The 252,467-nt window shown below is 40.6% G+C and overlaps 1 protein-coding gene across 2 annotated transcripts; it reads right to left on the bottom strand.

Annotated features, from left to right (window-relative positions):
• Positions 1-10,437: 10,437 nt before the first annotated feature.
• Positions 10,438-221,228, bottom strand: nckap1 (NCK-associated protein 1). Of its 2 annotated transcripts, none has more exons than XM_078551916.1 (31): positions 220,989-221,228; positions 186,647-186,757; positions 149,455-149,547; positions 147,619-147,675; positions 147,382-147,524; positions 144,965-145,055; positions 142,868-143,005; positions 141,967-142,015; positions 138,710-138,866; positions 135,185-135,241; positions 131,916-132,012; positions 127,907-128,016; positions 124,994-125,126; positions 110,030-110,111; positions 109,819-109,877; positions 103,564-103,709; positions 99,478-99,610; positions 89,207-89,326; positions 85,066-85,205; positions 81,180-81,311; positions 79,389-79,607; positions 79,170-79,300; positions 72,768-72,865; positions 62,294-62,387; positions 58,577-58,659; positions 48,607-48,687; positions 47,257-47,350; positions 37,326-37,442; positions 29,168-29,277; positions 12,219-12,308; positions 10,438-11,417 (listed from the first exon to the last, which is right to left on the bottom strand). In XM_078551916.1, exons 1-31 carry the CDS (start codon positions 221,091-221,093, stop codon positions 11,301-11,303), a joined length of 3,387 nt encoding a protein of 1,128 aa, XP_078408042.1. In that variant the 5' UTR covers positions 221,094-221,228; the 3' UTR covers positions 10,438-11,300. The 2 variants fall into 2 exon arrangements, with proteins under 2 accessions (XP_078408042.1, XP_078408043.1); XM_078551917.1 differs by having other exon boundaries at positions 99,478-99,601.
• Between the last annotated feature and the right edge of the window lie 31,239 nt (positions 221,229-252,467).

Raw genomic sequence — 252,467 nt, 5'->3', positions numbered from 1 at the left:
TTTTGCTTTAATTTCATTTTGTGAGATGTGAATAACAGGAACAAATGATTAAGGTGACTTCTGAATAACATCCTTCTCCAAAGCATTCCAGTTTGTTGTAACTTTTTTTTGTTTTACACAGAATAATTGTTTCATCTTTCTACAAATAAAGATCCTTATATCATATTCGCCACCTTATGTAGTATTTTGCTGTTTTAATGCTTTCCTTTACTATTCTATGGCATAGCAAGGAACAAGTTACAGTCTAGTTTATAAAAGATACATTTATGCTAGATCAAAGCATGCCTGAATTCTAGTTGTCATCCTTCATTACTGGTAATTAATATTTCAGTTACATAAGCCTGAATGTCCTCTATTGAAACAAAAATAATAAAAGAGAGCTTGATAATTTGATAATTGAGCCAGTATAGTGCATGCCGATGTTTTATCTCCTCTAAGTTGATGTCAAAGCATATGCAAAAGACACAAATACTACTGAATACAAAATGACCAAAAGAGTTGTTTTGAGGGGGAATGAGGGTGAGAAGATTTGAAATTAAATGCAGTACTGTAAGTCATGAACTCCAGAACATTGCCTTCAGGCAGCAGTACTCAAAATATTTCACATTTGTATATTTAAACGGAAATAAGAGATATCAGACTGTAAAAAGGACATAAACTATCTGAAATTGCATGACTTTATACAAACACTATTACCAGCTAACCACACAACTGGCATTCAAGATGTGAAAGTTACTAAAGAGGAAAGACATTTTTTTTGTTGTAATGCAGCACTTTGCCCAAAAGATTAGATAACTTCAAGTGAATAAATGAATATAAACTATGTTCTTTTAGGACAGTAAATTGCAGTAACTTTGTGATCTTGTAAATGGCTTCTTGGGGGAAAAAAAGCTAAAAATGTATTTGAATTATCAAATTAATCATCTAAGCTTTTTAAATCAGTTTAACAATGTATATTTGACTGAAGTACATAAAAGCCAAAAGGAACTTGATTGAAATTTTAAAACATGCCTTTGTCATAACAGCACATTTCAGACTGACAGCACTCCATGATTCTGGTCAATGCTTTAACATGCCAACCAACCCAATGTGCAACTAAGTGTTTTGACTTGCCCCCTTAAATATACAATGGCTTTATCTTTTAATGACAAATTCACATTTAACAATAAGATGAAGATTGGTTGCAAACTTGACCTAATAATTAAACTATTACAGAACATTTGTAAAATGTCTAATTCCTTAGTTTTTAATTAGAAGGTTATGCTGAGATAAAAGAATTAAGAATGAAATCAAATTTAAACCAATTTCCTCACTTTTGCTGATGTAGAACACTCGATAACCTTGAACTGGTGCCAATTCGAAATCATGAGTGAATTATCTGTAGAACAGAAAAGCCTCTCATAACTGATAAATACAGTAAGGTCTTTTTCGCCTATCATACAGAAAGTTAATACTATGTACGTAGACATCTCCAAGAATGAAAGGCCTGTACACTATCCAGACTTGAAGCTGTTTAGAACCACGATATTGGTGGTGCTGATCAAAGTGTGGTCCATCTGGTTAGCTTCACAGTAAACAAATTGACCCAGCCCTTGACGCCAGTTTGCATGAGCATCAAAAAAGAGCCTCTTTGTGTTTCTTTGTCCTGTTGAGTACTTCTCTTTGATGTAATTGTGCCTATGACATTCTTGCTAATACTGAAATCATTTCGGTTAATTTCTCTTTCAGGCTGTATTTGGCTCTAGGTGTTGTTGCTGCCATGATACGTGCTGTAAGACTCCTCTGCCTGATAAATTGTACCTTATTCATTGTAACTTGCCACAGACCTGGTGATTAGTAGAATCTTAACTTACAAAAGTTAAAATTCTCTTGAAAAATGCAATAGTGCAGTTATATAAATGTTAAATATAATCTTTCTTGAACAACCTTGTGTATTTAGCATACATTTTCTTAATAAATCTATGCCAAACAAACACACGGTTAATATACTAATTAAAGACATACTGGAACCATCCACTTTCCAGAAAATGATGAAATGCATTTTGACAACAAAACCTCTTTCATTTGGGATTGTTCTTGAAATTCTGTAAATCTAATGACAATTGAATGTTGTTGCTGGAGTTTAAAAGGAGAAAGCATCCATTAAGCTGTTTACATTGGCAGTACAAACTTGTTCCCGAGTAGACTGTTACAATTGCTCTGTGCAAATGTAGGCAGTTAGTGAACATTGGAGGAAGACAGACTCCACTAAAATCTTGCTGATTATGTGATGGTTTTAGATTCTAAAATAAAATAGGAAATAGCCACAACAGCTGGTTATCTGACTGCTATCCTTCTGTGCTATTTTCTGGGCAATCTTATTCATCATTTCCAAAATTAGAAATTTGGTTGTGACCAGATTCTTAAAGTAACAGTGTTGAAGGGCTCATTATTAACAAAAAATGCAGTTGAGATAAACACAGATCATAGACAGTATCAAAACTTCCATTATATTGCAGCAACTTGTTATTTCATTGGTTTAAAAAAAAGAAAATGATCACCTAGAGCATATGTCTGATGGACCAACTAATCCCTGAAATACAGCTCAAAAATAATGGCTTGGTCCTTAAATTAATACATCAGACCCAATGGAGTTTATCTACGATAGGTACTTTGTTAGCAACATGCAATACGCTGAAATATGCTAATTACCCAAGGGTTGGGGTGGAACAAGAATATCAATTACCTCTACCAACTGAAAACATTCTCTGAGCTGCAAGTGTACCTCACTTCCCTAAAGTACTTCTCTGCACTTAAAAAAAAAGCATCTGATTTGCATATACCCTTGGGTCTCTGCCAACTCTACTCTCTCATCTCACCTAGACATTTTCTCCACAACAAACTGCAAAGAGTTGTATTCTAGTTATGTTAAGGCTTTGAATATCTGATTCAAATAAAATAGATTCGTCCAATCCCATTAAATTCTTCAGAAAGACATATTTATAACGTATCTGTAGATTCATCACTACCTATCAATACCAGTGACCTTTAATCATTTAAGGGCCTCTTATGAAACTGAAGTTTTCTGCTTCCCAATTTATACTTTTAGCTACAAGGCAGGTGACCTTTAATACACTGAGCAAATCCCAGGAAGCAAGATTAACTGGCAGTAAAGTAAATTTTCTGAGGTGCGCCATTCCAGGTCATGATTAGTTAACACCTTCATAATGGAAAACTTAAGTTCTACATGGGTCGTAATTTGCTTCTGTTACACTCAAGAACTGGAATCGTGTAGTTCATATTTGTTAATGCTCTGGTAGAATTGCTATGATCATATTCTCAATCATCATAAAAGAGATGGAAGGAGTCATGAACAGTACCAGCATGTAGCACTTACTCATCAATAACATGCTCACCGAGGCTGAGCTTGGGATCTGCGAGGGTCACTTGGATTGAACATAGACAAATGTGCTGAATTCCAGAGGTGAGATGAGAAAGACAGCATTTGACCAACTGTGACATCAAGGAGCCCTGGTAAAAACTGAAGTCAATGGGGACTGATAGGGGGCAAAGTCTCCACTGGCTGGAGTCATACCTGGCAAAAAGCCTGGACACTAACCAGGATAAAGTAGTTCGCTTGATAGGCTCTCCATCTATTGGCTTAAAAGTCCACTTCCTCCACCAATAGCACACCACATCTGGAGTACGTACTTCTGAAATGATGCACTGCAAAACTTGCCAAAGCTTCTTTGGAAGCATCTCCCAAAATCATGATCTCCACTATGTAGAAGGACAAGAGCAGCAGTTGTATGAGAATACCATCTGTAGTTTTCCCAGCACATACATTTGATTGATTGGCCTATAGTTGCCAGGTTTATTCCTCTCCATTTTTTTTTGAACAGGACCATAATATTAGCAATGTTTCGGTTCTCCAGCACCACTCCCATACCTAAGGATATGAAGAAGGAAAAATTGCAGCCAGAGCTTCTGTTTCCAATCCAGCTTCCCTTAGCAATCTAGGATACATCACAACTGGACAGGGTGATTTGTTAACTTCGAGTGATGTCAACCTATTTAGCACCTCATTTCCACCTATTTTTAACCTATTGAATATCTTGACGCCCCTTCCTCTACTTCAACATTAACTTCATTCTCTTCTTTTGTGAAGACTTAGGTAGTGATATTTTCATTGATTTTGCGAATTGAAAACCAACCAGAAGGAAAAAATCCTGAGGAGGAGTAAAAAATAATTATGGGCCAAAGTTCAAGCCCATGACTAAGATACACCATCAACTGTATAAAAATGCCCAGACATAAAAGATGATTAATTGAAATTACTTACAAATTGCTTAGCTGCTATGTTTTTTCATCTAAACAAAGGTAGAAAACTTCTCTTCTGACCTTGTAGTAGGTTCAGTTTTCTGGTGTTAGTACATAAACTTGTCCGGAGGAGATTGAGGTCCTGGCACAGCAGTGTTATACCAATGCATTTAGGCTGAATTTCCACAGGGGTGCTCTTGCTCATCATCCATAATTGCAGCGGAAGAGCCACAGAAAAGTGCTCTTCAAACAGCTGTTCTGCCAAAGTTACTGCGCATGAGCAAGAGACTCCCTGTTGAAATTCATTCTTTTTTCCTCCTTTCTTGGATCTTCTTACAACATCTCTGGCCAAGAGGGCAGGCGAATGAACAATGTCAAATTTCCAATGCTGATGTAAAACTCATCATTAGGTACATGAGAACAACCTGGAGTAACATGCCTACCAGAGTTTCTCCCCTTTGAGGCATAAGCCACGTTTATAGTATCCCCCACATCATATGGTTATTTAATTAATTTACCATAAAAGAATAATTTGGGTGGGCCCACAGCTTCCCAGTTTATAGTATATTGCTCATTTTTTTTTTTAACAATTACAATTGTCTCCCTTCAAAAGGAAAATGGATAGTTAAAATAGTTGCAATTACACGAAGTTAATAATTGAGCAGTATCTGGAAACTATAATGTTAAAAAAAAAGGAAAATCCCTGATGTGGATATGTTTTATTGCAATCCTGAAATCACAATGTAAATCTGTTATTGCACAACTTTCGACAATTGTCTACTGGAGAGGGTATTCGTAGGCTGAAGACAGGTAAAGCACAATGGGACATCTGGCATCACAAGAGGCACCACTCAAACACCAGGCCAATGTAGTGTTACATCTTGTAGTAGCTGACTGTTTTCATTAAGGGCAAGTCTGCATGAAGAAACCATTGTTAACACCGTGGAAACTATAAGGTCTATTCATTGGCCAAAATTCTGTCTGCCATGTGCTGAGCTGCCAACATCAATATGTGTTTTTGCATCAGGTTTTCTGTAAATCTTTCCTCACTTGTTTGTGTATGGTGGTATCTATCCACAAAATTGGCTTGTCATGTATCTGTGGCTCAAAGTGTTGCATGGCTATGCATATATTCAAGTTTAACCTAGTATGCTCAGCAGACTGGTGTTTGTTTCAACTGTCTTGTGCCAGATTGTTTCCTACTTAAGTGTGCCACCTGAAAACATAAGGGATGAATAGAAAGAACTTGAAATGATATAGCACCATTCACATCCTCAGGATACCCAAAGTATTTCACAATTACTGTTGAAATATAGTCAATGTTGTAATATAGGGAAATGTAGCAGCTGATTTGCGCACGGCAAGGTCTCTCACAAATAGTAACTAAATAAACGATCATATGATCTGCGATCTGCTTTTGGTTAAGGTGGTTGAGGGTTACATACTGGCCAGGTCACTGGGAGAACACCTCCTCGTTTTTTAATAGTGTCATAAGGAAATGGACAGGATCTTGGTTTAATGTCTCATTTGAAAGACAGCACCATCAGCAGTACAACACTCTTCAGTACTGCATTGAAATGTCTGCTTAAGTCTCTGGAAACAAGGTTTCAAAGAGACCATTGCAGTGGAGCACTTGATTGAAACCACAGTAACTAGAAAGTCAAATCCAGATAGTTAATATATCTCCTATGTTAAATATATTTCTTTTGAAGCTGAATTCAGCACCTCAACTATTTGGTTAAAAGGTAGACCTGCAGACTGGCCTCAATGATGAGGATTACAGTATGGGACCTTGTCTGTTGATCACTGATTTTTGAGCTATAGAGAAACACTTACCTTTTGGCAGGAAATGACTCTCAATATAATTGAAACTTGCTAGAAGGAAGATTATAAAAGTCAGCAGAAACAAAATTGGGTGTGGTGTAAATACAACTGCCGTTTTGCACCATTCCCGAAGACAAATTCATCTCTGTTATTTCTTAGTGATGATTCTGGTAGCTCCCTCAATCCCTTCCTCATAAAGATATTCATGTATAACATTACACTAGAGTTAGATTACTCATGTGGGACTTTGCCCTGAAAGAAGGATTGAAACCCATTTGATCTTTCAGGTCAGGATAGAAAGAAAAGACTTGTATTTCCATGGCATCTTTAGCGACTTCAGGACGTCCTAAAGTGTTTTACAGCCAATGAAGCACTTTTGAAGTATGATCACTGTTATAATGTAAGAAATGCAGCAGCCAATTTGGGCACAGCAAACTGCCATAGATAGCAATGTGATAATGACCAGATGATCTATTTTCTAATGATTTTGTTGAGGAATTAATATTGACCAGGACACAAGGATCCTTGTCAACTACTCCTTATACAGCTAAACATATAATTCCCTCCTTTGAACGATGGTTATTCTGCCTTTGCCTTATACAGTACTTGGCATTGCTCAACGTCGATATATCCTTAACATAACGTCCCTGCTGATTAACTGGGAGTGGACAGATACATTGGAAGCAGCAATGTCTGCCCAGGCGGAGTTGCCCTTCTTTCTCAATCTTGTTCTGCATAATAGACATCTTTTAGGTATCCTTTTCAAGTGGCTTATGGTGGAAAGTATTGGTATCATATTTTATGAAATGATCATGGCCAACCTATTGAAGCTTTTTGGCAAAGCTGCTTTTGACATATTGCCTGAAATGTGGATTGACTTTTGGTTTTGACACAGGCAAAGCGCGACATGTGGGTGGGGAGGCAATGGCATGGTGGTATTGTCTCTGGACTAGTAATCCAGAGACCCAGGGTAATGGTCTGGGGACCTGGGTTCGAATCCCTTCAGGGCAGATGGTGGAATTAAAAGTCTAATGATGACTATGGAACCATTGTCAATTGTTGTTGAACCCATCTGGTTCACTAATGTCCTTTTGGGGAAGAAAACCTGTCGTCCTTACCTGGTCTGGCCTACATGTGACTCATTTAAATGCCCTATGAGATGGCCAAACAAGCAACTCAGTTGTATCAAACACAAATCACAAAAAAGGATCGGACCACCAGACATTGACCTAGGCACCGGAAACAACAACAGCAATCTCAGCCCTGTCGAATCTGCAAATTCCTCCTTACTAACTTCTGGGCAGTAGTGCCACAGTGCCTCACAGGCTAGTTAAGCAACAGCCTGACATAGACATCCTCACGGAATCATATCTTACAGATAATGTCCCAGACACCGCCATCACTGGGTATGTCCTGTCCCACCAGCAGGACAGATCCAGCAGAGGTGGTGGCACAGTGGTATACAGTCAGAAGGGAGTTGCCCTGGGAGTCCTCAACATCGACTCTGAATCCCATGAAGTCTCATGGCATCAGGTCAAACACAGGCAAATTAACCTTCTGCTGAATACCATGTACCGCCCTCCCTCAGCTGATGAATCGGGGCTCCTCCATGTTGAACACGACTTGGAGGAAGCACTGAGGGTGGCAAGGGTGTAGAATGTGTTTGGGGTGGGGGACTTCATTGTTCATCACCAAGAGTGGCTTGGTAGCGCCACTACTGACCAAGCTGGCAGAATCTTAAAGGACATAACTGCTAGACCGGGTCTGTGGCAGGTGCAGATTGCCCCCAAAGCAGAAAGCACGATTGCCCCCAATCCAGTCAGTACACGATTATCCCACAAGCAGTAAGCACACAATTACCCAAAGCAGTAAGCACACAATTACCCAAAGCAGTAAGCACATGATTACCCAGAATCAATAAGGACATGGGACAGGTGTTTCCATTCAGGTGTCTGTCTTTCAGCGCTATTTATGGGGGCCTTGGGAGGAGGCTGAGATGGACTATTCACTTGGCACTTTGGCTGAAGATTGTTGAAAATGCTTCCGCCTCATCTTCTGCACTGATTTGCTGGGCTCCCCCATCGAGGATGGGGTATTTGTGGAGCCTGCTCCTACAGTTAGCTGTTTAATTGTCCACCATCATTCACGAACGGGTGTAGCAGAACTTAGATCTGATCTGTTGGTGTGGGATTGCTTAGCTCTGCCTATTGCATACTGCTTCCACTGTTTGGCATGCAAGTAGTCCTGTGTTATAGCTTCACCAGGTTGACACCTCATTTTCAGGTATGCCTGGTGCTGCTCCTGATATGCCCTCCTGCATTCTTCATTGAACCAGGGTCGATCACCTGGCTTGATGGTAATGGTAGAATGGGGGGTATATGTCAGCCATGAGGTTACGAATTGTGGTTGAACACAATTCTGCTGCTGCTGATGGCCCACAGTGCCTCATGGATGCCCAGTTTTGAGTTGCCAGATCTGTTAGAAATTTATCACATTTAGCACGGTGGTACTGCCACATAACACAATGGAGGGTATCCTCAATGTGAAGACAGGACTTTATCTCCACAAGGACAGGGCAGTGGACACGCCTACCAATACTGTCATGGACAGATGCATCTGCGACAGGTAGATTGGCGAGAAACATCACCTGCCGCAGATCCAGTCTAGCAGCTATGTCCTTTAGGACTCAGCCAGCTGGGTCAGCAGTGGTGCTGCTGAGTCACTCTTGGGTGGAACATTGAATCTTCCACCCAGGGTACATTGTGCCCTAGCCACCCTTGGTGCTTCTGCCAAGCGGTTTTCAACATGGAGAAATACTGATTCATCAGCTGAGGGAGATGGTGCATGGTAACCAGCAGGAGGTTTTCTTGTCCATGTTTGACCTGATGCCTTGAGACTTCATGGGGTCCTGAAGCAATGTTGAGAACTCCCAAGGCAACTCCCTTCCGACTGTATACCACTGTGCCGCCACTCTGGTGGGTCTGTCCTGTTGATGGGACAGGACATACCCAGGGATGGTGATGGTGGTGTCTGGGGCAGAGTGTAAGGTATGATTCTGTGAGTATGACTATACCAGGCTGTTGCTTGGTTAGTCTGTGGGACAGAAACATAGAAAATAGGAGTAGGTCATTCGGCCCCTTGAGCCTACTCTGCCATTCGATATGATCATGGCTAATCCTTTGTCTCAACACCTTACTCCTGCTCTCTCCCCATACCCCTTGATGCCTTTAGAGCCTAGAAAACTATTTCCTTCTCAAACATATTCAGAGATTTGGCCTCCACAGCCTTCTGTGGTAGAGAATTCCACAGGTTCGCCGCCCTCTAAGTGAAGTTTCTCATCAGTCCTAAATGGCCTACCCCGTATCCTTGTTCTAGATCCCCTTCAGCCAGAGGAAGCATCATCCCTGCATCCAGTCTGTCCAGCCATCAGAATTTTATACGTTTCAATGAAATCTCCTCTCATTCTTCTAAACAGTTCTCCCAATTTTGGCTCAAGACCCTAGATGTTAGTAAGGGGGACTTTGCAGGGTTCACTGTTGTCATTTCCAGTGCCAAGGCTGATGGCAAGTGATCCATACGATTTCATTCCTTTTGGTAGACTTTGTAGTGGTTTGGTTTGATACAACTGAGTGGCTTGTAAAAACCATTTCAGAGGGCATTTAACAGTCAACCACATTGCTGTGGGTTTGGAGTCACATGGAGGCCAGACCAGATAAGGATGGTAGATTTCCTTCCCTAAAAGGACATTAGTGAATCAGATGGCTTTTAATGGCAATTGACAATGGTTTCATGGTCACTATTACCAAGGCTAGCTTTTGAGTGGAAACTGGAAGGGGTTGGGGGGGGGGAAGAGAGAGAGAGAGAGAGAGAGAGAAAATTGCTCAAAGCTAGCATAATTTTGAGTGCAATTTGCACCCGATCGCCAACTGCACCTGAAGTGAAAACTCTTGGCCATGATTACTCCTGAACTGAGCTGCTAATACTCCTTTTATGTGGAGAGGGTGATAAATTCATGTTGAAAAATAATGCATTTTACAAGTGGAAGGAGTAGCTCCATTTGAGTAGCATCAGGGTATAGTATATACATTTAAAACCTAAATCAAAGGCTAGTTCAGGCTTTGTGAATTCAGTGCAACTAATCTCAGTTTTACAAATTTTACACTGATATTCTGTAATACAACTGGTATTATACCACACTAAATGTGTGCATCTACCTTTTAGATCAGCTAAAGGAAAGAAAATAACTAAGCAGTTACTTGCATGCAACATTCTCAGTGGCAAATCAAATAGGAATTGTGTTTAAACAAATGAACATTCTCTGTTGTGAATGTGAAGTAACCTGGTGTTTTATTGTTTGTTATGGAAGATACACTAAAACTTGAAAAATGTAAAACATATAAAAGAGGTTAAGGGCTACCATTTTATCAATATGTGATAAATATTCATAGTCATACCATACAACTGGGTACAATGGTAGTGTGAATCTCAACAAGCTCTCCACTGAAGTTAGTTTTATAAAAAAAATTATACTATGCTTTATACAAACATCACTTCTGTTGTTCATAGAGTAATGCGCAGTGGATTGCTAGAATTGTTTTTGGAGGTTTCAGCATTCCTATAGAATTTGTAGATATTACATAATGTATTTCAGAGTAACTAATATAGCAATTATTTAAAATTAAAACCAGAATTATCATAATAAATCCACATAAATGCAAATAATAATCCATCCATCCCATTTACTGTCAAAGAAGAATGACAAGTACAAATCTTTTCTTGCCTTATCTGAAATAATTTATAAACAGAAGGAAAATCATCTTCAAATAATTAGATGAATTTTTCTCTGCATCTTAATACAGCCTTAAGGAAGATGGTTTCAAAAGAGCTGTTTCTTATGCACAATTGATTTTTAAAATTCAATCAAATTGTAGTGTAATTTTAACAAATGTAGCTGCATTTAAAGTAAAACCATTCAGCTTTGTCACTATTCAGCAAATCAGTCAAGCATATCAATAACATAATAGAAACCACTGGTCTACAATGTATGTTTATGAAAAATGATTCAGTTTCATAACATTTTTAGACTATAAAGTGAAACAATTCTACAGTTGTTAGCTTGTAAACCAGCACTGCAGAACATTTAGTTAAATTGGATCCTGCCTCCATTAAATTCCAATTTAAGCAGAAGATGTGACACTTTGCTTGTAGACAGCATGGTAAGCATTTCGCAGGAGGACATAAGGAAAGCAAGATTCCAGCAGGTCCATTGTCAGGAAAGGAGACTCTTGTACAATCTGAGGAAAATTCCAATCACATGTCAGCAATGATTATATACAATGTGGCATTTCAATCAGTCTTTTCAGTGACCAAAGCAGGCCAAACTGTTGCTACGCATTTACAGTAGTGCAAACAAACCACAAAAAGCCTCAACAAAACTACTGTTGGCAGCTCAGCAAAAGTGCCATAAATATTACACTGCAGACTCTTTTAAAGACAAAGTGTTGGTAAGTGCAAAGTTAAAACAAACAGTGTGGGTAATTTTTCAAAGACAGACAAGCTGGCTGTTTGCAGATGAGCTCATGACATAAAACATCACTGCTGAGTGCAAGCAATTGCCCTGGTTATCTGAACTTGTTTGATTCTAAATCAATTTGTAGCACTAATCTAGTTGTTGGCTACTGTCTCTGTAGAACCAGGAATAAAAGAGCTTGTAGGCTAACAAAAACAAAATCAGATTGAATTATTGTACAATTTGGACAGGAATATCATTACAATGAAGCATGATGTATTCTGCCAGTATTTGGTATTGGGAAATAGACCTCTGCAGAGTTGTTCACATGATGCCAACGAATTTATATAGTACCAGGTCATTGGAATTTGAGGAGGCTACAAAAGCCCCTCTATTAGTAAATTTAGGTAGTAAAAATGTTTTTTTAAAAATGAGCTCACTCCATTAAGATAGTTCCAGCTGAAGACTTGGCATAGACCCAATGGGGCACATCTTCTCTGTATTCTAATTTCAATGATTTTAGGAAATTTCTATGATTCTGACATGACTGCATATAATCTTAAATTCCTGCTAACATTTTACTCACCATGTCAAGCAGTAAATAAACAGATTCTCTGTTTCTGGTAGTGGTTTTGTCAGTCTCTTGTCCAATTTTCAGCAAACTTGAAGAAGCAAGCTGGAGAGAAACATTTGCAGTTAAGTACACTAATAGTGCTGTTTTTCAAACACAAAGGCCCAAATCTTCCGATTAGCGTCAGAACAATTCTGACTGACACTAATCATAGGAAAAAGTACAAACTTGCCTGCCAGCATTTTTTAAGGCCAGACTTCCGATGCTGGCTGCTCCATGAAGCCTCCATTGTAGAAAACCAGGCAGGCTTGAGCAGAGCACAGGAAAGGCCAAGCCACACCCACTTTTTACAGCACTAGCTACCGTATTCTGGGAAGTAAGAATTAAATGTCCCCAAAGCTTGTGTTAATTTTGTTATTTCTAGCTCTGCTTCAGACTTTCTACTGTGATTTTCAGTATCTACAAATATTAAATAACTTGAAGCCGGTATTTCCAAGCCAAACTACTTACAATTCTTTGAATGAACACACTGAGGCTGATGGAAAAGCTCCTAGTTTTAAGATTGTCTGGAGCTGTCAGCCTTTGAAGCTCCACAGCCTCACTCCATGACAGTGTCAATCCAGGACAGGGTGAGCACCGTCAAGAAGAAAGGTGAACATTGCCGGGGGTGGAAGATGAACACTGCAGGAAAGGGGGCTAAACATTGCTGTGGGTTCTGGAGTGCTTTGACACTCCAGCTGATTTATTTAAGAGTTTTTCTGGTTTTATACTTGTTACGTAAAACTCTGAGTAAACCCATGTAAAAACCCAGGTAAGTATAGGGCAAACAGCCCAAGCTTGCATGGTTCTGGCCAATCATGGAGCAATCCGGGTAGGGTAAAACCAGCAACTGTAAGTTTAAATTTCCATGCAGGAATGTGCTTATGTCAGGACTTAAGGGATCCCACGTGTATCTTTTGGGGTACTTGGGGTTTCCGGATAATCGGAGGCTGAGACATCTGGGCTATAGTGCAGTTTTAACAAAATTACTATCAATAACCAATTATAGCAGACAGTTAAGCAATGCTAACCAAAACAAATTTTGGGGAAAATCTAATCAAATCAGGAAAGTCTTATAAAGTGAACAGCAGTCATCCAAATAAGGGTTCTGTGCATAAATGTACAAAATGTAAGAAATAAAACAAGTGAGTTAGAAGTACAAATTTAGGCATGATATGGAGCTAAATATTCTAGGATGTAGAATCATTAGAAAGGACAGGAGATTTGGGAAAGGATGAAGAGTGACGCTATCGATAAATGACAACAGCAGCAATAATTTCAGGATTTGAGGCAGTGGAAACAGTATAGCTAAAGTTCTGAAACAGAAAAAGGTGCAAGACTCTGGTAGGAATCATCTACTAACCTCCTGATAATAGTGATATAGTGGGGGGTGGGGGGGGCACGGGGGCAGAGAATGTATAAATATTAGCAGAACGCAGCAAAACCAATATGGTCATAATGGGAGACTTCAATTTTTTCATAGACCAGGAGAAGCAGAAAAGCCAATGAAATTCTAGAACATAGTGAATCTGATTTCTATACCAGGATGTTTTAGAAGATAGGGTAACAGGAATATGAGATTTAGTGATAAATAATGAACCAGAATTAGTTAATGATCCAACAGTAAGAGAATATCTCATGAACAATGACCAGGATATATTTGATCTAGCCAAGACCTGCAAAACGTTTGCAGTCAAACTAGCATATTTATTGCAACAGTGTTTCTTTATTACAGAATTTCTAGTTAGCACATCTTCATGATAGTGAAAGCCTATGTAGAATATCAATTTGTGATGTCATCTGCTGGATATATATACCTATTGAACTTATTGAAAAGAACATTTTGTGGTAAACAAGGGCACTGGACTACAGCAGCTACAAAGTTGCATTTTGTGAAGGTCACAAGCCACTTTTTTGGAGACAGTCTATGGAGCTCAAAGACAATGGCTAAGATAAGCTTCAGATAGAAACCAGAGAGGTCATGTGACCCAGCTCTTGGGTGTATACACTGGTTTTGAACCAGAGACTGCCAGACGGACAGTAGGGGCAACAGCCGTACCCTCCTGCCCCACTCCCCTCTCTCTGAAACCTCTCTCAACAAAGCTGAGCCCTGTTTGTGATCTGAAACCCCATTAGAAGACCTTATTTCTGCAAACAGAGTTCTTTAAAGAGGATTCTGAATCAACGCCACTGTCTTCAAGAAAAAAAGAGAATCAACCAGCCAAGGCTGCAGAGCGACTGCTTCAATGAGAAACCAAAGTACCAGTAGCCGCTGTAGTTCTTCAGCTGTGAACAAGCATTCGGACAATCCATGAATAATTTTTCTGACTTTACCTTTTTAAATCGGCCAAGTTTTAACATCTGATACTCTATTTCTTTTTGTGCATGCCTGGGGAAGGTGCGTGTGTTTTTTGCATTAGCGGGAAGTTGGGCATATTTGTACATTTTAAACCTTTTTGTCAATCATTTTTATATCTTTACCTGAGGAAGCTTTAGTAGTAAAACTAACTCCTTACTTGTTAACTCAAGGAATCTGGTTGCCTTAATTCTTACACCAAGCTACAGACAGTTAAGTACATATTGAACTGGCAAAATCACTTTTTAAATTCAAACCCAGGAGTGGGAGAGAGAGAGAGAGAGAGAGAGAGAAGTCATCTCGTCCCTCCTAACCTGTTTGTAACACACCCAAGACTAACAGAATCAAAATGTCTCAGGCTGGAAAAAGCTACATAAAGCTGTCCATGTGCAAAAACAGGCCCAGGAATATAAATCAAAATTTTGTCAAGAGTCTGGCCTTGTTTGTCGTCAAAGATTATGGAAGTTTAATGGGGAACTGTTTTCTCCTGAGTCGAAAAGGTAGACTTACATCTGATGGGCTCAAAACTATTCGAAGAATAAAGAATATTTCCTTGAAACCAGTCTGTTACGATTGCAGCATCTAACTTTGAAGAAAACAGCTCCATAATGAGCAATCTTATTTCATGACGAAGTCCTTGTATGGATTCAAATTTTGTGGCATTATAACAGCTCCTTCCTTGAGTAGTCAAAGTTTGTGAGGTGGCATGCCCAACGGAGTTAAACTGTTTGGAAACTCTGCAGAGTATAGGCTATCATCTTCCTCACCTATAGAGTCAATGCTGATATATTCATTTAATTCATTAGACAGCTTTTCAAAACTTTATTAAAATCTAGTGAATTTTCAATTTTAGTACATTGCATTTGTATGCAATTGTAATGTAATTTTAATAGCTTTCAATAATTAGTCACATCAAATGATTATTCCTATCATTTTGCCACACAACCAATTTCACATCTCATCCAACCCGTCCATGCAACCCCTTCCTCAATGCTATCCCCACCCCATGCCATTCCATCCTTCCCATGCTAACCATATCCCATTCCTTCCAAACCTCCCATGCCATTCCCATTCTGCTCTTGCCATCCCCAACCCTCCCATCACATCCCTCAAGGAAATAGTTTATCTAGTTGCTTGGCTCTCATCTACTGTTGTTTTTGCTCTCCACCAACCACCACCCCCAACCTTGCCACCGGTGTCACCACCAAATGTTGGCAGCTGCATGTGTCACACGTTCCAGTTCTCCATGCGACCGAGGTGTCTCTACGTGTACCCGCCTCAGCCCACCAAATCAACTGACCTACCAATCAAAACAATCCGGAATCACAAACACTATTATAGATTTGATATTAGGTTTTTGAGAAAGGGAGAGAGAGAGGGAGAGAGAGAGAAGGAAGAGTCACAAATCAAGGTTTTATGTAAGGCAAATTTCAGAGGGTTGAGAAATGATTTGACCACAGTAAACTGGGTGGAACTATTTTAATGACTAAACCTACAAACAGTATAATGTATTCAAGGAAATATCCAGTACAATACAAAACCAGTTCATATCCACAAAAATGCAAAGGATCCACTTGTACAGTTAAGTAACCACAGTCAAGAAATGAATAAGAGACAGGTTAAAACTATAGGCTTTCACAAATGGGAAGGAAAAGTGGAGATCCAGCAGGCCAAGAGAGCTATAAAGTGAGATGAAAAAAACAATACGCAGTACAAAGAGGGGAAATAATTGCAAGGGACATCAAAATTAAAAAGTTTTAGATGTTAAGAGGAAAAAAAAGTAATAAAGGGGAATGTGGGGCCATTAAAGACAGATAAATCTATAATAGAAAATAAGGAAATGGCAGACTTTTAAATGAATACTTTATACCTGTTTTCCAAGTGGAGGAACTTAACAGATTTAATACAAGTTAAAAAAGGCAGTGACAATCATAGGACTTAAGATGCACAAATTCCAGAGGCTAATGGTTTCCACCCACAGGGTTTTAAGAAATTGCTGCAGAAGTTATAGATGCATTAGTCATAATTAACCAAAACTCTCTGGATTTAGATTTGTGCGTTTGGATGGAAAGTCACAATTTTCGCTTCATTATTTAAGAAGTGAGGGGTAGAGAAAACAGATAACTACAGATCTGCCAGTTTAATGTCATTTTTGTGCAAGTTCCTGGAATCTACCAGAGAGATTGAGCACAGAGTCAACAAGGATTTGTGATGGGCTGGCCATGTCTGGTGAATCTAACTGAATTTTTCATCAGCATGGTGGAATGGGGAATGCCTATGAACATTGGCTATGTAGACTTCCAGAAGATGTTTGATAAGACCCACAGAAGGGGTGATTAACAAAAATGAAAGTGTACACAATTGGAGATAACCTTGTGACATGGGTTGGTAAATGATTGATAGGTAGTATGATGGAGGGTGGGAAGGAGATGGGAGGGATTGAGGGGGGGGGGGGTGGGGAGAGAGAAAGAGAGAGAGAGACCGACTCTGTTTGGTAAGATGTAAAAAGTGGCATTCCCCAGAGCAATTTCACTATATGTAAATTACTTAGATGTGGAAAGAAAGTTGTATAGCCAAGTTTACCCATAAATTAGGAGGCACAGCAAATTAATGTATGTAGATGTAACAGGAAGTTACAAAGTGGTGTGAGCAAAATTATTGCACATGGAATTCAACATGTGGAAGGGTAAATCATCCACTTTAGATCCATGAAAATCAGAATATTTTCTTAATAGTGAGAAAATAGGAACTACAGAGGAACAAAGTGATTTAAATGTTCAGTGTCCAGGTACATTAAAGGTACAAAAGGGTGAATGGAATGGCCTTACTGGAATACAAAAGTGAGGGATGAAGCAACAGTTGTAAAACTGTCTTAAAATTTCAGTTGGGTCATTTAGAAATAAAAGCAGAAAGCACTTTTGTTTTTAAAAAACAGTGTAGTGGAAATCCTGCCTCTTACCCCAATAAAGCTAGGTCAATTTAAAAATTGAGATTGATAGTTTTTTTGTTAAATAAAGGTATCAAGGGATATGGAGCAAGGGCGGCTAAACAGAACCGAGGCACACATCAATCATGGGCTGGTTGAAAAGGTAGAAAAGGTTGAGGGGCTGAATGACCTATTCCAAGTTCACAGCACATTCAATTCCCTACCATTCAGTCATGAAAAAAAGTAGCAAAAATAATCTTTGAAAGGAATGACGGAAATGTTTTATCCCTTCTATTGCAAGTGCCTCCAAGGAATTCTTGGATGCCTGGGTAGTGGAATTTTTTTCTTCAAATATTTCAAGATAATTTTATAAATATTAATTCCCAGTGCAGAGCTTTGCGTGCCTAGAGTTCATATGAGGAATTGGGCAAAGAAGTCACCCAAACCCGCAACACTGCCCATTAATTTTATTGGGCAATAGATCCTGTGGAGTGTGCTATATGCCTGAATTCCTGATGTGCAATTCTGATGCACAAAGCCTTGCGCTCAGAGTGCCAATTTTACTTTTTTTTTTACTCCTGCAGTGATGCTGGAAATGTTCTATGACAATGCCACCACCCAGCAATTTTTCCTCCCGAAATCTAATATTTTACAAAAAATGTTACGAATTTGATTTCTGCCATCCATCCTGTATCTGTTATTTGCAAATTAATTTGATTTTTTTTTAAACTTTACACTGCCAATTCAAAGGAAATTCTTGTTTCCCTGGGCCTGAATAGCTTGTAAAGTTTCAGATAAAGCACTACTTTGTTAAACATAATCAACAGTACAGCAAAGTTACTTAATGTCAGAAGTAATTTGTTACACTATCAGCGAGGCTTAAATTACTACACTAAATGTTTAAATATTTAAAAAAAAAATGTCTACACCAATTCTGCTCACCCCATCATCCCATTCATTCTCAGTTTATGGCTCACTTGCAAAAGCTTTACTTTCACTTCCTTCCAACCTAACCTACAAATTCTAATTTTATTTTATAGATAAATCATTTATTAGCCTGTCTTAATCAGAGAACTCTTCCTAACATATTTTGGAGGAAGCACACACTTTAAAAATCTCAGAGTAAAAGTGTTAAAAATTACAAACTTGGAAAGCAGCGTTGTCGGTGAGCTTTCTTGTGAATGGTCCCGACACAAATTAAGCTTTTTAGGGTAATGAGAGTATCAACTCCAGCTTTACATTTTGTTTCAACCAATATTCCAACTTTTTTTATATTCTTATGTAAAGTCTGCAAACCATCATGCAGTCATAAACTAGAACTTTCATATCTTTAACTCCGATTGAAATCAATCTCCAGAAGGCCAGTTCTTTAGCTAAAGGTTCATCTTAGACTGATACAGCACAGAAGCAGACCATTCGGCCCATCATTTCTGCACCAGCCCTTTGAAACAACTATCCAACTAGTCCTCACTCTCCTGCTCTTTTCCCATATCCCCGAAATTTCCCCTTTAGATATATTTATCTAATTCCCTTTTGTAAGTTACTATTACAGCTGTCTCCACCACTCTTTCAAGCAGTGCATTCCTTGCTGTGTAGATCCTCTTCCGCTCATGCTACCCCTGGTTCTTTTCCACTTATCTTAAATCTGTGACCTCTGGTTACTAACACTTCTGCCACTGGAAATAGTTTCTCCTTATTTACTCTATCAAAACCCTTCATTATTTTGAACATCAAATATCCCTTTGACTTTCTTTGCACCCATGAGATGATTACCAGCTCTACAGTCTCACCACATAAATCCCTCATCCCCACTACCATTCTAGTAAATTTCCTCTACACCCTCTGCTCCTGCACCCTTTTAAAAGTGTTATTTAGTTAATATTGTCTCTCCTAATTCTTCCTATCAAAATTAATCTATTCACACTTCTCTGCAAAATTTCATCAATGTCCTCCTTAACTCTGTTATTACCCCCCTCACTGTTTACTACATTTCTAATATTAGTTTCATCCGAAAACTTATGCTCTGTATATCCAGGTCCTGATCATGAACATATTAAAAAGCAGTGTTCCCAACATGGATTCCTGGGGAACACCACTGCACACTTCCCTCAAGTGCTTGTCTCTGCTTTCTGTTTGTCAGGCAATTTTGTATCCATGTAGCCAGTAACCCTTTAACTGTTCTTGTTCTGCCATTTAAGGTAACAAGTTAAATCTGAAGTAGCATTCTGGGCATGACATTGTGCTACTTTTGAAATAAGTTATTTTGCCTGCAGAGGCAGAGCAGTTAATCTAAATTTCTACAAAATCTGTATGTACTTTTCTAATGCAGCTGCTGAAGCTTCACATATTTTTATTTCTGTGGTAAATGCTTCTTCTCCAAAGAATAGCAAGTAACGTATAAAAAATATCTGCAGGCTTTCCTAGGAAAAAAACATCTTCAGCTGCTTCATCAGTGACCTTCCCTCTATCATAAGGTTAGAAGTGGGTGTGTGCACTTTTGGTTGTACTGTACACAGTTCATAATTTTACACTGTACAGAGTTCATAATTTTACACTGTACAGAGTTCATAATTTTACACTGTACAGAGTTCATAATTTTACATTTACAAATATTACTCCTCAGATAATGAAGTAGCTTCTACTTGCATGCTGCAAGACCTGGACAATATTAAAGGCTTGGGCTGATAAGTGGCAAGTAGCATTGAAGCTACACAACTTCAAGCGAGTCAATGATAATTTCCAACAAAAATGCCACACAACCTCCCCATGACATTCAATGGCATTACCATCACCCAGTGCCCACCATCAATACCTTGGGGCATCATCATTGACCAGAAAATTAACTGGACCCAGCTACATAAATACTGTGGCAACAATAGGTTAGAAGCTGGGTATTCTGCAGCAGGTAATTCACCTTCTGACTTTTCAAAGTCTGTCCACCACCTACAAGGCACACGTCAGAAGTGTTATGGAATATTCTTCACTTGCCTGGATGAGTGCAGCTTCAACAAGAAGCTCACTACCTTGGAGGAAAAGCATCCCAATTGATAGGTACCCCATTTCACAACATTAAACATTCACCTCCTCCCCCATCGGCACCGCATGGTCGCAGTGTATACCATCTACAATTTACACTGCAGCAACTCACCACGGCTTCTTCAGCAGCAACTTAAGACAAGGGTGGCAAGGTGCATGGGAACATCCCCACCAAGTCACACCATCCGGACTTGGAATATATTGCCATTCCTTCATCGTTGCTAGGCGAAAATCCTGGAACATCCTACCTAACAGCACTGAGATACATTCATCATACAGATTACAATTCTTCAAGGCAAAGGCTCTTATCACCATCTTTAAGGGCAATTACGGATAGGCAATAAAAACTAGACCTGCCAGCGACATGCATGTCCCAACATGGATAAAATAAAATCTGCAAAACATTATATATTCCCTGTTATTTCTAAAAACATTTCAGAATATTTTAAATTCCATAAAACATTTTTGAAGTCCAGTTGTAGGAATATATTGTAGATTTAAATAGCCAACGGCTAAATTTAAGGAAATTTGAGCTTCCATTTAATGAGTTTCCTCCCCATCAAGTTTTTGTTTTCCCTGCTACATTGTTTAGGCTGACTACTGTATCTGCTTCCCAGCTTGTCAATGTTAATGAAATCAAGTAGCTGAGTGAGACTGGCCTGAAATAACTTTCTTCCCCTGCCTGTGGGGATGCAGTTGGAATCTCCTCACTTTTGATGACGAGCTACTCAAGGACTTTTATCTGCTTAAATTTGCGACCTAATTATCAATCTAAACTTCAATTTAGTTCACCTACTGCATCCATGCTGTGGCTCAGTTCATAGCACCCTTGCCTTTGAATCAGAGGGTTGTGGGTTCATGTCCCACTCCCGGAAACCAAGAACTGTGATTGTACTCGAAAGAGTTGCAATCTGTGACTGTTGATAACTGGAAAGGACTTTTAAGATGTAAATGACAACTTACAACTATACACACGTACAGCTAGAAAGTTGCAATACCAAGTACCAGTGGAATAAAAATGCAGATAGTGTTCAGTAGCCCACCAAGGGCCTTGGATGTCAAATCCAAAATCAGGAACTAGGAATAGCTATAAGGGTATCAAGTTGCTGAACACTACCACCTGTTATTTAAGCAAGTTTGCTATTGCTCCTTTAGCATGGAAAACTGGTGCTGCACAGGGATGTAATTAGATTAAGAAAAATGATAGTACAAACCCAACTGTAAGATTAATTTGTCATCCTAGGCTACATACATGCTTTCCAAATGTAGACACTTTTGTGGTTTCAAACCAGCAATGATTTTCCTAGTTTACACTGTGATGAAAACTCTGACCATGGTAAATTTCTCTGTAGTAAGTGCCCTTAAACTGAGGCCCTGTCTGCCCTCTCTGATGGACTTAAAAGATTCCATAGCACTATTTCACGGAACAGCAGGGGGGTTATCTTCAGTGTCCTAGTCAATACTTATCCCTTAATCAACATCACACAAACTGATTATTTGGTCATTACCATACGCTGCTTGTAGGAGTTTGCTGTGTACAAATTGGCTGCACTTTGAATGCCATTCAGCCCATTATGTCCATGCCAGCTCTCCGGAAGAGCAACTCACTTGGTCACACCACCACCCCCACAACCTTATCCCCATAGCCCTGCAATTTTTTTTGCTTCAGGTAATTATCCAATTCTCTTTTGAAGGCCTTGATTGAATCTACATCCACCACACTCTTGGGCAGAGCATCTTACGGTTTCAATTAGATAACTCTACTCCATCAGATCTTTTGACACATCTATTAATTTCAAACTAAATGTAACACTAGGAATGCAAGAGATGCAGTTTTAGTGACATAACACCACCTTTTCAACACAACAGTGGTAAAGAAATGACAGGTGCTACCCAATTTATTGTCCTCAACATATTAAATTTCAGGTTCAGCGCTCTACCCCTATAATTTTTTTCATGTGTGCAAATTTAGAGCCAGAGTACATAGACTTTTCAGCTGCCTAAATAGTTATATACACAATTTTAAAATTAAGATAATCAGGATACTGTTGCCGAAGCAGCAGCAATTGGTTTTCTTGCAAAGGTGTTTTCTCTTTGCGTGCTTTAATGTAAAAAAAAAATTGCATTAAAATGTTATTGTAGAAAGCACAGCTGCAGAATTGTTGGGTAGATGTACTGGGAACAGAAAGAAAGTGGTGAGGACTTTGGAAAGCGCAGCCTACATGGAATTTTGAAGCAAAGCCTAGAGTCCATCACTCAGAAATAGATAAACATTGAACTGCAAAACATATTGGAATGAGTACATTCAAATCTTATTGGAGAAACGGAATCATCTCCTGTGCAGGTATGCTGAAGGTTGTTTGGTTGAGGGGCGGCAGTCAGTAAGGTTCCTCTTTTACATTCAGTTAATTGGTTAATCAGGTTCTCTTACCAATCAACAGTCAACAGCAGAAATTAGTGAATACATTGAAGAAATTTCAGGACTGTCACAGTCACGTCATATGCCTGTAAAACTTAATAAGAAGATGCAATACCAGGTACATGGGCTGAATGTCCCAATGACTGGCAGATTGTATCAAAGAGCACATCCATTTAGCTATTCGCAATAGGCAAAGTACTGACCGTACCCAACCAGCCTGTGCTTGCAAAACTCCAAACATAGTGCCCAACGTTAGATGTGATTCCGCAATTGGACAACACTTGCTTAACAATCCTGATTGTGCTAGGAATTACACTGAAAACCAATCTAAGATTATAGTCAAGCTCGCAGTCAGGCTCACTTACACATTCTAGAAGCCACATATATTCACACCCAGGGCCTTGTCCTTTGCAGACAGAAGGAGCATGCCCACATATTATGCCGTTTCCAACTAAACAAAAGCTTCGGAGACCACCATTCCCTGGTTCATTCCCCATGGTAATGTCAAGACCAGAGTTGACCTGCCTGGTTTGAATTTGAAACAAAAGCTTGGCAGTTAACTGTTCTCTGATGAATTCTTCACGGCAACACCTCTCCCAGAGTCCACTTGCCAACCAATCAGCACTCCTCATGCAGTATAAATTGTTGTCCCCTTACTGGTAGTTTATCTTGCATAGCTGTCCTGATGAATGCAAGGCAAAAAGCTTTGACAGTATGTCTCTTTTTTCAGCAATAGTCAAGTTCTGTACTACCAAACGACTATTTAAAATACATCTTGGTGCAATCAGTCGAGAGGAGGGAAAAAGAGTGAAATTATCCCACCTCTCTCCCCTGTCCATAAGAGGTGCAAAATCTTTCCTGGCGAAGAGATAACATTCAGGTAAAGTTTCTAATAAAACAAGGCGCTGGGGAAAAATTGATGACATCCTAGCAATTATCTTGTTTGAAATGGAAGAAATGCTTGTTAAGAAGGTGCATTAGTGCACAATGGGGCACTAAGGAGGAGGATGTGGATTTGATCGGCAGGGAGAAATACTTGATCTAAGAACATGGTCATCCCTCTTAGCAATTGAAGGATCAGCATTGGTAAAAAGTGCCCAAAGTGCTACTTGACAAAATGGCCCTGAACCATCAATATCCCAGTGCCAATCCATCTTTCTCTGATGAGAAATGGCCAATTATAATCTTGGGGGTTGGAAAATAGCAGAAGCAAGAAAGAGCTAGAACCTCAGCATATCCTCAGAATGTCCCAGAGTGAATTACAACCAATGCATTGCTTTTGGAAGCAAATATATAGTCAAATACTGCAACCAATTTACATACAGAAAAGATCCACGAAACATAACTGAGTTAGTGGGATGAACTTTAATCTCTGGTGACTATTACCCCACAGCAGATTTAACATCAGTAAAGATGAGAACTGATGATGTTGACAGCAATCTTTAATACACTTAAAGGTAGTGGGTGAAATGTTCAAAACAAGTCTAAAAAAGTGACTAGTACCTGTAAAATGATATAGTAGACAAAGTTTAAATGCAAAGAAATATGTTACTTTGGAAAAATAGATCTCTAATAGTTGTAGAGTTGACAAATATCCAAAATAAGGATGAGGGTATTAAACAACAATCTGTTCTGACCCCACATGTCTCAGAGAGAGAGAGAGAGAGAGAGAGCTGGAGACCAATGTACTAACCAAACAAAAATCTCCCTGCAAGTTTTTGAGAAAGTTGAATTGGGGTAAAATGCTAGTTTTGCAGAAGCGTTTTGAAAATTAGATCAAGTCAGAACAAGATTTCACAAATTTATAAGTGTACAAAATCCTGAACACATTGCTCTTATTGGGCATGCAGAACCAGACAGTAATCCTGTTGGCATTTATTAAAGAGACTACATTTTCATAGTGCAGGAATTCTTTTATATTTTCTCCTAGGCTTTTCAGCCTCACAATTGATGCGAGCACAGTGAAGAAACACCAGTGAAAACCATTTCTGCACTATTTTTCCTTCCTTAAGCTTAAAAAAATGTCCATCATAATTAATGAGATAGCTAGCTGATTCAAATCTTACATTTTATGCCATCTACTAATAAGAGTTGAAACCTGAAAAAGTAAATGGCAAACAGAATATAGAAAAGGAGAATAGAGGGATACATTGACTCTAGATAAACACATAACCTGATCCAGCACCAGAATTCCAAAATACCAAACTACTTTGCAGTCACTCCATTACACACAATCTGATCCAACCATAACATTTAAAAATAAATCTTGGTCCAAGCATAAAATACCACTATTAACCAGGTTTTTAATACCACACTACATATAGTCAAAGAACTACTAAATTTCACTAAGAGACAGTAGCACAATTTAGAATCTAATCACTTACGCAAAAAGTGTTGTTTAGACTGAATTACTGAATGAATTCACTGTACATGAACTTTAAAACATTACTTGTGGTTTTTTAATGAATGGTTAAATTGGCTGCACTAACAGTTTTCAAATATTTGCAAATTGGCTATTTTTATCTGCAGTTTATGGAAATCCTGATCTAAACATAATCCTTATTCAAGCATTACATTTCTTGGCAAAGCAGTCTTGTGTTTATAGTGTCTTGATCCACTCTTTATACAAGGAAGGAAAAGTTCCCAAACTCTCAAAAAGCAAAATCACAAGGAGTAAAATCTCATTAAGTGGACCACATTCAATATCCTGCTGTTCCCCACTATGCACCCTGTTTATATCACAGGTAACATTGAATATAAAAGATGATCTCCATGTTCCCATTTCTTACAGGAGTTACTTCAGCACGGAAGTCATTCCCTTGTCTGTCACGAGGTTCTATCATACCTTTACCTCAGGACTTCTGTCTGTGCCCAGCACGACTATAGTTAAAATTAAAATAGTAATCCAATGTCAAAGTTGTTTTTAAAAAATACAATTAAAAAAATGTAGCAAGTGTAAGAAAATGTACATGAACCTCCCAATGAAGCAGAGGGACAGTCCACATAGTTACTTGGGTCAACTGTTTCTCAACCGAAGCTAATGGTTTAACCTATCTGCATTACTCCTTTTTTGACAAACATGATAGAAGTTACTTTATTAAATAGTCAATTTCTGGAGTGGGATTATAGTCCAGCTGACCCCTGCCATCACATTTCCCATCAATACTGGGAAATCAATGCGATTTTATGATTTATAGGTCAAAATCTAATCTCCAAGTTATCCATGCATTCTGTTCAGCCTCAGGACAACAGACCGTTCTTTTACTGGATTGCTGTATTGCAAACCATGCTACCTGGAATTCAATGCGTTTAAGTAGGCTATTGCCACTACCAACTATTGAGCTTTCTGCTTGCAAATGTACTGTTCAGATCATATGGGACTTGGTTCTAACGAGTGAATATAGGAAGTGTGCTGCATTGGGAAACTGTTTCAAGTGCCCCCCAATACAGACTCCTATGCAAATGAACCTGATATTGTAAATTGACACAGGAAAGACGGACTTAGAAAAATTCTGTTCCAGCATTCTGAGCTAGGCAACCATCAAGAGAATCGCATCTCAATCAAAAATCTTGCCAAGACGCTACCGCCTGGCCTAATATTAAAATGTAAATGCTTTGGACATGCAATAAAATATTATGACTTCACTTGCAATTACTACAGTCTGATCCATGTGAAAGTTGTGGAAATCATTTATAGTGCAAGCATATTAAACACTAAATGATCTCTTTATCTCATTTACTCTTTCTCTTCTCGTGCAATTTGTAGAATTTGTAAACTCAAAGCTGCACTACCAAATCACTAATTAATTTATGTAATTTTTCACTTTACATGATATACTGCCTTTTTCATTCAACTATATTTTTTAATAAAGAGAAAAAAGACCAGTAAATGTAATAACATAGCCTTCATAGCATTAATCACAATTTCATGGTAATATAAAAACCATGGATGGACAATAGGAAATAATAAAATTGAGAATTTCCAATAATTAAGCTTCAAAGTCCACAACTGAAGCTATAAATCCAGCATTTCAGATCATCTCCCATATATCCACTGGATCTAACCTACCACCACGTGATCAAGTCTACTTCAGATTAAGGTTGTGCAGCTGTACAGTAGGCATTGCTTCAAGTGGCTGCACCTTATACTTCCTAAACTGTAGTGAAGCACACCCACATAAAAAAAAATATATAGTAAAATCAACATACATGATAGGACTCCTGGTTTATAAGAAAACTCAGTGACTTGGACCTTTTGACTCTTAAAACATAATTGCTCTTTGAACTTGCATTGAACGAAGGAAGAAAATAAGGACAGAAAGATTTGCATTTATATAGTGCCTTTCATATTCTCAGATGTACCAACTGCACCAGAGCTAATGAGTTACTTTTGAAGCGTAGTCATTGTTGCTTTGTAGTAAAAGCTACAGCCATAATACACACTGCAAGGTTTCACAAACAGCAAATGAGATGACTGACCAAATGATGTGTTGGCTGAGAAAAACTGTTGGCAAGAGACCTTACACAAAAAGTTTAATGCCACCCTTTATGTCCACCTCAACAGGCAGGCCACAGTTGGTCATGTTTAAAATATAGCACCTCTAACAAGGTAGCTCAGTACGCACTGAAGTATCAGTTTGGAAATAATTGCTCTAGTCCTAATGTGTCTTGAACAGGACCTGTGCAAGAGTATTAGGTGTCCTAGGCGAACCTTCAGCCTCGCGCTCCCCACAACAATTAACTTTCAAAAATGAATATTGCGCATTAGTATGAACAAAAATTCTGCATTTATAATTAGATCTATTTTACATGAGAAAGGAGAATACTGATTCCGATTGTACAATGTCATTGTTATATACTTTTCACATGATATGTACTAGAAGAAATGCACATTAGACTGTATAATATGGCTCACATGATGTGTCCCTGCAACAGTTACTAGATGATTTTATGCACAAATTATCAATAATCATTACAACAGAACTGGCCAAATTAAATTACATTCTTTGATATTATTTACTGGTTCCCAGTTTTGGAGTAGTCATGTAGATTCTTTTGGGGTGGGGGGGTGGTGCTGGGGTGTGGGAGAAAGTGGGATTGGGTGAGCTGCTCTTGCAGAGAGCCAGCATGGACACAACAGGCTGAATGGTCTCCTTCTGTAATGTAACTATTCTATGATGCTAAATACATGGAAATCTATATGCATTTCACAGGAGTGGCTGAAGACAAAAAAGTCTGAAAATTAGTGGCTGAAGACAAAAAGGACTATTGTGTGACAAGGCATTATGTAATTATGGCACTTTTTACGATCTGTAGTGAAATGCAAATGCTTCTGTGCCACTTAGATGGGTGGAATTATTAGACTTCAAGTGGGTAGAAACATTAGCTTTTCCTTCGTTTACCTATGGACTATAGATCAATGCATCTGTATCAGATCACCAAAGTGACCTCAGCATTTCAGCATTCAATGTCATTAGTGCATGTAATACAGGATGAAATCCATACCAACAACACATGACCTTGCTGGATTATGTATATGCAAATTAAGAAAAGGACTATGGTAGTGCTTTACACATTATTTTCCAACGTGAGCCCATTTTAGCTCACCACCATCTTCTCAAAGGTAATTAAGGATAGGCAACAAAGGCTTGCCTTGCCAGCGACGCCCACATTCCATGCATGAATATATATATTAAAAACCTCTAAGTGACTCCAGATGCCAGCAAAAACAAAACAGCAATAAAGCAATATAATAACATTTGGTGTATTATTATTAAAGTTCACGTCTTATAGATCAAATACATCACATAAATATGAAAATGTGTTTTTCAAGTACTTTGTAAAAATGCTATTTTATGTAATCATGTAGACTTCAGCCAAGCTCTCCATATTCCATGGTGACAGGAGATTCAGTGAAGCCCCTCGCCCCCAGCACACTGTAATTAGCTCATCTCCACCCCCTCCTACACTCAAACACACCTCCTTCTAACCCGCCACTACCCCACCACACACAGCAGCCTCTCTTCCCAAACCCCTTCCCCCTCACTCACTTAAGCCCTCCTTCCCCACTCAGCCCTCTTGATTTACCTGGTCTTCTGTCTCTTTCTTTTTGGCTTTGAAGTAACATGTACTATGGAGCTTAAGCCTTTAGCTAGATTTAAAAAATGAAGAACAAGAATTCTACTTACAGCAAGGAATTCTTTAAGACGGTCTTCAATGCTTCCTTTATGAATGGTGAACAAGGCAGCAGCAATTTGGTTTATAGCTTTGGCCAAACAATGAATATTGTTGCAATGTCCTGTATAGTACAATTAAACAGAAAAGTTATTTTAAAAAGTGACAGAGTAATAAGTTAAATGACTCCTTTACATGCGAAGCATTTATCGCCCACTCCTTTTAGTTGTTCCTGATTTGAGATGACAAGGTAACAAATGGGCATCAACAGAAAATCTTTGGAAATTCTTTCACTAGTTTCATCTGAATTTGAAAACCAGCATTTAATAAATGGTGCTTCAAGCTCCAAATAGATGGAAAACCACAAATACTGGAAAGCTGGAATATAGTGGGAATCATAATAGAAACCATTTATTTTTCAGATGCTTCTAAACCTGCTCCCTACTTCCTGTTAGGTGATCATTTTAATGGTCCTTTGTGCTTTCTGCACCGCTTGCAAAATTTATAGGATTATGTAACAAATTGATAATTGTTTTAAATTGGAAGATAGCTGTCAATACAAAATGGCCCTAATTGAGATTCCTATTATTAAGGACCTTTTCATGTCACTGTTCATCTGGATCAAGTCTTTGCTCTATATAGTTTGAAATAAGTCACTCAGAGCCAGGAAGTAGAACACAGCAAATAAAATCAACATTTCTTCCTTCTCCCAAATAATCAAGTTTTGGAAGGACACTAAATAAAGGCACACAGTAATACCTACTCATGCAGATTGCAGGTTGTCAAGTGGTGCACAAAGTAACTCCATTTCTTGAAGGTGGTCTAACTCATTTCATTACGTGTCACACTTTTTTGTGTTGAAATTCATTGTGCTGAGAAAAACTGCTACCTGATTCTGCAGTGCTACTTGGTTCTTGGATTAACAGATCCACTGCCTTCTACTCATACTAACGGTACATCTTCATCATACTGGCTCAAGAGCCAAATACTGAATGACCTCACCCGCATCCTTCTGATGATTCTTTATGTACTGTATTACAATGATGCTGTTGGAGTATAACCACTATCTTGTTCACCATTTGATGTCAAAGTGGCTGCCAGCAAACCCAGTATGAAATCATACCAGTTAATGCGCCAAAAGATGTAGAGAAGATTTCACATTTGTTGTGCCAGACCCCCCATTACTTCTGACATCCTTAAGGACTGGTTAGTATAGTTAGTAAATCCTCCTTGGGGAGAGAAGGGCAAATGCCTTTTTTAGCTCATAACATAGATGATGTATATAACATGCTGGAGCTGTGCCTCAACTGCCATTCCTGATAATATGTGGACACTTTGTATAACAACGGTCTGGCACATATAGGATTAATGTGGGACTGAGTACAGTACCACCCACACAGCAACGCAAGAGAATGCATGACCTACATCCAGGGCCAGTCTAGTGTTGGACAGAGCCATGTGTACCAGCAAAGCATGGAAACAGCTCCTAGCTTGTATCCTTTATTATATATTTGTAAGTAGTTCTAAGAGTCAATAAAGACTTACAGTTAACCTATGTATTACTATGGAGACTTCTTCAGACCTATCAAACTGTAACCAACACCCAACAATATGGTGGCAGCTTGTGGGAAAACTCAAGACCTCACAGAAAAAGCAGAGAAAAACTAAAATGCTGGAAGACAGAGAAAAAATTATGCAAAGCAGTCTGGCCTGAAAAGAAGCTCCAGAAGCAGAGACACAGGAAAAAAATCACAACAAAAATACTCCAAAGAAAGGCTTAGGAGCTGAAGACAAAAATTTAAACTTTCTTACTGCAGCAGAAGACTCTATTGAATCTCCTTTGCAAGTCAGCTTCTAATCGCAGAGTGCAGTCAGCAGACCTAGCAGGGATGAGTTAAATCTTTTAAAACTCCAGGGTACAGCAAACCCCGAGACATCTTTAAATAATTCAGGGTCAGAACTGCAGTTTGAAAAAACCCGTCGCTAAAACCCAACCCGAGTCACCGTCTGAACAGCGCTCAAGCTCACTTAGAAATAGGAAAAATGATTAATTAAATGATCCTGGGGAATTGGGGCTTCTAAGCTCGGCTGAGAGAAAGCAAAAGCCAGGATTCAACAAATTTGCGACATAAGGTAAAACCCTGCGCAAGAGAACTCTGCAGGCAGTCGATCCAGGCAGCCACTGTTGAAATTTTTTTTCAACAGGAGCACGATAGCCATTGTAGTGGAGCCCACCAAAACTGGCAAGCGCGGGAAATCCATTTGTCTCCAAGTGAACGGCAACGTCATCTTGAAATTCAGAAAGCTCTTAAAGCAGAACCTAGAGTTTGAAAAATTTAACCATGAATCAGAATTCCACACTACCAAATTAATTTGAAATAATCGAAAGCCCAGGTCAACCACATAATCGGGGGCTTTGGAGGAAAATATTCTTAAGATACAGCATCGCTTCAAGTTTAGACAAAAAAAAAATCAGAAGCAGAGCAGGTTAACACATTGCTTTACTCAACAGGACCGACTACGGACGACATTATTGTAAGACAGGGAATCGATGAATCATCTGCTAAATTGGAAGTACTAAAATCATTCGACAATTATTTTAATCTAAGAAGCAATAAAATACTCAAAAGAGCTAAATTTAACAAGCCAAGTCCAGTAGTCAGGAGAACCTGTTGATTCATTCAGCAATGATCTGTACAGGATGGCAGAAGGTTGCGAAACAGAAAAGTGGTAGGAGTAGCAGACAACACACTCTCTGACCTTATGCAAGCAAAGGAAGACCTAACCCTATAAAAGGCAATCAGTTAGGCAGTCAGAACTCAGTGAACAGCACAGAATCATCTTAAGGGGAGAAAATAAACAATGGTGCAGAGGCTAACCCATAGTTCAGCCAGTTAAGCAAAGACACAGGGACACTCCAGGCCAGGGAAAGCAATACCCGAACTGGCCAGCACAGCAACCATGCCAATACTGTGGAACAAAGCACAGGTGAGATAAATGTCCTGCAATCTCAGGCCAATGCTTTCAGTGCAACAGAATTGGACACTACGGCAAACTGTGCAAGACAAAAACTCCGAAATGCACAGAAGGCCCAAGAGATCGTTCATGAGGTCAAGACTTCAAGCCTGACACGCAGTCATGCTTCTTGTGCAAGGTCAAAGATCTTGGTTTTTCATTTTGGAATGTGGACATTTCAGTCAATGGCCATTTAACAAATTTTAAATTAGACACAAGAGCCAGCGTAACAGTCTGTCAGGCGAAGAACCGTGGTTGGTGACCTAGCGACTGATGCTGCCCATAACATCCCTATACGTAGTAGGAGGCTTAAGCTCCAAGTAAAAGGCACCCTTCAGGCGACACTGAGATACAAAGAATAAAACAATCTGTGAGAGCCTCTGTGATCCACAACCAGGACTGTTCATTGCTAAGACGCAAAGCCTGTGTTGAACTTAACCGGTTAGAGGGGGTTGATTAGCTTGGCCAGCAAGTGCCTAGATCCAAGTACAAATGCAAGATCCTGAAACTCTTTCACAGAACTGAGGGGCATGAACAGCACATACAGTATCTCACAAGGATGCTAAACCAGTGTGGCTATTCACACCACCCACTCATGAAGCAGGTGCACCAGCAGCTGGACAAGATGACAAACATGGGGGTCAACTCCCCAGTCTCACATCCAACCAACTGTTCTGGGATGGTCCCAGTCCCAAAACCAAGGGGGTCCATTCGTATCCGCGTCGACCTGACACAGCTTAATAAAGCCGTAGCCAGAGAAGTGCATCCCAGTGGATGAAAGTCTGACTAAATTCTCAAAGAGCACGGTATTTTCAGAATTGGACGTAAATAGTGGCTTTTGGAAACTCCTTCTTGACAAAGATTCCAGGCTGCTGACAACATTTATTACTCACTTCGGCAGCTTCTGCTTTAACTGCCTGCTGTTTGGAATCACGTCAGCACCAGAAATATTCCAACGTATAATGTTGGCTATTTTGCAGGGCATATGGGGGGGTAATTTGCCATGTGGATGACGTATTGATTCATGGTGCAATGGTGGATGAACATGACAAGAAGCTCTCAGCACTCAGAGTGCCTGCAGGAAGCAGGGCTGATGCTGAATGACAAATTAGTGTTTTCCAAAACATCAATTCGATTCCTGGGCCACATCATCAGGCATCATGGCAGACCCACAAAAAAAAAATCAAGGTCATCAGTGAGATCCCAGATCCAACCTCAATTCCAGACCTCCAGCAATTCTTGGAGACTGAACCAGCTGGCAAAATTTTTACTGAATTTGGCCAGATCGCAGAACCCTTGAGGCATCTACTTAAGAAAGACCAAGCATGGTGTTGGGACTCATCAAGAGCAAGCATTCACTCGCATCAAGATACTACTATGCGCAGATATTCTGGACCATTCTGGCCCACTACAACTCAGCCTTTCCCACCACCATAGCAGCGAATGCTTCATTGACATACCTAGGGGCAGTCCTGTTCCAGGAACAACCGGAAGGAAGTGGCCGTTCTGTGTACTATGCATCCAGACAGCTGTCAGACATGGAGATGAGATACGCCGTCATAGAAAAGGAAGCCCTTGCAGTCACATGGGGTGCAAGAAGTTCTCAGACTATATCATCGGCTTCAAGGGTACAATCGACTACAAGCCACTAGTCTCCTTTTTGGATGAGAAGGAGCTAGCTAAGATGCCTCCCAGAATCCAGAGGTTTCACCTGTGCCTCATGAGGCATGCCTATGAGACAGTATATGTCCAAAGAAAAAACCAGACAAGAGCAGCCACTTTCAAGGGCCACAGTGGGCCTCCTGACATAACAGGATGTCAATCTCATCAAACTAGAAGCGTACTTCCAAGCGAAAAGGAGACACCTGCCAGTGACCACAAAAACTCCAACAGATCCACCAGGAACAAATGCATGATGAGTGTGCCCACATCCACAAGACATTGCCAACAAAGACGCCCTCAGCAGAGACCAAATGGACAGACCACGAAAACCTGGTTTGATCAACAAAAACACTTTATGATTATAGATGAGCTCCTGATCTACGATGAGCCGCCAGTCATCCCAGTCTCCCTGCAGCTAGAGATCCTTCAAAAAAATACACCAGGGCCACCTGACAATCACCAACTGTCGAGCAGAGGCCCAATCCGCTGTCTGGTGGCTAGGCATTTCAGAGGCAATTGAAGGGGCCATTATGAATTGCTAGGTTTGTGCGTTACACAGGCAGGACCAAAGAGAGCCCCTCATCCCCACACAGTTCCCTACCAAGCTGGGTGTGGATCTGTTTGTCTTCAACAGCAAATCATTCCTCATAGTGGTGGACTACTTCTTCAGATGGATTGAGGTGAAACAACTCTATATGACTACCACAGAGGCAGTAATTAGGGCACTAAAAGATGTTCGCAAGCCATGACATCTCAGACAAGATTGTGTCCGATATTTCCTTCATCCATAAATTTACAGCATGAATGACAAAACAACTATATAATTGAAAGCAGTATTATCGTGAATTAGGACCATTTTACATGGTATCCAATGCAGACACTTAACTCTATTGCTTGATTTGAACCTATATTTCCTTATATCAATATTGCCTCATTGGAATTCTCCAAATTATTTTGTATATACGACTTCTTAACTAAAGCATCATAGGTATCCGAGGTACTCAATTTTTGGCCAGGGGCTACAACTCGAGTGTTGATATTCTAGAAGTTCACTTCAATAAGCCCACCAAAAGGTGGTAACAATTGACCAGAATAGGACTAGAACTAGGGTTAGAGAAGCTTACCTTCTGCAAAGTCCAAAGCTGAACCATGAGCAGGGCCTAGGAGTGATGTCAACATACAACTTGCAATTTAAAAAAAAATCCCACACTTCTAAATCAGCTCTGAATGCTGGAAGCTTTCCCAACAACATTCTCTATGTAGCTTAGAAGGAAACCTACAAATTCTTTCCACCATTTTGAACAACTTCCTTTAACCAGTTCAATAATACCCAGCAAAGTGACATAAGATACCGACTCTCAAATATTATTGTCCACAGACCACTTAAGCAAGGCAAAAGACTTTGTAGGCCAGCTACTGGTCCTATCCCACCGGCTTTCACTTGCCATTGAAAAAAAACCTGAGAATTATCAGGAAGAATGGTGTCTTATCAAAAGCAGTGCCAGTGAGGTGATGTCTGCTTCCAAGCTGGATAGCTTCAGGTTCACGTCTAACTCTACGTTCAGCTGGTTTCTCATTTTGTTTTCAGCCCCACAAATGTTGAAAATCTGATCTTGCAGTTGTGCGTTGTAACAGTAACATAAATCTTGCTTATAAAACTACATTATTGTTGCTTGCGCTTATGACGACTCGTGCCACGCACACAGGAGCTGGTCTGGTTATGTGGTGTCATGCAAGTGGTGACGATGAGGGTTCTAGTTTGTCTGCCATATGGCCTTGGTGGTTGTGCATCAGTGACTTGCATTTTGGACGAGCCTCCAGAGTACCTGTAGGACCTTCACAAACCATACTTGGAGAACCACTGGCATAATAAACCTACAATTTCTTGAAAAGTTCCATAAAAACTCTTCTAACCATCCTAATTTTGGTAGATTCTGTTGTGTTCAGTCTTGAATCGGTCAGTCCAGGAGCTCTGAATCAGGAAATTTGAGCACTGCATGGAGACTTAACTGACATGGCAATGCAATGCATTTCTGTTCTGAACTTGCAACAGTGTCCCCCTAATCTCAAGAAAGAATCCAAATGTTGGCAGCCAGTATATGCATGGAAGGGTACGTGCAGGTTGTCATTGTTTGCATGACACCAGGCCACTTTGCACCAACAGGATTAGGATGGCAAGATTAAACCAACACTAGAAGAAATGCAACATTATGCTGCGATCTGTCGTGGAGGCTCAAAGATCTCACGGATAGTACGATGAACAAATATGTACCTGAAATTTCCTTATGCTCATGTTTCTCCCCTTTGCCTTGAATGAGTATTTCAACTGCTCCAACAAAATTATATATAAAACTAAATTTCACCATTTCTATCATGTAACCTCTTCACCAGAAACTCCAATCCAATGCACCGTCAGTACAGTCCATTAATGAAGTGATCAGCAGTATTTTGTATGAATGGATGTTGAACTAATTCTTGGGATCAGTTTCATAGCTGGCCTGCTTTGTTCTTTCCTGAACTGTAGTATTGGAATTTCTATACAGATCAAAGTTACAGCCTTTCACCGTGGTGCTTGAAATTGAACAAGTGCTTACCCAATAGAGTTGATGGAAATGTCAACATTGACTCCAAGAGAAAAAGATTTTGGCTAATATCCAGAGGCTAATCCAAAGTATCCCCTTTCTGACAGTTAGCACACTTCCGCTTATGGAGGTAGAAAGAGACAACCCTATTCCAATAAGAGTCACATGACTTGTATTTTGCACCTAAATTGAGATGCTGACTCGAGTGCTCCAAACTTATTAGTGTGGAATAGTTCTCCGCATGCCATAGAAATCTTTTGCACGATAAAGGTAGTAGTTTGGCAAAAGACAATGGATGCTGCCAGTTTCAAAAATGCTTATTGACAGTTGATGCAAATTTTATACCCAACATAAAGCAGAAATCAAATTTTCTCAAAGCTATTAAGCTGAATCAAAAATAACTTCTGTAAAAGTTTAAATCCATAGGCCAAAATCAAATATGCAGGTACCACAAAAAAAAAGTTTTTCACACTGACAAAAATCAAGATGAATGACTAGTATCAATAACAGAAATATGAACCAAAGGTGCCATGTGGCTCGGGATGGGAGGGCTGAAAAAGCATATGCTTATGACTTTACAATTCATCAGCTCTAAAATTATCAGCAATTTCCTTCACTGATATGCTAATTACATAGTGTGTTGCATGGCAATATGAATTTACAGATTAACGGCCTATAATACAAATAAACTCTATACGTCAACATTTTAAAAAATCTAAACCAGATAGGCTTCACTTTGAAATAATCAAATACATGTTTTGTTAAATGTTAAATTTATTTTTGAAGTGATGAAAACCAACATTACATCAGCAGATATTCAACAATAGGATGTTACAATGATGGCATATAGATCTTAAATCTTTACATTAATCACTTTGCCCTCAACGTCCCACACTGGGTGATCAGTGCTTACCTTCAATAGCAGGACTGTACTGGGACATGACATTGCTGGCTAGAGTTGGAAGCGAAACAGCAACAAACACCATAAGGAGGCAGGCAATTTTATATTCTTCCTCTGGACTAATATTCTCTGTAAAGAGTCGAAAGAGAATATTAATTAAAACTACAACTTGTAATACATTCACAAAACAATTACTTAAAATTACATGTTAATCACTCTTTCCTAACCCTACTCCAATAAAAATGCCAACAAAACATGTCAAGGCTATTACACTAGGTACCAAAGTACATCATCAATGCAAGAAAGTCAAGTGTTACAATGTCCATAGCAGTTCTGATGAAAGGTGATTGACCTAAAACGTTAACTGTTTCGCTCTCCAGAAATGCTGCCAAACTTGCTGAGCATTTCCAGCATTATGACATAACATCCTGTATATATTTTACAGCATGAAGAAAATGTAAATGTAGGATGTTGCCCCAATGTTCAGAAAATATTGTCCCAAAATATCCCAAAAAACAGGAAGTTACGACTAGCACAGCTAGCAGTTAAAACTAGCACAATTAGCAGAATACAGCTCACTGAAGTGATATAATAGAACATTGATGGAAAAAGCACCAAAGATGTTTGCAGAGGGCATCTGAGCTACTTCAGCACTCTAAGTACTGCTCCAATAAGAGTTATAAGTTTTTCTCCAGATGTTGAGTATTAAATATTTGGGGAAGTTGTCAGGGTGTCAGTTCTAAAGGATGGAATTCAATTGGTAACTTGTGTCAGTAAAGGTGAATTACTTTACAATTTTGAATTTTGCACTACTATTTGAGCTTATTTGCAGGGAGAGCTGTGGAAAGGTCAATAACATAATATGGACTCAAATAGAAAATTTCTCCATTGCATGTTTACTAAATGCATCCATTGTGCCAAAAACAGGAAGTTACAAGTTTTGTTTAAAATTTAATTAAGCCTAACTTAGAGATCATAAGTAAATATTTATGGGCACACTGATACTCAGGCACAATTTCCAGCTTGTCTAACAGACAGAAACCAAAGTGAGAATCAAGAAAAGCAGCATCAGAATTGAATGGATCTTTTCTCACAATGTGTACACAGTTATGCATCGATAATTTCCAAAACAATTATAGCATCACCAATTGCAGAGTAAATTCCTATACTGCCTAAACAACATCAAAGGGGAGAATTTTCTCTGTGCTTAAAAAAGAATGGATTAATGATTTCACAACACTTTGGATAGAAAAGCTTCACACAATAAACCTCAACTCTACCTTCAGAATAGCTGAATTTCTCCATTTCTCACACCATTCATCTTTGAGTTTAGGCTGCCATATTTCTATCAAGTTGTGGGCAGTGAAAAAAAAAACTTTCACCTCGATAGCCTGGGCTGATTAAAACCCAGATTTGAAGCAAAGTGACAGTATGCTATTCCACTGGACCATCCAGTGCTTTGCTTCTATAGATTTTAATTAACTTATATATATGCATTTGCGTAAGCTAACGGACAGGGTAAGCGTGATATACACACACATACACATTTTGCCTCAAAAGCAGCGATGGCAAATCTCCATTCAATTTAAAAGTTTTAGTGTGGAAAAAAATCTACTTTTAGAGTCAATTTTCCACTGGTACCTATTGGCAGGAAAAGACTGGATGAAGCTGATTTACTGGGATGTTCCAGATAACTTTGACTCAGAAGGAAGCGGAGGAGCTCAGACTAGGTTAAAAATTTTGCAGTAGCTAAATACGTACATTTTGAAAAGAAAGACTTAAATTTATAAAGTGTCTTTCATAACCTTGAGACATACCAAACTGCCTTACAGCCAATGAACTACTTTTGAAGTGAAGTCACTGTTGTAATGTCCTGAGGAAAAGGAGATTTGGTATCTTTCTTGGGAGATTTTTAGAAAGATTATGTAATCCTGCTTGACAATGGCAAAGGGGAGAATTTTAAGATAACAGGAATCCTCAGGACTACATTACCTAAATGAGGAAGTGCCCAAACGAGATATTTTAAGTAGGTTTTGAATCTTTACACCAATGAAGCAAAAACTTATATACATACATATATATATATATATATATATATATATATAGATACACGCATACACATTATGTGGCCATTTCAGAGGGTACTTGGAATTAAACAAATGCAAGATCAGGTAGAGGTGACAGATTCATACACTGAAAGAAGTGAATGTATTATCACCAAGTTTGTGGATGACACAAAAATAGGTGGAAAGGCAAGTGGTGAGGATGACAGTCTATAGAGGGATATAGACAGGTTAAGTGAGTGGGCAAAAACTTGGCAAATGGAATGTAATGTGGGAAAATGTGAGGTTATGCACTTTGGCAGGGAGAATAGAGGAGCTGAATATTATTTAAATGGAGAAAGACTGCAGAAAGCTGCAGCACAGAGGGATTTGGGGGTCCTCGTGCATGAATCACAAAAAGCTAGCATACAAGTTCAGCAGGTAATAGGGAAGGCAATTGGAATGTTCACTTTTATTTCAAAGGGAATGGAGTATAAAAATAGGGAAGTCTTGCTAAAACTATACAAGGCACTGGTTAGACCACACAAAACTGTGAACCAGTTTTGGTCCCTTTATCCAAGGAAAGGTATACTGGCATTGGAGGCAGTCCAGAGAAGGTTCACTAGGGTGATCCCAGGTATGGAGGGATTTTCTTATGAGGAGAGGTCGAGTAGGTTGGGCGTGTACTCATTGGAGTTTAGAAGAATGACAGGCAACATTATTGAAACATATAAGATTCTTAGGTTGCTTGACAGATGCTGAGAGGCTGTTTCCCCTTCTGGGAGAGTGTAGGGCATAATCTGAGAGAAAGGGGTTGCCCATTTAAGACAGAGATGAGGAGGAATTTCTTCTCAGAGAGTGGCGCATCTGTGGAATTCTTTACTGCAGAGGGCTATAGAGGCTGGGTCGTTAAGTATATTCAAGGCTGAGATAGACAGATCTTCAACAATAAGGGAATCAAAGGTTATGGGGAAAAGGCAGGAAAGTGGAGTTGAGGATTATCAGATCAGCCGTGATCTCATTGAATGGCGGAGCAGACTCGATGGGCCGAATGGCCTACTTCTGCTCCTATGTCTTATTTAAGTTTTTCATCAGGATCATCAATAACACCTAAATGAAAAGTGGTTAGTTCTGAGATTTTGGCCTACAATATTTGTCAATTTGTCATTTCCTTCTGGAACATTTGGAATTACTCAAGGACTTGATGAATTTTCCACCTGTGTGAACTGCCAACTTACTTTTTAAACTTCTTACAAAGAATTTGAGTAAAGTTGCATGATGTTGTTACATTGAAGCCATGTAGCGGAGCTTTGCAGGCCGCAAACAACCAAAGACAAAGCACGAGCCCACCGTCTTACTTTTGTGTCACTAATTTGACACAAAAGTATCCTAACTTAAGTTACAGATAGATTTAGAATTTTCAAACTGCCAAATTCCTACAGGTGAATATAATGGAGAAAATCTAGCACAAATGGCAAGTGCTTTCATGGTCTCTTTTCTCCCTCTCAACCCTGCTTGAAACCTATGATCATCCTGCAAACTCCACACTTTCAGATTCCAGCCTCTTGAAGATCTGCCCCCATCTTTCACCCTATCTTTAGATCGCTGGCAGTGTTTTCAGCCACTTAAGCCCTACCCTCTGGAATTCCTTCCCTAAAACCCTCTACCTCTCTCCCCTCTTTAAGACTCTTTTTAAAACACATCTCTTTAATCAAGCTTATAGTCACCCCTCCTACTCTTTCCTTCTTCAGTGCAACATTTGATTTTCCTTGTGCCTCTGTTAAGGATCTTGGGATGTTTTTCCTACTTTAAAGGTCAATTATAAATGCACATTGTTGATCCACCAGGGCTTTATGAACCAGATAGGCATATTTTGCAGGTCATCCATAGCCCCGAGACCGTAATCTGGGTATTTATGGGTACAAGAACAGACTCCCACTGTTAGCGTTCCGCCCCATTTCCACAGATGTCAATTCAATTCTCCAGACAGCAATGCCATCAAAAACAAAAATAATACATGGTTTTGGCAGCAAAAACATGCTGTGAAATAATTACATTGAATGAGTTCTGCTAGTTAATGTCTTTAAAATTAATTTAATAATTTTAGCACATGAATAAAGTTGAACCTACAAAGTTCCTCTCACTAACATCTGGGAGCTGGGCCAAAATTGGAAGAGCTGTCCACAGACTAGTCAAGAAATGGCCTGGCACAATCAAACTCGCAGAATTATACTTCCCAGCCCATGTTCCAGACTCCTCCACCACCATATAAGATAAAGGGAAAATACTGCGGGTGCTGTAAATTTGAAACGAAAACAAAAAATGCTGGAAAAACTCAGCAGGTCTGACAGCATCTGTGGCGAGAAACATTAACTTTGTCTTTCTCTCCACAGATGCTGAGTTTATCCAGCATTTTTTTTGTTTGTTTTCCTCCACCGCCATCACTGGGTAATCATGTCCTACCAGCAGGACACACCCACCAAAAGCAGTGGCACAGTGGAATACAATCATGGAGGAGTGGTCCTGGGAGTCTTCAACATTGACTCTGGACTGCATAAAGTCTCCTGACTTCAGATTGAACACAGGCAAGAAAACCTCCTGATTACCAACCTACTGCCCTCCCTCAGCAGATGAATCAGTACTCCTCCATTTGAACATCACTTGGAAGCAGCACCGAGCCTAGCATGGGCACAGCATGCATTCTGGATGTGGGACTTCAATGTCTATTGAGTCAGTCAGCAAAACTATGGACTGAGCCTTGACTAGCCACACTAGGCTGGTGGCAGTGCTGACATAACTAACACAGACCAACTATATCAATCGCCCAGGAAATCATTGCTGAAGTTCCAGGCTAGTGTCCCAGGCCCAAACATCGTCAGCTGCTTCATCAATAACCTTCCCTCCATTAGAAGGTCAGAAGTGGGAATGTGCACTGATGACTACACAATGTTCCAGTTCCATTTGCAGCTCCGCAGATACTGAAGCAGTCAATGCCATATGCAACAAGACCTGTATAACATTCAGACTTAGGCTGATAACTGCACAATACAAGCACCAGGCATTGACCATTTCCAACAAAAGAGAATGCAACTATCTCCCTTTAATATTCAGTGGCATTACCATCAATAAATACCCTACCATCAACATTCTGAGAGTTACCATTGATCAGAAACCGAACTAGATGACTCACATAAACACTGTGACTACAAGAGCAGGTCAGAGGCTGGGAACTCCGTCAGTTCCAGGGCATCACGGCAGGAGTTTGGCAGGGTAGTGTCCTAGGACCAACCATCTTCAGCTGCTTCATCATTGACCTTCCTTCTATCATAAGGTCAAAAGTGGGGATGTTTGCTGATGATTGCACATATCCTCAGATACTGAAGCAGTCCATGTCCAAATGCAACAAGACTGGGACGATAGCCAGGCTTGGGCTGACAAGTAACATTTGTGCCACACAAGTGCCGGGCAATGACCATCTCCCACAAGAGAGAATCCAACCATCTCCCCTTGACATTCAATGGCATTACCATCACTGAATCCCCTATCAACATCCTGGGGTTACCACTGACCAGAAACTGAACTGGACTAGCCACATAAATACTGTGGCTACAAGAGCAAGTCAGAGGCTAGGAATCCTGTGGTGACTAACTCACCTCCAGGCTCCCCAAATCCTGTCCACCATCTACAAAGCACAAGTCAGTAGTGTGATGGAATGCTCTCTACTTGCCTGGATGACTGCAGCTCCAGTAACTTAAAAAGCTCAACACCATCCAAGGCAAAACAATCCATTTGATTGGCATCCCATCTACCACCTTATTTGTTTACTCCTTCCACCACTGGCACACAGTGGCAGCAGTGTGTACCATCGACAAGATGCAATGCAGCAATTTTCCAAACCTCTTTCAAAAGGACCTTTCAAATCCATGATCTCCAACACTTAGAAGGACAAGGGCAGCAGAGGCATGGGTACACCCCCACCTGGAAGTTCCCCCACAAGTCACAAACCATCCTGACTTAGAATTATATCATCATTCCTTTACTGCTGCTGGGTCATAATCCTGAAGCTCCCTCTCTAATAGCATTGTGGGTGCACCTACACCACGTGGACTTCAGTGGTTCAAGAAATCAGTCCTCCACTACTTTCTCAAAGACAATTAGGGATGGGCAACAAATGCTTGGCATGGCCAGTAATGCTCATGACCTAAGAAGACGTATAAAAAATAAGAGTAACTTGTCTTATGAGAAAAAACTAGATAATCTCACGCTGAAAATATCTGAACATTGTTGAGAAGGTTAGATAGAACTGACCCTGTACAGTTGGAAAATTATCCAAGTTTGGCAAGGAAAGAAATAGCAAATATACACTTTTTTAACGGAAGCAAATCATGAAGACACCCGTTTGTTGGGTCTTTTGTAGAAAAAAGTAGAAAAGGAAATAACTGGTTCAAAAACAATGAGCAACTAGTCTACAAAAAGAAATGTCATAATTAAATGTTACTGCAGTTTCACATGTACAAGCAGTTTCGCAAACTACAGTCCTATTAAACCATGTAGATAAGATTGAATGGAACCAAATCCTTATTCACTAGTCTTAAGTGTAACACAAATTTTACAATGTGTATGTTATGTTTTCATATTGAAAAACTCAAGCAAACTCTTAGCTACTTAGAAGCCAAGTAGTGATCCTAGTAGATGCAAATTTTGTCACATTTTAACGCTCTTTCCTGTATATAATACTGTATTGTCTCTGTGATTAAAGTACAATTTCCTGTGAAATGTGTCCTATTTCCTCCAGTCAAAACTAAATTAACTACAGCAGAATTAAAAGACATGCACTAACTGACACCTGCCATGAAACATTTGGAAAGAATTTGGGCACACTTAATTTTATTAAGTGTATTTTCATACCAAACATCAAATATTTTGTAATGAAACAGCCAAGGTTTTAAAAAATCTTCTAACAGTTGAAAATACATCTCTAAACCCAGAAGCTCAAGAAATCTCTAGGAGGTTTAGGGATGTTGGTGTCAAATATTTTGCTTATAATTTAGTATCAGCAGCTGAAACTCCCAGGTTGCTTTTGTGCAGTGATTTGAGAACTTAAGCTCTCAGATGGTAGCCAATATACTTTATATATAAGCTTCACGGGTAAAGAGGTATTCAATTGTTCCAGCATACAATCTTCAAAAAAGTCAGATTGTCATCTATGAAAATATTGTATACATTTAGATTACTAAACTCCCTACTGCGTGCAAATATTTAGCACCATTTTACATACAGTAGGATATAACATCAATTTATATTATATATGGCAGAATATCAGAGAAAATTAAAAGTATGGAATTAGAGAGAAGGTAGCAAACTGAATTAAAAAATGGTTAGGAAAGAGAAAACAGAATATAAATTAAAGGCAGTTGTCCAAAGTTGTTGGAAATATGTAGTGGTATCCCACAGGGTTTCGTTCTTCTGTTACTTTTGTTTTCTGTGTGCAATAATGATTTGGATATAGGTCTAGAGGGGGTGGTGTTAAAATTTGCAGATGATAACCAAAATAGGAAGTATAGTAATTCTAAGGAGGACCAAAAGCTGCTGCAAAGAGATGCTGACAAGATGAGGGAGTGGGATAAAACTTAATAGATGGTGAGTAGTGAAGTAGTGCATTTTAGAAAAGGAAAATTACTCTGAATTAAAGTCTGCTTGGTGCCGGAGAAGGAACAGAGGATTAGGGGACAGGTTTGCAGGACATTAAAAACAGCAGCATGGGTTGATGAGCCTGAAAAATGTTCATGTCATTCTTGGTTTAATCTGAAGAAATATAGAATATATCAATAAATAATGATGAGCTTATATAAAGTCTTAAAACCTGTTATAAGTATTGTGTGCTGCGTTAGGAAGGATATTGAGGCTTTAGAGAGGGTACAATGCAGACTAGCTTCCATGCTGTCACTTTTGAGGCAATGTAAATATGGAGGACGAATTTGGAACATAGGAACAGGAGGAGGCCATTTAGCCCATCAAGCTGGTTCAACAATTCAATGAGATCATAGGTAATCTGGAACCTAACTCCATATATTTGCCTTTGCCCTATATCCCTCAACAGCTTTGACTAACCAAAATCTATCTCAATTTTAAAATTCACAATTGATTTAGCATTAACTTTTGTTGCGGAATTGTTCCAAGCTTTTACCACCCTCCGCAAGTAGTAGTAATCTGGTGCTACAGAACTTGAATATTGTTGAAAAAGAGACAGGCTATCAAAGCCTTTTGTGTTGCACTCATCAGGATAGCTCAAGAAATTTCCAACAGTACTGGGCGGGCGGTTAGGGGAGGAGGTGGGGGGGGAACAACAATTTATATGCAAGAGAAAAAAGTGTGCTGATTGGTTGCCAAGTGGACTCTGGTGGAGGCATTGCCATGTAGAATGCAGCATGGAACAGTTAACTGCCCAGCTTTGCTCAAATTCAAACTGGGCAGGTCAACTCTGAACCAGGGCATGACTGTCTCTTAAGCTTTTGTTTAGTTGAAAAAGGTGCAACGTGTGGACACGTTCCTTCTGTCTGCAAAGGACAGGGCCATGTGAGTGAATATATGTGGCTTCTAGCATGCAACACTGCGAGCTCGACTGACTATCTTTAATTGGTTTTTCATAAGTCTTAGCACAATCAGAATTGTTTAGTCAGTGTTGGGCAATCACTGTTCTTGTTGGAAATTTCTTGCGAGCTATCCAGATGAGTACAAGGTGAAAAGCTTTGATAGCATGGCTCTTTCTTCAGCAATATTTAAGTAGTAATTCCTAAATTCACCCCTGAAGGGTCCAATTCTAATTTTTGGATTATGCCCCCTAGTCCTAGACTCCACAACTAGCGGAAATGTTTTTTTCCCAAATCTACCCTGCTTCCCTTAATATCTTGAAATATGGCTTAATCTATTGAGTCTTTTTGTCATTAGAACAAAGGACATCGCACAAAGTGAAATGCTAAAAGTGTTTAAAATTATAGAAGGTTGGGACAGAGTAGGTAGAAGCAGACTATTTCCAGGAGTTGAGGGGTCAAGAACAAGAGGCCATAGATAGAAGATTAAATGTTCAGAGAAATACAGATCAGCAGGTAGAAGGTCTTTACTCTGGGTTGAGACACTGTGGAATTCACTTTCTAGGTCAGTGGTTGAGACAGAAACTATGTCAAAATTCAAGATTAAATTGGATAGGTAGAAAAAGGAAAGCGGATTGAAGGGGTACGGTCATTAAATGTGATCAGAACTATTTGCTTGTGGAGAATAAACACTAACACTGACTAGTTGGACCCCAACAGCCTATTTCCGTGTTGCAATTTCTGGATATTTCTACGTAACTGAGCATGGGAATACATCTAAATAGGATATAGCTACTCAGGTAAGGCTTCTACAATACTAGCCTTACCCATGTGCAACATTTAAAGAAATTCTTGTAATTCTGGTTCACTGCAATGTTATCAGTTTTACTTGGTTTACAATAAACTGTAGAGATTTAAATTGTTGCACAAAATTCTCCATGGAACTACATTATTAACAGAATTTTTTATTATTCACGAATGAATAAAGCATTCCTCAATTCAAGAATGCTGCATGGCAGCGAGCAGATCAATTACTTCCAGGTTCAAAACTGTCAACATTTTTAATATAACAAAAGGCAAGGAGTTGGTAAGATTACCAAACTGCTTGCAGGAGCACATCAAATCCAATTCAATGCCATTTCCATTGCTGTACTGAATTTTCCCAGGTTAACAAGCCTATCCTACATTTTAAGTCTGTACCTGGACCCCAAAAAAGGACCATTTATTGAAAAAACTTCCTAAGATGCAATCTTGAAAGGTCTCTTATTGGAAGATGCACTGATTTGCCCAGTAACACATGCAGTCACATACCTGATTTCTGCGATGATAGAGCTACCACCAATGCCGGGTCAATTTCACAAGGCAAGCCAGATGCTGAAGAAAGCTCATACACATTCATTGCAACCTACGTATGTTAAAAAATCACATTTACAGACAAAAAAACCAAACATTTTAGGAGGGAGGCAACTTATCTAAAGAGAAGATAAACTGTTAAATAAAATACTTTGCACAATATACATATGAAATCTAGTTACTAAATCCAAAACATAAGTAGGTGCAAAAATGTTTAATCACAATATATTCATGTGGATCTCCTGTTATATTGCTGACAGGAGTCTCACAGAAAGCGCTTAATTAGGAATTGGATATGGTACAAAGGGAGTGGTAGGAAATTAGAGGATCACACTAATTAGTTTGTAGGTCCACTGTTGTTTCTGAAGTTTGGCTGCACCAATTTTGTTACAATTATTTATTACATTAATTTGTGGTCGAGATGCTTGCCCTGAAGTTAGGGTTGCCAACCTCCAGGGTGAGCCTGGAGTCACCAGGAATTAAAGATTAATCTCCAAGGCATGGTTATGTAAACAACCTGGGATAAAAATCACAGGGGCAATAAAGAAAGTTTAAAAAAAATTTTTTTGAACACTTTTGTTCATCAGTGATAAAAAATATCAGGCATGTTAAAAAGCCTATTTGACCGTCAAGCAAAAATCACCCAATCAGGTAATGAAGAATTTGCTCAGTTTACTATTGGCCTAGGAAGGCGATGTGTGACAAGTATGGCTGTGTTGGGTTGGAGGTAATGCAATGACAGCTCCAGGAATACATCCACACTGAGTTGGCAACGCTCCCCAAACCCAACTGGAAACTTTTAGGGCACATTTATTTAGTTATCCAGGTTAGTGCTTGGCATGATCCTGATCAAGTCCTTTAGAATTGCTCAGGACCAATTTAATTAATGGCTGGGCTAGTGTTGTTGAAATTCAGTTGCATATATTAGATATTTAATGCTTACTAGCTGGATTACTTCTCAAAGACACAGTAACATTTGCTAAGACCAATTTATTGTAGTTAGTAGCTTTGTAAATAGAGAATTTCCATTACAAACGTCACAATAAAAAGCATTACTCAAGAATCATGATGAGAGGAAGCAATGTTTATGGACAGGAAGTGCACACCATAAGCTAGAGTTGTTGAGATATGCAGCATCTTAAGTGGCTGTACAAAATCCTTTGAAAAATAAACGCATCTAACTAACGTAAAAATTTGCTTTCAGCAAACTGTGGCCTTACCTAATTAGCGCTAATGCACATGATTTCAAATAGGTTATATGTACATAAATACTTAAGTCGTTAAATTTAAGCCTGTAAACACCATTACCTTCATATCTGTCTCCCTTGGAATGTGGTCCTTGAAATCTTCAACTGAACTCACCAGGAAGGGAATGTGGCAGGACAGGACCTGATGAAAGAATACTCAATGTATTAGGTAATTGCCAGGTTTGAAAATCAAGTCCTTGGGACTACATTCATCATCAAAATTTGTGAAAAGTCTAGACTACAAATATCCAGCCCTTAAAGCAAATGTACTGCTCTTTTATTAACCTTTTTTCTGGCTGGTCATAGAGGTTCAGGACTTGGAAGGTCGTGAAAGAAGTTTTGGTCAGATGGGGCACTCGGAGGGGGATCTTGGGATCTGCAAAATCCTGGAACTCACTGCCAATGAGGATGATGGAAGCTGAGATGATTCATGATTCTAAAAGGAAATTGGATGGGCAATTTAGGGAACTAAATTAGCAGGGGTATAGGAATTAGAGAGGGGGAATGGGGCTGATTGGATTCCTGAGGGCTGGCATGGGCTCAATGGGTCAAACGGTCTCCTTGTGTGCCATAATGACTATGACTATGACAATCTTGGGTCCGTGATGGGAAAATTCTGGGATGCAGGATTACTGGGGATAGGATTTTGAGAGTCTGCAAGATACAGAGACACAAGTCTAGGCCTCTTGGGTTGTTGGGGGCATGGTCTGATTGAGTAGGGGTGGAGGTGGAACTAGGGTCTGACAGTGAGAGTATGAAGAGATGCAGTCTAGTAGCATTAAGGGACTAGGACAAATTTTGTCCACTTTGGGGCTTCAGTGCTACTCGCCTTTTAGCTCATCATCCCACAGCATGGTAAGCACTTTACCTGGAAGTTCCTGGTAATGCTAGGATCTTGGTAGCAACTGCCAAAGAAAAGCACTAATACGCCAGGGTTGATTCTTGAACCACATGTGACCAGGTCTGTGGCAGCAAGACACATTAGGCACTTTCAACAACTTAAAGGCTGGAGGTATAGTGATAAGTTCGCGAGGTAGCAGGGAGAGGCGGCAACAGCAATGATTGGGTGAGAAACCCGAGCCCACAACTTCTGTGGAGTTGCAATCTTCTTCTTCTGTCAGATTGCCATTCCGTTCTTGCTTACTTACCTGAAAATGAAACCCCTCCTTTCTCTTCCAACCTTCCGAATCAGGGCAAGAACAGTGTAGTGCAGTGGGTCCCTGAGGTCTTGTGCCGACGGCAGATGGGTCGGAGGTAAGGATGTCACACCCCCTTTTTTAAGGCACTAGCTGCTGTAAAGCAGGTAAGTTTAAAGGTCCAGCCACTTTCAGAAGCCAGGGAGAAGATTAGGTTTGTAAGTGGGTATGATTAGGGGATGGGGGTTTGTCAGGTGGTCAGAGGAGGGGGTAGCTGGGGTCAAGTGGTCAGGAGGTGGTCAGTCAGGTGGAATGGGGAGGGTAGTCGGGGAGTCCAGTAGATGGTTGGGGCGTAAGCCAGGGGTCCCGGGAGTGGAGGTGGTTGGGGTGGGGGTCCAGAGGTGTGGGGCAGTCCTATTGGGGTGGGGGGTGCGATTCAGTAGTATAGTTACCCAGAAGTCAGAAGTGGTTTTAATTCTTCTAACTTTTTCTGGATAACTATTACTGTAAGGCAGGTGGAACCATCTGAAGTTTGCGATTTATATTGTACTTTCGGATGGTTCCCATTACAGGGCAATTGCCGCGCAATTGTTTAAAATTCTTTCATTGCTTTATTATTTTATACGACAATTAAACATAGAAATCTATCATCTTACCTAAAAGTTTAAAATTCCCAGGCAATTGCAGCGCAATCCTTGTGTGGGGACTTCTGGGGGGTGGGTCAATGTATCAGTAATTACATTGTCAAGGCCCGATAACAATCTTCTTGTTGACTGGCAATTGCATTGTATAGCAATTATGTTATTAAAAGACAACTGCTCGTTAAAACAGGTGATGGGCATTGGTTCACCGATAAATGGGTAACCCAACTGTCTGTCCCTCTTCTGTACTCGAAAGAAGTTGCAATCTGTGACTGTTGGTAACTCGAAAGAGTTTCCACAGCTATGTGAGGTGTCAGCTGTGGCTCAGTCCATAGCACCCTCGCCTTTGAATCAGAAGGTTGTGGGTTCATGTCCCACTCCCGGAAACCAAGAACTGTGATTGTACTCAAAAGAGTTGCAAACTGTGACTGTTGATAACTCGAAAGAATTGAGGTGTCAGCTGTGGCTCAGTTCATAGCACCCTCGCCTTTGAATCAGAGGGTTGTGGGTTCATGTCCCACTCCCGGAAACCAAGAACTGTGATTGTACTCGAAAGAGTTGCAATCTGTGACTGTTGATAACTCGAAAGAGTTTCCACAGCTATGTTCGTGGGCGGGTGAGGGAGGGGGAAAGGGAACATGCGGTGTCTGCTGGCACAATCGAGGGCTTCCGTGCTCGGTGGACACTGCGGAGGCTGGGGTGCTTTATCAACCCTCTAAATAGCATCTTAATTTGAGTTCTGTAAGTTTCCTTTAAGATTTTGTCTTTCTTTTTGCAGTATCCCTTTAAGGGGCTGCCCTTAAATATGTTCATTTGGTTTATCTGGTTAATCAAAAGTATAAATGCGTACTGCTGTAACACTCCAGGGTGGAAGGGACTGGGAGAGTCTGCTACACTGCAGAGCTGTCGAGAATAAACCAGCTTGAAGCAAAAGACAAGCACTTATTGTGAGTAATGCGCATTTTTGGGGTACGCCCCAGTTACAATGCAACTGAGCTCAGAAGTTACAGGTCCTGATAATCATAGGCTTCAAACAAGAAGAGCTGTTGCTCACAGTTCTAAAACTTCAAAGATGAGAAGGAGTGTGTAAAATAGGAAATATGAGCGAGGAGTAAGAAGAAGAAATGAGGCTGGGAAACAGTGCAAGCCTTCCCCTCCCCCCACCGCTCAATAAATCACACCCACTTTTTTATTTTTCTTTGTATATCATTGTTTATTTTATATTCTTTGTTACTATGTAACTGGTTGCAAATATACCTTGTTAGATTTCTCACTCTCTTAAAAGTAACTCCACAACCAAACACCCCTCAGGACAGTGGACCAGTCTGCTCAGGAGCAGGAAATGCTGTGCTCTTAAGTAGACATCTTGCCACTCCCTTATGCTACTTCAACCTATACATGTGTCTCCTGCTCCTTCTTTACTTTAGGTAAGATGATAGATTTCTATGTTTAATTGTTGTATAAAATAATAAAGCAATGAAAGATGCTTACTCAAGGTATAAGTTTGATGATGCTTAAGATGTTCTGGACAGTTGTTAACTTATGGTTCACACTGACTTAGAAAAGCTGGCATTACTCCATGCATTGAACCAAGTTACAACTTTATTATTTCCAACTACTAGGATAGCCATAACACATGTAGTAAAGGTAGCGTTTAATACTAGAATACTTGTTTAGTGCTTTATTATGTTTTAATCATTATGAACCATGGACATGTGAATTAGGAGTAGCAGTAGGCCATTCAGCCCTTTGAGCCCGCTCAGCCATTTGATAAGATCATGGCTTAACTGATTGCAGCCTCTACTTTCCTGTCAATCTCTATACCCTTTGACACTCTTGTCAGTTATGAATCTGTCCAACACAGCCTTAAAAATATTCAATGTACCTGCCTTCACTGCTTTCTGGGGAAGATGATTCCACACACTAACCATCCTGAGAGAGGAAAAAAAAAAATCTCATCTTGTCTTAAATGTGAGGTCGCTTATGTTTAAACTGTGTTGTAGTCTCCCCCACACGGGGAAACAACCTTTCAACATCCATCCTATCAAGTCCCCCTCAGGCTCTTATGTTTCAATAAGGCCACCTCTCATTCTTCTAAACTCCAATAATACAAGCCCCAACCTGTCCAACCTTTCCTCATAAGATAACCCCACCTCATCCCAGGGATCAGCTGAGTGATCCTTCTCTGAACTGCTTCCAATGCAATTATGTCCTTTCCTTAAATAAGATGACCAAAACTGTACACAATACTCCAGACATGGTCTCATCAATGTCCTGGACAATTGTAGCAAAACATCCCTACTTTTATATTCCATTCCCCTTAGAATAAATTACAACATTCCATTTCCTTTCCTAATCACTTGCTGTACCTGCAATCTAACTTTTACAGATTCATGTACCAGGGCACCCAGATCCCTCTGTACCACAAGTCCTGCAATCTCTCCATTTAATATACTGCTTTTCTATTCATCCTGCCGAAGTGGGCAAGTTCATATTTTCACACATTTTTGCCCACTCACTTAACCTAGCTATATCCTTTTGCAGACTCCTTACACCCTCTTCACAACTTGCTCTCCTACCAACCTTTGTATCAGCAAATTTAGCAACCATGCACTCTATCCCATCATCCAAGTCATTAATATAGACTGTAAACACTTGAGGCCCCAGCATTGATCCCTGTGGCACTCCACTCATTATATCTTGCCAACCTCAAAATGAGCTATTTATCTTTATTCTGTTTCCAGTTAGCTAACCAATCCTCTACCCATGATAATCCATAATGCTACCCCCCTATACCATGGGCTCTTATTTTGTGTGTGGCATCTTGTCAAATGCCTTCTGGAAATCCAAGTACACCACAACTACAGGTTCCCTTTTATCCATGTTGCTTTTTACTTCCTCAAAGAACTCTTAAGTTAGTCAAACACTATTTCCCTTTCACAAAACCATGTTGACTCTGCTCGATTGCATTCAAATTTCTAAGTGCTCTGCTATAACCTCTTTAATAGATTCTACTATGTAGAACATAGTCATAATTGGGCGTAGTCTTAAATTAAAACAAGCCATGAACATAATTATTTTAGTATTAACATAAATTTATCATTAGATTAGGTGTTGCTCGACTTACCAATGCAGCTTGGATTATTTGACTCATTGGAGGCATGTTTAAAATCATAACACTGCAATGAGTTTCTTCTATTGTAGCTGATTAGTTGTCTGCTCATGTACTTACATGAGCAATTGTATTATTGTGTATTAAATCAAAGATCACTACCATATACTACTTCAAACTATACGTGTCTCCTATTCTCTTTCATTTTTGGTAAATACTCTTATCTGAAGTTACAAATGGAACTGAGTACTGTACTATCAATGAGCATTTCCACTTCTGACCTTACGAAGGAGTGAAGGTCATTGATGTTAGACCTAGGATTCTGCCCTGAAGTCCTGCAGAAAGGAGATTATTTGCCTCCAATAACCACAGCTTTCTTTCTTTATGATTCCAACCTATGGTGCACCAGCTGGTCGGGAACACGGACGAGACCTTCTGCATCTCATTCCCATCATCTTCAATTTTACTCGGGCTCCTAGACGGTACACTCAGTCAAATGCTACTTTGATGTGAAGCACAGTCACTCTCACCTCTAGAATTCAGTTATTTTGTCCATGCCTGATCCAAGGCTGTAATGAAGTCTGAAGTTGAGTGGCCCTGTGAGAACCTAAACTGAGCATCCATGAAGAGGTTAATGGTGGATAAATATCACTTGATAGCAGTGTTGACGACACCTACCATTATTTTGATGAAAGAGAGTAGACTGATGGGACAGTAATTGACTGGATTGGACCTATCTGTTTTGTGGATGGGACATACCTGGCCAATTTTCCATATTGCTATATGGATGCCAGTGTTGTAGCTGCACTGGAATAGTTTGGCTAGAGGCACAGCTAGTTCTGGAGTATCAGTTTTCAGCATTACAACCAGGATGTTTTTGGGGCCCATAGCCTTTTCTGTATTCACTATGCTCAGTCATTTTTTGATATAACATGGGTTGAACTGACCTGGCTGACGACTGGCATCTGTGATTGTGGGGGGGCTGAGGACCTAAATCATTAATTTAGCATTTGTGGCTTGAAGATGGTTGTAAATGCCACGTCTACTGCACTCACATGCTGGATTCTACCATCGAGGACAGGATGTTCAGGGAGCCTCCCCTCCATTAATTGTCCGCCACCATTCACAACTGGACATAGCAGGACTGATTTGATGTTAATTATAGGATCGCTTAGCTTACTATAGCATACTGCTTCTGCTATTTAGCGTGCATGTAGTTTTACCAGGGTTGGCACCTCATTTTTAGTTACACCTGCTGTTAGTTGGTATGCCCTTCCACACTCCATACTAAACCAGGGTTGATTCCCCTGTCTTTATGATAATGGTAGAGCAAAGGATCCAGTGATATGTTGGGCCATGAGGTAAAAGATTTCAGTAGGACAGGATTCCACTGCTCATGATAGCCCACAGCGCTTAATGCATGCCATGCTTTTAGCCGCTAGATGTGTTATAAATCCATCCCATTTAGCACAGAGGCAGTGCCACACAACAGAATAGTTCTGAAGAGTGTGTGAAGACAGGAACTTTTTCCACAAGCACTGGATGGAGGGCACTTCTACTAAGACTATCATGGACGGATACATTTGCAACAGGTAGGTCAGTGAGGATGAGGTCAAGTAGGTTTCTCTCTAGTGAAAGCTACCTCAACATTTGCCGCAGGCCAATCTTGTAGCTTTGTCCTTCGGCTCTCAGCCAACTCGTCAGTAGTGGTGCTACTGAGCCACTCGATGATGGACATTGAAATCTCCCACAAGGGTACATTCTGTGCCCTTGTTATCCTCAATGTTTCTTCCAAATGGTGTTTGACATCAAATCCCTTAGGCATGATTTACTCTTTCCAAATCCATGCTGGCTCTCTTTGATCAGCTGAAAATTTAAGGTGTTCAGTCACCCTATCTCTAATTATAGACTCTAGCAATTTCCTAACAATAAATGTTAAGGTAACTGATCCATAATTCTCTGGTTTTCCTCTCTCATCTTTCTTAAACAGCAAAGTGACATGTACAATTTTTCAATCTAAAGAACAGTTCCTGAATCAAGAGAAATTTAGCAGATGATAGTTAGGGTATCTGCAATGTTCTCACCGACTTCCTTTAAAACGTCTTTGTCATTTAAGATTGAGATCATTTGTTCAGCTGCCTGCCTCCATTAGTTCACCAAGTCAAATTTTCCCTAAGTTAGCCCCCTGCCCTAGTCCTGAACTTGCATTTCTGTCTAGTCATTTTCCCATTTCCTCCCATGGAAAAAATGAACTGAGGCCACGATACCCACTTCCTGGTTCCTCAACACTATTCCTAAGAAATTGTTTGCCCACAACTTCCCTTCCTGGCATCCATGTTAGGTAATATTAAAAGTTCTCTCTCTTCAGGTACTGTCCCTTTATCCTTCAAATCTGCTATCATTTGTATCCTTGACCCATCTGTCCTTTCAAACTAGCGTCCCATCTCCAACCCATCCTCTCCAAAGCCTTTGAAAGTGTTGTGGCCTCCCAAATATTTGCCTATCTTTCCCATAATTTCATGTTTGGAGCCCTTCAATCAGGTTTCAGTGCCTGCCACAGCACTGAATGGCCCTAATCAAAGCCACAAATGGAATCCTGTATCACTGAGTGTGGTACACTATCCCTCCTTATCCTTGACTTGGCTGCATCCTTTGACATAGCTGACCGCACCATTCTCCTCAAATAGCCATCCTTCATTGTTCAGCTGGGTAGGACAGCCCAAGCCTGATTCCATTCTTATCAATCCAATCACAGCCAGAGTATAATCTATAATGACTCCTGTTACGGTTCCACACCTTTAACTTTGGAGTCCCACCTGCTGCTCCCTCAATCCTAATCCCAACAAACTGCGGACTACCCAGTTTGATGCGAAATAGGACCCCTCCAATTTCTCATCTACAGGCTGTCCCTCAGCAATATCATAGAAAAACATGTCAAGCTCCAAATTCACACTCATGACACTGAATTACATCGAGACATGACTATTCCAATGTTCTCCTGGCTGGCATCTCATTTTTTACCGTCCATAAACTCGAGCTCATTCAAAACTCTGCTGTCTCTATCCTAACTCACACCAAGTCCTAATCACCCATCACCTCCATGCTCACTGTCTGACATTGGCAGCAATCCAGCAACACCTCAATTTTAAATTTCTCATCCTGTTTCTAGCACCTTCCAAGACCTCAACCCTCCCTATCTCTATAATGGCTTCCAACCCTACAACTCCTAGATCTCTGCATTCCACCAATTCTGGCCTCTTGCGCACACCTGATTTTAATTGTTTCACCATTGGCATGCTTTCTGCTGCCTACAACCGTCGCACTGGAAATCTTTCCCTAAACCACTCCACTTACCTCTTGTTCTTTAAGAAGCTCCTTAAAACCAAAATTTTGACCAAGCTTGGGTTGTTTTCGTTGGAGCAGAGAAGACTGAGGGGCGACATGATCGAGGTGTACAAGATTATGAGGGGCATGGACAGGGTGGATAGGGAGCAGCTGTTCCCCTTAGTTGAAGGGTCAGTCACAAGGGGGCATAAGTTCAAGATGAGGGGCAGGAGGGGGGATGTGAGGAAAAACCTTTTTACCCAGAGGGTGGTGATGGTCTGGAATGCACTGCCTGGGAGGGTGGTGGAGGCGGGTTGCCTCACATCCTTTAATAAGTACCTGGATGAGCAATTGGCACGTCATAACATTCAAGGCTATGGGCCAAGTGCTGGTAAATGGGATTAGGTAGGTAGGGTCAGGTGTTTCTCACGTGACGGTCGATGGGTCGAAGGGCCTCTTCTGCACTGTGATTCTGAGATTGTGATTCTGTGAAGCTTTTGTTCAACTGTTCCGACAACTCTGGCATGGTTAATAATGTTCTTGTCAAGTGCCACTGTCTTCGGTCCCACTGCCAAACTCAGTTCCCTAGCTTCCAACTCTATCCTTCTCCCTGACAACTGTCTGAGACTAAACCAGAATCTTTGTAGGTGAGCTTCCAACCTCATATCCATGCCATCATTAATACCATCTCTGTAATAATCGCCCGACTGTGCCCCTACCTCAGCTCATCTTTGTTGAAGCCTTCGTTCATTCCTTTGTTACTTCTAGACTTGACTGTTCCAATGGACTCCTTGCTGACCTCCCACATTCTATACTCAGTAAACTTGAAGTTATCCAAAGCTCTTTGGCTGTGTCCTTATTCACATCAAGTCCCGCTCGGCTATCACACCTGGGCTTGTGGCCTAAATTGGCTCCTGGTCAAGTAATGCCCTGATTTCAAAATTCTTACCCTTTTTGTCAAATCCCTTCATGGCCTCACTCCTGCAGCCTCTCAATCTTCTGAGATATCTGCACTCATCTAATTCTGGCCTCTTGAGTATTCCTGATTTTAAATGCTCCAACATAGGTGGCTGTGCCTTCAGCTGCCCTAAACTCTGGAATTCCCTCCCTAAATCTCACTGCCTCCCTATTTCTTTTTCCTTTGTTCAAGCTTTTGACTCCCTGTCCTCATATCTCCTTATGTAGCGCGGTATCTAATTTTGCTTTATAACACTCTTGTGAAGCATCTTAGGGTATTTTATTGCATTAAAGGCGGTACCATTGTTGTTGATAACAGTCCTCTGGAGCACCTTGAAACACTGAACTATTTTGAAAACATCATTCAAATGAAAGTTGTCATTGTCCACCTTGTTAGTGACCTCCTTAGAAAATTTAACTACATTAAGTCAGGCATAACATACCTGCCACAAATCCATGTTCCCTTTGATCAATATACTTGATAAAATGATCAGCTGCTCTGTCCCTAATAATACATTTCAGTAACTTCACTACAATTGATGTTAAATTGACAGGCTTGTAGTTTTCTGGTTGCTCTCTCCTGTCTTTAAAAAAACAGCAGAGCGATTTGGAAATAAGAGAGTGACATTTGTTAGAAGAAGTTCGAATGTTTACTATATTCTGGCTAATTTAAACTTTGTTACATTTTATTTTCCCTTTGGAGTCCATTTAATCCAATTTTTCCTCAGTAAAGACTTAGTCTAATCAAATATTTTCCTCTAATGACACCAATGCTACTTTTATGCGCGTTATACGACATTCAGTAATTTTACCATAATTATGTATTATTCATTGGATATATGCAAATCTGTCAATACTTACATCTTTGAGTGCTTCCTGTGCTAGTGAACGGAATGATAAGATAACACCAATTATTGTCATTCTCTTCAATACGCTGTCAACCGCTAGATTATTTAGGGACAAAAAGTAGATGACAGTGTCACTTATATAGTTCCTTTTTAAGATAGATCAGTAATAATACACAAAAAAATGTACCAAACATTCAACAGGTTAATCAGAATCCTTTAAAAAATGATTTGTACAGCACTAACATTCTCAGCAGTCTTTCAGATTAATCGTTAACTATCCAAAAAACTTCAATATACTGTACAAAGGTTATTACTTGTGGGCATTTCTCCTGTTTAATTAATTATTTTAAGTTCATATTAGAATATTTCAGAAAATAAACGTGGGTGGTTCCAGAACTATTCTTTTTGGAAAAAAAAACAGATTAAGTTCCCTATGAAGATAATATACAATAAGGTAAAAACAAAATACTGTGGATGCTGGAAATCTGAAATACAAATAGAAAATGCTGGAAAAATTAGTAGGTCTGACGGCATCTGTGGAGAGAGAAACAGAATTAACGTTTCGCGTCTGTAAGACTTCTTCAGAGCTAAAGAGAAACAGAAATGAGATGGATTTTATATTGTTTAAGAGGGGGTGGAGCAATATAGGTCAGGCAGAGGTGGGAGCTCAGGAGAGATCGACAAAGGGAGTGTTAAAGACTAAAAGAGGTGCTGATGGTGGCATAAAGGTAAGATAGCAGAGTGTGTTAATAGCAGAACAAGGGCCAGCGCTCTGTAAAAGTACAACAGATTGCCCTGTAATGGGGAGGGAGGGGTGTGTGTGTGTGTGTGTGTGTGTGTGTTAGGTGGGGGGAGGGCGGTGACGGTTGGAGAAAAAGGATAACATAAGTAAAATTTAAAAAATAATAACAATTGGATTTAAAAAGGAGTAAAAATGGAGGAGAGAGTTCATGGTCTGAAGTTGCTGAACTCAATGTTAAGTCCAGAAGGCTGTAAAGTGCCTACTTGGAAGATGAGGTGCTGTTTCCTCCAGTTTGCGTTAGGCTTCACTGGAACACTGCAGCGAGCCAAGGATGGACATGTGGGCATGACAGCAAGATGGTGTATTGAAATGGCAAGTGACAGTAAGGTCTAGGTCATGCTTGCAGACTGGGCGAAGGTGTTTCGCAAAACAATGAGGAGGTAGTTTACAGTTTTCTGGACTTAACATTGAGTTCAACAACTTCAGACCATGAACTCTCTTCTCCATCTTCACCCCTTTGTCAATCCATTTTTAAAAAAATTCTATATTCATTTATTCATTCATTTACATCTTCTTTTAAAATAAAAATCCTTCCCCTCCACCCCCACCCCCGCAGCAACAGGGCCATTTGTCACTTGTTTCTATATTGTGCTTTCACAGAGCGCTGGCCCTTGTTCTGCTATTAACACATTCGGCTATCTTATTTTTATGCTGCTATCAGCGCCTTCTTTCATCTTTAAAACTACCATTAACACTCCCTCTGTTTTGTGTCCATGGCATCTTTGTCAATCTCTCCTGAGCTCCCACCAATCCTTGACGTTCTATTTTGTTCCAGCCCCTCAAACAGTATAAAACCCATCACATTTCTACTTCTCTTTAGCTCTGAAGAGCCATACAGACTCAAAATGTTGATTCTGTTTCTCTCTCCACAGATGCCGCCAGACTTGTTGAATATATATATTGAGTATGTGCAGTTTTGAACGGGTGTGTTATGAAACATAATTTCAGCAGAGTTAAATCTGATGGCATTTTAGTTAAGAAACTGAGGGAGGAATAAAAGAGGGAAAAAACAAAGTTAGCTCTTCTTCCCCAATTATTTGGGAATGCTGGCAGAACTAATTCCTTTTGAAAAACAAATATGAATGAATTAAATGTTTTAAAAAAATATATTTCAGAGCCCATTACATGCGATGAGCATCTATTTTAGAACTTGAAATCCAGAATAATTAACCTGTAAATTTTCAATTGTTCCTTTATGTTGTATTGCTTTAAATATTTTCCTACATATTGCAAAATCTAAATGCAGTGAAAAAAATGTAGTTATCATTCTATATTGTTAAATTATAACAAATATTTACAAACTACACTTAAGGCAAAATATTTGCAATGTTAACAGCTTGTGCTTAAGCAATTTCTACTCCAGATTTTTTGAAGTGCTAATTATTCATTAAAAACACAATATTATTTGATAAAACAGCATATGTCCAACATCTCTAGCTTGCCGTGTGATAGATCTAACTTGGCTTTCATGTCTCTTTCCATGATGTGAATAGAGGTGGGACTAATCTTAATTTCCCCAGCCTGTTTTGCACTTGCCCCTGAGCATTTTCTCTTCCTTGTACAATTTTCAGTCAGTAGTGTCAGACACCTTTTATTTTAAAAAATCTACATGTTTCCACCAGGATGGAAAATCCAGGACCAGTTTTGATATTTTCCTCAGATGAGGAATCAGTTTTAAAGGATCTAAAAGTATTTGCTTACAGTATAGTCTCCTGGATTGCTAAGGGAAATCTTTCTGTATGCCAGACCAGGAAACTTAATTCAAAGCCAGTGCCCAAGGACTAAGGGTTTAAATCACTATTGAGCATTTGACCTTAAAAGGTTACTTATTTCTCTTCCGTTCCCAAGTGCACATTTCCCAAATGTCCTAGGTCAACCCTTGGTCTGATGTGAGTTAGCTGATAAACTGTTGCCTAAGATAGCTGCCTATCTTCGCAAGTTAATGTGGAATGCTGCAGTGCACTCCTAGGTTATAAAGACCACTGGGATGAGATTACGGCTTTGACCAAATCAAGATGTGTTTTTATGTTCATCACAATAGTCTGGCCACGCAGCTTCTGACCATCAACATGGAGCCAAAAATGAATTTCTATAATTTCCTTCCTTGCCTGGATGAAAACTACGAAAAACAAAACTATGAAATGCATTGCAATTTCCTACAAAGGTGAATATAGAAATGAGTATCCTGATGAACATAATTTGTCTTTCTCTATGTTGCTGATCAGCACCACTCTCAATTACTAAACAGATCACTTTTTCAATACAGCCAATATTAGTCTCCCACAAATGCAACAGTGGGGTAGAATTGGCGGCTGCCATCCCTTTTTTGAAATCATTTTGCAAACTAAGTATTACCCATAGGTCTTGCAAAATCTGAAATTATGCCAGCATGGAAAAATATTAAGGGTAGGTTTCTTGACTTGAGTGCGTGGGGTAAGTTGCCTGGCAACCTTCAATATCGTCAAGCCCAAATATTTTGTACTGAAGAAAAATTATTGGGATTAAAATTCTCTGCTTTGCAGCTAACTAATCATAAGCAAGCCAAAAACAAACTTTCAGTAAATAAAGATGTACAGCTACTCAAAGAACACAAGAAACTTTTCAAAGTATGGCTTTGTTTTTGGTTACTGAAATCTGCCCTTCTTGAGCTTTAGAAAGGGCTCTGTCATTTTTGTCAGTGTTCCCCTAGGAAAAACAATGCACAGACACCTCTAATCTGAAGTAGCAATACCCTATTAATGTTTCAAATAATGGCAATGTGTAAGATTAAAAATGCACAGTATTAGATAACCATGTGATTTTGTGTAAAAAGTGAAGATGGAATGCTCAACACTATAATTGCAACAAGGAAGTTATGTCAACACAGATTAAAAAATTGTTACACTGTCTACACAGTTTCTGTAATCTGAGAACATGCTCTATACCCACATGTTAATCTTTTGAAGAGCGCTGCCATCTGGTCTGGTTTATCAAAGCTAGTCCTCATTTGAGTTAGCACGTCAACATTCTCCACAACTAATTTCTAGGAAGGAAGGATACTTAGTATTAGATAGTTACTCAGATAACCAAAATCAAGCAAATATTTCAATCTGGAAAAGGAAATCAGGTTTAGAAACTCCAGCTGGTTCAAAAGTCTTTGGTTCCCAAAGAAATCAAGAGTCCTCAAATTAAATCAATCCACCTTTGGCCTTATTTCTAAAATACTTATGATACTTCACCCTGTTTCCTAGTCTTCCCACTTTCAACCCAAAGGGAAACACAGTGGAATTAGACAGATATTCATTTTCAATTTTTTCCCTCTGTTCCTCAAATCATCTTCCCATGATAGAGTCATCAGCCGCCATGGAAACACTCAATGAGAAGCTGAGGCACAGAAGGCAACTCTAATTCTGTCAGCCATTGTATCAAGGTCGAATCACAAAAGTATTGCTTGGCGTCTTATCTGCAGTACTACTTCAAAATTACCATATTTAATCATTTTGTTTTCAAATAACCACCAACTTGTCCCTTTACAGACGTCAGCAACACTGGCACATTGCACCAGTATCAATACTTCATGTCTGAACCAGAAAGAAAGCATCATCCGACAATTCCATTGTGCTGACCATCACAGTTGAACTCCATCCTACTTCAGCTACCATCAACACGTGTATTTCTATTAAAAGTTGGGAGGAAGGTAGATAGGGAAGCAGTCATAATCACTACTATGTCATCATTTAGATGGAAATTTGCGAAGTTTTCCACTTGCTAAGTTCAAGGGTACAAATACTAATTCAGACCCCATCAAATGAACAAATTTGGGAATTTCTATGAAGCTTAGTGCCACACCACATAGTGAATTTAATGGAAGGAAAGTCTACAGATGACTCATTTCTTGTATATTGGTAGCATTGTTATAAAAAGTGACGTAAAAACAAATTTTTATGCGACTATCAACTGGGTCTCCCCATACAATGCCCTTCCATAATCATGGCTCTACTGGGTGCTATAGTAGCCACAAACATAGATTGGCTTGACAGTCAATCTGCTACCACCACAGCCCAGAAAAATATGCTGTCTACTTGCAGCACATTTTTGGGCTGAGTGGCTCTTGATTCACTCTCAACAGTCAAAGCCCCAATTTCAGCCCATGAAACTGCTTCAAGACATATAGATCAACTCTTTCACTAATGCCAATTTAATGGTAGAGACCCATTTTGTCAGGATTCCACAAGGCATAAAACTTTAACTTTTAAAATAATTAATGTTTTTCTCAGTATACAATAAAGAAAACATACATTGAAGAAAATAAATTCCCAAGAACTTCCTTCCCTTTAGCTACTCAGACAGATGAGAAAACTATGTTACATTACCGAAAAGCATTATAAAACTGTAATTTTATAATTGTTTTTGCATAATATCTTTATTTGTCAGAAACATGCAAACAAATTGACAGTAATTTTATATTAAATAAGAATGCTGAAATGGGAAAAAATAAAGCTCAGGAATTGACATCAACTCTCGCTAACTTTAGAATATTTTGTCCAAATTACACATTCCTCTCTTTCTTCCAACCCCCTCCTCCACAAAGAAATAAATTACTTTCATATGAAGGCAAAGGTTAAATGGCCTTTTGTATGTAAGGGATACTAACTGCCAATACTGTTTTCACACAATAATAAACTCCCCTGAGGTTGACCGCAAATGAAAAATAATTTGATTTCAGAAACAGAAGAATGTCCTCCATAGCTTGTGGGGATCACATTTCTTATGCCTATTTAAAAGAGTTTCATCTGCAGGCTATTTTCAAATAAATTAATGTTTTGCTATATTATAATCATTTTATAAATCCAGGATGTACTATATTGCAAATGATACTTGCATTAAGTGTGGTACAGAAAAAATAAGGTCAATGTTATACACCAACTGTGTTAATACACCAAGGTCTGCAAAGCCTTCAACAGTCAGATTTCTGCTTGCTTAAATTGTACACAAAGCTTTGAATTACACTTTGATATTTTAGTTGAGAATGAAAATACTTTAGAGTGCAACACATCCCACTTATGTGCAATTTAAGGAAAAAAGTAAAATACATTAATCTTAGATAGGATATATTTTAAATTACCGGCAAGATGTTTATTTTTTATCTTTTTTTTGTGGGGGGAGGAGAGACAAAGAGCCATACATCAAATTATCAATCACAATTATAATTTTCAACATCCAACAATCTCACTTAGAGGTCACATAAACATTATACTGTACTTTTAAGCAAGTCTTCAAGGAAACAAGTCATCTACCCCAAGACAGAAAAGCTTAAAGAGAAAATTCAGCTGAAGTGGCGGATGAGAGGCAGAATACTTTATATTCAAAATACTCCACTACTTCATAGAAGAAAATATTATCTTCAGTTAATTTTGGCTTCCTTACCAGCATGAAAACCCTCAAGTCAGGTGCCCCTCATGGCTCGGATTTTCTGGCAACTGGCTGCTTTGCAACAGGGAACATCTCTATGTATTCCCCAGCAGTTTCATAAGGAACATTCCCAATCAGACTGTAGTTTCCTTGGGCTGGGGCAGCTCTTAGACTGATGTGAGGTTAAAACCCTGCTGTTTACAATCAAGCTGCTCTGGTGCACTCTTTATTGGTGATGTCACTGGAGCAGCCTAACAGTAAGAGACCCCCAACTCAAGGGTTTCCATGTTGCTGAGGGAACTGATAAAAATATTCATCAAACTTAAACTAAGAATAATACTTTCTTTTATAAAAGTTGGGGAACTCTTTATGGTTGCACAACTTATTTTTAACGATATGTATGATGGCTTCTGCACTCTGGAACAGAATTTAGGTCACGTTCTACTGAACATCACATACTCAAGAAATACAAGCTTTGTTTATTCAAAAAAAATGGACATAGGATTTCTTAGTTTTGCAGGGATGTGACTGATTTCAACAAATCAAATTATGTGCAATTTGAGCATGATGCTGTCCATTTGAAATGTAAATAAATGAAGTATGGATTGCCCTTTCAAATCTTGAATGAAATCTGCACACATTATTTAAAAAATAAATAGGCTGAAGTACTGGTGGTTGCAAGTCAGTCATCAGTGGTGACACCAATCTAAAACAGCGGCTTTTAGCAATTGCAAAACATGAAAGGTATGATGTAAGGGTAAGTGTGCCATCTAGCATACTGTTTCTAATATACACTAAGGTTATTGGCAAAGCTAGCTCATGATCTCAGACAAGTTACAAGAAGGTACCGAGCAGAAGCCAAATTTCATCTTAAGGAGTTGAAAAATGAGGCAAACCACTTCAAACAAGTCTCCCATTCCTTCCAGTAAATGGTTTCGGAATGATACGGTCTATCTTTTAAATTATAAAACAGAACAAGGCACAAGTTCACTAAATGGCATGAGCATTTCAAAATGGGGGTGGGGTGTGAAGATGAAATAATTTAGTTATTTCAAAAATCTTGGAAGAAATATCACACTCAAATGGTCAGGAGGGCATGACAGAAGGAAAATAGTTATACAAGTTTTCATAAAGACCAAGTTTCTACGACAGCTAGAAATAATATGGTATGAAAACTCTGGAATGTCTGCTGTTGGCAAGCTGTGTGGTCATTATCATGAATTAGCTTGTTTCATAGTGGTATGGGGCTTTACTTTTAGGAAGACTGAAACACTAAGCAGAATCAAAGCCATACATGGAGAAGAAAAATTCTCCTTTCAAAAAGAAACTATAAATATCAAACAATTGTTTCAGTGACATCCCCAGATTTTTACCAGAGTGTGAGGAAATTTGACTTCTACTTAGTGCCTCTCTCCTTGATCTGGTTAAAATTATGAATAAGTTTTGTCAGTTGTCTTAAGTACAAATGCACAACATGATAAAAGAAATGGCTGTACAGCCAACACACTTTGATGTCCTGAGGGTACGTCAGGACCGGATACATAAAATTATACGAATGCAACCAGTAGTTATTTTGGAATTTAATGGAATTATTATTCTTCATTGTTAGTCTGTAAAAAAAATACACTACTTCTTTGCACTGTCAGTTTTTAGTACAATAATGCTAATTTTCTATACACTCCTTTAACACTGACTGTCTGTTTTTAATAATCTTTAAGCTATAACACTATTAAGTGAAACAAGCTTCTGAGAATGCTGGATCCAAATTCTACCACAAGGCTGGGGAAATACAGACTTATCCAATTTGATTACTGGACATTACGGGAAGATGGTGCCGCATTGGTAACGTCACTGGACAAGCAATCCAGAGGCCCCGGCTAATGCTCTAGGGGCATGGGTTCAAATCCTCGCTATGTGTGGTGAAGGCACTGGATAGTGCAAAGGCTATGGGCCCTGACAATATTCTGGCAATAGCATCGAAGACTTCTGTTCCAGAACTTGCTATGCCCCTAGCCAAATTGTTCCAGTAAAATAACAACACTGGCATCTACCTGGCTATGTGGAAAATTGCCCAGGTATGTCCTGTACACACAGCAGGACAAATCCAACCTGGCCAATTACTGCCCCATCAGTCTACTCTCGATTATCAGTAAAGTAATGGAAGGGGGTCATCAACAGTGCTATCAAGCGGCACTTGCTTAGCAATAACCTGGTCACTGACGCCCAGTTTGGGTTTTGCCAGGACCACTTAGCTCCTGACCTCATCACAGCCTTGGTTCAAACATGGACAAAAGAGCTGAACTCCCGAGGTGAGGTGAGAGTGACTGCCCTTGACATCAAGGCTGCATTTGACCGAGTGTGGCATCAAGGAGTCCTAGCAAAACTGGACTCAATAGGAATCAGGGGGAAAACTCTCCACTGGCTGGAGTCATACCTAGCACAAAGGGAAATGGTTGTAGTTTTTGGAGGTCAGTCGTCTCAGCTCCAGGACATCACTGCAGGAGTTCCTCAGGGTAGTGTCCTTGGCCCAACCATCTTCAGCTGCTTCATCAATGTCCTTCCTTCCATCATAAGGTCAGAAGTGAGGATGTTCGCTGATGATTGAACAATGTTCAGCATCATTCGCGACTCCTCAGATACAGAAGCAGTTCATGTCCAAATGCAGCAAGACCCGGACAATATCCAGGCTTGGGCTGACAAGTGGCAAGTAATGTCCACGCCACACAAGTGTCAGGCAATGACCATCTCCAACAAGAGAGAATCTAACCATCATCCTTTGATGTTCAATGGCATTACCATCACTGAATCCACCGCTATCAACATCCTGGGGGCTTAACATTGATCCGAAACTGAACTGGACGAGTCATATAAATACTGTGGCTACAAGAGCGGGTCAGAGGCTAGGAATCTTGCGATGGGTAACTCACCTCCAGACTCCCTAAAGCCTATCCACCATCTCCAAGGAACAAGTCAGGAGTGTGACGGAATACTCCCCCACCAATGACCTGGATCCAACAACACTCAAGAAGCTTGACACTGTCCAGTACAAAGCAGCCCACTTGATTCGCACTCCTTCCACAAGCTTTAAGTCCCTCCACCACTAACACACAGTAGCAGCAGTGTGTACCATCTACAAGATGCACTGCAGAAACTCACAAAGGATCTTAGGCAGCATCTTCCAAACCCACAACTGCTAGCATCTAGAAGGACAAGGGCAGCAGATTGATGGGAACACCACCACCTGCAAGTTCCCCTCCAAGCCACACACCATTCTGACTTGGAAATATATTGCCGTTCCTTCACTGTCGCTGGGTCAAAATCCTGGAACTCCCTCCCTAACAGCACTGTGGGTGCACCTATACCACATGGACTGCAGCGGTTCAAGGCGGCAGCTCACCATCTTTGCAAGAGCAGTTAGGGATGGGCAATAAATGCTGGCCCAGCCAGCAAAACCCACATCCCGTGAATGAATAAAAAAAACTAAATAAAATATGGACTATAAAGCTGGTCGTCACTAATTCACCCATGTCCTTCAGGGCAGGAAATTTGACATCCTTACCTGGTCTGTCCTACATGTGATTCCAGTTGCAGAGCAACATGGTTGACTCTTAACTGCCCTCTGAAAAGGCCTAGCAAGCCACCCAGTTCAACGGACAATTAGAGATGAACAACAAATGCTAGCCTTGTCAGTGATGCCCACAGCCCATGAAAGAATAAAGAAAAGAAATACAACTACATTGATATAAAAAAAGTTACAATTCACATCATGGAAAATAACTCAAGGACTAAGCTACTAAGCACAAAAAGGGACTTTTGGTAAGCATGTTCCTCACAGTAATATGCCTATACTTCCGTGAATCTTTGATTCTCTTTATAATTCTTTTTTATTTGTAGGAAATCCTACAGAAAGAAATGGATCAGCAACTTTAATCAGAAATGAGGAGAAAATTTTTCTGAGGGTCATGTGACTTTGGAACTCACTCTGCCTCAGAAGGCAGTGGAGGCAGGGTCACTGAATTTTTTTTAAGGCGGAGGTAGATTGATTCACTTGCCCAACAAGAATCTAAGGTTATCAGCGGTAGATGGGAATATGGAACTCAAAACAGATCAGCCATGATCTTCTTGAATGGCAGAGCAGGCTCGAAGGGCCGAATGGCCTACTTCTGCTCGTATTTCATTATGTTCGTGTAATCGCACAACTATCTGTTTATCATACAATTACCTGATTTTTAAATCTGTGGCAATTACTTACAAAAGGTGTGCATATGTGACAAACTTTTCCTCCTCCATTTATTTAATCTTACCATAAATTTTGTTTCCTAGTAGGGCACGTTGCCAAGTTATTACATCATAAGGGTTATCACTGGAAAATGATCTGGCTCTTGCCTGAAATCTAAACCTGCACACTTTTAACAGGAGCCATGGGGTAACAATTAGGAGTGTTGTCAATCTGTTTTCTCTCTAGTCCAGGGATAATGAGTGTAACCATACTGTTCTGAAGCTAGCCTGTTTAACATTGGTTAGCTTGCCACAGCCTGGGAACTGAACAAAAGGCTCTCCTGATCTGTGGTTCAGTGCCACATCATCCAGCGCAGTGACTCATTGAGTTGGTTATTAAGATGCACAATTGCTGACATGGAAGCAATGATTTTTTTATTTTGATTTTTTTTTACTGCATAGCAGCATGAACAGTGAATAAGGTACTGCTCTAAGCAATGATTGTAAGAGGGATTTTTTTTTAAAGAATGGAACTGGAAGAATACAAAACTGCATAGTATTAGCATAGTTGCAAAGCAATCTTTGAGCAGAGAGCAAGTACCCTTGCATGCACCCCATCCCCCTCCCCAAACCTTGTATGTGTGACAGTACCTGGCTCTTGCTCTAAAAAATCTCTTATGGGGCTTATTCTCCAGCATGGGGCATGCTGGAGACAAAGTTCTTGAATTGTTGTATAGAGCTTTTTTTTCCCCTCTTTATGCAGCAGTTGGATGTTATGATTCGTCAACAGGCACATGGAGTAATATCACCACTGTCCCCTATTCGTTCATCCCAACCACCAGCACGTGGAAATATTTCTTGGGCTATCTTAATATTCTTGTTGCAGAGAGATGTGCAATTGGTGCACAAGGTGACAAATTAAATTTACAGAAACACAAGAGCCACAGCTACTTATAACCAAAGTTAAACAGCTGTTTTTGCCACACTGAGTACCTATTGAGTCATGAAAAGGCTATTATGCACTCAGCATAGGAAGACATCTATATGAGAAATAAACTGTTTTATTAAATAAATGCTTTATTTTAAATGTTCTGATAAGTAGAATCATAAAATTTTACAGCACCAAAGGCATTTGGCCCATCACACCTATGACAGCTCTTTGAAATTTAGTCCCACACCCCAGCTTTTTACCCATTATGCTCTAAATTAGCTCTCTAAGTACATGTCAATTACCTTTTCACAGCTCCTACGCAATAAGATTCTAGCTCCCTCTTGGGCAGCACATTCCAGATCTTAACAGAGTGTGTGAAGAAATTGCTCATTTCTCCTCCAACTCAATTTAAATCTGTGATCTCTGCTTACTGACCCACTTACAAAAGGAAATAGCTTTTCATTACTTGCTCTACCAATACTCTTTGTAATTCTGAATACCTGTATTTGCTTGCTCCTTAACCTTCTCTGCCCTCAAAAAGAATAATCCCAGTTTCTGCAATATCTCCACATGATTGGTAACATTCTGGCAAATCTTCCCCATACCCTCTCTTGAACCTTACCTAATGTGGTGCCCAGAATTGTAAGCATTTAGCATGACTTCCTTGTTTTTGCATTCAATGCCCTTATTTAAAAAGTCAAGTACCCCATATGCTCTCTCATCAATTGCCTTATCAGCTTGTCCTTCAAGGATTTGTGAATATGTACCTTTCGGCTCTCTGCTCTTGCACCTCAAAATAAAACCATTTAGATTATAAAGCTTCTCAGTGTTTTCTCTCTCAAAGGGCATCATTTCACACCTGCCGCTTTAAATTGCATCGGCTATGTATGTTCCTATTTCACTAACCTATGTCTTCCTGAAGTTTGTGAGCATGCTCACCATTTACTATGTTGGCAAATTTTTTATTGTCTCCAAACTTGAAAATACTACTCCCTATACCCAAAGCTCGTAATTTATACTTAACAAGAAATGGTCCTAATACCAACCCTGGGCACCACCCATTGCATATTTTTCTCCAGTCAGAAAACATCTGTTCACCACTACTGCCTCCATTCCTTAGCCAACTTTGTGCCCAAGTTATCACTGTCCCTTTGATACCATGTGCTTCTATTTTCCGAATAAGTTTATTTATTCATTCATAGGATGTGGGCATCGCTGGCTAGTCAGCATTTATTGTTCAGCCTAATTGCCCGTGAGGTGGTGATGCTGTGCCACCATCTTGAACTACTGCAGTCCATGTAGTGTAGGTAGACGCAAAGTGCTATTCGGCAGGGATTTCCAGGATTTTGACCCAGTGAGAGTGAAGGAACAGCGATATAGTTCCAAGTCAGTATGATGTGTAGCTTGGAGGGGAACTTGCAAGTGATGGTGATCCCATGCATCTGCTGCTCTTGTCCTTCTAGATGGTAGGTGCCATGGATTTGGAAAGTGCTGTTAAAGAAACCTTGGTGAGTTGCTGCAGTGCATCTTGTAGATAGCACATATTGCTGCCACTGTGGTGGAGGAAGTGAATTTTTAAAGGTGGTGGATGGAGTGCCAATTATGACTCTTACAATACAATAGGAGGCCTTCAGCCGACTGTGTTTTGAAAGAGTTGCCAATCTTAGTCCCACGCACCTCAAAGCCCTAAAAATTAGTCCTCTACAAATAAATGTCCAATTATTTTTTGAAAGATACCAATGAATCTGCTTCCAACCCCCATCACAACAGTCCTGTGTTAAAATAATACTCTTCTCCCCCTCTAGTTCTTTCTGCCAATTATTTTAAATCAGTTTTATCTGGTTAGTGCCGATACTGCCAGAGAAAACAGTTTATGCTCATTTCTTCTACTCAAATCCAATATTATGATGAATATCTCTATTGAATCTCCCCTAAATCTTCTTTGCTCTACGCCCCTCCCCAACCTATTACCCCTAACTCCATTACCCCTTCCCACCTTATTGCCCTACCCTCTTCATTACCCTGCCCCTCCTCTCCAAGTTACCCTAACCATCCCCATTACCCTTCCTCACCTCATCACCCCTCCCTCTCCATCACCCCTCCCCATTAATTAGACGAAACAACACGGAGAAGCAGTATAATCTAAATAGTTATTTTTACTCGTTTTGGCTCTCAGGATTATTGGGAGTATATTATTTTGGTGATGCTTTGTTAGCTTTGGATGATGTAGGGCAGAGTTGAGATCAAATCTGAACATTGTATTTGCTGTCACAGTGCTAAAAGTTAGGAATTTATCACAGGAAGCCATTGGTTCAAATGGGCTTATACAAATCTCAAACCAACACCAGGTGGCAGGCTACAACAGTTGCCACGGCAATGTAGCCAGGTAACGGCAATGGACCTCACTCTTCAAAGTACAAGACATGAGTAAAGATAGCTGAAACATCACACTCAAAAACATGCAATCACTACCATGACAACATGAGAAAATCACTTCAAATTTTTTGGTAAACATTAAATGAGGGAGCTTCTCTGGAAGTTCATCGGATCAATGATCAACACTTGGCCAATGGCTACCCATGAAAATTGCCAATTATTACAGCTAAGTTGTTAGTATGTAATCTTTAAAGTTAATAACTGAAATTCTTACATCTGCACAAATATTTTAATGTGTGTTTTACTACTGTTCCCACAAGATACTTATATTAGTCTTCATGATTTCGGCTGCAAATTCCCATCATACTTAAAAAAAAATACCGGCTTTATAATTTCACAGTCAGTGTTGTTTTATAATAGTATATTTTATCATTTTATTCTCTGCACTAACATGCAGACATAGCTGTAATGAAACCCCAATCTTACCTTGAGCTCTGCCACCTGTGAGGAAATGTGCCACATCAGGCTTTCACTTAAAAACTTCATTCCATATGGGCCCAGGAGTTCTGAAAGAGCCCTCATTTCTGTGGGAAAACATGCAAGTGCTGTCAGCCTGCGTGCCATAACACTTATCAACCTGTCATTACATAGGCATGAGCATATTGTCAAAGATCACCCATAATCTTGAAACCTCCAATGGAAAATAAGGGAATGATGAAAGCTCGTAATGTGTATATATATTTGAGAAATTCTCAATGTTGAAAATCTGTAAGCCTTCAATATTTCAGTATTAAAATGTTGGGTTACTAACAAAACAGCAGATTGCGGAGTTGTAAGATGGGGAACAAACTCCATAAACAGTATTTTTACTTTTGCGAAAAGGAAGAAAAATAAATGAAATTACAAAAGGAAAAAATTGGCAGGAAAGAAAACCAGGATCAAAAATAAAACATAGTAAAGACTTGTTACAGATGATCTGGTCATTATTATATTACTGTTTGTGGGAGCTTGCTGTGCACAAATTAAATGCCATGTTTTATTTCAAAAGTATTTCATAGACTGTAAAGTGCTTTGAGATGTCCAGTGGTCATAAAAAGGGCTATATAAATGCAAGTCTGTCTTTCTTTGATATGTGGTCCAACAAATTATCAAGGAAGATAGGGAGGGGAGAGGGGGTGGCAAGGTAAGAATTCATGTGAGAATGTTCAAGACAATGTAGACTGTGTATTGTGATGGGTTGGGGAAAATCAGAAATTATTGTAAAATCTGGCACAATGTTCATCTTTCATACAGAAATTTCTGACCTTAGAACCTGGGATGCAATTTATACACGAATGCAAGTTGTCTTGTGGCTCTGTGTAAGTCACTTACATTAACAAACTTACACACCAATATTAGGTACACAAATACTACCTATTGTCCAAGGAGAAAAACTGAGACAATGAACAAATTTGTGCATATCAATTCTAAAGACTACTTTATGGGATATAAGTGAACAGAAATTCATAACCAAAGATGTTCTACTAACCTTCAAAGTGATTCAGTACTAAAGCCTTCCCTGAGGTAATTTACGTATTTTACATTTTTATAATCGAATATTAGGTTTATAAATCTGACAATACTTTTGTTGCTGATCTGACAGCATGACAAGCGTTGAAGTGATATTTAGTGCACAATAACAACTCTGTATTTATACAGCACCTTCAATATCGAAAAATGTTCTAAGGTGATCCACAGAGGCATAATAAAAAAAACGATGAGCTAAAGAAGCAGTAGGGGTGATCCAAACTGTGATTAAAAAGGTGAGCTTGAAGGAAGGTCCCGAAAGAGGAGAGGAAGGTGAAGAGGCAGGGGTTTAAGTTGAGAATGACAGAATGTAGGCCCTCAGCACCCTAAGGCATGGCCACCAGTAGTGTTGGGGGGGGGGGGGGGGGGGGGGGGGGGGGGTTGTTGGGGAGGAGGGGAGAGAAGAGTGTGGGAAAAGGGAGAACAAGAAGGAATGGGGGATTTGTTGGGCGGGGAGGGTTGTTGTTGTCAGGCAACGAGTTACAAGGATAGGGGTTTAAATATGGATGACAAATTAAAATTTGAGGCATGGGGGCACCTGGAAGAAAATGCAGGGCTTCAAGGATGAGGTGTTGGGTCAATGGAACTGTGTGGGGGACAGGAGTATTTTGGATGAGCTGAAGTTTACAGATTGGTAGAGGACAGGAGATTAACCAGGACAACATTGGAATAATTGACTCAGTGACAAAGGCATGAATGAGGGTTTCAGCAGCAAATGGACTGAGGTATGAACTGAGTCAGGTAACATTACAAAGGTGGAAACAGGCAGTCAGTTCTGGATTAAACAGGATTCTGTCATGGACTGAACCAACATGTCTGCAGTCTGTGGCTGTAAAGGAGAATGCAATAAGTAATAGTGGAGCAGAATCGGTGGGAGAGCAAAATGGTTGTTTGATTCAAATTGGAGTCTAATAATGAAGTGGCAGTGTAGTGGCAGAGACATAGAGCTGGGTGTCATCAGCACACATGTGGCAGCTAACCTAATGTCTAAGGCTGACATACCCTAGGTGGCTGCATATACATAAGGAAGAGAAAGGAGGAGGGGGCAAAGCTCCTTGGGGGATTGAGAAGTTTATGCTGAAGACACCCAGGCCATGATCAGATGGATAAACAAAAGCATTTAAAGCTAGTTTCACTGAGCTGGACAATGTAGAGGTGTTGGGATAACGATCATCTGGTCAATTGTGTTAAGGCAAAAGAGACATTGTAGATGACAAAAAGGAATAATACATCATGGTCACAGTGAACAAGGGTCATTTGTGACTTCAGTTAGCTCGGTTTTGGTACTGCGGCAGTGGTCAAAACCTGACTGGAGAGAATTTCTTTTTCATGGGATGTGAGCATCGCTGCCAAAGTTAGCATTTGTTGCTCATCCATAATTGCCCTTGGAAAAGTGGCTGGGATGAGCCACTTCTTGAACTGCTGCAGTCCAAATGCTGTTAGGGAAGGCGGTGGAATAGCGATATTGTCACTGGACTGGTATTCCAGGGACCCAGGGTAATGCTCTGGGGTTCGAATCCCCCCCACAGCAGATGGTGAAATTTGAATTCAATAAAAATCTAGAATTAAAAGTCTGATGATGACCATGAAACCATTGTTGTAAAAACCCATCTGGTTCACTAATGTCCTTTAGGGAAGGAAATCTGCTGTCCTTATCCTTACCCACAGCAATGTGGTTGACTCTGAACAAGGACAATAAACGGGAGCTCCTGGATTTTGTGACAGTGAAGGACAGAAATGTAGTTTCAGGATGCTGTGTGTCTTGGAGGGGAACTTGCAGATGGCAGTATTCCCATGCATCTGCTGCCTTGTCCTTCTAGGTAGTAGAGGTGTTGAAGGAGCCTTGGCAAATTGCTGCAGTGAATCTTGTATATACTACACACTGCTGCCGCTTAGCGTTAATAAGGGGAGTGAAAGTTTTAAGGTGGTTAATGGAGTGCTGGTCAAGTGGGTTGCTTTGTCCTGGCTTGTGTTGAGCATTTTCGGAGCTGCACTCATCCAGGCAAGTGGGGAGTATTCCATCACTCCTGAATTGTGCTTTGTGGACAGGCTTTGGGGAGTCAGGGAAGTTGAGCTATCCCCAAACAAGGTGTTATGAAAAAGATAGGCATCGATTTGTGAGGTGACAAATCAAGGATTTTAGAGGAAAGAGAGGCTGGAGATGGAAAGCAGTTTGTAAGGGCAGAAGGATTGCATTTTTTTTTGAGATGGGCAATGATGGTGGTTTTGAAGGAGAGAGCAACAAAATCTGAGGAGAAGCAATCATTTACAATGTTAGCTAGAATTGGGCCAGGAAGAAAAGTCTACAAAGGTTTAGTAGGAGTAGGCACAGGACCAGAGTCTCATGGCAAAGATCAGCTCAGAAAGGGCATGACAGGACAAAGGATAGAAATGAGACAGCCCTGACAGATTCAGGGTTAGGGCAGGAAGGAGGTTTGGTCTGGCAGGCAAGGAGAAGCGACAGATGTACCTGAAAAGATAGGCTCAGCCTTAACTTCTTATAAGGAGTAAAATCCTTATAAGGAGACTGGGGAGGGGGAATTAGGAGATGGTTGGTGGTAGAGAAAATAAGCTGGTGGTTATCTGTGTTCTGCAGTATGGGGGGAGGGGGCAGTAAGCAATGAGAATTTTGAAGGGGAGGAGAGAGGAGTACAACATGGCGAGGTTAAAAAGCTATTTCATACCTCATTCCAAAAATGAATGGCTGTTACTTTAAAACAATGCAAACAATGAAAAGCTTGGTTTGGAACATTTGTCCATAAAGCATTTATAGCACTGAATCAGAGTTGAAACGACGCTTTAATTCCATGACTCAACTGATAAAAGATTAAACTTTTAAAAAAAATTCACTGAACTACCTAAATTTTACGATTTTAAGGAACTGAACCGATAAAATTTTAATTTTGTACATTAGCCAAAGGCTGATTTTATGGGATTTTTCTGCTTAAAAAATAATATTTGCATATCAAAGAGCGATAACCACTTAACTTTATGACTCAGCTGAGACAGAAACATGCATTTAAAGATTTTGCCCTGTTGATGATTTTTAGACAGTAGTCAGCCACTTTGGCCATATGTCAGATATGGTGTGAAAGTAATTCTGGTCACAAAGTTATTTCATGAATGTTATTTATCCAAAGTATAAACATGGTCTTGATTATTGCTCCATCAACAGTATGCAGCACTTTAATTCAGGATTGGAAATTTAAGTGCTGTGAGGAAACACACTATCTCAAAAAAAATGTTAGCAGCGTATGCCAGAGAACACTGGCAACCCTCAGTCCTTTTGGAACGAAGTGTTTATGGACAAATCTTTTTCCAGTCAAGTTGAATAGCTTATTTATGGGAGAGAAAATTTTATCCAATAGACTTAACTCCTACATTAAAATATTGTTTTTTTAAAAAAGCACCTACTGGCTGCAGAATAAATTGAGGCAGCTAAAAGATAGCTAGATGGTTGAGAACCATACTCTAATCCAAGGGATAATGGAGAAAGGGCAAAGAAGTGGATTAGAGATAGAGTTGCTTTGACCAACAGATTCAATGGCTTGAATGACATACTCCTTTTCATATATATGACTGCTCAGAGATCTGAAAGCATTGGGTTTCCTACTAATTTAGCGAGACAGCCAATAAATAGATAATTTTAAAGTATTCTCAACCCCACCCATCAACACCACCACCTCTATCTTTGCACCCAGAGAAATCACTTATCCCTCATTGGCCATACATCCTTTGGCAGTGAAGAAGCAACTTTAATTTATGCTGGGGGCTAAATTCAATAGCTCGGGTAAACAAGAGATGAAACCACGCGCAATTAATTGTGATTGTTATTTGTAATGCAGGCAGCAGGCCAACTTCTAGCTGCCTGTTTATTTCACTGACTTTAGCGTGCAGCCAGCACAACCTGCTCTGTTGGGAGCCAATATTGTGAGTGGCTAGCAACACAAAGCTAGCCTGCACTGCCTAAGGCAAGCCTGCACCTCCTAAAAGGGAGGGGCATTGTGGTTGGCCCAAGTGCTAGAAGTTACATATTTTCATATGCAGGGCCCTGTCCTCTGCAAACAGAAAGAATATGTCCAGGCATTGTGCCTTTTTTAAATAAACAGAAGCATGGGGAATAACTGTTCCCTGGTGCATACTCCAAGGCAATGCCTCAACGAATCAGAGCCCACCTGCTAACCAATCAGCACTTTCCTCATGCAGTATAAATTGTTGTTCCCTTTGAAATGTGGTATTCTTGTATCCGTCCTGATGAATGCAAAATGAAAAGCTTCAACAGCTTGTCTCTTTTTCAGCAATACTCAAGTTCTGTACTATCAAGTGACCATTTGCATATCAACCTCTTTTGCGGAGTCCAGAGCAGGCTTAGCAATCCTAAAACTTGTGACAATGAAAGAGATGCAAATAGATAGGACAATGGGAGAAATCATCATGTACCTGAACAGACAGCTGATGTTTAGCGTCCTCACTGTGTTAAAGAATGCAAGATTCCACCAGAATACTTCTGCCTAACACAAGTGTATGTTTCCTACTCTGAATAACTGATTAATTTCAGTACCATCTTGCCATTAAAACAATTCTCACTTCTGATTGCCATCCAGTGATCACTGATACAAGCCCACTGGACAGGCACTTTAGGCTAATATAGGAAGAATGGCTTTTTAAGTATGCATCTTTGCCAAACCTGGAGGACTACTTTGGAATTACCCAGAATTAAAAGAAAAAAATCCTGGGTATTGCTGTGAGCAACACAGCAGAAGAATCCTAGGTTCATTAAAAAAGTGTTTCTTTCCATTTTCCTCAGACAATTTAATTCAAAGTATTGGAGATGGGTGAGGGGGTGCAAGTACAGCTGTTTGAGTAGGGCTGTTGGAAGCAGGGGGTCATATGATGAAATCGCCAGGAATATAGCCAGCTGGAGCCAGCAACAATATACCAATTGGTGATAAGCACCCATAGAACTGTAGACAGCAAAGGGTTAACACCTTCATGAGAGAGTGAATAAAGAGAAATCTGAAAAAGGAGACGACAGAGTTAAAACTTAAATCGCCTTCATTTGAATTTGCCAGTTGAAAATACATATAGTACTTTCACAGGAGAGGTTTCTTGGCAGCAATACTATCAGTCTGATTTCTGCTCCTAATAGTTGGAGACAGAGAACTTTGAGGCAAAATAAGGTCATGGAGAAGTGAAGGCGCATGGTGGGTTAAACAAAATTGCTTTGGGGCAGGCATTATTTACGCTCGGCCTCATGAGATTAATTGGCTTCATCATAAAATGAAGGAATATTTAATAGAAAATATTTTATAACAACTTTACCAGAGATGTCTGAATATTCCTCCGCATTAAACGTCAGTTCACTCTCAGTAGGCAGGTTCACAAATGCCTTCATAGCTGGAAAGTACGCAATGTGCCCATTGCTGACTTGTCGCAGAAGAGTTTCTAGATACCTGTGTACGTGTGCAGTTATATTAGGTTACCTTTAAACATAAATTGTATCAAAAAGTGCACTTTACACAGAATCAAAAACATACTTACCAATTGGTGTATAAGCTAGTTATGGTTGGTTCACCATGACTATCTAAATGCTGTGTCTGCTGGAGAAGAACATTGTTAAAAACTCTGGTGATATCAATCTGCACATAGTTTTCAATGGACTGGAGTACAGTCATGTAGGCTTTTACACTTGTCAGCAGCTCAGAAGGCTTGGCAATCTCTTGTGTAGCTTGATTGTACATTGTCATTCCCACAATTGATCTGAAATTGAAATGAAAAATGTACCTTTAAAAATAATTAATGATATTCAAGACATGTACTGCAACCAAAATAAGAGCAAAGTTGGCCTATAAGTGAAGTGTGAGCAAGTGACACTTTTGCTAAATGAACAAAACTTGAAAATTTTATGCACATCAATAACCACTGAATTAGTCTTCAGAAACTTATTTCAAAATTAGTCTTATGTGCTATGTAATTAATCTCATTTAGTCTTTTTCTCTTTACCAAACTTTCTCTAATACTTTCAGTGACCCTATTAGTGAGGTCCATCAAACTATGGGCAGGCCTGACTATTAAACGAAGAACTGAGAACAAATGTACAAATGCAATAAATGTAGTGAGAGAAATGATTCAGATGGAACTGTTCCTGAACTCAAGTGGGGATAATATATCTATGTCAAAAACGATCCAGCAAAAACAGTGAACTTAAAAAAAAAAAATAATGTTAACAAGCCAGAATTCTTACATCTGGCAGTTCATAAATATGCTAAGTTATTTTAGTTGACTACAGCATCTTTGACTTCAGCCAAGATGTTGAATTTCAGTTAAGTTTTCCTTTTGGTCTTTTATACGTCAACTAAAGTAATGCAAATATTAATAAAAGTGTTTGGATGCTAAACATCTAGATATTATTTTGACTATATAATTTTGAATAAGGTGGATGGGAAAAGAAAAAAATGTTTTCATTTTAAAAAATCATGCATATTTTAAACCTTCTCCTTTCAAGCACTAATTCTATGCTTTATACGGTTCTATACCAGACAGCTCACTCAAGTGATTATTATTCACGTATAAACCTGACATTACAAACCTTGTCAGCAGACTAGCTTATCACAGAACAATACACCAGACCCATTCCACCTGCTTTGAAGTTCCAGCAGAGATCCTTACATAACAATCTGGAGGCGAGGTCTGGTCAATATTCCTCTTCCTAATCTCGGAGATTTAAGACAATTAAATAATCCTTACCCACTGGCAGAGATTAGCTCACTTAGCACAGACGAGGAGATGAATCCAAGCTCCTCCTGGGTTGTGAGACTCCATTTTTACTCGGTAAATCAGCTGAGCCATTTGGGAAAGGATCAAATGGTCTCTTTAAAGGAAACCGTGTCTTATTTTCATCTCCCTCAAAACCAGGAAATAAATATCCTACATGCTTGATGATGTTTTTATTAATTACTAAGACTCACTGTCCGATTTCAGCACCTTTCCTGTGAAGAAACATCCGAGCTCCAATTTGCAAGATCAAGGCGCCAAGAAGTAGGGGAAATTGATGCTACCCACCACCAACCCCCAACCCCGGCCATTGCATGTAGACTGGCTCTCCACCATCAAGCCCTCAGTTTTAGGAGTTGAAGAGTTTTGAATTGTATGCTTTTTTCAGTTACAGAAATTCAACATTGGCTTTTAATTTATAGATCCTTGAATATAGCTTATACTTACATGTCATATTTCTTTCACAAAACTATAAAAACTCCTAATTTAATGATCATTTAATATAGTTTATACATGCGCAGCATATTTCGTTCACAAAATTATGAAAACTTCTCTTACTTAGTAAAGCGGATTTCCAAATGTGAAGTCAAATACTCGCGTGGTGTAAAAGTGTGCTCCCAGACAACTAAATTAGGAACATAATTGATAGAGAAACAAAGCTCAGAAAGAGCAGTGTGAAGTTTGTCCAAACTGTAAAATAAAATTAAAACGTTTTGTTAATGTTTCCAACAAAAGGCACATTTGTGAGATAACACATTTCTCAAATGTCTCAAAACATTATTACCACTGTACAAACAAGGGCCCATTTTATATACAACTATTGTCAACTTACTATAACTTTAGATTACTCTAAATTGTCAGACTGCTTATCAAACTTCCAAAGCTGGTTTTCATTCAATTAAATATTGGGAAGATCAAAGTCATTATCTTCAGTCCCCACTATAAACTCCGTTCTACAGCCACTGACTCTCTCTCTCTCCCTGGCAACTGTCTGATACTGAATGCAACTGTTCGTAAGCTTGGTGTCAGTCATAGAAGTCTGCAGCACAGAAAAAAGCCCTTCGGCCCATCGAGTCTGCACCCGTCAAACAAGTACCTAACTATTCTAATCCCATTGTCCAGCACTAGGCCCATAGCCTTGTATGCCATGGCATTGCAAGTGCACATCCAAATACTTCTTAAATGTTATGAGGGTTTCTGCCTCTGCCACCCTTTCAGGCAGTGAGTTCCAGATTCCCATCACCCTCTGGGTAAAAAAATTCTTCCTCACATCCCCTCTAAACCTCCTGCCCCTTATCTTAAATCTATGCTCCCTGGTCATTGATCCCTTCACCAAGGGGAAAAGTTCCTTCCTGTCTATCCTATCTATGCCCCTCATAATTTTATCGTGTCCTCCTCAATTTCCTCTGCTCCAGGGAAAATAACCCCAGTCTATCCAATCTCTCCTCATAACTAAAACTCTCCAGCCCAGGCAACATCCTGGTAAATCTCCTCTGCACTCACTCTAGTGCAATCACATCCTTCCTACAATGCAGATTCCAGAACTGCACGCAATACTCTAGCTGTGGCCTAACCAGCGTTTTATACAGTTCCAGCATAACCTCCCTGCTCTTATATTCTATGCCTCGGCTAATAAAGGCAAATATCCCATATGCCTTCTTAACCACCTTATCTACCTGTCCCGTTACCTTAAGCGACCGGTGGACATGCACACCAAGGTCTCTCTAATACGTGGTACTTCCCAGGGTCCTACCATTCATCGTGTATTCCCGTGCCATGTTTGTCCTGCCCAAGTGCATCACTTCACACTTATCCGGATTAAATTCCATTTGCCACTGATCAGCCCATCTGTCTAGCCCCTCTATATCCGCCTGTAATCTAAGACTATCCTCCTCACTATTTACCACCACCAATTTGTGTGTCATCCGCGAATTTACTGATCAACCTTCCTACATTCAAGTCTAAATCGTTTATATATACCACAAACATCAAGGGACCCAACACCGATCCCCTGGACCCAACTAGACGCAGGCATCCAGTCACAAAATTACCCCTTGACCATCACGCTCTGCTTCCTGCCACTCAGCCAATTCTGGATCCAATTTGCCAAATTGCCTTGGATCCCATGGGCTCTTACCTTCATTATCAGTCTCCCGTGCGGGACCTTATCAAAAGCCTTGCTGAAGTCCAAGTAGGCTACGTCAAATGCATTGCCCTCATCTACATACCTGGTCACCTCTTCGAAAAATTCAATCAAATTGATCAGACATGACCTCCCCTTAACAAAGCTATGCTGACTGTCATTGATTAATCCCTGTCTCTCCATGTGTAGATTAATTCTGTCCCTCAGAATTACTTCCAATAGTTTCCCCACCACTGAGGTTAGACTGACTGGCTTGCAGTTCCCTGGTGTATCCCTTCCTCCCTTCTTGAATAACGGTACCACATTGGCTGTCCTCCAGTCCTCTCTCCTGTGGCCAGAGAGGTATTGAAAATTATTGCCAGTGCCCCTGCTATCTCCTCCCTTGCCTCACTCAACAGCCTGGGATACATTTCATCCGAGCCTGGAGATTTATCTACTTTTAAGCCTGCCAGACCACTTAGAACCTCTTCCCTTTCTATGCTAATTTCTTTAATTATATCACAGTCCTTCTGCCTGATTTCCATACCCACGTCGTCCCTTTCACTTGTGAACACCAACATAAAGTATTCATTTAGAACCCTACCCACGTCTTCCGGCTCTACACACAAATTACCACTATGGTCCTTAATGGGCCCTAGTATTTCCCTAGCTATCCTCTTACTCTTAATGTACTTGTAAAATAACTTGGATTTTCCTTTATTTTACCTGCTAATGTTTTTTCATGCCCCCTTTTTGCTCTCCTAATTTCCTTTTTAAGTTCCCCCCTACACATTCTATACTCCTCTAGGGCTTCCGCTGTTTTGAGTCCTTGGTTTCTGCCATAAGCCTCCCTTTTTCTCTTTATCCAATTTTTTATATCCCTCGACGTCCAGGGTTCCCTGGATTTGTTGGTCCCACCCTTTGTCTTTACTGGAATATGTTGGCCCTGTACTCTCCCTATTTCCTTCTTGAATGAGTCCCACTGCTCTGACGCAGATTTACCTAAAAGTAGCTGCTCCCAGTCCACTCTGGCCAAATCATATCTGATCTTATTAAAATTGGCCTTCCCCAGATTTAGAACTCTGATTTCTGGCCCTTCCTTGTCCTTTACCATAACAACCTTGAATCTAACGGAGTTATAATCACAACTCATGAGAAGTGCTTTCATCAACATATCTGCACCATCACTAAGGCTGCCTATCCACCTCCATAAAATCACCAATCTCCACCCACTGCCTCAACTCAGCATTACTGAAAGTCTCATCCATGCCTTTCTTACCTTTAGACTTGACTATTCCAATGCACTACTGGCCAACTTCCCATGCTCTACTTCCATAAACTTGAGATAATTCAAAACATGTCCTAACTCACTCCGAGCCCAGTTCATCCATCACTCCTGTCTTCGCTGACCTACAATGGCTCCTGGTTAAGCAACACCTCTATTTCAAAATTTGTATCCTTGTTTCAAACGAGCTCATGATTTCACTTTTCCCTGTTTCTAATCTCCTCCAACCTATGCCCCAACACTCCGAGACATCTATGCTTCTCTAATTCTGGTTGCCTGAGCATCCCCAATTTTAACTGCTCCACCATTGGTGGCTGTACCTTCAACTGCCAAGTCCCTAAGCAATGGAATTCCCTTACTAAACCTCTCTTTCCTCCTTTATGGTACTCCTTAAAACCAATTCTTTGACAAAACTTTTGATCATCCTCCCTCATGCAGTTCAGTTTCAAATTTTGCCTTATAAAACTTTTGTGGTGCTTGGAATCTTTCATTATGTTAAAGCCACCATATAAAGATAAGTAGTTGCTGTTCTACTGGTACTCCATAGATGCATCATAATGAATTTATTACGGCTTGCTGGTTTTAATATTATAAAGACTAATAATATAGTCACATAAAAGTTGTCATTTTTCCTTTATAAAAATGCTCCAGCTTGTTTTACGTATACAAAGATAAAATACACAATTTAGGAGGAATGCTTTGGTCAGCTCAAGTTTCTCTAAAAATGTTAAAATATTCATGACAATAAACATAAGTGATTTAATGATTTTGCTATGAAAGTTGAGTTTCTTCTGCTAAAGCAGCTATTTATAATTGATAGAAATGCAATTATGTAATTCAGCTAAGTCAACAGTGCCACAAAATTCAACAAGCTACCAATATAAAGTGCAAGATAGTTTAACGCAAGAAATCAACCTTAAAAGCATTATTTCTCTACAAGTCTGTGATCTTTAAACATTTTTATTTCTGTTTAAACGATCAATCCTGGAAAAATCCTGACTGAAGAAAAATTACAAAAGTGGCAGTTGACTCCTCACTTGGTAACCAGTAGCCTGTTCTTTCTCATGCTCTCCACTCCAGGTTTCTCCCTTTCAGGTTCCCCTTTCTTTCCAGTCTGCTTTTTGGACTTTTTATTTACTGCTTGACTGATAGTCTTGGCACAATGTTTTGGCAATAACTGCAGAACAGAAAAAAAACACAATGAAATCTTTAAAACAGCTTAAGAGATAAATATGCCAAAGCTAACACAATTGATATATGATCGAGATGGGACTCCACGTCAAGTGCATCAATATTCCTGATACCTTTTCTAAAAAAGGCAATTGAATTTTGTTTCATTTGGTGAAATTTTTTCACTTTGTAGAATCAACTATATTCAAGACAACGTTTGGTTCTCAGTTGGACCATTACGAAAAAACTGCCAAATATTTTCAAGTAGCGAAATACTGGATCTAATTTTCAAAAGGAACAATTCCTTTTTCCTCTCCTGACAAACTCAAGTCCATGTTTCCCAAGTTAACCTAAATATTACTGAAGTGACACTTCAATGAAATCAAAGCTTCCTTTAGATGCTCTACTGATTTTTTGAATCAAGTTATTCTCTGCTTATCATGGATAGCCATCCTTGTAGATCAATTTTAACTGTACAACATGGGCACTTTTGTCCTTTATGGATGTTTCATCTAAATTAGACTTTGGCTTTTTCTTCCAGGGTAAAAGCGGTGGGTAAAACAGGGAACACAAAGGAGATTTATGCTTTTTCAGGTGTTTTAATGATGCACCAAATGAACCTTCCCACATACTTGAATAGATAACGGTGTTTTTAAGCCACTGGAAGCTTGGGAGAACAAGGATTATGGAAGAAAACCAGAAGTGATTTTGTACTTGTTGCCACACAAGGAATAAAAGCAACTCTTAATAAAATTTAAAATGCACCAACAAACAAAACAAAAAGGTCTACAGACTAACGTCTGTACGTTTCTTCTTTTATTGGTTAATTTCTGAAGTCCCTATGTTTATGCTTTTTCATTGTTATGTTCTGCATCTCGCCAATGCGCAAACCCCCATATTTTACAAAAAACAATCACATTTACCAAAAAAAAGCTTCCTAATACAAGTTTAATACAGCTGCTAAGACACACACAACATTAGAAGAACCTTGGTGAGGCCACAGTTGGAGTACTGTGTGCAGTTCCAGTCACCACGTTATAGGAAGGATGTGATTGCACTGGAGGGGGTGCAGAGGAGATTCACCAGGATGTTGCCTGGGATGAAACGTTTAAGTTATGAAGAGAGGTTGGATAGACTTGGGTTGTTTTTGTTGGAGCAGAGAAGACTGAGGGGCGACCTGATCGAGGTGTACAAGATTATGAGGGGCATGGACAGGGTGGATAGGGGGCAGCTGTTCCCCTTAGTTGAAGGGTCAGTCATAACAGGACATAAGTTCAAGGTGAGGGGCAGGAGATTTAGTTGGGGGGTGGGGGGGGGGGGGGGGGGGGATGTGAGGAGAACTTTTTTTTACCCAGAGGGTGGTGACGGTCTGGAATGCGCTGCCTGGGAGGGTGGTGGAGGCGGGTTGCCTCACATGTTTTAAAAAGTACCTAGTTGAGCACTTGGCACGTCATAACGTTCAAGGCTATGGGCCAAGTGCTGGTAAATGGGGTTAGGTAGGTAGGTCAGGTGTTTCTCATGTGTTGGTGCAGACTCGATGGGCCGAAGGGTCTCTTCTGCACGGTGTGATTCTGTACCCTAAGTATAAAACTACTCACATATTGTATGCTATTTACATAATATATCAAATGCCCATTCATGACCTTTTCCATCTCATTCGAGTTGTTCTAAAATCTGTTCCCTTCCCTTTAATCCACAGCCATGAAATCCTGCTAGATTGCATTCATAGTCTTATGCTAGCACACAGCATGAGACTTGCTTAGTTTCTACCCCAACACACTTCTCGGTGTTCACTCCTACACAAAATTCATTAAACATTGAAAGTTGCTATTGAATCAATGTTTGGTGAAAATTTGACAATTACTCAATGGGGTTACTACTGCAAATATTCAAAATTACATGCAAGAAATTAGCCACAGGGAAGATTTTTTGTTAACTTGGCAACAATGTCGAAAATATTTTACGATAAACTCTCTATTCTGGCTTCCGACCTATTTACTTACGTCCAGGTGATAAGAGGAAGAATCTGCATATATATATATATATAATTTGTTATCTGCAGGACATCCTAAAGCACTTAGAAGTCAATGAATTACAGAACATGTGCTTATCTGTCCTTTATGTAGGTACACTGAGAAGTCACATTTGTACACAGCAATGTTCCACAACAGCAGAGATAAATGTAGTTTTTTTTTGGTTCAGTAAAGTATACTGACCAGGGTACCAAAACTACACCCTATCCTTCTCTGAAGAGCACCAGTGACCATAGAGAGCGAATCACGGAGTTAAGTGTTAATACAAGTATCCAGGCATGTCATGATGCTTTCGCTCTGCTGCGAATCACTGTCAGCTGCATTTCAGCCACCATGGCAAACCAAAGGGTGGCCACTGAGTGATAAAGGCTATCTGATGACATGGTTAATAACTCCAGTGCGCAACCCATGCAGACAATGCGCAGTGATGACATTTCTAGACATTTTCTATCCCTCCAGACAGATGGGATCTCAGTTTAATGTCCAAAAAGCAGCATCTATGCCCTCTCAGTACTGCAAAAGAAATGTCAGCCAGAATATGCACTCAAATGGTGGTGTGGAGCTTGAACCCACAATCACAGAAACATAGAATAGTACAACACAAGAGGGGAGCGTACACCCCATCAAGTCTGTCTCTCTTTTGAAGAGCACCCCAGTTAGACCCACTCTCCAACCCTTTCCCCATATCCCTGCAATGTTTTTTTTCCTTCAAACATTTATCCAATTCCATTCATAATGTCTGACCTTTATACTATCATCTCTGGAGTCCTTTCCTTCAGACCACTCTTCTGCTGCCAGTGATTCACTGCAGAATGAAAGCATCATGACATATGCCTGGATACATGCATTGACACTTACCTGCATGATTCGCTCCCTGTAGTCACTGGTGCTCTTCAGAGAAGGATAGGGTGTAGTTTTGATTTCTTGGTCAGTATACTTCACTGAACCAAAAAAAAACTATTTATCTCTCTGCCGTTGTGGAACATTGCTGTGTACAAATGTGACTTCTCTGCTTACACAGGATCAGCTTTGATATATACACTGGTGACACCTCACTACTTCTCCACCACCTCGCTTGATTGTTCGCTTCTTCTGTGTTATCAGAATGCCCTCTCATTCATCTTGGATGATTCATAAATTTCCTTCACAGAAACACTGGTAAGACTAAAATTCCACTATCATTCATAGTAATGCTGCCAAGGTTCCAACCCCTCCACAGTCACCATCTCAGACGGAATCAGGCTGCTCACAAATAAGTGCCATTCAACCCCAAACGGAGTTGCCGACTTCATAACCTTTCTCCATCAAAAAGACTGCTGAATTCTATCTTGAGCATGGCCTGCCTCTGCTCTGCCTCAATTCATCTGTTGCTAAAACTCTTACCAACACTTCTGTCACCTGCAGACTCAACAAACTCAATACTTTCCTGGCCACTCACCCATGTTCAATAAACATCCACTCACCTGAAACTCAGCTTTCTTCATCTTATTCTCTATCATGTCCTGATCAAGCATCATCTTGGGTCTCCCAAGGACCAAAGTTTAAAATGATCATTCTTATATTTCAGTTCCTTGTCCCTCTGTCTGGAACCTTTTCCATCCCTAGGCTGGGATTTTCCAGCCCCGCCACCGGCAGGACCCGCCTTGGGTGAGGTGGCGCCCCAGCCAGAAGTCCATTGACTTGCGGCTGGACTGGAAGATCCCGGCAACAGACGGGTGCAGAAAATCCCATCCCCAGTCTCTACTTGTGATAGATTCAACCAATTTCAAGATGCATAATTTCTCCTCTCCAAGGTCATTTTAATATTGCAATAATAACACCATTGTGAAACCTTTTGGAAAATAACAATGGTGTTATACTTACAGAATACATGCCAGGTATTATGCAAGATCTGAAAAGTGTATGGGAATTACTTAATCCAGTTTAAGGAATCTCCTTCCCTCTAAGCCATAAAATATGGAAGCTGGAATCTTACCTGGTCACTAAGGGTGCACTGCTCTGTACATATGTCTGTGATGAGATTGCGGGCTTGCTTCGCCATTTCATCGAGGAACATGTTGCACAGGGAAAGACTGCGATCTCCAATGTGATGCCTCTGTAACAGTTCAAAATTGACAAAACTGTAAATGCACATTGGGATCTGAACAGATATACTGTATGATAAACTTAAATGGAGACAATCTAGATGGGAATTAATGACACCATAGTGTATGACCTACCTCTTAGCAACTTCAGTAGTCAAAATGCCTAACATGATTTAGCTCTGAGGAAACCATTTGCTTAGTGCACAAAATGTCATAACACCTGCATCAGATATGGATCTAGGAACTGTGTTACTGCAGGGTTTCTTTTTGGCACTAAACTGGACACGACTACCACTCCTAGTTCCCCTCCAACTCACACCCATTCCGTCCTTCCCTGGGGAAAAAAATATGCTCTTGCAAGGCCTGATGAGATAACTGGGTGAGGTTATGTTATATGGAACAAGTTATCAAGTGAGTAGTGAAAGAAAAACTTCCAGCTAGTTAATCTATTTTTATTTTTAATTTGGGCCTCCTTTAAGGTATACAAAATTCATCCAATTCACGAGGGGAAGGTCTCATGCAGAGAAATGAAAGCACAAACTGCAAGAACTAATCCAATTCGAGCAATACTGCACATATTTGTCAAAACTAGACAACAATGCTAAGTGAACATGTGGATTATTCATGCAGCAGCCTTAAAAAAAAAACCAAATGGAACTTAATTTCAGTGATACACTAAAAGTGGTTGCAGAACAACCTTTCAGCTGCTGCTTTTGCTTTTTTTTGAGCAAGATGGTAACAAATATAAATTGAACTCAATTGTGTACTACTTGGCCACTGGTTTACTTTGGGTGTTTGAACGAATGGCAGCAAAAGGTAACAAAGCTCCCAAAACTGTTTGGTGGGCACAATAAATCAGGACTCCAGGCACATCCATACAGTGAAAACAATGTTCTGTTTAGATAAAATTATTCAACAATTTATTATTCCAAAGCAAATTGGAAAGTAACTTCATACTGTTCTTGGAGTCAAAACAGAAAAGTCAAATACAGTTGGTAGACGAGAAAGACTTGCAGGTCATTAACTGCAGAAAACAGGGAACCAATAAATTGAACAAAGCACTTGTAGCAATGAAAGATCAGGTTTTTGAATATAGGCACCAGGCATGATATATATTTAAACAGCTATATGGGCCAATTTTCCAAGCATTTTTTACTTGACATTTTAAGCCTTATTTTGTGGACATATTCATGTACAAAGACTTCCTCTAACAATGTTTGCCTTTCAATAGCCAGGTCATTAACCAGAAAACACCAGATAATATTGAAATCCTTAGTTGGGGGCGATCTTACTACCGTACAGGTGAGATGATGTCCCTGCTCATTGTTAGAATGTCAGGGAGACAAGGTAATTAAACAATTGAATCATCTGCTGCATTTTCACCTACTCTGCATAAATGTCAAACCAAAATGTTGATCTTATGATTCATACAACATAGCAAGGCTGCATCTATATAGGATTAGGAGCAAGTACTTTTTGTGCCCATTTACTATGGTAGGAACCAACTGCAGAATTGTTTACCAAGACAATCAAATTGCCTTACAAGTTGGTGTGGAAGCGTACTCACCTTCTTTGAACACCATTCCCCCAGCCCCGCATCCCCTCAATGCTCCCTCCGCCCCACAACTCCCAGAGCTGGGGGGCCACCTTCTGACAGGGATCCTGTCTTGCTACCATCAAAATCTATGGAAGGGGTCATCACAGGAGTTGTAGAGTGTTGCCTTGGTGGCCACAGCTTCAGAGGCAAAAAGATGTCTTTGAGCCAGTTTGAAATAATTCCCCCAAAACATTAGATTTTCCATGGGTTTAGATGTTTTGCAATTGACTAAGAAGTCAAGGTCCTGAACTAGAGTAGCAATTGCACGGCTGTGCCAGTGAATTCCAGACAAGAGATTCAAGAAGCCAATTATCTAGTAGGGTCAAGCGGAGAAATGTTACTTCTTAGATGCATGCTGAGTACAGAAAGACACTTTTGTAAACTAGCTGGGTTTTGAGGATAGCCCCAACACCTGGGCATATTGCTCTACCTCAATTTTAATTTCCTCTTCCACATGCAATCTTCACTAGAATACTGTATCACCCAGTTCCACCCATATCTCAGCATCTTCCACCTCCCCACAACCACTGTTGCCTTAATCCATATTTTGTTCATCTTGTAGCTGGGCTGCCTGTGGAGGCCTCCCCACATCTAACATTTATAAGCTACAAATCATCTGGCATTCTGCAGCCTATACCCTCATCTATAACATATCATACATCCTCATCACCCTTTGCCCTCACCAAGCTTCACTGGCTTCCCTTGGCGTCCCACTGACAAAGATTCCCCGCACCTTCAAATTCTTCCACAGCCTCAACCCTCTTAACAATGATTTCTCTAGCCTGCCAACATGAGCCTGCTTTTTATTTCCCACTTCATGATCCCATTTCAGCACCACGCAAGGATCCTACCGGTCTTAAATTCTCCGGAAGAGACTCCTTTTCACTTGTGTTTCTGCCTGCTTTGCTCTCTTTTGTCTGCCACTGAGTGTCCACATTGCCCAATAAAACACTCTGAAATCTACATAACGAGTGCTACCAAAATGCAAGCTGCTGGCCAAATTCCTTGAAATTTAACCTGACAAACTTTCAGTGCCATCCCATATGTAAGTAGTCATTTTTCAGGTCACTAACTCAACTCCTGTGGTGTATTCATGAGAGAGGTTTGAAGTATGGTGGTGATATGTAGTTGCCAAGATGAAGCTGTGTTTAACCTTGCCTGTTGTTTTAAGAACACTGCTCTGTATTTCCTGTCAGGATGCAGGTAATTGTAGTACCTTGTAAACCGTCGAGTTTATTAGAGGTCAGTTTTATCTGCTTGTAAATCTCGGCTCCAAGTCAGAAAAACCTACCTTATCAACCACCTTTCACTTTTTAAAGATTATTTTCCATTTGTTCCACAAAGTGTAACATATAGAAGTATGTCTGCTAGCTACTCCTCTGGACATACTTTCTGAATGATTCAAGGAACTCTGACCATCTTCAAACACAGAGGAGCTAAAATAAAAGCAAAATACTGTGGATGCTGGAAATCTGAAACAAAGACAAAAAACGCTGGAAAAACCCAGCAGGTCTGGCAGCATCTGTGGAGAGAGAAACAGAGTTGACTCTGAGTCATATGGACTCGAAATGTCAACTCTGTTTCTCTCTCTACAAATGCTGCCAGACCTGCTGTTTTTTTCCAGCATTTTCTGTTTTCGACTCTGAGGAGCTAGATTGGTATCGAGGATTAATATATTGGACATAACTCCCCCTTTTTTTCAACATCACATGATAACAAAGTTACGGTCTGCACTCTTTACAGTGAACCTGTTAAGCTGTGCTTCACATAATCAATTTCGCTAAGCAGACAATGCAGCAATCCTGGAATAATCTCAAATTATTTGATCAGATTATTTCGCAAAATCTCAGAACTGAACTCAAAATGAAAAGGACATTTCTCTTTGATAGTAGCCAAGACTTAAGCAAAATGTGAAATTTCTATACTTTGCAGAAATTTTGGCAAGCAGCCCTGTGGCTCTAGCGAATCATTGTCACAAGGCCTACATGGATTCAGAACTGCAGCGAGAGCCTCTTAGCATGCATGCAGATTTGTTCAAGACTACAAGACTATGCTGGCCCATAAAGTGCAACAGTCTCTTGCTTTACTGAGCTTTGTCATAGCCTCTTGGCTGAATGAGTAGGGGTCATAAAACAGCATTAACCTTTCATTGTTATTCCCTAACCTGTTCATAAATTGGTGTTTCTTTACACCTTCTAGGAATTCCTCAACCAACCCATCAAAACTACCTTCCCCATCAAATGACAGTTACAACAGTTATTGTTGCAACTCCCATGGGGCTACAACTATGGGAATGACCCAGTTATAGCCGTGTTATTCTATAAAGCATTACGAAAAGTCATGGATCGCACCTAAGACAAAGTGTGAACCAATGCTGGTGGACACCCCAGTCTGCTCTTCATCAAGGGACACAGGTTGACTATGAAAGGAACCGTGCTATTTCTTGGCAATTATTACTAATTGTGTGACTCTTTGGCAAACAAACTGACCATTGGGCTCAGTGGAACTGGTTGAACTGTTGCCAATTGACTTATCAACCAAAAGCATTTATATATTTGGAATTATCAGGATATTTTAACTACTAATGTTGTGTGAGATGGATATGAAATTGTGGGTGTTAGCTAAAAAAGTTAAAGCTCTTGTTAACTGAAGGAGTTCAACAGATAGTTGAATTTCTGGTATAGCTACGCTGAAGAGAGTGAGTTTTAACATAAAACTCACTGGTTAAAGAACGTTAGAACCAAGGAGAGTTCTGACCAGGGGTGGCTATGCCTATGTAGAACGGGGAGTTTGCAACCTTAGGATTGTTGGAGGAGATTTGAAGGGACCTCCTTGCCAGAAGAAAACAAAAGGCCCAAGCAATCTCAGCCCATCTGATTCACTGACTGAGTGTTCAGACCATGCGGTTTATCTTTCAAGTTTTGTTAAGCATCTGACTTGAGTGTTTCCAGGAGCAAGTCTAATGGGTGTAGAAAGAAAGTGGAGTTAAAACATTTGATTTGGAGTATGAGTAATTGTGTTTTTTGTATTTTTATTATATTTAATGTAACCAACTATTTAAGATAGTGTAGTTATTATAGTTCATATTCTTTGATTTTTGTGTAGTAAAATTCTCTTGTTTAAACCATGAATCTTGTGGCTTCATTCTTTTAGTAAATATCTGGGTTTTCAGATTCTAAAAAAAATGACTGGTCTCTAACAAGATCATAACACTGGTTACCCTGAAGTGAATCCTGGGTTTATCCGACTTATAAGACTATAAGACATAGGAGCAGAAATTCGGCCCATCGAGTCTGCTCTGCCATTCAATCATGGCTGATAAGTTTCTCAACACCATTCTCCCGCCTTCTCCCCGTAACCTTTGATCCCCTTACCAATCAAGAACCTATCTATCTCGGTCTTAAATACACTCAGTGACCTGGCCTCCACAGCCTTCTGTGGCAATGAATTCCGTAGATTCACCACTCTCTGGCTAAAGAAATTTCTCCTCATCTCTGTTCTAAAAGGTCTTCCCTTTACTCTGAGGCTGTGCCCTCGGGTCCTAGTCTCTCCTACTAATGGAAACATCTTCCCCACGTCCACTCTATCCAGGCCTTTCCGTATTCTGTAAGTTTCAATCAGATCCCCCCTCATCCTTCTAAACTTCATTGAGTATAGACCCAGAGTCCTCAAACGTTCCTCATATGTTAAGCCTTTCATTCCTGGGATCATTCTCGTGAACCTCCTCTGGACCCTCTCCAGGGCCAGCACATCCTTCCTGAGATACGGGGCCCAAAATTGCTCACAATATTCTAAATGTGGTCTGACCAGAGCCTTATAAAGCCTCAGCAGCACATCCTTGCTTTTATATTCTAGTCCCCTCGAAATAAATGCCAACATTGCATTTGCCTTCCTAACTACCGACTCAACCTGCAAGTTAACCTTAACAGAATCCTGGACTAGGACTCCCAAGTCCCTTTGCACTCCAGATTTCTGAATTCTCTCCCCATTTAGAAAATAGTCTATGCCTCTATTCTTCCTACTAAAGTGCATGACCTCACACTTCCCCACGTTGTATTCCATCTGCCACTTCTTTGCCCATTCTCCTAACCTGTCTAAATCCTTCTGCAGCCTCCCCGCCTCCTCAATACTACCTGTCCCTCCACCTATCTTTGTATCTTCTCCAAACTTAGCCAGAATGCCCTCGGTTCCTTCATCTAGATCATTAATGTATAAAGTGAAAAGTTGTGGTCCCAACACTGACCCCTGCGGAACTCCACTAGTCACCGGCTGCCATCCTGAGAAGGACCCCCTTATCCCCACTCTCTACCTCCTGCCAAACAGCCAATCTTCTATCCATGCTAGTACCTTGCCTCTAACACCATGGGCTCTTATCTTACTGAGCAGCCTCCTGTGCGGCACCTTGTCAAAGGCCTTCTGGAAGTCCAAGTAGATAACATCCATTGGCTCCCCTTTGTCTAACCTGCTCGTTACCTCCTCAAAGAATTCTAACAGATTTGTCAGGCATGACCTCCCCTTGATGAAACCATGCTGACTTTGCCCTATTTTACCATGCACTTCCAAGTATTCTGAAATCTTAATAATGGACTCTAAAATCTTACCAACAACCGAGGTCAGGCTAATCAGCTTGTAATTTCCCATCTTTTGCCTCACTCCCTTCTTAAACAGGGGGTTACATTAGTGATTTTCCAGTCCTCTGGGACCCTCCCTGACTCCAGTGATTCCTGAAAGATCACCACTAATGCCTCCACTATCTCTTCAGCTATCTCCTTCAGAACTCTGGGGTGTAATCCATCTGGTCCAGGTGATTTATCCACCTTCAGACCTTTCAGTTTTCCTAGCACCTTCTCCTTGGTAATGGCCACCATACTCACCTCTGCCCCCCGACTCTCTTGAATTTTGGGGATGTTACTCGTGTCTTCCTCCGTGAAGAATGATGCAAAGTACCTATTCAGTTCCTCCGCCATTTCTTTGTTCCCCATTATTACTTCTCCAGCATCATTTTCCAGCGGCCCAATATCTACCTTTGCCTCCCTCTTACCCTTTATATATCTAAAAAACTCTTGCAATCTTCTTTTATATTACTGGCTAGTTTACCCTCATATTTAATCTTCTCCCTCCTTATTTCTTTTTTAGTTGTCCTCTGTTGGTCTTTGTCGGCTTCCCAATCCCCTGGCTTCCCACTGCTCTTTGCCGCATTGTATGCTTTCTCTTTAGCTTTTATACTGTCTCTGACTTCCCTTGTCAGCCATGGTTGCCTCGTCCTCCCTTTAGTATGCTTCTTCTTCCTAGGGATGAATTTTTGCTGTGTCTCCAAAATTACTCCCAGAAACTCCTGCCATTGCTGTTCCACTGTCTTTCCTGCTAGGCTCATCTCCCAGTCAATTCTGGCCAGCTCCTCCCTCATGCCTCTGTAGTTAGCTTTATTCAACTGTAATACCGTTACATCTGATTCCAGCTTTTTCCTCTCAAATTGCAGGGTAAATTCTATCATATTATGGTCACTTCCTCCTAAGGGTTCCTTCACCTTAAACTCCCTTATCAAATCTGCCTCATTATACGTCACTAAAACTAGAATTGCCTGTTCCCTAGTGGGCTCCACCACAAGCTGCTCCAAAAAGCCATCTCGTAGACATTCCACAAATTCCTTTCCTTGGGATCCACTACCAACCTGATTTTCCCAGTCTACCTGCATATTGAAATCCCCCATGATCACTGTAACCTTGCCTTTCTTACACGCCTTTTCTATCTCCTGGTGTATCTTGTGCCCCACATCCTGACTACTGTTCGGAGGCCTGTACATAACTCCCATTATGGTTTTTTACCTTTGCGGTTCCTCAACTCTACCCACAAAGATTCTACATCATCTGACCCTACATCATTTCTTGCTATCGATTTAATTTCATTTCTTACTAACAAAGCAACCCCACCCCCTCTGCCAAACTGCCTATCTTTTCAATAGGATGTACATCCTTGGATATTTAGCTCCCAGTCCTAATCTCCCTGCAGCCATGTCTCCGCGATGCCCAAATCATACTTGCCAATTTCAATACTTTGCACTCTGTAAAACTGAGAAAATGATTGATAATCAATGCATTTGACTCCCTGGTTTGCTCTCTGAAAATTCTTCAGAAAGATGTGTTGCTTAGCCTGCTTGATGACTTGACTATTGCTAGATGCCTGAAGATACCCTAGACTTGGCACTCGAATCCAACTAATGTCGGGAAAGGGGGAATCCATGCCATAAGAGTTTCAGTGGAATGGAAGGTAGCAAACGTAACAATGGCTCTTAAGAAAGGGGGGGGGTAGTGAAGAGAGAAAAGTGGGAACTAAAGACCAGTTAGCCTGACAGTCATCGAGAAAATGCTGGAATCTACATATTATTAAAGAATTGGTAATAAGGCACTTAGAAAATCATAATGTGATTAGAATGAGTCAACACGGCTTTATGAAAAGGAAATCTTGTTCGACAAATCTAAGAGGTTTTGACAACGTAACTAGGAGGGCAAGTAAAAGGCAACCAGTGAATGCAGTAGATTGATTTTCAAAAGGCATTCAGTAAGGTGCCCCACGAAAGATTGTTGTTCCAGATAGAGATGGGTGGGTTCAGCTATTTATAATCTATATTAATGACCTAGGTGAAGGGACCAAGTGTAATCTATCAAAGTTTGATGGTGATACAACGCTAGGTGGGAAAGTAAGCCATGAGGTAGACACAATGAGTCTACAATAGGATACAAGATAGGTTGAATGAGTGGACAAGAAAGCTACAGCGGACTATAATGCAGGGAAATGCAAGGTTATTCACTTTTGTAGGAAGGCTAGAAAAGCAAATTTCTACCTTAAAAATGGCAAGAAACTATTAAATGTTGGTACAGAGAAGTGGATGTCTTTGTACAAGAAACACAAAGTTAACATGTAGGTACAGCAAGCAATTAGGGAGGCAAATGATAAGTTGGCTTTCATTGCAAGGGGTTTGGAGCACAAGAGTAAAGAATTCTTGCTGCAGTGTTATAGGACTTTTGTGAGACTACGCCTGGAGTATTGTGTAGAATTTTGGGCTTCATACCCCAGGAAGCATATACAAGACTTAGAGGGAGCGTGCAACCAAGGTTCATGAGGTTGATTCCTGGGATAAGAAGGCTGTTGTATAGCAGAATGGGCCAATACTCTCTAGAGTTTAGAAGAATAAGAGGTGATCTCATTAAAACATGAGTTTATGAGACGGTTTCATGAGATGCTGTTTTTCTGGCTTAAGTGTCTAGAACTAAACTCAGGTCATAAACTCAGGATGAAGGGGATGGCCATTTTGGACTGAGACGAGGAGAAATCCTTCACTCAGCAGGTTGTGAATCTTTGGAATTTTCTACCCCAGAGGACTGTGCATGCTCAGTCACTCAGTATATTCAAGGGTGAGATCGGTGGATTTTGGGATTTTAAGGGAATCTGGGGATGAGGGTTGAGTGGGAAATTGAAGTTGAGGTCAAAAATGAGCCATGATCTTATTAAATGGGAGAGCAAGCTCAAGGGGCCATATGGCCTACTCCTGTTCCCACCATTTCTTATGTTTTCATATTCTCTCCTTGTCGCTCATTTGTATTACACTTGGGATTATTCCAATATTCAAAACCATGAGGGATCTGGACAAAGTAGATAGGGAGAAACTGTTCAGACTCATGAAAGGATGTAGAACAAGAGGGCACAAATTTAAAGTAATGGCAAAAGAAGCATTAGTGACATGAGCAAAGTCCTTTTCATGCAGTGATGGTTAAGGTCTGCAATGCACTGCCTGAGTGTGTGAAAACAACAGGTTCAATTAAGGCATTAAAAGGGAATTAGACTCATCTGAAAAGGAGGAAGGTGCAGGGTTACTTCTGTGCTGCAACAATTTGAGAGAGATATTCACTTTTCCACCCCATAGAAATTACAAAATGGAAATGGGCCATTTAGAAAAAGGCCATTCGGCGCAATCAGTGCTTATCCTCCACATCCTATTCACATATATATGCCTCATTTCCATTTCCCTTTACCCACCTTTCTTTCAACCACCCACCTAACCTATTCTGTTGGCATGGTATCTATTTGAACAGAGGATAAAAGAAACTTTAAAAACAGAGGTTTGTCAGCCTGTGAAATACACCACTAGAATTAGTGACTGAAACAAAGATCATGGTAAGGTTCAAGAATAGATGAGATAGGTGGCTGAAGGAAATGGGTTAAAGGATATAGAAACAGGGCAGGCACATGGGGTTAGTATTGAAAGTTGGCGTGGATGATAAGCATCAACATGGGCCAAATGGCTTGTTATTTGTGATGTGATTTTAAGTAATTCTATGAAATGTCTTTTTTTTTTAAATGTTGAAAGAGTAGGAGAGAGAACAATGTGGAATCTGAATTCTGGCAAAATCTCTCAGTATATTCAGAGGGCCACAAATGAAGGTGAAAGATGCCATAAGTTGACCCAAGATCTCTCATATCTACACAATCTTTTCTTTAGCTTTGCTGAAAAGCTTGATATTTTGAAATGTATGCAATTGAGACCAAATAAAAGGAAAACAACCTTACCTCTTCAGGGCACAATTCATGAGTGCAACTCATAAAATGCGTGCAGACCAGTGGGAAAGCAATTGAATATCGTGACTGCGAGGGCAACTCCAAGCACTGGTGAAACATCTTCTCAAAAGCACGACTGTAAAAACTTAAAGAGTATTAAACATCATCATGTCAATACAATTGCAAACAGTAAATACAGTTCCACATAAATAACACTTATACCAAAAATCTACTTCAACCCTTTCAAATATGAAATTTCCAGTGGTTTCCAATATGTTGTGTAGTATTTTGTTTAAATTTTAAAGGAAGAGGGCTCGCGGTTCGGGGGAGGCGTAACAGTTCATAATCATGGTTTGCGTATCAACATGCCTTTTTTTAAGAAATACAAAATTCGTTGCATATTTAAAAAGCTCCCTAACTTTTGAAACTAATCTAATGCATTGTGTTTTGGGCTTGGAATAGAAAATTGGATAAATCACTGATGAGGTTGCAAAGAAAAAAAATAAAGAGTAATAGGATGCACCATGGTGCACAGGATAATTGGAAGGTATGCCCCTGGCATTTTTTTTAATGTCACTTGATATGACTTATGCATGAGCAAGTCTTTACAGCATCAATTTATTTTCGTACCTGAACAGATTCAAGACAGGCTTTTTTATACCATATCTTAATACACATAGGAGAACAGGTGGCTGACAAAGTGGATGGCACAGTACTTACATCTCTTGAGTTTTGGATTTGAAGTCAGCCCAGACTAACTGGTCAAAAGTTTCATCTTTGTTAGTTTTAAGGCCAAGTTCCAAATGGCAGCAGGCCCACCCACACCAGTTTTTTAAATTTCCTACATCTTCTGTAGAATTTAAAGGTTTTAATGTGAGAGTTTGCACTGCAACTCAGTTTTTTTTGCCAATGTTTCATAATTGCTGCCATCATGGTTAGGGATTTCCACATGATTGTTACATACTGGTATCAAAAAACATAGCTCCTCTGGATTCTAAAGCAGAATGCTTTATTTATCATGATAGGGAAAATGACTGGTTAACTTACAGTATGTTATTTAGCAGGATTATAGTATTCCAACTTAACAAAATGAATAAGCACTGAAATTAAGTGCTTAGAAATAAAGGAATTTTGCTGATAGTCATTCATTTTACTTATTCAAATAAATGTTTCCTACATTAATACAGCAGTTTAATTAACTAGAACATTTAAGAACACAATTATTGGTAAGTGTACCTATCTCTGCCTCACAAAGCATTTGCCCCAGCTTTGTTCCTTAAAGTCTGCATATCAAGTGGTTTTACAACTGGAAAATGTAAAAGGAGATCATGAAGAGATGCAAGGAAGAAATTTATCAGCTGAAATTTTCCTGCTTTATGAAATGAGGATCTAACACTCATTTATAGCAGATTTGTGGGGTGAGGGCTGAGCAATGCATACATACATTGCCATCTGATAAGATTGTGGCTCATCTCATTGTGGCCTCAACTCTACTTCCCTGCCTACTCCCTTATACCCTTTGACTCCCCCTTGTCAATCAAGAATCTATGTAATTAAGCATCAAAAATATTCAATGACCCTGCCTCCAACACACACACAAAGCCTGTAGTCTGGATTCAACTGAGGAACAGTTTATAATTTGGCCACAGCATGCTGTGCTGTGTGTTTTATGTATGGGAAGCAGGATGCGCTGGTGTGCAGGTTGTGTGCACAAGATTGCTGACATTGTAGTTACATACTAAAGCATAGCAGCTCAGTAGAGAACAGTAGTTGCGGGCTGAATGGCTGTGTTTCACGCTGCTGTTGAGTGAGGGAAGGGGTGGGGTTTTGTCAGCCAGTGAGTGGATGCTGAGAGCTCAAGACTTGTCTGTTATGGCAGTCTTTTGGCACTGGGTCACTAATGGTTGTATACAGGGTACCACATGCTGCAATTTTATATTGTGAGCTCCAAACACCACACACATACCAGCTGAGGGAGAAGGGGAGAGGAGAGGAGAGGAGAAGGGTGGGGGCAATGAGTTCCACTCTGCCTGCTCCTCTCTCAGGGCAACAAATCCCACATACAGCACAGAGCCTAATGCCTCTCCGCAACTGTCAGCTCCTCGCTTGAGACCTTGCAGGGTGAGCAGCTGGTGCCCAAGCTCAAATTTCAATAAGCAGCTACGGTAGCAGCTGGTAGTTAAGGTTTGAGGGGGAAGGGATGATCAGTTGTCCTGATAACGAGGATAATTTTTAAACTATTTTTAAGAATATATTTGGAACCATTTTTTGAAGAAGATCTCACTCTTCAATGTACTCTTGCTTTTAAATGTTGGAATAGGGAGTTGGATTGAGTAACATTTTCAGAAACACAATGTTGTGATTGGATTTGGTATTTATCTCAAAGTTATCCTGCAGAGCTTGCTTTAAAAGTCAAGTTATCCTTCGCCTGGGTTCTTGTCTTTATAGGGTCAAGTGCAAACTGTTTTTAGACGAGGTAATTACAAATCCACATCCCGCAGTACAGTTAAGTGCCAAGGCACTGTACAGTGTGTTGGACTAGTGGCAAGGTGCATTCCCAGGCACTTTCCTTTATTCCCCAATTTGCTGGAATAAGGAGGAAGAAAAGGTGGTTGACATACAAAACAGGCTGAGCTAAAGTCCAAAGAATCCAATTTTTGAAATGGAATCCAAAGACAGGGAGAGGAAAACAGAATCCTCATCAAATAGTTAATATACAAGTTTCTGCCATTGCACACCGATTTGAAAGATAAATGCTCATTTTTCTCTGTGATTTTGTTACAATTACACAATTATTATGGCTTCACGATGTAGGATCTGACAAAAGGAGAACAGCTGAAAGATGGGATTGAAGAGTGAGATTGTCCTGTTGGCAGGGATTTTAATGATACAAATCCATAAAATCTTGGGAGAGGCAGATGTGCCCATGTCCAAATCCACTGCGATGATTTTATTTCTAATGTATTTTAGCAACGGGATAATAAATTGAACAATTCAATGATTTACTTCTGAATAAACGTTATTCAGCCTCAGCCAAGCCCATGCTACTGATTCACTCAAGAAAAACGATTACAGACAGCCTCAGTACCTTAGAAAAGAAAATCCAGCTTTTATTTAAACAAAAATAATTTCTTTAGAAGCTATGTCAATGGCCTTCACTGTCAATTTTTTGCTCCCCCTCTTGAATTGTGTAGTTTGTAATTTTGAACACATGCAATGCCAAATAGGTAAATTGGCAGAGCATTCACATGAACTTCTTTGTGGACAGGAATGGAAAGCCCACATACTTAATTTATAAACAACAGGTAGCTGTGATGAAAGAACATATTTGCAGACACCATGGAGCAAACCATGGTGAGAAACATAAGTATACAGGAAAACTACATAAAGATAAATTTTCTGAGTTAGCTTTATCATTTAAAAAAGAGCAATCAATGGCTGCTAATGGTTGCTACATTAAGTGATGCTCCTGTGCTTGAATCCCCATAAACAGCAATGAGGTAAATGACCAGGAAATCAGTTTCTGTGACATTGCTGGGGTGGTGGTGGGGAGAAAGAGTGGGAGGGGAACACCTAAACAACAACTGTAATGCCTCTGACTGCTGCTATGGTATCATTTAATGTCTCATCCTAAAGTTGAGATTTCTGCACAGCACTCTCTCAGTACTGCACTGAGGTGTCAGTCTAGATTGTGTTTTCAAGTCTCTGGATGGGGTTTCATACCACAACCTTCTGATTCATAAGGGATTGCTAGTATTGAGCCAAGCCTAACACTATACAAATAAGCATCTACATTTATTTATCTAGCTCTTATTGGAAAATTTCAAGTCCTACATACAAAAGCAAAGACTACGTGCTTTGTCAAGCATCTACCAAAATATAGAAGTTTGAAGTCGAGGAGAACAAGTACAAAGTTTTTCTGCTCAAAAGCAACAGTTCCTGTAGACTCTTGTGGATATCTAAAATCAGCCCACTCAAGTAAAAGCCTTAAAACATAGGTATGATAATTCTTTGTTAAAATGTTTTCTGCTGTTCCTACTTGAATGCATTAAAAAAAAGCTCTTAATCCTGGGAATGAGAAACAGAATAAACACTCACCAGAAGATAGAGAGATCTGAAGTTTCCACCAGCATTTCAACCAAAGAATCTACCATTTTTGTGTGAAAAATAATAGTATTCATCATTTTTCCTAGCTCCTTGTGATCTGACAAATTAAGAGAAGCCTTGGAAACACTGGTATATGCCTGCAAACAAAATAAGTATTTTTTGGATCAAATATATTATGTAGATTTTAAAAAACTTTTAAAAATTCTACAGCCAATGTTTACCTCCCTTCTCCCTGAGCATGTTGAACTTGCTGAGGTATAGTTCCACAAACTACCTTCAGGGCTTCATCAAGAGGCCATTCTTTATGTCACAGAGTCCAGAATGATTTTGCATAGAAGGCTCATTCATCTCATCGTGCCTGTGCTGGTTCTTTGAAAGAGCTATCCGAATAGTTTCAGTCCACTGCTCTTTTCCCATAAGCTTCCCGCCAAGTATCTGTTCATTTCCTTATTAATAATTATTAAATCTGCTTCTACACTTCAAGGCATCGGCCACCGTGTCTCCCGCCAATGTGGTATGGCCACTGACACCAATGTGCGCATGTGCACTGGATTTCTGCACATATGCGAACCAATGACATCACTCCGCTAGAAAGCTTTTTTGTTCTTGTGGCAAATTTTTTTCAATAATGCTGATATGAGACATTATTTCCAGTGGTGGAAATAGGTTGAATATTTTTTAATATATAATTAGAAGCTGCAAACTGGAAATTTATTTTTCTGAACATTACAATTTCATGGTTCTTCTAAGGTCTTAATAATTAAAGACTCATGAACATTGCTGTCATAGTTTAGCATCTGAAATCCTCAATATGGTTATCCCACATAACTTGTTCAATGTTTACTATGCTGGTTCTTCAAATTTTTGAGTTCTTTTAGAAACTGAGATGTCACTGCTGTTACGCAAACAAAAGCATCCAACTTTCTGCACAGCTATATTGAAAATTGATTTTGGCATGGGTCAAGTTTCAATTTTGCTTCCTTGAATTTTTTTTTTGGAAGTATTATTTATATACCTTACAAGAAGCAGAAGCAGTAAAATACTGTCCTGCAACTCCAATACCTGTTTGATAAGCATCTCTGCTCCTGGCTGCTGCCTACTCTATCTCTAAACTCCAACTCCTTTCATCCCAGGAACCAGCCTAGTGAACCTTTTTTTAAATTGCTTCCAATGAAAGTATATCCCTTAAGTATGACGACCAAAACCGTACGCAGTATTATAAGTGCAGTCTTACCAAAGTCCTGTACAGTTGTAGCAAGTCCTCCCTACTTTTATATGCCAACCCCCTTGCGATAATTACTTATTGTACTTGCATGATAACTTTGCGATTCATGTACAAGGACGCCCAGAACACAAAACTGTAACACAACATTCTGCAGTCTTTCTCCATCATCTGCTAACTTTGAAACTGTACAGTGCATGCCACATAAATATATGTTAAGAACAGCAGGGGTCTCAACATCCACTCCTCGGGGACATCACTGCACACTTCCTTCTAGTCTGAAAAACAACTGTGCAACGCTACCCACTGCATTCTGCCCTTTAGCCAATTTTGTATCCACACAGCCACTGCTGCTTTAACCCCATATACAAGTCTATTATGTGGCTCTTTATGAGTACAGTAGCATAGTGGTTATGTTACTGGGCTAGTCATCCAGAACCCTGAGCTACCAATCCTGAGATTGGAGTTTAAATTCCAGCATGGCAGTTCGTGTGAATTTAAATTCAATTAAATAAATCTTCAAAAAAAAGCTAGTACAAGAAATAATGATCATGAAGCTATCAGATTGTTGTAATATATAAAATTTGTAATGGTGTATCTGTAATTTAGTATTTTATACCTTATTTGTTTAGTATAATCCTCTGGAATTGGAATTTAAACCTTACACCTATGGCTACCTTTTTAACCACAGAGCAGAAAGGTCCTACCTAGTTTGCACTGAGCGCTTAACTTGGGCATTATAGCCAGTTAGGCACTATAATTGACATGCCAGCTCACTTGAGCCAGAATAGGTCAAACCCTACTCCCCAACAGTCTAAAAACTTGCTGACATGGCCTAGTTTCACACATACTAACTTGATTTGAGATTGTTGATGAAATAATGGAGAGAGTAAAGCCCAACTGATTCACTAACTTCCTTTAGAGGGAAGGAAACCATGCTATCTTTACCCAATCTGTTTTTTTTAATGATCCAGATCCACATCAATTTGGTTGACTCTTAACTACCCTGTGAAATGGCTGAATAAGGCACTAAGGCAGCTCATCACCACATTCCCTAGGGCAAGTTGGGGAAGGGGGAAGGGGTGGGGGGGAAGATAAATGCTGGCCTTGCTAGTGACAGCTACATTCCATGATTAAATAAAAAAAACTTAATCAAGTGCCTCTTGAAAGTCCAAATGCATGCCAACTGCACTGTTTTCATGAACTCTCTCCATTATTTCATCAGCAATCTCAAATCAAGTTAGTATGTGTGAAACTAGGCCATGTCAGCAAGTTTTTAGACTGTTGGGGAGTAAGATTTGACCTATTCTGGCTCAAGTGAGCTAGCATGTCAATTATAGTGCCTAAGTGGCTATAATGCCCAAGTTAAGCTCTCAGTACAAACTAGGTAGGACCTTTCTGCTCTGTGGCTAAAAAGGTAGCCATAGGTGTAAAGTTTAAACTCCAATTCCAGAGGATTACACTAAACAAATACAGTATAAAACACTAAATTACAGATACACCATTACAAATTTAATATATGCAAAACAGATAAGAAATGCATAACCTAGATGTTAAGGTATTGTTAGAACTAAATATCAGTGGAAATACATCAATAACTGCAACCACTGTGCCACTCAAAGGAAAACCAAGCTACTCATGAACCCCAAAATAAAAGCAAATGTTGCAAGTACTCACCAGGTCTGTAACCATCTATAAATGAGTATGGATTTTTAACCAGAATTCTGACAAAACATCAATCGACTTTTTCTCTTTACAAATGATAATGGACTTAATGTTTATTGGCATAATTTTCTATCTTTTCCAGGTTTCCAGCACTTGAAGTCTCTTGCTTCATATTATGAACAAAATGTGTACCAGCAGTGGTCTACAGTATTCTAGATCACAAATCGAATATTGGGTCTTATTTTATTAAAATCAGATGGTTGTAACCAGGGTACAAGATCATCCAATAGTGTGAAAAAATATGATCAAGTAGAACAGTATTTATAGAATGTTGTAAAGCTACTGGATCCAAATTGTGAAGAAATTTATGCTCAATTAAATCAACTAGCCCCTAAGGGATAAAGTGAAAAATTAATAGGGCTCAGTAAAACTAAAGTAGTCTGAATTTTTCAGTAAATTTATTATCTAAAAGCCTTAGATTTTAGAGTTAAGGAAAACATTTCAGTTAACGTCGATATAAAATAAAGTGGCATCAGCACAGGAGACACAGCTGATTGGTGAGTAGCTGGTGAGTGTTTTCTTGATTTAAGCAGTAAGTTTAAAAATCTAACAGAGGCATGGAGTGTGCTTCCTGTTCCTTATGGGAACTCCATGACACATCATGGGTTTCGGAGCTTGAGCAGCAACTGATATCACTGTGGCGCATCCACGAGGTTCAGTGTTTTGTGGATAACACATTTTTAGATCTGGTCACCCCACAGCTTAAGGGTATGTAGGCAGAGAAGGAATGTATGACCGCCAGGCAGTCAAGAAGGTTCAGGCAGGTAGTGCAGGAATACCATGAGTGCATCGCACTCTCCAACTAGTGTTCTCTTCTGAATACTTGCGAGCGTGATGATTCTTCTGGGTTGTGCAGCCTAATCTATGGTGCCACGACTGGCTCAGCTTTAAAGGCGGGGGTGGGCGCAGGGGAATAATGGAAAAACAACAGTGATAGGTAATTTCATAGTCAGGAGAATAGACAGGAATTTCTGCGGTTGCAGGTGTGGATCTAGGTAGTATGTTGCCTCCCTGGTGCCATGAACAGCTGCAGAACACTCTGAAGTGGGGAGGGTGGACAGCCAGTGGTCTTGGCCTATATCAGCACCAGTATAGTTAGAGAGAGGGAATGTTTAGGGAGAGTTTAGGAAGCTAGAAAAGAAAGTAACCAGCAGGAACTCAAAGGTAGTAATCTTCAATTGCTCCCAGTACCACATGCAAGTGAGTATAGAAGTAAGAGAATAGAGCAAATGAATGTCTAATTGGAGAGATGGTGCAGGAAGGAGGGCTTTCAATTCCAGGGACATTGGGACTGGTCTGGGAGAGATGGGATTTGTAAAGGCTGAATGGGTTGCGCCTGAACAGAGCCAGGAGCAATGGCCTTGGCGAGCGATTTGCTAGTGCTTATGGGAAGGGTTGAAACTAACTCGGCAGAAGTGTGGGAACCAGGAGGTATTATCAGAGAGGAAAACCAAGGTGCACAGAGAATTGGCTGAGCAACAGGAAACAGGCAGTAGCTGTGAACGGTTGTTCTTCGGGCTTGGGGAGGGTACATAGTGGGGTTCTCCAAGGTTCAGTGTTCGGATCTCTGCTTTCCTTGATATATCTTAATGACCCATACTTGCGTGCATAAGTTGCAATTTCAAAATGTGCAAATGACACAAAACTTTAGAAATATTGTGAACTGTGAAGGGGATAGTGTTAGCCTTCAAGGAGGTCATAGACGGGGCGGTGGAATAGGCACACAAGTGGCTGATGAAAATTAATGCAGAGAGGTGTGAAGCAATTCATTTTAGTAGGAAGAATGAGGAGAGACAACATAAAAAGATGCAATTCTAAAGTGGGTGCAGGTGCACAGTGACCTGGTTGTATATGGGCGTAAAGTAATTGAAGATAGCAGGGCAGGTTGAGAAAGCATTGAATAAGCATATTGGATGTCAGGCTTTTCAAATAGGGACAGAGTACAAAAACAAGGAATTACAATAAACCTGTATAAAACACTGGTTCAGTCTCAACTGAGTACTGCACCCAGTTCTGGACGCCACACTTCAGGAAGGATGTGAAGACATTAGAGAGGTGCGGAAACAATTACGAGAATGGTTCAAGGGCTGAGGAATTTCAACTATGTAGATAGATTGGAGAAGCTGGGACTGTTCTCCTTAAAGAAGATTAAGTAGAAATTTAACAGAGGTGTTCAAAACCACGAGTGGTCTGGAGTATAGTTGGGGAGTATCCCTGTTGATGGAAGGATCCAGAACCAGAGGACATTGATTTAAGCTGACTGACAAAAGAAGCAAGTGTTAGGAGGAAAAACGTTTTTACGCTAGTGGTTAGGATCTGGAATGCACTACCTGAGTGTGAGGTGGAGGCAGGCTCAGGTGAGGTCTTCAGACGAGAACTGGCTAATTATCTGAAGAGAAAAAACATGCAGGAACGTAGGGGAAAAAGCAGGGAAGTAGGACCAAGAGAGTTGCTCTTGCAGTTAGCCAGAAAGGGCATGATGGCCAAATGGCCCCCTTCTGTACTGTAACCATTCTATGATTATATGAATCTAATATCAACTGTGATGGTTTGTGATTTCTTGGCATAAATTGTGTTTTGTTAATAATTCAGTTTATTTGATCTGTTGTACTATCGGTGGAATTTATAAACCCTTGTCTAAATCATTTACTTACTAAAAAAAGATAGCAAATGCATCATTGTTCAAGTCCGTAGCATACTGCCCCAATTATTCTCTATTGCTGCATTTCCAACAGAGTCTCCTCATGGCGTATACAAATATAGGAAAGAGGCAGACAGAAAAAGACCAGTTGGTCCACTGAGCCTGTTCCAATCAGTTATGTAACATTTAAGTGTCATGACCCTCAATACTAGAGGGGCTACACCTATCCATTAACAGTCCTGCAGTCTCTCCTGGGAGGGGAAAAAGTGGATTTAAAAATTTGGACTGCAAAAAGTTAAAACCACTTCAGCTTTATTGTCCATGCAATATCATGGGCTTTAATTTTGCTTACAAGTTACCTGAGCTGAGAATGTATGTAGAGATCCTCAAACAGATGGAAAATTACAAGACAAATCTTCAAGTTCCTAAAAATATACTAATAGGTATAAATTGATTTCTTAGTTAGCCAAATTATATTTTTGTTTTGACTGTAACAAACAGTTCACACCAATGATAATGCTTTCTAATTCCGGAGAGGGAAAAGGAAACAAGAAGATTTTCCTGACAAATATTTTATTAGTTCCACAGCTTTCATTTGAGTACACATATTAACATGCTGTTTCAACATTGTCAACAAATAAGATTAGTCGGTTCTTACCTGCAGTCTAAACCAGTCCAGTCTCATTCCTCGGAAATCAAATACTTCTCCATCTTCAACTATATTATGCAAAAAAAATGTTTTGACTTTACACAGGAAAAACAGCATTTCATTATCAAGCATAAATTTACTTTTTTTCATAATTCAGTCTCAAAGTAGACAAAATATTGAAGTATCTGCTAATATGAATCAAAAGGAATGATTGGTTCACCTTGCTTTACACTTAAGGAAGTCATAGTGTTCACAAAGGAAGACATAATGATGGATTCATCTTCTGGACACACGGAAAGATTCTAGAATGGAAAAATTGCATGAAAATATTCAGTATTGCTAAAATATAATTATTTACTTCTCCAAGTTAGAGGTGGGAGGAAATTGCTTACAGAATTCACTTCTTTGAAAAAAAAACTTAGGTCATTAGAATCTGTTTGATGCTACCACTTAAGCTTATTATAGTAGGAAAGTAGCCTTCTGTTTTTCATATCTGACATTGGCCTGCATGTGGGACTCGTGCTCCACTGTAAACATTCTATCAGTGACTTTAAAATCTGCACAGCCAGAAGGGAGTCACACACTGTCCATGATTTTTGCAATTAAAATTAATGGTTAGAAAAGCAGTTTCAACTGAAATTTTAATATGCACGTCAGGCAAGCGAGGCTGCCCGTTGAAAGTGAGGATTCCTACAGAGTTATTCCTTTTAAGGGAAGCGTTATTTTAACTTTTACAATGTACAAAAGTTAAAGTATTTTCGAGTTAGAGTATGATCGTGATTGTAAGCATGACTACAACACATTCATTAGAAAGATAAATTACTTACCTAGTAAACCATTTTCCACTTCTCAAGTAATATGTATCTTTCACACACTGAGAACAGAGCCCAGCTTGATGAAATTGTGGGAAACTACATGTGAAGCATGCATATTAAAATGTAATCTTGACACATCAGATTTCACCTCTTACTATGGTGACATGGAAAGCATTGGGACCTGAGCCACGGTGCTAATCTGTTTTGACCAGAAATCAATAACTCACAAACCTAAAAGTATACCTTAAAAAGTTTTTGGGAATGGATGAATGGGGGTGAAGGATGCACAGCACATGAAGATAATCCTACTAGACATGTAATCTATCTTCAACATTGTGCATTTTCTAGAGGGATATATCACAGTAATACAAAATTAGACGTGCATTTTCCTTAGGGGTATATCACAGTAACAGAAAATTAGAAGTGAAAAGAGCCACCTGCAGATCAAGCATAAATGGCAAGCATAACACCAGTTTCAGTAATAATTTGCCAAGAAAACTGTTACATGCTACAGTTAAATATAGATAATACTTAGCAAATGTGCAAGAACTGCTCTGTATAACAGCCTTGCATGTGGTATCAATTAAGATATGACTGACAGTTGCTGGTAAAACGACCATGCAACCTATGGACAATCACAAGCTTTCTCACTGGCCTTCTTCACTACAAAATGGTAGAGGTACTCTATCATTTAGCTGTCTGCTACATAGGTACTGAAGTGCACTGGGTCATTGCACGATAAAAAAAGAGCAACCTATTCTGCACAGGAGACATAACTTGGGGCTCCACAAGAAATCACAGAAAAGCAGCGGGGAATAATGTTTCAGTTCTGGCTTGCCTAGCTAGTGATAAAGTTAGGTGATAACTTGTTGCCTAATACAAAACCAAGATGTGAATTCACAGGAAAACAGATATGTGATTGGTTGCAAATATTTTATTTGTTTATCTTCAGAGCTCAATTTATTAGTAATTGTAAGGTTTTATTAGTTGCAGTATGGTTTACTATCAGCAGTGAAGGTTATTGGGAGCAGCAGTGTTTATTATTATAAATTAAGAAAAATAATGAACTAACTCAGTATAAAGATGGCAGGGCAGGTGATGTGTTGCGACTGCAGAATATGGGGCTCTTGGACAGCAGCGTGATCCAGAGAAAACACATCTGCAAGTGTCTGGGGCTCGAGAAGGTTCAGGGTCACTGAGCTGGAGGTCGAGTTGCAGACACTGACACATCAGGGAGGGAGGGAGGTGAAACTGTACCAGAAGGCAGTAACACCCATTAGGATAGGGTCTTCTGATTTGGTCAGGGACAGGAAGGTGTGACTGAGAGTGAAGCAGGTATGGGGAATCAGAAGGTGGGAGTGGAGGAGCCTCAGCCTTTGCAATTGTCCAACAGGTTCGGTGTGCTTGCAACCACTATGGATGACCATGTCACCATGGTACAGGAGGCCATTCAAGCGGGGGAGTAAAGAGGGTTATAGTGGTATGAGGGGACAGTTTAGTCGGGGGATAGACTCTGCAGCATAGAATTTGAGTCCAGAAGGCTGTGTTTTGCCTGGCAGGAGGTAGGGTTTGGGTCATCTGCTCTGGGCTGGAGGGCAACTTGCAGTGGGAGGGGGAGGATCCAGTGGTTGTGATCCACATAGGTAAGGCTAGGGAAGAGGTTCTGATTAAGGAGCATCAGTAGCTAGGGGCCAAATTAAGAAACAAAGCCTCAAAAAGGTAACAATCTCTGGATTATCTAAGCCATGATAAATTGGTGTCAGTAAATAAGATTAGGGAGTTGAAAGCATGGCACAAAGACGGGCGTGAGAGAAATGGGTTTTGATTCATGGTGTACTGCCACCAATACAGGGGATAATGGGAGCTGTACCATTGGGGCGGTCTTCACCTGAACCGTGCTGAGGCCAGTGTTCTGGCAAGTTGTATAACAAGGGGGGATGGAGAGAATTTTAAAGTAAATAGTGGGGGCAAGGGATCAATTGTGGAAAGATGTGATCAATTAAATAGAGAAGACAAGACAAGAGAGCAAGGTAGCAATAAGAGAAGTGATAATCAAAGCAAGGAAGGGAGGGACAGAACATGCAAACTTAAGAGTGCACCAGCAGGTAAGGCCAGAGATTGCAAAAATGGTAAAAAGACAGTTAAAGGCTCTGTATCTAAATACGCACAGCATGTGTTAAAAAAAGGTGAATTGACAGCTCAAATAGAAATAAATATTTATAATCCGACAGCCATTAGAGACATGGATACAAGGTGACAAAGACTGAGATCTGAATATTCAAGGATGCATGACATTTAGATAGGACAGGAAGCTAGGAAAAGGTGGTAAATAGCTCTGCTAATTAAGGATGATATTAGCACAATAGAGAGAGATAACCTTAGTTTTAAAGATCAAGATGTAGAATCAGTCTGGATAGAGGTAAGAAATAGTAAAGGTATGAAGCCACTTGTGGAAGTATTTTATAGTCCTCCAACAGTAGCCACAATATAGGATGGGGTATACAAGGAGGATGGGGGCTTGTGAGAAAGGTATGGTGATAAACATGGGTGATTTTAAATATATATACATAGATTGGGATAATCAGATTGGCAAAGGTAGCCTGGAAGATGAGTTTATATTGTGTTTTTGGGATAGTTTCTTAGAGCAGCAGGTGCTAAAGCCAACCAGAGAGCAGGCTAATCTGGATCTGGTAATGTGCAACGAGACCAGATTAACTAATGATCTTATAGTAAAAGGTTTCCCTAGGGAGCAGTGATCATGACATGATTGAATTTCACATTCAGTTAGAGGGAAAGAAGAGTGGGTCTTAGACTAGTGTTTTGAACTTAAAAAAGGACAATTATGAGGATATGAAGTCAGAGCTGGCTAAAGTGACCTGGGAAATTAGGTTAAGGGATAAGTCAGTAGTGATGCAGTAGCAGACATTTAAGGAGTTATTTCAGAACACTCAGCAAAGATACATTCCAGTGAGGAAGAAAGACTCTAGAGGAAGGACATACCATCTGTGGCTAACTAAGGAAGTTAAAGATAGTATTAAATTGAAAGAAAAAGTACAATTCTGCGAAGATTAGTGGCAGATTAGAAGACTAGGCAGAATATTAAAAGCAAAGAATGGATAAAAAAATGAGGGAGAAATTAGAGAAAGCTAGCTAGAAAATCATATATTAAGAGTTTCTACAGGTAATTAGAAAGGAAAAAGGTAAAGTGAATGTTGGTCCTCTACAGAGTGGGTCTGGGGAACTAATAATGGAAAATAAGGAAATGGTGGATGAATTGATCAGATATTTTGTCTTCACTGCAGAGGGTACAATAACATCCTATAAATAAGTGTGCATCAAGGTGAAAAGGAGGGAGGAGCCTAAAATAATTACAATCACCAGAGAAAGAGTACTGAGAAAATTATTTGAACTAAAAGCTGACAAGTCCCCAGGTCCTAATGGACATCATCTTAGGGCCTTAAAAAAGTGGCTGCTGAGATAGTAGGTTTAAATTTCCAAAGTTCACTAGATTCTGGAAAAATCCCATCAGATTAGGAAATAGTGAATGTAACTCCTCTATTCATGATAGGAGGGAGGCAGAAAGCAGGAAGCTACAGGCCAGATAGCTTAATATGTCATTGGGAAAATGCTGGATTCTATCATTAAGGAGGTTATAGTGGGGTACAGAAAATCTTAATGCAATCACAGAGAGTCAACATGGTTTTGTGAAACGGAAATCCTGTTTCACTAACTTATTAGAGTTCTTTCAGGAACTAACAAGCAACATGGATAAAGGAGAACCTGTGGATGTGGTGTGCTTGGATTTCCAGAAGGCATTTGACAAGGTGTCACATCAAAGGTTACTACACAAAATAAGAGCTCAGTGTAGGGGGAAAACATATTAGCATGGATAGAGGATTGGTTAGTTAATAGGAAACAGTGAGTGGGCTTAATAAGCATAAATGGGTCATTTTCAGGCTGGCAAGATGAAACGAACAGAGTGGCACAAGGATCAGTGCTGGGGCCTCAACTATTTACAAGCTATATTTATGGCTTGGATGATGGGACCGAATGTATGGTTGCTAAATTTGCTGATGACAAAGGTCGATTGGAAAGTAAGTTGTGAAGAGGACATAAGGAGTCTGTAAAGGGATATGGATAGGTTAAGTGAGTGGGCAAAAATTTGGCATATGGAGTGTAATGAGAGAAAATGGGAATTTGTCACTTTGGCAGGAAGAGTAAAAAGGCAGCATATTATTTAAATGGGGAGAGGTTGCAGAATTCTGAGGTACAGAGGGATCTGGGTGTCCTGGTACATGAATCACAAAAAGTTAGTATGCAGGTACAGCAAGTGACTAGGAAGGCAAATAGAACGTTGTCATTATATTCCATTCTCCTTGCAATAAAAGGGATGTTTTGCTACAGTTGCATAGAGACCACATCTGGAGTACTGTGTACCGTTTTGGTCTGCTTATTTAAGAAAGAATATAAATGCATTAGAAGTTCAGTGAAAGTTCATTCGACTGATACCTGGGATTGGGGGTGGGGACACTATCTCATGAGGGAAGGTTGGACAGGCTGGGCCTGTATCCATTGGAGTTTAGAAGAATGAGACATGATCTAATTGAAACAAGATCATGGGGGTACTTGACAGGGTGGATGCTGAAAGGATCTCTTGTAGGAGGGTGTAGAACTAGGGGACACAGTTTAAAAATAAGGGCTCTCCCATTTATGTGAGGAGAGTCTCCCAAGGAAGTGAGGAGAATGTTTTCTGAGGATAGAGAGCCTGTGGAGTTCTCTTCCCCAGAGAGCAGTGGAGGCAGGGTCATTGAATACTTTCAAGGCTGAGTGAGAGAGATTCTTGATTGACAAGGGAGTCAAAAGGTATAGGAGGGAGGCAGGAAAGTAGAATTGAGGCCATAAGAAGATCAGCCATGATCTTACTGAATAGCACAGCAGGCTTGACAGGCTGAATGGCCTACTCCTGCTACCATTTCCTATGTACGTATGTGGCTTTAGAGAAAGCCCCAGATGAATCCAAGGACTCCATTTAGAATGCCAAATCAAGTAAGCCTCATCTACAATTAGGACCTGTAATTCACCACCTCGAGAAACTAAAACACACAAACAGCAGTGCAGCTGTCCACACAAGAAACCCACATTCAAACTTCAATTTCCATCTTTCCCTCCCCCCCACCCCACTCAGTTATGCTGCTGTAGCCATTCACACATCTGGGTCTTGAACACATATTTCATTTCTCTAATTTGTATCATCATTGCCTACCTGTGTCTTACACCATGACAATCATTTAATTATCTCTGCCACACAATCTTTTTCTCCACACCAACTTTTCACTGGCTCTTTTCCTCATGTTTTGAAAGGTCACAAGACCTGGAGCATTAACCTTACTTTTCTCTCTCCACAAATGCTGTCTTTATTCCAGTATTTTCCAATACAAATCAAAGAACCTTGATTGCTGCAGATACTAGGTTGTAAAGAATTAAGCTAAGGTCACAATTGGAAACAAGTGCAGATTTAACTGGGTATATTTTCTAAGAGCTTGTGAAAAACTGGAGAAACAAAATACAAACAAGCCATAACTGACTAACTCTCATGCTGGCGACATCAATGTTGAACCTGTTGGCACATGGACATCAAAATGAGATGGAACAAATCAATATTACAGAATATTAGCTCCACTCTTCACTGAGAGATCTCGGTTAGTTGATCTACTGGGTTGGATCAAGGTATCTACCATTTGGAACAAAAGACTGATCTTATGGCGGATTGTTTTCAGTTTTGAATGCAATATTTGACTGTCGCAGGAATTTTTTAAAATTATTCATTCATGGGATGTAAGCATCACTGGCAAGACCAATATTTATTGCCTATTCCTTGAGAAGATAGTGGTTAGTCATCTTCTTGAACTGTAGTTTGCATTGTGTAGGTACATTCACAGTGCTGTTAAGGAGGTAGTTCCAAGATTTTGACACCGTGACAATGAAGGTCAAGCGGCTTATTTCCAAGTCAGGATACTGTATGACTTGAGGGAAACTCTGAGGTGATGCTCCCATTTGTCTGCTGCACTTTTCCTTCTAGATAGAAGGAGTTGCAGATTTGGAAGGTTCCATCGAAAGAGCCTTGGTGAATTGCTGCAATGCACCTTGTAGATGGTACACACTGCTGCCACTGCGCGTCAGTGGTGAAGTGAGGTGAATGTTTAAGGTGGTAGATGGGTGCCATTCAAGCAGGCTGCTTTGTTTTGGATGATGTCAAGTTACTTGACTGTTGTCAGAGCTGTACTCATCCAGGAAAGTGGAGAGTATTCCATCACACCCCTGACTTGTGCCTGGTAGATGGTGGACATGCTTTGGGCTTTCAGGAAGTGAGTTACTTGCCTCAGAATTCCCAGCCTCTGACCTGCTTTGTAGCCACATTTGTGTAACTGGTCCAGTTAAGTTTCTGGTCAACAGCAACCCCCAGGATGTTGATGGTGGGGGGATTCAGCAATGGCAATGCCACTGAATGTCATTGGGAGATGGCTAGATTCTCTCTTGTTGGAGATGATCATTACCTGGCACTTGCGTGACTTGTCATTCATCAACCCAAGCCTGACTTTTGTCGAGGTCTTCCTGCATGCGGGCATGGACTGCTTCATTAAGTGAGTAGTTATGAATGGGGGCTAAAACTGTTTATTCATCAGCAAACATCCCTATTCTGACCTTATGTTGCAGGGAAGTTCATTGGCAAAGCAACTGAAGATGGTTGGGCCAAGGACACTGTCCTGAGGAACTGCTTCAGCAATGTCCTAGATTGAAATAATTGGCTAACAACTAACACCATCTTTTGTGCTAGGTATGATTCCCAGCCAGTGGAGGTTTCTCTCCATTAACTTGTATTTTACTCAGGCTTTTTGATGCCATGCTCAGTCAAATGCTGCCTTAATGTCATTCTCACCTCATCCCTCAAATGTAGCTCTTTTGGTCCTGTTTGGACCAACCCTACAATGAGGTCCGAATCCAATTGGACCCCAAACTGAACATCTGTGACCAGCTTGTTGCTGAGTAAGTGTCGCTTGACAGCACATTTGACAACTCCTTTCATCACTTTGCTAATAATTGAGAGCAGGCTGATGGGACAGTAACTGGCTGGATTGGATGTATCTGATTATTTGTGGGCAGGACATACCTGGGCAATTTCCACAGACTGGTAGATGCCAGTGCTGTATCTGTACTGGAACAGGTTGAATAGCGACATGGCCTGTTCTAGAGAATGTCTTCACCACTACAGCTGGGATGTTGCCGGGATCCATAGCCTTTACTGTTTCCAGTGTGCTCTGCCATTTCTTGATATCATGTGGTGTGGCTCAAATCGGCTGAAGGCGACTGGCATCTGTAATGCTGGGGACCTCAGGCGAAAGCCAAGATGGATCATTCAACACTTGTGGCCGAAGATGGCTGCAAACACCTCAACATTGTCTTTAGAACTGATGTACTGGATTCCAAAAGTGCAGCTATGAGAAAAGATTGGCTAGGCTAGAGTTGTTTTCCTTAGCAAAGAGAAGGTTGAGGCGTGACCTAATTGAGGTGTACGAAATTATGAAGGGCCTAGACAGGGTAGGCAGAAAAGACCTGTTTCCCCTAGCTGAGGGGTCACTTACCAGGGGCATAGGTTTAAGGTGATTGGTAGAAGGATTAGAGGGGACATGAGGAAAAACTTTCACCTCAGAGGGTGAATTAGGCACCAATTCACTGCCTAAATTGGTGATTGAGGCTGAAATGCTCAACTCATTTAAAAAAGGTACCTGGATCTGCACTAGAAGTGCTGAAATCTGCAAAGCCACGAACCAAGTGCTGGAAAGTGGGATTAAAAATGAGCAGCTAGTTTTTTTTTGGCTAGCGCAAACCTGACAGGCTGAATCGCCTCTTTCTGCGCTGTAACTTTTCTATGGTTCTATGGATGATCTTGGAATCTCTTGGTTGCTTAATTGTTCACAACCATTCACGAATGGACAGGGCAGGTCTGCAGAGTTTTGATCTGATTTGTTGGATACAGAACTGCTTAGCACTCTCTGTGGCATACTGTTGCCGCCATTTGTAATCCTGTGGTGTAGCCTCACCACGTTGCCATCTCATTTTTAGATACACTTGATGCTGTTCCTGGCATGCGCTCCCTTAGCTCGATGTCAAAGGTAAAGGGATATGCCAAGTCATCCAGTTTTATAGTAATGGTAGAGTGAGATACATGCTGAGCCATGAGGTTACAGATTGTGGTGCAGTACAATTCTGCTGCTGCTGATGGCCCACAGTGCCTCAAGGATGCCCAGTTTTGAGCTGCTAGATCTGATCTCAATCTACCCAATTAGAATGGTGGCAGTGTCACACAACACAGTAAAGGATATCTTCACTGTGAAAATCGGGTTTCGTCTCCATATGGGCTGTAGGGTGATCATTCCCACCACTGGTCACAGACAAATGCATCTGTGACAGATGGATTGCTGAGGACGATATCAAGTCAGTTTTTCTTTCCTGTTGGTTCTCTCACCACCTGACCTGCTATGCACATTTTTCCTTCAGGACTCAGCCAGCTCATTCAATAGAGGTGCTACAAAGCCACTTTATGTTGGACATTGAAGTCCCTCACATTCTGTCCCCTTGCTCCCCTCATTGCCTCTTCCAGATGTTTTTCAACATGAGGAAAGTACTGATCCATCAGCTGAGGGAGGGCAGTACACAGTAATTGGCACAAAGTTTCCTTGCACATGTTTGACAATATGCCACAAGACCCATGGGGTTTGGAATCAATGTTGAAGACTCCCAGGGCCACTGGTTCTTGAGTGTGTATCACTATGCTGCCACCTCTGGTGAAGTAGGGGGTTGGGGATGTTGTCTGACAGTCATATTCAAAGAATCATACCTGTCAAGCTATTGCTTGACCAGTCTGTGGGACAGCTCTCCCAATTTTGGCACAAGTCCCCAGATGCTACTGAGGTGAACTCGCTGAGAGTGTCTTTGTCATATCTGATGCTTGGGTCGATGCCAAGTGGCCTGCCCTGTTTATTCTTATTTGACTTTTTCATGGCAGTTTAAAACAACTGCATGGCTTGCTAGGCCAATTCAGAGCACAGTAAAGAGTCAACTACATTGCAGTGGGTCTAGAGTCACACGTAGGCCAGACCAGGTGAGAACAGCATTCATTTCCTTTCTTAAAAAATATTAATGAACCAGATGGGTTTTTAACAACAATTCAGTGGTTTCATGGTCACCCTTACTGAGATTATTATTTCTGATTTATTTAATTGAATTTAAATTCCCCATCTGCCATCGTGGGACTTAAATTCATGTATCTGGGCATTAGTCTAGGTTTCTGGATTACTGATACAGTAACATTACCGTTATGCTATATGCAGGATGCAACATAGAGGAATAAATGGAAGCTGGATTTAAATGATTAAAATTAAAAACTCTCAACAAAATTCAAATAACTATACAACATGGAGACTAAGTGAATACCTTCTAGGTGTGCAAAAAATGAACTGAAGCACTGATGCATATGCAGACCTTGTACAACATGCGGGAGTGGTTCACTGCAGACAACACTGCCACCTATCAAATACACCTTCAAACAGAGGTACTCTGTTCACATAGACCCAGATATTCCAGTCAATGGTATTGCTGTGCACACTGATGGGGGGTGCCAAGGGGCTGGGTGAAGGGGTGAGATGAGTCAGTGGAGTGGATGGGTAGGGTGGGTGCGTGTAGTTCAGTCAGGTTGGATCAAGGAGTCACTTTGGACAGGGGTTAGGTGGTGGGGGGTGTGGGGGAGCAGGGCAGGGGTATCCAGCAGGGGTTGGTGGGTTGAGCTATGCTGTTAATCACTGAGTTACACCAGAGATTAAACAGTCTAACATTTCCAGGGTAAGTATCTGGGTAAGCACCACGTTTCTAGCCCAAGTCTCAGACATTGAAATTAGTGTAAGAGACTTTCACATGGTGTCCCTGGCAGCATAAAATCAGCTCATCGGAATTTTAAACTTCCTGGACAGCGTCTGATGACACACCAGGACTTCTACAGGGTCCTGATGCACATCAGTAACTTAAGTCCACTCTGGGTCTCAGAAGATTTGGGCCATTATTCCCTTAAGAAGTAATATGTAGCCTGTTCAACTTCAGGGACATGTGAAGATGCCAAACACAGATACTTCAATCACTGCAACATTGAGTTTTAGAAATTTCTTCCATAAACCTATTAGAGAGCAACGATCTACATGCTAAACATGTCGGCACAATGGACAACTGTGAATCGTTAATATAAACTGCGGAGCAAACATAATATTTTCCAAAAGTGGAAAGTTAAAATCATTATTTTATGTATTTTTCACATTTTACAAGATACAGAATGAAAATAAAACTGTCCTTTTCTGCCCAATGTACAACTGACAAATTGACAAGTTTCATACTCCATCTACTGGCTATACAGCTACATTGCATGTAAAATTTCCAGAAACACACAGCTTTATTCAAAAAATAATTTCTCAATAGTCCCTTAATATTTTAATAAATATTTACTATAGTTGTACATCACAAAGCCACCAACAGGTGATATTATGTGCCTTTGTCTAATCAGATTTTTCGTTTTGATCTCTGTACTGTAGATGTGTTGAAACTATATGTACAGGAAAGATAACTTATATTTCATCCCTGCCCCCTCTCCCCGACCTCACAGACAGTTGAGAGCACAGAAGAGGTGGGGCGCATGTGAGCACAGGGAGGGAGGCAAGCAGACTGAAGTTGTTGGGGCGGGGGGTGGGTGCAGGGGAGAGACACAGCTGTTGAGAAAATAGAAACATGAGGAGGCAAGAAAGAGCATGTGTGCAGCAAAAGTGGGCAAGCAGAGACCGCATGGTACAACAAGAGCTAAACTGGAACAAGGAGACAGCAGTTTGAAGCAAAGAACAATGCACTACAGAGCGACGTAGTGCATTCAAGCACTAATTTGCACAGGAACCTTGCACACAGGTGAAAGGAAACATAGAAACAGAAAATTTATGGAAGCCATTCAGACCATCATGCCTCTCTCAGTCAAGAAGCCCTGATCCAGCCTACTCCCACTTTACAACCTTTGGTCTGTAAGCCTGTAGGTTATGGTATTTCAAGTATACATCCACTATTTTTAAAAGGTGATGGGGGTTTATGCCTCTACCACACTTTCAGGCAGTGAATTCAAGACTCCCACTATTATCTAGGTGAATAAAACTACTCAACTCTTTCTAATTCTTCTGCCAGTTGCCTTAAACCTATGCCCCTGGTTACTGATGTCTCTGTAAAGGGAAGCAGGTCCTCCCTATCAAATATGTCTAGGCACCTCAATTTTATACATAACTGAATCTCCCCTCAATATTCTGTGTTCCAAAGAAAGTGGCCTCAGCCTATACAATCTTTCGTCATAGCTAAAATTCACTATTCCGCCATGGAGAATCAGCTGTGGCCTAGTTGGTAGCACTCTCACCCCTGAATCATAAAGTTCCAGATTCAAATCTCACTACTTGAGCAGAAAAATCAAGGCTGACACTCCAATTAAGTAATCATAGGGAGTGCTGCATCATCAGATGAAACGTGTTTCGGATGAGGCCCGATCTGCCTTCTCGGGTGGATGTAAAAGATCTCATGATGCCATTCCAACAAGGGCAAAGGAGTTATCCCTGGTGTCTTGGCCAATATTTAGCCCTCAATCAAAATCACAAAAACTAATTTTCTGCTCATTATCCCATTGCCGTTTGTAGGAGTTTGCTGTGCACAAATTGGCTGCCACATTTCCTGCATTACAATAGTGACTACACTGCAAAATGCAAAGGCTGTAACCTGCTTTGAAACATCCAGTGGTCATGCAAAGCACTATAAATTCAAGTCTGTCTTTCTTTCCTGGCAATATCCTCACAAATCCTTCCTGTAATATGGCAACAAGTATGCAGTACCTAGTTGTGGCCTAACTAGTGTTTTGTATAGTTCCAGCATAACATCTCTGCTTTTATTTTCTGTACCTCAGCAAATAAAAGATGCCTTCGTAACCAACCACCTTATCTACCTGCCCTGCTACTTTCAGGGATCTGTGGACATGCGCACCAAGGTCCATGTGTTTCTCTACACTACTCAGCATCCTACAATTTACTGTCCATTCCCTTGTCGTGTTTGACCTACCCAAATGCATTATCTTCAAATTGAATTCCATTTGCCCACCTGACCAGCTCGATGATATCATCCTGCAGTCTACAATCTCACTATCAACTACCCCACAGCCAATTCTTGTATCACCTGAAAACTTCATCATGCTGCCTGCATTTAAGTCTAAATCATTGAAATATAAAGCACAAAAAGCAAGGGACGTAGTACTGAGCCTTGCAGAACCCTACAAGAACAGACTTGCAGTCACAAAAACTGCCCTTGATCATTACTCTTTGCTTTCTGCCTCTGAGCCAATTTTGGATCCAATTTGTCACTTTTCCTTGGATCCCATGGGCTTTTCCTTTTCTGACTTGTCTTCCATGTGAAACCTTGTCAAAAGCCATGTCAACTACATCAAATGCACTACCCTCATCCACCCTCCTCATTTCCCTCTTCAAGAAATTCAATTAAGTTAGTCAGACATGATCTTCCTTTAAAATAGACCCATGCTGACTGCCATTGATTAAACAATGTCTTTTTATATAAATGATTTATACTGTCCCCAAGAGCTTTTTCCAACAATCTGCCTACAAACAAGATTTGACTGACTGGTCTGTAATTACTCAGGCTATTCCCTTTTTAAAAAACGATACAACATTAGCAGTCCTCCAGTCTGCCTGTAGCCAGAGGACACTGGAAAATGGTTAGAGCCTCCAGTATTTCCTCCCTTGACTTTCTTAGCACCTGGGATATATTTCACCAGGCCTGACAATTTATCCACTTTCAAAGATGCCAAATCTCCTAATATTTCCTCTGTATGTTTACCCATTCAATATTTCACACTCCTCCTCAACTACAATATCTGCTTGTCCACCTCTTTTGTGAAGACTGGCTCAAAGTATTCATTAAGAAGCATGTCCACGACTTTTTTGGTCTTGAATAGACCCTATTCTTTCCTTATTTATCCTCCTACTCTTCTTGGGCTTATGTTCTCTGGAGTTTCGAAGAATGAGAGGAGATCTCGTGGAAACCTACAAAATTCTGAAGGGGATTGATAGGGTGGATGCACAGAAATTGTTTCCATTGGTTGGGGAATCTAAAAGATGGGGCACAGTGTCAGGATAAGGGGCCAATCATTTAGGAGGAGAAATTTCTTCACTCAGTGTTGTGAATATTTAGAATTCTCTACCCCAGAGGGCTGTGGATGCTCTATCGTTGAATACATTTAAGGCTGGGATAGACAGATTTTTGGTGTCTCAGGGAATTAAGGGATAAGGGAAGCCTAAGATCAGCTATGATCGTATTAAATGGCAGAGCAGGCTCGATGGGCCATGTGGTCTGCTCCTGCTCTTACTACTTATGTTCTTCATGTATTTCCAAAACATTTTGGGGATTTCCTTGATTTCACTCATCAACATTTTTTCACATCTCTTTCCTGGTTTCCTTTTTAATTTCACCAGTTACTATATTCCTCCAGGCTTTCTGCAATATTGAGTTCTCAGTATCTAACAATAGCCTCCCTTTTATTGCCTTAACTTATCCTTCATGCTCCTTAGCATCCAGGGGGTTTAGATTTGGTAGTCCCAAAATTGAGAGAGAAACCTATGCCTTCTATACCTTTCACACTGGTTTTATCTCAGTTCATATTAGGATGGTCGAAATTCACTATGACTGCTGCTCTATGCTTTGTACTTCTCAGCAATTTGTTGACATTGCTTTTCTATTTTCCTCTGGACTGTTTGAGCATCTAATGGATATGCCCAGCAGTATGACTGCCCCGTGTGCAGTTCACATGGCCTTAGTTGATAGCAACAAAGGAGAGTGCGGAAAATAGAGCCAGCCCAAAAGAGTTACGCAGAACTTATACACTGAGCACATGTACAGGAACAGAGGGAGCGGAAACATGCGCATGGAAGGAGGTAGAGGGAGAAAAAAAAAAACATAATTCTTTCCTTGCCTCACCACTTTTTAATTTAGAACTTCAGCATTTTCCAAGCTGGACTCAAATTCATACTGTATTATAAACAGATGAGCAGTTTAAGGATTCTACTGCTGGTGCCTATAAAATAAATAACTGGTTGTAGATTGACATGTTCAACAAAAGATTAAAAGGATTTAGGATTTGTTCAGAATCATTTGCATAGCCATAGTTAATGCATGTTCTTTGTCACTACTTTAACATACTTTAACACTACCTGCATTTAACTAATACTCTGCAATAATCTTACCTGCACAAGTTCATTCAGCACCACTGCATCAAAACCAGACAAATATTGCACATAATATCTCTGCATCACTGGTCCATACTTGCGCACATGTGCTCTGAGCTCTTCCATGTAATAGATCAGTTCAGCAACGTGTCTAAAAGGGTTCAAAAAGAGATATTAATTTTAAACAAATTTCAAATGAATTGTCGAATTGTACAGAAGCATCTTTCAAAGAAACAGATAGTTTAAATAATTTTAAAAGTAATATTTATCTAACTTTTCCACTTGACTTATTGCTACAACTAGCAAATTTACGAACAAATCAAACTAACCACCATCGATGTTCAATTTACCTTGTCATGCTGTGTTTGAAAACATACCAGCCAATTAATTGTGTAGTATAGAGCAAAAACAATTTAGAATGTTAAACAAACTTGCACTCTCTCTGGACAGTTGCAGTTTTAAACCACTGACATCTCCATCGCCGTCAGCTCACCGATTCAACAAGCATATTGCAGCTATTAAAAATGTTTTCGACAGTTTACAACAATCACTATTTATAAAATGGGAATGAATTTTGTTCTTATAAAAGCGAAGAATGCCAGTGCTGGGTAATGGGACACTTTAAGAACATAAGAAATAAGAGGAGTAAACCATATGGCCATTCAAGCCTTCTGTGCCATTTAATGCGATCATGGATGAACATTTACATTATCTCCACTTTCCTGCCCTACTCCCATATTCCTTAATTCCCAAAACTCTTTTAATCTCAGTCTTTAATATATCTACCAGCTGAACACAAATAACCCTCTGGGCAGATATTCCAAAAGTCACAGACCTAAGTGAGGAAATTTTTCATCTCACGCCGAAATGGTCAATCCCTCAACCTCAGACTATGATCCCCAGACTCTCTAACCAGAGGAAATGGCCTCTCAACATCTACTTTGTCAAGCCCTCAGGAATTTTAAATTTTTAAATGAGAGCACTTCTCATTCTTCTGAATTCCAGAGAATATTAGGCCCATCTCTCTTCATAGGGTAGCTCTCTCATCCCAGAAATCAAACAAGTGAACTTTTGTTGCACTCCCTCCAAGACAACCATGCACTTTCTTGGGTACAGAGGCAAAATTGTGTGGTCTCACCGAAGCTCTTTTTATTGCTTACTCTTAAATCGCAATACTTAGCATTTGCCTTTCTAACTGCTTGTTGTTTTCTGTAAGTTAACTTTCCGTGATTCATGTACAAGGACACTCAAGCCCCTCTAAATCCCAATATTTAATAATAATCTCATTTATTAAAATTACTTTTTTTCTTTCATTTTGTCATCCAATGCACATATGAAGCATTCTCAGGTTAAACATAGTACAGGGCAGTAGCAGAATAAAGCCCCATTACCTTGCTCTAACCCAAGAATAAACATACTACATCAAGTGAATTTTTCCCACTTTGTACACAATCATTTTTATGCTTTTCAAGCAAGACTGTTAATTTAGTGTAAACTAGGGTCAGTACTATTATTGCACTCATACCTAGTAGGAATTGCTTTGAGAGCATGCCTATTCATTTCTTATAGAATCCTTACAGCCAGCAGAGATGAGACAGCTTGGGTTAGACTTAAGCCCAAGTCCTCAAGGCAAAGGATCAAGGATCGGTTCACGAACAGGAAACAAGAGTAGGCATAAATGGGTTGGCAGAATGTAACGAGTGGAGTGCCACAGGGGCCTTAACTATTCACAATCTATTTCACTGATTTGGATGAAGGGACCGAATATATCGTTACTAAATTTGCTGATGACAAAGATAGATAGGAATGTAAGTTGTGAAGAGGACAAAAGGAGTGCAAAGGGAGATAGTGAGCAGGCAGAAATTTGGCAGATGGAGTTAATGTGGGAAAATGTAAACTTATCACTTTGGCATGAAGAATAGAAAAGCAGCATATTATCTAAATGGAGAGTGAATGCAAAACTCCAAAGTACAGAGGGATCTGGGTGTCCTGGTGCATAATCACAAAAAACTAGTGTGCAGGTGCAACAAGTGAATAGGAAGGCAAATGGAATATTGTCGTTTATTGCAAGGAGAATGGAATATAAAAGTAGAGATTTTTGCTACATTTGTGTAGGGTATTGGTGAGGCCACATGTAGAGTACTGTATATAGTTTTGGTCTCTTCATTTAAAGGAGGACATAATTCCATTAGATGCAGTTTGGAGAATGTTCGTTCGACTGATTCCCGTGATGAGGGGGTTATCTTATGAGGAAAGGTTGGACAGTTGGGCCTATATCCATTAGAGTTTGTAAGAATGTGAGGTGATCTTATTGAAACATATAGGATCCTGAGGGGGCTTGGCAGAGTGTATGCTGAGAGGATGTTTTCCCTTGTGGGAAAGACCAGAACTAGGGAACACAGTTTAAAAATAAGGAGTCTCCCATTTAACACGGTGGTGAGAAGAAATTTTTTTCTCAGAGGGTTGTGAATCTGTGAGGTCATTGAATTTTTTTTAAGGCAGAGGTAGACAGATTCTTGACTAACAAGAGAGGCAAAGGGTAGAGAGGATAGGAAGGAAAGTGGCCTGGAGGCCGCAATCTGATCAGTTATGATCTCACTGAATGGCAGAGCAGGCTCAAGGCATTGAATGGCCTACACACCTGCTCCTAATTCGTATGTACATACGTTCGTAAAAAATCAGTCTGGTGCAGTGCACTACTGACACTGACTGATCACAATTTTTTAAACCCAGATTTTCAATGTACAAAGATATCCTCCCTTCTTTTTCCTATTAGTGTACTAAACAACCTCAGCTGTCCTCTTCATTTCAAAACTACTGTCCTCAACCTTTCTTCAAAAGACCTATCTTGAACACACTCAGTCCTGACTAGCACTTAAAAGAATCATAACAGTGCCTTAAAAATTATAAAATTAACACAATGTTACTTACTTGTCTATAAAATCATCACTGTTTCTTGTTCTTGGAATGTTATCTGCATGACGAAGCAGCCAGATAATTTCATCACGTGCAAAAGATAGAGCCATGAAGACAAAGAGTGCCTAAAAAGGAGAGAGTCTGGTTACCGGTCTCAAGAAATAACAGAATTACATTCTGCTTGTTTGGAATATTAGCTGTAATTTGCCTTTATAAGTGATATAAAATTGAGTGAACAAGTTTGTTGTGATGCGAATAATTGGTTTGGGCAATGTCAACTAGATTGCAGAAATTATCTAATTTATACACACACTTCAGGGTCTGCGAAAATCTTTATAAAACCAATTATTACATACATTTAAGTATTAACCTCAATCGTCTCGTCAATTTTTCGTTCAAATTGCAGACTAGTCCAGATTGTAAATTTCGAAGATGAACACTGAAGAAAGATCTTATGTGCCTGATGAAATTCAAACACCTTTTATAAACTAGAAATGTCAGACCAATACAAGCTGTGACTTAAAGTGGAGGGTGCAGAGCTTGTCGAGCAGAAATTCAAATCTCATGCTAGATACAGAGATTCAAAGAGTTGCTGGGTCTCATTTTACCTCCATATAAAAAGAGGAAACAGGAAAGTCAAAAGACGATGTGAAAGAGTTCATTATTTTTACTCTAAGCGACTTTTGGTTGCCTCTAGTTGGTTCGAGAGGGTGCAGCACAGACCTCAACTTGTCCAAACAAATTGTTTCGACTTCTAAACTTTGAGCACTGGACTTGTAGAAAAATACTCAACTGAAACAGTGGTAATGAAAAAAAACTAGAGCTACAAGAATTAACATTAACTTCAAGAACACGGTGGCTGTTAACTGCTGAGTAGAACAACTTCTGCGGCAAAATATAAAAATAGTTCTGAATCACCAGCAATAATGCTTAACAATCAAATCTGATTTATCAAGGTAGACTTGGGTTTGTGGCCTTAATATTTTCACCAGAGGCCGTCAGTAGATTCCTGCTGATAGGAACTTGAGCCTGCTCTTCATTCAACAAGATCTTGGCTGATCTCCTACCACAATTCCATCTTCCCACACTATCCCCATATCGCTTAATCCCTTTAGTGTCCAAAAATCTATCACCCGTCTTGAACATACTCAACAACTAGGCAGCCAGAGCACTCTGGGTTAGAGAATTCCAAAGATACACAACCCCTGAGTGAAGAAATTTCTCTTCAGTCCTAAATGGTCAACCCCTTACTCTGAGACTTTGGCTCCATGTTCTAGATTCCCCATCAGGGAAACATTTTCTCAGCATCTACCCTGTAAAGCCCCTTAAGAATTGTGTGTTTTTCAATTAGTTCACCTCTCATTCTTCTAAACTCCAGGGAATATAGGCCTAGTCTACTCATAGGCTCCTCTTACAGTAATCCCCACATTGCAGGAACCAGGCTGATGAATCTTTGTTGCAATCCCTCAGGCAAGTAGGTCTTCCTAGTTAGAGGCAACCAAAATTACACATCGTAGTCCACCTGTGGCCTCACAAATGCCCTGACTGATTGCAGTAAGGCATCATTTATGCTTACATTCCAATTCCTTCATAATAAAACCAAACATCACTTATCTTATGAACTGCTTACTGTAACTATACGTTAACTTTGTGATTCATGTACAAGGACATCCAGGTGCCTCTGTATATAAACATTTCCCTATTGCTCACCATTCAGAAAATATTCTGCTTTATTTTTCCCACCAGAATAGATAACTTCATGCTTTGCCACATTGCATTCCATCTGCCATGTTCTTGCCCACTCATTTAACCTGTCCATATCCCTTTGCAGTCTCTTTGCACCCTCACTACATTTTCACCTAACTTTGTATTAACAAACTATGATACATTGCCCTTCATTCCACAATGAAGTCATTAATATAGGTGACATATAGTTAAGGCCCAATTACTGATCCTTGCGGCACCCCACCAGTTACAGCACGCCAACCCCAAAATGTCCCATTTATTCCTACTCTGCTTTCTGTCCATTAAACAACCCTCAATGCATGAATTTGAATTTTGCATAATAAACTCTTCCATAGTACCACATTCAATAAATCAATCTACACTACATCCACTGGCTTCCCCATCCATCTTACCAATTACATCCTCAAAAAACTAATAGTTGTCAATCACAACTGTTCTTTCATAATTTGATGTTGATCCTGCTTAATCATATTAAGATTACTACTTCTCTTAACTCCCCCGCTGTTGCTCAGTTATCAAACTGCTGATAATGTCTCTAACCGGATCTTACTAACAACTTAGGGGTCTAGTCTATGATCATACGCTGTTAAGTAGTTTTGAGCAATCATTGTAACTTAGGAAACATTTCAGCCAATTTGCACACAGCAAGCTCCCACAAAAAGCAAGGGGAGAATAACCAGAATATTTTTTTCTGTGATGTTGATTGAGGGATAAACATTGGTCAGGACAGCAGGAATAGCTCCCCTTTTCCTCTTCGAAAACTGTGATGGGATCTTTTACATCCATCTAAGAGGGCAAATGGGGCCTTGGTTTAATGTTTCATCTGAATGACAGCATCTCAGACAGTGCAGCAATCTCAGTGCTATACTGGAAGCCTTGATTTTTGTGCTCATGTCCTGGAATGGAACTTAGACCAGGAACCTTCTGACTCAGAGGTGAGAGTGCTGCCAAATGAATCAGGCTTGATTCTAAAGGCGCAATATAAATATAAGGTGTTGTAGCTAATGATTCCCATTAATAGGCTTAAGCATATTGCCTAGTGCTGATGTTAGGATAATTGAATAATAGTTCTGTATTTTCTTTCTTCATCCTTTCTTCAATAGCAGGGTTAAGATGGCTAGTTTTCAATCCCTGGGAGCTGTTCAAGAATCTAAGGATTTCTGGAAGATCAAAACAATGCATCCATTATCTCTGCAGATACCTCTTTTAAAACCCTAGGATGCACCTCTTCCAGATCCAGAGATTTGTCATCGCTTACATCCATTAATTTCTCCAGTACTATTGTTTCCTGATTTCTTTAAGTTCCTCATTCTCGCTAGACTCTCGGTTCCCTGTTACTTTTAGAATGTTGTGTCGCCTGTCGTGAAGGCAAATACATATATAAAGTATTTGTTTAATATCTGTCATTTCCTTATTCCCCATTATAACTTCACCTGTCACTGCCTCTAATGGGCCCGCGTTTACTTTCATCAATCTCTTTCTATTTAACAGACCAATAGAAACACTTACAATCTGTTTCGTCTCAAAATATAACTTTTATTTATTCACTCACAAGAGGTGAGCTGGCTAGCAATGTCAGCATTTATAGCCCATCCCCAATTGCTCAAGTGGTTTGCTAAGCCATATGCTCACTCAAATTTTCATCTGAGCCTTTATTGTCCAAAATTACTTGTCCTAGACTTGATAACTATCTAAAAACAGTGCCTGCCTCAACTCCCAGGACTGGCAAAATCAAAATGGTTGTTTTCTTAACCTTATTTCAGAAATTATGGATTTTCACATCGCTTCAACAGATGTGTGTTCAGCAAGGAAACTAATTGCTCACCATCTGAGTTGCTGTTGTCTGGTGTGTAATGTTAAACAAAATCTTGATTGGTAAATCCAATTACAAATATTTGCTATGAAGTCGCTGTTGGAGGAGTGGATGAAGGCACTGGCTTTAACACTATATTCGAGTAATACATTTCTCTAAACCACTTTAAATGTGTTTAGAGGGGGGACTGTGGGGAATCAATTTTCTAATGTAATAACCAATTTCAGGTCTAAGTTTTTAAAACTATGGACATATTGCATAGCACACATCTGTGCAAATCAGGATATGAAGCCCAAAAGAAACAAGTACAGTTTTGTTTTCACTATACTAAGGCAGCAAGGCTGTGTATTCCTGGCTTCAGCAAGTACAGCAGATACTATCAACATGAATTGCACAAGGAATATTAGGTGTTAGGCTTACTCGATTTTGGAAGAAAATAATATATTGGAATTACAAATTCAGTACCTTTGGACCTAGTAACCCTGGTTGGTCAGCAAGAACAGTGGCAAGCTCCTTTAAAGCAGACCGCAAAAATTTGCGCCGCTCTCTGTGCAGTGGACCACTAAAGAGGGGAAAAGTATAATCAATGAAAATAAATATTGTTAATTAGAAAAGCAACAGGTAGAGAAGTTTAACTGTGAACAAAATGTACTTTAAGTACCATGTATACCAAGCAGATACCATGTATACTTGTGTAAAAATACAATTTTTTAAATCAATGTTTTAGGCCAAAAGTTATGGGGTTGACTTTTACAGGGTAATGTTTTTGAGGGGCTGATACATGCTATATTTGTGCCCAAAAAAGACTGTCACAATGGATTAAAGTAAAAAGAACACTAAAGAATTCATATTAATTATCTAACATTTTATAATATTACAAGCTGTATACATTTCATCCAACACAATATAAATATATACCAAAACAAGTGAAAGACAACACTTCACATTAAATTTCTTCGAAATGATCTGATTGCTATCATTGAATAAGTCATCCCAATAGCTTGGTCGTATGTCGTATTCATCTTCCTTGCCTTCATCATCAGTAGTAGTTCTGGTAACCTCAGCATCATCATTCCAGAAGTAATCATCCTCTGTAACATCGAGCGCATTCAATATTCCACATCTTAGAAATGATTTTTTTGACAAGTTCATTCCAAGCATCTATGACCTAATGGCACAATGTTGCTAGTGAGGGTGCTCGCATTTCCACCTTTAGTGAAGGTTTTTTCATCTTCCAACATCCAATAGTTCCACATCTGTTGGATACTGTTCTTGAGAGGTTTATTTATACACATATACAAGAGCTGAACAAAACTTGTAAGACCACCAGGATATGTGGCACAATGTTGGCTGATCTCATATCACAACATGTCCCACATAAGCAAACTTTGTTCTTTACATAGTCTTCCTGGTATCAAATTCTACACTTCTTTGATCCATGTCTTGCAAACGCCTTCATCAATCCAGTCTCTCTCATGAACATGGATGTCAACGCCTTTCTGAAATTTCTCTTTGGGGAGAGTTTTATGCTTGAATATCACCATCGGCTTTAATTTTGCACCATCCGCCATACAAGATGGAACTACTGCGATTCATGTCTTCTCATGGCCAGTCATCTTTACAAGGACAGTTTTTTCATTAATCTTTGTAACAGTCTTGATAACTGGCATGAAGTTCATTGGTGTTTCATTTATTTTTTCAATGCAGGCCAATTGATATGAATTCTCTCTCTGTCAGATGACAAAACAGTGGAATTTGATGATTCTATCTTCGAGCTCAAGTGGCAAATGCTGTGAAATTTTCACTTTCTGACAAATACTAAATTGCGCCTTTTCATGAATCTTGTGCATCACCCGGCACTGGCCTTGAATTTTGAAATACCATCTTTCTTCAGTTCTCTGAGGGCATAGAGTCAGATGGCTCCCGTAGGTGATGACCATTTTGTCAATGCTCGCCAACCCATTCTGCTATGTTTTCCTCCAATCTAAATTGAGCAGCATACTTGTCATTCTTTTTTGTAGGCATCGTGATAGATCATGTGGTATACATTTGTCTTGTCGACTGAGTGGAAGATTGTCTCTAGAATTGGCGGAAGGAAAATCTAAGAGTTCCTGTGTGTGCATTTAAATTAATGAAATGTAGTAATTACCTGTAGGTAATTAATAATCACAACGCAGTTTTATCCCTGAAAAACTGATCAACTTTTACAAGGTTTATGAAAAATTATGTTTTTTTAAGCCAAAAGGTCAGGGAGTTGACTTTTACATGAGCATTTATGGTACCAGTTCCTAAATGAACTGGATGAAATTTTCTTACACATTTCTGTACAGGCAGTCTATTTGACTAAATAGGGATAGAATTCCCTACAAGACGACAAAAAAAAAAAAATAAATCAAAAGGCTGGCAGAGATCAACATACACACATGCACACATTTCACGCCTCAGGATTTACTATCATTCACAATTTGGAACTGTGGAATTTAACTGGAGGTCTTGTTTTTCCCCATCCCTCATGAATATTAAATTAGTTGTACCCTAGAGAGTCCACAAGGCAAACAAATGTGTGTTTTATTTACTGGTTAACTTACTAGCATAATATTTCTGCTGGTACTCATACATAAAATGATTTTTCCAATAATAACAGTTCCACTTTGGGGAGTTGGACTATCGTTTAGAAGAAAGTTGCTTGGCCATTTAGGCATCAGTTCGAGGCGCAGTGCCCTTTACAAGAGCTAAGGTTTTATCTACTTGTTGCATACGTCATCAATGTGACTTTCTCCACCCATAAAACTAACATAAGACTAAACGGCAAATTATATTGTACTTAATTTCATCTCCACTCCTGATTGATTTTTCTTCAGCCTTCTGGTAAAAAATACTCAAATAATTTCAGATCTGTTAATTAAGTCAATCATCGTGATCAAACTAAGTAATGGTTATCTCAAATAGGTTAAGTAGCACAAATGATATAGTGTGGTGATTCCTTCAGGAATTACCAGAATTACTTTTATCTTTGGAATTCAACAATACAAGATGGTTGTCCGCAGAGATTGACTGGTCTATTTCATGATAACTGAAACTCAATAGTTATTGAATCACATCTGGATCCTCCAAATCTTTAGAATGAATTGTGCAATGCACCTACAGCTATGCTGTCTACTTGATCAAAGTTTTGAACACAGAGAACTACATTGTAATCAAAGCACCAATGAGCCAGATACAGCAAATCCTAACAGAGGGCCTGTGAACATGTTCCTTTACACGTTTTGATAAAGTAGACGCCTTGAAGGTTATCAAGGGCCAAAGAGTGAATGGTGATAAACTATTTCCACTGCGTGGTAACTAAGCAATATAAATTCAAGATAATTAAAAAGGCAAGTTTTTTTGAAGCAGATGTTGGAAATGAAATTTTCTACTGCAAACTGTTGCTGAAGCACAGTCCCCCCAAGTACTTGAAAAAAGAAATTCAGCAGCAGCCTGAGAAGATTAGGAAAGGTTACTGGGGTAAAACAAATATTGGCATTACAAGGTGGCTCATATGCAAAAAAGATCATCAGCATATATTTGATTGGTTGAATGGCTTGTTTCTGTGCTGTCGTATTCTACAATTTTAGATGTCACACTGCTAACTTATGCTCACCCTGGCTGCAGTTTTTAAAATGGCAGGAGGGGATGTTAAATTACACAGTAAGCGGAAATGTTTACATTCAATACCAAACTTTAGGTGTACTTACGCGTGTGATAATGCCGTCTCTCTGCATTCACGTATATCTGCTATACGTTTGTTGTAACTGAAAATGAGGTACAAGCTCATGTTAAGATAACCATCGTTGATTCGGATTTAAATTTCAAGCACTTGTAAATCCAAAATAATCACAATATAATTTAAACTTGTAAAAGCATCAAAAGAAGTACTGTACAATTTAAATGATCCATTTGTTTTTGGGAAGACAAAGTGAATTTTTAAAAACATTTCATCAAACTTGAGAGAGTTACAAACTCAGTATTCAGTATAGTATTAGGAAGACAATAAGGGTTGATTTTTTTGGTAGATAAAGCCATTGCCATATTTGCTCAGTTTTATAACTTTATAATTTAATCAAGTGTTTATTTTGGAAACACAAACCATAAGAAAGCACCTTGAGTTAAAAAAATAACTGAACTTCATCTTTTATGTAAGTTTATCTTATTTTCTTGTGTGGCAGTCAAGTCCAATTATTACAGCTATCTACAATTAAGTCTGCATAATCTTCCAAATGTATTTATCTCCAAGGCCATTTAGGGGATACAATATGTAAAGTTTCTCTGGATTTTCTATAAGAATTATTGAAACAACTTCAAGAATTAGAAAATCTTTGGGGTGGACATAAATATGTCTGTGCCTAAAAGAGCAAAATTTGTAAGAACAAAAAAACACAAGAAATAGGAGGAGTAGACCAAATGACCGTCAAGCCTGCTCCGCCATTCAATATGATAGTGGCTGATCTTGGGCTTCAACTCCAATTTCCTGCCTGCTCCCCATATCCCTTGATTCCCTGAAACCAAAAATCTGTCTATTCCAACCTTAAATATATTCAACGATGGAGCATAAACAACTCTCTGGGGTAGAATTCCAAAGATTCACAAAGTGAAGTAATTTCTCCTCATCTCAGTTCTAAACAATCGGCTCCTTATCCTGCCCCATGTTTTAGATTCCGACAAGTGGAAATAATTTCCCAGCGTCTATCCAAATAAGCTCCTTCAGAGTTTTGTAGGTTTCAATGAGATTTTTTAAAAGGTGAGAAGTATGTAAGTGTTGATGTTCGAAGAGTTTGGGTGTGCTTGTACAAGGAATGCAGAAAGTTAGCATGCTGGCGCATTATTTATAAATTGCTATAAATAAGCCTTGCTGCAACTCTGCAGGTTTTTGCTGAGACCACATACTGGAATACACCTCTCATTCTTCTAAACTTCAGAGAATATAAGCCCAATTTACTCAGTCTCTCATCATAGGACAACCCCCTCACCACAGGGATTAATTTAGCGAACCTTCGCTGTATCGCCTCCAATGCAAGTGTATCCTTTCTTAAATGAGACCACCAAAACTGCACACAGTATTCCAGATGTGGCCTCAGCAAAAACCTGTGGAGTTGCAGCAAGGCCTCATTATTCCTGTACTCTAATCCCCATGCAATGAAGGCCAACAGGCCATTTGCCTTCCTAATTGCTTGCTGCATCAGCATGCTAACTTGCTGCATTCCTTGTACAAGCACACCCAAGTCTCTTCGGAAATCAACACTTATATGCTTTTCACTTTTTAAAAAATATTCAGCTTTCCTATTCTTAGGACCAAATTGAATAACTTCACACACCCCTACATTATACTCCATCTGCCATCTTGTTGCCCACTCGTATAGTGAGTCCATGTAGTGTAGGTACACCCAAAGTTCTGTTAGGGAGGGAGTTCCAAGATTTTGACCAATGATAGTGAAGGAACAGCGATGGTTCAAAGTCAGGATGTTGTGAGGCTTGGAGGGGAACTTGCAGGCAGCGGTGTTCCCATGCTTCTACTGCCCTTGTCCTTCTAGGTGGTAGAGGTCGTGGGTTAGGAAGGTGCTGTCGCAAGAGCCTGGTGAGTTGTTGTAGTGCATCTTGTAGAATGTACACACTGCTGCCACAGTGCATCGGTAGTGGAGGCAGTGGATGTTGAAGGTGTTTGATGGTGTGCCAATCAAGCGGGCTGCTTTGTCCTGGATTACTTCAAGCTTTGAGTTTTGTTGGAGCTGCACTCATCTATTCTGCTTTCTATTAATCAATTTGCTATCCATGCTAATATATTACCCTTAACTCCATGAGCCCTTATTTTGCCTATTAACCTTTTGTGCAGCACCTTATGAATGCCTTTTGGAAATCCAGGTATACTACATTGACTTGTTCCCCTTCATCTACCCTACTAGTTACATCCTCAAAAATACTAATTAATTTGTCAAACAGGATTTCCCATTGGTAAAACCATGTTAGTATGAATAAAATAAATTATGCTTTTCCAAGTACCATGTTAGGACTTCCTTAATAATAATTGCCAGCATTTTCCCAACAACTGATGCTATGCTAAACTGACCTGTAGTCCCTGGTTTACTCTCTCCCTCCTTTCTTGAAAAACAATGTAACATTTGCCAACTTCCAATCTGGTGGTACCTTTCCCAAATCTAAGGAATTTTGGAAAACCATGGCTAGCCCGGGGATTTGTCAGATTTTCGTCCATTTAATTTCTCTAACACTTTTTGTCCGCTGATATTAATTTCCAATTTTCTCATTGTTTTGAGCTCCGAGGTTACCATCTATTTCTGGGATGATCTATGCGTCTTCTACAGTGAGGACAGACAAAATATTTGTTCAATGCCTCTGCCATTTCCTCATTCCCCATGATAATTTCTCCTGAATCTGCTCCTAAGAGACAGGTGTCTACTTTAGCAACTCTATTCCTTTTTATAAACTTATAAAAGCTCTTACAATTTGTTTTGGTGTTTCTGGCTAGTTTACTCTCATTCTATTTTTTTCCATTTTTATCAAATTTTTGGTGGCCTTCTGCTGGTTGCTAAAAACCTCCCAACCTTCAGACTTGCTACTGCTGTTTGCAACATTATAAGCAATTTAATAGAACTGGGCAGCTCAAATGCAACAAATTTTCCTTTTACAGCCCACCCTAACAATTTGGAAGCAAACATGACAACACAAGATTAATGCTTATTTATGTAAGATCACTAATAATTATCCATTAAATAAAAATCCAAAAAGCAAAAATATTGACCAGAATTCCAATAGTTTATAAATATCCCCCAACCTTTGCCCAACCTAAGATAAATGGTGAATGCAGCTTTACAGCCACATTTACAATTTGTTGTCGCCACTGTGAATCATAGCAATTCTACAATTAAGTTGTTTTGAAACATTTTTATCCATTAAACAATTCAGACGGCTCTTGCAAATATTTCTCCCTCCATCCTCCGAACATTTTTATACACACCATCGCACAATATATACCAGGAACACCATTTACTGTTGTCAAGCAACACAGTTAAATAGCATTATCTAAAGTTTTGTTTTTGTAATTATTAATACTGTATTTGCAACAACATGTTCTTTATAAAAGCAATATTCCAATATAACTGTTTGGTTAGTTTGGTAAGATTTACTTTCATAACACTCACAAATTACACATGAATGTTCTATTGGTGCATTGAATTTTGCACAATTACCAAATTCAAAGAAAAAAGTACCCTTTTATGTTCATGAACAAGTCTTCTGCAACTTTGTGAACATGGAACACCTCGTCTCTGAAGAGGGCAAGACAGGAGCTGCTCTGCAGGGCAATCTTCCACAGGCTCAGAGCAGCTGCATCTGAGTTCAGGTTTCCATGGCACAGGATAAAACCAACTAAAAAAAATGGTAAAATATCTTTATATGATATTTGCATCAACTGTATATCAATGTTTCACAAAACAATAACAGCCTGTATTTATAAAGTGCCTTTAATGTAATAAAACATCCAACAGCACTTCACAGGAGCGTTATAAAGCAAAATTTGACACCGATCCACATGAGGGAATTGGCCAGATGCCAAAAGCTTGCTTTAGAGGCAGGATTTAAGGAGCATTTTAAAAGGAGAAAAGCAAAGTTTAGGGAGGGAATTCAAAAGCTTAGGACCTAGGCAGGCAAAGGTATGGCTAGCAATGGTGGACAAATTAAATCAGGAATGTTAAAGGGGCCAGAATTTGATAAGCACAAATATCTTGGAGGGTTGAGTGGTTAAAGGAGGTTCCTGAGATAGGAAGAGGTGAGTCCATGCATGGATTTGACAACAAGGATGAGAATTTTAAAACTGAGGCTTTATTTAACCAGTACATTTTTCAACCCGGAGCGAGGGTAAGTCAGTGAGCACAGAGGAGCACTGTGACCAGCAATTGGTACAAGTAAGGACATGAGCAGCAAAATCTCAGATGGCTTCAAACTGAGAGATGGTAAAATATGAGGGGCCAGCCAGGAGTTTGTTGGAATTTTGGAGACAAGAAATATTTTGCAGTATGATGTAAATCAATGCCACCTGCTTTATCACTAAGTGAAATGCATTTCTTTTAATTATTGAGGTAGGGCATCAATTATTCACCCCATCGGAAAGTATCCTCTTTCCCAAGCAGATGATAGAAATTGATAAATATCTGAGACAGCAATGGAATAAGAAGCGACTGACCAGCTGATCACAGGGAATGTATAATTTTCATTAAGCTTACGTTCTATTTCTTCTTAAACCTTTTGGGTTATTATTCTTTAGCTGACAAATGATTTGAACAGAAGCTGAATGAGGGAATCATTGTTGAAATAAAAACTTGACTACCTTTGAACATCTGACTATATTGCATCCCTGTCACTTGTTCTGGTTGCCCTGTCCTTTTCCTCTCTCTCCTTATATTGCCTCTCCAAATTCCCCCTTAGTGGTACATGAAAGCTCACTGCTGCTTCTGAAAATGCAATTCACGAGTCCACCCTTCTATTAAAATTGCTCTGCATGAGCAAATATGCAGATAACATAGGTTTCAATGCTTTCAGCAGCCCAAATGACAGGCCAAGGCAGGAGTGCAGCACATTTAAAATTATTCTTGGGTTTGAGAGTGAATATGGCAAACTTTATTTTTAGATAGTTTTAGGACTGGAGTTAATCAGTCTAATCGACCAACACACAGTGCTTGAATTCTTTGAAATGCATTAGTCTAAAAATGAGTTTTGAAACTTTCAACTGATCATATCTAATGATTAAGATATAATTTTAGCTTAGCTTAAATGATTAACACATGCTATTTAAGTCAACAACTGCCCACAAATTATTTTTTTGCCACCGGTCATTTTAAAGGTAGAAGGCACTCTCTTTTGCTGAAATGAGGCAGGCGCTGAGTACAATCTAACTCAGAGGGGCCATTGTCTGATTTAAGAAACAGGCTTGCCAGCGATGGAATAGGAAGCACTATCGCTCATCACACCTATATAAGCCTGATCGGGAGTGCCCAATGAAGACAGTGGGTACAAATTTGAGGTAAGTTTATTCCCTTGACTGATATTTAATTGCTCAAAATTTTCCTGCTCTTCCTCAATAAAATGCAATATATGCACTTAACAGGTTTAAAATCTTATTTTTGACATGACATGGGAAAACTGCAGTACGATTATGACTGGATGCTACACAAAGTTGAACAAAAAATCTGACCTAAAAAATCAGTCTTTCAACTGAAATAGTTTTACATGCACAATATTCATATCTATAAATTCCAAATGTTTCTTCATTCATAACAGTATCATTAAATGCAAGTCTCACAATTGGGCAGACTTTCAATCAAATCATCAGCCAACTTCTTACAGTCTCGTTTCATAATTAAAATATTAGGATAAACTAGGTAGACTCTCAAATGGAACCCAACATAATCTGTGCTTCCAAAAATGACTTGAAAAATTAAAGATGCTGGAATTCCATTTATTTACACCGCTTTGAAAAAAAAACACTTTTTGCATAATTAACAACTTAGATGGGATAGAAACCACATATCCAACTTTTCCCAAGACACGAAGATAGGTGGTATTATAATCAGTGTCAACAGAAACAAAATTACGAAGAGATATTAATAAATTAAGTGAATGGGTAAAACTGTAGCTAATGGATACTACTGTGCACAAGAGTGAGGTCATCCACTTCAGACCAATAAAGGATAGAACAGAATACTTTCTAAATGGTGAAAAGCTAGAAACAATGGAAGTACAAGAGACTTGAGGATCTATGTACATAGATTAAAATGTCATGGGCAGGTTCAGAAGATAGTCAAAAAGGCTAATGGAATGCTGGCCATTAAATCTAGAGGACTAGAATACAAGGGACAAGAAGTCTTACTGCAGCTATAGGAAGCTCTGGTTGCACCATACCTGGATTACTGTGTTCCGCCTGGGTACTAATCTTAAAAGGGGAGCACAGCGTAGATTCACCAGAATGATACCTGGGCTCTAAGAGTGAAATTACAAGGAGAGAATACACAAAACTAGGGCTGTATTCCATGGAATTTAGAAGATTAAAATACACTTTGATTAAAGTTTACAGGATATTAAGGAGAACTGATAGGGGAGAAACCATGTCCACTAGATGGGGATTTTAGGACAAGGCGACATTTTTTTAAAAATGGTCAGGTCTTTCAAGCAGTGAAGTTAAGAATTACTTCTACATCAAGATGATGGCACAAGTTTAAAACTAGCTTCTTCAAAATGCAACTGATGCTAGGTCAATTGCTAATTTTAAATCTCAGGTTGATAAAAATTGTTAGCCAAAGTTATTGAAGCATACGGGGCAAAAAGTTAGATCACAAAATTAAATCATGGTCTCACTGAATAGCAGGACAGGCTCGAGGAACTAAATGCCTATGCTCATGTAACCTTGAGTTACTAGGTTACATGATGAATTTATCTAGTACAGGACAGGTCACATCATGCATTCAATACTTACAAACAATCCATTTCTCCATTGTGTCCAAAGATAGGTATTCACATGGCATCTGAAATAATAAAGTGTTATGACTGATTCAGTTGGCAAAGCGGAGTAATTTAAAAATCCCAGAGGGAAACTTTAAACAACTGTTATAACCTATAATTTTAAGTGTTATGTTTGAGATGTGACTCTAAATTCAGGAATCAGACCATCAGTTCTTGTGGCTTGACATTAAACTAATTGAAACATTTTATTAATTTACACAGGTATATTATACACACACACACACGGCTACAAATTACTACGATCATAACTTTTAACAAATTCCCAAACTAATTCTCCACTAAGGCAACAGCAACCCATAGACTCAACCAGACACCAGGCAAAGCATTTTCACCTTACGAATTCAAAATGAGGTTCTTTTCACTTTGGTTGCTGTGGAGCCAGTTGGAGGCTTACAGCTGCCTTTTGATCTCTCATTGCCTCTGCTCTGCACACCCAAAAACTGAAGTTATACCTACCACCACTGATTGAATTCAAATTCTCAAAATCTCGCCAGCCTCTCTGAACGTCACCTATTAACAACGAAACCCCTTTCATAGGACCAATTTTATTAGTAATATAAACATATTGCTTGGTACCTGCTAGATAGGCATCAGTTTTCACACTACTTCTTGAATGCTCTATTCTAAAAAATGCAAATGCACGCTATCTCTCTTACATATCAAAACTAGTACACAAAGCTCACAGACTAGCTGGATTTAATCCAATTAAGACAGTCACAGACTAAACCTCTATTTTAAAAGAAAAATATTTTCCAAAATATTATTAATAGGTTCATGACAAAAGTAAATTATTTCCAAACCAATTTTTTGAACTTAAAACAACAGTTGCTGGACATATACATAATTTATTTTACCGTGTCAGATTGCGCAGGGTTAAGCATGGTGCTGGGAGCACTGATTAGGCTTAATAACTGGGCATTTCTCCATTGTTCTGCTGAAAGGTTCCGTCGAGGATAAACCATCTGGAGTGAAATTAGTGCATCTGACAAAGACTTGGAAGGAGGAAAAGATACACAACAATGTTACTTTCAACAAAGGCATTAGAAAAATAATGCAATAGTTATCAACACCCAAAACAACATATTTATACTTTTAACGTAATAAAACTTCACAAAGTGCTTCAGAGGAGCATTACAAAACAAAATACGATACCATGCCGCATAAGAAAATATTAGGTCAGATTGGTGAAAGAGGTAGACTTTAAGGAGTTTCTTAAAGGAGGAAAGTGAGGTAAGGAGGTGTATGGAGGGAATTCCAGAGCTAAGGACAAAGGCAGCCGGAGACATGGCCACCAATGGTGCAGCGATTAAAATTGGGGGTGATTAAGAGGCCAGAAGCTGACAAGCGTAAATACCTGAGGGTGTTGTTGGGCTGAAGATTACAGATAGAGGGGGGGGCGGGGGGGAGAGAGAGGCCATGGAGAGAAGTGAAAACAAGGATAAGAATTTTAAAATTAAGACACTGCTTGATCAGGAACCAATGTTAAAACAGCAAGCATGAGGGTGATAGGTGAACGTGACTTGGTGTGAGTTATGACACGGGCAGAGTTTTGGATGACTTCAATTTACAGAGGACAAAATGTGGAAGGCCAGCCAGGAATATGCTGGAATTGTCAAGTCTAGAGGTAAAAAAAGGCATCGATGTGGATTTTAGCAGATGTGCTGAGAAAGGGCAAGCCAGGTGATGTTACAGAGGAGGAAACAGATGGCCTAAATGTGGTTGGAAGCTCACCTCTGGCTCAAATATGATACCAAGATTGCAAACAGACTTCTCTAGTCTCTGATTATTGACAGGAAGAGGGATGGAGTCAGTCAGTGACATGGGAACGGATTTTAGAACAAGGGCTGAAAGTAATGCCTTCAGTCTTCCTAATTTGTTTTGAGCTATTTGCTCATCCAGTACTGGATAGGCGATCTGATAATTTAGCAACAGGGAAGGAATCGAGAGGGTGGTCGCGAGGTGGGTGTCATCATCATGCATGTGAAAATTAACAGTGCTTTCAGATAGTGTCACAAAAGACCTGCATGTTGATGAGAAATAGGAGGGGATCAAGGATAGATCCTTGGAAGACATCAGGGGTAATGGTACAGGAGTAGGAAGAGAAGCAATTGCAAGTGATATACTGGCTATGATTAGATAGATAAGAATGGAGGTGAGAGCAGCCCCACACAACTGTACGACAGTGGAGAGGTGTTGGAGGATGATGGTGTGGTTAACCATGTCAACGGCTGCAGACAGGTCAAGTCTCATAGGATGTCATTTGTTTTTCCATTTATTATTCTGTGAAACACAATGGGTGGGATTTTCCAGACCCATCCACCGCCGCGGTGGAAACACGATAGCAGGGATTCAAACATTGAGTTCAGGGAAAGATAGGTACAGATTTAGGAGGTGACAATATGTTCAAGGACTTAAGAAAGGTTGGAAATGGGGTGGTAGTTTGTAAGGATAGTGGGGTCAAGGGTTTTTTTTTAAAGAGGGATGATGAGGGCAGATTTAAAAGGAAAGAGAGAACTGTTAACAACGCTGGCTATCATGGGGGCCGGGGGTGGGGGAAGAGCTGGGCGGCCAGCAGTTTCACAGGAATACGGTCAAGTAACCAGTAGATAGGTCTCATGGACGAGATGAACTCTGAGGATGCAGGGAGGGGATAGGAGAGAAACTAAAGAAAGATAGGAGTTTGGCCTAGAGTAGAGGGGAATTAGGGGAAGTTTGGCCAGGTGGGCTAGTGGAAGGAAGGAACACAGCAGAGGCAGCTGATCATAAAGTCTCAACCTTTGTGACAAAGAAGTCCATGAACTCCATGCACTTATGGTGGAGGCAAGAGTGGACTATGCAGAGCAGAGAGGTTAAAGATGACAGATTGCAGTAGAAAAAAGAAAAACACTTGAACCCAAAGTTTAACAGTTTTTAAAAAAACGCATGAAGGAAAATATCACCTCCCACCTTACCTTGCTATGTGGTACAAATTCTTCCATCATTTTCTTTAGTGGGTTTTCATAATCTACAATCATCTGACCAAGTCTTGGATATTCACGATCACTGTCAGAAACATATTATATGGGCTGTTTTCAATAACATGTTAAACAGTTTTTAGATAAAAGAGCAACATTTAATACACCAGATAATCATCTTTCAATATGCTCCTCATTTCAATAAGACATTGACCGGGATTTTTCTGGCCCCATCATGGCTGGACCCGCCACAGGACATTCGGCGGCCCAGCCAAAAGTCCATTGATTTTCGGCAGGATCGGGCGATCTGGCGGTGGGTGGGGCTGGAAAATCCCACCCATTGTGTTTCACAGGTGGTATGCAAAATAATTGCAGTAAGGAGGTAAATAATCATACCCATGTAATTTGTATTTACTACATATCGCTAACTCTAGAGTATGGGACAGAACGAATGCTGGGAGTACTGACTCATGTTACAATGCATTTTAGAGGAAGCTAGATAAAGGAGAGGGAAGAAAGGAATAGACAGATATGTGATAGGATTAGATGAAGAAGGGCTCAGCATAAACACCAGCATGGACTAATGGGACCGAATAGTCTATTTCTGTACAGTGCATTCAATGTGTCATTTGAACTCCACACCAAAGTGCCAACTGGCACTAAAGGAAGTCTGAGCAACAACTCTGCCATAGCCAGAATCATTGTTGTGTTCCCAACCATGTGAGGCTCTGCACTGTTAATCCGATAATGCTTAGATGGGTCTATGCTTTTAGATTTTGGCTCGTACGATACTTATTAGCCAATATATTTCCAACAGCATTAGTGCCAAAAATTCTCTGGCATCAACTGATGCAGGCCCATTTTTGAGACTAACTGATGCTGATGAACGTTCAGGAATGCCTTTGTCGATATACTATCCCATCTGTGCAGTTATTAAGTTTGTTTTGATGTTGACAGTATACTTTATGATTCAGTGCTCTCAGCAGGTGGGGAGCATTCTTGGTGCTGAATGTCAAAGTTCCTATTCTTTATTTCAACAACTCTTCAAATAACATTCCAAAAAAACATGACCGTAATAGTGAATGATTGTTGCTATGATACCTTGGTAAAGCACTACTTCCAGCTGAACGTATATAACGGACAGAAGTAATGATTCAATTTTATACTTGCTTTTGCTTTATGTGTATGCCCAAATAGGGACGGGGCTATTTTTTGTTCCAGAGGTTCACTGAACAGAGCCAGCCCTCTCCCCCAGTGATTCCCAAAAGATACCCACCCACTTCTTCCAGCCACCACAAAGCTTTGAATAACATCAACAATGAAAACATTATCTGGCCTATTTTGGAAGCAACATATGTTTACAAACCATGAAAAGCAATTAGGATCAATTTAAACTACTACTGCACTTTGAGACTGCAACTTTGCTCCAATTCAATATTGAAAGATGCAACTACAGGGGTAGTGAGGAGAAATAATTGATGCAATGGTGCAGTTCCAGGAGCTTTATAGAAAGTGGGTAGAGACAACATGCATCATGCTATGCACATTGTTTTCTCAATCAAACATACTTTGCGCCTTTTTATGGAAAGAATAATGTCACTATATAGCATGACAATTCTTTCACATTTGGATATAAACTATCATTTAATTTATTGGGCAGAAGGCTATCATTTATTCAATTTTTAGCATTACAAACTGAACAAGCAGCAAATTTGGAATTGTTACCAGAATAAATCAGGCCCGGAGGTCAGATAATATGACAGTACACTTGTAAATGTAAGCTATCGCAGGACTTCAGATCAAAATACCTGTGTTTCACCCAATATGGGCCATCTCCACCTTCCCACATTAACTGAAAAATCTAATAAGACCACTTCAAAACAGTACACACACTTCAAATCAAACATGTATCATATTCGGTATATATTTCGTTGAACTATTGCCAAGTAACAAATGGATATTCACTCATCAATATATATTCTTACAAAGATAAAGTGCAGAAAGCAACATTAAGTTTCGGCATAAATAAGTATTCCATACATATAAACCTAGTTCCATTAAGACACATTTGGTTCAAGAGATGCGACATGTAGTGCGCAGTCCACGGCATTCATGACAGAAACAGAATGAATACCAGGACAATAAACTCAATATTCAAACATGCTGTTAAGACCAAAAATGAAACTGATATTGACTAGTATTTTCCTTAAATAATCATGTAAATGATTTGTATTTTAAATCCAATTTGCTACTCATCAGTAATTTAAGAGCTTGTCATTCTAGTCAAATTTCTAAAAGATCTTACTAACAGTATTAAGGCTACTTAACAACTGTTCTCTCAAATGCTAAAACATACACTACGTGAGCTACACCTATACAAAATGTATAGATTTCAAATAGAGAGCAATGCTCACCTAGCTCCGTGCAGCATTTCATGCGCATAATTGTAGAGGCCTACAATTGCCTTCCGTTCTTCAATCCGAGACACCATTATCATTAGTGTTGTGTAGGTTACAACCAAGTCCAAGTAGTTTTTGGTTAAATCAAAATTGACAGTCTGGATGCAGAGGGTAATGAAAGAAAAATCTATTCAAAATTAATTCAAATTTGGGAACTATTGAAAATTATTGTAAACTTCTGAAAATACTTACAATATCAAAAAAAACTTGACAAGCGTCAATAGTGTTTAGCAGTTCACTCACATGATCCTATCGGGGAAACAATTTATGCAATTAGGTGACATTATTATTGATAGTATTATTCATACTAAAGGAAAGGATCAGAGAATTCCAAGGGGATTACAAGACTGGGAGCAGAAGAGAGCATGAAATTGGTTGTAAGTTGCGCAACAGCAGAATGAGGTAGTGCAAAGTGCAAACAATATCAACCCAAAGAACGCATGGGCATGCAGGGACGGAAAATTGTTCCAAAGCCAGCACAAACCAGGACTAATGCAATGTGCTCATGCAGCCAGGGCAAATTAATGGGACATATCCAGCCAGACATAAAAGGCACGAATGGGAACTCAGCTAGCAAAGTAGTGCAATGCACAGGGACAAAGCAAATACAGTACAAGGCAGAGGATAGGTAAAGCCATCACAGTGTAAGTTGCAGGAAAGGTAATTAGCAAAACTTCCAAGGAGATTATAGGATAACCCAATTGGCTAATTTCAAATTAACAACAGGATATTTAAGGTTTTATTTGCAAATAAATAACTAGATTGATAAACAAAAACTCTTTCATTTATTATAGTTTTAGGTTTACACAATGAGTGGAAGTGCATCTTTGTCCGAGCAGGTTCTTTAAATAGTGAATAGGTGACTAGGATAGCCCCACCCCTCAATCGCAATGCCCCAATTTTCTCATGAGGAAACAGAAGGAGTTGGAGCTGAATGGATGTAACACACTGGTCTCATCAGCAAAGGTAGGAGTTGGGCAGGAACTAGTGGATAAAAGATCAGAGCAGTGAATAATTTGTAAACGGAAGGAAGAGGAGCAAAGCAAACAGAAGTATAGACAGGTAAGTTACATGATAATGGCAGAACCATTTAAGAATTAAACATTGGGGGGGGGGGGGGGGAGGAATATCAGTGAGCAATATTTAAATTTAATTTACATATGAACGTTCCTTGTCCATGTAAAGTATCCCTATGACATGATACTGTTAAAAAAAGAAAGCCCTTTCCATGAGAGAGTCTAGTTCTTAAATTCTCAAATTTGAGCTATTGGTAAACGAAGTCCAGGAAACAGAACTGCAAATCATTTAACTAATCAGCAATATTACATGACTTCTACTCAAAGTGGAATATCCAAATAATGGAAATTAATTCCACAAAAATAGTGGGATTCAGCTCTACCACCACCAAGCAGGGAAGGTTCTACACCACGCTACTGAGCCCAGCCTATAAAGAAGTCTGATGTTCAATACCTAAATGAGCCATCAGTTGAGGCATTATTTTGACATTAGCAAATTGGTCACAAGAGTTTCACATTGGCATGAAGTAGTGAGGATGTCAGCATATAAGTTGGCCTTCGAAGCCTTGAAAAATCCCTCTAAAAATAGCAGTCGACTTATATGCCAAGTATAAAAGCAAACTGCTGGCGTGGGGGTTCGCCATTTTGAAATTTCATCCAGTGCAAAGAATGGGCTTGTTTTAAACTCCTGTGCATCTTTTCAACACAGCCTGCATCACCTGCTTGATCACTTGTGCCCAGTTATAAAGGTATAGCTAAGAGAAAAAAAAATACATTTGTGGGGTGAAAAATTGAGGCTGACCACTAATGAGAGTATAACGTCGTAGCTGAAGGGGGATGGGGGAGTTGACTTATATAGTGAATATATGCAAAAACATGATTTTTGGGGCCAGGAACATGGAGTTGTCATAGACACCTTATATGCCATGATTTACAGTAATTCAAAATTTGGGAGGCATTTACGTACTGCTGCTAAAATTAATCCGCACATTTAATAGGTCAGTATTTCTACCTTAAATTCCATGACATCCACAAACGTGAAGTAATAAAGTGCCAGGTTCTTCAAAATTTCCTGCTTCTCCTTATGTAGTTGTGACAGCTGTTGCTAAAAGGAGAAAAAACATCTTTACTATACAACTTACACTTGTTGTATTAATACATTAATTCTCAATTTTAGACAATCTAACATTAATGACACTCTCACAGCACTGGAATCAAAGGTCAGTAGCTAGTTGGAGTGATGCAGTGAAGTTACACAGCCGGCACATGTTGCTCCACTCACTAACATCCAAAAGTGAACTCAGTAGTTTATATTAGCAAAAGGCTGATAAACTAGTCATCTGTTTGCTAGCATTAAAGGCTTTAAAATAAAATAATGAAAATTCACAAAAGTTTGCTGCACATCAGTTCCAGAGTTCCTGTAGCCAGTGAAGTAATAGGCTACCTTTTCCAGGTGGTTTTAAACCACCTGCTAAAACGCAATCAAAACATGCTCCTGTTTATACTCTGAGCGTTGCATCTCTGCAAAGCTGAACCTGTATCACACTGATACAATACTGGCAATGTAACAGGCCCATAGTAATAAATCAATGCCTTTTCTTAAATTGGTACCGAGGACTTTTGCGCCTGTTTGTACCTTTCATTATTTTATGCAACAGCCATACTGTTTTACCAGGAAAACAAACCAGCCTAGAACTAGAATAACATTTACACTGGCATTTCTATGCTACATTTTCATTATAGATGAACCTTATTGACAGACAGCCAAGTTTAACAGACCAGCATTTTTAAAAAAGTCTTGCTTCCACTTAGTGCATTTGACAAAAAATCTCGGAAAAAGTTTGCCCAAAATGTGCTCAGATCAACCAAGCATCTAACTCCAAACTCCATAAAACACTACACAAAGTACCCATTGTATGATTAGCCCAAGCAGAAACTCACCAGAACACTAAATGGGTAAAAGCCTCCTTATTAATGACAAGTTTCATACCATGTTTACTTTGGAAGACAAGGAACAAGGCTATTCAGACACAGCATTGCAGTTTACCTACAGGAATCTACACATTTTTAAAGCACAAAACTCAGTTTAATGCCAGTAAATTTAAATGCAATTATGGAAAATATTCCAATGTTCAGTTAAAAAAAAAACTACTATTCCTCCAGGTTTGATCTGCATATACCTGTATTCTAAACCCACAAAATAAAATTTAATTGCCAACATTTTGATTTGCTCAGTGGAGAACGGTGGCCCTTTAATAAACTATTCTATGGGTCAAGTGTTCCCATCCTTTACGGTGCTGGACCACTGCAGTAAAACATATACAATGCAATAAACACTTCATGTTAACCTTTATAATGTATAAAGTAGAACATTACACCATTTGAAGCAACATCATATTTGTCATGCAATATGGCTCCAACTTTTCTTTTTTAAATGAAACATGACATTTGTACAAAAGAAAATTATTAAATAGCTTAAGATATACAGAAAACCTGACATTGCTAATCCCAAAACATTACAATTCTTGAAATAACTATCTGGAGAAAGCTCTAGGTTTTAGTGGCCAACTGGTAATTTTTTTTTAAGCATTTTGAAAATAACTTCTGTATGTCAACTAAAATAGATACTACAAATTTCAAAACATGAAGCAATTTGTGACAGTTGGAATAAAGAGATTAAACCAGCAGTAGCAACTATTACAAAAGCAAAATACTACAGATGCTGGAAATCTGAAACAAAAAACAGAAAAATGCTGGAAATACTCAGCAGGTCAGGCAGCATCTGTGGATAAAAACAGTTAACATTTTAGGTCAACGACCCTTCTTCAGAATGGATCAATATCCTATGGGTCAACTCACTAACTCATTGTAACACCATGACCAGCTACAGTTTCCAAACTACCAATATAGCAAACACTGAGTGCTAATACTGCAGTTTGTGTTAAGCTAAAGAACAGTTTGAAATACTTCATCTAAAATGACAAAAAAGGCACATCAATAAGGGTTACGCAACTATGGTAATACTCTTCAACTAACGGACATTATACGCAGCAAAGGAATCCACACTTACCAAATTATCCAGGTAAAGTCAAGTTAAGCATGCAAAAACAAAATTGAAAGACATGTAAAGTGATAATTTTAAAGCGTAGTCTCACTGCACTATAGCAGAGCTCAGTAAATCACATGACAGTAGCTCAAGCTTTAACTTGCTTTTTACTGGAAGGGGCATAATGCTTGTCCATAAAGGAAAGCACTCCCCCAAGACTATTGGTAGGAGGGGACCTTAGAGTAATGGTCATAGTGAGGTCAGCACTTTATCCTCCTTTAACGTTTCAGCTTTGTTTATTCATCACCATTAGAAAATCAAACTGGTTGAGTAGAGTTCATGAAATAGAAAAATGCACCATATCTGTGGAAGGAGTGAGCTTGATGCCCCAGATAGACCCAACATTGTTTGGATGGAAGGGAAAAAGGATGAAATCAAAACAAATTTTACACACCAATATTAATATACCAAAATAAGCTAACAGGATTCTTAACTACACATTAAACTTTTTTAAAGCATTAAATCTAATAACTGTATTTAAGCACAACAGCTTCCATGGTATCAATATGAGATTCCATGATAGCATATGTTAGTAAATCCCAAACATTTTCCCCACTGTGACCCCATTTCAATGCTTTTAAATTGCCATAACCCCAAGTGGGGTGGCAGGGGGAGAAATGGGGTGAGGTTGCAGAGAGGGGAGTGGGAGGTTGGGGGGACAGTTGAGCGAGCAGGGTGTGAAGACAGTTGTGAGGCAGGAGCGGGGGAAATGTGTTATCAGAGCAGTGGGGAAAGTTGAGAGCGGATGTCGGGAAGAGTGTTGGGGTAGTGGGGAGAATTGCGATACCATTTTGAAGGCTTTGGAGCCACTGATGAGTGATGGAAGGGGTTTTCCCTGCTTCTTCCTCCCTGACAAACATGAGTTTTGATATCTCCATGGAAGCTGAGGACCTGTCACTACTGCTTGGCTTCTCTAACTAAGCTTTACTGGATAAAGATACAGTCCTCTTACACTATCAAAGGGTCTTTCTCTAGTATGTGATCATTTTCTCACAAGAGCCAATTCCAGGCCCACTACCAGTACTTGCACCATGCTGTCTCATTCTCCAATCTTTCACCCCATTCTGTCAGTCCATGGATCTCACTTCTCTGTCTTTATCTTCAACATTCAACCAATATTTAAACTTGGCAGTAGCTTTTTCTGCACATTCCACAAATGTCATCACTCCATTCACTAGACTCCTCGGAATATATATTACCCGAGTACCCGCTCAGGGCAATTGGCCTTTGGATGTGATAGCTCTGTTCTGTGCATCATGATCACTAACATTACCATTATCCAGCCCTTGGTCCAAGATATTGTTTGTCTTCCTGCATGCAAACCATTCAAATGTGCAGAAAAAAAAACTGAGCTAATGTAGCATCTTACAGATCAGGAGTACTATCACACAGCACTGAAAGCAATTTGGGATTTTGCCCATAGACTAAGGACTATACCCTGAAACCATCTAGAGTGAATTCTTTGCACAAAATGCCCTCATCAGGCTGTTGTCAACCTGCAGTCTGATTATCAGCTAAAATTTTATGCAGCATTTCACTGACCAACATATGATTTTTGTCATCACCAAATTTAAAGCAAGTAGTAATGTTATATTCCTTAACTTTAGCGAAGGTAACGTTTTAACCCATCTGTTCCTCATCCCGTTAAGTTCAAGCACTGCACAGTTAAACAGGTCCACAACTGACATTTATCACAGGACTAAAACTCCTTGTGACCAGCATAATTTGTTCAGATTCATCATTACCTTCCCCCTTTTCCTCAGAACTCTGTCATGTCATTTCGAGACCTGCCTCTTACCTTTGTGAAGTATCATGCAATGAACTGCAAGTCACACTTGACGCACCTTTTAACTGTTCCTTGGTCACTTCTAAGATTCATTCACCAATTATTGCTATTACAGTTTTGTCTTCTGCTGTAATAGCTGTAGGTGTGTTTATTCTCATCCTGCCTGTCTTTAATCCTTCCATTGTACTGACACCTGCGATTAGTATCTAGACCATTTCAAAGTTTGGCAATCATTGAGCTCTCTACCCTTTGTGTCATCACGGAATGCCCCATTTAAGAATATAAGAAAAAGGAACAGGAATAGACCACATGGCCCATCAGGTCTGCCCAGCCATTCAATATGATCATGGCTGATCTGGGGCTTCAACTCCATTTTCTCACTCACTCCCCATATCCCTTAATTCCCTGACAGACCAAAAATCTGTGTAGCCAGCCTTAAATGTATCCAATGATGGAGCATCCACAACCCTCTGGGGTACAGAATTCCCATGATTCACAACTTTTTGAGTCCTAAAATTTCTCCTCTTCTCAGTCATACATGATCCTGAGGCTGTGCCGCAAGGTTTTAGATTCCCCGACCAGTGGAAACAATCTCAGTGTCCACCCTTTCAAGCTTCTTCAGAATTTTGTAGGTTTCAATGAGGTCCTCTTTCATTCTTCTAAACGCCAGAGAATATAAGCCCAATTTACTCAGCCTCTCATCATAGGACAACCCCCTCATCCCAGGGACCAATTTAGTGAACCTTCACTGTACCGCCTCCAATGCAAGTATATCCTTTCTTAAATGAGACAGCCGAAACTGCACACAGTATTCCAGCTGTGGTCTCACCAAAACCTTGTACATCTGTAGGAAGACTTCTTTACTCTTGTCTTTCAATCCCTTTGCAGTAAAGGCCAATATGCCATTTGCCTTCCTAATTGCTTGCTGCACCTGCATGTTAACTTTCTGCATTCCTTGTACCAGCACACCCAAATCTCTTCAAACATCAACATTTAAAAGCTTCTCACCTTTTAAAAAATATTCAGCTTTTCTATTCTTTGGACCAAAGTGAATAACTTCACACTTCCCTACATGATATTCCAGCTGCAATCTTGTTGCTCACTCACTTAACCTGTCTATATCATTTCAGCTTCTATCCACAGTCCTCTCCACAGTTTACCTATCCACCTAGTTTGGTATCATCAGCAAACTTAGACCTCTTCATCTAAGTCACTAATTATAGATTGCAAATGACTGAGGCTCCAGCACTGATCCTTGCGGCACTCCAATATTTACTGCCTGCAAGCTTGAAAAAGCCCCGTTTATGCCCACTGTTTTCTACCTGTTAACCAATCCTCTGTCCATGCTAACATATTACCCTCAACTCCATGAGCCCTTATTTTGCCTATTACCCTTTCATGTGGCACCTTATCGAATGCCTTCTGGAAATCTACGCATGCGACATATACTGGTTCCCCTTCATCTACCCTACTAGTTATATCCTCAAAAAACACTTAATAAATTTGTCAAACAGGATTTCCCAATAGTAAAACTATGTTAATTTATTTTAATCATACTATGTTTCTCTAAGTGCAATGTTAAGACTTCCTTAATAATAATTGCCAGCATTTTTCCAACAACTGATATGAGGCTAAATGGCCTGTAGTTCACTTCTTTCTCTCTACCTCTTTTTCTGAAAAGCAGTGTAACATTTGCCAACTTCCAATCTAGTGGAACTGTTCCTGAATCTAAGGAATTTTGGAAATTCATAGCTAGCACATCCACCATCTCTGCAATTCTCACTTTTAGAATCCGAGGGTGTAGGCCATCAGGTCCCGGGGACCTGGAAGGTTCCCTGAAGACTGAGGGCGATGACTGTTTCCCAGGAACTTTTTCAAGGCAAGAGACATCTGATGCAAATTGTGCAAATTTCATCCAAGAGCACTAATAGAAGGTCTAAAGCTTCATCGCTATCCAACTGACAGGCATCCAGCTACACAATACTTCACTTCTGGAAGGTAGTGACAATGCCAGAGCCATACATTATTTCCTCTTTGGTAGGGTCATAATCATATCCAGTTAATTCTTCCACTGGTCATATGGTTCAGATTCCAACAACATCGGACAGTAAACATACACTGACATTTTAGAATTGTTTTCTGCCATTTGCACCATAACTACTAATGATTGTAATTTTTTTTTATTTGATTCTTACTGTCTTAGCTTCCAACCTTCTCCTTTAGACAAGCATTCACTATAAGCATGTTCCATTCCAGAAATCCAGCTGATGAAGAATAGAAGTAGAGACAATCTTAACACTACTTTATATTTAGAGAGTTAAAGATTACTAGCATAAACCTCCTAATCCAGAATTTTAGTCCATGTCTACTTATAAAACTCAAGTGAATCCCCCAGGGGAGAAGGCTGGTAGGGGGTGGGGGGAAAAGAGGAGAAAGAGATGGGGAGCGAATGAAATGTGAGCACAGAAAGTGGGAATATGAGAGCGAGAGAGAGAAAGAGAGAGAGAGAGAAAAAGGCAGAGAGGGTGGGGGAGAGAGGCGCTGAAGGGGACAGCGGAGGGAAACAGCATATGAGAGCCACAGGAGAGTGGGTGGCGGGGGGGCAGAATCCAAGAGACACATGGGAGTGGGTAGAAGGTCACAGATTTGGGAGGCACTAGTATTCAAGGGAAGATCAAGAGCTTTTTTGGAGGAGGCAATTATTACGGCAGTTTTGAATGGCAGGGAGACAGTATCTGAAATGAAGAAATCAATGACAATGCAAGCTATGTGAGCCAGGAAGGGAAGTTGGATGGTCAGCAGTTAGTGGGAAGGGATTTAAAAGGAGCAAAGAATGGGTCTCATGGACAAGATGAGTTTGGAAAGGACACAGGGAGAGATGAGAGAGAAATTAAAGGCATGGGTTCAAGGCTAGGGTAGATAGGAGTCAAGTAGGGGGTTGGCATGATTGGCAAAGGGAAGGGCTGGAAGCACAAGAGGCAGCTGAACAGATGCTCTTTTTGTTAGTTACAAAGGGGTCTAAGGGCTTCTCACACTTTTTGCATAATGGAGTGGGCAGGAGGCAAATGGTAGTGGAGAAAATAAACCAGAAATTACATTTAATCTCCAGGATGATCCTGGAGGAATGGACCATTTTGATATAGGAGAGTAAAGCCCGATGGCACTTTATATGGTCTAGCCACTTTGTGATAGATGGACAAACTAATTGTGCACAGAAAAGCCAAAATTAGCACCCCAAGGCTCGCAGGAACCAAAATGGGGGGCAATACTAGTGGGTTTAATTATGATTGGAGATAATGGTTTTGTAGAAGCGAATGTTTAATTGGAGGAAACTGCAATTTATCCAGGACTGGATGCTGGACCAGCAGTCTGACAACAAAGACAGTGGAGGGTCAAGAGAGGTGAGGGCGAATTAAAACTGGGGTATTGTCAGCATACATGTAGAACCTAACATCATGCCTTTGGATTATGTCACCAAGAGGAAGTCTGTGGATGAGAAATAAAGTTTCATGTTACTATTAAACTAAGTGCAATATTTGATGTACAAACCACAGTTCATGTAGTTTTATAACACATTAATTATAAAATTTGCTCAATGACATGGATTTTATTGCATGTCATTCAACTACAGATTCACCAATGTCAAATAAGAACAGCTTTACTAATAATAATTATTGGCAAGAGTAACACTGCCACATGCTAAGCTGGATTTAGTCCATATAAAATTGTACTTCGTTGGTAGGAGCAGAAAAAGTCCCAAATAACCTAATCATGAAAATCAACAGAATAACAATCGCATTAACAGAAAAGAAAACCCCTTCGTTAACATTGTCTACTCCTAGTAATGCTCTGCCATGGGAAACATTTGAGCTATTCGATTGGAATGTTAGACATCAAGACCTTTCAGTAGATTTGGTTGCTGGACAACTATTTCAAGTATCATGTAGTGTCTTGTTTTCCCAAAAATGAAAATCCCTATTCATCCATAGTTCTTAGAGATTCTTTACATAAAATTGCCCTTTACTGCATTTGTTGCAAGGCCACCAATTCAGTTGTAACAATTACCCCCCTGAAGCTACTGCTACAACTAAAATGACCATGCCAGTTTCTCTATTTAAAAGGAGGAAAGGTGTGGTCCTGAAAATAGCTTCCTGTAACTAGTGACCAAAACTTTGACTCACTGTACAACATTCCATGATAACATTAAATGTAATCAACCACACCTCTATGGATGCATTAGTTAATTATATTTTGTCAAATATCCAACTTCATTTAACCTAGGTTTTAGAGGTTTGCAAACATACTACAGATGAAATCTATGTATTGAAAATTAAATTTCATGTCATTAAATCAATTAAGCAAAGGGAAGCACCATTCTTTTACAAACACTGGGAGTCAATTGTTTAAGGAAAATTCTAAACTGTCAACAATACCTCAAATACTCAATCTTAAACACTGAAAACAACCTAAATATTGCCCTTTTCGGTGTAATATAATTCCAGAAATATACGGATAGACATGCTAGAAGTAACAGCTTTCACACAGCACAATATATTGCGGCAAAATCATGAAGTGGTAGATACTTCTAACATTTAAGCATCAGAATTCAGCTGCATCTCTTGGAGGTGAAAGAGGGAAAATGGCATCCTTTAGCTACTCTCATTCCTTTTACTTGCTTCTGGTCATTTTGGACACTTGCTCTTCAAGCTCTGTACCTGGCCTTATGCAACCACCAACAAACATCTGGGGGCTGAAGGAGGAGTGGGGTAGAGAGAGACAAATTTGAGGGAAAATTTATTATATATTAAAATCGCTGATTGGGTTGCAAAATTTAATTTCCAAAATACACTGAGAAGCCTTGTATTTTTAGAAAACCTATAACAAAAATGGCAACATTTAACTGTAATTTCTGTTCTGCCTGTAGGCGATGCTGTGACTTTTAAAATGGAAAACTCTCAAAGTTAGCTACTTAAGCAAACAGCTACAGGGTATAGTTAAGACCAAAAATTGTCAGGTCTGCATGCAGTTGGAGGGTCCAGCCATTTTGTGTCACTGAGGCACCCCAACTTTGTTAACCAGTAGCCATATGGGTGTAGGTAAACATTCCAGCTAAGTTATAGATTATGTAAAAAAGAAAGGCTTTTGACAAATCCACTGGACCTCCCAACGCACCCTCATTTATTGAGTTTCTCCTTTCCAAACATATCTTGTACCAATAAGCATCTCCAAGAAGCCAGCCATACTTTAGGCACATTGTCTTGCTGCGGTCACCAACAAAAACACAAAAGCATCCTCAGCTGCTCCCTGGCTGTTAAGCAAATTTAACACTGAGCCACATAAGGAAATATTAGATGGGATGATTAAAAGTTTGGTCAGAAAGGTAAGTTTTAAGATATGTCTTAAAAGAGGTAGAGAGGCAGAGATTTAAGGGGGGAATTCGGAGCTCAAGGCCTCAGTAGCTGAAGGCACATCAGGCAATGGTGGAGCAGTTAAAATTGGGACGATCGAGAGGCTTGAACTAGATGAACTCAGATACCCAAGGTACTCAAAGGTTATGGATCAACCTGGAGACGGGTTATTAGTGGTAGCCCACATGTTCAGTATTAAGCCCATTACTGTTCACATTAATGATCTGGACAGTCATATTGGGGTATGGTCACAAGTTTATAGATAAACATTTGCACTACTGTTAAGACTGTAGGAGCACAAAAATCTGGAGAAGGGAATGGGCTAAACAACTGCAATTAACCCAAAGTAATGCAATGTAATGCATATAGGCAGGATCAATGCAGAATATGTTTACCATTTACAAGGAACAACATTGCAATTAGTTGAGAGAGAAAAGGATCTGGGTGTTATTGTGCACAGACCACTCCAGATTCATGAGCAAAGCAGAAAGCAAACGTTAATATAATGATTATTTTAACAAAACTATTCAATACAAATCAAAAGATCACAATTCTATCCTTGTTCAGGTCCTTGGTTAGACTGCATCTAGAGTGCTACATTTCAGACTCATCCATTACTATCCCTGGGCATGTCCTATCCACCAGCAAGGCAGACTCACAAGGGGTGGGGGTGCAGTGGGGAACGTGAGCCCTCAACATTGACCCCAGGTTCTATGAAGTCTGATGGCTTCAGATCAAACATGAGCAAACAGACATCCTGCTAACTGCCCTCCCTCAGCTGATGAATCAGGACTTCACCATGGGAAAAACCACTTGATGAAAGCACTGAGAGTGGTAAGGACTCAACATACTCTGGGTAGGGGAATTTAATGTCCAATATCAAAAGAGTGTTCTTGGTATCATCATTAACCAAGTTGGTCAGTCTTCAAGCAGATAGTTGCCAGACTGGGCTTCCAGATGGTGTTGTGGGGGGGGTTGGAAATAAACTTGGCCTCATCCTCACTAATCTACCCATCACCGATGCACCTGTCCACAACAGTATTGTCAGGGTTGGTAAATAGGACAACATTCAGACACGAGTTCATAAATAACATTTGCACTACACAAGTGCCAGGCAATTTCCAGCAAGAGATAATCTAACCATCTTTCCTTAATGTTCAATGGCATTACTATCACTGAAGCCCCCACCAACAACATTCTGGGATTGTCATTGACCAGAAACTTAACTGGGCCTGCCACATAAATACTGTGGCTACAAGAGGTCAGAGGCTGGGAATTATTGGCACCCCATCCATCACCTTGAACATTCATTCCCTCCACCAATGGTTGCACGGTGGTGGCAGTGTGTACTACTAGATGCACCATAGAAACTCAGCAAGGCTCCTCCGACAGCACCTTCCAAACCCATGCCCTCTATTACCTAGCAAAATAAGGGCAACATTACCACTTAAGTTTCCCTCTAACTCACACACCACCTTGAATTAGAAACATATATCACTGTTCCTTTACAGTCGCTGGGTCAAAATCCTGCAACTCCCTCCCTAACAGCACTGAGTGCTCATCAACAATACCAACATCCCATAAATGAATAAGAAAATGTGACCACTGCACATTTCTTGTGGAGACCAGGTCTTGTTTTCACAGTGAGGACACCCTCCATCACTAACACCAAACTACGCAGGACAGAGTAAAGATAGATCTAGTAATCCAAAACTGGTCGTGCATGACAACAGCAGAAGTGTACAACACTACAATCTATAACCTCACAATCCAGCATTCCAATCATTCATCAATCTGGAAAAATTACACTTGTTCAATATGGAGTTTACAACAGCATGTCAGAGTAACATCAGACTTTCCAACTTACAACTCTTTCTCTGCCTTCCAACCCATCTTTGCTTTTTTTTCTTTCCTCCAATGCCCTTTTTAAAATTTGATTTTGAGATATCAATGTTGCTGGCAAGGCCAGCATTTATTGCCCATTCCGAAATGCACTCAAGGAGGCGATGGTGAACCACAACCTTGAACTATTGCAATCTATATAGTGTAGTTACATTCGCAGTGCTTTTATGGAGGGAATTCCAGTGACAGTGAAGGGACAGTGATGTAGTTCCGCATCAGGATGGTGTGCTATTTGGAAGGGAACTCGCAGTTTCCCAAGCATCTGCTCCCTTGTCCTTCTAAGTGATCAAGGTCCCACCAATTAACTCATGATCTCTCATCCTTGCCATTCCCCTGGATACAGTTCATATCATTTTGAAATCGAAGGATTGAAGCATTTAGTATTAGATCCAGTGATCTTTTTCTAGGTTCAATCGTGTGCCTCATTCTCTCCAGCCAAAGCTTATGGCTCCAGCATCATCTTCAAAAGCATGGATTACTCAAGGCTCCTTTCACCATAGCTAGCCTTCCCCCTTTAAACCACTTTCCCTTTCCACATCACCGTCAAGCCAAGACTTCAAAGGTTTCTTTGGCTCCAAGAATGTTCATCCATGAAACTGCCCCTTTGTACTCTTCATTCTAAATCATGGGTCAAAATATCACCAACTCCCTACTTTTTCAGTTTTTAGGGGCTCCTTTTTCATTCTCAGCAACTCCTTTGTTAAGTGATGCAGTCATATAATAACATTAGCTTCTGTATTTGTGTTGACATTTGGGGTGTTTTGACTCTCACAGATACAGAATTAAAAGAATTCATCAATATCCTCAATAATCATCACCCCTCCTTTAAACTTAAAACCACAACTCACAAGCAAAGTATTAATTTCCTAGACACCACAGTAATTAAATTGGCACAAGAAAATAACAGGCATAAGCTAGAGACAAAGCTTTTTTCAAAATAACTGACACACACTTCTACACACAAAGACATAACCCTAAACATGCCTTTGGCATACTAATGATGTCATAGTTAATGTGTTTACATTTGCACAAAGCTGGAAGATTTTAAACAGATTTTACTTCATCTCAGTTCTCAGAGGATAATGCTGGAGCCATAAACTGCTATTCTGCCCACCCCCTTGTGACTATCCTCAACTAAACTGACTCCCAGTCCCGCAATATATTAAATTTAAATCCTCAGTCCCCCATCTTCAAATCCCTCCACAACCTCAATACACCCTATCTTTGCAACTTCCGTTCTCTGACTGTCCTTTTGCACAGTCCTTCCACCACCACTATTGGTGGAACTCTCACATGAAACACTGCACCTCTCCACTTCGCTCCCAACTTAAGAAACCTTCTCAAAACCCACCCTTCTGACAAGATTTTGTTCATTTCCTAATCTCTCCTGCCATGGCTTGAGGAATATTTACCCAGTTAATTTCCATTTCTAAGGTGCTTGGAGACTTTTGTCTTGCATTTACTTAGTGTCTTCAAAGTAACTAACAACAAAAAACTACTGCGGATGCTGGAAATCCAAAACAAAAACAGAATTACCTGGAAAAACTTAGCAGGTCTGGCAGCATCGGCGAAGAAAAGAGTTGACGTTTCGAGTCCTCATGACCCTTCAGCAGAACTGAGTAAGGTTAGGAGAGGGGTGAAATATAAACTGGTTTAAGGTGGGGGGGGGGGGGGGGGGGGTGGGGGGGGGGGTGTGTGTGTGTGTGTGTGTGTGTGTGTGTTGGGGTGGGGGGGCTGGTTGTAGGGACAAGCAAGCAGTGATAGGAGCAGATAATCAAAAGATGTCACAGACAAAAGGAACAAAGAGGTGTTGAAGTAACTGGTTGCTATTGAGCAGACTGCAGCCCACTTAGATAAACTGTTCTTATAGGGACCACAGGAGCAGTGGGAGGCTGGTATAATTCAAACCAGAATGTCCTGATTTTTGATACAAGAGGCAGCTGTGTTTGATGTTCTAACATCAAGGTTGTATCTCAAACGATTTACATAAGGAATTCTTCCTTACTCCAATCTATACAATGCAAGACAAAATTAATTGCTTATAAATAGTTGCCTCCCATCATTACTCTCAAATTGACAGTTACATAGGTTCACTGACATTTTTAAATTCGCTTGTACTTCAGTTTTTTTAGTTCTGTGGATTTCATGAAAGTTAAGGTTGGGTTATATACAGGTGACCAGTTATTCAGCAGCATTTTTAACAACTACAAATCCAATTTATAAATTGCAAAGTAGTGCACATGACAGTGTCTGCATAATTTGGTTTCAAACAGGCAGTAATTTTCACACAAATAATGGTAATTTCTTTATGCCAACGGATTTCCCTTACATTGCTCTCGGTATCTCCAAGAAATCACTGAAAATTTACAACATAGGAGACCATTCTGCCATCCTGTCTATGTCAGTTGACAAAGAGCTAACCACCTTCCTGCACTAGGTTCATAGCCCTGCAGGTCATGGCTCTTCACATTTAAAAAGTATATGGATGTCTATCTGACATCCTCTTGCACCCTTCAGGCATCAAGTTCCAGGTCCATAACACCCACTGGGCAAAAAAAAAAGTTGCCTCATCTCCCCTCTAATCCTTTCACCAATTACTTTAAATCTATGCCCCCTGGTTTTTGACCTCTCTGCTAAGGTAAGCAGGTTATCCTTATTTACTCTATTTAGGCCACTCAATTTCCTATACCTCAATTAAGTGATCCCTCAGCCTCCACTGCTCCAAGTGAAACTACTCCAGCCTATCCAATCTTTCCTCATAGCTAAAATTTTTCAGTCATGGCAATGTTTTTGTAAATCTCCTCTGCCCTCTCTCCAAAGAAATCACATCTTTCCTCGAAAGTGGTGACTAAAAAACTGTGTGCAGTACTCAAACTTTAGTCTAACTAGTGTTGTGTACAGTAGCATAATATCCCTGCCCTTAAGATTCTATATATCTGTTAATGAAGAAAAGCTGCCTTCTTAACCTGTCCTGCTACCTTTAAGGAGCTGTAGACATACATTCCAAGGGCCCTTTCTTCATCCACAGTCATTATCCTCCCATTTATTGAGTATTCCTTTGCCTTGTTACATCTCCCCAAAATGCATTACCTCACACTTCTCCAGATTGAATTCTATTCTCCACTTATCTGCCCAACTCACCAGACCATCTATGGTTTCTTGCAGTCTAAAGGTTTCCTCCTCACTGTCAACCACATGGTTAATTTTTGTATCATCTGCAAACTTCTCTAACATGCCCCCTACATCTGAGTGTAAATAACTAATATTAACTAATTAAGTACTGAGCCCTGCAGAACCCACTGGTAACAGTCTTCCAGACACAAAATCACCCATCAATTATTACCCTTTGCTTCTTGCCACTAAGCCAATTTTGGATCCAATGTGTCACCCTCCCTTGACCCAAAGGCTTTTACTTTTTTTTTGAAGAACCAGCCTGCCATGTGGGACCTTGTCAAAATCCATGTAGACCACATCCATTGCATTGCCCTCATAATTCCTACTTGTCACCTGCTCAAAAGATTCAATAAAGTCAGTCATATATGACCTTCCCTCAACAAATCCATACCAACTTGCCCTAATTAATCTATGCCTAAATTAAGGCTTATACAGGCCCTCAAAATTGATTCCAACAATTTGCCCACAACTGAAGTTAAGCTAACTGACCTATAATTATTCAGATTACCCTCTCCTCCCTTTCCAAACGTCAGACCAATGCTGACAGTCCTCCAATTCTCTGGCATCACTCCTGTAGCCAGGCAGAATTGACAAATTGACAGAGCCTCCACAATTCCTCCTTTGTTTCTTTTAACAATCAAGGAAACCTTATTTTATGCTGTGCAATATATGACGACTGATTTATAGCAATTCAATAATTCAAATTACATTTATTACAAAGATTGCAGGAGAGATGCTGGTAATTTTAGTTTGAAATTATTATTGCATCTATACTTTTGCAGAAATTATATGATCAATTGCCTTAAGTATAAAATTAGCTAGGTTAATTGTTATTTTTCTGAAGTTGAGGATGGTACCTCCAAATAGAAGGTAGTTAAGGGAAATATAGGAGGAATGAGAGAGACAGCACAATAATATGGTTTATTTAATGTTGTTAGGATATGAAAACAGTGCAGGGAGTGGAGAGTTCTTTATATTGGAAGTTGGGGAGGATTTCCTCAGTTACGGAAGCAGTCTGATTTTGCTGGAGTGTAGTACTGTTCGAAGGTGATCTTGAGAGCACTGGATAGCAAGGGTATGAGAAGGAGAAGGTATTAGTTATTGGAATAGGTTGGAGTGGCTTGAAACATTGAGGAAATGGATTGTTATTATGTCAGTTTTCACTTACAGGATCAGGACATTTTTTTTTCAAATCAGCTAGGGAAAGGCAAGAGACCAATATGGAGGGACAGAATGCATAGGACTGAGAAATGGAAGTGATAAAGGGATGTAGGAGGAAGGAACCAGAAAAAGAACTGATGGGTGGTTTGGGAAACGGTGTGGCACCGAAGTGGGAAAAGAATGGGCTTACCTCAAGGTTCAGATTAGGGCAGAAGGAACTGCTGGGTGACTGTGGGCTGTTAATACACGTACTGTTTTTTTCCTCCTCTGCCACCAAAAAGCCAGATACCCACCTCCACTTGTTACATTATCATATACGCAAACAACAAACTTACCATTTACTTTTTTAAAGGGGGCTTTAAAACATCCCATGCATTTAACAGGAGCATTAATCAAACAAAATGTGATGCCAAGCCACAGAAATAGATACTAGGGGCCAGAAGTAGATTTTAAGGAGCATCTTAAAAGAGGAAAGAGAGGGGTCAAGAAATTTAGATAGGGAATTCTAAGGCATAAGGCTTTGGCAGCTAAAGGGACAGCCGCCAACGGTGAAGTGATTAAAACTGGACACGTTCAAGATGCCAGAATTGGAGGTGTAGACATTCCAGAGGGTTATCAAGCTGGAGCATACTGCAGAGGTAGGGAGGAGTGAAGCCATGAAAGAATTTGGAAACAAGGGCGAGAATTCCAAAATCAAAGCACTGCTAAACCAGAAGTGATGGGGGTGAACAGGATGTGGTGTGGGTTAGCACATAGTCAAAGTTTTGAATGAACTCAAATTTGAGGATAGAATGTGGAAGGCCAGGAGTACATTGAAATAGTCAATTCTGGAGTTAACAAAGGCATGGATGAAGGTTTCAGAAGATGTGCTGAAGGCAGGGGTGGAGTCCGGCAACTGTACTGAGATGGAAATAGACAATCTTAGTGAAGGCACTGATGTGTGGCTGGAAGCTCATCTCAGGGTCAAATATGACATTAAAGTTGCTAACAGTCTGGTTTAGCCTAAGACAATTGTCAGGGAGAGGGTTGGAGTCAGTCGCTAGAGAATGGAGGATGCAGCTGGGACCAAAGATAATGGCTTCAGTCTTCCCAATATTTAGCTGGAGGAAATTTCTGCTCATCCGGTTGGAGGAAATTTTTGCTCACCCAGTATCGAATGTCAAACAGATTGACAATTTAGAGACTATGGAGGGGTCAAGAAAGGTAGTGGTGACATAGGGCTGGGTGGAATCAACTTACAAGGAAATTATTGCTTTTTTGATAAAGTTGGCGAGGGGCAGCACAGGCTGGTTGATGCGGGGGGGGGGTAGAGGGGTGCTGGAGGAAAAGATAGATTAAAGGGGAATACCAGAAATAAAGGGGTGAGTGTGGGAAAGGAACCCAATGTCAGATAGACAAGAATGAAACCAGGAGGATCCAGTCACACCCAGCTTGACAGCACTGGAAGAGGATGGTGTGGTCAACCATGCCAACGGTCACAGTCAGGTTGAGAAGAACAGAAGGGATAGTTTACAATGGCTACAGTCATATAGGAGGTAATTTGGAACTCAGTAAAAGCCTCACACACATATATATGTAGACTTGCACAAGCACATGTACATACACAGATGTATATGTAGGCAGGTGGGCAAGATGCAATGGGTGGTGGCAGCAGGTGGGAGGGGGAAGCTGGAGGAAGTAAACAGAGTTATGAGTTTCAGTAGCACAGGAGTGCTAAGACTTGCTAACGCTCATGACTACCTACATTTTTTTCAATTCCACCCTTCTAATATATTTGCGAACAAGTATTAGGCTCACTGGCCTGTAGTTTCTTTGGCCATTTCTATTTCCCCTGTTTAAAGATTGATGTTAGCCATTTTTCAATCCTTAGGCATTATTCTAGTTTCTAATGATTCTCAAAGATAGCGGCATAGATGTGATCTATTGCATTGGCCCTTTCATCAAGTACCCCAACATGACATACATCCAGGACTGGCACTACTTGAACCTCTTTAGTCCAACAGTGAAAGTAGTTTACATTTCTTTTAATGCATCCTCCATACCCGACTTCTACTAGAAATTCAACTTCTGTGCTGGCAAAATGCCCCAGTCCCCTGAAGAAGTTATTATGTATATCTTTAATGGCTGTACCATTTATTTTGCAATTTCAGAAATATTGACATTTAGTTTATTACTCTCCACTATTCTATCCAAATTATCTACTTCACCTATCCTGAACAGACCTCGTTTTGGATTTTGTCTCAGTCCACTGAAGCTTTATCACTAACTTCAGAAACAGCCTGCTTTTTCATTCCATTGTTGCCACTGTGAAGTAAAGATCATTGGTTGGGGTGGGTGCAATCTCAATACATAGTTTCTGCCCACCACACTTTTCCTGATTGGTTGATGGCTGGAACCAACAATTAGCACACAGTAGAAAGTTTAATCGCCGCATTTTGTACTGCAAGGGAGGCAAGTTGTGCAAATGAAAACTTTTGCTGGTGTTCAGATTTGGATCCAAACAACAAATTAAGTTCTAGATTGGATATATTCAAGGCTTTCATATGTACAATTTAGTACATGTATATTTAGTACATACTTATGAGGCTATAATATAATAAAATTGAGAATCTGAGGTAAAACATAATCAATGTAATATCAAATAGAGAGAGAGATTAAAAATAGCCAACATATTATAAAAATTAGAGACACACAAAGATAAAATATAATCAATATAAAATTGAGAAAAAATAATTTTCCAAGCGAGAACCAGGTCAAATAAATTATGTCGTGAGGAGAAGTGAAGTGGAAAATAAGACTGAAAAAGAGAATGAGTGTAGAATGGCAGTCAACACAAAAGGGAACCCAAAAATCTTTTAACAACATGTAAATAGTAAGCGGTATAAAGAAAGTGATATACGCTTAGAGACGCAGGGCAAGGCTAGGATACTTAATGAGTATTTTGTATCAGTGTTTACTGAGGAAGAGGATGCTGACAAAATATCGGTAGAAACTGAAATGGTATAGAGGTAATGGATGGGGGTGAAAATTGAGGAGAAGCAGGTATTGAAAAGGCTGGCTATACCTAGAGTAGATAAGTTGCCTGGTCCAGATGGCTTGTATCCCAGGTTGCTAAAGGAAGTGGAGCTGGAGATAGCAGAAGGGCTTGTCATAATCTTGCAATCTTCCCAAGATACAGGGAAGGTGCCAGAGGATTGGAGTCTAGCAAATGTGACACCCTTATTCAAGAAAGGGTATAAAGACAGTCCTGGTAACTACAGGCTGATCAGTTTATCAGTGTTGGGTAAAGTTTTAGAAACAATAATCAGGGGTTGGGTGGGGAGGGGTGGGGGGATGCGGGGGGAACAATAGACACTTGGAGAGGTTTGAGCTAATTAAGGAGAGCAGCAACAAATTTTTTAAGAGGCAAATCATGCTTGGCTAATCTAATTGAATATTTTGATGGAGTAACAGAGAAGGTTGATGAAGGGAATCCGGTGGATGTTGTCTATATGGATTTAAGAAAGCATTTGTCAAAGTATCACATAAAAGGCTGGTTAACCAAATTGAGGCTCATGGAATAGGAGGGTCAGCGTCAATTTGAATAAAAAATTGGCTTAAGGACAGAGACAGCAAGTCATGGTAAATGGGTTTTTTTAAGACTGGAGGATAGTCGACAGTGGTGTTCCCCAAGGGTCAGTGCTTTTTTGCTACATATATAAAGGGTTTGGATACTGTACTTGAATCATGGAATACAGAGCAAAATTTCAAAATTTGCCAATGATAGCAAAATTGGAGGTGACACAAAGAGGAGGATACCAACCAACTGCAACAGAACATAGATAGGCTAGCAGAAAAAGGCAGATAACTGCAGGTGGAACTTAATACAGGGAAGTGTAAAGTGATGCATTTTGGCAGAAGAGAGAGGGAGAAGCAATACAGGTTTAATGGCATAGTTCTAAAGAAAGTGAAGGGACAGATTAACTGGAGATTCATGTGCATAGATCTTTGAAGGTGGCAGGGCATATTGAGACAATAGCAAAGCAGGCGGAATCCTGAGCTTCATAAATAGATGTGTAGAGCAGGGAAGTTGTACTGAACTTTTATGAAGTTCTGGTTAGGCCACAACTGGAGAGGGTACAGAGGAGATTTACCAGAATGGTTCCAGGGATGGGGGATCTTAGTTACAAGGTTAGGTTGGAGAAGCTAGAGTTGTTCTCCTTGAAGCAAAGGAGATTGACAGAAGGTTATATATAGAGGGATAGTAGATTATGACAGGGTTCGCTGAAGTAGGCAAGAAAAAAAAAACTGTTCCTATTAGCTGATGGCACAAGGACGGAGGTTCACAGAGTTAAGGTTTTGGGCAAGAAATGCAGGCATGTGTGAGGAAGAACTTTTATTTTTTAAAAATGCAAAAATGTTAACGACCTGGAACTCTGCCCACGAGTGTGGTGGAAGTGGAGACAATGATTTCAAGGAAATTGGATGGGCACTTGAAGGGAATAAACTTGCAGGGCATAAACTTGCAGGGCTACTAGAGCAGAGGAACATGACTGGTTGCTCTACAGAGATCTGGCAGCAGCTTCATAGGTAAAATGACTGGCGAAATCAATGCAATTTGAAATGGTGAGAAACTGAGATAAACTATAATATAAAATAGAGAGCGAGATGGTGATGGGAGGGATGAGGATGACAAGAACAGAATGAAGATGGCAAGAGCAGATGGGGATGCATGAGGGGAATGGGATGGCTGGGAATGGGATGACATAGAATGGGTGGATGTGATGGAGTGAGTCATGTCTGGCAAAATGGCAGGAACAATTATTTGCTACAGTAGGCCTGATATCACTGGAGTGCAAATGAAAACCTTTTTTAGCATTCAAATTTGGCTTCAAGCAAAAGAACATACCCACAAAGCCAGTTCTTACACATGCACCACTTTATGTAGCTTCTTCCAGAATGAGAAGTTTTAATTCTGTTGAAGTCTTTGGTGGGAAAAAACCCCAGAAATCCTATATTAAAAGGAGTCCCGTTGCAATAAAGATATGAATTTCACCCCCAAGTGGTTTGTGGTTCTCTGCTGCTTTATTCTTTTGATAAAGTAACTGAGAAGGCAAATGCAAGTGATGCAAATAACTGGTTTTGGGAGGGGCGAGCAAATTTACTTAAGGTCTGAAACAAGTTTCGTAAAGTGGTGAATAAATGGAACAAATAAGTCTACCAAGTAATACAAATGATTCAGAGGTCTGAAAATTTTAGTATTTATACCTGTGGACTGACAGTTAATTAGGTATTTTGTTACATATGGGTACCAAGTGTATTTTTTTTTTATTCATTCATGGATTGTGGGCATCACTGGCTAGGCCAGTATTTATTGCCCATCCCTAATTGCCCTTGTTCAGTGGGCATTTTAAGGGTCAACTACATTACTGTGGATCTGGAATCACATGTAGACCATACCAGGGAAGGAAGGCAGAATTCCTTCCCTCAAAGACATTAGTGAACCAGATGGGTATTGTGCACAACCTTTTGATCCATTCAACACAAGGCCCCTGGAGTGATTGGGAAGATTCTCAAACAGCTTCTGGACTTCATTTGATGCAGCTGTCTCTGAACTCTGACAACAGTTCGTCAATGCGCCCTACCTAGATATTGTTATCCCACCACAGGATCTCTGACCTTGACTCTGGACTCCCTCCTATAATCTCCCATCTGTTTCTTGATTGCTGTCAAGTTTTCATTAGATAGCCTAATTTTATGAAACCAGGCCCTATACAACAAGCTCCCTCCCTCTGCACCTCCATCCCCACACCTCCCCATTCCACTTGTGGCACATTGTGCCACTCTGGTCTCAAACCCATTGCTCTCTTTTCGGTTTTGCTCTTTTAACTTTTCTCTTTACCCCTTTTAGACCCCTCTATCTTGACACCTCCCAACTCCCTTCGCCAACCATTCAGTGGTCCTCAATCTTTCTTTCTGCTCTCTTTCTGCTGTTGCAGGCTAGACTCCCTCCTTGGATGGATGCTGAGGCACATCAAAGCACTCGACAGGCTCATTACGAGCAGCAATGCCAATTACTTATCCCACTCTATCATTGACTTGCCCGCCCAGTGTGCCTAATATTGCCAATTTTCTTCCTGTCCAACTCACCCCTCCTACTGCTGACCATATGGGCTCTGCTCTCACTGCCCCTTTATGCACCAGCCTTCAGAATGTCCGTCCACTGGTGAACAAGGTCCTTGCATCCATGAACTTACTGTACATAATTGCATAAGCATCATGGCCTTAATGGAAACCTCACTGAAGGATGATGACATCATTCCCCTTAATGAAGTCTTCCATCACTTGCCCTTTCAAGACCACCACAATGGCAAAATGGTACTTATTAAATCATACCTTGGCCTGACCTACTACTCCTCTGGCACTTCATCTTTTGAGCATCTCACCTTGTTCCATCATATGCACCTCATTTTCTACACCTTCCAAAGTACGATAAAAATTTTCTCACTGAGAAATCTTCACTGCTTTCCTCCCTCAGCCTCTGCACCAAACAACTTCTCTCCCATGGTGATTACAGCCTCATCTCAACTCCTCTCCTCCAAGTTTTTAAAAATTCATTCATGGGATGTGGGTGTCGCTGGCTAGTCCGGTATTTATTGCCCATCCCTAATTGCCCTTGTTCAGGCAGCATTTAAGAGTCGACCACACTGGTGTGGATCTAGAGTCACACGTAGGCCAGACCAGGTTAAGGACGGCAGATTTCCTTCCAGGTGGACTTTTACGACAATCGGCAATGGTTTCATGATTAGATTTTATTTTAATCTAATTCAAATTTCACCATCTGCCATGGTGGGATTCGAACCGGGGTCCCCAGAGCATTACCCTAGGTCTCTGGATTACCAGTCCAGTGATAATATCACTATGCCATCATCTCCCCTCATTCCCCCTTAAATGTCTCCCATGTGAACTCCCCAATCCATATTCACAGACATCCACTTGACCTTGCCATCTCACATGGTCTTACTAGTTCCATCATGTCAAATCATACAGGCCATCTCTGATCACTTCCTTGTATGACTTTCCTCCCACATCCCTCTTTCACATCCAAACACTACTACTTTCTGTATCTTCTCTCATAAAAAAAACTAGCCCCAATTAACTTACAATTGCATTTTCAAAATCCCAACTGTCTAGCCGTTGATCTTGCATTCACCACAACATTTTTGCAGCTGATTATTTTAACAGAGCCTTCATTGCCACCTTTGATGCAATACTCCCCAATAAAACCATTCCCCTCTCTCATCCTGGCGATTCCCCAAGTACTGCCCTCATCTCTACTCTCTTAAATCCAAGGGACACAGACTTGATATGGTATGGTGAACAAATGGTTTAGCCATCCATCACCAGGTCTAGCACCATCGGGTCCTGCTCTCATCTTCTGAAATTGCTCACTATTCCAGGATAGTCCTGGAACGCAAAGAACACCACTGGCTTCTTTCCTCTCCTGCAAAACATCTTCTTAAACCCATCTCCCACCTCCTCTACCCTCACCTCCAACAGCAAGTGTGATGAGTTCATGGACTAACAACAAGACCATCCAATCAGCTGTACTGCCATGCCCCTCCTTTCCACTAGCCCAACCACCAAATTTCCTCTCAACTTTCCCATTGCACAAGCCCCGAGCTTGTATCTTTCTCAAGTTCCTCACTTATGTTCCCTCATGCCCTGACCTAGCTCATCATGTCCAGGAGGACTACTCTCCTGATCCCTTGTCCATATTCCCACTAAATGGCTCACTTCCCAACTCCCCCAACCCCTTCCTGGTCCCCATGTTAGCAGATATTGTCGATGGTTCTTTTTCCATCCTCCTCCAACGCCATTCCACTGTCGTCCAGTTGGATTGGTCTGCTCTTGCCTGGCTTGATTCTTGTCCAATTATAATCAGAGAATCTCCTGCAATGGTTTCTCTTCCCACTCCCACAGTTAGCTCCAGAATCTTCCAAAGATCTGTCCTTGACTCATCCTATTTTCTCATCTACATGCTGCCACATGGCGACATCACCCAAAAGCAGAGTTTTAGTTTTCATATGGATACTGATGAGACCCAGCTCTACCACTCCTCACTTCTCTCAACCTCTTATCTGTTGCTTAATTATCAGACTGTTTGTCCAAAATCTAGTACTGAATGAGCAGAAATTAAATATTAAGACTGAAGCAACAATCAAACTCTACAACTGTTGCCCAATCATCAATTCCCCTGCCTGTTAGCAATTAAGAATAACTCAAACTGTTCTCAATTTTGGTGTTCTCTCTGATCCAGAGATGAGCTTCCAGCCACATGTCCGGGCCATCACTAAGGCTGTCTACTTCGACCTCCGTAGCTCCGCCCTGTCTCCGCTCATCAGCTGCTGAAACCCTCATCCATGCCTTTGATACCTCCAGACTTGACTATTCCAACACACTCCTGGCTGGTCTCCACATTTTACCCTCTACAAATTTGAGGTCATCCAAAACTCTTCAGCTCACATCCATATTTACACTAAGTTCCGACCTGCACTGGTTTCTAAGCAAAGCCTTGATTTTGAAATTGTCATCCTATTTTTAAAATTCCTCTATGGTGCGCCCCTCTCTATCTCTCTAATCCCTTCCAGCCCCACAACCCTGACATCTAATTCTGGCCTCTTGAGCATCCCCAATTTTAAATGCTCTACCATTGCTGGTCATGTCTTCAGATATTTAGGTCTCAAGCTTTGAAATTCCCTCCCTAAACCTCTCCTCTACCTCTTTTCCTACATTAAGACACTCCTCAAAACCTACCTCTTTTACCAATTTTTGGTCACCTGACCAAATAGAGAATACATAGAATACAGAGCATAGAAATCGGCCATTCCACTGCTCATGCTCTACTTGAGCCACCTCCAGTCTTTTTTTAAACTATCAGCATAACCCTATATTTCCTTCTCCCACATATGCTGTCATGATCTGATTAGGGGCCGGTAGCTTTTGTTGTAAAATAGATTAAATTCAAGTTGCTTACTAAGAACCACAGATTCCATGGTTTTTAAACAAACAAGAACTTTTATTATACAAAAGTTAACAAAGCAAGCAAGCAATACGATCTATCTTATACTCTAACATCCAGAATTGACAGGAGGTAAACATGAATTAACAGGCAAACTGTGGTTACTAAATGGCAGATACAACCAAAACAGAAACCATGAATTCTCTCAGCAGCCCATCCAGATGTCAGTGATCAGCCTGAAGGCCCTTTTACTTCTTCAGCCTACACCGAGTTGTCAGGCAACAGGACTCCAAGTCAGGATGCCCCAACTGCTGCTCACCCCCAGCTGTTCAATCTCATCATCCGAGACTGCTTCTCACTGGGCTGCCAGGCTACACCCAGTATCTAATCAACTACACAATCCCAGCTTTCCAGCTATACGGAACAGATACCATGGCTCACCACAGGCTTCCCCAAGCCCCAGCTCCATGACTTCATAGAGCAACCGCACCTCCCGAGCTTTTCTTTGAACCCCAGCTCCATAGCTACATGGAACAAGCTTCTTCAGCTTCACTGAGCTGAGAAGAACTGCTTCTCAGCACTGAGCAGACAACATCTCCAGCTACCTTGAGCTGACATTGCTCCTCAGCTGCACGGAAGTAACGACTGCCCTTTAGCTGCTTCTGCCCGGACTGATCTGTATCCTGTAAAATCTTACAAGGGGTCAGTCTCTGTTCTGAGGCAGGGTATCGTGTATCAACACTTGGCCCATTCTATATCTTAAATGTTACAATATCCAGTTTTGATCTGCGCCAAAAAACACAGACAAAATCCAAAAACATAGATTCCCTTCACAGATTGCTAAACCTCTCCTTAAATGCATCACCCACTCCCTGTGATTTTGAGTTCCACATTTTCACCACACTCTTAGGAAAGAGGTTTCTTCTGAGTTCCCTATTTGATTACTTGGTGACTATCTTACTGATGGCATCTAATTTTGATTTTCCCCTAAGAAGTGGCAACGCTATCTCTTGTATTTCTACCAAAGCCTTTCATAATTTTAAAGACCTCTATTCGGTCACCCCTCAGCCTTCTCTTTTGAAGAGAAAAGAGACCCAACCTCTTTATCCTTTACCGATGCACATTTACATATATTTCTGGTATCATCCTCATATTACATTTGTGTACCTTCTCTAGTGACTATATCTTTTTCATAATATGGCGACCAGGGTTGCACATTGTGCTCCAAGCATGGTCTAATCAAGGTTCCATACAAGCATCACACCTCAATTTTTCAATTCTATCCCTTGGCAAATAAACCAAAGTGTTGCATTTGTTTTTAATGGCCTTATTAGCATTTTTAGTGCCTTGTATATTTGTATTCAGGGGTCCCTTTGTTTCTTTATCCTGATTGGATTATTTTCCAAGTAATATGTGAAGTATACGTCATATCCTTTTCTTTATTAAACTGTAATACCGCGCCTTATATGTTGAAATTAATTTGCCTGTTAAATGCCCATTCTACAAGTTTATCAATGCCTTCTATGAATTTGTTGTAGTCTTCCTCGGTATATTAACCGTCACCAATCCGCATCATCCCATGTATTATATACAGAATACAACACAAACAGGTAATTTGGTCCAACTAGTCCATACTGGTCAAAAACAGAATTACCTGGAAAAACTCAGCAGGTCTGGCAGCATCGGTGGAGAAGAAATCAGTTAACGTTTCGAGTCCTCACGACCCTTCGGCAGAACTGAGTATAGTTAGGAGAGAGATGAAATATAAGTTGGTCTAAGGTGGGGGGCAGGGGGAGAGAGAAGTTGAGGGTGGGGTGATTGTGGGGATAAGTAAGCAGTGATAGGAGCAGATAATCAAAAGATGTCACAGACAAAAGGATCAAAGAGGTGTTGAAGGTGGTGATATTACCTAAGAAAAGTGCTAATTAAGAATGGAAGGCAGGATACTCAAGGTACAGCTCTAGTGGGGGTGGGGTGGAAAGACTGACAGGGTATTATAGTTATAGATTTAAAAATAATGGAAATAGGTGGGAAAAGAAAAATTTATATAAATTATTGGAAAAAAAAGGGGGGGAGGGGGGAGAAATGGGGGTGGGGATGGGGGGGAGGGGGAGTTTAAGATCTAAAGTTGTTGAATTCAATATTCAGCCCGGAAGGCTGTAAAGTGCCTAGTCGGAAGATGAGGTACTGTTCCTCCAGTTTGCGTTGGGCTTCACTGGAACAATGCAGCAAGCCAAGGACAGACATGTGGGCAAGAGAGCAGGGTGGAGTGTTAAAATGGCAAGCGACAGGGAGGTTTGGGTCTTTCTTGCGGACAGACTGCAGGTGTTCTGCAAAGCGGTTGCCCAGTTTGCGTTTGGTCTCCCCAATGTAGAGGAGACCGCATTGGGAGCAAAGAATGCAGTAGACTAAGTTAGAGGAAATGCAAGTGAAATGCTGCTTCACTTGAAAGGAGTGTTTGGGCCCTTGGACGGTGAGGAGAGAGGAAGTGAAGGGGCAGGTGTTGCATCTTCTGCGTGGGCATGGGGAGGTGCCATAGGTGGGGGTTGAAGAGTAGGGGGTGATGGAGGAGTGGACCAGGGTGTCCCGGAGGGAATGATCCCTACGGAATGCCGCCAGGGGGGGTGAAGGGAAGATGTGTTTGGTGGTGACATCATGCTGGAGTTGGCGGAAATGGCGGAGGATGATCCTTTGAATGCGGAGGCTGGTGGGGTGATAAGTGAGGACAAGGGGGACCCTATCATGTTTCCTTCTCCTCCCCCCATCCCCACCACGTTTCTCCCCCCTCCCCCCTTTTTTTTTCAATAATTTATATAGATTCTTCTTTTCCCACCTATTTCCATTATTTTTAAATCTAAAACTAAAACTTTGTTAGTCTTTCCACCCCACCCCCACTAGAGCTGTACCTTGAGTATCCTGCCTTCCATTCTTAATTAGCACTTTTCTTAGATAATATCACCACCTTCAACACCTCTTTGATCCTTTTGTCTGTGACATCTTTTGATTATCTGCTCCTATCACTGCTTGCTTATCCCCACAATCACCCCACCCTCAACTTCTCTCCCCCCCCCCGGCCACCCACCTTAGACCAACTTATATTTCACCTCTCTCCTAACTATACTCAGTTCTGCCGAAGGGTCGTGAGGACTCGAAACGTTAACTGATTTCTTCTCCACCGATGCTGCCAGACCTGCTGAGTTTTTCCAGGTAATTCTGTTTTTGTTTTGGATTTCCAGCATCCGCAGTAGCTTTTAGCTTTTTGTTTTTATCTCTAGTCCATACTGGTGTTTATGCTCCATTCACAGAAGCCTCCTCTAATTATCTGTGCCTCATCAAAGCCTTCTGGCATATCTTTCTATTCCCCTTTCATGCACTCATCCAGTTTCCTTTTGAAAATATCCAAGCTATTTGCCTCCACAACTCCCTGTGGTAGCAAGTTCAACATTCTAACCTTCCTGATTAAAGAAATTTCTCATTTCCCTGTTCGCTTTTTAGTAGCTAAATTGTATTCAGGGCCCATAGTTTTGGATTATTCACTGCTGCTGGGTCAAAGTTCTGGAACTGCCTTCCGAACAGCACTGCTGAACCTACAACACATGGACTGCAGTGGCTTGAAGTAGTGTACCCTGGGATACTCAGGCTTGATCAAATTGCTGGTATAAGGTCTTAAAGTGTTTGCAGTAAAAAAATCCCTAGAGTGGGTATAATAAGGGATGTGACCTTTGGGTTAGGCGAAGATAAGTGGATGACTGATTGGTGGGTCGAACTGTGATAAGTTGCTGCCTGACCTCAGGGGGCTAAGATAAGCAGTTGACTGGACAACATACTAAATCTCAGTCTAGATAAGGCAAGGCAAGTTTGTGTTGGCGTCATTTGTGTTAAAAGTCAGGTAATTCCGTGACTCTTTGTGACTTCATCTGTAATTGCAGACATACAAAACTATGCATGTGAGATAAGAAGAAGGTGGCTCAATGACGAAATATCGCGAGGATGGTATAAATATATAGAAGAAACTATATAATTTTGAGTAGCTTCTTAGGGCAATCTGAGGGTACTATCCCCTGTATTCATGCTTGTATTGAATAAACTGCTGTTTGATTCACCTACAGCGGACTCTGTGTCAAGAGTCTTTAGAAACTCCATAACAGATTCAAGAAGGCAGTGCATCACCACCTTATCAAGAGTTATTAGGGATGGGCAACAACTGCTGCCCTTGGCAGTGGCATCCACATCCCATGAAAGATTAAAAAAAGGAACCATTCTTTCCACATCTACCTTGTCCAATTCATTCATGAATTTAAATGTCTCTATCAGGTCACCTCGAAGTCATTTCTGTTCTAAAGGTAAAAAAGAACAACTTGTTCAATCTTTCTCGATGACTGCAATTGCTGAGTTCTAGTACCATCCTTGGAAATCATTTCTGCAAGCTTAGTTTCTGACAAGCCTAAGTGCAGCCTAAACTATAGGCAAATGCAGTCCCATTAGAAAGGATCAAGTTGCATATATATAGCGGTTTTCATGCCTTCAGAACATCCCAAAATACTGCACGCCAGGTTAATTGTTTTTGAAGTATAATCATTGTTTTGTTGGCTAACACAACAGCCAATTTGTGCACAGTAAGGTCTCAAACAGCCAATAAGAAAAATGGCAAGTTCATCTATTTAAAATGGTACTGATTGCAGGACAAGTGTTCACCTTGAAAAGTCTTCTTCAAACAGCATCATTTGGCATCCACCGGAACAGGTAGGCGGACAAGTTCTGAAGTATTAGAAACCCTAACCCACAGACTTCCAGTCCCAACATACTCCTCCTACAAAGCTCAATTGTAACTTCTGTACTACACTAGCAGAGATCAGCAAACCACAGCCTTCCATGTGTAAAAACAGGCCTAGGGATATAAATGCAAATTTTGTCAAGAATCAGGTTTGTGACTTGTTTATAGTAATTGAATATGAATGTCTCATTAGCAGCTGTTTTTTCCTGAGGTGAAAAGGCAGGTTCACATCTTTAGGCTCAATGTTATTCAAGGAATAAACACACTATTTCCTTGAAATCTGCCCGTTTCAGCATCTATCAAGAAAAACAGCTTCCTAACTACCAATCACATTCCATGACAATATCCTTGTTTAGGATTAAAGCTTTGTATAACATTATAACTACTCCTTCCTGGAGTCTAGGTTTGTGCAGTGACATGCCCTCTGGAGTTTAAGATTCTGTACAAAATCTGGAGGGTATAGTCGGTTATCTTCTTCATCTGCAGAATCAACAATGATGTATTATTTTAATTCACCTGACAGCTTTTCAAAAGCTTTTTTATTCAAATCTGGTGAAATTTCATTTTTAGCACAAAGTATAGCTTTCAAATAATAAGCTATATCAAATAATGTGCCCTATTTTCCACATTTGACCAAGTCCACCATCTCATCCAGCTGTCCCATGCCACCCTTTCTTGCTATCTCTTTCCTCCCATGCCATCCCCATCATAGACTGGTTACAATACAAATGGATGCCATTCGGCCGATAATGTCCATGCCGGCTCTCTGCAAGAACAACTCAGCGACTCCCGCTCCCCCATTCTTTACCCGTTGTCCTGAAAATTGCTTCTATCCAGGTGTTATCCAATGCCCTTTTGAAAGACACATTTGAATCTGCCTCCACCACACACTCAGGCAATGTATTCCAGATCATAACCGCTCCCTGCATAAAAAAATACTTTGTCATGTCACCATTGGTTCCTTCACCAATCACCTATGATCAGGGTCCTCTAGTTGTCGATGCTTCAGCCAACACTTTCTCTCTATCTAAAGCATTCACATCCTTCTCAAAATGCAGTGCCCAGAATTGGGGACAATATTCCAGTTAAGACCAAGCCAGTTTTTTATAAAGAATCATGAAAACTTCCTTGCTTTTGTACTCTGCCTTGACTTAAGCAGCCCAGGCTTCCATATGCCTTTTTCATTGCTTTCTCAACCTGTCCTGCCATCTTCAATGACATGTGCACATATATTCCTAGGTTTCTATGCTCCTGCACCCCTTCTAGAGTTGTACCCTTTATTTTGCATCACCTCATTTCATTCTTCCCAAAATGTATCACTTCACACTTGTCTGTATTAAATTTCATCTGCCACATGTCTTAGCTTAAGTTCTCTTGAAGTCTATTACTCTCCTCCTAACAGCTCAATTCCTACAAGTTTTGTGCCATTCCATCCTTTTCATGCCCTCCATCCCATGCCATTCCTATCCCATATCATTCAATCCTTCCCATGTCATAGCTCTCATACCATCCCCGTCCCACCACATTTCCATTTTCACTGATCAGCTGCCTGCCACTCCCCATAAGCAGCAGTTCCTCAGCTGACATTTTGAAAATCATCTAATCGAATTCCAACAGAATCGTTTATACCCAAACTAAACAAGGTAGTGCTGACTCTCAAACTGGAACAGAATCTCTTCTTCACTCCTTGATGCAGGGGGTGCAGGTGTACCTGCCCGGGTCAGTCGTGCTGCAATCCTGACTGCTGACCGAGCCAGCAGTTGCTGCTGAGGTGATTCTTGATAACACTCACTCATATTCATCTTCCAGCTACTGAGAGGGAGGTGAGAGCGAAGGATGAATTCTGGTACTTTGCGCCGATTTCTGCCCTAACTTAAAAAAAAATTATTGACCTTCAGAGATATCAGGGAGAATCTGCACCACTTCTCTCTCTCTCTCTCTCACACACAAACTCCATCTTTGCATGCGGACAGCACCACACCAACCACTGGCAGCCATGCGCATCATGCACTCCAATTCTCTGTGCACCCCACAATGCATGTGCCAGGCTCCACCCACCAAATCAACCCAATAGATGTTCCCTTGAACTGACCAATCAAAACAGTCCAGGCAAAACCTGAGTATTATTATAGATTGTATATGCTCCCCTCAGTCACCCTTCTTTCAAGGCAGTAAAGCCCAAGTTTTGCTGCTCTTTCCACATAGCTCAACATTCTTGCATTAGGGGTCAGTCTCATGGCTTTTCACTGCACCATCTCCAGGGCCACTTTCTCCTGCCCTCTTTCAGCATTCCAAAGTGACCATTCCCTCAGTGATACCTGGTTCATTCCTCAAATCATCCCCAAAACCCCCTCCCTTTCCTATGACATCTTCCCATCCTAGCGAAGAGATGCAACATCTACCCTTTTACCATTCTCTCTTCACTGTCCAAGTCACAAACGCTCTTTCCAGGTGAAATAGTGATTTATACGTACTTCTTTCAGTTTAGTATACCTGTATTTGCTGCTTACAATGAGGTCTGCTCTACACGGTGTTCAGACCTTAAGCATGATCCCAGGCTTCTGGTCACCTGTCATCTTAATTCTCCACCTTGCTCTCACTCTGACCTCTGTCCTCTGCTTACTAAAATGTTCCAATGAAGCTAAAAGTAAGTAAGTTCGAAGAACAGCACCTCATCTTTCGCTTAGGCATTTTAGAGCCTTCCAGATTCAACAATTCCAGACTGTAATCTCTGTCCCCATTTTGTTTCCTATTCTTTGCATGTTTTGGTCTTTCTCGTGTCTCTCTCAATTTTGCTTTCAGCCGATAGCTGTTTACCATTCTGCCATTTACACCTCCTTTAGACACCATCCGCTTCTTTGCTTGTCACATTACCAATCTCTTTTGCTCTGTTCTTGTAATTTAACTTTTTCTGTCTTATCCTTTCACAGACCTTCCCTTCTATTCATTTTCGATCCTCCCCCATTTTACCTGCTTAAAACCTACACTTGTAACTTTTCCCATTTCTGGTGAAAGGTTATCGACCTGAAATGTTAACTCTGTTCCTCTCTCCATAGATGCTGCTAGACTTCGAGTATTTTCAGCATTTCCTGTTTTTATGAATGAAAAGGTGCTGGCTGGATCTGCAGAAATTAGCTACTCAACGTTTGGTAAAGAACCTAAAATGTATTAGTCTAGGACCTAAACTCCAGTTATGTGCAGCCTTGTGTCATTATGCAATTCATAATGGTTCCTTTTTGGGAACAAACAGATTTTATGGTTAATCTACATGTCAGCTGTCGATCAATCAGTAGCACTCCTACCTCTGTCACACAAGGGGTCATGGGTTCAAGTCCCAATTCAGAACTCAAAACTTAAACTGACATCCCAGTTCAAGTGCAGAGTGCTGCACTTTTGGAGCTGCCATCCCTTGGATGGGATATTAAACTGAGGCCCCGTTAGTCCTCTCAGGTGAACCTTCAAGGTCCTATGGCACTGTTTCAAAATGGAGCAGGGATGTTCTCCCTGGTACCCCTTAAAAATGATCACATTTTTGTTTGTGGGAACTTGCTGTATGCAATTGGCTGTCATGTTTAATAACAAAAGAAATAGTATTACAATCCCCGTGGAGACCGATAACTTTCAAAACTTCCAGTGAACAGCTGAAAAGATGACACCATGTCACCAATTTAAGACTTTTACTGTAACAAACTAAAAACAACATTGACTAAACATTATTTTTGAATGCAACTTATATTTTGAACAACAGACCATAACTCCTTTTATGTTTAAAACAACAAATCCCACTTCATGGTTACACTGTCCCTTAAGTAGACATTCAATTCTTCTGGAACCAGTCCAAAGTGATTCTTAGCTCCAGAGGGTTTACTTCAGTTCTTTTCTTTTCCCAGCTTGGCAACTTTTAACCCCAGAACTGTCCTTCACGGTAAGGGTTTTCCCAGAGATCCTCTCTCTCGAGCTCAAGCTAGGAAAATTTTCCAGCCTCGTTTTAAATCCTCATGAATTCAGAGCATGAGTCCCCACCCGCATTTCTGTGTGATGAACCACAGAGATTTGCTGCCTCTAACTGCTCTCTCGGATCCTGGCACACAGCTCTGTGCCTGAGAGTTTCGGGGATATCTTAGAAACCCTACCCATCTCAAAACCCATTTCCAAGGCAACGTGAATCACATGGGCCTTGTATCCAGGTAGAAATGCTGATTGGCTATCCTTTGGACTCCAACTTTATTCTATCTTGAAACTAATTAGACAGTTAAAGTATAATCGTCTACAACCTGACATTCTTAACACCTTTCTGGGACTTTGAATATGAACAGTCAAGCACAGATGCTTCTGCCATTGGCTAAAAGTGTGAAAACCTTCCACATTCTTCCCAGCAAAACAATCTGGGCCCCCCTTGAATCCTCAACAATTCAGCCACCCAGTTTTGCTGTCAGCAGAAATCAGAACAGGTCACACGACACATCCCTTCATTTTATCCTAAATTGAAGACAGTCTCAAAACATAATTTTATAAACCTCAGATGTGTAACAATAGGAGTAGCGCGTTAGCTAAACCAGGTCCATCTCTCCTAATATCCAAAAATCTATCAATCTCTGTCTTAAATATACTTAAGTGGGGATCCCCAGCCTTCTGCTTTAAAGAATCCCAAAGGTCCACAGCCCTATTAGTGAAGGAATTCCTCACCTCAGTCTTAAAGGGTCGACCCCTTATTCTGAGACTGTGACTCTAGTTCTAGACTCCCCAGCCAGAGAAAACATCCTCCCAGCATCTACTGTATCAAGCCCCTTTAGATTTTAAATGCTTCAATTCTCATTCTTCTAAATTTTAGGGAATATAGGGTCAGCCCTCAGCCCTCATTAACATGTTCTGCACACTGCACCATTTGGACATGATGACAGTAAATTCATATTTTGTGGGTGGGGTGGGGGGGTGAGATTCAATAGTTGCAACCCAGATAAAATGCACAAGATCTTTTCCACTCTGCAGAATTAAGAGACTTTCCCCTGCCTGGGTACATGATATTATTCAATATAATCATTTCATAAAAGGGGTGTAATTGGATTGTATTTTATCAATAATCTCAGAGGGTAGAAATATCAAATGACTCCTGAGCAACAAAGTGGAATGATTGAACAGCATAGGTCATCACTGACAGTAAGAAACATTGGAGCCCTCGGGTGTCTCTCTGTGACAACTTTTAAGAGGCCAGAGCACAAAGACTGAATGGTTCACAACTGCATCTGTGTTTTCATAATCAGCAAGTCTGAAGACTCCGCTGATTGCTGCTTCTCACGACAAGATATTTTCAATATCTACTATGCAAAACAGCTTGATCATGATATTTCAATACCGTAAAAAACTCATAAAAAGCACCAAGGTAGAGTGGGATAATAGGTGAACAGACAAAAGGACAGTATTGAAATCAATGGAAAAGACTCTTGAGAATCATGTGCATTATAAAATAGGTTACTGATACACTATGAGCGCAGTACACACTCCTGTCCAGGCAATTTCACTCTTCAAAGCCTGCTCACAGTAAATTTTCAATTGGCAACAAAATAAACAGACTCCAACCATGATTTCACCCTCTGTTCGCAAGATAATTATGGATGAAAAAGGCCATCTAGCCCAGCTCATCTCATCCATAAAAATGACTAAGAACATATAAACACACGTGTTAGGAGCAGGAGTAAGCCATTAAGTCCCTTGAACTGCTCTGCCATTTGATAACATTGCCTACTTTATAGTGACAGTGAGTACTACAACTCAAAAGTACTTAATTGGCTGTAAAGTTATTTAGGACATCATGAAAGATGCTGTATAAATGCAGGTTTTGTCTTTCTTTCATTACGCCTGCACGCAGTAAGCAGACTGATTATTACAATGTAAAATTGGAGACCCAATGCTAATTCTCTAAGGATAATTAATAAAAGAGCAATCAATTGATGCATCACTCTTGGTTTTTATTTTCTTACATTTCTTTTGATCAGGCTCAAGGTTCTCAAGCCTCTGGTACATCAACACAGCATGTCATCAGAATTCTGTCTACTTAAGGGCATAATGAAAATTTAGACTGCTATTTATATGGTGGTTTAAATTAAAAAAAGAATTTTGAGAAATGTATGGTATTTCATTTTGTGGTATTAAATCTTAAAAGTGACCCTCCTAAAGCCCCTACCCCACCCTAATCCCTCCTACCTAACCTACCATTTGTTGCCAACGCCCCAGCTGCCACATCCCCCCCACCCCAAACTCCCCTACTCTCCCCTTTCTCAACCTTTCATTCAGCCCCCCACCACCTGCTCACCCGATCTCCCATTCATCCAATTAGCTATAAAATGATTACTAGGACTTTGAATATTTACTGGAAAAATTCGACCGAGAGCACTCTCATGACAGTTGCTGCACTGCTGCTGCCCAAAAGTTGGAAGCAGCAGCGTAGCAACTCAGTGCCAGTGACCTGACAGACTGGTTTTAAAAAAAAAAAAATCGGAACCTTCAGCCCTTCCGGTGTTTTTTTCAAAGCCCGTCTTTCAGGTCTGGACACCATTTAAAACACTGAGGCAGGTTCCTCCCCCAGCACCCAGGCCCTGGTGTTTGGCAATTCAACTCTGTAGCTAATATAACCTTAACAGTCTGACTTCTCCGGCGCCCTTCTCCTGGGCTCTGTCTACATCCCTTTGGGGCCTCTTTGCATTCTCCTCTGTTTACATACGCAAATAGCTTTGTATCATCAGCAAACATTACATTCTGTCACCTCACCTGAATCATTGTTTGTAGATTGTAAACAGCCAAGGCCCAAGCACTTACCCCGCTCATTAAGAGTCTGACAACCTGAAAGTGACCCATTAATTTCTACTGCTTTCTGTCCATTGCTAAATATCAATCCATGCTAATATATTACCGCATGAGCCCTAATTTCCCACATCACAACAGTGATTACACTTCATTAGCTGTAAAGCACTTTGGGATGGCCAGAAGTCGTCAAAGGTGATTTATGAAATGGAAGTCTTTCTAACTTTAACTTTGAACATGACATAAGAAAACACTGTAGATACACAAGGTAGAGACGATAAGATTCCTGACCAACAATGTGCCAGTCTCGATACATTATAATCATCATACAACCATCCAATCCACCCGCCTGTAGGTGACATTGTAGTTCTTGGTCCAAAATCATTCTACGTTGTCTTTAGGATATAAACCCTATGGCTTTGATCCATTTAAACCTCTGAATACAGCTCTGTACAAGATTAACAAGTGAGAAGGACAAAAATTCAAGTCTAATGCGATGCGGGATAATCTTTTATAATTAAACTTCCAAAACTCTAAAAGCAAAATACTGTGTATACTGGAAATATTCAGCAGGTCTGGCAGCTTCTTTGGGGAGAGAAACAGAGTTAACATTTTGAGTTGAATATAACTCTTTAGAACTTCTTTAGAGCTCTGAAGAGTCATATTCGACTCAAAACGTTAACTCTGTTTCTCTCTCCACAGATGCTGCAGACCTGCTGAGTATTTCTACCACTGGTTTCATTCCAAAATTGTAATTGAACTTTATAAATTTTTTAACGGTAAATAGTATAAACCTAAACAGAGTACAGAAACTCAAGCCACAGTACACAATATAACCCACTACATCAATTCATCATCAGAAGTCAGGTATTTAGCATTACTCAATGCAATCTTGAAGAACTAAACTATTAAGTATATTGATGACAGCTATCTTCTCCGCAAGACTACAAATTTAAATATATATTGAATTAAAGAAACCTTAAAGCAATTTGTTTAAATATGTCAATTCATTGTTCATGGAAATGGCAATTTTCATGAACATTTCAAAACAAATAAACGCCATTATAAATCAATTTGCGTTGTTCAGTACTTACACTGTTGTTGCGAGTATCAACAACTGGAAACTTTTTGACAATGTATTTGACAGCAGATTCCAAGTTTTTGTCTATTAAGTATGACGGTTTTGCCTTTGGATCCCCACATGCCTGTAAAGAAGAAAGAAAGAAAGACATTACAATGTCTTGGAGGGTCTTCTATTAATAGTTACAATTAAAATTTTCAGTAGTCAACCAGTGAACTAAGGAATTTTAATACTGCTTTCAGTGAACGGGTGACAGAATGAATAGGCAAGTGCAAGGGATCATCACAACTGGAGTATGCAATGGGAGATAGAGAACGCAAGATGTGCTACAGAAGTATTATAGAATACAGCAGCATAGCAGAGTGAAATGGTTCACTCCTCAAAAGCAAAGTGCACATTTTAATCTAAGCAGTACTGAGGTAGGGACTAAAAAGGTTATTCAAAATTCACAGGTTGCAAACTTCAAACATTGAATAGTACTGTTGTCACACTGCTTTATGTCTGCTTTACATGCTCAAATCAAACCTGAAGTAAGTTCATGGGGGCAACACTTTAAAGCAGTGCAAGCCTCTAGGTTTTGCTCTGTAATAAAAAGTTTTCTTCTTAGAAAAGAAAATAATTTCTAGAGATCGGTAAAGAACTTTTATTAGACTATTTTTTTCCCCTTTCAGTCTTGGGTGCTGTTTTGAAATAAAAGGTTTCAATGGAATTCCTAAGGGAGTTTAGAAGCAGATGTATGTGATAACTAGAAGAAAAGCAGAATACAGCATGTAACCCAGTCTGCAGGTAGAAAACAAGAATCATAATTTTATCTAGCTTTCTACTCATTGATTTCTATAGCTCATCCAATGTCCTACGTATTGTGAATTACAAAGAGAAAAGTCATGGGTGATGAGACTGGTCTGATAGCAGAGGGAAGGTGAAAAGCTTTGCAAACCTTCCAAACTTGTCCTTGCTGTGGAAGCATTGTAACAGAAAAAGAGAACACATGTAAAACACAAGTTTCCAACATCTGACATGCGCCTGCACAAAGTTTAGGGAACAATACTTTAAATGCCGAATGACAAATGTGTAAACAGAAAAAGTGCACAGATTCAAGACAAATCTAAGAATCAGCAAGAGATCAAATTGTCTGTCCATGTAAAACTTTAAGAGAAAGCACCCTAAAATATTTGTACTTTAGTTTTACTCCAGTCTCAAATTTATAAAATTGATACTAATTTAATAGCATACATTAATAGGAAATAGTGCAAAATTGTTATAGTTCGACACGCAAATTCAGAAAACAGAAACATGCATGCAAAATCACTTCAAAGGCAACATGAAGGACATCTGAGGAAGTCTGAAAAACCCTGTTTATAGAATTATAAAGACATGACATGCAACTGAAGACAGAATCTGAACAAAGAAATTTAAAGTTGTTAGGGAGAAACAGTTAGAAAATAATTTGCAATCCTCTTGAAATGCTGAACTATGTCTAATATGGATTTCAGTAACAAAACCATTGACAGTCTCTACCCAACCTGCAGAATTTTCTAAGCCATTTTATGATTATAGCATATATATTGCATATAATATAAAATCAAAAAACTTTAGATTTATATGTTACCAAATGTCCTTAAATATTGTTATTGAAGAAATATTTGACTATACAAGATGCCAAACAAAGAATACTTACAATGTACAGTTTTATATAAACAATGATGTGAATTTATGGTAACTATTTTTGATGTTATTTTCTTTAAAAATATACCGACTTACAAAAGGAGCTCAGTTTGACATCTATAACATCACGTTTAATGTAAACTATCCATGCTGTTACAGCAGTGCTGCTCAAGAGCTATGCACAAATAGAAACTGCAACAAAAAAGTAAAATTGCTTACATTTGTGCCTGTCTACCACTCCCTGCATCTGCATACAAAAGTAGCAATAGTGATATGTTTGTTTTAAAGGCAGCTGAGAACCATAACAGAACACAATTATGGTTATATAAGGCACTGGACTATTAGAACTGAATGCAAATTATCTTGTGCATTGAGTTGAACTACAAAGAAGAAAATCAGCAGCTTGTGGAAACAGAGAAGGGAGGATTACACCTTCCTTTAAGGGGCTGCCGTACACCCCATACAGCAATAGTAATTTCTTACACATATGTGCAACTAAACAATTTTTAATTCGTTCCCTTTTTTAAAAAATTTATTTGCAGGATGTTGGCTTCACTGGCTGGGCTAGCATTTATTGCCTATCCCTAGTTGCCCTTGAGAAGGTGGTGGTGAGCTACCTTCTTGAACCACTGCCGTCCCTGTGGTGTAGGTACACCCACAGCGTGTTAGGAAGGGAGTTCCAGTATTTTGACCCAGCGACAGTGAAGGAACAGCGATATGTTTCCAAGTTAGGACGGTGAATGACTTGGAGGGGAACTTCCAGGTGGTGGTGTTCCCATCTATCTGCTGCCCTTGTCCTTCTAGAAGGCAATGGTCGTGGGTTTCAAAGGTGCTGTCTAAGGAGCCTTGGTGAATTCCTGCAGTTCATCTTGTAGATGGTACACACTGCTGCTACTGTGCGTCAGTGGTGGAGGGGGTGAATGTTTGTGGATATGGTGCCAATCAAGCAGACTGCTTGTCCTGGACGACGTCAAGCTTCTTGGGTGTTGTGGGAGCTGCACTCATCCAGGCAAGTGGCAAGTATTCCATCACACTCCTGACTTGTGCCTTGTAGATGGTAGACAGGCTTTGGGGAGTCAGGAGGTGAGTTACTCATCGCAGGATTCCTAGCCCCTGACCTGCTCTTGTAGCCACAGTATTTATATGGCTAGTCCAGTTCAGTTTCTGATCAATGGTAACCCCCAGGATGTTGATAGTGGGGGATTTAGTGGCGGTAATACCATTGAGTGTCATGGCACAATGGTTAGATTCTCTCTTGTTGGAGATCGTCATTGCCTGGCACTTGTGTGGCACGAATGTTACTTGCCACTTGTTAGCCCAAGCCTGGATATTGTTCAGGTCTTGCTGCATTTTGACATGGACTGCTTCAGTGTCTGAGGAGTCACAAATGGTGCTGAACATTGTGCAATCATCAGCGAACATCCCCACTTCTGACCTTATGATGGAAGGAAAGTCATTGATGAAGCAGCTGAAAATGGTTGAGCTGAGGAACTTCTGCAGTGATGACCTGGAGCTGAGATGACTGACCTCCAACAACCACAAGCAACTTCCTTTGTGCTAGGTATGGCTCCAACCAGCAGAGTTTTCTCCCCTGGATTCCCACTGACTCCAATTTTGCGAGGGCTCCTTGATGCCACACTTGGTCAAGTGCTGCCTTGATGTCAAGGGCAGTCAAGTTTTACATCAGTAAATGTTGAGAATGTAAAGTTAAGTATTCAACAACAACTTATATACTGCATTTAAGGGTAGCAAGATGTCCCACAGCATTTCATAGGGCTTTATAAAGTCAAATTTGAACAGCCATATAAGGCAATTTTGGGGATGATGCCAGAAGCTTAGTCAAATAAGTAAGCTTTAGGAGCATCTTAAAAGGAAGAGGTATAGAGGCAGAGAGCTTTAGGGAGGGAATTCCAGAGCTTAGGGCCTTGGCAGCTGAAGGCACCAACGCTGGTGCAATTAAAATTGTGGATGCTCACGAGGCCAGAATTAAAGGAGTGCAGATATTGGAGGCTTATGGAGCTGGAGGAGGTTACAAAGATAGACAGGGGCAAGGGCATGAAGGAACTTAAAAACATGGATGAGAATTTTAAACCGAGACACTGCTTAAGCAGCAACAAACATAAATTAGCGAGTACAATGGTGATGGGCAAACGGAAGTTGGTGCAAGTGACGACATGAGCACGAAGGACATAAGCAGCAGTGCTGGGGGACCTCAGGTTTAGAGGTTCGAATGTGCGCGGCTGGCCAGGAGTACGTTGAAATTGTCAGGTAACAAGCGAATGGATGAGGGTTTAAGAATCAAAAATTACAGTTGCTTTGCTCCAACAGGTAATCCTGCCTCTGATTTTAACCAAAAATACATTAAATATATTTGCAGCACAAGCATTTAATAACTTTGACACAAGCGCAAAAAATAAGCAGGAAGAGGATGACCAGATTTTCAAAAGTCAAAACCAGGACACGTTGAAAAGCCTTAGGAAGGTAGGGCTCCGAGATGATTGACTTGTTGGGCAACCAATGGCAGGAGTCTGGGAAAGGGGCAGTTGAAGGTAGGTGGTCATGTGATGACATATTACTTGGCATAAACAAACAGTCATGTAATAATCAGGAGTGAAAAGCTTAGGACCAAACTAGCAAAATTGTTCCGCCTGCATTACTTTTTACTATTTTAGCTCTTATAATTTTAGGGTGCAGTTACATCATGAGATTGGTATTAATGTAATTGCATGTAAAGTGAGGGGGTGGGAGGGGCCGGGCTTCAAAAGGGATGGAGGGGATTCAGAAAAGGGCAGCGCAGCCCTGCTTTGCTGCAGCCTCTGTCCCTAGAACTGGCCACCACTCACCACCCCAGCACTCTCACTCACCCACCGGCTACTGCTGCTGGAAGGTGCTAAGGATTTCTTCTCGAGTGTGGTCTCTTTTTTTTCTCCAGCAGCTGGGCCTGGCTCATTGTGCCAATGTGTGTTTGAACTGGCGCCTGTGTCTGCAGCTGGCAGTGGCTCCAAGTCACCAACCGCCCATCGGGTTGAAACCGCCGCAGTTCAAACGCACCAGTCCCTGTACCTCTGCTTGGGCGAAAATCCATCATAACCCACCAGCCGAAAACTTTTGTTATGGGCCTGCTAATTGGTCGCTTTCTGGATGTTAGCTGAGCTCTTTTAATAATTTACAAATTGAAAGGACTCTACTCTTAGAAAAATTATGTTCGCCTCTCCTGGGTATTCTACCGATGGATATGAAATGGAAAGCAAGGCGTCTCAGCGGGTCTCAGCGGAGCTGAAAATTCAGACATTTGAACAATCCGGAGAAAACTGTCAGGATGCCAGGATGCTTAGTAAAAAACCCAGACTGTCCTGGCAAAACTGGGACATCTGGTCACCCTAGTTATGAATGCATCTCTCAGTTGATAAAATACCTTCCTCATCAATTGGTGCAATGGTTTAACATAAATGCTACTAGCTGCAATTGGCACTATATCAGCTGTCACCTTCTCTACATTTCCCTCCAGAACATTTGTTCATGTGTGAATAAGGTGCTTGCCTTCGACAAGCTTATTGTGGATGATTGTATCAGCATTGTGGACTTGATGAAAAACTGGCTGTCGGTTGATAACATCAACATCCTCAGCAAAGCCTACCCATCTGGCTAGACAGGCCACCACTTTCCCCACCAAAATTGCTATGGTAGCAGCGTGGATCTTATCACCAAATCACACCCCTCAACAGTCCTCAAAATCCTCTGGCATCTTCTCCTCCTTTGAACATCTTGTCCACCCCTCACACCTCTCATTTCTTCTTTTTCTACTGTCCACCCAAGTACCATGCCAATTCTCTGAGAGATACCTTCACTGCTTTTCTCCCTGGGTCTTTACACCAGGCAACTTCTATCTCAGAAAGGGGTCACTTTTTATTTTTAGAATTAGCTGTAGTCTTGCTCGCTGCTCTGAATTACTCCCTTTATCTCTCCCTCTATATAAATTCCCCTACTCGTATTCACAGCCATAAAAACATTCAACAATTTCCATCTCTGCTGTCAGTGGCACATTAGAGGCATATCCTAGCAGGGCAAAATCACAAATGCAGCAGTCACCCCAAAGGCAGAGCTCCCAAGTTTGTCAGCACTCATCAAACTGAGGCGGCTTGAGCATGTCCTCGGGATGGCACAAAGTCGCATAGGCAAGGACTTTCTGTATGGTGAGGTAGCCGGAGCCAGATGACCAGTAGGGCGCCCAAAGCTTCGCTTCAAGGGTGCTTGCAAGCATGACATGAAATCCCTAAACATCAATTACTGGGAGTCACTAACCGAGAAGAGAAAAATGGCAACACTTCCTGTGGGCTGGCGTGCACCACCTCAACGAGGTGTGGCTGGATAACAGACTCCAATGCCAAAAACTGTTGCGGCACTTGTGGTAGAACCTGCCTCTCAAGGACTGGCCTCTTTAGCCATTAAGGCACCCCATAATCTTTCATAAATAGAAGGATGCCACTGCCGATAACCCCTTGGCCTTCCCATCTCACATGGCCTTGCTCCTCCCATCATGCTAATCACAGAAAAGACCATCTCTAATCACTTCCTTCTATTGCTCTCCACCCACATTTCTCTCCCAACCCTACTTCACATCTCCGCTGCTGGGAAAACTCTCTCCCAGTTGACATGCACCAACAGTTTCAAATCCCAACAGCCTAGCCTTTGGCTCTTAATTGGGAGCTATCAATTTACTCAAACACATCCTCCCCTCCACCTTTCACACCATAGTCCCCAGTAAAATTATTACTTTTCACTTTGCTCATTCCCCTCAACTCCGCACCCTTAAATCCAAAGGATGCAGACTTGAACATGTATGGCAGACAACTGGTTTAGCTGTCCATCACCAATCTGGCTGGTCCACATAAATGCACCATCAGGTACTGATCTCCTAAGCCAAAATGCTTACTATTTCAGGGTAATTCTAGCTTGCAAAGATAATTCCTGCTTTATTTTCCCTACTGCAAAGCATCTTCCTAAACCCCCTCTCCCCCACCCTTACCACCACCAAGTGCAACCAGCTCATGGAATTCTCTCTTCCCCCCCAACTTCTCTCTCTCCTCCCACCCCCCACCCCCCCACCCCCCGACCTTAAACCAGCTTATATTTCACCCCTCTCCTAACTTCACTCAGTTCTGCTGAAGGGTCATGAGGACTCGAAACGTCAGCTCTTTTCTTCTCCGCCGATGCTGCCAGACCTGCTGAGTTTTTCCAGGTAATTCTGTTTTTGTTTTGGATTTCCAGCATCCGCAGTAGTTTTTTGTTTTTATCTCTGTGTTTAATTGACTGCCACTCCTCTTCAAGAAACGCCTACCTTGAAGAAGTATTGATCTGTTCTCCGACAGGATTTCCGCCTGTCTCTTCTGCCTTGTTCACCTTCATTGCTTTCCATTTCTCTCCTGGCGTTTGACAAGGTGTTTACTAAAACCCGCTTTCACAGCCATATCTCCTTTCTCAGTGACTGTCTCCATCTCCGACTCACCCCACGTGGATTTCAACTGAAATTCCATCCCTCTTGTTTCGAACCCACCCAGGATTACAGGTAACTCCGGGACATAAAACGTTTCTCCGACTGCTGTTCCCGTCGCATTCTGAGATCCACACTCAGTGCCATGCGCCGCCATATGAACACACTCGACCTCTCCCTCCAGGAGCACCGCCGCACCCTTTTTCAAAGCAGCGCGTGCCCCCAGTTTCATTTTATTCTTCGCCTCATCCGACGCCTCAACAAGAAACTTTTTCTCTTTCTCTCAAGTGCTAAGGAACGCAAGCTCCAACAACTCATCGACACCAACACCCATCTGGGACCCTACACCCCTGCTTGTCCCTCTGTCCTCACCCCATCTTCCAATCCCAGCCCCAGCCGCGTATTCACTATACCCCGTGACCTTCCCCTCTCTGATGCTGAACATTCAGTGCTCAGCAAAGGACTTAGTTTCATACCCTTACGCCCTCATCTCAATGAATTTCGGGCTCGGCATGATGCTGAACTCTTCTTCCGCCGTCTTCGTCTCCGTGCTCACTTCTTTGGGCAGGAGTCCTCTCCCCATTCAACGGATCCTTTTACCCACCTCTAATATTCTCCCTCCACCTGGACCCCTCCCTCTGGATTCTTACCTTCTCTTGATCTTTTCATTGAGAACTGTCGGTGTGACATTAGTCGTCTCAATTTCTCTGTTCCTCTCACCCATTCTAATCTGTCTCTCTCTGAACTTACTGCACTCCGTTCTCTCAGGTCCAACCCCAACATTGTCATCAAACCTGCTGACAAGGGTGGTGCTGTTGTCTGGCGCACTGACCTCTACCTCGCGGAGGCTGAGTGTCAACTCGCAGACACTTCCTCCTACCTCTCCCTGGACCATGACCCCACCACTGAGCATCAAGCCATTGTTTCCAGGACTGTCACTGACCTCATCTCCTCCCACAGCTTCCAACCTGATAGTTGCCCAACCTCGGATGGCCTGCTTCTACCTCCGACCCAAAATCCACAAACAGAACTGTCCCGGCAGACCGATCGTGTCAGCCTGTTCCTGCCCCACGGAACATCATTTCTCGTTATCTTGACTCCCTTCTCTCTCCCCTTGTCCAGTCCCTTCCCACCTACATCCGTGATTCCTCTGACACCTTACATCACATCAACAATTTCCAGTTCCCTGGCCCCAACCGCTTCCTCTTCACCATGGACGTCCAATCCCTCTACACCTCCATCCCCCACCAGGATGGTCTGAGGGCCCTTAGCTTCTTCCTTGAACAGAGGCCCCAACAATCCCCATCCACCACTACTCTCCTCCGTCTGGCTGAACTTGTTCTCACACTGAACAATTTCTCCTTTAACTCCTCCCACATCCTCCAAATAAAAGGTGTGGCTATGGGTACCCGCATGGGCCCCAGCTATTCCCGTCTCTTTATAGGGTATGTGGAACATTCCTTGTTCCAGTCCTACTCCGGCCCCCTCCCACAACTCTTTCTCCGGTACATCGATGATTACTTCGGTGCCGCTTCATGCTCTCGTCAGGACCTGGAAAAATTTATTAATTTTGCTTCCAATCTCCACCCCTCCATCATTTTCACATGGTCCATCTCTGACACTTCCCTTCCCTTCCTTGACCTCTCTGTCTCAATTTCTGATGATAGACTGTCCACCAATATCCATTACAAACCTACCGACTCCCACAGCTACCTCGACTACAGCTCCTCACACCCCGCTTCCTGTAAGGACTCCATCCCATTCTCTCAGTTCCTTCGCCTCCGTCGCATCTGTTCTGATGACACTACCTTCAAAAACAGTTCCTCTGACATGTCCTCCTTCCTCCTTAACCGAGGTTTTCCACCCACGGTCATTGACAGGGCCCTCAACCGTGTCCGGCCTATCTCCCGCGCATCCACCCTCACGCCTTCTCCTCCCTCCCAGAAACATGATAGGGTCCCCCTTGTCCTCACTTATCACCCCTCCAGCCTCCGCATTCAAAGGATCATCCTCCGCCATTTCCGCCAACTCCAGCATGATGCCACCACCAAACACATCTTCCCTTCGCCCCCCCCTGGCAGCATTCCGTAGGGATCGTTCCCTCCAGGACACCCTGGTCCACTCCTCCATCACCCCCTACTCTTCAACCCCCACCTATGGCACCTCCCCATGCCCACGCAGAAGATGCAACACCTGCCCCTTCACTTCCTCTCTCCTCACCGTCCAAGGGCCCAAACACTCCTTTCAAGTGAAGCAGCATTTCACTTGCATTTCCTCTAACTTAGTCTACTGCATTCTTTGCTCCCAATGCGGTCTCCTCTACATTGGGGAGACCAAACGCAAACTGGGCAACCGCTTTGCAGAACACCTGCAGTCTGTCCGCAAGAAAGACCCAAACCTCCCTGTCGCTTGCCATTTTAACACTCCACCCTGCTCTCTTGCCCACATGTCTGTCCTTGGCTTGCTGCATTGTTCCAGTGAAGCCCAACGCAAACTGGAGGAACAGCACCTCATCTTCCGACTAGGCACTTTACAGCCTTCCGGGCTGAATACTGAATTCAACAACTTTAGATCTTAAACTCCCTCCCCCATCCCCACCCCCATTTCCGTTTCTTCCCCCTCCCTTTTGTTTTTTCCAATAATTTATATAGATTTTTCTTTTCCCACCTATTTCCATTATTTTTAAATCTATAACTATAATACCCTGTCAGTCTTTCCACCCCACCCCCAACAGAGCTGTACTTTGAGTGTCCTGCCATCCATTCTTAATTAGCACATTCTCTTAGATAATATCACCACCTTTACCTCCTCCCTGTTCCTTTGTCCGTAACATCTTTTGATTATCTGCTCCTATCACTGCTGGCTTGTGCCTACAACCACCCCCCACCCAACTTCTCTCCCCCCTCTCCAACTTCTCTCCCACCCCACCCCCCACCGACCTTAAACCAGCTTATATTTCACCCCTCTCCTAACTACACTCAGTTCTGCTGAAGGGTCATGAGGACTCGAAACGTCAACTCTTTTCTTCTTCTTCTCCGCCGATGCTGCCAGATCTGCTGAGTTTTTCCAGGTAATTCTGTTATTGTCATGGAATTCTTGCTCACCAAGATACAGGCCATTCATTCAGCAGCCTCTGCCATGGCCCACTCCTCTAGCATACCAGGCCAAACTTTCTTTAAGTCTTTCCCACCACCACCCTCGCCACCCACCCCCCCTGACTCAAACCCCCCAAATTCATATCTTTCTCCCTATACTATCTCCCCTCATGCCTTCTCAGAGTTCATCTTGTCCTAAAACCCACCTCTTGCTACCTCAACTCTATTCCTACTAAACCGATTACCCCACTTTGCTACTTGGCTCCCACCTTAGCTGATATTGTTAACCGTACTCTCTCCTCAGGTACAACTCCCCCCCAGCCAGTATGTAGCAAGTCCATCAAGAGGGGGGTAATTTGGACTTAGTTTTAGGGAATGAAGCTGCACAGATGTAAGGGGTATCAGTTGGAGAGCACTTTGGTGAAAGTGATCATAATTCAGTTAGATTTAGAGTAAGTATGGAAAAAGACAAAGATAGACCATGAATAAAATTTCTCAATTGGGCAAGACTAATTTTACTAAGCGGAGATGCAATTTAGCTGAAGTTGACTGGAATCAGCTACTTAGAGGTAAATCAGTACCAGATCAGTGGAAGGCATTCAAGAAAGAAAGTGAACGTTCAGAACAAGGAAATGGGTGGAACAAATCCAGAGCCCCCTGGACATCAAGGGGCTTAAAGGTTGGTATAAAGAAAAAAGGGAGGTTTATGACAAATACCGAGGGCTCAATACTGCAGAAAATCTCAAGTATAAAAAATGTACAGTGAAATTAAAAAGGAAATTAGCAAAGAAAGAGAAGCCATGAAAAAATATTGGCCAGTAAAATCAAGAAAAACAAAGATTTTTTAGAAATACAAAAAAGAGCAAGTGGATAATTAAAAGTGTAACCTGCGTGTGGAGGCAGAGGACATTCTTATTGGTTCTTAATGAATAGCTTACATCTGTTTTCACAAGACAAGGACAATACAGACATTACAATCAAGGACAAGGAGTGTGAAATAGTAGATGAAATTAACAGTGAGAAAGAAAGTATGAAGGGATTTAACATCTTTGAAAGTGGATAAATCCCCAAGCTGCAACGAAATGCATCCTAGTCTGTTAAGGGAAGCAAGAGAAGAAATAGTGGAGGCGCTGACCATCATTTTCCAACCTTCTCTGGCTACAGGGCTGCCATATTGTTTAAAAAAGGGAGAAAGGGACAGACCAAGTATTTACGGACCATTTTGCCTAACCTTGGTGATGAGAAAACTATTGGATAAAATTTTGAGGGGCAGGGTAAATCTTCCTTTAAGAAATTCACACATTAATCAAAGACAGTCAGCACAAATTTGTTAATGGAAGATTGTGTCTGACTAACATCAGAGTTTTTTTTGAGGAGATAAATAGGATAGTGAATGAGCATCGTGCATTTTATGTAGTCCAGATGGACTTTAGCGAGGCTCATGTTAAGGTTCCACATGACAGGCTTATTTTGAAAGTAAAAGCCAATTGGGGTCCAAAGCAAAGTGGCAAGTTGGATCCAAAACGGACGCAAAGAATATTGGTCCAAGGATGTTTTTGTGACTGGAAGGCGGTTTTCAGTGGGGTTCCGCAAGGCTCATTACTGGGTCCCTTTTTTTTTGGTATATATCAATGATTTGGACTTTAATGTAGCGGATATGATTAAGAGGTTTTCAGACAATACAAAATTTGACTGTGGTTGATAACGAAGAAGAAAACTGTGGACTGCAGAAAGATATCAATGGACTAATCAGGTGGGCAATCAGTGGTAAATGGAGTTCAATCCAGAGAAGTATGAGGTAATGCATCTGGGAAGGCTAACATGGCAAGGAAATGCATAATAAATGGTAGGATACTGAGAAGTGTAGAGGACCTTTGAGGGCATGCCCACAGATCCCTGTAGGTGGCAGGACAGGTAGATAACATGGTCAAGGAAGGCATACTGAATACTTGCCCTTATTAGGCAAGGAATAGAAGAGCTGGGAGGAACTTATGCTGTAACTGTATAACACAGTTAGGCCACAGCTGGGGTACTACAAGTAGTTCTGGTCAGCACACATAGGAAAGATATAATTGCATGAGAGGGAATACAGAATAAATATATGAGGATGTTGCCTGGATTTGAGAATTTTAGTTATAAAGGAAAGATTGGATAGGCTCGGGCTATTTTCCTTGGGACAGAAAGGGCTGAAGGGAGGCCTAATTGAAGTAAATAAAATAATGAGGGGGCCCAGATATATTGGACAGAGGCCCTAATGCCCCTGATTGAAAGGTCCATAACCTAGGGGCATAGATTTGGGGTAAGAGAAGGAAATTTGGAGGGTATACCTTTCATGCATAGGAGGGCTCTCAAACTCACTGCAAGGGTGGTAGAGGCAGAAAGCCTCACACCATTTAAAAAAATACTTGGAAATGCACCTGAAGTACTGTAACCTACAGGGCTAAAGACCAAGAGCTGGAAAGTGAAATTAGGCTAGATGATTACTTGTTGGTCAGCACAGGTACGATGAGCCATATAGCCTCTTTCTCTGCTGTCCATTTCTTTGACTTTAAAACGGTTACCGCACCAACCTCCTTGAACACCCTTCCTCCATTGTCCAGCTGAATTGCATTCTAAGCTCTGGAATTCCCTCCCGACATCCCTCTATCTCACTTTCCTCCTCATCTGACCAAATATCTCCTTATCTGGCTTGGTGTTGTATTTCCTTTTATAATGTTCTTGTGAAGCACCCCTCCCTATCGCTTTAACATCCTCCAGCACAATTTCCATTTGTTCACTTCTGGCCTCTTGTCCAACCTAATTTTAACTGCTTCACCATTTGCAACCTTTTCTTTAGTTGCTGAGGTCCTAAACTCGAGTTCCCTCCCTAAACCCCCCTCATCTTTGACCGCCTGTCCTAATATTTCCTTGTCTGACTTGGTGCTAAATCTTGTTTGATAACGCTATGAAGTGCCTTGAAATGTCTTGCTATAATAAAGGCTGTATGAATGCAAGCTACTAATTTAAAACAGTTTCAATATGTCATCCAATTTTAACTATTAACGCATAGTTCATAGCTGGTGTTTTATTCATCATAGAACCATAGAAAAGTTACAGCACAGGACAGCACAGCCATTCGGCCCATCTTGTCCATGCCAGCCCGAGGACACCCAGGTGCTCTTTCTAATCCCATCTTCCTGCACCCAGCCCACAGCCCTACAGCTTACAGCACTTTAGGTGCAGATCCAGGTACTTTTTAAAAAAGAGTTTAAAGTTTCTGCCTCTCCCACCAACTTGGGCAGCGAATTCCAGACACCCACTACCCTCTGCGTAAAAAAGTTCTTCCTCATGTCCCCCCTACACCTTCTGCCACTTATCTTGAATGTTCTGATAGAAGACTTTGGGATTACCTTTTATGTTGGCTGCCAGTCTTTTCTCATAATTCCTCTTTGCTTCTCTTATTTGCTTTTTCATTTCCCCTCTGAACATTCTGCATTTGCTTGGTTCTCAATTTCGACCTGACGCCTGTCATAAGCACACTTTTTCTTCTTTATCTTAATTTCTATCTTCTTTTTCATCCAGGAGCTCTGGATTTGTTTGCCCTGCCTTTCCCTTTTGAGGGAAAAACCTTGACTGTGGCTGAAGCATTTCTTCTTTGAAGGTAGCCCATTGTTCAGCCACAGTTTTTCCCACCAACCTGTGGTTCCAGTCTATCCAGCCCAGCTCTGTTCCTGCTCCATTGAAGTTGGCTCTCTCCAAGTTAACTATCCTTATTCTGGCTTGCACATTGTCCTTTTATACTGTCATCCTAAATCTTATGATACAATCATCACTGTCTTCTAAATGTTCATCCACTGACACTTGATCTACTTGGCCCACCTCACTTCCAAGAGCCAGGTTCAACAGTACATTCTTTCTTGTTGGACTGGACACATACTGCTGTAGAAAATTCTCCTGAACACAGTCTAGGAACTCTTGCCCCTCTCCGCCCTTTACACCACCACTGTCTCAGTCTACATTCGGGTAATTAAAATCCCCCATCATGACTACTCTATAACATTTGCATTTCTCTATAATTTCCCTGCAGATTTGTTCCTCTATATCCTTCCCATTAGTTGATGGTCTATAGACTACATCGAGCAATGTAAGTGCACCCTTTTTGTTCCTTAGCTCTAGCCAAATTGATTCTGTTCTTGAACCCTCTGGGATATCCTTTTTCTCCAGCACTGCAATGCTCTTCTTAACCAATACTGCCACCCGTCCTCCTTTTCTTCCTTTTCTATCTTTTCTGAACACCTTGTACCCAGGAATATTTAACACCCAGTCCTGCCCTTCCTTGAATCAGGTCTCTGTTATCATGCTTGATATTGGCACATTTCCAATTGTGAGAGCGTCTCACGCTTATACTCTTATACTCCAGTCTAGCACAAGCAGTAGGGGAGCTAGATTTGGCTGAGTTTGGGGGGCGGGGGGAGAATCATGATCCTCCAGCACCCCGCCCTGGTTGTAACGAAGCTCATGTGAGCGTCACAGTCATATGTGAAATGCAAAGATCTCTTATATGATGCAACGGCTATGCATCATGACCCAAAAAGGTACATTAAGTGCAAGATGAGACTAGAGACAACAACAATGCATATAAAAATTAAAATAGAATTCCTGAAGTCAAATTTTTTTTTGAACGAGGGAATAAAGAAACCCAAAATGTGCCCATTTATTTGGGGTAAATGGTGAGATTTCAGGTTTCTTTTAATTCATGCACCACATAAGCAGAATTAAACCCCAGCAATGCATAAAATGTTATTCTCAAAATCCAGTCCATGAACATACACAAGCTGCCAACTGATGCATGCATGCATACTAGTAAATATTTCACCTGTTGATGAGAAGTTTTTTTTTACTTCAATCTAAGAAACTCCTACATGAATTTAGTATTGCTAAACTAATGTCTACCTACTTAAATGGTGCAGCCAAGCTAATGGGAACTTTATAAAATTGTAAATGCTAGTAACAAAACTGTATTTTACAATATAATAAAAGCTCTACTTGATTCTAAAAGTACTGGATTAGACATCTTACCAGAAACTCTGCAAAATTATGAGTAGCGAGTTACTCCATCAAATTCTGATTTTATCATTTGATTGAGATTTCTCAGCAATATTTACAACAGATTCCAGGTTTAACAGGCAAACTAATACATCTACTGTCCATTGCTAATGCACATTGCAAAGGCATAGTGTCAATCAATGGACAACTTGCAGCTTAAAACATGACTAAAGAAATGTTACAGGAGTCATTGATAAAGAACAACATTAATGTATTGCTTCCAGTATCTGAAACACCACAGGGGCTATAGTGTCAAATTCTGTAAATCGATGCAATGACTACAATACATTCTCACAATAACCACATCACTATCCAAAAGGCAGAAGGTTACTTTACTTGATACCTTTATATTCTAAAATTGGCAGGGATTAATATTTTTCTATAAAAGGGTAGCTGACGGAATAGTTAGACCAGAGCGTCCTTACCACAAACTTGAAGCAGCAAAATCAAGTTACAGAGGCAGCAAGCAGAACATGCAGACTGAGCTTGGAAAAGCAAGCTGGTTCAATTCAAGGCTGCAGGCAAAGCTTCAGACTGGCAGGAAAAATTCCATCCAAAACAACACTTAGCGGAAATTCATGCACAAAATCAAAGGTTCAGGCAGCCAACCACAATCCGTCATTTCATTCGTTTTCCCACTGAAAATGGGAAACCAATAGCTTTGACCATGGGAGTTTTTTTAAATTTACCACAAAGTGGTTTAAGATGGTGTACAATCTGTGATGCTGAAGCAACTGGAAAAAATGTTTTTAAGGCACTCTCCAGTAGCACCCGCAAAACAGGAGATGTTTTAGGTTTACTTCAAGAAGCCTCACGTATTCAGGAACATTACTTCAGATATGTATTATAGCATTATTTAGGATATAAATGGATCGACATTTTCACAAGTAAATTCAACTTATTTTGTAATAATAAAATGCCATCAAAATCCAGGAATAAATATCTCTGAAATCATCCCACAGCTTTCGGAATAATAGAAACATATCATGTAAAATTACCAACAGAATATCAGCCAACTCCTCTCAGCAAAAGTAACTACGTTGGTAGATATGTATAAATTGCTAGCACGAGCAAATTTAGATAGCAATTAACTCACATTCCTCCAATGAAGTGTTATTTCATCGTTGCAACATCAACGTGCAAGATGCTTCAACTTACAAATTGTGTAATACGTCTTAGGGACTATTTGTAATATTTTTATCTGTGGAACACTTGCATGATCCCAGCCAATTACAAGCTATAAAATGAAGGCTAAGTTTTAAGAGAACTAGAACCAGTATAAGATATTTCCCTGCATCTACTGAAATACCTTTTCAATGTGGCATTATTAGCCATTTCCCTTCCAACAGGAATATTTGAGGTCTCAACTTATAGTTCTAAGTACAGGTAAACTTACACCCACTGTAATTCATTTATTTCTATAGAATTTGGCGCTGAAAAGATAGATTTCTCATTTATTGAATCTTCATTCTTCAATGATAAATCAAACTTCATGCACGGTAGCAGAAAAGCCTAATTTAATTGATTTGAGAGAAAAAGTCTGATGGTTGTTCAGAGTATTGTTCCTTAAAACCATAATGTTTCATGTGGGCTGGTGAAGATAGCACAGATGTTCAAAAGTTTGAGAATTTTCTTGCAATTTCTTAACCTGTCTTTAAAATACTTTCCTCAAAGTAGTGTAACAGTTGCTACTGTAACTCTCATTGGCATATCACACATAAGTTTGACAATGCAAAATGCCAAATGTTCTCCAGGAGCTCAAGCCATGGATTGCTGAGTGAAGAATTACATCGTCCACATCTACCTTGGCCGAAAGGAGGCTCAAGAGATGGAAAATAGTCCTCATTTTCCAGGAACTCTCTGTTGATCTTAATCAGCACGGGGAGGTGTTATGCTGTAGGAGCTGGTTGGAACAGGACCTTAGTTTTCTGGGTGTTAGTGAAAGGCCCATTTTCTCATATTCTGCAGAGTAGTCGACAATGATCAGGAGCTCAGTTTCTGAGTGAACACGCACACAAGCGTCATCTGCACATTGAAGCTTTATGACTGAGACTAGAGTATTTTTGGACTGAAGGCAGTGTGATTGAACAGTTTCTCATCTGTTCTGTAGATTATCTCTATGCCTGTGGGTAATTTGCTGGAAGTAAGTTGCAGTGGTGCAGCGAGAAAAATTAAGAGAGTTGGTGTGATGAAGCAGCTTTGTTTGATCTCGTCTGAGGATCATGGCATGAATGCCGTCGTGAACGATGGTGACAAATTTCTGAGGGTAGCCAAACTTGGAGAGAATACTCCAAGCTTTCGTGATTGACAAAGTCAAAGGCTTTTGCAAAGTCAAATCAACAGCAGTTGGTGCTGTTCCTTGCACTTTGTGAAAATCATGTCTGCGATGCCTCACAATGGGCGAAACTGGGCTGTGATTCTGGAAGAGCTCCTCGGCTGTTGGGAAGAGACAGCTGAGGAAGATCCTTGCAACGTTCTTCCCTTTGGCAGACAGCAGGGAGACTCCTCTATAGTTACCACACTCGGACTTGTCTCCTTCTTGAATATTGTCATGATCACAGTGTCCCAGAGTTCCTCACCCTGTACTCTTCTTCACAGATGAGGTTATGCAGCTGTGTTAGTGGTGTATCTCTGCCATATTTCAGAATTTCAGCAGCTCCAAGGGCTTTGTTGCTTTTCAGCTGTCGAGTGGCTTTTTAAATTTCACTCTGGACCAGGGTAGCGTCGAGACCGAGCCGATTGGGGTATTGACCAATCTAGTGGAGGACATTCAATTCAAAGAGTCTCAGTTGGGGGGTTCCTCAAAATGTTTTCTCCAATGAGCCCTGTCCTTGATGAACTCCCTTCCATGCTTGGCTCTCAGCAGAGTGAGCCCTCGAGTGCTTGGGCCATAGATAGTCTTGACAGCACTGATGAAACTTCACATTGTTGGCGCCTGCAAGTTGTTGGATCTCCTACGCTCTATTAACCCATATGTCACAAGGTTTGTGCTTGTACTGCTGCTTTCAGCCACCTGTAGGACTACTGCATTTCTCTTCAGTCAAGGTGAAGTTTTCATCAACGAGAGCATTGCATTTACACTCGATTAGTCATTTTCACCAAACCAGTTATGATGTTTCCTGGTTGAGAGGCCAAGTGTCTCTTTGCAGGTGGTTGTTATGGTGGAATTAAGAGTCGACTAAGCACTATGGGCACATTGTGGCTCCTGCTGACTAGAGATTGAGAGACTGGCAGTGAGGTGCTGACTACGAAGGGTCACCTTGGTGGGATCTTTGGGGCCTCCGTTGTTTAGGGACAGGCTGATAGAGATGGTAGATCAGATACGGTGGTGATCAGTTCAGCAGTAACAGTAAAGTGGTAATGGCATACTTGTACTGATTAGGCTACAGTTCATCTCTTATGAACAGTTATAAATTGCATTAATGCCACAAAGAGCATACATTTACCAAGATGGTGCAGGGAAGAGAAAATATAGTTATGAGGAGATAAAGGAAAGATTCCTATTGGTGCAGAGAAAGCCAAGGAGCAACTTAATCAAGGTTTTGATAATGCGAGTAGGAAAATACAATTTCCCCAAGTTGAGAAGTCAGTGGGGGTCATCTTCTTCCTCAGGATTCTTCAATTTTACCTGGGGTCACCACAATGCTGGTTGATCACCCTTCTTCATCTCCTTCAGTCACTCACTCGTTTCCTCTTCTAATCTCGCTGCATTTAAGTTTCTCACCACTGCATCTTTCAATCTAGTTCTAGGTCTTCCTTTTCTCCTGCATGAGTCCCATCTTCATTCGTCTCACCACAGTTTCCCTCTCTCTGTCTCTCTCCCTCTCCCCCGCCCCCCCTGCCTGTGACAGATGACCACACCATTTCAATCCCTTCTCAGCTACTTTCTTCAATGCTCCAACTATCTTCACTGACCTCCTGACATGCTGGTTCCTGATTTCATCCTCTCATCACTCCACACATCCATCTCAGCACTGGGTCTCAGTGGTGCCCAGTCATTGTTCCTCTCTTCTTGATGTTGCCCAAGCTTCTACATTAGATAACAGCACTGGACTCAACTGTCTTGTTGATTCATCCTCAGTTTCAGCAATACTTCTCTATCACAACACTCCACCCCACTTCTTCCTATTCCGTACTTCTTCCAGCCAGAGCAAATTCATTGCGTAATTTCCATTCAGGGTCACCAATTCAAAATTGTCAGATATAGAGGTTTAGGAAACATTTCTTTGTGCAACGAATTGTAGGAGCATAAAATAATTTGCCTTTTAAGAGAATATCAGATCAATACTGGAGCACGAGTAAGGTAAGGAAACGGGAGAGAACACAGCATTGGGACTCATTTAAGATTACTTTAACCCGCACAGACACAATGCACATAGTGGCCGTGTTGTAAACATCCATGGTCCATCAAGTCCATGTCAGCTCTCTGTAGAGCAATCCAATCAGTCCCATTCCCTCACTCTATCCCCATAACCCTGTAAGTTTATTTCGCCTAAGTGCCCATCCAATTTCCTTTCAAAATTATTCAACGTCTCCACTTCTACTACACTTCTAAGTAGTGTGTTCCAGGTCATTACCACTTAAGTAAAATAAAGTTTTTCTTCAATCTCCCCTGTATCTCTTGCTCAAAACCTTAAATTTGTGTCCCCTAGTCCTTGTACCATCAGCTAATAGGTACAGCTTTTCTTTTCCTATCTTATCCAAACCTGTCATAAGCTTGTACACCTCAATTAAATCTCCCCTCAATCTCCTCTGCTCCAAGAACTATCCCAGCATCTCCAATCTAATCTTATAGCTAAAAATTCCTCAACCTCAAGACTATGGTGGTAAATCTCCTCTGCAACCCTCTCAAGAACCCTCTTTTAATCTTCCACTGCCAGCGGTGTGTCATTTTGGAGCCAACTCAACACCAACCCCTCTCCTACCTTCCAACCACTTCCCAAGGTGAATCACTAGATGGTCAGGACTAATCAATTTCCTATCCATATTCTGCAGAAATGTTACAGCTTGAAATCCAGCTTTATTCTCCCAATATACAGTGCAGACACTCTCCCTACAAATGAATAGAATGCTTGACACAGGTAAGGCCTAAACATTAAATACAGAAATTTCAGGTCTGCACTAGGTATTCCTTTGAATCCACTCTCAGCAGTTACTCCCAACGTACAGATGCCATATCCCCTATAACCTGGAGCAGATCAAATCAAATGACCGCCTTAAAGGCAAGATCCTTATTGTGCATAATGGATATTGTGGTTAATATCCATTTTATTGTGATCAATACAATGCACAGATATTTATCCTTCCAAAAGGTAAACAGGTGAGCACTCTTGAGACAAGGGCAACTACTAACTAATGAGCTCATTCATTTTATATGAAATATCTAAATTAACACAGATTGAGTTCCCCTGAAAACTATTTCATATTTTCCATGTTATGAGGAGCAATATAATGCTCTACTCTTTGGGTGTGATTATTGATTTTGCAATAAATGTTTCCAGTCAGAGTAAAGCTGCTATCAACAAATTAGTCAAATGCTAGGTGCACATTATTTGAGTAGGTAAAATTTAAAATTTTCCCTGCAACAAGTATTAAGCTAACTGACCTGTAGTTAACTGCATTAGCTGTCTCCCTTTTCAAAAACAGCTATTAAATTATTCATTAACAACTATCCAGTCTTCCATACTATATATTCACACTCAATAAAAGCCTGAAGCATAACTTCTATAGAATTCCCTTGCTCACCTCCCTCATGTTCAAAGGATTAATCGGATTAGGTCCTGGTACTTTGTCTTCTTACAGCTTAACAAATAATTAAAATTTTCCTTTTCTTCGTCAAAATATTGCGCACCTTGCACTCAACCGCCTCAGGATTCACATCCTCCATGATTGAAATATTTAAAAAATATCTCTGCCATATTTTAATCATCCACAAATAAACAATCCTCTTCTCAGGATCTCATATTGCTTTTACCAATTCATTTTTCACTAGCATACTGTAAAAAAATTTGCTGTTCTATTTTAACCATACTCATTCCACTTTAATCTCTTATTTTCTGATTATCCATTTGTATTTTCATTCTTTTTGTCTCATTAGATCTTCTTCAGTTTTAATTGGCTACTAACCTTTATCCATGACATCCTAAAACCACTAGCAGTCTCCTTCATTTCTGATGGAAAATCCTTATTCTGTACCTTTGCAATCTCTTCTTTTTAAACACTTCACTGATGCTCTACAAACCTGTGTACCAATTTCTCCTTCCACCTCAACTAGCTCGCTCTTCATATTGCCTTAATCCAATCTGGTGTTCCAGTTTTTGTACTGGCTTCTGCTCTTTCTAGTCGGAGCTTAAAACATCACATTATAGTCACATCACAAGGTGCTCATCCTCATTCAACTCATCTACCTGATCTGTTCCATTACTCAAACTCACATCTAGTAAGGCCTCCACCCTTGCACACTTATTAATGTGAAGCCTGAGGAAGGACTCCTATGCACATTTTAGGAATTCCAATCCCTCGTCTCCACCTAGTCTCGCTCTGTCCCAATTCTTAAGTGGATAATTAAAGTGGTTTTTACTAATTTGGTTATTACTTTTCATCTCTCTAAACTGGCGACATATTTTTTTCCCCCATTTTCTTCCCACAAACATGAGGTCAGCATTACTGATGTAACGATCCTACCTTTTCAAAATCTATGCACTCCAACCATATATTAGCCATCTCTAAACCATCTCTTTTACTAATATTGCCAAGCCCCCTCCTTTCTATCCCTCCTAAATATATTTCACCAATCTAGAAGAACAAAGGCAGTAGGCACGGGGAAACAAATTCCCCTCCAAGTGACACACCACTGGAAAGATTTTGCAATTCCTTCACTGTCGCTGGATCAAAATCTGGAACTAACTAACAGCACTGTGGGTGCTACACCTACACCAGATGGATTGCAATGGTTTAAAGCGGCAGCTTGCCACTAGCTTCTCAAGGGGAATTAGGGAACAGTAATAAAAGCTAAAAGCAAAATACTGTGGATGCTGGAAATCAGAAACAAAAACAAAAATAAAAATAGCTGGAAAAACTCAGCAGGTCTGACAGCATCTGCAGAGAGGAATGCAGTTAACATTTCGAGTCCGTATGACTGTTCTGATGAAGAGTCATACGGACTCGAAACGTTATCTGTGTTCCTCTCCGCAGATGCTGTCAGACCTGCTGAGTTTTTCCAGTAATAAAAGCTAGCCTTACCAGTGACCCCTTCCCCTCCCCCTCTCCCCTAAATAACGAATAAAAAATGTTTCGGTTCCATGCTTGTCCAGTTTGTTGCCAGGTTTCTGGTACTGCTGTTAAGAGCAAGTGTTCCTGTAAATTAATTGCTTCCAGTTCCCTCACTTTATTTCCTAAACTCTACACGTAGCATGTGGATTTCTGCCTTTTTCTGAGGGGTGGAGGGGGAGGTGGGAAAGAGGGGGGAAATGCAGAAAGACTTATTCGCCTATTTTTGCCCAGGCCAGCCCTACTTTATTTCAGTCTTTTTTGTTTATTTAATGTTATTATTCTTATTCACGTCTCATCTCGCTCAATGATTTTCTGCATGATTACCTTCATTATTTTTCCTCATCATCATTGGTTTTGTTTTTCCAGCCACCCTCTTTTCTAGTTTTTCTTCTTGCTCAGACATAGCATGTCTTTATGAAATAGCTCCAATCTGTCCGAAACTAGTACTAATGGCAAAAAGACGCCCACTTCCCAAAGGTACATCTTTACCTATGAATTGATTTGGATAATCTTCTTGCACTTCCCTATTCTAACCAAGGCTGTGTATCACCTATGAAGTCGTGCTCCAAAGCTGGTTTCCGAATTCCGAAATTCATTTTGCCAAGCTTGCAAGTCTTTTTAGCATCTCTTTCCTTCTATACCACTAGCAAGAACAAATCATATAATATAAAATCATAAAAAAGCCTGCTTTTTGTTAACAAATGATGTGAAGCAAGCCGAAAAATCTGAAGTGCATGGATCCAACAGTTTCCATGCGAGGCAGGACTCATCTGCCTATGACTAAGCTCTAGGCAACTTTCAGCCTAGTGACAACATTCTAGCAACATAAAACTGAAGTGATAGGGAGGAAAGGCATGATGATTTAGAAATAACTTACAGGAGTCAGAAATATTTTTCAATGGTTTATGTCAGTAGCTTAAGTTGAAAATGAACACGATATTAAAAAAATTCTAGGTTCACAGAAACAATCTGTGTTGCAGGAGTGTGATTTATTTTTTCCACAACAGAGGGTCACTGGTGCCCACTCGACAAAATCATCACAAATCAACGTCAACTCAATGGCATCTGAATGACTGCCTCAAAAAATACCTTTGGACACATCATGTTTAAGTGAAACCAATATACCATAAGACAAGGCCCTTACAATCATCCATTAAAAGTTCATGGATTGGATCAGCATTATGGCCTTGATGGAAACCTGGTTGAAGGCTAAAGACACCTTTCCCCCAACTGAAGCCTTCCCACCAGGCTTTACCTTTCACTACATGCCTCACCCAGGCCTTGCAGTGGTGGCCTAGCACTTATAACCAAATCACATTGCCCCCATATTCCTCTGGCATTTGCTCCTCCTTTCAGCATTTTCTCATTTCACCCCTTCACCTCTCATTTAATATCCTCCTTCTCTATCGCCCACCCCACTACCAGGCCAATTTTCTCGATGAGCTATCTTCACTCGCCTCTGCACCAGGCGATGTATCATCCTAGGTGATTTCAAGCTTCATCTCAATTCATCATGCTCTCGGAGTTCACCACCCTCCTTTCTCTCCCCTTAATCCCTCCCTCCATGTAAACTTCCTTCACTATATTCACAGCTACCACCTTGCCATCTTGCATGGCCTCACTACTCACATGGACTGCAGCAGTTCAAGAAATTGGTTCACCACCACCTTCTATAAGGGAAATTAGGGATGGGCAATAGATGTTGGTCTTGCAAGCAATGCCCACATCCCATGAACTAAGATTTAAAAAAGACTAAAAGCACTGAAGTGAAAAGAGATCAAATAGAAATAATTATGTGGCTTCACTTTACCGAGCATAAAGAAATGTATAGAGAGGCAGTTATAACCTAAACTAATTTGACTCAACTTCACACCACTCATTTTGCTTTTATTAATTTTTCTTTAAGTGTTAACACAATATCACCTGCTAGTGAGCTTGCTTAAATGTTCCACTTAAATCTTCTGGTTCTGACCATTTCTGATTTTAAGGCAGCAAACTTTCCCTTAATGAGCCAGTCTCCTTTCCCAGACCTGACTGGATTGACTAATTGATGGACTCCAAACATGGGTGGTTCTTTACATAGTATAAAGAATTTTGAGGTTCTTGATATAAGCCATTTGGTACAGACCTTTTCATACCAGTTCTTAAGCAGAATCAAATACAGTCCATGGAGCAGAAGCTGTCAGGGTGACACTCACTTGGAAACCATGAGATGGATAAAGGAACAAACTTGAAACCCTGGACTAATAGGGTGAATATTTGGTAACAGCAAAACGTGTTAAAAGTATGAATCACAAACGAAGCAGAACTCATGTAATCAACATAAAATTACAAGCAGGCTAGTTTGGGATTGATAGTCTCCCAAGGAACACTAACTGAACAAAAGGTCTCTGGGCCATAATCGGACAGCATTATGGACTTGTTATTGTTCAAGCTGCTTGGAGAAAGACAAGTGCACTATGGGAGCATACAAGGGTCCATGCTGTGCCTGCCATTTTATGAAATATGTGGAACATTCTTTAATCCAATCTTACTCAAGACCCTTCCCTCTCCTCTTTCTCTAGGCTGGGTCTATAGCCAGAATCACAGAATTTTAATGGCACAGAAGGAGGCCATTCAGCCCATCGTGTCTGCACTGGCTCTACAAATGAGCATTATGACTTAGTGCTACTGCCCTGCCTTTTCCCTCTACCCCTGCACATTATGTGAATAGAAACAATCATCTAATGCCTTCTTGAATACCTCAATTGAATCTGCCTCCACCACATTTCCAGACAGTTCATTCCAGACCCGGCCCATTCGTTGCGTGAAAAAAAAATTTCTCACGTCACATTTGCTTCTTTTGCAAATCACTTTAAATCTGTGCCCTCTCATTCTTGATCCTTTTACAAGTGGGAACAGCTTCTCCCTATCTACTCTGTCCAGCCCCCTCATGGTTTTGAACAACTCTATCAAAGTGGAGTTTAGAACAACGAGACGTGATCTTATTAAAACATAAGATTCTGAGGAGGGGCTTGATAGGGTGGATGCTGAGTGGATGTCTCCTCTCGAGCAGGTACTGTTTCAAAGTAAGGGGTTTCCCATTTAAAATGGAGATGAGGAGGAATTTCTTCCCTCAGAGGGTTGTGTGTGTTTGGGATTCTCTTCCCGAGAGAGCAGTGGAAGCTGGGTCATGGCATATGTTCAAGGTTGAGTTAAACAGATTGAAAGGGAGTCAAGAGTTATGGGGAGGAAAGCAGCATTAAGGTCACAATTGGATCAGCCATGGTCTTATTGAGCAGTGGAGCAGGCAAGGTGCCAAATGGCCTATACCTCCTCTTATTTCTAATGTTACATTCTCAGACACACTGATTTGGTGAAGTTTCCTGATCTCCCCAGACTGAAACATTTAATCAACCTGGCTTTTAATTTCTATCCTTCACATGGTCCATCTCAGATTCTTCCGATCTTCGACCTCTACCTCAATTTCCGGGGATAGTGTGTGGACTAATATCTTCTATAAACCCATTAACTCCCATAATTATCCTGACTACATTGCTTTCCAGCCACTTGCAGTATTCCTTGTAATTCATCATCCCAGTTTTCCATCATATCTGTTTTGTGGATACTACTTTCCATAACAGTGCTTCTAATATATCTTCCTTTTCCCTCTAGCAAGGATTCCCTCTGTGGTTGACAAGGCCCTCAACCACTTCCTGCGTTTCTACTCTCACCCCTTCCTCTCCCTTCCAGAACCACAATAAGGTTCCCTTTCACGCCACCACGCTCCGCATTCAATGAATCAGGCTCCACCATTTCTGCCACCTCCAGCATATGCCACTACCAAACATATATCCTCCTTTCAGCATACTAAAAGGCACTGTTTTCTCCTTGACATCACTGTCCATTTTGGTGAATTAAAGTAATCTTGTAGATGACATATGTTGTAGTCAAGGTGTGGCAGTGGTGGAGCGAGTACCAACAAGCAGGCTGCTTTGTCCTGGATGGTGGCAAGCTTCCTGAATATTGTTGGGCCTGCATCCAAAAGGCAAGTGCAGCATATTCCAACACACTTCTGACTTGCGACTTGTAAGCAGCAGAAAGGCTTAAGGGAGTCAGGTGGTGAGTCACTAGCTACAGAATACCCAGCCTCCAAGAAGCTCTTGTAGTCACAGTATTTATGTGGCTCATCCAGATATGCGTATGGTCAATGATGACAGGATATTGTTGGTGGGACTACTGAATGTTAAAGGGAGATGGTTAGACTGTTGTTAGAGACAGTCATTGCTTAACATTTGTATGGCACAAGTGTTACTTGCCACTTAGCAGCCAAGTCTGAACGTTGCCCAGGACTTGTTACATCGAATATACAGCTCAGAAACAGGCCATCCAGCCCAACCAATCCAGCCCAACCAAAATGAAGTGTTTACATTTCACTCGAGCCTCCTCCCATCTTTTCTCATCCATATCTACCATTGTAAACATATATTCCCTTCTCTTTAATATGCTTGTCTAGTTTCCCCATAAATGCACCTATACTATTCACTTCAACCACTCTCTGTAGTAGCGAGTTCCTCACTCTCATTACTCGCTATTGGACTTCTTGGTGACGAAGCAAATAACCATCGTCCACAAAGGGCCACAGGCATCTGAATCCATTAGAGAGAGGCACAATTGGTTATATATAGCTTGAGGGGCACCACTCCACAAACGTGGGGCAAAGCGAGGCAGGCCGGCCTCCAGAAAGGAAACATTCTCTCTGTATCCACTCTACCAAATCATTTCAGAATCCTAAAGACCTCTGTTAGGTCACCCTTTAGCTTTCTTTTTTCAACCAAGAGACCCAGCCTGTCAATCCTTTCCTAATGTGCATGCCCACCCATTTCTGGTATTATCCTCGTGACTCTTCTCTGCAGTCTCTTCCTTTTTATAATATGGTGACCAGAACTGTATGGAGTACTCAACTGTGGTCTAACCAAGGTTCAATATAAGCTTAGCATAACTTCCCCACTTTTTGATTCTATTCTTGTAGAAATAAAACCTAGTGGTTGTTTTTTTTATTAATTGGCCTCACTAATCTGTGGTGCACCTTTTAGTGATTGATACATTTGTGCTCAGAGAAAAGAAAGTGGAAAAGCAAACTCAGCCACTGCATTAAAGCAGTGGACGTGTTGAACATTTCTGTATTCTCTTGAAAAAAATTAAGTTGTTTTGAATGTGCGCGCAAGTGCGTGCGGCCAGCGGCTGATTTTGCCTGTGTGTGAGTGGCCCTTGATAAGAAAGAGGTTCCCCATCCTGGCATACACTCATTGCTAAGCCAGCAACGTCTATGCTGGCTCAGCCACGTTCATCAAATGGACGACTGCTGTATACCCAAACACCTTCTGCGTCGTAAACTGGCCAATGGGTCAGGACCTGAAGTGTATCCATAACCCCACTACAAGGACACCTGCAAGCAAGATACAAAGATGGCGGACATTGACACTGACAACTGGGAGACAGTCGTTGACAGCTATGACCTCTGGAGGCTAACTGCTTGGAAGGGCACTGGCAGAGGTGAGAACGCAAAGCGCAGCTAGCCAAGAAGAGGACCCAAAGAAAACAGAAGCCAGCAAATCATGCACCTTCTCGGCCCACTCTCCTCTTCTGTTATAAATATAGCAGAGACTGCCAGAGTCAGGCTTCTGAGCTACAACAGGAAATGCTTAACACAGAGTTGACCACCACAGTGCAAACCATCATCCTACGAGGTGCAAGGGTGCCACAGGCTGTTACCACCAGATTCCCTGGAGCATAAACTCTGCATACCACTCAGGAAGTAAAACTGTTTTACTGCCATTACTAAAACAAAAGACAAAGACAAAAGATGATACCCCATGTGCCTGGACAATGTATAACCCGATTCAACAAGACCACCTGTAGCAATAGGACTAAACAATGCTTCAAATGAAGAAGAGCAAAGGCTAGAGAGCCCTGAATAAATTAGCCCACCACTAAAATGTCAAAACTTAAATGTTACTTTGAAATTTGTGCTATTACATTGCCAATCCCTGAATGAGACCCCATCTCTGAAGGGGAAGAACATATCACAGTATGTCAGTAGAGTATATACAAGGTCTGAAAAGTTAGTGGTAAATACAATGATGATTATCTAAAATTCACAAGTTGAATTTAGAACAAATCACCATTGTTCTGATAATATGGTTGCCACTGCGCTACCAACTTCCATATCAATGTTTAAATTGGCATGTCACTTGTGAAATTGGTCACACAACTCATGTTAGAGTTCAACCTAGTGACACTTAACCATACTGAAGTCAGCTGTAGCTCGTCTCACACAGCTTGGTTGGTCTAAGCACCAAATGTAATATGTCAACTCAGTGCAAAGCCACTATACCCACTTTGTTACATACACATTTTAATGACATATAATTCATAACTTGAATATATCATTCAATCACAAATCAATGTAAAGTTATGTCAATTCTTCTATTCTTTGGCATTTAAAATAATGACTAATAATAATTCTAGCTCTAAGTAAACAGCAACTGAAAGTGACTGTCACCACACTGGAATTAATCTACCACTGTAGTGACACTTTACGTTAAATAGCAGAGTTACTTCCCAACTTATCATACAGAATTAAACCTTTCCATATCTTCTTGCAGTGTGGACCCTTTCTTCCACCTCCCAATTTAAAAATCATAAGCGATGTATAATCAAGTGATAGAGAGAAAGTTGCACTTTCAATATTAAATATTCACAGCACTCCACAATTTGGCTGTCTGACCATACATCACCCCAATGGTTTTCAAACTTTTCCAGAGCCCCCAAAAATATTATTCCACTCTTTGGGGCTCCTTGTCTAAACTTACAAAAGACAGTGTCACCACCCACTAAAACAATGTTCACATCAACAAAAACTTCATACACACACAAATAATTTACAAGTCAACAAATACAGAATTTAGATTTACATCTGGGATCAGATATCTGGAGACCCTGGGGTCTCCTTGTGTACTGCTCAGCGTCTGTGACTTCAATTTGAAAACCCATGCATTACCAGTAAAACTGTGGTAAGCATTTTTTGCTTTCAAGTCCCTCAAGACCAAAATCCAATTAACATACACACCAAAAAGTTCACTGCTGTTTCCAAGCGCAGTAAGAAAATGTTTGGCTTAAGATACAAATATAAAAATCAGGATTTACAACTTTAGACCCTCTTTGGCTGCTTATAGAGAAATGCTAAACAACAATCACCAGGGTCTTAAGTACAATTTTAAAAATGGTTATTTTTTAATTATATTAATTCAATGCGACCAATATCTCAGTTCAATACTGGAACATATCCAAAGAGCAGTTATGGCATCCACATAATTTACAGCAGTCTTTATAATTAATTCTTTATCTACAAAACATTTAGAACCACACCTATTTCCAGGGTCCAAGTTTCTCAGCGGTAATTAAAAATACAAAATTCTTGTGTAGATCAAGTATTCATAAATGATGTTGTATTCAATGGAAGTTACCAGACAAAATCACTTGAAGATATGTGAAAGAGAAATCCCAGGTCTTGATGCATCTTATTTTCAATTTTGAAGAATAATACATGTACTAAATGTTTTTATCAACAAAAACAGAAAACACCATAAAAACTAAGCAGAATTCTGAAGAAGGGTCATATGGACTCGAAATGTTAACTCTGTTTTTCTCTCCACAGATGCTGCTAGCCCTAAGTTTTTCCAACATTTTCTGTTTTTGTTTCAGATTTCCAGCATCTGCAGCATTTTGCTTTTATCTAAATGTCTTTACCATTTTGACCTTCATAAATTGAAATTTCTTCCAACTACCATACCGCCCCAGGCTTCAGAATAACAATGTTTATTTAAAAATCCAATTCTGTGCAATTGCAGGAAAATCATTTTTGGTATTTAAAACCTACTTTAACCATGAACCGATTAACTAACCCTTCTTGATCAACCTGGCAGAGAAGGAACTACTCCCTTCCAGTTTTCCTTCCTGTCACAAACAACCAAAATTCACTCATTTGGAGAATCCCAACTATGTTAATCAGGATTCATATTTAACCTCAGCTCTTTAGCTAAGAATTGCCCTGATTACTATTAGCAACAACTTGATGAGCCGAATGGCCTCCTGTGCCGTAATGACTCTATAACATAGTAAATACCTAATTTTTGAATGTGTTTACATGGTTGCTACAGATAGCAATAATAGAAACAGACACACACACACTCATATAGGTGCAGAGAGAGAGATGAGCAGAGAACACAATACAAACCACATGCCTGAGCACATGAGCATGCATTGGTGGAGAATAGGCATAGTGTGTGTGGCAACAGGGCAAACTACACACAGCATAGTGTATAAAGCTGAGAAACAGTTCACAAAGAAAGCCACACACACAGAAATACAGAGGCGACACTTAGGATGCTTGTGAAGCAATGCACTACATCCCCACAAAAGGGAGAAAACACACAAAAAGATAGAGTGACAGAGAGACAGGCAGATTGCACTGTCCTCCAGGTCTGCATGGTAACAACTTAGGATGACAATATGACGATGTTCATAGTACATATTCTTGGTAAAATGACTTGCAGCACAAATGGATTGTCTATGCAAAACTTATATGAAAATTCTGCAATCATCATTTTACTATCTACATACTGCCAATTGGAAGCATACTCCATTTTGAAGAAATAGCTATAGTCCTTGTATTAATTGAGGGGTAAGTGTAAATACTTACATTATCAGGAACTACCCCATATTCACTCTCCGCCCCCCCCCAAGACCACCTAATTGCACCACCATAACATCATCTGTCCCTGTCTGCCTCAACTCATCGGCTAAAATCCTCATTCGTGAATTTGTTTCCTCAAGGTTTAATTATTCTAATGTTCACCTGGCCAGCTTCCACTTTGCACCCTCCATAAACTTGAGTTCACCTAAAACTCCCACCAAATCACCCATGCTCACAGGCCTGTCTGGTCTTGCAATGCAAATTCTAAAGTTCTCATCTTTATTTTCAAATTCATTCCATGGCCTCTCTCCCCTCCCTCTCTAATCTCCTCCAGCCCTACAACTCTCAGATTTCTGCACTCTTCCAATTTTGACCTCTTGCACACGCCCAATTTTCATTGCTCCACTATTGATATAAAATCTTATGGGAAGCTGGAAGAGGTATTTTGAACCAATTTAGATGATAACTACAACAGAGTACCATAAAATGACATCCGCTCCTATGTGTATACTCAACTTTTACTCCAACTAAGCCAAATCAAACCAGTGTAAATCAAAAGCATTCAGCAATAAAAGATTAAAAACCCTAATTTCTTCAAGTTGACACTAAACAATTTTGTAAGAAATTCTTCCTGACAATCCAATTATTTCAATGGTTTTCCAGTTCCAATGCCCATGCAAAAGTGTTTAATTATAATTGCTAATATAGTACATATACTTGTTTCAACAACCTTATTGGGCATTTGACAATTTAATACAGAATTTACAATGCAACTGGTTTATTTCCAGGAATGCCAAAAGAAAATAAGCTAGAAACATGCCAAGGTGTATAAACAATTACATTTAGAAAAAACGCTTTGAAAATGTGTCAATTAAGAAATCATCACTATTTCTTGAGCGTGTTATCTACTGCCAAGAGACACAAGAGATCTACTTTTGACAAAGAACTGGGGAGTTTAAAAAAAATGTTCCATATAGTTATTATTTCAGAAAACTTGCATTGCCCTCATGGAATGTAACTAAATAGCACTGAAAACAGGGTAGTTGAACTTGACAGAATAAACTGAACTGCGTACTGTTAAGCGACAAAGCTGAGTATTATGGCTGATTAGAACATGCCCTGTGATTAACAATAACAATGCACTGGTATTTGCATAAAACATCAATCTATTTAGTAGGGTTTTCTTTTTAAGCCAAATTTTGATATGGGTATAGTTTGACAGAGACAAAGCAAAGAACTCAAGCAGTAGTCTGACAAGTCTCATTGTACAACTAGAAAATTTGTTTATGAAGTCACTTTCACATTCCACAGTCTATGAAGTTTTTTTAATATTAAAAGCTACAACTTGACAACTTGCATTTATGCAGCGCCTTTGGCGGATAAAAAAATCCCAAAGGGCTTCACGGAGGCACAAGGGAAAGAATTAATAGAGCCACGAATCAGCTATTAAGAGGAGGAACCAGAAAGAGGGTTTTAAATAGCATTTTAAAGGGAGATGAAGAGAGGGAAAGAGGATGAGTTTGCTACTCTTGAAATATTTAGTTCAAACCTGGTAATCACATTACTAAAACAAAACCCGAAATTATTAAATTGAGCTAAAACAAAATACATCACCAGTTTGACAAAAACATGCCTAGATTACAATTTCAATATATGGAAACATAAAGGAAGGAAACAAATCAGGTACACAATTACGTAACCTTGATTAAGTCTTATTAGATTGTTTCATTTAATAAAATATATAATGTTATTTAAACTCCTGTAAAAAGTTGAATTCATGTGTTTTCTAAGTTCCACTTTGCAAAACTGCATTGCATCTTGCAACTTGATAATATATTAAGAAAAGCTGAGTTAAGTGGATATTATAATGATAGTTACTAATTTTTCCAAGTAAAATACACTTTTAAAACTAAAGTTGTAGATCCATTTGACAGAAAGACCCCCCTCCCCAAATGACAAGACACTAGTTTGTAGGTTGAATGGGTTAGATTACTTTATTATACGTAAAATAACACTTATTTATTGAGCCACAGACATTGTTCATATAATTGTACTGTACCCATATTTTAGTTCTCCAAATGTCCATCAAACCAGTCACATCCCACTATTGTTAGAACATTGGCAAATACACTCATCCAGTGGATGATTGCCCCCCACTCAGGTGCAAAGTGCATTTTTATTTTAATAAGTTTACATATTTTCCACGAAGCAGTTGTTTAATAATGTTGAGAGAGATTTTGTAGAACTTCCTGTGTGAAACAATCAGAAGCCACATATATCCGGCCCAAAAAAAGCTTGAGGTTTATGTTGGTATCCCACGGTTCACTGATTTAGTTTGATGTAACATGATTCAACCATACTTAAAAAGACACACATGACTGAAAATTAATTCATCTCAAAATATTAAAATAAAACAGCTAAACAAAATGAATCCATCTCATCTTCCTAAACATGTGTAACTAAGACTGCATATTTATAAGCTTGTCCTTGATGGGGGCAAAATAAGGATCTAAATTTCTGACGGCCACAAATTTGCTGCAGTCTCTGTTTAGACAGTTGATACCAGACAATCAAACATTATTCAACTTAACTTGAACGAATTAAAAAAAACAAAATAAATATAAACATTTGTACATAAAAAGTACATTGAATGCAACAGGCACAAAAATCTCCCGAGACGAACGCTAACTCTTCTACATTATTGCGCTGCAAAAACAAGAAATAGATGTTATTTCGTAATGCGTTGACAAAAATTCAGCCGGATTTCAAACTCAAATGATTCTCAGGACTGGTTTTGTGGAGCAGGCGCCTGACTGAAACTACTACAGGCCAGACATTGAATATGTATATATTACATATGTGTGTGCATTTATCTCCAGGATAATATGGATGAAACGCCACAGATCATTAGCTGGAGAGTGAAGCCCGCCTATTCTATGCCTGAGGAATGCCTCCTGCTCTTTTTCTGTCTCTCAGGCAGCTCCAATGCACTTGGCCAGGAAGCACCTACCTTTTTGATGTTATAAATTCGAGTCAGCATACCAATCCCCCTGTCGTTCAGGATTGTCAGCTTCTCGGCAATCTTCTGTTGGCTTGACATCATGGCCCTGGACATGGTGCCGACACAGCTTTGTACTTCTTTCAACGAAGAAAAGGTTTTGCAGCGCTAGCCGAGGCTGTTAAAAGGATGAAATCTCCATCACACTGAGAACCTCCCTTCTCTCCCCCTCAGTTCCTTCTCTAGGTGGTGGCCCTCTCCCAAACCGAGGCTGCTTCCTCCGGTCCCAGCCGAGCTCACGTGACCGCGTCAGCCACGGCTCCGGAGCCTGAGCTCACTAGCGCCCCCCCCGCACCGGCTGACTCACCCGCTCCGAATAGGCGCCACAACCCGGCTGCAATTTGTCTCTTACATATTTTCTGTTCCATCCAAGCTGGCAAGCAGACATTATCAAGTTATTTAAATATAAAAAATAACATGCCGTTTTGGGAGAGGGACACGACCGACAGAAGGAGCGAGGGAGAACTGCTGCTTTGTAATCGTGAGACGTCACCCTTTTTATGTTTTTCATTCATTCATGGGATGTGAGCATCGTTGGCTAGGCCAGCATTTATTGCCCACTCCTAATTGCCCTTGAGAAGGTGATGGTGAGCTGCCTTCTTGAACTGCTGCAGCCCATGTGGTATAGACACCCATACATAACAGTACCTTGGATGTATACATAGTTATGGGTTTAAAATAAACGACTTATGTTTAACCATACAAGCCTCTAGACCTCTTAGTGAGACACCAAACAACCTTTACAACATGGCGGCAGTGAAGGATGGATTCTGAAATCTCAGAGAAGCTGGAGAAGGAACCCAGAGTCTCAAAGCATGAAGAAGTAAAGAAACTGAAGCCTGACCTGAGAGAAGTGCACCGAAATTGAAGGCACAGTTGGAGATTGCCTAAAAAGAAAGTGAAGACATGGCTGGGAAGCACCTAAGTAAAAAGCTCCATCGCAGATGAAAAGGCTGAAGGACTCCACCAGGGCACGTGGAGGTCCATTGCCAGACCTGATTGAATGCAGAGTCAAGGAACCTAGCTAGATCACAAAAGGGCTGAGCAAAATTCAAAAAGGAAAAAAAGGCTGAGAGGCAGTGAAAGAATCCTGTGCAGATGAAAAGCCAGTCCTAATGAGATGTAGAGACAGAGTCAAAGGACCTGGCCAGATCAAAAGAAGGCTGAACAAATTTCAAAAGTAAAAAGGAAAAAAAGGCTGAAAAAAAAGTGGAAGCTAGTCAACAGACCTAGCCAAATCACAAGAAGGGTAAGCAAAAAATACAGTAAAAAAGCTGAACTTACCTTTTTACATAGGCAGCTATCAGGATTAGAACATCCAGAGTGCAGCTGAAAGAGAGCTGCAGCAAGGAGTCTACAGCCAGCACCATAGCATGAGGTAGCTGAGAAAAAAAAAGTTTTTAAAAGAAAAAGCTGCAGGCAGAGTTTAAAAATTGCCTTCCAGCACATTTTTCCACTTTAAAAATCCAGTAGCTGGCCAAAACTACTATTTTGAGGAGTTCTAAGTTTAATAAAAGGCCCATCAGTGCAACGCGAGCTGGCCAGAACCCGATAAAGCTTGGGAAGAGCACAGTAAAAAAAAATGGCAGCTGGGGAGCCATTTGAAGAGACAAAAAATGTTATTGCACAGACATTCTTAAAAGGGCTACAACATTTAAAGCAGTAACTGCTAAACAAAAATATTTTTAAAAATGGCCATGGATAGAAAATTAAAACTTTCAGACCAGTTTACACTAAAACCACGGCTAAACCAGACCCAAGATTGGGAGCCTTGGAGAAGAACATTTATAAATTATCAGACTACATCAGGATTAAGTAAAAAATCAGAAGTACAAGTTAACACATTTTTACACTTGTTTTGTGTATTTGCAGATTAAGTAATCATAAACCAAGGTATAGATGAATCCTCAACCACATTTGATAAGATATTAAAAGCCTTTGATAAATACTTTAAACTCCAAGTTGTAGAGAGCGCAGACCTTAAAAAAAAGGTCTAGAACACGCCAAATAAAGCACTGTGGGAGACAAAGACAAAGAAGACACCAGAGTGAGGGAGACAGAAGATCCCAGAGCAAGGGAGACGGAACACCCCAGAGCAAGAGAGACAGAAGACCTCAGAGAAAAACACAAAATGGTCACAGACATATCAGCATAATGAAATGCATGAGCAGAAGAGTTAAGTGCAGAAGAAAGAAGAGGCTCAGAAGCAACTGAAAGGCTAGAAATAAAGCTTTTTGAAATTGTTGACACATTATCCAAACGGCAACAGCAGGTGGCAATACAGAGCAAACAGCCGGCTGTGAATGAAGGAGATCTATCTGAGGTACCATAAAAAATCTTGCAAAACGAAAATGAAGCAATTCCACAGGAAAATGTTTGTATCAAATCTGAGTTGAAGGAACTGAACCAGAAGTACAACAGTAGGCAGAACAGGTACTCAAAAAATAACTATCCTGAGAGACTCTTTGAAGAATCAATACATAGCCATGGATAAACATGAGGAGCTAAAATAGATGTTGAAGACTACTTCAGCAAAAGCAGTGTTAACGCAACTTGAGTTAGCAAGAGGTGAACAAGAGAATAAACAGTTGAAAGAACAGCTAATTTTCCTGGGAAAATGTGAAATTTTCCATTTCGGCAGGAAGAATAAAAGAGAAGCATACTATCTAAGTGGTGAGAGATTGCAGAGCTCTGAGGTGCAGAGGGATCTGGGTGTCCTAATGCATGAATCACAAAAGGATAGCTTGCAAGTACAGCAAGTAATTAGGAAAGCTAATAGAATATTATCATTTATTGCGAGGGGAATTGAATACAAAAATAGGGAGGTTATTCTTCAGTTGCACAGTGAGACCACATTTGGAGTACAGCAGAAGAAACTTGAGGAGACTCTGTTGAATTAGAAGAAAAATCAAGACAAAGCAATTGAGCTTCACAAAGAAAAGGAAAACCTGATGAAGGACCTTCATATGCTACAAGAATCCCTCCGGTCAAAGTTATTCCTCTGGAAAATAACGAAGAGAAGAAAAATGAATTTAATGTCACTCTGAACAAACTGAGGAACCAGTTGGCAGAGAAGACTCAGCAATGTTCAACATTCCAGGAGGAAGCCAAGAGGTACAAGAGAGAAACTGAAGAGCTGCAGAAACAGCTGAATGGAAATGCCATAGAACTTTCAAAGCTGTGAGCAGATAATGAAGCCATGGGAAGCATAATTACAGAACTGAAACAAATTAAGACTTCACCAGAGACAGACCTGGCCTACAGTGAAAACAAAATGAAGGACAAAGCTCTGCTGCAGACAGACAAAGAAGAGATAGAAATAAGATCGGAAAATGTAAACACTGAAGCTCAAGGAATTAGAAGAAAAAGCAGCAGATTCCTCAAACTAACTGAGAACCACTGAGTTGTTGAAAAATGATATGGCTGAAATGGTGAAACAAGTAGAAATGAAGGGTAGAATTTCATACCAGCAGGACTTTCCAGTCCCGCCAAAGTCAATAGACTTTTGAAGTCGCCACATTTTATGGCCCTGCCCGCGCTGCAGCGGGGCCGTAAAATTCCGCCCGATATTTCCATTTTTGAGATGTCAACGTCCAGCAAGGAGGTAGTGGACCTCATAGAAAAAAAAAATCCGAGTCCACTCTAGGAATGAACAGAGTGCGCGTTCCCTTTGGAAGGAACTGGACAAACCCACGGTGTCCAAACAAAGCAGACAGGTTGTCAATAAAGAGATTCGAAGGAGCACATAAAACAAATCAAATGTAGACAACCAAGTGCCAGAACCACAATGTATTACAATTTCAATGTCAAACTGACAAAGTCAACCCAGAGTAACTGAGACTACCATTCCTCCAAATGTGACAGAATGAGATCTGGAAGAATTGTCAAGCGTCCAGACCATATGAATTTATAAAGTCAGAGACTTGAGTGGGGGAGATGGGGTAACAAGTAAAGTAAAGATTACATTGTAAATATATTTGGGTAAGGACTTGCGGGGGAGGTGTAGAATAAGGGTGTTTGACAGAATAAGTGTTAATGTAGGACTGGAGAACTGTGCCACCCAAAGTATGATGTAGAAAGTCACATGATAGTAGACTGTCTGTGGAGTAGAGTCTAGAAGGAGCCTGCATGGAAACAGCACCGATGCATGGCAGTATGTTATCGCTTAGCAATAAACAGTTTATGTTTAACCATACAAGCCTCTAGACCTCTTAGTGAGACACCAAACAACCTTTACAATAGTAATAACTCTATGACAGTAGTCATAGTATCATAGGTATGGAAAAGGACAAGGAACAATATAGAGTAAAAATTCTTAATTGGAGGAGAGCCAATTTCAATGGGTTGAGAACAGACTTGTTCCAGGGAAATTGAAATTAAAGGTTGGCAGACAAAATTGTAACGGAACAATGGGCTGCATTTGAAGAAGAAATTATTTCAGGCAAACAGAGAGTATGAGAAGGTAATGACAGTTAACATAAAAGGAAATACAAAAATCTTCTCTAGGCATATAAATAATAAAAGGGTAGTAAGAGGACGGTTGATGCTGATTAGGGACCAAAAAGATTATTTAAGCATAGAGGCAGAAGGCAGTACTTTGCATCCGTCTTTGCCAAGAAAGAAGATCCTGCCGGAGTCATAGTAAATGAAGAAGTAGTTGAGATACTGCTTGGGCTAAAAATTGATAAAGAGGAAAGATTAGAAAGGCTGGTTGTACTTAAAGTTGGTAAATCACCAGGACCAAATGGAATGCATCTGAGGATGTTGGGGGAATTAAGGGGGAAAATTGCAGAGACCATAATCTTCCAATCCTCCTTGGGTAGTGCCAGAGGACTATAGAATTGAAAATGTTACACCCTTGTTCAAAAAAAGGATGTAAGGATAAACCCAGCAACTACAGACTAGTCAATTTAATCTTGATGTTAGGAAAGCTTTTAGAAACAATAATCCAGGACAAAATCAACAATTGCTTGAACAACTGCAAACAACTGCAGGAAAGCCAGCACATGTTTGTTAAAGGTGAATTGTGTGTAAACAACTTGAATGAATTTTTTGATTAGGTAACAGAGAGGGTTAATGAGAATAATGAATTTGATGTGGTGTAAATGGGGTTCCAAAAGGTGTTTGATAAAGTGCCACATAATAGACTTGTCAGCTAAAATGACATCCATGAATAAAAGGGACAGTGGCTGCATGGACACAAGACTAGTGGTAAGTAGCTGTCATATTGGAGATAGGATAGAGTCAATGGTGTTGTGGGAAACTTTGAGATGCAGGGACTCTAAGAAAACATGTTGGCCATATCATTTCAAAATTTACTGTTACATTGTTTTTCTATGCATTAATCATTTGAGTCCCCAACATCTGTAAAACTATGCTTTTTAAGTGAAAAATATTAATGCCGGTAGGCATTTTATTTAGAGCCATGTGTAGTTTGAATCATTAGCCTTTAGCATTGCTAGAATTTCATTATGCAACAGTTTAATTATTTCATTCAAGCCTATTAGAAACATGAATTACAGAAAACTTTACTGACGGGATATGGAACAAAACTGGGTAAATAGAGTTAAGAAACAGATCAGCCATAATTTAACTGAGTGACAGAACAAGTTCAAGGTGCTGAATGGCCTACACTTGTTCCTCTGTTCCTATCTAGATGCCAATGAATGGGGCTTGGCACATGCGTGCAAGCATTCATACATTAACCTCTTTCTCCAGTCAATTCAAACTAGTCCAGATCTCAAAGAACTATTAGTCGGTTAAATTAATGGCTCGCATAGTACCTCTCCGGTTTTCTACAGTATTTGAGGTTAAGTGTCATCAGGTCCAGCAACCTGATCACTCTTCAGTGCCTCAAACCGAGCTAAGGCTATTTATGCATTTACATCTAAAGCATTTGTACCTACCACTGTGAAAATGAATACAAAATACATACTTAGCATTTCAGCCATACCCTATTCCTCAATCCTAACCCCCATGCTAAATCTTTCAAAGGAACAATGGTGCTTTTCTGGCCTCTAACAGAACTTATAAAGCTTTACCATGGGAATGCCAGCTGATCAGGTTTTTTTTCCAAATACATTTTTGGCATTCAATTGTGGCTTTGGTTAACTTCAGCTGTATCTGATACCCATTCCTGCAATGTTGCCATTGTTTTATACTTTGTGAGTTATTTATTTTTGAGGCTACTTTCCCTATGTACCTTCATTAAGTCATTTAGATTTCAGCTTAGCATATACTCTCCTACTTATGAAAATGACATAACATTTTTTCTGACTATATATTTAAATAAACTTATTTTTCTTCCCTATTACTGATTTCCATCAACCAGCACATCCCAATCTCCATTTCTGAAACCTTTCTTTATACCTGAAAACTGAGCCCTTTCTTACAGCAGGTACCAAGTTGGCTGCAGCAGTAATTTTCAGAACCAAATGAAATCTGATGATACGATTACAATTGATATCAATTGAGGGGTTGTTAGGACATGGAATGTTCCCACTAGAAACAGTGGCAGGAATAGAATCTATCATACATTTCAAGACTGAAATAAAAAAGTAGAGGAATATGGCAATAGGACAGCATGGATAGTTCTTTCTGAGACCTAAACAGTCACAATGATGGGCTGGGTGGCTTCCTTCTGTGCTGTGAAATTCCATGGTTCCCATACGGAAATCGGATATAATCTCAGGAGTACTGCTACTGATTAAATTCATTACTCCCCAGGATGTTGAGTAAGGAAGAAATTCTTGCCAGTACCCACAGCTATATTTTCCCTGCCATATCTATTGAATAAAGTAACACACCCTAATTTTTGACCAATTATTATCATTTTGTAAGATACATAGGCTTTTTGTTTTAGGCATTGTGGTTGTGCTTCAAACAGGATAAATGAAGTTATTGACAAAACTTCTGGGATCTAAAAGAAACCTCTGTATTCCTAGAGATTTTGGCTTTACATGACCCAAGTCTTGATCCTTATAAGATATTTATCGTGTTGGGAAGCTGAAAGAGGTCGCAGCCCTTACCCTCTCCCACACACATACATACATACTCACTCTCTCTTGCCAAACCCCCTCCCCCGCCTCACAGACACACTCTCTCTCATTCCCATACACACACTCATTCCCCCCCCACACACATGCACACACACTCTCATTCCCGCCCCCCCACCCCCTCCCCCCCCCCCACACACACACTCATTCCCCCACACACACACAGACACTCACTTTCTCACTCCCACATACACACACACTACACTCTCTCTTCCCCCCAGCACACACTCTCTTACTCCCACACACATACATACTCTCTCATTCACACACACACACACACACACTCACTCACTCTCTCATCCCCCTCACACACACACACTCATTCTCTCTCTCTCTCTCCCACACACACACACTCACTCTTTCTCTCCCACACACTCACTCTCTTTCTCACTCCCACACACAACCACTCACTTACACTCACTCTCTCTCACTGCCACACATACATTGCAATCAGCCTCTTCCTTCACCAACACACCGCCACAACGACCTGGGGTTCCACTCCGCAGAGTCTCACGTCCGGGCCTTGCAGCCAGCCTCTCCTCCCTGGGGCCCCGAGTCTCTGTTTCCCCACAATCTGCGCCCCAGGCCCTGGTTGGAGGTGCCAGAGCGCCATTCCGATGCACTCAGGAAGCACTGCACTACTGGATAGAGTGGATTTCAGCAGGAGCCGATAGCTGCTTTTCTTGATATATATTAATGGCTTAGACTTAGATGTATTTGCAGATAAAACAAAAGTTAGAATTATTGTGAGCAGTGAGGAGGATAATAATAGACTCCAAGAAAGCATAGACAAGTTGGTGGAAAGGGTGGACACGTGGCAGATGAAATTTAATGCAGAGAAGTGTGAAGTGATATATTTTGGTGGGGAGAATGACGAAAGGCAATTATAAATAAAGGATACAAAACTAAACGGGGTGCAAGAACTGAGAAACCTGGGTGTATTTGTGCAGAAATTGTTGATGGTTGCAGGGCAAGTTGAGAATATGGTTAAAAAGGCTTATGGGATCCTAAGCTTTATAAATAGAGGCATAGAGTACAAAAGCAATGAAGCCATGATGAACTTTTATAAAACACTAGTTTAACTTCAATTGGAATATTAAGTCTATTTCTGGACCTAGACAGAGTAGATAGATAAAAATTGTTCCCATTAACAGAAGGGTTGAGAACAAGAGGGGACAGATTTAACAAAATAACCAAAGGCAACATGAGGGAAAACAGTTTTACGCAAGGTGCACTACTGGAGCAAATTCAATCATGGCTTTCAAAAAGGAATTGTATAAGCACCTGAAGAGAAGAAAATTAAGGGCCATGGGAAAAGCACGAGGAAGTCAGACTAGCTAAATTGCATGGTCTCGATTCACTGAATAACCTCCTTCTGTGCTGAAACCATTCTATTATTCTATGATTCTATAATGGAATCCTCACTCAAAGATTTACCTGACTATGTGGAAAATTGCCCAGGTATGTCCTCAACACAAGAAACAGGACAAATCCAACCTGACCAATTACCACCCCATCAGCCTACACTCTCTCATCAGTAAAGTGATGGAAGGGGTCATCAACAGTGCTATCAAGCAGCACTTGCTTAGCAATAACCTGCTCACTGATGCCCAGTTTGGGCTCCGGCAGGGCCACTCAGCTCCTGGCCTCATGAGAACTTTGGTTCAAACATGGACAAAAGAGCTGAACTCCGGAGGTGAGGTGAGAGTGACTGTCCTTGACATCAAGGCAGCATTTGACCGAATGTGGCATCAAGAAGCCCCAGCAAAACTGAAGTCAATGGGAACCAGGGGGAAAACTCTCCACTGGTTGGAGTCATACCTAGCAGAAAGGAAGATGGTTGTGGTTGATGGGGATCAAGCATCACAGCTCCAGGATATTACTGCAGGTGTTCCTCAGGGTAGTGTCCTAGGTCCAACCATCTTCAGCTGCTTCATCAATGACCTTTCTTCCATCATAAGGTCAGAAGTGGGGATGTTCGCTGATGATTGCACAATGTTCAGCACCATTCACGACTCCTCAGATACTGAAGCAGTCCATGTCTAAATGCAGCAAGACCTGGACAATATCTAGGCTTGGGCTGACAAGTGGCAAGTAACATTCACACCACATAAGTGTCAGGCAATGACCATTTCCAACAAGAGAGAATCCAACAATCGCCCCTTGATGTTCAATGGCATTACCATCACTGAATTCCCCACTATCAACATCCTGGGGGCTACCACCGACCAGAAACTGAACTGGACTAGCCATATAAATATTGTAGCTACAAGAGCAGGTCAGTGGCTAGGAATGCTGTGATGAGTAATTCACCTCCTGACTTCCCAAAGCCTGTCCACCATCTACAAGGCAAGTCAGGAGTGAGATGGAATACTCCCCCCTTGCCTGGATGAGTGCAGCTCCCATAATATTCAAGAAGCTTGACACCGTCCAGAACAAAGCAGCCCACTTGATTGGCACCACAGCCACAAACATTCATTCCCTCCACTACTGATGCACAGTAGCAGCAGTGTGTATCATCTACAAGATGCACTGCAGGAATTCACCAAGGCTCCTTCAACAGCACCTTCCAAGCCCATGACCACTACCATCTAGAAGTACAAGGGCAGCAGATAGATGGGAACACCATCACCTGGAAGGTCCCCTCCAAATCACTCACCATACTGACTTTGAACTATATCGCCATTCCTTCACTGTTGCTGGGTCAAAATCCTGGAACCCCCTTCCTAACAGCACTGTTGGTGTAACTAAACCACATGTACTGCAGCGGTTCAAGAAGGCAGCTCACCACCACTTTCTCAAGAGCAAGTAGGGATGGGCAATAAATGCTGGCCTAGCCAAAGAAGCCCACATCCCATGAATGAATTAAAAAATGATGTAATGGAAAAACATCTGAAAACTGAAAATATAATAGCAGTCAGCACAGATTCCACCTACCCATCTCACTCACCTACCCCTCCACACCCCCCTATCCACTTACCCACTTCACCCACCTAGGCCTTTAACCATTAACCCACCTCACCCACCTACCCCTCCAAGCATTTACCCATTCACTCACGCATTCACCCACCCATTCACTAATGGGCATTTAAACTTACCATACAGCAGCTATTGCCATAAAAAGGAGGCATGTCTTGTCTTCCCCTGACTCTACTACTCTACTGCAATTATTTCAGGGGTTTAATGTCCACAGTTCAACCTTCGGTTGTGTGCCTCAACAAACCATTCAAGGATCATATTCACACTGAATGGAATTGGTGGATGGTTGATGGAGAAGAAACCTTCACAAAGATTGGAAATATGTGCGCTGCCCAACTTGATGTTTTGTGTGGTTTTGTTATCAAATCGTGGTTTGCTATTCATGCACAAAGTGACATTGGATCATTCAAAAAATGTGGAATATCCTATTCAATGGCTGGTGAGGAAGATGATTTGTTGTGGAGGGATGATTCTGAAATCTAAAACACCAAATCTGATCCAGAGAGGGTTCTTACAATGATGCCATAGCCAAAGTGACTCAGGATGAATTTGATGAACTCTTTGTATTGATGGTGAAGACAATGAATTTGTTGGCTTTTATGATTATGGTTTAAGATATCTTTGTACAATTAATTCATTCAATAAACTGCCACATTTATTTAATACCAATTCCAAGTGTTTTTTTCTCACATTTCAAAATGACGGCCACTCACACCCACAGCCAAACAAACTGTTCACATTTTATATCTGGCATCTAAGCTGACTCCCATTTTTGGGAAGGTTTTTGGAGGCTTCAAAGATCGACTTATGTGCCATGATCTATGGGGTAACATCTTGTTCCTTCATTGTTCCCTAATGATAATGATACTACTACTTCTTAGCACCAGCTCTACCTTTTTTCAAAATACTTTTTTCATAATGATCCCAACCTCATTCCCCTACATAATACTTTCTCAGTGGTAGGTGGTTGTGAAATTTGTGGCTGGTGTAGTAGTGAAGATGAGGTGCTACTTATCTTATTGATGTTGAGATCCTTGAATGACCTAGCGACAAAGAGACATAAAAATTAATGGCACAGAAGGATGGCACTTGGCCCATCATGTCTGTGTCAGCCGAGAAAGATCTCTACAGCCTAAATCCCATTGTTTGGCTCTTGGTCCATAGACTTGTAGGCTATGGCACTTCAAGTACACACCCAAGTACTTTTTAAATATTTTGAGGATTTCTGTCTCCACTGCCCATTCAAGCAATGAGTTCCAGACCCTCACCAGCAAAAAAACATTCTCCTCAACTCCCACCTAATTCCTCTTGTCATGAAGATGTGCTTTATGCCAAATAATGATTGTTCATCCACCAATTGGAAAAATGAATTGAACTTCAAAAAAACAGACTTTTTAAAACACAGAGTAAAGTGACTTGAACTCACAGCCAAGATCGTTACTCAATTTGTATTACTGTTATGACACGGCAGATGATGTGTGCCAGGCGGATCAAATCCAAGAGGGAAACTTGATCATGCGGTCCCAACAGTTTTGCAATTTGTATTTTATTTCAAGATGCATGCCCTGAATTCAGAAGTAACATGTCCACCAGGACTTCAGAGATTTTTTTAGAAAACTAAATTAAACCTTTATTAACAAAAGAAAAGATTTCAAGCACATATATAGGTCTACAAATTACTACTATGATGACCCCTAAAACCCCTAATTAATTTGGCTTCTAGATACACCCCCGTTAAGGCAAAAGTAAAAAAAAAATAGATTTTAAACAGATCCAGGCAAGTACCCTGGACAGTATAATTCAAAGTGGCTTTTCCCAGCTTCGCTTTCTGTAGACTTCAGGCTTAATACACAAATACTGGAGGCTTTTCACACTTCTGGTAGATCTTACAATACCTTTTCTAACACATAGCCCCATTCTCCTTTATACATGTTGCTCCGTTTTAATGTAAATCCTATTGTACCCAAATGTCTTTGGAACTTACTTTTCTCATAATATAAATCATTTCATGGTGCTAATATTATCAGTAACCTTTAGGAAAAATAAACATACTGCTTGACCTAGCTTCTCTGGCCAGGTGTAACATCCTACCATCTCTTTGAAATTCAAACTACACTGATTGATCTAAAAATGCAAATTCTCCTCACCTCACATTCTAAGACTTCAGCCATGTTTATGTATTTAGCATTTCAAACCTAGCTTCTTTTGATGAGTCAAAGCCTCCAAACCAGCTGCCTCCAATTCAATTAACTCCCCCCCACACACACACACACACACACAGAAACTATCCAAACCCCACTATTAACCTATTTTTACAATAAATCATAATAATATTGTGAGAATTATTATACTTTTGTGACAATTACTGTAAAATTCACATTCCAACCCCATTGAGATGGAGACAACCTGCCCGAAAATAGCTATCGAAGACAATGAACTCAGAGGAATGCGAATGAACTATATTTCCTATTCCATTAGCACAATGTCCAGATACTCAACTGGGTGGAGCCAAACCATCAAATCTAACAACTTGAACAATGTGACCCTGGCTAGGAGGGAGTAATCCCAAACCTGACCTAATCAAGTTACAATTGTAATACACGATCATGTTTGAATTACTGATCAGTTGGAGAGAGGGGCTCACATAACTAGCCAAGACCTCACACTCTATATTTTTTATAATATTTATATATCCTCATAGCTACTTTTCGAAACTTTGAAAACTGGACAATGATCTTTCAAAATGACTGAAGCTATGTCTGGCTGTGACCCTTGAATAATAAGAGCTATTTAGCAGTATTGTAGAAACTTGTACCTTATTATCTCTGAAAAGATGCTAATGACCCCTGTGGGCTGCAGAGACCAAATTCAAAGGGAATTATACAAAGGCCATCTACATTTCATAAGCCAGGCCTGGCCCCTGGAATCTACTAGCGTGCTTAAACCTTCCTTTGTTAATGTTCCAACGAACAAGAATTTCAATCTCAGGAACCCAGAGAAAAGAATATACATCTTTATTAAAGTCAAACTGGAGAGGTGGGAGTCATGTGACATGGCCTCTTCAGCTGGGAGAACCAGTTATACTATCTTGCTGTACTTCAAACCAGTTCACCATCTTCCATCTACCAAACAGCAGCACAGAACAGGGGCTCTGTCCAGGCTTGAATACCTGCCCCCATCTACACTGTTTCTACTGGGACTCCTGAACTTTATTAATAGAAATTGGATCACACCAAAACTGAACGTTTGGAAAATATGCCACCGCTTATAAAGAATATGCCACCGCTTATAAAGAGGGAGATCAAAATCAAAACACCTTTCTGTTTACGGACAGGTAGCGAGGGGAGAAATCAGGGTTGTTTAAATTAAACCCCTTCCTGTCCATAAGAAAAGTGTAACTGGCGTGTGATGACCTACATCATGCAAGTTTGTATCTGCTTTCCCACATGCGACCTTTGTGTCAGGATAAAATAAGTTAATGAATGGTCTATGAATAATACTGTAATAAACTGGATTGCTTAACCTCAGGGTCAAGATGAGATATGCAGATGATCTGGCACAGTAGCAAAATATTAGAATAAATAAGCAAAGTTTATGTTTTGGAATGAACTGTGAACATCGTTTGTGCTAAAGGTCAGGATATTTGGTGATTGTCTCACAAATTCCTCTAGAACCACGGAGGTGATGAACAGGTCTTTCCATGTTTATGTTGTAAATTCATTTGTAATTGAGGATATAACAATTAGGCATACAAGATAAGAACATTGTGAGCGAATGATGAGTTATCCCAAAGATGGTATATATAACCGACAGAAACCAACAGAAACTCTTTATAAATAATGGCGTATTTCCCAACCCCTCAGTTTTGGGGTGATCCAATTTCTATTAATAAAGGAGTGGTAAGCAGACAGATCCTTTCTGGTGAGATTGTAGTGCATATCTTATCTATTCAGTGAGTGGGACAGTGCGTCAAAAGAACTAGTAGAGGGTTAGGTAGTAGGTTAGTAGGGGTTAGCTCAGTCAGGAAAGGCGAATGACCAGTGTGTGGGCCAGATTTATAGTGAGCAAGGCAGAGACCAACAAAAAAAAATCATAAAAATAGGGCAAGAGCAGGTTGCAATTATAACAGTTGGCTTTGGGGATTCCTGAACAATAAATAGAATAAATAGCAAAGACACCATTACCCTCTGGTGCATTCCTGTCACAACTTGTCTTTGTGGGCGGAGTTTTGGTAAAGCATGCGAAAGCAGCTATAGCAACACTCATCCCAGGTACTACAGAGAAGGAAGGCCAAAGGGATATTGTCAGAATGTCCACAATATTCCCCAGTTTGAATTGGGATGCAACTGACCTACTATCCAAATTCAAAATGTTTAAGCAGTGTACAGGGTTATTGATTCAGGTGCGTTTGAACCAGACAAGTAAGCCATAAATATTCACCTAGTAATTGGGAATGAAGATCTACACAGGTGAACACATCAGGATTAACAGGAGAAGAGCTAAAGGATCCCCAAAAGATATGGACTACATTGAAAGACCAGTTCAGAAACAGATTAAACTTCCATATTCATCAACTAGAGTTCAAGTCACTTTGACAACAGCCTACAGAATCCATACACCATTTTGTCAGCAGATGCAGAGAGAAGTGCAAGTACTGTGATTTTTCAAACGCAGAGCAAGTAAACAGAATTATTGAGTTGGTGATCGCATCCTTTCCCATGCAAGAATTCCAGAAACATCTGCTAGACAAGACCAAAACATATAGCATCTAATAGCTCCTCAAAGATTGACTTAAGTATGAAGCGATCCTCGCAGGTCGACAAAGTTTATAGGTCCTAAGTACAGCCCCAATTGTTGATGCAATCACTCAAACACCCAAACTTAGCAAGACATGCAGAAGGTGTGGCCAAGGACATGCCCATCAATCCCGCAAAGCATGTAGCAGAGAGGAACATTGGCAGCGGCAGTGCACTAGAGGAAACGCTGCTGCAGCTACAAAGAGCCATGCAGTTATCCCAACAGACTGTTGTCAAGGATACCTTCAAGCAATAAGAATGACCATCCGGTATCCTATCAGAAACATATACATGAGGTGATTGACTAACCAGAAAATGGCGATGATGTGCACTACGAGACAAAGAGCAGTGAGCACATGTTTCACACTGTTAATCTCATGGAAAACATAAGTGCTTTCAAACAGTCTGAACTGTTTGCTAAGATTCAAATTATCTGTCCCAAGAAAGTTGGTAACTATTCATTATTGGCCAAGATGCACACAAGGGCAAGTGCCAACATACTACCGTTGCAAATTCTAAAAAACATGTATCCACAGATGTGGAAGGCCATGGTGAAACCTATTACTGTGAAACTTTCTGCGTACAACAGTTCACTTATCCCATGTGCAGGATCCATAGTCCTGGAGTGCAAGTGCAATTAATCCTCCTGGGTATCACAGATGTTCTACATCATGGAAACTAAAGACCCAGCGATTGCATGTCTACCGTCATGTCATGAACTCACACTGGTAACAATCCATGGAATCAGTCAGACATTACAAGGCAGATCAACCTCAGAAACTACTCCTATCACCTCGGTTCATGGCCTAACATTGAAAAGTTTTGACAAAATTGGCAGTTTCAAGGGAGCTGCAACATTACACTTACAGGAGAATGCATGTCCGTCGATTGGTCCACCATACATGTGCAGCGTCCACATGCAAGACAAGTTAAAGGCTGAACTAGACAAAATGGAGAGAGAAAGATGGCATCATTAGAAGAGTACAAGAGCACACAGATTAGTCCAGCTCAATCACATGTGCCACAAACAAGGATTGTTCATTGAGATTACCCCTTGATATACAGCATTTAAAAACTGATTTGAAACATTGGCCTTACAAAATACCCACGAGAAGAGATAAATCTGAGATTTTCAGGTGCAAAATTCTTCTAGACTCTTGATGCTAAGCATGGTTACTGGTCAATACATCTCACAGAGAAACCACAAGAGTTTACTACATTTCATATCCTGTTCCGATGATACCATTCTCAACAATTTCCTTTCAAGCTACCTGTTAGCCAGGATCTCTTTCAAGCTCACATGAATCGCATACAATGCACTGTACCAGGATGCATTTGTATTGTGGATGTCATAGTTGTTGTGGGAAGAACAAAGCAAGAAAATGACCATAATCTTGACTTATTGATTCGAGTGGCATGTAATGAAGGTTTGATGTTCAACAGTATGAAATGTGACATCAACGTACAACAGATCAATTTCTTCAGTTCTAATTATTCCATTTCTGGCATATGTCCCAATCCAAGTAAAATAGAGGATATTAAGGCCATGCCAAACCCCCAAGACAAGGATGATCTTTGAAGATGTGTGAGTCTCTTTAATTTCTTGTCTCCATGCATTCCCAATTTCACTCAGAAATCTTCATCACTAAGGGAATTGTTGAGAAAGGATGTGCCTTTCCTGTGGCACGAAGACCACCAATAGCTCTTCGAAGGGCTGAAACAGTCATTATCAGAAGCATCGACATTGCAACTACCCTGGAGATAGATGCCTCACAAAAAGGTTTGGGAGCATGCATGCTACAAAAAAGCAAACTGATTGCATTTGCTTCTAAATCTCTGTCCATAATCCAGTCTAACTACTCCAACATCAAGTGGGAAACATTAGCTTTAGCTTTTGCATGCCTATCTATTTGACAAAAGATTTGTGGTATAGACCGACCACAAGCCACTGTGGTTTACTTGGCAAAAACTATTGACCAGTGCACTGCCAAGATTGCAACATCTCTTGATAAAGACTTAAGGCTATGACTGTGAGATTAGGTAGGTAATTTGATGATCACATCAGATACATTTAGCAGATTGCCTAACCCAGCAAAAATAGTAGATACATCCTTGGATCTATAAGTTGACTTCATTGACATCGAACTTGAAGATGTTCTCCAAATCGATCTAGTACACTTTGTGCAACACAAATGCCAGCAGCTGCAAGAAGAAACAGGGAAAGATTCAATGCTACAGAAACAGTGGAAAATTATCACTGAAACATGGCCTGATTCAATTCAGCATGTCCACGAACACGTGAGATGATTTTGGTTTTATCCGGACAAGCTAGGCATCTCCTGGGGAGTCATTTTTAAAGCAGGCAGGCCAGCATAACGAAACCTTTGTGACCTGATATTTTTCAACAACTTCATCACTCACACATGAGCGTGGATTTGACGAGAAGATTTTTAAGAGAGACAGTCTATTGGCCGGGAATGAACAATGTTATTGAAGTTGTTAATAAGAAGTATGAGGCATGTCGAGTCAGCACAAAGCACTACTGATTCCACATGAAGTTTCCACCCATCCATTGTCCAAAATAGCAACCGACCTTTATCATTTCCATGGCTGAGTTTATTGTCATCGTCGACTACTTTACCAAATACCCCATTATTCAGCAATTGCACAAGACATCAAGCACAACTGACACTTAAATATGGAACACGATAAGGCAATTGTTTTGGGAAATTTGTAAATTTACAGTTTACACAATCGGGACGTTATTGTATCCCCTTAACAAGACCTAACATTTCTAATCACCATGTTAAAGAAGCGATAATGACATTAGGGGGTAGGACTTTAAAGGAAAAAAGGCAAATTGTTTTAAAATTACATCAGCAGTTTGCCCATCCAAGTTGTCATAGATTAAAAATCCTGCTAAAGGATGCAGGGGTAATGGATGACGAATATACAAAACTTATAGAAGAGACCAGTGAAAAATGCAATATATGTAAAATAAAATAGGCGGACACCTTCATGGCCCATAGTGAATATCCCATTAGCATGAGATTTTAATGAAATTGTAGCAGTGGACTTGAAGGTATGGGATAAAAACAAAAACATTTTTCTCTTACGCTTCATAGACATGACAACTAGATTCAGTCTGTCAATGATAATATAAAGACAGAAAGGTAATTGTGGACAGGATAATGGAAAAATGGATAGGAACTGGACTGGGAGCACTGGCTAAATTCCTAACTGACAACTGGGGGACTTTGCTGATGATGAATATAAAAGTACGTGTTCAAATATAAACATCGTTGATAAGAACACTGCAGCGGAAAGGCCCTTTAGAAATTGGGTTTGTGAAAGAAATCATGCAATAATTGGAGATGCTTCACAAATCTTAGATGACCAACCGAGCTGTAAACTGACATCTATCCTGGCATGGGCAGTTCATGCAAATAATTCACTTCTAATGGTTGGCTATAATCCCTATCAATGGGATTATGGGAGAAATCCAAAAATATGTTCAGTGATGTGGGCTCATCTTCCGTCCTTGGAAGGGAGTACGATTAGTTAATTTTTTCTGAGCACTTGAATGCCCTGTATGCAGGGAGAAGGGCATTTATCAAGGCTGAGAATTCAGAGAAAATTCAGTGAGCCTTATGGCACAGCATAAAGCCTTCAGAAATCAATTTTAACCCAGGGATATGCTATATTATGGATGAGAAGGTCAGAAAGAGTGGAAGGGCCTGTGTAAGGTTGTAGGCAGTGGTGGAAAAACAGTGAACAACATGGCAATCAAACTGCTATGGTGAATTCTTTGAGGATAATTGGCACTGATTCTACATTTACAGAATCTGAACAGGGAATAGAAAGTGAAGAGGCACCATGCACTTCACATACACATATACTGGACAATTGCGAGGAGCAGATTAAGGCAGATAAAGGGCTGACTGAATAGGAACAAAGTGGTACTGAAGCACAGGATAAGACTATTTATCCCAAAGGAGAATTATCCAAAGTTTGCATTTGAGTAACATATACGCCAGTAGGAGCCAATGTATGGAGGGATGCAACCATTATAGGAAGAGCAGGAAAAGCCACTAGCAATTATAAACATTGGCTGAATGTGCATGATGAGAGACAGGAGGTAAGATACATGTATTGGCAAAATGAGGTAAAGATGTGGAAGGCCAGAAAATGCAGTTAGTTCTGAAAGTGGACCTGAAAGTGATTATTGCCCTAGGAAAAGATCAAAGAACTCTGATTGTGGGAGGGAGAGATCGGGTAGCAGTAGGCCAGAAAGAGATAAGAGGGCGAGTAGAGGTCATAGTTTGACAAGAACAAGGATCATAGAACGGGCTAGGAATGCCACTAGAAGTAGAAGCCCTTATGATTGAGAAGTTTTAGTGCCTACTAATAAATTAGAAGATAAATTGATAAAGGATGTCAAATGAAAAGAGTTGAAAAATTGGAATGAATTTGATGTGTACATTGAAATACCAGATAGGGGACAGCTAGCCTTATCACACAGGTGGTTATGCACAGAAAAGGTACTTCCTGATTGCACGTATAAAGCTAAAGCCAGACTAGTGGCTCAGGGTTTCAAAGAGAGAGTTGGTGATCAAGACGTCAGAGTGCACTCCCCTACTGTAGGAAAAGTGAGTTTGAAGATTTTCTTACCTCTTTTAGCAACATATTCCGGGGAAAGTCAATCAATTAATATGAAAGCTGGCATTTTGCAGGGTGAGAAATTTCAAAGGGAAGTGTTTTTGCAACCACCTGAAGAAGCTGGCGATATAGAAGGGAAATTGTGGAAATTGAACAAGTGTGTTTATGGGTTAAGTGATGTATCAAGGGTGTGGTATTTCTCAGTTAGGTCCACTCTGCTGAGAATGTGTTGTATTCAACTAAAAGTAGACCCAGCAATGTTCTATTGGTGTCACAAGGAGAAACTAGCAGGTATCTTTATGATGCACGTTGGTGATCTTCTGTGGGGAGGTTCTGCAGAATTTGAGAAATCCGTGATGGATTAAATAAAGAAGGAGTGCAAGATTGAAAGTCAGGCTTCAGGGGCCTTTAAGTATAAAGAGTTGGACATTAAGCAGAATAGCTCAGGACTGACCTTGAATGAACAGTCGTATTTAGAAAAAGTCAATTGCATCCCAATAAATCGAGCAAGGTCCTCACAAAAAAGAGAACCCTACATCCAAGGAAGAAATAGACCAGTTAAGAGGTTTGATTGGACAGTTGAACTGGTTCTGCACTCAGACTCAAACTAGACATTATGACATATTGGAACTGAGTACTATGACGAAACATGCTACAGGTGAGAAAGCTGTGAGAACAAATAAAACATTAAAGAAATTAAATTCAGTGAAATGCACATTCAGGTTTCCAACCTTGGTTGATCCAGAAGAAATGAAGTTAGTCATTTTTTTTGCAATGCTTCAAATGCTAATCTTCCAGGTGGATATTCTAATACAGCAGGGTTTATCATATTCTTGGTGGGAAAGAATAACAAATGTTGTCCATTGACCTGGGAAGTGAAGAAAATAAGAAGGGTAGTTAAAAGCACCTTAGATGCAAAAACACCGGCTCTAGTAGAAGTGATAGATATGGGATTTTACTTATCAAATATTTTGAAGGAAATCCTATACAAAAGACATTCTGAAAGAAGTTTGTCCATTGAATATTATGTGGATAACCATTCTCTATGGGATAGCGTACATTCAACAAAGATTGTGACTGAGAAAATGTTAACGATGGACCTTGCTAGCATTAAAGAAATGTTAAAGAGAAAAAAGATCTCTAAGATAAAATGGGTCAACACAATTCACCAATTATTGGACTGTTTTACAAAAAGGGATGCTTGCTTGAAGATATTGTTGGAGGTCCTAGAAGAGGGGCATCTTGTGTTATGATTGTTTACACAAAATGTGGAAATCTTTTTTCCCTTTGATCTGTTTTGGAATTATTTGAGTGTGCTATAACATTATTGTTTGAAGAAAGAAAGGTTAATGTTATGTTAAACATATTGTTAGTGTACATGGGTGAAGGGCATTGTTTAATTAGGTACTTGGAGAACATACAAATAAGGGATAGCTAGGACACTGGGTGTGGGAGGAAAGCCTTGAGACTGAACAAAGTAAATAAACTCTCTCAATAGAGATAAGTTCTATGTCATGGTTTCTGCTTCACCTTGGATTCTGTTATCTGTCTAATCATTTGCAGCTTCTGTCTCTGCTTCCACTTTTATGTCTGTCAGGACTACTACTGTGAGACAGTTTTCTTGCACTATTGGAGGGGCTTTCTCTGGTATGTTTTTTTTTTGTAGTGTAAAAGTCACTTCCAGATTCATTCTCAGTACTTGCACTGTGTTTTCTTACTTTCTACTCTTTCACGCCACTCTGAGACAGACGGTCTTATATGATGCTTCAGTGCTTCCTGAACTTACTCTCAGATCTCATCCCTGATGAATATCTGTCTCCATGCATGTAAAACATTCAAATGCGCAAAAATGAATTGAACTAAATATTGTACCTTTAGATAGGGAGGACAATTGCACAGGACAGAAAGCAATTTGGGATTTTGGTCATTGACTAATTGATAGGTACTATACCACCCAACCATCTGGAATGAATTCTTTGCATGAACTGCTCATTCCAGATTGGTTGTCAACTTACAGCTTGGTTGATCAACTAAAATTTTGTGCACCATTTAATTGACCGCTGTATAACTCCTTTCACACAGTCCATTGCTGAAAGGACTTTCAGTTACGGTATTCAATACCTTGATGTTTAGGTTTTCACACATGTCTCTGAAACCACCATTGGCAAATTCCCCTCCATTATCAATAAGAAATTTTGTTAGCATGACAAGGCCAGTCCCTATCCATTTCTCCATGAATAACCCTTCTGTTCTTACTATGTATTAATGTAGAAATACTAAATCTGGTCACTAAGTCAAAGGAAAAACATATTTCCTTCTTTATACCATACCTTTGGTTCCATGGCAATAAAATCATGTGCCAAAGGAATGCTTCCAATAGGAAGCAGCAGTGTGTTTTAATAACTTCTATAGATTTCACACGTCTCATTAATCTCTTCTTTTAGCATTATATACTCTTTATCAATCAGACCTGAATTTTTTAGCAAGAATTTTAACCTTTGGCAAATAGGGTGAGCAAATTGTTAAATTAACTTTAAGGCAATTTGTTTTTGCTCTCTGATTCTTATTGCCTGATGCCATAAATCCTTGTCTAATAATCAGATGAAAAACATCAGGGCCAGGATTTCCCAGTTGGCAAGTGGGGTGGTGGGGCCCACTTGCCAACGAGTAAAATGACGCGGGATGACGTTGGGCGGAACTCCTGATGTCACCCCGCCCCATTTAAATTTTCAGGTAGGTGGGGGCTCAGCAGAATCAGCTGTGCGCCTGCCGACCTATCAATGGCCAATTGAGGCCATTGACAAAGTCATTAAAGTCATTAGTGGGTCTGCCTGTCCAACCTTAAGGTTGGCGGGCAGGCCGGGAGCCCTGCATTAGAAAAAGCATGAAACCTCATTCACGAGCAGGATGAGGTTTCATGTAGCTTTTAAAAAATGTAATAAAAGTGTATTTGAAAGTGATGGACACGTCCCAACTCATGTGACAGTGTCACATGAGGGGACATGTCAGAGAAATTTTCTTTTCTATTTTTCAGATTTTTTATTGTGGAGCCGATCTCCCAGAGGCAGCATTTAGCCTCAGGGAGATGAGTGTGCTCTTTCATGCGCACTCTCGGCTCAGGGAATCCCACCCACCCCCCCCCCCCACCCCCCCCCCACCCGCACAGGGAGCGCACAGCACTTCCTGGCGGACATGACGCTGGGCGGGCTTTAATTGGCCCGTCCATGTAAAATGGCGGCACCCCGGGGCGCTGATCGGAGACACGCCTCCATACACCCGCTCCTAAACTTCCCCCCACCCCCGATGGGGGGAAATTTCTGCCCCAGGTTTTACTAAGGGGATACAACAATGTCCTGACTGGGTAAACTGCAGAGATAAAAACAAACAGTTCTGTTGAAGGGTCATGAGGACTTGAAACGTCAACTCTTTTCTTCTTCTTCTCCGCCGATGCTGCCAGACCTGCTGAGTTTTTCCAGGTAGTTCTGTTTTTGTTTTGGGTAAACTGCAGATCCACTGACTTTCCAAAAATAATTGCCTTATTATACTCCATGGCAAGTTTCATTTGCGCCTTTTGCATAGAAGATTTACTCAACAGCATAGGTATCTCACTAGAGACACATCTGTACTTTATTAAATGGTTTACTCCAACTACTTTATGTGGATTTAAAACTCTTTTTAGTGACCTCTAAATGTTGTCATTGCCAAACCTGAAGCAAGTAGCACTTTTATATTCCTTAACCTTGCGTTGATTCTCACTACTTAGTGAAACAAGGTGACACTTTAATCAAACTGTCCCACATACTGTTGAAATACAAGCACTATCTAATTCTTCACAGTTTAAAGGATCTACCAAAGGACTAAACCACCTTCTAGCCAGCATAATTTGTTCAGATTCATCATTATCTTCATAGTCTTCCTCAGAATTCTCTTCAGCATGTGTTATTTCGAGGACCCTGCCCCTTCACTTTTGGCAGCTAACTTCATAATGATGCTTTGAATCACACCTGAAACACCTATTAACTGTTCCTTAGCCATTTCTGGGATACGTTCATCCGCTTGTACTGTTCCAATTTTATCTTTTGCTGTAATGGCCAGATTTGCTAAAGGTGCTTTCATTCCCATTCTACCTGTCTTTAATCCTATCATTGTATTGATGCCTACATGCATCTGGACTATTTTGAAATCTGGCAATCATTAAGTCTGCTCTTGAGCCCCTACTATTTCCATGGCAGTCTTTGCTAATGGGATTTGACATGAACTTGGTAGCTTTTCTCCAGTCAACTCCTGCTTCCCAATGTTGTGTGGCAACTTAACCTTCAAGAGGAAATGGATTATGTTAATGTATACCCTGGTGAAAAGTTGTGAATTGTATTGCTCGTGTGTGAAAGTTGCCTCAAGCATGAGGAAGTGAGGGCTAAGTGGCAAGTGACTGTGAGAACAGTAGCAGGTTCAGAGTGTGTAAGCAGCAGTCATACTTTATCTGTTCCGGTCATTAAACCACTTCAGCTCTGCAACCATGTCCAGGGTTCCCTGTTAACAGAAGCTGCATGTGATTAAAGTTTCTACTTTTATTTGGAGTACTATTAATCTTGAGTATCAAAATCACAGGGCCGTGAACTCTCTGGGTGGGATTTTCCCCACCATGCACTAAGTGTTTTTTTTGCACTAGCCGCAATGGTGGGTTTTTGCGCCTTATTGTCTGCTTCCTGCCTCATTAAATATGCATCAACAGGAAACAAGTTGTATCATGGGGGATGGGGGGGGCGGCCTCTGATTCTCCCACCCCCCTTGACCTCAGCGGATCATCATTCCAGGCCCTATATGTAAACTGCACCCGCGTACAGCTTTCTGAATGTCTTCATGCCAGGCTGATCCAGTCGAGAGATGGCCCCCAAAACCCAGAAACATCCTGCCCCCAAGTTTTGTGATGCCTTCCTGGGCTGCCTTCTGCTCCCGCTGGGAGGTGCTCTAGCCCCGTAATGGCCAGAGGAGGTCCACAAACCTTTCAACTGTGGCTTGAGAAGCGGTGTCCATGGAGGGAGTACCAACACCGCACAGAAGAGGTCAGCCATCCAGTGCAGAAAGAGGATAAATGTTCTCATCCATTCTGCCAGGGTAAGTCAACCAGCTCATCAGTCTCAACTCACACACTGACAAGCCCATCAGACATTCGCAGACTTACATTCCACAGGGATCTCACATACTGCCAACTTAAGGGACATCACCACTCAAACTCTCACACATATTTTCACATCTCCATCTGGGATCATGTCCTGTGTAGCTCATGTCCTCATCCCATGCAAGGCTCCACTCACCACCCACACAAGGCAGGCATCCTTAACCTTTGCCTTGGCATGTGTCCTGCTCACACTCTCTCCATTCTGTCTTTGTGCAGGACAAGCTCATCACAAAAGAGGGGAGAGGTCCTAAACCAGTGGAAGCATAGCTGAAATAAAGTCCCTCACTTCCTTTGTGGAGCAAGCTATTGAGCTGGCTGGAGAGGACTGTGACTGTTCGTGTGACAGTGAGGTTGGCAGCACACACCTAAGTGAGGATCCTGAACCAGCTGATCCCTCAGACTCTGACTCTGTGAGTGCATTGTCTTGTTTTCGAGCTGCCTGCCATGCACTCATTTTCTCTACTCTCTTTCATAGGCACCTCTGGAAAATGCCCCAGGGAGACCATGAGCCAGCCCCTCATCTCCAACACTGAGTACATCTAAGATGAGGATTTTTTTGATTCTTTTATGGGATGTGGGCGTCGTTGCCTAGACCAGCATTTATTGCCCATCCCTAATTTGCCTTGTTCAGAGGGCGTTTAAGAGTCAACCACATTGCTATGGGTCTGGAGTCACATGTAGGCCATCCAGGTAAGGGCGACAGATTTCCTTCCCTAAAGGACATTAGTGAACCAGATGGGTTTTTGCAACAACCAGCAATGGTTTCATGGTCATCCATCAGACTTCCATTTTCATCTTTTTATCTGCCGTGGCGGGATGTTGAAGAAACACATGTAGAAGACATATCATAGCGCTCACCCACACCCTCCACCAGTGTAGAGACACACACCTCAGTGGGATCTAGTTCTAGAGCAGGCTTCAGGCCACAAACTGGTGAGCACAGCACACAATCTGGTCCACAGGCAGAGGCAGGGACATTCAAGGTCATTGGCACTCAGAGGACTGATGGAGACAGGGATTCTGCTGAGGCCGAGTCAGATGACGAGCCTCCGAACTTGGTCCTAACTCAGTTGCTGGAGCTGCAGCAACAGTCAGGGGAATATTAGGAAGGGTTGTCAGCTGCTTTTCACAGATTGCAACGTATGATGGAGGAGTCTACATTCAGTCTGAGGTTATAGCGCCAGTATGCCAGCACATTGAGGTCAACACTGGTAGGATGGCGGCCGCCATGGAGACCTTAGTCCAGGACATAGTGCCTATGCTGCTGCAGGAGTTGTACTCCATCGCTGTGGGCATTGGTGGCATCCAGCTATGGCTATGTGAGGGGGCACCTCCATCTCACTTCAGCTGCCCTTTCTCCTTAAGGAGTCAGTCAGGGACCCTAAGGCAGGCAAACGGTTGAACCAGTAGCTGGACTCCCTGGGGCCATCCACCCAGGTGACTTCAGGAATGTCCAACCAATCCCAATCCCTTTTTCCTGCGTCTCCATCACCTCCAGCTCCACAGGCTGAGGAGGGTGCACTTGCCCCAAATCAGGAGACCCAAAGCAGGCTGGGGCCCTCCAGGTCTCGGCCCTCCAGAGGACACCCGCCAAAGTCATCACAGAAAACAGGACGTAACAATCAGCAGGCTTCTTCCAGCTCCACTCTGGATGTCAGGGATGCACCCAGGCTTAGGAAGACTAAGAAATATTTGGAGCACAATTGTGGTACGGGTGTTCACCACATATATATACTTCTCACTACTGTAAATAGAACAACACCCATTTCACAACCCCTGTTGTGCATGCCTGCTCTTTATGCTGAACTGTGTTGTATTTAATCAGGTGTAACACCATGGTCCTCCCCTCCACTTATCAGAGATGTCATTATCATGTGCCTCTGTTCAATGTTGCGTGTATCCATCTCACCACAGTGTATGCTCATTTTCACATCATTTCCAACATTAGTGATGCCTCACCCTCAATGTAAAGTGCTCTTATGGAAGGCACCTCGTTCACATGCTTTGCTGGGTGATGTCATCTCCATTCTTGACTGTGTAAGATTGAGGCTGAGTGTTCACCTGACTTGTCTGCATTCTTGAAAGATGAAGGTGTAGTGTGGAAGGATAGATGTCGAAATGCCTGGAGAAGGGGAATACTTCCTGGAATTCCATGTACTCTCTGTCATCCGGCAGGGTTTTCAATCTATGAGCCCATACTCAGAGCTTGTGTGCCCTCCTTTCTGCCTTGCGCATTGCCAACTCTCCGACTGTACATCTACTAAGCTCACCAATACATGTGAGCACCTTCCCACCTCCGTGTTCTGGAGATCTGCCCATCGTAGCCACATTATTGACCCGATGCTTGAAGCTACATCATTGAGCATTTTCCACCCTGTAGTTATCTGTATTACGCCCACAAGGTTCTCATCACAATGCAGGGATGCAGCAATGTGCCATACATTCTGCTTAGCGTTCCCTCACCTGTGCACCCACCGACCTGAGTGATGATAAATCCAAACGGTAATGTGTTGTGGTCAGTGCAGCCTTTGAGCATGCACTCAAAGCGCATATGTTAGCTTGATGGGAAGACAATGTTGAGGGCAGCAATGGTCTAAGGCCAAGGCTGTAATGAAGCTGATGTGTTCTCTTTGGTATCAACAATGTGTCACCTTGAGAGCTCCATGGTATGTGCAATTTCGTGTTCACAAGGGCCAGGGCTGGCCATTAAAAAAGACTGTTTGTGTTAAAGAGGAAGCATTTTAATGTCTGGCAGGCAAGTGTGTGAACATGATCAGCCTGAGGTGATCTACCTCCATTGAAAGGTCTGGCTAAATGCAGGCCCGCATCCCTAACTGAGAGTGCCAGAAATCAGTGTGATGGAGATGAAGGTGATACAGAGGATTGAGTGATCTCAAAATGGATTGCCACCTGCGGAACATCCTCACTGCCTCGGCACAAGTGTCACCTTTCAGTGTCACCATTGAGGTTACAGAGAATGCGCTGTTCTGTTGCTGGAGATGGATCTCCATGAGGAGTTTTGTCAGACTGAAGGCATACTGCTATGAGCCCACTAAGTATTGTAGAATAGCCACTGTCTCTTGTAGGTTACCATAGCAACTCGGATCCTGGAGGGATGCTTGAAAAGGCAACACCTACTGACGTCTGATGTCGGGACTCCCTCCTCCAGTTAGCACCTCATCTCTGTAAAGACACATGCTGCTGAGGCTTCATCATCCTTTAAAAGATCAGGATAATATGAGCCTAATGTGTAACTACTCACTCTCAGATCGATGTGGATGGTTGAAATGAGAGGGATAGCAACGCTGGTCAAAAAAGAGGAAACTCAATACTATTTGTCATCCTCCTCGTGGAATCTGGTGGCTATGTGGGCCTCACGTGTGCACCTGCCTTGTCTGGCCCATACCATTGCCTCTTCCCTTGCCTCCTCGCCTTCCTTGACCTCTTCGCCCTCATCCCTTTCAATGTCTTCCTCATTGGAGGAGATGTGCAGCTCCTCCATGTCAGCACCTGGCAAGTCCTCCCCCCTTTGCAGTGCCAGCAAGCCACGATGATCCATGAGACTCTCTGGGGAATGTACTGGAGTGCTCCGCCAGATCTATGTAGGCATTGGAATTGCATCTTCAAGATACCAATGCTTTGCTCCACCAATGTTCGGGTACGGTATAAGCATCGTTGTACCTTCTCTCAGCTGGATTTTGTGGCCCCAGCATGGGCATCATCAGTCACGTCCTTTGCAGGCACCCTTTGTCACTGATGAGCCAACCCTGAATCCTGCATGGTCCCTTGAAGATGTCCGGGATCTGTGACCTATTCAAGATGTAGGAGTCATGGCAACTTCCGGGGTATCTTGTACAAACCTGTATGATTTGTTTCTTGTGGTTGTAAACCAGCTGTACATTGAGCGAATGGAGCCCTTTCCTGTTGATATATTGGAGTACCTGTAGCCAGGGAGCTTTTATAGCCACATGAGTGCAGTCAATGACACTCTGCACCTGTGGGAACCCAGAAATAGCAGCAAAGCCCAGTGCTCTGGTGTCCTGGTGCACGTAATTGTAGGACTTGGCAATATCTGTTATTTCCTGTATGCACTGGTACATGGAAACCTGAGAAATGCCACAGAGGTCCCTAATGGAGCCCTGGAAAGAGTCATGCATGTAGAAGTTAAGAGTGGCGATTACTTTCAGAGCCAATGGCAATGGATGTCCTCCCAATCCCCATGGTGTCAACTCCTGGAGAATATGGCAGATGGGAGCCATCAGATCCCTGAATATGTGGAGGTATCGTTGACACTGTCTCTCGCTCATCTGCAGAAAAGACGTGCGTGCTCTGTAGACCCTCAGTCTTGGGAGCTGCCTATGTGCAATGTTTCTGTGAACCTCATCCTTTGCATCTACATGTGGTCCTGCTGCCTCTAGCACTTCAGGGTGAATCTCTTCCCTTCGGCGAGCATGGCCGTCACAATCTTTTCCGTCTTCTCTCCTGCTGTATGTGATTATGCAGGCAGCAATAAATCCAGCCTCTATCATCCTGAAGGTCTCCTCTCTGCAGAATCAATGAGAAGAAGACATGAGTCAGCATCAGGCTCCAAGGGTCCTATTTCTGTCAATCACTAGTGGGTGACTGTCGGTTCAAGGGCTTGGTACCAGTGTCAGCACCTATTCACCACTGAAATCCTGGCCAGCACAGTGTTCATTTCAAGAATCTCACTATGCTTCCCCATCCCCTTCTTCCCCTGCCACTTCACATGATCGACTGCAATGAGATTGGTTTGGCAGGTATTTGGATGTGCTGCTTATAAGACTACACTCTTTGGAATACAGAAGAAGGCAAATGTAGTGAGGTAGTGAGATTATTTTAGGGGAGGCTGAGAGTTTCCATATGTGAACCTGCCAGTGCCAAAATTCCGATCCCCTGCTTTTAACAGACATCTGCAACTTGTCTAGTTGCCCACTTACTCTTGACTTGTTATTGCTCAGGGGAATTTCCATCCTTTGAACAAAGGCTTGTAACAAGGAGCTCGATTAGTGGTAGGATTCGGGAGTGATCTCACATGAATGAGCTTTATTGCTTAACTCTCCTGATTCCCTGCATTGTCATTGAAAGGTTCATAAATTTCTCAGCTGTGCACCTCTCCTCAATTCAGTTGGGTGTTCCTTTAATTGGCCCCCAGTGCAGAGCAGCACTCCATCTCAAGGCTGCCAGAGCCCTCCCAACCAGAGTTATCTCTCAGTTTTATTCTCTACTGCGCCATCACTTCAATTTTCAAGATGGTGCTGCTACCAGACCAACTTGGACCCTCCCTGTGTGACTGTGGAAACCCCTCCCATCATTCTGGATGAGCATAATGTTCGTGTTTCTCTCCCTCCAATAGCTCTCAGTCCTCCCCCTGTAATCCTTAAACCCATTGTGATGGTGGTGGAAATCTCTGTATATCCCTCAGAATCATTTGAGGTGAATGTGCCTATGCCCCTTGTAGAACTCACCACCCCCCAGTGAGAATTTCAAGTGCCCCTACACTACCTTTTCCCCATCCAAGGGCTGCAGATGTCTCCCCTGACTTTGAGTATGCCATCTGTGGCCTAGCATTATGCCAGAGACCCCCTGGACCGACAAGGGTGATGTTATGGCCACAACCTGTGCACAACATGCTGGGTACAACTGACACTGAGCTGACATGCCCTCCCCCTCCCTGGACTGGGACAAAGACAGTCTTTGGAAGCTCAGCAATGTAAACTGAAGTACTTTTTCACTCAGTAATACTGCCATTCCGGCCCCAACATGCTTATGTCCATCTGTAAGAGACTCTCTGCCCATTGTGGCCCAGAGGACGCTTCACCCCCAAGTCATATGTTTGAATGCAATCTTTTCCAGTCTCCCCCACCACCCTCAAGTTAAGCCTTTGCTCTGCAGCACTTTACAACCCACCCCAATATTACCACAGGTCTGGCACATAGAGCCTTGCCTCTGTGACCCACCTTGAGAGCGATGTTGTGCTGCCTGTGAAGCCTAGCGCAGAGTCTGAGGTGCCACGAACACAGTTCAAAGCAAGATGGGCGAACAAACTTCGAAGTCACGAACAAAGTGCAGGTCACCAGGTACAAGTTGCTTACATATGGTTGTGAAACACGTCAGTCTAATTAGACGCTGGTGTGGCCTACTGATCCAATGTTGGAGGGGGTGATTGTAGTGAGCATCCTTTAGAATGAGTATTCGTGACAGTCAAATGTATTTAAATGGTGTTCCCGACATGGCGCTGTGGGAAACACGCGCCGCCATTAAGGACTTCAGCGGACCGTCGCAATCTGTTTTTATGTCAACATGAAACTGATCTTTTCGATCCTGAATATTTTCTGCTGCCACCCGCCATGACACTCGCCACTGGAGGGAGCAGAAAATCCCACCCTCCATCTTCGCCACCACAGCTCACTAGTGCTGCACAACTTGGCTGGGCACCCCTGCCATTGAAAGAAAAGAGCATCGCTTCCTTCTGCTCACTTCCTACAATACCAGAGCATTGTCTGAAAATCAGGAGACCCTTCCCCAACACCTCAGCCTGCCATTTCCATGTTCAACTGTAATTCACATTAGTGCAGCCAAAGCCCTTCCATGGGTGCTGGCTGTCTTTAAATGTCGTCCCAGAAACCCAATTTACCATTCCCACAATCCTCGAGCTGTCAATGAACAGCAAGATTGGGACTGGCAGCTTGCCAGTATCTGTCAAACAAGATCCAAGCATCAAATTCACTCATGCCTCTCTCTC

Source organism: Cetorhinus maximus, chromosome 11 (assembly GCF_964194155.1).
Source record: "Cetorhinus maximus chromosome 11, sCetMax3.hap1.1, whole genome shotgun sequence".
NCBI classification, from domain to species: domain Eukaryota; kingdom Metazoa; phylum Chordata; class Chondrichthyes; order Lamniformes; family Cetorhinidae; genus Cetorhinus; species Cetorhinus maximus.
The sequence above is the reverse complement of the archived record's forward strand: the minus strand, read 5'-3'. Positions and strand labels throughout refer to the sequence as shown.

Bases quoted from the DNA above. Each gene is read 5' to 3' on its own strand.
- nckap1 (XM_078551916.1), bottom strand. From the start codon at position 221,093: ATGTCCAGGGCCATGATGTCAAGCCAACAGAAGATTGCCGAGAAGCTG. The intron at 147,676-149,454 runs GTAGAAATACTG...TTTCCCCGATAG, and splicing joins TGGATGTCATGGAATTTAAG to GATCATGTGAGTGAACTGCT. The intron at 125,127-127,906 runs GTAAGTAACATT...GAACCCTTTTAG, and splicing joins AGTGATGATTTTATAGACAA to ACACGTTGCTGAACTGATCT.